Here is a 288,358-nt window from a genome sequence, read left to right as displayed (position 1 = left end):
TCCCATTGCTGGCAACCTGGTGGGATACTCAGGACATACAGGAATCTCCATATTGAACGGAGGTTTACTGCTTGACCGATTTCAGATTAAATGACTCCTTTCCTGCTGAAACCTTTTTCTTTTGTTTTCTGGTCACAGATTCCAGATTAATAATTGTTAGTATTTAGAAAGGCACCAAATTCCTGTAACTGCAACAATTTTGCTGTTATGAAGTAAGGTCCAGTTGTTCTGAAATTTCTATTTTTTTTATTTAGCAAAACCAGGAAGGCTGTGTTTTAGGAGAGAGATAATTATAAGCCTTGGAAAACAAGCCATGTGTGCACAAACCTTTCCCCCACCCGAAGCACACACTCTGTCTCCATCTGTGCTCACGCAGATGATGAATTCAGGTGTACAGACAGCTAAACGCCTCCTTTATGTTGCCTGCCTTCCCTCAGCAGTGGCTCTCTTGGCGAGGGAAATTCCTCTGCTTCAGCATTAAAAGCCAGCCTTAAGAGGGCTGGGCAAAGTTCCCCAAGGCAGTAAACTCCACCTCCTCCTCTTTTTCAGACTGGTTTTTTCTTTTTATATTTAAATGTCTTTAACTGCAGCCTCCTGCCGTGGCTGACTTTGTGGCTGGTGGGAGGTCTCTGTTCTTTCAGGATGGGGCATTTCAGCAGTTAGACATCAGCCAGCTGAGGATCACTCACATCTTAGGCTTTCTCCCTTCATCATGGAGGACTTAATATCTTTAACCTAGTAGCAGCCGCTAGCTTGGCCAAAATTTATTGGTCTGAGTAAGACTGGTGGGGGGATTATTTCAGGAGGATTGGCAAAGAGAGTAACCCCTCCTGTGGAGTCTTAGATCTCAGGCCATGTTTCATCTCCAAGTGGCGCTTGCAAAATTTCCAGGCCAGAGAGAGGTTTAGGTCAGAGAGAGGATGAGGAGGCTAAATGATGACCAGGAAGGTACTTCTGCATGGGCCTGCTGACAAAGTTCCCTAATGTCTGCTTTGCTACTAGTTTGGACTGTGCTGCTGCACTTCCGGATTGAGCCATCCTTGGCCAGAGGAGGAAAGTCATGGGAGCATTGCACAGGTAAGAGCTGGAACATCAATAGATATCCTCCTTTGCAAAAGAAGTGGCAGGAATGGCCACAGTCCATTATTCTCTAAAAATAGTTGCTTTCTAAACCTAAATACAAGGTCAGGTTGTAAAGCTCCCTACATACAAATGTAGCAATTCCATATATGTCTAATCTATAACCTTTGATCTCTTTATCTAGGAAAATAGGATGATATTATAGACATTATAGGTATGTCTCCTGGTTTGGTGACTGGTTGATTAAAGGCAGATCGAAGTGAAGCGATTTGCCTTGCTGTGTTGAGTTTAGTGGAGGCAGCAGAGAAATCACAGGCACAATTCATGCATAATTCATAAATCATTGCAGTCCGGAACTCTTCAAGGTCAGATTTTATTTGAGGTGAACAAGATAAAGAGATTCTTATTGAGTAGGAGGAAATGCTACCGTTGGATTGGCTGAGTCGGATGTTAGCTGATCTTTACCTTTGGTGGTGTTATCTAACTATTGAGAGTTCTTTTGATAAATCTTCTGATATTTCATTGTCCCTACAGCTATTCATCTTAATGAGCAATTTCAGTTCAAGAAAAGTATAGTGCAGTCCAATGCACAGTGTTGAATGTTGACTCAGAAACAACCCTTGTGGTATTCAATAAGACTTTATCCTTGTTACTGTGTTTAGGTTTATAATCTTAATAAACATACAGAAATGCCATTGGTGGAAACTTCTTAGTATTTTCATAGAAAAAAAATTGCTCTGTCTTTCTATTTTTTGCCTAAGCATCTTTATTTTCAAATCTATGTTACTGGAAACTTGAGTCTATTCATACATGCAGTTATTAACGTTTATCCTGGTTTTAGCCATACATACATTTATCCTGGTTTTAGCCATAACAGCAATACTGCACTGGCTTTTACTTGAAAGCTTTCCTTTGCTTGTAGAATCTCATCCTATAGAAGCATGTATTATATCAATTATTATACAATTAATAGCATTTTCAAAGAACACCCTTACCTCTAATGGAAATGTTTGTTAAAACATGTTGGGCAATTTTATTGCATTAATAATTTTATACTTGTCATTTGCTTTGGAGGTTCTCCTCCAGCTGGTGTTTTAATTTTCTTCCTTCTCCTCCTTTTAGAATAATTTCTTCTGAGATTTTGCTTGTAATCCAGATATTATATCTACTTTTTGGGAGGCACTGTTAGTTCACATGTTACAACATTCTTGCACAGAAGGCACATCGGATTAGATATTAATGCATAGTACATACTGTAACTATGTTATTATAAATGAGGAATATGAACATTTTACTTTCTGAATAGATGGGGAAGGACAGTTCTACAATTTTTAAGCACATAGCTAAAACCTAGAGATTTTTAAAATATGATTGCATATTGATATATGGAGGAGAAATTTACATTAATTTCTAAAATATAAAACATCTATAGAGCAATTTTATTACATAGAAAGTAATCTTAATTTAGAAGCTCAGTTTTCTTTGTTTCTGCTGTTTTAGAATTATCAATCCAAGTTAAAATACCATTACAGCTGTTTTTCTTTTTGCAGATGTGAACAAGAACACAGAATTTATAGTCTAGGATTTGAATTCAATCCTAATTACATAAATACATTCCACTAAAAACTTGAATACTAACTCCTTTTCAAGCATCTGGTGGCACCTTGCCCAATTGACAAATGTTATTAAAAGGCATAAGATTTGGTGAGGTATAGCTCAAAAATCTATATCTTTTAATTTAAAAAAAAGTTAGTTGGAAAAGGTGCTACAAGGCTGTTGATTGTTTTGCTACCATAACATGGTTCTCCTGTATAAATTCACTTCTATAGCCCATCCTGCATTTCTCTTGAATTTTACCCAACTTCTCACACTGGTCTGTAAACAATTTTGAACAATTGCTTTTGATGTCTTTACAATAAAAAATAAATAAAATCCTCAGATCAGTTTGGACAACCAGTAACAGTTATCTAAATTCATATCACAGAAATAACAATAGATTCAGTTGCTCTTGAAATTCAATTGAATTATGCAAAGCATTTTTCTTGTCTTTGAAACTAAAAATGCAACAAAATTGCAGTAATGAATAACAACTGATTTTTTTTTCTCTGTCTATCATTTTGGACAAATGTCATTTTGTTTCTCTAAATCTTATGATTCATGTAACACAATCACATGTTCAGTCAGTCCTTACCTTACATTGACCCAAGATAAAGAAATGAAAACAAAACAGTGTAAAAAGCCAAATTATATTATTCAGTAAACTTTACATTATTCCTATAATAAAGCCTTTAATAAGCAAGAATCCTCCACACCTGAAGCTCTTACTCTAAGATATATAGACAAGTGGTATTGTATTTCATTGTTACATCAAAACATGATTTATACTTTTATATTGTAATGTTGGAGCAATCTTTTAGAGATACACAGCCTTAGCTTGATTTCATCCCTTTGCTAGATCTTCTCCGAAATGTTTCAAATAATTGTCTGCTTATCACTCCTAGATGTTCATTTCTTGAAGTCATAGTAACTATTAACTATGTCATGGTGACAGTTAAAATCTGAAGTTATTTAAAATGAATCCAGCGAAAAGGTGAAAGAAAGAATCTCCATATCTTTAAAATGGTCTTTTAAGCCATATTTTTTTTCTCTAATACAAACATAAATATTAGTGTGGAACACTAATGCACAATAATACATCAATATACTAATTTCATTTTTTACCTCTCCCTATGACTGGTTTTTTTTGTGGTGGCAATTTCAGACTTCTTTACGGTTGTAATTTAGACTTGAGTGTATCTGGGTGATCACCAGTATTTTCTCTCTTACCAATCAATCTGATGCTGTATTTCATAAACTGGAAGTTTATGAAATAACCATGACACACTTTATAATTTGTGCTATTCCCCCTTTTAAGATGATGAATAAATTATCAGGTGTATTTAGATCTGCATCCTCTGTGTGAATGTATCAAATCAAAGGTGAAATATTAAAGATGCAGAACATGATAATGCCAAAAACAAACAAATAAATCCATAAATGTAATAGAAATATAGATGAGGGTTAAACTTTATTTATTTACTTTATATTTAGAGTATATCCACTTAATTCAATGTGATATCAATTTACCTGAAGCTAAATCTGCAACCAGGTTCATAACAAACAATATTGAACTGATAATGTCATCTCATATGTACTTCTTATTAGAACTTCTCAGTTCCCCTCTTTTACAGAACAATTAGCCACAATTTATGTCATAAAAATGTCCATTTTTTAACTTATACTTATTTCTGTTCTTGATTTCCTTGACTTTCTAAAGAAGAAGAAATTAATGCAGGACATAAATAGGCAAGCCTCAGTGTGTTCTGTTACTGGTCTCTTGATGTCATTAATACTTAGAAAGAACTTTTGACATACAGCCAACTATAGTCTGAAAAATATGGAGGAAATATATGAAAGACCTGTGGGCAAAAATCAATGCTTTTAATTATTCATAAAATAAATTCAATATTTTACAACAAAAAAGCTCCTTTGAGAAAATATAATTGAATCCCCTCCAGTATTGAAATTGTTACAGTGAGCAACAATATTATTAATCATGATTATATAGAAAGTGTGCACACTCAACTCATGCTTTGAATAACATTTTTGAAGTCATGGTCTGCTCAGTATTCCAACAGTCTTCTCAACACACAGCTTTCTATAGTTTTCTAATATGTTCAGAAGCTTAATTTTAAAGAATGAAACATACTCAGCAGGAGAAATGAACCAGTTTATCTACATCTGGGAGCAACAATGAATCCTTATTAAAGGAATAATGTTTCCGCAGTATTGCCTCTATCTTGTAAGACCTTATCAGCTACCCAGGGACTAAGTAGCAGGCATGTTGATATATAGTGTTCTTAACAGTATGAAATGCTGATTGTCCCTAACATTCTGCAGAATTCCTTTAGCACACCAATTGAGTGTCTCAACCTCTCTCTACAGATGTCCACTGGAATGATTGGTTGTATATCAGCAGACCAGTGAGATTAAAATGAAACAACTTTGTATTACACAAATGTAGCTTAATGTTTCCTGAATGCTTACACAAATGATGTGATTGATTAGCACATCCTCTCCTTTGCTCATGTGCTTTTTGAATACATTTTCGTTCAGTTCATATGGGAACTCAGATATTTTAGAATCCATATGTGTTTAATTTGGATGCTAATGAATTTGTGATTTGCTAAAAAAAAAAAGTGGATAAACATAATCCAAAATATGATAATAGATTAAGGAATAGAGAGGACCAAAACTTTACTCTCTTAAAATGCATAATGCAGAATTTCTGTGTTACTTCCCTTGTGGCTGTGAGTTGAAGGCAAACAAAGAAGCAACTACGGAAATATGTCTTAGTAAGAATAAAGAATTTTACAATAATGAATGGAACTATGTGCTACTTCACCATTTGCCCAGAAAAATCAGCAACAGGTTATTGTTGAATCAAAACAAGCAAATTACATGTTTTAACTGATTTGTGGTTAATTAAAAAAATGAAAAGTTGGAAGGTAAGCAGTATAAATTTGCATTGGTTGCTCAAACACAAAGAAAGAACCTAGAACAGAAGTAAATAACATTTATGAACAGACTGACATAACAGCGGAGATAGCATGACTGGAACTTCCTATTTTAGCCTTTCCCAAATCGGTGTCCTCCTGATATATGCTGTATTTTGAAGTCAACATAGCAAGAATATCATGATATTGATTATCAAGCTGGTTACACATGTGGTAGTAGAGCCTATTTGACGTGGTGGTTAAATATCAGGCTACAAACTCGGACATTGTGAGTTCCAAGCAAGCTTTAGATAATATGTGGCATACCTATTAGGTGGATTTACAGATAACCTGAAAATGGTACTCAAAGGATACCTGTAGCCTAGTTTCTCTTTAAATTAGGTATTAAATGAAGTTCTATAGATGCTTGGCCTGATACTCTTCAATATTTTCATCAATGGCTTGGCTGGATCTAGCAGTAATGCTTCTAATAGTCACAACTGATACAAAACTGTAGGGATTAGCTAAAACCAGAGAACAATCATTCTACATTATTCTTTACTAGTCAGATATGACCTCAAATAACGGACCAGTTTTGGCAGCACCATTTAAGAACATACCCAAAAAACTGGAATAAGTACAGAGAAGAACAACTTGATGATCAGATCTGGAAACTGTGTGTTATGTGCAGTAGAGAGACCAAGGGAACTGGATAACCTTGAAAACAATACATCTTAGAAGAGATATGGCAGCTCTTTGCAAGCACTTAGAGGGCATTGCTAAGAAGAAAGTCAAGACCTACTTTCTATTGTTCCAAAGTACTAAACATCCAGCCACCAACTAACAGCCTTAAGGAAAACAGATTTTGGCCGAACATCAGCAAAAGTAGTTTGACAGTAGAACCAATTAGCAAGGGCAGATAAGGAGTATCTCTTTAGAAGATATTTTTATGTGTAGGCTCACAACAAACTAATGGGGATGGTTTAATTTGAGCAGAGCATTGGACTTGATGATCTTTCCGGTTTTGTGATTTTATGATTTTATATGCTGGGTTATGACTTCCTTCCACAGCTATCGTGGAACTGGCTGAGGGCAATGAAAATTGTGGTCTCACACATCTCAAGGAATCTGTTTTGGGGAAGGCTGCACTAGTTGGAGACTATACTATATGGTTTCAAACGATCCTCCTCACTGTTCCCTTGCTTTAGCATAAGAAGCCCTATTGGATAAGCCCCAGGTCCAGCAGTATTTGTCAGCCTCGACAATTTAAAGATGTGTAGATTTCAACTTTCAGAATTCCTCAGCCAGCATTCCCTCTGCCTGGGGAATTCTGGGAATTAAAATCCATACAGTTGCTGGGGTTGAGAAACACTGATGCATAGCAATACAATGTATTCTGAATCATGTTTAAACAGGAATTGAGATAAAAACTGTTATGAGGAAGGTTATATAAGCTTTTACACATGGAATATGATATGTCCACATGTTTTTTTTTAAAGTATGCTGCAAGGCAGTTTTACCCACTTCTCACTTTATCATATCTAATATTCAGGAAAACCACTTTTGAAGACACAATCTCATTTGCTTTGCAAAAAGATTTTGACTCTTCTGTAAGTTGAGAACTTTTGAAAATCCTGCCCCAAGCATTCCCTTGATCTGTATGAAGTGAGCATCCTCTGTTAAAAGTGAAAGAGGGTCCTAGCCAGAATTTTCACAGCATAGACTGCCAAATTTTCTCTCAGATATCTCAGCTGTACTTCTGTAATAGTTCATGAAATTCTGCATAATCCTTGGCTGGCTTCAATTATTAGGGAAATCTCTGTAATATGGGAGGTACACTGAAAAAGATTGCTTTGCCTTTTATTTTACATCATTATGAGAAAGATCTGCTTCAGTCTTAAAGCCACAGACAACAGTGGTGGGCAAAGTCTTTGAGATAACCTACCACAGTCATTGTTTTCATGGAGAACTGAATGCTTTGGTTGGTTAGGAAGGAACTTAATGCCCAGGACCAAGAACAATGAAACCAATTTTCCAGCACAAAATGATTTTATTTAGCTAATTTAAATGTTTATGTTTTTCCCCTTCAGAAGTTTTGGATTTAGACCATAATTCTCTCAATACACTCAACACAAATTATCTTTGTTTTCAAAGATCATGGCTAGGAAAATCATACAAATGGGAAGGGCACAGGTTCTTTCACTTTCCTAGTGCAATGAACACTATAATCTTGAGGATATAGTTAAGTGTTACTTTGAGGATGACTTATTATATTTGTATTAAAACGGTGCTTCTTATAGTGTGTTAACATATTTCGAGATATCTTAAAGCTGCTGGTTCCTTGGAATATTTAAATGATTGTTTCACAGGAAACTTCACATGTGTTTGTGCATGCACAGGCAGCACTTGTGCTGGAATTATGCATGCACCCAGACCCCAAACCTAGAATTCCAAAGGACATGACTCCTTTAACTCTTGAAATGTTCTCTTTTAAATGGTAAAGCAGTTGTGTCCTTTGGAGCGGTAGACTACGAGTCTGGGTGCATACATAACTAATGCATAACTTTATTTAGTAATGCATAACACTAATGCTAACATGCTTTTGAATGCTTTGCATGGACCTATTTCAAATTATTTATTTCAACCTTTTCCAGTCTCTTGTCTTATATAGATTTGGGGCTTTCTAGTTAGAGTGATTAAGAGAAATTACCATTCCCAGAAGTCAAAATTGTAAAGTACTTATGAAAATATGAAAAAGTTCTTTTACATATGGAAAGTGCCCTCCATTCATATAAGGCTGTTCTACATCATGTGCTCAAACAATCCATGAAATAAAAGCAATCAAAATCAAAGACATCAATTTCCTTTACAAGAATGAGAACTGGTACTAAACCTGCAGTGCAGAATCATAGATTTTGTATGAAAATTTGTGTAAGAACCATAGCAGTTGGTTTTCTTCTGTTCAAAGTCCTTGAGCTACAGAACAAGTTTCCAAGTGAATCAGTTTGACTGCAAAACAAAATGTATAGTGGCAGCTTTCTGGTCAAGCTTTCCAGAAAATAAGAACCATGGTAATACAATACAATACAATAATAATACAATACAATACAATACAATAGTAGAGTTGGAAGGGACCTTGGAGGTCTTCTAGTCCAACCCCCTGCCTAGGCAGGAAACCCTATACCGTTTCAGACAAATAGCTATCCAACATCTTCTTAAAGACTTCCAGTGTTGGGGCATTCACAACTTCTAGAGGCAAGCTGTTCCACTGATTAATTGTTCTGTCAGGAAATTTCTCCTCAGTTCTAAGTTGCTTCTCTCCTTGATTAGTTTCCACCCATTGCTTCTTGTTCTACCCTCAGGTGCTTTGGAGAATAGTTTGACTCCCTCTTCTTTGTGGCAACCTCTGAGATATTGGAATAATGCTATCATGTCTCCCCTAGTCCTTCTTTCTCTTAAGCTAAACATACCCAGTTCCTGCAACCGTTCTTCATATGTTTTAGTCTCCAGTCCCCTAATCATCTTTGTTGCTCTTCTCTGCACTCTTTCTAGAGTCTCCACATCTTTTTTACATCGTGGCGACCAGAACTGAATGCAGTATTCCAAGTGTGGCCTTACCAAGGCATTATAAAGTGGTATTAACACTTCACGTGATCTTGATTCTATCCCTCTGTTGATGCAGCCTAGAACTGTGTTGGCTTTTTTGGCAGCTGCTGCACACTGCTGGCTCATATTTAAATGGTTGTCCACTAGGACTCCAAGATCCCTTTCACAGTTACTACTACTGAGTAAGGTATCACCTATACTGTACCTGTGCATTCCGTTTTTGTTGCCTAAATGTAGAACCTTACTCTTTTCACCATTGAATTTCATTTTATTAGATAGTGCCCAATGTTCAAGTTTGTAATCATGGGACAAGATCACACACTTTGGTCCCAAAGCTTAGCATTTCCAGTTGCTAGTGGGTTAATGCAAAGCAATCTTAATGTAAGGCTTAGTTCAGTGGTGGGATTCAAAAATGTTTAATATCGGTTCTGTCGGCATGGCTTGGTGGCCGTGGTGTGGCTTGGTGGCTGTGGCAGGGGAAGGATACTGCAAAATCCCCATTTCCTCCCAATCAGCTGGGACTCAGGAGGCATAGAATAGATGGGGGTGAGGCCAGTCAGAGGTGGTATTTACTGGTTCTCTGAACTACTCAAAATTTCCACTACCAGTTCTCCAGAACTGGTCAGAACCTGCTGAATATCACCTCTGGCTTAGTTATTCACTTAGCATATCATTTATATATAGCATATAGCATTTCATAGCTGTTCACTTAGCATAAAAATATAGAGTCCAACTGAATCCCTATCTGTACAACTGATTTCCTTCAAGCTATTCTAGAAGGCGTGGCAGGAAATGAATACATATCATAGATTCCATTTCAACATGGCCCTGACTTCTGCTTTTACACAGCCCAATCTCTCCCATTTATTCCAAGTATCAATATGACCTGCAATTTTCAAAATGCAAAAGAGCAAAGAGTAATCCCAATTTGCTCTAGGTAGGTCTTCTTTCCATTTGTGATAGAAATCAAAACTGCAAATCTGAAAATAATAAATGCAGAAAACAGAAGACAAATTTCTACTGAGGTATTCTATATATCACTGCTTTCCCAACTTTTTCCTTCATTACCCAAAACTGCTTATCAGAAAGTCCTTATTTTAATGCCTCTGTTGTGATTGGTCAATAGATTTGTGTGTCATTATCCAAAAGAAAAAAAATACCTAATTTTTGGTAATCTACTCAGGTTTGAGAAATCCTAGTATATATGAACTCATGGGACAAGATCACACACTTTGGTCCCAAAGCTTAGCATTTCCAGTTGCTACTGGGTTAATGCAAAGCAATCTTAATTTCATCATAAGAATTAAATAATTAAGATTTATTGGAGATGTTGCTGCTATAATGGTGTAAGTAGGGCTATGCTTTCCTTTTTGGTTCTATAGGCAAAGCATAGCAATTAATTGAAAATGAGGCTTTAAAAAAAGTAATACATTATGCAGCATGAAAGTCATAAATATTGTGTTATGGGCCAACAAGGTTACATTCACATATCAATCGAATCCTGATATGATTTCAATTTCAATCAATCAGACTAGAGCTGGAAGGGACCTTGGAGATCTTCTAGTCCAACTCTTTGCTCAAGCAGAAGACCCTATACCATTTCAGATAGGTGGCCATTCAGTCTTTTCTTAAAAACCTCCAGTGATGAAACACCTACAACTTCTGAAGGCAAGCTGTTTTACTAGTTAATTGTCCTCAATGTTAGGAAGTTTTTCCTTAATTTCAAATTGCTTCTCTCCTTGACTAGTTTATATCCATTGTTTCTTGCCTTGCCTTTTGGAGCTTTGGAAAATAATTTGATCTCCTCTTCTTTGTGGCAACCCCTCAAATATTGGAATACTGCTATCATGTCATCCCTGGTTCTTCTTTTCTCTAGACTGGCCATCCCCAATTCCTGCAACTGTTCTTCATATGTTTTTGTCTCCAGGCCCTCAATCATCTAAGTTGTGGTTCTTTACACTTTTTCCAAAGTCTCAATATCTTTTTGTAATGTAGTGATCAAAACTAGATGTAATATTCCAGGTGTAATCAATAATCAATAAGTGAAGAAATAAAGGTGGGTACTCTCAGGATTAGTAAATGAGCCCAAATCATATGATATCCATCTTCAGTCAATTTAAAATGTACCTTGCATAGAGTATTTGCAAATCCCTTCCAGATTCTAGGACATTATAAATGGCCATATTTATATGACTGTGGGTATGTTACTGTGAAAGTCTGAAATCTGGTGAATGTCGACGATCACCGGTGAATGAAAGTCCGAAATCTGGTGAATGTCAACATTCACCGGTGAATGTCGACATTCACATAGTCGCTTGGTGTATGTCCTTATCCTCTCGACACCCTTACCCTAAAACCCTTACCCTAATACCTCGGCTCCTCGCTTCCTTTTAAGCGTCTTCTATTCGCGGACTTCTTTTTTTTAAAAACCTGCGATCCTGCGCGGTTAGAACGAGTAGTTTCCAGGACCGTGAATTGAAAAGCAAAAGTAAAGCGTTACGCTGACTCGTTATATATGTCACCGTGAAAGAACGAAATTGGTATGTGTCGACATTCACCAGTGAATGTCGACATTCACCAACATTCACCGGTGAATGTCGACATTCACCAATTTCGGTCTTTCACGGTGACAGGTACACTAAATTGCCAAAACGTATCCAGAAATCATTTGCGTGTTTTGGACAATGGTTTCAAACCAAAAATTCTCAGTCAACCAATGTTTGCTTGCCAATCAATATCTGAATGTTTTACAATATTCTGGTTTCGCTTCAGATCCTATACAAATTTCAACTCTACAACCACTGTGGCTGATGTCTAAACACGCACCACTTTCCTCTTTTCACAAAAATAATGGACAATTAAATGTTAATGTTTCCCCATATTTTAGGATGAGCACTTCACGTTGATTTCAGAACTCCTAATGCTAGCAACGCCACAACTTCTCCATTTGTGGTCCTTTACCTAATTATGTCCACAGGCTGCTCTGGTGGACTCCCTGAAGGTAAATTTGAAAACTCCTCCAGTTGAGAGCACAGGCTGTTCCTTCAAATAATTTTTGAGGTGGCATTTGCTGCCATGAACTAGTATTTTCCTGCCCCCTGGATACAACAGTGCTGGCAAAAGAAGATACCAAAACATCAACACCACTCCTGGATTGTGTAGTCATGTGATCAACTTGCATGGGTAGCAGGACTGTTCCTTTGTCTGGAAGACCTCCTAGTATGTTTTCTGCAGGATTTGTTGGAAACATTGCAGATGAACTTCACATGTTTTCTGCACTCTCCAGATGTTTTTTGTCAATGACTTTAATGTAACTGTAAGCCTATTTAGCATCCTCTCTCCTCCTCCCCCCATATGAATCTTCATCAAATTTGTTTTATTCTATGAATAAAGTTTTGGAATTATTTGGTATAACATTTGGAAATATTTGCATGTATTGACCAAAATCTTTATAGCCATAGCAATAAAGAGCTAAGCCCAAGATCAGACAGGTTAAAGCCCATCTTTTAAAGGAAGTTCTGCAAAGGGATAAAATATAACCCCCATTGTGGATTGTGTTGGAATGTTTTCATTTTTAGTGGCCTTAGTTTCTTTCTTAGTAATATTTGTTGTTATTTCCCAATCTAGTTAATTATTTCATTAGTCTTTTAATTCTTTTACCAAAGAAAGAAATATAAGAGTCCTGCTAGACTGGAGTGGTACATAAGAGCTGAAAGCAAATAAATAAATAATTCTACTCTATAATATAATAATAAGAGAACCAATGCTTTCATTTCAGAAATTATTTTAGTCAATCTATTAACAAATGTAACCAACAGCAAGTGTTCAATTGCTCCATCTATTGATATATTTGTTTCTCCAAAATAACGCTTTAGGGATGTTCAGAAATTAGGAAGTATTTTGCAATATCATATCTTAGGCGTAATGCTTTGTGCAAGGATGAGGCTAAAGTTGCCAAATAAAAAATGCCTCAAAGTTGTGATGTATTCTCAAATTAGGAAACATCCCTATTTTGTTCAATACAGCATGCCTGTATTCACATCAGCAATCCATCCATCCATCCATCCATCCATCCATCCATCCATCCATCCATCCATCCATCTATCCAGCATAACAAGGGGGGAAAAGTAAGATTTCAACCTTGTGCCTCTTCTAATTACATTTCACTTATCTTTGCTAAGACAACTCTGACATTTTTGTCTCCTCCTTGCTGATAGCTGATCAATCCTTCCCACCATCTGACTCATCTAGAAGATATTTTGTTGCTTTCTTTTAATAACCCATTGTCTTCCCCTAATTTCAGTCATTTAACTTGGTGCTTTCTTTGGCATAGACTTACGCCCCTTGGATCTTCTCTCTGAAGTGGTTCCCCTGAACTGGGTGAAAAGTGGAATACGAATGATCCAAATCCAAGGAGCACGTGGCTTCCAGATTTCTGCAACAAACCCTCGCTTCCTCAATTTTCCAGCATCACGGGTTTTCATTTACTGTGATTTATTCCCAGAGGAATTCTCCATTGTATTTACTATAAAAACTGCCCACAAGCAATTCAGGGTAAGCATGCAGTAGATTTTATCCAAGAGCAGAATTTTTGTTTCTTCAAAATTAAGATTACTGTAGTACTGGTGTATTTGGTTTATAATTCTGGATGTTATAATCTCACTAATTTAGCAAGCTTCACAAAATCTCTCAGGTAGTTAAGTACGTCATAATAAGTGACAAGAGCACCTTTAAGCATGTTTCCTTGGATGAAAGTAGACTCAAATGCTTGATAGTACCTGTGTATTATTAACTCAAAATTATGCCGCAGCCTGTAAAATTTAATTTTCAGGGCTTTAGGCAGAGATACACATTAGTCATAGATGACAAGTTATATGTGTTTATTGATTGAACTTAATTTTTAAAAATTGCATCCCTTTGAGAACACAGAACCTGGAGAACATCCTGAGGTTTGAAAGTGATTTTTCTTTTAGAGGCTGTGAAACTACAGGAAGCAAAATTAATTAAGGATTAATCCCAAATTAATCTTTATTTATACATGAACCCCAACGGAGTCAATGAGCCTTATTTCTAAGTAAACCCTCGGATTTATTTAGGAATAACAGGAGTCACAAAAGAAGGGAAAGCAGAATGCAGTAGATTGTTACTCTAGTTCAGTGTTTCCCAACCGTAGGAACTTTAAGAATCCCCCAGGTTGAAGTTGGTCCACACATCTTAAAGTTGTTAAGGTTAAGAATACTGATTTAGTATAATGTAGGTATACTGAGAGACCTGGATCCCATCTGTTCTTGGTTTCGAGTTTGCTAAGTGATGTTGGATAGTGGTGTTTCTTTAAGTCCATCTTGAGGTGAAAATGAAAATGTGAAGAGAAGGCTCATACGATCTAAGTTGAGGGGTTAACAGAATAGGAGAGATATAAATGTATTCATAAATTCAATTTGGAATCTTATTGGCTTCCAAATTGTCTAACTAAAGTAGATTAAGTAAGCAATCAGATTTTGTATTATTATTGTTGTAAGACAAAAAAAAATAGAGATAGACCCACCACTGTCTGAATGACTACACTCACTCAGTGCTCACTAAAAACCCTACTTCACCTTGGAAGAAAGAATGGAGTGGAAAGCCACAGGGCTTCGTCCTGATCCTTCCGATGTTCAACATTTTAACAATGACCTGGATTATTATCAAATGTTTGGCTGATATATAGCTGACAGAGTGGAGCGAACCCTTTGGAGGAGACACAGAAGATTCAAAAAGCTCTAGACCAACATAAGTAATGGGCTGAAATAAATAGGATTATATTTAACAGGGAGAAATGTACTATTGTACATCTTGGTAGGAAAAAAAATGAAAGACACAAATATTGCATAGAAGAGAATCTGGCTTTGCAGCAGCACCCATGAAAAATATCTGGTTCTCCTATTTGACTGCATGTTAAGCATGAGCCAACAGTACTAAAAAGCATTTTTTAAAAAATCAGGTGCATTAACAGGAACATCAGATCGAGATCGTGGAAAGTAATAGTTCCATTCTGCTCTGTCCTTATCAGATCCACTTGAAATACTGTTAGTTCTGGCCATTCAAGGCCAACACACCTTCCTCCTATTTTCCCCACAACAACCCTGTGAAGTGGGTTGAGCTGAAAGTGAATGACTGGCCAAGGTCACCCAGCTGCCTTTCATGGCTAAGGCAGGATTCGAACTCACATTTTCTTTGTTTTCTAGCCTGATGTCTTAACAACTGTCTCTAAATTATTGATGAAATGTCACAGTTGCCTTAACTTTAAAATATTTTTTTTACTAATGGGTTCAGAACTATAGGAGCTTTTGAGGCATCCGATACATCTAGTCGAAGGCAGGGGATTGGGCTAGAAGGCAGGGGGTTGGACTGGAAGACCTCCAAGGTCCCTTCCAGCTCTACTATTGTATTGTATTGAAACAAATGGTATATAACATGTTTTAACAGAATGTATTACCATTCATCTATTTGGCAAATTATGTTCTTTTTGCAGTCTTTCAAAAACTTTAGAAGTGCCTTCTGGAGTATGTGTGTGAATAAACACAATAGTATTGTACCATATTACAAGAGAGACTAATACATACTGATGAAATGATGAAAGAATGTTTATGGAAGAATGAAAAATTTCTAAAGAGGGTTTTAATTCATTTGTAAACATGCAGTATGTATGCCTTGAAAAGCCAATTTGTTTTGCCTCAATTGGCTCCTCCTGAACTATCTTTACCCTGGCTTATTAGTCACTTTGTAGTGATAAAAGCGGAGGATACTATATTTACTTACTGTCACAATAGGGTAAAAATCAATGAATAAATTATATCAGAAGTGTCTTTTAAGGTACTAGTATGATTGCTACATATTTATACACCTGGAAGTTTTCATAACTTTTATTTACTCCAGCCCAGGGATGGGAAGAAATTGATCAGTTATAGAAAATTAAACTTAATGGAGAACAGAATTACGCCTATTTTTCGGAGAATAAGACTAAGGTGACCAGATTTTAACATTGATAAAGCGGAACACCATTGATGGGGGGGGGGGGCTCTTGATTAAAAATTTGGTCTATATCCTTGCACCACGAACCCTTTAGGGAAAAAAAACCCCAGGGATCTTCAAACCTGACAGCTTTAAGACTTGTGGACTTCAACTCCCAGAATTCCTCCTCCAGTCATGTTGGCTCAGGAACTCTGGCATTGAAGTGTGCAAGTCTTAAAGCTGTCAAGTTACAAGACCCTTGCACCCCTAACCCTTTAGGGGGAAAAAACCCAGGGGTCTTCAAACCTGACAGCTTTAAGACTTGTGGACTTCAACTCCCAGAATTCCTCCTCCAGTCATATTGCGTTGACATCATCTGCATGGATCTGCTCCACCTTCAGTTTTTTTCACCGCAGGCAGGGCTGCCGCTGAAGATGCCGACGAGCCCCCGCCGCCACTAGAATAACTGCTGCCGCCACCACCTCCTCCTCCTCCAACAGCACCACCACACTTGCTGCCCGGCGCTGCGGCTGAGGTGAAGCTGCCAAAGCTCCCGCTGGCACCTCCGCCCGTGTCATTGGCGGCGGCGCCACCCCCTCCGCTCAGAGCACCTGAGCTGGGCCCCGCATTACCCCTGCCTCCTCCTCCTCTGCCGCCATGCTTTTGAGAAGCCATGAGGCATTTTTTCCCTGCTCCCGCCCCCTCCGCCGCCTTCCTACTGGCTCCTGCGGCTTCATGGCTCCTCAAAAGCACGGCGGAGGAGGAGGGGGCAGGGGTAATGCGGGGCCCAGCTCAGGTGCTCCGAGCGGAGGGGGAGACGCCGCTGCCACAGGCAGGGGCGCCAGCAGCTTTGGCGGCTTCACCTCAGCCGCAGCGCCAGGCAGCAAATGTGGTGGTGCTGTTGGAGGAGGAGGAGGAGGAGGAGGCAGCAGCAGTTATTCTAGTGGCGGCGGGGGCTTTGGGGGTTCACTTCAGCTGCAGCACCAGGCACAAGCGGCTAGGACTGGCTGCCCACAAAGGACCTCTCTAGGCTTGCTTTGCTGAACACAGGGCGACTGACAATACTTTGAGCTGGCACAGCTGGCGCAAACTACCATCAGTCACCTCACGCTCATCAAAACAAGTCCAGGGAGGTTCTTTGCGGGCGGCCAGTTCTATACGCCTGCAAAGGACCTCCCCAGCTTCCGGAGCCTGTGACAAGAGAAATCACTGCGTGGCGGTTGCAAACTGCCGCACGGTGTTTTCTTGCCACGTGTGCGGCCGTGCACCTTACCAAAAATTGGGACTTTTTAAAAACGCCGCGGGGCGCAGGACAAATTATTAAAAATCGGGACTGCCCCGCCAAAAGCGGGACGTCTGGTCACCTTATATAAGACGCACCTTTTTTCCTCAAAAAAGAGGTTGAAAATCTGGGTCCATCTTATACACTGAATACAGCATTTTTTGCCTCCCGAAGCCCTGCCCCCTTCACCAAAATGACCGTGCATACCCTTATGGAGGCTTTCAGAGAGCTCCTGTCAGCTGGGGAGGACAGAAATGAGCAGAAACTGGGCCATTTTTTGCCCCCCAGCTGGCAGCAGCACTCTATAAGCCTCCATAAGGCTATGCATGCAATTTTTTGGACCACAAACGGGCCCTTTTTCTCAAAAAATGGGCCGTTTTTTGCTCGTTTTTGACATACCCCCCCCAGGAGCACTCTGCAAGCCCCTCCCCCAAGGCTATTCATGCCTTTTGGGGGGAAACGGGCCCGTTTTCATGAAAAATGGGCTATTTGGGGGAGATTTGCCAATTGAAAAACTTTTTTTTTCCTTTTGGAAAGCTCTTTAACTGATGATGAGAATTACATTGATCAAGTACTGTGCCAGCAGAAACACCTACCTATCTACTGTATTTCTCTCTATCTCTATTTCTCTCTCTCTATCCCTCTCTCTCTCTCTCTACCTACCTACCTACCTACACACACACACACACACACACACACACACACACTTTCCATACCTACCTACTGTATTTCTCTCTATATATGCATTTCTCTCTCTCTCTATCCCTTTATCTACGGTACCTACCTAATTACTCTCTCTCTTTCCCTACCTACCTACTGTATTTCTCTTTCTCTATCCCTCTACCTACCTACCTACTTACCTACCTACCTACCTACCTACCTACCTATCTACACACTCTCTCTCTCTATCCCTTTCTCTCTATCCATTTCAGGCTCCAATATTCTTCGTCCAAATTATGATTTATTAGGAAGATTGATGTGAATAAAAAGGAGTAAAAATGGTCATTATATAGGGCATATGCACAACTGGAATTCCAGTAAATTGCATCAGGGCCTTTTATATATGCACAGTGTTTAAGAAATGTCACAATAATTGTTATATATATTTTTAATCCTCTGAGTCAATGCAGCTTTACTGCATTCTAACTATGCCAAAGCTATTAGAAGGAAATATTGCCTTTCCAGACTAACTGGTTTCATTAACTATGTTTTCAGAGAAATGAATACATCTTCACAGTTTTGGATGAAAACAGTGACACGCTGCAACTAGGACTCCGATATTCACAGAGTAAACTGCACTTTCTCTTCTGGAGCAGAGACCTTTTGAATGGTTGGCAGACACAAATTACTTTTCGGGATGTCTTTTTGGCGGACAACCAGTGGCATACGCTTGTATTGGCAGTATCTCAAGGCTCCTTCTCTCTCACTGTGGACTGCAGCATCCCCATAGATGTGTACGTGAAGCACGTACAATTCAGGGGTAATTTAACCTTAACCACCTCCCCTGAGTTTAGGGCTGCAAGGGGTTTGCACACCCCAGCTGGGTGTTCATTTGGTTCATGTTGATTTCTCCAGCAGAGCTAATTTCTCACCTAAGTATCACAGGTTCTCCCCCCAAACTCCCCATATATCCCAAAGAAGCATCCCAATCCTTTATCATCTAGAAAATGCAGTTGCAAATATGGTAGATAACTAAAGACGTAAGAAATAGATGTCACAATTCTGTTAGAGTAATCAAGGAGCACTGATACACATATCAATTACATTCATAGCAGGAACATTTTTAAGGCAAGGAAAAATCTATATGAATATGTGAGTATTACAGTGATGAATCCACCCCCCCCAAATAATCCTAATCCTTAATACCCTGAATTACAGGCATCATGTTATGTGAAGTACATTAAGTATACTTAATGTACTTGTCTGGTCATTGTCTGGTCAGCTCAGGATTTTCAAAGAATGGCAAACAAAAAATGTTGTAGGGACATTAAAAATATAATATGTCATTGAATAGGCATGGGCACTTTTGTAGAATAGTCCCACACAACTGGAAGCCCTCTAAGGAGGAGAAAATTAATTTGATTGGCAATTAAATGCAGATTGTCTGATAGTTCCCACACATGCATATGAACTACTGTACTAGCTGTGTTATTATCACAGGATTCTCAATTTTGTGAGTTCAAAAGATAAATATTTAAAGACACAGTGTAAACAAAGTGCAGTCCCTCCGGGGAGAGGGGGCAGTCTAGAAATCTAATTAATAATAAATAATAAATAAATAAATGCAGCAATAACAATACCACAAAATGCATTCAGTATGAAATTATATATATTTGAACAAGCAAATATAAAAATGAATACATTATGAAATGCGCATTTCATGTGAAAGAATTGCAGAGAGAATCAGAAAGAAAGAAGACTGAACGTAATGCAAGAAAATTAAGTCAACATGAGTTTTAAATCAGAATGCACTCATTCTGTATTTGATTTCATCGTTAGCATTCATTGATTCACTTAAGCTTCCTTTTTCACTTATTTTAGGATTGCAGATACTGCTTTTCCAACATTCTTGTCTATGACAGGAAGTCGATTTTATATAGGAAATAGAAGAAGAAGAAAAGGTTTCTTTACAGTAAGTATAACTTCTAATGCTCATTGTTCTGAAGAGACTATTCTAGGTACTTAGGTTACCTCTGCTTATTATATTTGGACTGCATTTCCCCCCCATCCATTTATTTTAATTTCATATGTTTTTCTGCCAAAGCTCCTCCAAAAGCTGCTGTTCAATGAGAGTCTATGGAATTGTTAGGTGTTCAAAGTCCCTCTATGAAAATATAGTTCCCAGAATAACGTTGGAAATAGAAATCAGGATGAAATCCAGTGTACAAATCAGAGCAGTTCCCATGTAGGGTTCCTAACTAGCCGTAATTATCATGTAAAGCTTTTAAAGCCTACCTCACTGCCCATTTTTTGTCTTTCTTTTTCACGTATTACGTACAATTCTTGAGCTCCCTTCACATGCTCTCTTGTGTGGATTTTTTATTCAAATAAACTGATCTTTTCTTCTCCCTTCTTCCATATTATCTATAGGTATTTAAATTTATGCAATAACGAACATTGTGTTCAATACAATACAATACAATAGCAGAGTTGGAAGGGAACTTGGAGGTCTTCTAGTCCAACCCCCTGCCTAGGCAGGAAACCCTATACCGTTTCATACAAATGGCTATCCAACATCTTCTTAAAGACCTCCAGTGTTGGGGCATTCACAACTTCTGGAGGCAAGCTGTTCCACTGATTAATTGTTCTAACTGTCAGGAAATTTCTCCTCAGCTCTAAGTTGCTTCAGACACCATAAAACTCCCAGGGTAGACAAAATTCTGCACAAGGTCAAATGAACAGCTCTATTCTTTTCAGAACCCAAACTGTGGTCATATAAGAACACTATAACTTTCCTCTGTGTTTCCAAATAAATTGCAGATCCTTCAGACAGAAGGGCTTCTCTTCTATTAGGGATTACTGGTTATTTCTTTTTTGCCCGTTTTTCAGATGAGTCAGCAACAAACCTTCTGAACAGATTTCGCAACAAATAACATAGGTACCTTCTCTGATTAGCAATGGGAGGATGACTGAGCAAAAGATAAACTTATTTCTTCTTCTAAACTTATTTGGCCCAAGATAGGCTTGTATTTAGCGGGGATAGTGTAAAAATGGTCAAGATGGCATTTGCTGATAAGCATACAAAACAATGGGGAGTCACCCAAATACTGAAACATCACTGCAAATATCACTTAAAGATATCCAAAAGTCAAAGCAATGCATCTGAGATTAGAAGGAAACAGAGGTATAAAACATGGTGGAACCAGTTCTCCTAAGATACTTCATTATTCCTTTAAAACCTATCAAAGCTTAATAAAATTCCCAGGTGGCTCATAAAGTCACAAAATTCAGCTGGGTGATCTTGATTCACGATTTCTCACAACTCACCTCACAGAGCTGTGAGGAAAATAGAAGGAGGAAAGTGTATTGGATATGTTCACTGTTCGGAGTTATTTGAAAAAATAATAAAGGTGGATACAAACAAAGTGAATACATAAATATAGAAGTCATTGGTATAATAGAAAAATTGAGCAGATTAAAATATGTTTACCTGGTGGCGGAAGGATAATAAGTACCATAAGAACGGCTCTGAAGAAGGGCTAGGCAAAGACATGTGATGAAATGATAGCTACTTGCATTCTGCTAAAGTAAGCAAGAGATTAATTGGGCCCTTCTTTATAAGAAAGATAGGGCATAATGTGGGAGGACATCAGGGGAAGTGTAAGAAGAGAGGAAAAGAGACATCAATATATAGAAAAGAAAAACAATGCAGAAAGGTAGCATTGTCCTTACAGATTACCTATTACCTAAATTAACAGAATTTAACAATAAATGTAACAAACTGGTGCATAATGCTCTAAACTGTAATGATATACAAAACAGCCTTGGGATTTGGGTTTTAGAATCTTATGAGTTTAAATTACTTTTTACTAGAACTCTGAGAAGAAAGCCAGCTTGGTATAGTGCTGTAATGGCGAACCTATGGCACATGTGCCTGAAGTGACACACGATGCCATGTCGCCTGGCATGCGTGACATTGCCCATTCCTCTTCCGGGTTTCTGGTGCCCATGCGTGCACATTGATCAGCTAGCCTTTGTGTGTGCGACTGGGCTGGAAACTGGAAGAGCTGGTCTTCCATTTTCCAGTGTAAGCATGCCAGCATGCATTTGTGCGCTGGAAACCGGAAGTTCATTTCCTGGTGTGTGCCTGCCCCCTGGGCAGCTCCTCTTCTGGGTTGTGTCCCAGATGAGCGTGTGAACCCCAGACGAGCATGTGCATCCCCAACAAGCATGTGCGCCCCAGATGAGCGCATTCACCATCACTGGTATAGTGGTTAAAAGCCAGGGAGTTTTTGAGTTGTTCTCCTGCCTTAGGAATGAGCCTTGAGCCAGTCACTCTCTCTCAGCCCTAAGAAACAGGCAAGGGCTAGCCATTTACCATGGGGAGGAGAGAGGGGGGGGAGGGAGGGAGAGTGGGAGAGAGAGAGAGAGAAAGAGAGAAGTAACTCAGATGGGTGAATGAAAGGTAAGAATTAAGGAACAGGGATCTCTAAGTGCATGCACAATTGGGGAAGGAGATACCCTTCTGTTTTCATTCAATTTTTATTCATTTATTTCAGCAGTATTTTATTCATTTATTTCAGTTTATTTTTAAAGATGCAAATGACCCTGCCGTGGACTGGAGTTTTCTTGTTATGGGAGTCTAAATTGGATATTGTAGTAGTTTCTATATTAAATTCTACAGCAGAAGAAATTTTTTTTGTAAACAACCAAATTCCTCTGCATTTAGAAAACCATATTGTGTTTTTTTCAAATAATTCCTTGTTGAAAAAATCCTTTTTTCTTCCTAATGCTTTGCAGTTTAGCTCAACGGTCATTTATTTCCTTTTTAAACCATTTTAATTGAAGTGTTCTCTATAGTTATCAGATAAAACTTCTGTAAAAATGGGTAGAATGAACATGTGAAAAAATAGTAGCTGAAGTGATTTATACTGTTTTTATCTTGCCCTTTTAAGTGACAGATTTACTTCAGGCTGTGATTTCAAAAAGCCATCTCAAGCTTGAATATACTGAGAATTAATATGCAGATAGATTCACCATGTCTGTTCACTTGTGCTCACTAGAAGTGATTGGAAGAAAATATTACAGCGAGGCCAGAATTTGCTGGAGCATAGCACTAGTCCACAGAGAATTACAAAATGAGACCTAAAAGACTGAAATTTTGACAGAATTCTATTGAGAGAAAAATATTAAAAGGGTTCAGGTTATATATCTGTAAATTCTTTGATAATTTTCCAGATGAACAAAAATCTTAAAGCAGTAGCACTTAGACTTATATACCCCTTCACAGTGCTTTACAGCTCTCTCTAAGTGGTTTATGGAATCAGCATATTGCCCCCAACAATCTGGGTCCTCATTTTACCAACCTCGGAAGAATGGAAGGCTGAGTCAACCTTGAGCCAGTGACAATCAAACAATCAGTAGAATTATCCCAAAATACTGCATTCTAACCAATGCACCATTACGGCTCTTAAGTATCACTCCTGATTAAGGGTGTACAAGTGGTGTGGGGTAGTCAGCATCATATTTAACCTATTGTTAGGGTGCTCTGGATTCTACTTGAAGAGGCAGGGACCCTGAAGCTAAACCTTTTTGTTAATTTAATTTACACTGGATTATTTAGTTGGAAGAGACCAAAACATCTGCCCTCAGCTACTGCGGGAAATCGGTTAGCAATTCAAGCAATTCTGTATCATAATAAATATGTAACCCTGAAAGTGCTGTCTTGCTAATACAATGTTAGTTCAGGATAAGCCTCTCAGTTATTTCTGAGTTAAGCCTCAAAGGATAATAATCATCACCCTTATATTATCTATTGGTTTATCTATCACCCATAAACCAGAAAGGTCTATAGCAACTTTTGAGACTAACACATGTTATTATGCAGTAAAGTATAAGCTTTTGTGAACTGCAGCTCACATCATCAGATGCAGGGATGGGCTTAATTAATATAAAATATATTGGGCCAATTGGGGAAAATTGAAGGGAAAAAGGATGATTATGCATATGAGAGACAGATTAAAATTGCCTTAGCAATTAACAATGGTAATATGTTAAAACCACTGTGTTTGTTCAGGCATTCTTAGATAACCTAAAACCTGTTTATATATTTAAGCTCCATTGTCTCTTGCTCAGTTATGCTGCAGTAATTTATTTATATCCAAATGGCTATTCTGAGATTGGTAATAGAATGTTTGGAGGTTATGGAAGTTGCATCTTCCTTAATTTATTTTGTTCTGTTATTTCCTTGTCCTTATTTTGAATCCTGATGTTTTCCTTCCATTAATTCTTTTGTCCAAAGTCTGGTTTGTTTGTCCTACGTGGTATCCAGAGGGGCATTGCTGGTAGGTGACCCATTACTCATAATGACAAGAAGCAAGTCCTTTGATCTCAGCCCCAAACAAAGGCCAATGCAAACATACAATGTGATTTTTATAAAAGAATTAGCAATGCAGCTTTCTGGCCCAGCCTTGAATTTTGTTTTGAGAAGCTGATCTCTGTTTCCAAGCACATGAAGCAATAGAAAGATTGTGCCTCTTAATGCATCAAAAATATTTTTCTCTTATGGTCTAACACATGTGGAAATAGGGATTGGACTTTAAGGTCAGAGGTTAGCTTCTAGGCTGATGTAAACTCTGTCCTCCTTATCCTCTGTGGAAAATCATCAACTATTGTCCCCAGAAGAGCTTTTGATATTTGATTCCATAGTTTTTCTTCCTCTCTTTTCAGGGCTTGATAAGGCAGCTAGTCCTCTTGCCAGGATCTGATGCTACTTCAAGGATGTGCACTGGCATGAATATTAATCTAGCAGTGCTGTCCATCCCCCAAATTCTGCAGGATCTGCCTGTGAAATCTGAAGGCAATGAGCTTCTGAAATACCCTTACGGTTAGTAAAATAAAACACAGTTTTCAGGTGGTTTGTTGTCCAGCTTGTATTTAAAATGACATACAAGAACAACAATGTAAATTATACCAAGTTGTCGGGAAAGAGCGAAGGTTTTTGTAAGTGATAGAAGTTGGTTAATATCTGGAGTAAAGCCCTACTAAAATCACTGTTGCATTCTGAATCAGCTGACAATCTACATCACCCTTACGGAAAGTACAGCACAGATATTAACAGCAGGTATTCAATAGCAGGTATGATCTTTAAAAATGTAAAAAGAATCAATACTTGGCTAGTACTTGCATGAGCCACCACTGCGAGAATCCCCGGGGGTAAGCAAGAAAAAGGCAAAGGCAATGGTAAACCACTTTTGCACTTTTTGCCAAGGAAACTACACCACATTAACATTCTGGTGTTCAGTTTGGCTTGAGCGCAGCTTTACTTTTATCACAGTGCCTAAATCTCTTTTCCCCAGAACTGTGAGAAAAACTTTGGGTGGTAAAAAATACATAATAGCTCATAGCTATTACAGGTGAAGGTGGGGGATCCAGAGTACTTCCAGGTAGAGGCTTAAGTTATTTACTGTGCTAAGACATGGATTGTTTAATCACAGTAAATCAGAACTGACTGAGTTCAAATAGTCTGTTAAGCCAAAGCCTATATGAAGTCAAAACCAGCAAACCACAATAAGGTTTAATGTTTTATGAACAAAGCCTGTGTATTTCCTGCAATGTCATATGCCAGCCTAAAACAGATGCCCTGGTCTTACTGACACATAAGTTCATGAAATCCATGGCTGACTTAAATTGAGAAATATTCCCCATCCCTGATCTAGATGGTTTCTTCCTTTCATTCCTCCCACCCCTCCCATCTGCAATGCCATACAGCCTGAATTGAACTTCAGAAAATTGACTGCATTGCAGGATATGTGGAAGGACCATTATTCACTTAAGATCAGAAATTCATATCCTCAGATCACCTTCTCCCTTCATTTCATGTAGCAAATGAGTATTTTGAGAATCAGAAGAGTACCTGTGGGAGTTCTTAGGATAACATCAAATGTGTTGAACTGCACTCCCAAAACCTAACTGTCCAGGAAGACTAGCTGCTATTGCTTATAAAACATTAACATTAAAGCACATCGAATAATGAGACTAGGATCCTCTGTATGTGTGCATAAAGGTATATAGTTGCAAGGAAATCTGAATGAGTATTTGTTGAAAGCCAGCAACCAGAAAGGAAACAAAAGAATTATATGCCTTATCATAATTGCTAAGAACATCAGCTATTGTTTTTCTTGGCATCTCTGACTTAAGACAATTTCTCTTAGTTTTTTTTTTTGTTGTTGTTGTTGTTCAGCCTTGTTATCATGAGGACTGGCAATCATAAGCAATGCTGGAAAACTGAAAATTAACATTCTAGGCCTATTTTGCACATGTTGTTTTTTCATTATGGAGATAATTTCCAAGCAAGGGAAGATCAATACATCATTATGTGTGAAATGGATGTATTTATTTTGCTTCAAGAACCTGGGTTTGGAAGCCAGTGCTGCTTCTCCAACTTTGTAATTGCAGCAAAACAAACAGGCTAATTCTACATGACAGTGTGCAATTTGTTTTTCTAGATGGAACTATTCCCATCTAGAAACTAGTTCACAAAAATTATATCCGGGAAGTCAGAATGAGTGGGGGTTTCGTTGGAAGATAAGTGTCTGGAGTGCCTGTTGAAATAGGACTATGCTGAATGATTTTAATAGGACTGGATAGAAGGAAGAAGAGGATCAATGAACTAAAACCCAGATTCATATTGGTTGTGTTCATGATATAATTTACATGGTTGACTGCAATTTCTTTTCTGGCTGTGTAGGATATAGTTTGAGTTTAAACAGTATTTTAGGTTAGCTTATGTTTGATTGATTAGCAGTTCTATATGTTGAGAGAACATGACTTTAAATACTATACTTAGTCAAACGTTTATTAACATCATTAGTTCAAAGGGAAATGTAGAATTATGACTGATAGGTTATCCAAATATTCTCAAAATCAGTTATCTTGACATATATACATCAGAGAGAATTAGATTAGTTATTACTTTGGAGAATTTGAAACCTCCATCTTCTGATGGGGAAATCTATATGCACTCTTTCCCCCTCTTTCTCCCTCTCCATCACCCCCTCTCTCTGTTATTTTTTTTAAATACAATTGAATGTTAAACTATTTTTTGCTTACTAAAGCTCAGAAGACCAAAAGATATGTGTTATTGAAATAGATATATTATTACAGCAACTAGAGTAGTTAAAGTTACTGGTTAAATCAGGGAATATTATAATTGCCAGCAACAAATAAAGCAGGAGGGAAAAAAACCCATTATCTTAGATCTGTATAGATTCTTAATAATGGTTAGTAGTAGTTAGTTAGCTAGTTAGTTAGCTAGTTAGTTAGCTAGTTAGTAGTAGTTAGTAGAAAAACCTGTTGTGTTATCTATACCAGTAAATATTCTAAAATCAATAGGTCTATCTAACCAAGTTTGTTGTATTTGAGTATAATGACAATAAAGATTATACTTATACTTATCTAAACATTGCCAAGTCTAGATTCGGCTTAATATGCAGATGATCCATAAAAAGGGAATAAAAATTAATTTTAATTTTTTAAAATATATCTCCAGAGCATTTGGGGTTATTTTATTTGTTTGTAGAAATACAGCAAAAGTGTTCTCTGAAAAATATATTTCTATTTAAATGTGAATTTATTGTAAAGTGATATATATATTCTGATTTTATGGTATGCAGTAGGTAGACCTACACTATAATAACATTTCTTACAAAATCAGAACATTTTTTGATCTGATCACATTTGATTTTTGTTGGTATTCAGAAGCAGATATGAAGCTGACTTTGGGTTCCCGCCCACCTTGTACCAAGACTGAAAGTGGCCAATTCTGGTTAAACATTGTTCAGAAGGGACTACATCTCTGCACCGGGAATGAATGGATTTCCATGCTAGAAGGTAAAATGCTTTTTGGATATTGCTGACCTATGGACGCTTTGAACTTTTAATAATACCAGTTTATGGACTGTAAATATTTTCCTTGAAATCCTAAAACGGAATTCCCTTGTCTGTTATATTATGTAAACTAACATTTCCAATTCCAACAGTAAGCAACATGGAGAAAATTGAAATGAAATTATCCTGCACCCTGAGTAAAACAGAAAAATAGAATTTCCCCCCCTGTTGAATTAAACTGCTTAGAAATTGCATTAATAAGAAACAAGAAATTCTGCTGAAAATACATTTGCCAGGGAGGAACATAACTAGTTTCAATAAGATTTATACAATGGGGCAAGAACCTGCGAGTAGAATGGTTCAAAATATTTATTTTGATTGAGTAAATTTGAATAAGATAAGACAGGATAACTGAATGAGTTTGAAAGAGAATTTAAGGCAAAGATATATATACTGGTAGAAGAAGAATAAGAGAGGGAAAATATCAGGAATAGTTATTCTGCTGGATCACCATCTCTATAGCATTGCCTTGATAGTGACGATAGGTTTCCTTGTTCTCTGTCACTTTTTAGTTGAAGAAAGACTGGACTATTTGGAAGAATACCAGAGATTAGCTACAAATTCTGAAACCTTGGGCATTGAGATCTTTGTCATCCCTACGGTGGGTCTTTTTGTAGCTACTGCTAATCGCTTCACTCCTCCTGGATCAACCATTTACAAATGGATTGATGAAAAATTTGTGCCTTACCAAAATCTCCCCACCTACCAAGCTCAGTCCTGGGAATTCTTCACTGTGGGAAAAAAGGTACTATGTAAATTGTGTATTCTTTTATTTTAAATTAAACATTTTTTTATTTAATTTGAACAAATCAAAACTGTTGTTGAATAATTTTTCCAAAGCTAGACAAAATAGAAGTTGCATTTTCTGCGATGGAAAACAATTGCAACAAGTTGGAGCCTTAATTTTTATGGGAAACTTACTGAAGATGTTCAGGATCAATATTCAGAAGAGCGTAGTACTCAACTGGTTCAGTAGAAAGAACTGAAAAATAAGCACTTCTAAAGGTTGGTTAGCATAAACAAATCTATGACCTATTCAGAAAACTCCTAATTTTAAAAACCAACTATGAGATTAAATTGAAGAGACCCTGAGCTTTTGGCTAGAAATGAACATCAAAATCTAAAAGCATATACAGGTGGTTCTCAACTTACTTCCACAATTAACACCAGAATTTCTGTTGCTAAGCAAGGCAGTTGTTAAGTGAGTCTTGCCTGTTTTTATGACCTTTTTGCCAGGGATTTTAAGTGAATCATGTAGTCGTTAAGTGAATTCAGCTAACCTCATTGACTCTGCTTGTCACTAAATGAATGTTTAGAAGTCGAGAATTACCTATACAAAAAATAAATAAGTTTTTTCTTCTAAGAAAATCAGAATAAAGCTGGAAGGGACTATGAAGGTCTTCTAGTCCAACTACCCCCTGCTCAAGCAGGAGACCCTATACCATTTCAGACAAGTGACTGTCCAGTTTCTCCTTAAAAACCTCCAGTGATGAAGCACCTACAACTTCTGACGGCAAGATGTTCCACTGGTTAATTAACCTCACTGTTAGGGAGTTTCTCCTTAGTTCCTGGTTGCTTCTCTCCTTTATTAGTTTCCATCCATTGTTTCTTGTCCTGCCTATAGGTGCTTTGGTAAACAAGTTGATCTCATCTTCTTTGTGGCAGTCCCTCAAATACTGGAATAATTCTATCATGTCACACCTAGACCTTCTTTTCTCTAGACTAGCCAAACCCAAATCCTGCAGCCGATCTTCATATGTCAGGGGTGTCCAAACTTGGGAACTTTAAGACTTATGGATTTCAACTCCCAGAATTCCCCAGCCAGGCTGGGGAATTGGCTGGGGAATTCTGGGAGTTGAAGTCCACAAGTCTTAAAGTTCCCAAGTTTGGACACCCCTGTCATATGTTTTACTCTCCAGGCCTTTAATGTGTATTCGAGTACCCACTTCTCCAATGTTTGGCAGATGTGTTAGATACACACTCCATCATTTTCATCTTTCAGTAAGGTGAACGTGTCTACAATCCCAATTGGGTAGACAAGTTGCAAGAGTATTCTAAAACTGCCTCTGTTTGATTGCCTCATTACCTACTTTGGCTTGCTTTACGGCCATCTGTATTTGTTATTTTATTGTGAGGGACTTTGAGAATATTACCCGACTAGCCTACAATTATTAAAAAGAAAACGAAGCAATAGATGCTGGAAAAAAATCTGTTCTGCTTAATTTAGAAACTATTATTTTGTTGAGTGCAGAGTTTTCATAAAAAGGAATCAGGAAAAAAAATATGTGGGTGCACCCATTCTGATTTCAGCGAAAATCAAGAACAGGGAGGAACAATCTTTTGGTGGTAAGGACTAAGACATGGCACATGGGGAGGGGTGAGGATCTGGTTTAAATGGGTGGGGATGGGCTATGCATATGGCTGAGCCATATTTCCTGGATAGTTTTGGGGGTTTTTTTCTACTTTATTAAATTGTGTATCTTACAGTTCATGAAATAGTTTATGTATTCACATGTTCCTTCATTCAAAATATATTTGGTTCAGAAAATGTTCCATTTAAATTGTAACTATAAAGTTTACATGCTTATTTCATACCAGTGTACAGATACAGCTAGTCTGTTTCCCTGTTTCTCCAAATACTGTATCTATGATGCTAACAAAGAATTGGAGAATTCATATTCAGAGTTGGCTTACCTTGGAGAATCCCTGATTTGATCCAGATACCTAGTGAATCTTATTGAAATAATGAGTCAACCCCGTTTGGATAAAAATGATATATAGCCTTAAATGCATCTCTTGCTATGTTGTTGCAAGGCAAATTCATATTATGTTAAGAATTAAGTCGACACTTTTTGTGCTTGTGATTGTTCTATGCAAAATAAATGCCCTAAACTGTTGCTTCTTTGCTTTTCAGGTCTTCCTTGTAGTGGCTAATCTTGATCAAAATCCAAGGGGTCAGGAGTTTTCTATAATTTATAAATGGAACTACAGAAAAGAGAAATTTACCGTGTTCCAGAGGATTGCCACTCACAATGCTAGGGATTGGGAAGCATTTGTCATTGATGGAGAGACCTTTCTTACAGTGGCTAATCACAGAAAAGGTATCTGAATGCTAATGATTAATCTGCATATGCAAATTTTCTTTCCTTTTTTTCATTGACACTTCTTATGATTGGAATTTCGCTATTTTTATTGGCAGAAGATTTGAGCCTTTAAAGTTTATAACTACACGGACAGGCATACCAGCCTGAATGGCTTGTAAAAAAACAACTATCTGGCAAACTACAATGGACTGGTGTGGTAAATTATAGTCTAAATCCTGTGATGGCGAACCTATGGCACACGTGCCACAGGTGGCACACAGAGCCACCTCTGAAGGCATGTGAGCCATCACCCCAGCTCAGCTCCGCTGCGCATGTGCGCACACCTCCCTCCAACAAGCTGGTTTTTGGATCTTTGCCACATATGTGCAGGGTGGCAGTGCAGGCTGCATGAGTGGGTCACGTGCGCATGCGCAGGGGCTGGGGTACATGAGGGGGCACGTGCACATGTACAGGGGTAGGACCCATGCGGGGGGGCATACACACATGTGCAGGGGGGTGGAGCACCAAAAAGCCATCACTGGTCTATACTCTTCAGTAAAATGACCTTCATGCTGCAGTGGATTGATTCATATTGATAATACTATTATTATTCAAATGATGAAAATTGATGCAAATAATATAACCTTCATCTTGTTGTTTTAGCAAACATTGAGACTTAATGGACATCCCCGAAACAGTGCAGCGAGTTAGAATTTTACTTTATTTATGTATTTCTATCTTAATCAAAGAGCTATTTTGGCACATTAGTTAAGATTCAGACTACAAAATGCTATGGTTTTGCTATGGGTATGAAGCCAGTTGGGTGATCTTGGGCCAGTCATTTTCTCTCAGCATAGGAAGGAGGCAATTGCAAATCACTTCTGAAGACTCTTGCCCAAAAAAAAAAACTGTAAAGACTTGTCTAGGCAGTTTCTGAGAATTGGACACGACTGAACAAAGGAAATCAAAATCCTACTTTATGAGGCAGCATTCAGAAACATGGTATCTGATTCTGGAGGCAACATATAAATGATTCATACTCATTGACAGCTTTACTCTCCATCAGTTTGTCTAATCTCTTTGGAATAAATTTGTTTGGAATACAAGTAGAATCCACTGAAACAAAACAGAAATTTTGTTTGTGGAACTATCTGATCTCTGAAATAAGAATATACTGCCACCAAGTGGTTTGCTGAGATAATATTATCATGTTAAAGTACGTAATTGTAATGTCCTCTAATAAGATTTATGTACTTAGAAATTATATAGCTATGGAAAGTGTTACATGCGAAAAAAAGTATTTCAGTTTTATGAAGTAAGTAAGGATGGTGTGAAAGTAAAATGTATCATATCAGTCAGGTACTAGCTGTTCTTCCTATCATTTTTTACAGAAACAAATAAGTTAGGGAAAATAATTAACATCTTTTGCTTAACTGATTAAAAAGTTTTAACTCTAATCCTTGCATGCCATTTTTTTCTCTCTCCCCTATCACTCATGTTCTTTTTTCCTTACAAATCACTATAGGTTTGGGAGACAGAAAAAGCATTTCCATTTTTAAATTAGCACTTAGTTTACAAAGTTGTCCACAATGGTATTTTCTTGGAAACACATTGTTCTATAATAGACTGAATTAGCAATAGCACTTAGACTTATATACTGATTCACAGTGCTTTTAAAGTCCTATCTAAGCTGTTTACAGAGCCAGCATATTGCCCCCAACAATCTGGCTCCTCAATTTAACAACTTCGGAAGAACGTAAGGCTGCGTCAACCTTGAGCTGGTGAGCATCAAACTGCTGGCAGTCAGCAGAATTAACCTACAATACTGCATTTTAATCACTGCACGGCTCTTTTTAACACCATGCTTACAAAACTCAGAATTGTCTGGTTCCTTTTTCCCTCTTCCTTCTTGTGTTTCACCACTGGCTCTGGATAAGAGATCTAATTGTTCATTTACACATTTAAATTTATGGTTTCTAATTAAGTCACAACTCAGATATCCTTGGCTAATTTAAACCTGTGAGCAAATGGAAGAAAACTTGAAAAATAACCAAGATACATTCTGCTTTTCATTTAAGAATAAACCATTGTTTCATTACATGTATCATTCTTTTCTTCTTTTTATTTTTCATTTCCAAGTTCTGGATTGACTTTCCTCATCAAATTAATTTCCAAAACTCAAATAAAATGTAGTAATAAATACCTCTAATATCAGTGGTAGTATTATGTTTGTGCATCTTTCATCTCTTCCTGTTTTACCATGTTTCTATATCACATCCATTCATATTATCCTTTCCTTCCTCTTCTCTAGGTGATAACCACAATATCGATAGTGTCGTATATAGATGGAACTCTAGAAGAAGGCTTTTTGAAGCCAATCAAACTATTCCTACCTCAGGAGCCTATGACTGGGAATTTTTCACCATTGGTCCTTATTCCTTTCTGGTGGTAGCCAATACATTCAATGGAACATCAACCAAGATTTATTCTAACATCTACATTTGGCTCAATGGGGGTTTCCAGCTTTTCCAGTCAATCTTGGTAAGATATAACAATGGAAAAACCAGCTTCTTTAAATGCTTAAGCAAAGTTCTGATCAAACCATTAATTTTTTTTTATCCATTGTATATAAATATGCATAATGGGGGATGTGGATTGAACATATAAAACAAGAGCTCTGTCCTTTAGGCTGTTTCTATTTGATTCTAACAAGTTCTGTTCAATATCACCTCCATAAGAAATCATATATTTTTCCCCACCTTTGCTTAGCTTTAGATAGGCCATTAAAATATTTTTGTTCTTTAGCTTTTTTATATTCCATTTTTAAAGATTGTTTGTTTACCTATCTATTTTAAAGGTTATTCTGTTTCAAATGATTTTTTTCATATGGCAGTGTTTTAAAACATACTGGCTATCAGGGGAGCCCTTTATATATGAATCACAATTCGTAACTACCGTAGTTTAATAAATTAAATGAACAAATAAATATATCTATAAAGACAATTTGGAATCAAATACTGTTGCATACAGAAAACCATACGATTATAATTCTTTCAGTAAGGATATGTGCACATAGAATGAACTAAGTTTATGTGGGTGAAAAAGTGACTTAAAGGAGCAAGTGTACTTTAATTGCTTGAAAAATTGTCCTACCACTTTGTCCTCTTCCACTACACTGATCTTCTTAGGTTGATGGCCAGGCTGGTGTTTGTGTAGAAATCTTTTCCTAGTGTCTGGAAGCTGTTGGATGAACATAACATGCTGAAAATGAACCAAAGCAAGTTGGAGATGATTCTCACTCAGCTCCAAAGGTGTTGATGAGGGAGGAAGTGTTACTCTTGGGGGAATAGGTCTGCAACTGAGTTCACTCAAAATGAGTTCACATTTACTTCTGGGTGGTAGATGGAGACTTGAGACCAGGATGGTCTTTTGTTTGGTATGCCAGGTCTACTTTGTTCTGGAGTGTGAAAAATATGTGATTGTAACTCATGTGTATTTAGATTATTGCAATGCGCTCTGTTTGGGGCTGTCTTTGAAACCATTGTGAAACCATTGTGAAATAGCTTACCAGTAGTCTAGAAATATATAACATGTGGATACCGTAATTCTTATCAATAAATTCCCAGTACAATTCCAAGTGCTATTTTAGACATACTTATATTTCATGTTTGCAAAATGATCTGCTCCAGTCTGAAATGATCCATCCTATCTCCCAGGACAGGCTACTGGATGTTTACCACTTCTGTGATATGAGGAGGCCTAGGTCACTGTTTCTAGTTATAGTCCCAATGCTCTACTCTTCCAGATAATCTGTTGTGCTTAATACTTTTTGCCATCATTATTATTTCAGGTATTAAACATTGTGTATTGGATTGGTTAATAAGGTTCTGCCCAATTGTTATAACTGCAGTAAGATTTAATTTTTGTAACTACTTCTTGGATTTTAACTGTATTTGTACAGGTGTTTTCATTATAGGTTGTCATGAATCTTATTATAAATGGTCATGAATAGAATTAAATGGGAAATTTCAAACAAAATAAATTATCCAGATATGATTCAGATGTGAAGGAGAAAGGCTGGCAAACCACATTTATAATGTTTTTGAAGAAAAATGTATTCATATGTTCATAACATATGATGAATTCATCTTGAATCAAGTTTAATTTAAGTGAATCCATTCTTAACCAGAATTTAGCACCCAGCCAAACTTCCCTCATCTCAAAAAAGTTAAATAGAGCCAGCCCCGGTTGGATGGGAGCTTAGGAAATCACAATGTTCTGCATGAGACTGAGAAGCTTTTGAAAAATACCAAAAGGAAAACAATTACAGATTATTGTCAAGAAAGCCACAGGCCAAAAAAGACATGTTTTACCCGGAAGCTGAGTTCAGCTAGAAAGAGTTTTTATCTTTTTTTTTTTTTTTACAAATAACAATTTTCTGTTGCTTATTCCTTATCACAAAATTTAAGTTTATGGGTCAAGTACAACAACAGTTGTTCAATAATAGGAAAACAGCCTGAAGAAAAGACATCTGTTCCCTTTACAGTCAAATAATCTGGGGATTACCATTAAAAAATGTAAGATTTGTACCAGCTGTTAATTGAAGCTGATAGTTAGTTAGCCTAGTATGCCAAATCGGTTTTTGGAGAGAAAGGCCTCTAGACATCTCCTCATACTGGGTCAGATTCTAAAGTATGTCCTTCTACAGATGTGACTCACTGAAAATCTCATTTTCTCCCTCTCTTTTTCCAGACTTTTGGTGCCGCTGACTGGGAGGTCTTTTACATCCAAAACAGAGTATTTCTTGCTGTGGCAAACAGTCATAGTTATGACAGTAGCACTGTACCGCCGATCAACACTTTTGCCATTAATTCTTCCATCTATGAGCTTAACATCACAGCACAATTGTTTGACAAGTTTCAGGACATCTCTACATACAGGTGCTTTTTCTGAGTAGTGCTCAAAACATCAGCATGGGGTTCTTTTAGTAGAAAAATAGTTCCAGGAATGTTTATGTTTGTTTTCATATTCTAAAAATACATCTAAATATTGTCTTAAATTGGTCTTGCTAGTGGAAATATATAATAGAAACATTAACATCTCCTTTCTTTAAAAAATTATACTGATTTCAGAAAATTGTGGCCCCTTTTGCCTCCCCACCCCCACTGGTATTAATATAAATGGAAACAGGGTTCATCATTGATTCTCTGACTTTTGCAATATTTTCCTATTTGGTTTGTTCACGTCACAGTGCTTTAGACTGGGAATTCTTTTCAGTGGGCGAAGACAGCTTTTTGGTTGTTGCAAATTCCTATGATGGTGTGACCTTCTCTGTAAACAGTATTGTTTACAGGTAAGTAATAAAGAGAAAATGCCTCAGTTTTGTCATTTGCATATATTGGAACCTTTAAAAAGGACCAAAAAAATTAGAAATGATTGAATCCATATTATTATGTGAATCTGTATACAAAGAAAGGCTATACTGAAAATTACTGTTCTGTCACCCTCGATTCTTGATGCTAAATACCAAATATCCAGATTAAAACAATTACGGTAGATTATTGGAACAGATTTGGTGGTGTTTAGCTGTTCCTGAAACTTCCCTTATAAATTGCTTCTTCTTGTTGTACCTACCTGAAAAGCTTTTAAAAATTACTTTTGAAAACCATTTTTTCAGAACAGAAACTAAATCCTGGCTTATGTATCCAAGTTCTTTAGTAAGCAAAAGGTTAAGTTTTTCCTTTTTCACTTTTTAAAAATAAAAGTGTCACATTTGATGTTCTCCATTCTGTCTCTGTGTACACATACGCACAGTATGTTGGCTTCTGCAACAGATTTTAGGTGGGAAGATGGGTGCTGTAACTGATGGGTGTTGCACATGTAGTTCAGTGCAGGTCTGTCTTCCAGATTGTCAATGTGCAATAGAATCCATATCAGAAAACCAACACTTACGTTGGTTAAACTAACTCTTCAAAGGAAGAAGAAGAAGGAAAAAATCCCCACTTTGGGCTGACCCACACTTCCTACTTGCCCCTGTAAATCCTCTACTAGGAATTGAAGCCCTTAGAATAACAGCTGGTTCAAATCTCACAGAATAACAGCTGGTTATCTAAGTCTGATGAGCTCAGTCTAAGGAAATTTGGTTTAAGTAATTCCATATTTGAATTATCTGTATGATAATAAAACTATATTGAATGAATAATATAGTGCTGGTAGATATGCTAAAAATCTACTGTATATCATGAATAGTCATTATGTTAGACCAGGGGTGTCAAACTCATGGCCTGAGGGCCGGATGTGTCACACACTGGCCACACTCAGCTCCATTTTAGCAAAGGGGGAGGGGAAATTGTGATGTGTCAGGTGATGACAACCTTATGCTGCAAGTTTGATACCCCTGTTCTAGACATTTTGGACAGTCAGCTCCAATCAGTACAGCCCAAACCCACAGCACTGTCAGTATTGTAGTCATAATAATGTGGAAAACACCAAGTTGCCTATTTGTGATCTATTACATATTAGAAATCAGATTTTTAGAATATATCCTAAAGTTCCTAGCCACCTGGCTATTGGGCCATTTTTTCCACAGAATTTGGGAACTGAGTACATCTTAGTACATCTGGGGAACGCCAGGTTGTGGAAACTGATTTGTAGGTTATCTGAGTTTACATGAAAGGAATGTTTCTCCAGTTCAATTCCAAAGTAAGAAAAGAACTGTAAGTACTGGAAGGATGGGATATTATGAATGGAAAATTACAAACTGAGTAACTATTTTGTCTGCACTGCAGATGGCAAGGATATGAAGGTTTCGTAGCAGTTCACCATCTTCCAACATTTGGCTGTAGGGATTGGGAAGCTTTCAACACTACAGCCGGTTCTTACCTCATGTATTCAAGTGCAAAAGAACCCCTCTCCAAGGTGCTGAAGCTGAAATTTTTTTGACCTGAATGGAGATTCTTGACCTGAATGGAGATTCTAGCTACAAGCAGAGAGCATGGACGGGGGAGGAATTGTTTTAGTTATTCAGAGCTATAATCAAATTTGTTATAATTCAATTAATACGGCCAATATAAGAAAGAGAGATTATTCTGGCAGTTCTCAGATAGCTGAGTGGGCGGCTGTTGAAAATTAGATTTTAACAGATCCTTTCTGCTATTAAGTTGAATTGCATGACTGTACATTTGAGCTGGCCAAAGATATTTGTGAATTCAGAAACCTTGGTTCACTTATTCTATCCTGCCCCCATTATATTTATGAACATCATCCCTACCCTAAAAAGCTACCAATACAATTCATACCATTAGATACATCTGAGCATTCATTGCTTCTGAAGTAGGACAGTGGACTTCAGAAAAGGCATCTATCTGGCATCTATCTTCTACCGAAAATGTTTGGGCATACAAATTTCTTGTCTGAATATCAACTACTGTGACATTATGGGAAGAGTATAGCAATGCAATGTATTTATATACTGTATGTCAGTCAATTCCAGCAACACACCCATTGTCACAAAAATAATTTTGATGTAGATCCTAGGAGAAATTGCTAGAGATTTTTTAAAATATGAAAATCTGTAATATATGAGATTCATGAGACCACAAAGGCCCAACTGCTTTTTGTTTTGTTTTTATGAGCAATTTCCAGATTTGAATCTCAGGGTTTCAAGGAAAAAAATTCTGAGCCTTGGTGAGAAAATTCAAAATTCAGTTACTCCTCTATTACTGGCTACCGTAGATTGCATGACATATATTCCTTATAGTAGAAGGATTGTGTTTTTACAAAAAGTCTTGGATTTATTATGAGTCTTCCAGGTTTCTATTCTCCAGTTTTGCAGCATAGCTACAGGGAAAGAAAATTCAATATTGCTTAAAAGTTTCTGTTTTAAGCTTTAGGAAATAATACTTCTGAACTTTTTCACATGGGGACATCAGGAAAGTCCTGATACCAGTACTTTGATATGGATTTATGATATCTCGGCAATAAACTCCAATCCTAGTTGACCCTAATTTTCTTAGTTTATTTTCCCATGTTAGTTTGTGAATAGAAAAGCTTCTGTTTGCTGCTAAAATGTATTATTGTCCATTCACAAAATATTATATGTAAATTGTTGGTGGTCACATTTGCTTTGTGGATATATGGAGATGGAATTATTTATTATTGGGATGATATTTACAGTATTGAAAGCAGTTCCTAATAAAACAGAGTGATTTGCACCATCTCAGAGGTGCTGTGTCAGACCTTATTTGCATTCAAACTTCATCTCAGATGAAATCTAACTACAGCTACAATGTCTGCTCCCATAATTTAAGAACTGGGAGTATCCAGTCTGGATTCAATTTGACATTTATAAAAAGTAAAACAAAGTGAGAACCTTTAGAATTCATTATAAGACTTGTATTTACTTCAAACAATAGATGGTAAAATTATGGAATTTTATATATGTGATGTGGGGCATATGTTTAAACCAAAAACAGTAGATGGAACAGGAAATAAGTATACAGAGTAAGATAGATTGCTGTTTGCCTTGGAGACTGCTTTGCCTACTGCTGTTTCCCTAGGTTAGACTGTCTGCCTTCATCTGCAATGGGAGATAATGTTATATGTGGTTCTATTTCTGGAAAAAAGTATGCAGAAATTGGAAAAGGACTACATGGGCTTAAGTCCCCAATTCAGGATACTGCTTAGTGGTAACTCTGGGCAAGTCCCTTTCTGTCAGCCCAAACTACCACACAAAGACATGGTGGCAGGGTTAAAATGGATGGAGACCCCCTTCCTCCCCCATCCGATTTGCCATTCAATTAAAATGTCTTAGTATCAATAACTTTTTGAAGTACTGGGTACCATCGCTTGTTTTCTCACTGGATCATCAAATATCCCAAAAGTCAGCATTCAAAACCAAATGAAAAAATGAAGCTTAACCTTAAATCCCGAGAGATCCGATGCAGATTACCAACATCTCATGACATTCAGTGATCTTACTAATGTGAAATATTTTTGCCCTCTTTTAAAAAACAGATTACATGTTTCATTTTTTTATTCCTCAGATACCATCTAAAACTATCATGAATGCTCTGCCTTCAGTAGGTCCTGTGTTGTCAACCTTTGTAGTAGACCAAAACATTTTTTTAATCAATATATACAGTATTTTGCACCTGAGAAGTAATAGTCAAAGGTCCTCCCTCGTTCTACCTCAGCATCATGACTGCTTCTTTTATTAAACCAAATTGTAAGCCATTTAGTAATGTTTGATTCCATATTTTATTGTATGTTTACATCAGTATTATCAACAGATGCCTTGTAATGCTTTAAAATATCTATGCAGAGCTCAGTCATCCAGCTCGTGGTTATCTCAAAGGTGCTTTTTCAAGAGGCAACTGGACTTTCTTCTTTTCTTTGAAGACATTTTGCTTCTCATCCAAGAAGCCTCCTCAGCTCTGCTTTAAAATAATTGATACATAATCCCTTGATGACATAAATGAGCACAATAGTATAAATGAATCTAGTACTTTCTCAATCTGTTGAAGTGGAATTACTGTCACTAAATGATGGATTTCATGTGACTTAGTGACCGCAATCCTGGCAGTCCTATTTGCCATTGCAACCCCAGGACCATGTGGTCATTATGAAGGAAGAAGTAGGAGTCCCAGGCAAGCAGATGCTGTGGAGCACAGGCAGATGTGGTGGTGCCACAGGCAGCTGGGAGAATGCGGTGGGCAGATGCTGCAAAACCTGGCTGGGTGAAAAAGGGAGCAACTTGAGAACTCTTGGTGGCTTCCCCATTGAATTTGTGTTTGGGAAGCTGGCAGAGAATGTGGGAAATCATGATCAACCTTGGCTTACTGTGATATCATAATTATGAGCTGGGCACCAAGTGCCCAGATCTTGATCACATGACTGCAGGGAGACTGAAAAGGTCAGTACTCAGAGGACCAGTCATAAATCCACCTTTTGTGCCATTGCATATTTGAGCAGACACTGAATGATTAATTGTAATCCAAGTGATACCTGCAGGGATGCAGCCCAAAGCAACTTTTCTTACTTATTCCAAATATTTTCAACAGCCAATATGACTAGAGATAATGAATCTGCAATCCAGGTAAAATCCTAGAAAATCTGCACCATGGAGCAGAAGAGGAAAAGACAAGCAAAATGGAAATGAGCACTTGCCGTTTTATACAAGGTCTATCTTCATGGTATAATTTCCATATATAATCATGCAAATGTTTCAGTCTTGGATTTTGTTTCTGGCTACTGATAAATAGAATAACTGCTATGGATACAAGGCAAAATAAAGAGCTTTTTCTTAATTAAAAAAAAAGATTACACAGAGCAAATGATAGTTCCAACTGTCTCATAGACTGATATACCATTATTCTCTTCCTTATTTTCCATTGCAAATGTTGAATTCTCTGCTTTGTCCAATCTCTTCATGTTTTAACACTAAACTTTAGCTTATGCCAAATAAACAAAATATTGCTGATAATTTAGAGTTATGTTATCTTGAGTTAAAAATCCAGAATATCACAAAATTGCAACAAAGAATATATTTTTGCTATCATCTGGTGGTTTTCCAGTTTTTATGGGCCAGACATAATAGCCCCATTAAATAAAATTAGGTGTAGTAGGTGATGCCATGTTTCTTAGTCCAAAGTAAAAGGTTCTATTCCTTTACGAGACCAGCTGGTAGCACGCAGACAAATGTTCTATTGGGGGAAAAAATGGCTTCCTGTAGGTAACAATTATAATCACAGTAATTATTTTTAAACCCACAGGGAAATTCTTGGTAACAAGATCTGCAGGTAGGAATTATGAGTCCTTTGTGAAGAATTAGTACTTAATTTAACTTGTCTCCTTGCTCCTTCCATCTTTCTTTTTCCTTATGGGTTATATTTATTAAATTGTCAGTTTGAAGGCAGAAATATTAATTTTTAATGTTTGTATAGCACCTTTTTAATAAAAGAAGAGCAAGAGGATAATCTTTTTGATTTTTTAAAACAGTTTAAAAGGAAAAAAGTGACATTGGATGACTTTTTCAGGAATAAACTACATAACAGAGGGATGCATAACCACTAGTATTTTTTTTAAGTTCACAAAATGGTGCAGGAATCTGTGATGCTCATTATGAGAGATGCTGTAACCACATTCTACACTGAGAATTAGGAAGGAAAAAGTTTCAACATCAGACTGAATTATATCCCCATAACTCAAATATTACCAGAGAACATTTACATCCTGCACAACAAATGAATTGCAATGGTACATAAGCAGTTGAATAAAAGTAGTAGTAATAATAAAAAAGGGCCCAACTGTACTGAAATTTGTCAAAGTGTTGATTAACCAGCTGTCACATGATGGGCCTTCAGATGTGACAAACCACAAAGGGTTAAGAATGAACAGAACTAAAAATGTGATCCCTTTCAACACCTTACAGCAGTTTCATCTTTTCCCAGGATCACACACAATCTAAGAAAAAGGCCTTGAGGTTTTAAGATGATGCCACATTTGTGCTCCCACATGTTCCAGTTCCCTTTGCATGAGTGAAGCTGTAGTACTGCAGGATAGCTATAAAGATTTCAAACAAATGCATCCAGTAGAAATCTATATATGTTGAGTAACTGGAACATTGTAAAGTCCTTGGAGCTCTCTTAACATGGCTGTTTACTTACGTAGTTGTTTTATTACCTGACTAAGCAGCATTGATGTTACGTAGGTTGATAATGGAATGTCAGCAAGCAAACAGCCATGCTCAGAGAGCATCAAGGACTCCAAATTTCAACCCTGAGCTATATATATGTATATATTCTCTTATATGAGAACATACATTTTCCCAAAGGTAGCAATGGAAAGCGATGCTATCACATTAGAACAGCATAGCAGAGAGTCAAAGATACAATCAAAAGTTCTCAAGAGTCTTAAAATGCCTAACAGCATGCAGATGAAGACTTAATTTGCAAATCTATTTTCAAGTCTAGCACATTTCTGTGCCTAGTGCAGTGTATGAATCCTGTGTAGTGTTGCTGTCAAGTTTATTTACCACCAGTAGATTCTCTTCAGTACTGACCTTGCTTTATTGGAATCTGCCAAATTCTGAGAAGGTTGGATCCAACCTGTTTTTCAAACAGAATCTGCTAAATTTACAGGGATCACTTTTAATAGAGATTTTGAACCTTAAAATCATGTAAAGAAGGGTTCCCAATTTAATATGATATTTATATTTCATATTTCTAGACTACTCATCTCCCTCAATGAGGTGCTCTTTTTGTCTTTCTTGTTTACTTTTTCTATTAGCTTATTCTTATATTATCTTCTCTTAGTCTGAAGATTTCTGTTGTCAGAATCTGTTATCAGATGCAAGGACTAGGTTTTTCTCAAATTAAAGTTATTATTCATTTTCCCCCTTTTCAAATTTATTAATCCCCAGACCAGCTGCGCTTTTGAAGCACCATTTGCAGTACAAAGTAAGCAAATGTAGAAATAAACAATTTCATCATTATGTATCTGCCCCATCTTCCTAAAGGGAATCTATTCGGCATTTTTTTTTAAATAACATATGCTCATTCCCCACCCCTTTCCATCATGCACCATGACGTTTCTGGAATTAAAAACACATTATTCATCTGATGGAGAATGAAGAAGTGTGAGTCCAGATACAGTATAAAGTGTGTATCCCTTTTTAGATTTGCAGCACACACGCAAACATACATGTCACCTATTAAACTACACCAAACTTTATGGGTCCTCATTTGCAAAATCTATGAATTTGGCAATAGAATTTTCTGTAAGTTTGGAGAAAGTGGTTTTTCATTCAGAGTAATAAATAAGCAGAAGTCAACTGTATACATATTCTATTGGCACCATGAGCACATTTGTCAGGATTATATTGTTCCATTTGAAGGTTGTTAGATTTCTCTCTTGGAATAAGATCTTGATTGTGAACTTTAGGGAGCCAAACTAAAGCATGCGTGCCAGTCAAATTCCTTGCCAAGAAGATCTTTTTATATATATTTTTTCTGTTGGGTCACTATTGGTAACAATAGATTAGAGCACAGGGAAATTTAATTTAGGCATTTTTACTATTTTTATAATGTCAACACATTTTTTTTTACCTTTTATGAAACATTTTGCTTTAAAAAAAAATCTAGAAAAGTCCTGGCTGAACCAACAGGAAATAAACCTTCTATATTTCATCCAACATTTTTTTCTTTAGAAAACAGGCTGTGTGTAGCTGGAGGTTAGCACCCCAGGCTACAGAATTGTGCTGATAGTCTCTTTAGGAACCCTTGTGCTAGGTAGTGACTTCAAGTATTCCAGATGCTTCTTTGTATCCTCTTGATTATGCCGGACATAGTATACCACGTAGCTAATGACCAAGGTAAACCAGCTGAACATGGTTACAAACATGGCAACATCGGTGGTTTTCTGATGCATGTTGCAAAAGTTGATGCCTGAATCTAGGATGTGGAGCAGAGGCTTTCCAGCATATTCCTCTTGCACAGATGTTTGGCAGGTGATCTCATTGACTGAATCAGGGTCCAGTTTCACTTCCCACAAGACTTCCTGCAAAGTACATTCACAATGCCAAGGGTTGTTAGATAAGCGAATCATGGCATTCAAGTTGACCAGGGCTTCCTTTGGGATTCTCTGTATGTGATTGCCAGAAAGATCCAGCAATCGCAGGCCATCAGCCACACCCTTAAATGCCGCTGAATCAATCTTCTCAATGGCATTCTTGGAGAGATCTATTTCTTGTAAGTGGGCCAGGTGCCTGAAAGTGCTGTTGGGAACTGCAGTAATCTTATTTGCATCCAGCTTCAAAAACATGGTATCTTTGGGAATATCTGTTGGAATCTCCTCCAAGTTGCTCGCACTACACAGAACAGCAGTTGCTCCTGAATAATTGGTGCATTGACACTGTTCAGGGCAGGATGTACAGCAACAGGAAGGGGTGCAAAAGAAGAGGCAGAAGAGAGTTTGAGAGCAAAGGAACAGCACAGGCCAAGATGTCTCAGTTGCCAGAAACATGCTGGTCATCCAATCAGTAATAGGGAATCCTGCATGGCTGCTAAGGCAAAGAAAATCAGTTCTTTTTTTCCCCACGCTCCTTTGAATTAAGAGGGCCCACAAGAGTTTCTTCAGACTCTCGGTGGGTTGATTTGAGGTCAGGTGTGTCACAGCAATCAATTCAAGCTTCTTATTTTCCAGAGCACAGAAAGATGGGGAAGTAATCTCTACAGGGGCAGAAATATGAATACATTTTCATCTAATTACAACACAAACGTTAAAATTACCATCCATGATCAAACAAATGTTGATGACACAAATATCTGTGACTTCAAATTTCTGCCCTGATAGGTAACTAATTCTCTCTCTCTCTCTCTCTCTCTCTCTCTCTCTCTCTCTCTCTCTCTCTCTCCCTCCCTCCCTCCCTCCCTCCCTCCCTCCCTCCCCCCTCTCTCTCCATCCCTCCTCCCTCCCTCCCTCTCCTTCTTCCTTCCTCTGGACAGAAACAATTGAAGACAAAACCCTTGAGGTCATTTCTCTCCCCCTTTTTTCAATCATTCTCTTGTTGAAGGTGATGGAGAATGTTAGTGCTGATGTAGTTGCATTTTGGAAACATGTTTTTATCGCTGTGAAGGAGCCCAGTTTGCCCTACCCCATTCTAAAAAAAAAATTCAAGTGGAAATAATTCCCTCTTGGGATTTAAAAGAAGCAATGGAAACTAGAGAAGTTGCAGATCAGTAGTAAAAAAAAATGAAACTAGGCATGGCAGCTACTCACAATGAACTCCATGGTTAATCCCACTGGGTTCTTGCCACTTGCTGCTTGTTGATTTTTTAAATCTCCTTGTTCTCCATTTCCTTTCTGCTTTATTCTTTTATCCTTCCAAGGTAGGTAAAATAAGGGCCCAAATTGTTGGCGGCAATATGCTGACTCTGTAAACCACTTAGAGCTGGCTGTAAAAGCACTGTAAAGTGATATATAAGTCTAAGTGCAATTGCTATTTAAAGGAATGCGGGAGACAGAATAAGCGTTATGTTCCTTATTTGGGCTTCTGCATTAAATATGACACAAGTTACAAACAACTTCATTTATTTGCCATTTGGTGGTCTTCCAGAACTTTAAGGCACAGGAAAGAGAGCAGATTCACCCTAAGTCTAATGATTAAGTATATGTGTGTGTCCGTGGGGGGGGGGAGGGGGGTTAGGAATACCTCGGATGACTAAAAGGGTGAGGAACCTTTCAGGGCCCTGTTCATTCCATCTGCCCTCAACTGCGTCAGTCTAGGGGGAATCCCAGCATCTCAGACCTTTCAGCAGTAAAGTGCCCATCTGAGGAGTTTGTTTGGAGTTCTATTACATTCTAAAGTTGCAAGACTAAATTTTAACTAAATAACTGTGAGAGCAGCATATGATTCTCAACCCATGAATTTGCATCGAAGTCTCTTCTCTTTGGGAAGAGAATTTTTAAAAAATTAAAAAGAAAGATTTTTTTTAAACAAAAGTTTTCTGTATAGTACAACATAGACCTTTTATTTAAACCATATTCTGCAAACTATGTCAGTTGAATTAATAGCACAATTGTCACAACTGTTGGGGAGGGAAAAAAATAGCCTGTTCAGTTTGGGTTCACTCTACTGGGCAAAAAGTGTGTACTTACTAAGGTCAGGAGACTTGCAGGGGAAAAAACCATTGAGTGGGGAGCAATTAACATTATAAAGAAACAGTAAGTTGGGGAATCCTGTTTTCATTTGTTTCTCTGACCTTAAAAGGAGACATTTGGGAAAGGAATTTAGCTTGTCTGTACCGTGTTTTAGATTCTACTTCAGAAATGAATCTGCTTGCTGAAGGTGGAGACATCCAGACCACGGTAGAGTAGTTTTAGCAAGGAAAAAAGATGGGCAAAAGAAGGTAAGAATCTGTTCTCTTTGCCATTTTTCCGTCCTAAACAAACTCATCAGAAATCCTTTATTTGCTTTCTTTCATTCTCAGTACTAGGATTGTTTTATTGTTATGTTTTTTTTAAGTTTTCAGATCCTAGGAAGGGAATCTATAATCTGAATCCTTTTCTGTTGATGGCATAATTTTTACAGTTAAGAAAATTGACAAAATAAAATGGTGCACATGACTGAAAGTAATTATTAAAAAAAAACTGTCATTATATGCCAAAGATAGCAAGAGTAATTAATTAGCCTCATCACCAAGTGCCCCCCCCCCAAAAAAACATAAAAAGGATCACAGAATTATATGTGTTCCATGCCATTTTAACTGCAATGGCTTCTTCTGGAATGGATGCAGAAAATTTTGTAAAAGATCTTTAATAAGCTGGTCACAAAACTGCAATCCCCAGAGTTCTCTGAGGAAATTGGTGGATTGAAAAATCATTTGAATTCTATGATATAAATAGGCCGTTTGGGGGATCAGCTACAGCCACCAATTTGGCTTTTGAAAATCTGGATTTATGGGTTCTGCCTATATGCAACCAGCTGTGGCTCTTAGGATCTTGCTGGTTGTAGTGATAGAGGAAATTTCTCAGGTAGGAGGGAATCCTCTCTAAGAATGCTTCTTTCTCCTTTTCAACCTTGCCATAATCTATTGCCTAAGATGAAGCTTTCAGCCCTCAGGCGAGCTGGGGAAGACAAGGTAGGCAAGCAGATTTTCAAACCCTTGAAGCACTGTGACATGACAAGCAGCACATCTGCTGTCTCTCCCCAAACTATTAAAGGTACATGAGTCATAATGTTGAATGTTGGCAATCCCTGCTCTAAGCATAACAGGCAAAGCTGCTAATCCTAATATGCTTCAGGATGTAAATATGACACTAAAGCTAGCTGCAGTCTCCACCTACATCTTCCTCCCAGAGTTTCAACCATGATGTCAAAAATAAGAGCAGCACAGATGCTGGACACCTACCTAGTTACAAAGCAAAATAGCCCCCTCCCCTCCAAAAAATTGGCTTCTTGGATTGAGCCTATTGAAAAAAATTCATATAGTCACCTTTAGCCACTCCATCATGCAAATATGCCATGACTGATCTACCCTATCATCGCTGCCTTCTCTTCTCTCTTTTGGCCATGATACCTGAACCGAGGTTAGCTGAGTCTCCTTTTACCTGAGGATCCCAAGTTTCTTCCTCATCCAAAGCTCAGGAGCTCTTGCTCTGCTTTCTCTTGCCACACCCTTGTCTGGATGTGGGTGCAGTTCAGAGCAGCAGCAGCAGAAGCAGCAGCAGTGAAGACTTGCAGCCTGCACACAGCACTTGTTGCTGCCGTCCTCTTCCCATCAGTCGCACACAAAGCCATTCATGGCAAATGCTGACTGTAATTGGATCGCATCTGCTTGTCACTGCCACCCTAGCTGAGCATCCTGGAATTTTTAAAGGGGCCATTCAGTAATAATGGAGATATGAACAGATATAGGAAGCAGCATAGTAGTCTATTGCTTGCTTGGGAATTACACATTGCAATATTCTATGTTTGGAACACAGTAGCTGATGTTCACTAGATCAGAAAAAAAAGGCATTCAGTGTTGCTTTCCATTATTCCACAGATGCCCAAATGTAAAGCTTTGTATTTACTATTAAAGGTGCTTTTTGTTATGCCAGAATGACATTTCTCTTGCATTAACTCCAGGTCATAATATTTCCTTGTGCTCTTCTTTTTTATCTTAAAGAGCAAGACTTCAGCTTGTCCTTAAACTATTATGAGCATCTTTAATATTGAAAGGAAAATCCACGTTTGCACATTGCAATATATGTGCACCAGTTATTTGCTGTAATTCATTATTAGGAGGTTCCTTATAAAATCATAGCATTAAAAGGGCCCATTAAGTTCAGCCTGCTTAGTGCAGGAGTTATAACCCCCAGCAGTCAAAGAACTATCTAGCCCACAGGTGTTAAAACCGTCATGTCACATTGCCGTCATGTGACATGTCATAATATTTTTCCCTTTGGCGGAGGTGGGGTGGGTGTGGCCTGTGTGTGACATATCCGGCCCTGCGGGCCGCCAGTTTGACACCCCTGATCTAGCCTCAGCTTAACACAGCTGTTTCCAGATAACAGATTCCGCTGTCAAATTGTTCCGTCTGCAAGAAAGTTTTTCCTTACATTCGGACAGATTTTATCTTCTTGTAATTTAAAGCCATTTCCCCAAGACTCACATTCTGAAATAGACATGTCTTAGCCCTCTTACATGTGATATCCTTTAATACATTTGAAGAGAGCTAGCCTATCCTCTTTAGTTGTCTTTTTTCTAAACAAACCGATTATTGGATTCTATTTCTCTATTTTATCTCTGTTGCTCTTCTCTAAACCTGCTTCAACTTCTATAGATCATTGGTGCCGTGGGTAGAACTGAACTCAATACTTGAAATTGGGTATCCCAAAGCAAAATAAAGTGAACTGATTACTTCAGTTTTTTTTTAAAAATCATATTTCTGTTGATGCAATCTGCAATTTGCATTTGGCCTTTTTAATAATCACATAGAAAAATTGTCTCATTCAGTGTGTAATCAACTTTATATGATCACCTTGTTGTTGGATTTAGATTATATTAATGGACCCCACATACTCCTAGTCATCTATACTATTAAACTATTCTGTAGTGAACTGGAGTACTGTCTCTGCATGGGCTAGAGCTGGGGAAAAGAAACAATGACTCTTGACTACTTACATGCACCTTTAAGTCATTGATAGTTAGCTGAAAACTCACCAAGATGGCCTTGCCCTTGTTTCTCATAGGAACAAAACCATGAACTATTAGCCCAACAATTGGACTGCTGCTAATGGTTTTTTATGATTTTTCATGATGAGTAAACTTAATGTGGTTTGCACACCATAGTTTATGGTTTAGCATGGGTGGAATTTAAATTGTAATTTATCCAGTTAATCATGATTAAGGCATCATGTCTTAGCATGCTGTGTGAACATAATACAAGAAAAATTCAGGTGGATATGTTTAGAGGTGATAAGGCTATTCCATAAGAATTGGTTTGATGTAGTAGTTAAAAGTTCCAGGCTAGAATCTTAGAAACAGTGAATTCTCGTCCCACCTTAGGCACAAAGCCAGCTGGGTCATTCTCTCTTGGCGTCTCAGGAGGCAATGACAAAGTATTTCCAAAAACATGCCAAGAAAACAGCAGGGACCTGGCCAGATGGTCTTCAGGAATCCACCCTAATTTGAAAACACACACACACACAGAGCTATTCCATTGGAATGGTAATATCTGTGGAGGATATGAAATGTTTCTTTCTTGGAATTTACAAAATCCTAGAGCAGTGTGTATATGACAGAGAGATGAAATCCCCATTTGCAAAGCAAATCTCACTCTTTAAGTATTTGCATGCGATGTCACAATGTAACTATGAAAGAGTGGAGCTTGTGTTATGATGTCATAATGTTAGCGCCCTTGTGGTTAAAAATATCTATCAATTGTATGTGAAATAAATTATTACCCAGTACACTCTAAATCTGTCAGTGTTCAATGAACATTAACTAACAATGCAAACTGATTTCCCTCAGCATTCTATACTAAAATGTACAATTGTACAATTGTATTGTACTTTGTACAACATCCTTCGCTGTATTTCTGTTTGCAGAATAAGCTGCATTCATATAAGAAGTTAGGCTTGGTTACTTTTGACCTTGGCTTATCTGTTTATGGCATAGCATGTTATGCGAATCCAACCTTCAATGAATTGCACATCAATAAATTAGTTAATTCAATAACCAGCTCAAGCATATTGTGTAAACACAGGAAGAGCATTGTGTCAGCATAGCGTTGTTGTTCTGTTGACATAGAGTATGCAGATAAAGAACATATATATCATATGAATTCAAGCCATAGACGTCTCAGGACTTCAGCTATAATATCTGCACTTAGAGCTAACGTTATTTATTGAACATTACTCCTTTATTGAAAATCTGCTTTTCCTGCATAAAACTTCCTACCACAGAAGCATGCATGTATTTCTAATTATTCAGATTAGAAACAAACACTGTTCAGCTGGACAGTGTGCATAATCCCTTATGGCATTGACCACATCATCTATGGAGCTAATGAGTTTGCCCTTAACAAAAAGAAGCAGGAAAACATAGTTGAAAGCTGGAACAAATAAAAGATCTTGAAGCTGCCTCAACCGTGAGATTAAAATAATATTAAGGCAATGCTGTAAAGATGGACCATATAAAAATAATCTTCCTTGCATGTTCTGTTATGGTTAGGGTGACATGAGATGGAGGTTTTAGGAAAGTAGCTCATACAATAGTTTTTCTTACACTGCTACTGAAAGCAAGTTTATGGGTAAAGTTAGAATGAAAAGACTGTTCTTGCTGTTCATTTCATAGTCTGCCTTTTTCTCCAGACGTTCTCAGAGTACATAGTGTTCCTTCCAATGTTACCTCTATTTATGACGACTCTATTAAGCAGATGAGAGAGAATGACTGGTCTAAAGTTCTCTTCCAGAGTTGAGGGTGGATTGAACCTCTTGCCCTCCATCATCATACAGTAAGAGCCACACAAAATTTTTACCCAGAGTCCTGGATTGGATTTAGACATTAGCTACAGGAAGCTGTAGAAGCTTCTTTGGCAAGTGCTAACACAGAGAAAGACTGTGAAATAATTGAACCTGGTGAGATTGTTCTGAGCATAACAAGCATATGAGGGCCTAAGAATGAATCATCTTTGAACAGCTATGAATCTGTACAGGAGGACTTCATTTACGGAGACTGTCATAGAAATAATAAAACTATAATAATTTTTTTTAAAAGGGAGTGGCTCTTTTAGATTCCTGGCCCCTAAATTGTAGCATGCTTAGCTTATGCCTAAATCTGATTCTGACCAGAAATTGTGTATTTAACTAAGAAAATAAAACACATGTAAAGAAAAATATTTAGTTACTATTATTTATTTCTGCTTTGAAAAGCACTAGGACTTTTAGAAGCTGTTTAGGTATTTTAAAAATTATCATCCTGAGCACTGCAATGAAAGAAAAGATATTGTGTAAACTGCAATTTTAAGAAGCAATTTGCAAAAATAATCAGGTAATGCACTGATTTCATTTGTTGGGGCACAGCACTTCTTGGTCAAGATCCAGTTCATGGGCAAATACAAATACATATTTAGCTGTAAAGTGTGTGGTCTTTTTCTATACATACCATAATTATTACTAAAAATAAGTTTTACAGAGATGTGGGAGAGCAGCTTCATGATTTGTGCTAGGTTCAATCAAAATGCAAGTGGAAGCAGCTTTAACTGAAAAATAATAATCTTGGTTTCCTTAGATTACTTGTACTAGAGGTAAAACGTACGATTGTGACTTCCCAGTGATCCACATTCATTTTTAAATTGATTTTAATTAATAACAAAATAAAAGCAAAGCACAAAAATAATAATGATAGTGATGCATACTATCATCGAAGAAAAGAAAAATAACATGATTGTGATTTTGATGTTTCTTGCTGCCTTCCCATAAACAGTCAGGGGGAAGGTAGACAAAAAATCAGAAGTCATGGTCATGTGAGATCCTTGCTTAATGATACAATGTGGCCTCCTATAATGACAGCTATTACTAAGCAATGTGATCATGTGACAACATGCTTTACAATCACTTTACTTAGTGAAAGAAATTCCAGTCCTAACTGCTGTCATAGGCCCAGGATTACCTATATACAATACAAATGGTGAATTGCTTAATTCTTCCCACTGCATTTTTTGTGTGTCATACGGTGCCAAGCATGGCTCAATAATGGATACGCTGCTGAAATAAATTTTCACATTTGGGGGGAACTGTTTTCTGACCATAAGTATATTTTCATACTTTCGGTGGACCTTCTCCAGTGGTGGGTTGCAGGCGGTACGCCCTGGTATGGAGCACCGGATACTGTTCTGGTACAGTGCTCTGGAGGGCCCAGCCACCCACCCGAGCTCCTTACCGGTCTTTTAAGTCTTTGGCGCTTCCGCGCACAGTGCATACAGCACCTGCGCGATGCTCCGCTGAGCAGCTGGAGTGTCGCGGAGGCGCTAAGATGCATGTGTGCGCTGCGAGCGTCCATGTGGACACTACCGGGCGCGTTCCAACCGTACCAGTTGGAATGGGATCCGGAACCCACCACTCACCTTCTCTGATTATTTTCTTCATTCTCTTGAATATTTAAAGATAGAACTAGGAATACAAATTGCTATTCAAGCTGCGTTGCTTTCATTCATTAATAGAATGAAACCTTTGAGGAAAAGCTGTCTTTGCAACCTTTATAAATGACAGTGTGACATCATTGGCATTTCTGGCATTGATATATCAACACTTGCTGAAGCAAATTTTTTGATTGAGAAGAGCAAAATGAAGCATAAATTCACATTCCATTGACATTATAATTATTGGCCTAAATTAAGAAATATCACAAAATCCCATCTATAATGAATATCAAGGATAAGTATTCAATACTACTGCCAATAAAAAATAGAGGCAAAAAGACTTCAGCAAGTGACATTCACGGAAGAGAGAAGCAGCTTCTATCGTACTAATTAAGTTAGCACATTCTGCATTGAATTAATGATAACATCCATAAAGAATGAGACCAGCACCGTTTCAAGGTATGAATATGCTCCTTATGTTCTTTGTAACAAAAAAACAATCTGTCCTGGGAGGAGGAACATTTGATGAACAAATCAGCAACCTCTGGAAATAGATAGCTTTTGCATTAGGGTGAAATGGAGTTTTACAATTGCCTCCTTCCCAATTTTTAAGACACTATGGAAAAGGAGCTGTCATCTGAATTAGAGGGAAGAGAAGGAAGACCCATAATCTTTCCGCGACTAGCCAATTCCTCTAAATCAGTCGTTCCCAATATTGGGGCAATTTGATTTTTAATGGGGGCAATTCAAAAATGAGCTATTAACTGAATTTTTGAAAGCCCACTAATTGTTCTTATATAGTTGTGATGAAATAGGTAAATGAAATAGCTGTGTTTCATTTACCTATTGTTATCTTTGTTAAAGTGCATTTCCTAGGGCCTGGTCTAAAAAGATTAAGCGGGGGGGGGGGGAGGATAGAGTAACTGCCAGCCAATCAGATGTGTTTCCGCTAAGGATCATGGGACTGTCAGAAAAAGCTTTCATTAAAATTATTTTGTGTTTATGCATTTCAGTGCCCTATTATATGTTTTGAAACTTTATTTGCTGTTTTTTCATATCCCTTCATACAATTATTTCTTAAGTTCCTAGTACTTCTGTCTTTTGTTCTTTTATTTTTCTCTTTCATGGATGCCATGTTCTTTGGAACCTTGTTTAAATCAAGTTAATGGCCTTTTAGGCTTCCTCCGCATGAGTACTTGTTCACTTTTGGAATCGTAAATATTATATGTCACGGGGAGGGGGGGGAGGGCATCAGGATTTTAGAGATGGTTAGGTGAGTCGTGTCCAAAAATCCGTTGGGAACACTGCTCTAAATCTTTAATTCCAGCAGCTTTTAGGGTGGTAATTTTGAGCAAGTGGTTTAAGAGGTACTTTGCATTTTTAAGTCATCAAGTGTGCTTTTGGGGGAGGCATAAGATAACTTTTTTTAAAAAAAATTCTAGGCCCAAGTATTCTTTGTTAGCTGAGATTCATTTCACAATGGCTTTGAGTCACTTGATTTTTCTCTCCATTTTGTTAATCTGTTATTTTAACTGGTGTACAGCATTGTTTTAATGGAGGCAGGCTTCTAAATGTTTTAAGAAACTGTTTAAATCTGGGGTGTCCAAACTTAGCAACTTTTAAGACTTGTGGACTTCAACTCCCAGAATACCCCAGCCAGCAGAGCTCTGGTTTCGACAATTGTCGAAGACACCCCTGGTTTAAATTGTCGAAACATTTTCTATATTATGTCACGTATTTTATTTATTTCAGCTGAAGAACTTTACGAACTTTACGTGCATATGAATTTGAATGTGTGGATGTATTTGCATACATAGTTCGCCTTTAAATAAATAAGTGTCCATCAACAGCAACTTCAGTTGTACACATGGGGTATCCCCATTCTTTTCAAAAGATGGGAAGATTCAGGAGGCCTAAAAATATTAGGCCACGACTGAAAGACATGAGATATTCACAGAAGATCCTCACAAACTCACAAAACTGTGAATCAGGCTACCTGTAGCGTGCTGTAAGGCAGTGGTTCTCAACCTGTGGGTCGCGACCCCTTTGGGGGGGTCGAACGACCCTTTCACAGGGGTCGCATAAGACCATCAGAAAACACATATTTTCGATGGTCTTAGGAACCGACACACCAATTTTATGGTTGGGGGTCACCACAACATGAGGAAGTGTAATAAAGGGTCACGGCATTGGGAAGGTTGAGAACCACTGCTGTAAGTTTTCAGGCAGAGATAGAGGATGTCGCAAAGTTCAAGGCAATGCACATCTAGCTAAAAACTGAATGAGACTTTTGGACATTGAACATAATGGCCAACTGTCTGCTGAAGTGACAGTTAAGACAGAACCCAGAAAATTAGAACCTGGATTTTTAAAGATGATTTTCTTTGAACTAGATTATTGCATTATTTGTGCCTTTCTTCAGAAGGAAAAAAAAAACAGGAAATATATGCTCATCTTCAATTCAGGATTTGAGACTTTTAAGGGTCTACATTCTTCAGGAATCAGGACAGAGCTTAATAAGAAAAGTCTGTAAAGGTTTTTAATTTGCTCGTTTAGAAGTTTTCTGTAGATCTGCAATTATATTCTGCCTTGTGATAAAAATATAATGAATGCTTTCAAATAATTAAAATAACTATATATGTTTGGGTAACAATTTTCTTTCAATTTAGAAGCTAACTACACAAATATTAAAACCTCAGTTTTTGCATATCTGTCATTCGTTCAGCAGATCTTCACATAAAATGATTTTATTTAGACAACCTGTTATACAATCTGCTAGACAATTATTATTAGATTAATATAAAAATGGATGGGTCACCGAAACATAACTACAATCATGGCACTTCCAATACAAAGCAAACTTTTTATATCCACACAGTTAATACATAGTTTGTGTAAGAATATAGGAGCTTAATTGCTTTTTACTGTTCTGGTAAAACAGCCAGAAGGGTCTGCAGGAAAAATTCGTCTATATCAAGAAGAAAGAATCATACAGTCGAAAGGGGGCATTTAAAACTAGTCCAATGTAGTGCCTGATATAGTCCAAATTAAAACCCTCCCCTCCCTCATGGCCACTAGGCCCATTTAATCACATTTAGTGAAGGAGAATCTATTAGCTTAGTGATTAGTTCCATTGTAAAACTGCTCTTTGTTTTAGGACCTTTTTTTCTAAAAGTCAACTGAAGTCCTGTAAATTATGTCTATTAGTATGCATAATGCAATAATGGAGAAGTTGTGCCCTTCTGCCCTCCTTTCAAGTATTTGAAGAATATTACCACATTCGCTTTTGCTTCTTGTATGAGAAGTGTGCAATTTGAAGGCAGAGATTGCTTATTCCCCTGCTATTAATAGTATTAAACAGTATTACAAGATGAATTACAATTCACTTTATTGCATATTTTACAAATGTATGAGGCCACCCAGAGCCCTAATGTCCATTACTTCTACATGATCCACAGGAATATGTGTGGCATTTCTGGAAAGGGAATTCAGGATTTCAGTATAATGAAAGAAAGCTCTAACTCTTCTTTTTTCCAGTTCAAACAAGCATACATTTTTGGCCAAATCAAGAAGAATTTCATTTCTAAATTCAGCTGGAATGGAAAAATGTCCTAAAGAGATTCACTGAAAAGCAGGATACAGTTTGGTTTACTTCAGTTAGAAAGAGCTGAGGACGAAACGCAAATGCAAATTTTAATGTTGCTCTTGGCCATTAGAAATATGCTCCCAAAAGGATAGTTGCTTTCCTCAGAAGTTCTTTGTGGTTGACATAAAGGGGGATCTTCTGGTCCACCACCTGCCATCTCACCATCACTTCAAAGTCACCACCCTGGAGAAACTGGAGAAATAAATCCCAGGCAGGAATTTGGTTACAATTAGTTTCCCAGCAGCCTCATGAAAGTCAGAAGGGAACATGTGATATGAGTATGTAAAGGTAAAGGTTCCCCTCACACATATGTGCTATTCGTTCCTGACTCTAGAGGGCAGTGCTCATTTCTGTTTCAAAGCTGAAGAACCAGTGCTGTCAGAAGTCTCTGTGGTCATTTGGCTAAACGGTGAAGGTGCACAGAGCGCTGTTACCTTCCCACCCTATTTTTCTACTTGCATATTTACATGCTTTTGAACTGCTAGGTTGGCAGAAGTTGGAACAAGTAATGGGAGCTCACTCCATTACACAGCGCTAGGGATTCAAACCACCAAACTTTCTAATTGACAAGCTCAGCATCTTAGCCACTGAGCCATGAGTAGATGAGTAGAGTCCCTTCGCGGAGAGGACGCGACTGATAAATTGAATCAAATAAATAAATAAATAAATAAATTACCTCACCTCAAAAACCTCAGTAAATCTATTAATCTGAGATTGATGAGAATAAAAATCATTTTAGGATCTGCACTTTTTTTCTTTGCTTAATGCAATATACAATACAGTGTATATGATTGTGTCTACAGTAGACCTCCTGAATGTTCCTCCTATTACATTGTCAGGAATTGTGATCCATTCTCTACGTCTGTCTCATACACATGCATGTGTGTCCACACATACACAAATGCACAATCTCTCTTCTCTATGTCCATTTCTTTCTGTAACATCATTTTATCTTTCTCATTTCAGAGTACTTCCTTAATTTCTTTGGACCCTTCATCTATCTCCATGGGCACCCACCACCCTGGCTTTTTGTTCACAGAATCTTAGAATCTGCATCTTGAGGATAGCATGATGGTAAGAAGTGATCTGGTGACACGTACTGAATTCAGACGCTTCATTTCGACATCATTCTGATCTTCAAAATGTACACTGATGGCCATGGTCTCTATCCAAGCATTGTCTGTGTTCCTTGGATCATCCACGTACCCTTTATATATCTGGAAGAAGATAGGATTCAGGGAGATTAGATAGATAGATAGATAGATAGATAGATAGATAGATAGATAGATAGATAGATAGATAGATAGATAGATAGATGATAGATAGATGATAGATAGATAGATAGATAGATAGATAGATAGATAGATAGATAGATAGATAGGTAGATATAGACAGACAGACAGAAAGAGACAGACAAAAAGACAGAGACAGAGAGAGAAAGAAGGCAGAAAGGCTGGTAACATTCATAGGATAGGGCAGTTTCTTATTAATTTAAAGAATTAATCTCATAAAGGTGTCTAGTAGTAAATATTGAAAAATAACATTCCTGGTGGTACTATTTTCTTAGTATAGAAAATACCTTTATGCCCCAGTATAGAAGGCATTTTTCTGTTTCTTATATGTATTGTGAGATTAAAGAGTTTTTATAGTGTCTTACAACACATGGATAAAATCAACCCCAATTTTAACTGGGAACTGTTAACATTTTATATCAAGGCAAATCCAAAAGTGATTATATACTATTTAAAAGACAATCAGAAACCTAGAAAGGAAAGAAACAGTCCAAACCATATCTCTTCCAGTGGCCAACACACAAATAAATTAAGAACAATACCAGATAAATGAACAGGGAAGAAATAATACCCTAATCCCGGAACTATCAAAGAAGAAACACATCCCCAATAAAACAGCAGAACAAGCTACTATATTTAAATAGCCAGCCACTCCACTCTCCTTCACACTAATGATGTTACCTAACCTGGTTAATGAAAAGTTGACAAAAAAGCAACCAAGCTAGCACAAAGACCCAAACCTGACCTACATACATTCTCCTATATTGGTTAAATCATTGTTTGATTACAGGCATGTGAAAAATGGATTAAAAAGTCTACTTTGCTAAATATTCGGAACCTTACACAATATGGTTACATCAGTGCATACATACATTCTCCCTAATATCAATAAATAAAATGGGCATGACCCATGCTTTGTCTTTGGTAAACTGCAAAATACTGCAAAAGTTTGCAAAATGCAAAATTTCTGTATTGTTAAAAAGTAATCTTAAAAAACATGATTCATCCTATATTGCAGCGATGTTGAACCTTTTTTGGCTAGCGTGCCACAAGTGGGGGGAGCGCGGGGGGGGTCGTGTGCGGGCGTGCTGCACCCATAATGCAACGCTCGATCCCCAGTGCGTATGCACGCACAACACGCACCCCCCATTTTTACATGATTTTTTCGCCCTCCCAAGGCTCCAGAGGCTTTATAGGAGACTGGGGAGGGCGAAAAGAGCCTCCCCCGACCCCCCCGCCGAGGCCCTCCAGAGGCTTCAGGGACCGTCCGGAGGCTTCCCTGAAGCCTTCGGAATGCTTAAAACCACCCTCTGAGCAAACCGGAAGCGCCTCGTGTGTCCTGACAAATGTGTCCGTGTGCCACTTGTGGCACGCGTGCCATAGGTTCGCCATCACTGCTATATTGTGTCCCCATTTATACACTATATAACCCCAGCATCACAAGTGCAATTCTCTATTACTGTCTTGCCTTTGGGAAAAGTGGCGAATGTTCACCAACAATTCTATAAGACTCGTCTCTGTTTTTATCAAGCCACAACTGGATAGCCAAATACCTCTGTTCCTTGATTCAGCAACTTCTGAAATTGCGGCCAGAACTCTCGTCTCAGGACCTGTTTTATTTTTTGTGGCAATGCTTCCCCAGGTTCAAGAGAGCCCTGGAAAGAATGAAAGCAATATTAAGTGTAAGACGCAGCTAACACTTTACACATTCTATTAAACTATGATGCTACAGAAAATAGAAATTTCCATTCAGTTGGCAGTTTTTGCAATGAGCGACTCTAATAAACTTAATAAAATGATAAATCTCTGAGGTGCAGGCAAGTATGAGTTGATTTCTTAGCTAACATCTTGGTGAAAAGTAAAATCCAGTATTAGAAACTCAAGATAAAAATTCTGGAATCCTTTGCTGAGGTATGAAAATCAAGGATTTCAATTATGCACTTTTAACTCCAGGGTGTCTCATGATACTGTTGAGGTACTAGACGTGTGGAGTTCTGAACAGGGAAGAGCATGCGTCAACTTGACCCAAGCAAATTGGACCAATTTGGGTTTTAAGGCACCATGGATGCAGAGATTTACAATCCTTAGCTCTTTGTAGGGTGCCTTGCCCCAAGAGGATCCTCCAGGAAATGTGGCTGCTACTCGAGGAATGGATAGCAGCCATGGTGAGAAGGGCTTTGGGCATAGATTTGTCTTCTATACCAATTGTGTGGTTTCCTGGATGGAAAGCATTACTAAAGATCACTCGTGCCTTGATTGCCTCCTGAATGAATTACTGCAGTGAACTCTACATAGAAAATCAGCTGCAGGAAGCTAGGGGTGCCCCTCAGTAGGCTCATATTGCATTCTGTGAGCTGCACTGATTCCGAGTAGGCTTCTCCGTGCATTTCAAGAGGTCATTGCTTCCTATAAAGCTCTTTTTATACCTTTCTCCAATTGTTTACACCCAAGCCACTGGTTTTGGCTGGGTAGGCATGCTGTGAGTTTGATTCATTTGATATTTCATAATCTTTAAAGATTAGGATGTTTCTTGAGGCATGGTGCCTGTAGATTGAATGAACCTGTCATTGTGATTTTCTTTGGCATGATTGCGGCTGTGTGGTTGAATTGAAGGAGGTAAGTAAGATTTTTATAAACATGCCACTTCATTGGAATCAAGCCCAGTCTACAGCACAGAACATACTCTTATCCACTTAATGATAAATATACCCAACTCATTTTTTCATTATGGAAAATTTCAGAAGGCAGTCATACTTTTTTTTTTCATATACGTAGTCCTCAACTTATGATTAGTCACTTAGCGACTGTTCACAGTTACAATGGATCTCTATGGGTCTACTTATGACCTGGATTCAAGATTCTGATGGCCACCCACCCCCACCCCCCATGGTCAAATTGTTGCATTTTGGGTGCCTAGTAACCGACCCACATTTATGCACCATCCTGTGGTCACGTGATCATGATTTTCAACTTTTTTTTTGAAGGAAAACACGTTGACTTGTGCTTTCAGACAAAAATGCCCATTGCAGACAATGGATTTGCTTAATGCCCAGAGTACTTGTTTTAGAACTGCTACATTTGCTTAGTGATCACTGCAGAGAAAGTAAAATGGGATGATCTGCTTAACTACCAGCATGACATGACCATAATTTTAGGCTCAATCGCAGCCTTAAGTCAAGGACTATCGGTACACATGGTTTGTTGTTTTAACCGTATATATTATCAATTGGCATGATTTTATTAAATTAGGCAAGTTAGATCTTACTGAAAATAGACTGCCTCGTAGATGCTTACCCCAAGCAAGGCCCAATTATCCAAGAAAGGGAATTTGACCACTAGAACCTCCAGCATTTTCTTCAAGTTTTTTCTATAAATGGATCCATCAACATTCCTCCGCCAACTGTAAAAAAAAAAAAAAGAGGTTATAGTTTGTTGTTGTATCTAAGGTATATAAAGAAATCTATAATGCTAAAATAAAATGAGCTATGATTGTTATCTGGATGAGAAGCAGGATACAAATGTAATTATCTAAATATATACTGTATTTATAATATATAGTCAAACTCTATTACACCAGTCAGATATTCATTATGCACCCCCTCCCCCCAAAAGAAGGTATAGGCCTCTGCATATTAGTTAAAAATCATTGTGATAGATTTTTCCGGTATCTCTGTCCTATTCAGCCTCAAATATTTATTCAATAAATCATAAGCTAAAAACTTAAGATGAATGTTCTGCTTTTTTAGATTTAGATGGTTGATGCCTGAAGGTATGCTAATATTCTGGGAGGAGACAAGAGTTAGAATTAATACACCCATAGAGGCACAGGCCTTTATGGAAAAAAACAAACTACTCCTAGAAAAATCTGATGATCCTCCACCAGATACACAGGACATGGGAGGGGCCGGAGCCCTGTCGGCGGGGGGAGATGGGGCAACATTGAGAAAGCTCAGATCACAAAAATGAGTAAGAAAATCCACCTGACATAAACTGATCGAAATCATCAACTGAATTTATATGCTGACTATATGTTATTATGTTACTACTTAATAATGAATTATGTGCAAATGTATACTATGAGTATGGAGGGGGGGCGCACCTACCGCACACTGCAGTTGCCAAAATTTGCAACCTTTCCCCTACCTTTCTCCTTTGCAAAATACTAAAAAAACCAATAAAACTTTGTTATTAAAAAAAAAAGATGAATGTTCTGCTTTTTGATAGTGAGAAAAAGTCCTTTGAAACTACATTCGGCTTCTTATGACCTACATCAGATCATGAGCATCCAAGGTTTCTTTTCCCTCTCCTGTTGCCATGGATACCACACTTAAGCTGCAAAGGTGCTGCTGTCAACACCTAAGGCTGAGAAGTGTGGTGAAAAGAGGAATGTAGTTCACAATACTGATCTGCAGAAACAAGATGTCTGCTTCTAATCTCTGGATGAGTATAAAACAGGAATTAAAATAAAAACAAAGAAAGCACATAGAGGTTCCTCACCGTGTCACAACTGGATGCAGGGCATGATTGGGTCCAAATAACCTAAGGATTCCTTGGCCCCTCAGGCCTGTCCTGCCGATGGGATTTCTGAAAGAGAAACAAAAGTTCTGCGTGAGCGAGGGCCATTGGGATGCTGCTCTTCCCCTGGGGACACCCATCTGGAAACAAACAATACAATACAATACAATACAATAAGTAGAGTTGGAAGGGACCTTGGAGGTCTTCTAGTCCAACCCCCTGCCTAGGCAGGAAACCCTATACCATTTCAGACAAATAGCTATCCAACATCTTCTTAAAGACTTCCAGTGTTGGGGCATTCACAACTTCTGGAGGCAAGCTGTTCCACTGATTAATTGTTCTAACTGTCAGGAAATTTCTCCTCAGTTCTAAATGCTTCTCTCCTTGATTAGTTTCCACCCATTGCTTCTTGTTCTACCCTCAGGTGCCTTGGAGAATAGTTTGACTCCCTCTTCTTTGTGGCAACCTCTGAGATATTGGAACAATGCTATCATGTCTCCCCTAGTCCTTCTTTCTCTTAAGCTAGACATACCCAGTTCCTGCAACCGTTCTTCATATGTTTTAGTCTCCAGTCCCCTGGAGACGTTCAAGGAGAGATCAGAGAATGATAAACTAAGCAGTTATTACAGGGGTTTAGTTTGAACCAAGGCTCACTTGTACTTACACTTGAAGAAAAACCGAATTCCTGAGGAAAAGGCATTTGGATTGACTACCATCCAACTGAAACAGTATTATTGGACTGGCCTGAGGTTAGAATAATCCATCTCTAGATTATCTGCTGAAAGAAAAAGGCTGCCTTCCAATGAAGTATCACAGTAATTGACTATGTCTCTTAGGACATAGGAGGTGTTTCACAAAGCTATGATTTCAGCTCTTTCAACTTGGGAGGTGAAGTTCAGCACCTGTGGCTGTGAGCCTTTTGGTTTGAGGCCATTGAACATTTTCACCTCATTATTTCACTAGCCTTATTGTTATGATCTCCTATCAAGCCAAAGGAGGAGAATGTCTGGGTGCAAGTAACATGACTTTCTTTTAAATGCTGGAACAAAATATATCACACCTATAATTTGACTCTGGTTTTGTTCTGGAATGTGCATAACAAAAGGAGCCATTTGGAAGTATCTTATTCAGGAAATTGCTCCTTTTCAACTTCACAATAGTTTGATCAAGATATGTTGGATCTTGATCAAACTATTGTGAAGTTGAAAAGGAGAGCAATTTCCTGAATAAGATACTTCCAAATGGCTTCTTTTGTTATCTGCTATAACAGCTGCACTTGAAATGGATATCTGAGTTCAAGCATAAAGATTCAGCACATCCACAATTCTCATGTTAACTAATTTTCCACACAAAGTGGACACAGTAATGATGAAAGAAATGTCCTTCTGGGTTCAGCTCCAAGTGGGGAAAAAGACACTGGAGACATGGAGGCTGCTTGGAAAGATGGTTTTAATGGTGGACATGACCACATGGCTTGAGTCCTGAACAGAAAAGGTGATCACATGCTTCAATGTTGGTGGAGGAGAAGAGAAGGCAAAGGAAGGGCTGAAGAAGGGCTTGCAGGGATTTTTATAATCTGTTCGGCCCCACCTATCTGTTTCCTGTTCCTGTGTAAGAAATGTATTCTGATTGGCTGTCAGACTCACATGGGCCCATGCAAGGGCAACCCTCTAGGCTGAGTTTTGAATCCAGGTTTGATTTGAGTTCAGATGCCATGTGGTCAGTTGAGTAAAGGCTTATATTATCATGCCTTCATTCCCATCCCCCTGGAGCTGAAGGGGAGAACTCTTTATTATGTAAAGTGGACTAGCTTGGCCTTCTTAATGGCCCATTGACAAAGTGAGGATGGGCAGGAAGCTGCAGGATTTACTTAGTTTTTAAAATGTGTTTCTCCCTTTTTCACATCCAGGAAAATATAATATTCTGCCTTATCAATATTTCCTAAGATATCTCATTTTTCTGGGAGAGGGCTGGGTGATAACCTCCTACAGTAACCAAGATTCCCTCTGTGTTATCAGACTCACAGTGGCAGGCCATCCTTGACAGTGTAAGTGCCATGGAAACTCTGCCTGTTGATATCTCCATCCAGACTGTTGAAGTTTATTCTTGAAAGGTTCTCCAAATTGCTGGAAGAGAGGAGCAAAACTTTTATCTTTTTAGCATCTTTGGCCAGTAAAACGCAACTTTTCAACTAAAAGACCTGAATGTAACAAAAAAATAATCAGTAGAATATTTGTGATAGAAGCAAACAGGAGCAGCAGCTCCATACAAAAAACTAGACAATAGCCAGGTATAGTCAGAGGAAGCTAGTGGTAGGAAGGAGCTATAAGAGCACTTACTCTCTCAGGAACTTCGGTGTAAAATCCCCTTGTGTTTCAGAACTATAGAAGGGCGGGTTATAGATATCGAACTCTGTCTGCCAGGGGGGAAAAAGGCTACTTTAGACTTCAGAGTTTTGCATAGTAACATCTACTCTCATTTCAAGTACAAGGTATTTTGGAGAATTCCAAAGTGAAAACTGAAATTGTTTCTGAATTTCCTTAGGCCTAGCAGACCAGGTACCATATGATACCATATTTTCCCCCTATTGTTGTAGTGTTCTGCTTTGTTGTTCTTGTGTTTTTGTAAGATGAAAATGTGCATACTTATAATAAACAAATATGGTTGCTCAGGCATGAGCAATAGTTATATGTATATGCATGAGACAAGGAAACAAAACAAAAGGAAGCAAAATCTACATAAGGCAACACCATTTGCTACACATTTCAATATCTTTTTTTAGCCTTGCTTCCGAATACTATATGTCCATATAGTATTCATATATTGCGTGTGTTCTTTAAGCTTCTCAACTTGCATCTTTCTCTTTTAAAGAATCTCATTAACTCCTTCTGAACTTCCCATTCTTCACACTGTAGCCTGCTGCAATTCAATCCTTAATCATTTTTGCTATAGGATCAAGTTACCTCTATATATTTTTCTACTTGCCTTTCACTTTTCTATTCAAGTCCTATTAATTCTTGACCCAATCTCTTTTTTTAATCACACCCACCTCTAAAGCATTCCGTTCCTAATTCGTTCAATTAATTTTATATTTTTCCTAACATATTCAACTTTCAATTCCATATAACAAAGTGTGGGGAGAGGCACACTCTTTACACAGACTTTTTTACTTCTTTCAGCAAGCATTATTTCCTCACTGTAAGCAGATACTACGCATTCTTTTTCTATCAGCATTTGCACTCCTTACAATGTCTCCATCTATAAACTGAGTTCAGAGCTAAAGCCTTTAAAATAGGGTGATCAGATCCTACTAAATACCACTAAATTTATTCCATTCTATAGGTATTTAGTTTATAGTTTTCCAGAATTCTCAGAATGGTAGACTGGTGAATTTGTATAGAATTCTTGTTATAGTATAGGACAGTGATGGCGAACCTTTTTTGGCTCGCGTGCCACAAGTGGGGGGAGCGCAGGGGGGTCGAGTGCGGGCGTGCCGCACCCATAATGCAACGCGCTACCCCCCCCGAGTGCGCATGCGCGCACAACGCCCCCCCCTATTTTTACATGTTTTTTATGCCCTCCCCAGGCTCCAGGGGCTTTATAGGAGCCTGGGGAGGGCGAAAAGAGCCTCCCCCGACCCCCCCGGAGGCCCTCCGGAGGCTTCAGGGACTGTCCGGAGGCTTCCCTGAAGCCTTCGGAGCGCTTAAAACCACCCTCCGAGCAAACCGGAAGTCACTTCCGGTTTGCTCGGAGGGTGGTTTTAAGCGTTCTGAAGGCTTCAGGGACGGTCCCTGAAGCCTCCAGGGGGGGAGGCTCTTTTTGCCCCCCCAGGCTGCTATAAAGCCTCTGGAGCCTGGGGAAGGCGAAAAATAGCTTTTAAAAAGATGAACTCAGCTGGCCAGCGCACGCATGCGCACTGGCCAGCTGACAGGGCAGCGCCTCGCGTGCCCTGACAAATGGCTCTGCGTGCCACTTGTGGCACGCGTTCCATAGGTTCGCCATCACGGGTATAGGAGATCCGCAGCACAGAATTTGGATTTGTTTGGTAAGCAGATAATTTAAATAAACACTACTGATATGCTTGATCCATTTGACATTTATCAAAATAACAGAACCAGCTCTTAAGATTCCTACCTCCCATGGCACCTTCTCATCTGGCACAGGAAAACGAATGGCAGTAGACTTGGGATACAAGAGGTTCCTAGAACTCACATGAGACAGGGTGAATACATATTCTGAGACTTCCTTTGCCTGCTGCTCCTTTGTTTCAGCAGCCCTGCTAGGGACTAAAAAACCCCACAGTACTCTATCATTGCATCATCAATCAATCCAACATTTTTCTGCATTTCCATAATTTTGCAATAGATTCTATTTGCACTTGAGAAGCATTAATGATGTACACTAGGGGTCCCCAACTCCCAGTCCATGGTCCAGTGTTAGGTGCAGCCCATTCGGAATCGGGCATGGTAGTGGTGGGCAAGTGCACACATGTGCGGGCATGTGAAGCTGTATTTGTGAAAGCGACAAAAAAAAACCTAAAGTCACCCAATGAGCTTCACAGTTGAGTGAAGACTTGAACCTGAAATTTCCCTCATTGCAATCCAGTACCTTAATTATATCAGACAATTTCTCAGGCAAAGGTGACTCAGCAGTGCAGTAAGGATCAACATGGCACAGTGAATATTTATTGCGGGAAGTAATATAGCAAATGAGGGATCTGCTATCTTTAAGAAAAATTCTGCCCATGAAGCCACTATAGTTGAGGTATATGGCCATTATTACATAATGTGAATCAGTGAAGAAAATCAACTTCTTCAAATGAGGCCAAATGAGCAGGACAAAATATAACTTGGAATAGTGAGAATTCTTTGTTTACTTCTTGTGATACACTTTATATTCAAGTTCCAGCAAGTAAAAAAAAATACACACCGCAGTTCCATTATAAAGCATATGTGTGCATTATTGGGTTTTTTAAAAAATATAAAGTGGAAAAGAAAGATTAAGGTCCCATTTATGAAATGAAAAGTAATACATATGTGCATACCAAAATACAAATCTAATGCAAAATGGTTCTCAGAAGTATGTGCTTGCAGTGAAACATACCTAAAACAGGAACATCTTCCTCTGTACCAAACCCACTGTTAGACAGTGATTGAACAATCCATTGTAATGCCTTTGCAAACTGGAATGTCTAGGGAAGAAGCAATTCATTGCATGTGTTAATTACTCTATTCATTAAAAAGTGACTTTTGAGAAATAAGGTTGGAAATGCATCTAGTAACCAAGAAAGAACTCTAAAGTGTTTATAGTGTTGGTTTGTGTGATAATCTTTTTACAACAGGCTGTTAAAAATTGGTTATCCATATTGAAATATGTGCCTGCTTGTATAATGTAACTTATTATATAGCTTAATCAACAACTTACCATATTTCCTGACACCGGGAATTTAATGACTAAAAAAAGCTTCACTAGAATATGGGGATTCTCAGAGATGCCTTTACTTCCGAAAGCATACTGTGTTATCTTTTAAATACTATAGTAATGGCTGACATGATGCAGCCTTATATGCTTTTCAGTTCTCTGAGAGAGCTGACTTATGTCCAGACAGGGCCCATGCTTTGCATAAGTTTTCAATATTCTTCAGCCAGTGGTGTATTTTTACTACCGGTTTGGGCAAACAACCCACTACTGTCTCTAGCTAGGCTAAGCTAAAAGAGCTGGGAAAAAGCTTCAGAGGTCAGCCTTACCTGTTCTTCCAAGTGCAACAACCTTTGTTCCAATAGCTTCATCATTTTCCCCTGATCAAGGTCCAGCATTTCTGTTAGTTTATCCACTCTGAAAAAAAAGATTAGTATTTCAAGCAAGAAGAGTGATTATACCCTCAAACACGAGGTTTTGTGACATAATAAAGTGACTTGTATTCAAATAGTTAGGATGCTCTTCCACTACTAAACATATGCACACCTTTTCCTACTAATTTATATTCTGAATCCTAATAGGAACACTAGGGAAAAATGGGTTTGGAGTAATCAGGCGACCTAAAATAAGGTATGCATTAGGAGGGTTATTCAAACCTTTCACATTCTTCTGAATTATATTTCACAATCTTGATCATGAGCTGACCTGATGTTATTACTATTTAAATTGAAATGACAGTCTTCACCTGTCTGTGATGTGTTGGATCTTCTGTTCAGGAGTGTGCTTTTGTTGAGAATGTTGGAGTTGCAAATAATTTTCCTTCAGGTACATCTCCCAGGACAATAAAGCTGCCTCTTCATTCTTCTCAAATTTCTTTTCTGCAGGCCAAATCAAATATAATACATAGAGCTCTTGTCTTAGAAAATTGAGAGTTACAGCACAGATGGACAATCATGTACAAATGGGATAGGACTCACATCATGACAGTGTGGCACTTGTTTTGCTGCTTGGATGAAATTAGATTTCATTAGATTAAATTATGTTAGATCCTGTGGAGGCCACTGCTCAGTAATGGCCCAACTCAATCATTGGTAAGAATGGATTTAAGAAACAAAGAATTGCTGGTGGAATAGCAATTTTAGTTAAAGTTTTTTTCTACCTATCAAAATCAACCTTTATTGATTTACTCCTTTTTATAAAAGTTATAAAAAAATCTAAAAGTTCATTATGAAAATAAAAAGTGAAAATTTGCTTGAATATTAAATATTAATGTTCATGTTCATACTTAGTAAATTGGAGAACTTTGATTCTGTTGTATGAATGACTGATAACCTCCATTTCTGCTGAGAACAACAACAACAACAACAACAACAAAAAGTACAGTGACAAAAAAAAGCCCATACAATTTTATAAACAGAGGTACCAATGACTTAAGTCAGAATGCTGGTATGCTTCGAGACCTCTAATTGATCCAAAAAGCTCTGATGGGTTTTTTTCTAATGCTCCCTATTCTAAAAATCACCTCCTTCCATTCACCTTTATCCTTTGTTTCCATTGTTAATGAATTACAAGTTGTCATAAAGTGTTGACAGGCAGAAGCTGAACAATGTTACAGCCTGGCTCAAAATATCAGGGCCTTACTGAGCTGCTTGTGCCGCGTGGTTGGCTTCTGAAGAAACACACACTTGACAAATATCTGCAGGTGGTTTAGGAGGATAAAAGGTGGCGGAGCTGGTGGCCTGCTGTTATACTCTTCAATCAGGTCATGACGCTGAAATTTCCAGATCTGGTCAGTGTGCTCCTGCACTTGCTGGAATGTGTAACTAGGAAGAAGAAAAGCACACGTATTACTGAGTTTCATCTTCCAAGTAACTCATGAAAACTCAGAGCATAATAGTACTCTCCCGTGTATCCCACTAAGGGTCAGTACAGAAACATCATCTCTATTTACGGAAGTGGAAGAATGGATATTATAGAACTGTTTATTACTACCTTTATTAAAGCTGCCTCTCTTTATCTGCCTCTGAGCCAGGTATTTTTGGTTCGCTTTCTGTTCTATAAATCTGTAGAGATTCTGAGTCATTCAGGTCATGGTTATCCCAAAGGTGCTTTTTCCAGAAGGCAACTGGACTTTCTTGTTTTTTCTTTTGAAGGCGTTTCGCTTCTCATCCAAGAAGCTTCTTCAGCTCTGGCAGGATAGTGGGGAATGGAAGGATTTATACTCCTTGCAGACAGCTGGTCATTTGCATCCTTTTAGAGTGTCGTTGAAGCATTTGGAGGTTTATCTGTGTCCTCGGGGTCACCAGAATAATGCTCCTGGTTCCGGGAGTCTTGCAATTCCCCCTCCCGAAAACCTATCCGAACCCCACACCAAAAGGTGTTCATCCCCAATTGTATGGCTAAAAGTCTATTCTATCCTGTCTGTTTCTGTTCTATACTGGCTTATAGTTGTTATAACCAATGGGAGGGGCAGACATGTTCATGCTCTTTTCTTGTGAGCCTCAGGGCACTTTATGATGAGCAGCCAATCCAGAATCCAGAACGTGGAACTTACTTGAACATAGCAATGAGGAGATTGAGGAGGAGAATGTTGGTGAAGAGTAGGTAGAGGCAAAGCAAAATTACTGTCAGCCACTCTGGAAAAATGGGCTTCTTGTTGGCTTCACTGCTCTCTGGACATTTGGGCTTGTATGGATCAGTCCCATTTGGGCTGCACTGATCAAAGTTGAAATTCACTCCTGTTAGAAAACATAGGAAAGCCAACAAGCACTGGGTATTACACCAATTTGACAAAGGTCATCTAATTCCCTGATGCACGATAAGTAACATACTGTATTGCCATACAAACAACAGACATCCATCATTATAAAGGCTTTAAAAATATTTTTTAATAGAAAGGCTTGGGATGAATGACTCAACCCTCTATGATCTGATTTTTAAAAGGTAGGAGACATGATTCAGATGTGCACACACAATGAACAGCTGTTAAGATGTGCTGCTATTGGAATGCTGCCAGGGATGGGTCACTTATCTGAGGACCTTGTGGTTATTTGGCTTGCTATTTATAGCCAAAGTCTAACATATGAGCCCTGGAACACAGCAATGTAATTATTTTGGGATTAAGGAAGAGAGTATCATGAGGCACATACTTCATATGTTATTTAAGCAGACCAGAACTGGATTAAAAGAGAGGGTTTCATTTGGTTAAACCTCTCTCATATAAAGCCGAGCTAAATGGCATTGCTTCTATTTGTGCTGCAGCTTTATCTGGTATGGCATCATCTTTCACAATTATCTATCCAGTCAGCCATTTATTCATAGTTTTATTGATTTTTGCACACTATGAAATTTGTACAAACACTTCTCAGAGACAGTCATTGGTGGGATGTTTAGTGATGAATAGTTTGTCATTATCACAGTCGAACAAACTGAACCTTGGTCGTCCAGAGTATAAAATAATTCTCTACTCCATACCATCAACATAGGAGGGGATCTGTCCAAATAATGTCAAATACGAATGGTAAAAAACACCTCGGAAGATCCAGTCTACCCGTTTCTCGTTGTGGATTAGGATAGCTTGTTTCGCTACTCCAAAGGATACAATCCAAACAGCCAAAAGGAAGAGGAAAAAGAAGATATCCTTCATCTGTAAACCCACCAAACAAAGCAGAAAGAATGTCTTTGGTTCAGGCATCTTCATCAAAAAAAAAGTGAATTATGAAAAATTACTTTTAAGTTTCCATGGTATCTTATCAATAGAAACTACACCTTACCATTCTCTTCACTATAATAATCTTGGGTCCAAGAGTTTTACTGATTGTGAATATGTGCAATAGACGCAGGCAGAAAATAATGAAAGCTAAAGATAGTACAATTCTTCCAGGGTATAAAGTTGCTGGGAACCATCTTAGCGCAAAGGATAGAAACAAAAATACATATATTAATTGTATTACCAATGTAACATTGGGGCGACGTTCCCAAAGATCCCTGGTCTTAATTATAAGGACATCTTTGTTGCCAAAGATTGCAGAATGAAGCAATATTTTTCTTAAGGTAAACAATCATTCACACAAAGAAGATTATGCATACATTCCCTCTACAGCAATATTTCATGGCATGCTTAGCATATTAACCAAAATATGAAAAAGACTCAGAGAAATCATGGATTAACAGGATAGTAAATCTCTTATAAGAAAAGACTAACCAGAAAGGCTATATATGCAGGACAATTCTCTGTCCAACTGGTCAAAGAGCTAACAAAGGGGAATTGCATATAAATGAAACGTCCTCATATATAGAGTTAAAAGGAAAGGATTTGAATTCTAAGGCATATATTGAGAGAATGTGATATAAACTTAAGTCTGAACTTAGAGCATTTGCAGCAAAAGAAACTGGGTGAAAATTATTTGCATTTTGATTACTTTTTCTTTTATACATTATATCAGGTAGATTTTTAAAATATAGTAATTAGCATAATGAAACAATCCTCCCACCTTCCACCAAATTTTTCTTTGAAAAATAGGATAACCATACACAGGGACTTACCTACAGACCAATCCAACTATAAAGATCAGAATAGCACATGCATCCAGTTTATTCCAGAAATCACTGAAATATAAAGAAGCCATTTTGACCAAGCCAAACCCATCAGGATCACAAAAAAGCTAAAGAAAGAAAGAAAGAAAGAAAAAGAGAGGGGGGGAGGGAGGGGGGGAGGGAGGAAGGGAGGGGGGGAGGGAGGGAGGGAAAGGATTTACCATGGGTTGGTTCAGACATTGTGATCCCTACAGCATATTGAAAAGAAAATAAGCTTGAGTGCTCCCTCTTTTCCCATGTCATGCACTCGTCTAAAAAAGATTTCTGAAGTTGTTAAATCACAGTTTTTATTACACTAAAACTAGCCCATGGGTTAATCTGGTTTTGAATTAGGATATTGAATGCATTGTCTTTAAACGGTTAGGTAGTTTTTTCCCCTCATTTACAGAGAAAACTTTCCTACCATATAGAACAACCAATAACATTTCAAATGACATATACAGGTTGCCTTTCCTTAAGATCTCAGAGTAGATAGATACAAATACTATATATGCCATGCTTCCATGTATAGTCATTTCACACAAGTTCTCTATTTTTACATAGTGCACGTCCTCTGAGGTATTTTCAATTATATTGAGCACTATCAAGCACAACATTACTGGTTTCAACCTTACTGGGAATTGTCAGATATGGTTAGCCGTATCTTATTCTACAGAGTTCATAGTCTCTACTGGGAATCCATTGTGTAACATCTGGCTACCTGCATCTGACAGTTCCCAATAAGGATGGAAATAGTAATGCAATGTCTCCTAGTGGGCAATGACAAGTAACAGTCTGAAGCTAAAGAGCAATGTTGTATTGATTTGTGCAACAATACCTGACGGGCCTCTTCACATACTAAGGAGAAAAGCCAGAAATAGATGACATATTCTGGCCAGGATGGAGTTGACTGGAAATCTGTCATCAACACAAAAGCAAATAGGCAGAGAAAACTGAAGTAGGAAAGGATGTTGAGGTGGAAGATGACCACAGGAGCAGTGAAGAAAGCTCGGAAGCAGTTTAAACCAGTAGTTGGCTGGTTCCTCTTTTTTCTGTGAATGGAAAGAATGGCAGATTGGCCTGGCTATACTTACAGCAAAAAGTCATTTTTGCATACCTCTTCCGCTTCTCACTATGTCTACTGTATGGTTATGACTGAAATACCACATAGGCAGTCTTACTCTTTGTCAATGATCTTGACACAGCCCCTCACTGTCAAGATTCACCTTGGATAATTGCTGACAATGCTTATATCCAGCTTAAAAAATTGTGCCAACTTTAGAATAGCAAGAATACCCCATACGTTATGCATACTTAAAAAGCATTTGTTAACATGGGAACTACATCTAGACATAGCAAAAATATAGGTAAATGCTTTTGTTGACTAATGAACTGTATTTGATTCTGTGTTTTATTAGTTTCAAGTTGGGACATAAATCTGTACATTGCTGGATCATTTTACTAGAAAATAGGAAATGGTCATCCATTTGTTCTCTATATATAGATTTCAACAATTTAGAAAATGAAGAGGCTGACTTCTTTTATGAAAGACACACGCTGTAGAAAAACATAACTAAAGCTGCTTCACACATGTTACTAATATGGCTGCAGAGGGGAAAATAACACTAATAGCTAAGATGTGTTTTACTCTAGTACAGATCTGGGCATTTTACAGCCCCTGGGCAGCATCTGGCCCTTTGGCTGTCCCTGTCCAGCTTGGTCAAATGGATATTAGAAATCAAATGTTAATAAGTGGGTGGGAGAAGAAGCGAAGTCCAATTTGGCTCTGTGCAGTCACTGTGTGGTCCTTCAGTCAACTGGTGGCCATGAGAGGGCGTGGAGAGAAAGTGCTTCGTTGCATCCATGTAGGTCTCATCTCTTGACTGGAGCAGCCTAAGGAGGCAGTGGAGGCAGTCAATGCATGAGGGAACCTGGGCTCATCCACCCACCGCTGTCTCGGTCAACGTGTAACCTTGCAGGCGAGTGGGCAAAGCACAGCCAGGAACTATTGGCTAGTCCTCCACAACAGACCCAGTTCCTATCCATGTAGGTCTCATCTCTTGACTGGAGCAGCCTAAGGAGGCAGTGGAGGCAGTCAATGCATGAGGGAACCTGGGCTCATCCACCCACCGCTGTCTCGGTCAACGTGTAACCTTGCAGGCGAGTGGGCAAAGCACAGCCAGGAACTATTGGCTAGTCCTCCACAACAGACCCAGTTCCTATCATTGAGAAAATTACCCCTGATCTGGTATAAAGGTGATAAATGTAAATATTAGATAGCATACAAGTTAATCATCTTTTTAGAGAAGAGTAGGGTAATTAGTCGATTGCCACATCTGAATTTTGCTCTAGTGGTATTTTTATCTTGCGTCGTGGGGAGGTGAGATGAAGTTACAAAGTCCTATAAATCTCCCTGTACTGCCATAAAACAGTACGGTCAAGTTCTACAAGTACCTGAAAGTTATGAGGCCTGTATAAAGCAGAGGGAAGAACAGCATACATAGGATGACCTGACATATCCCATTATCGACACTCAGCTTTCCCCACCAAACTCTGGTTAGGAAGCCCTGAAAAGAGAAGTGACATTTTCAGAGTTAGATATCCTGGATATGGAAATCGGTTTGCCGAGAAGAATGAGACTGAACTCACCAAGGAACTGAAGCCAAAAAGGATGAGGCTGAGTAATGGATAGCTAATTGTGCAATACACATTGGTTGTGTTCTGGCAGGACAGAGGAGGTCACCATGTGTGTAACCAAGCATGATACAAAATGCTGAGCTGAGATATAAGCAAGGAATCTCCCCAAACCGCAACAGAACTAGAAAAATACAATCCAGGCATGATGGGCTACTAAGTGATAGCTTGACTCCATGTTTCTGACTAGAAACATATGCTTCCAAAATAGCATTGTTGTCTCTTTTAAAAGTTGTATTTCAGTTTTAAGAGTTTTTTTCCCCCTCAGAATTTTTCTTGGATGTCTTTTTTAAAGTGCTACTACTTAGAAATGTGGTTGATTGTGTCAAAAATGTAACCTAGGTCTGTTTGGTGTGAAATTAGTCATGCTATCATCTGAATATAGAAATACTGCTTATGAAACAGTGATGCCGTTATATAATATTCCCCTTCAACTTCAATTGCCTGCTCAACAATTCTATATCATTCTTTGTTCTCCAATGCTATCTCACTGGTATAGAGTTTATGTACGGTAGTGCAAAGCACGGAACATCTTGCACCATGATGCTACAGAAGCAAATAACATAGGCACTTATGCAGTTGTGGAAATAAAACACCAGTATTATATTTAAGATATTCATTTAAGATATTCTTGACGGTTTAGCCACAGTAAGGTGTTTGTGTGTGTGTCTATATAAATACATAGACAAATATATAGTGCTGCCATCTAGGAGAGGTAGATCCTCCAAGCACAGTGTTTCTCAACCTGGAAGATAGGTTGAATTCAACTTCCAGAATTCCCCAGCAAGCTTCCTGTGAATTTTGGAAGTTAAAGTTCACTTCCATTGTCCAGGTTGAAAAACACTACAGGAGTAACAGAGGAAGGCAATCAAATTGAAAAAGAAATAGTGGGTGATATTTGTTCAGCAATGCAATAATTCCTTAGTAAAAGTTATATATACAGAGACTACATATTGTGCAACTTACAATAAATAAGGCTGGTAAGAGCTACTTAGATCCACGTTTTAAAAAATTATTCAATAGGAATCTGACTTTTTATTTATTTTCTTTTAAAATCCATTATTCTACACTCTGGTATAATAGAGAAAAAGTTTTGACCTTCTGGGTAACCTATTTTCAAAAGAGTACAATCATATCCTCCCACAGTCTTCCTAAGCATAAATATTCTCACTTTTTTCCACCTTTTTTATATTATGTAGCTTGTAGTCCTCTGATGATTCTTGCTTCTTTTTTTTAAAGCTACTTCAATTCATCTGAATTCTTCTCAATGTGTGGTACCCAGTATTTAATATAACAGTTGAGATAGGATCTGATCCACATTAAATACAATGGCTTGTTTCCCTTGATTTGGAATAAAAACAAAAGTACTGTGTATAAGAAAGTAAGTCACACCTGAACACCTCCATGAGAAACAAACTTCATGTTTTTGCCTTCCAGAGCTAACTGAAGGCATGTGGTCTTTCCCCAGGCATCAGAGATCCGGATCAGGAGATTTTGGGCTCTTTCTTCATCCTTCCGACAACATTCTGTGAAGACACCTAGAAAAAAAAGCAAGGTGAGAAATAGTTCATTTTTGCCCCAATTTTTTCTATGGAGAGCAGAGACATTTTAGCTTCAAAAGCCTATAAGGTAACTTATATTGAAAGATAACAAAGTTCCCTGTGCCTACGTAACTAATTTTTATAGATAAGGCTAAGAGAAATAGAAAGGTAAGAGTTGTATTTTGTTGGCAATCTCATCATGAAAGATAATTTCATGAACTTTATTCTAGAAATTAAAGGACATCCGTAATTTATGTCAGTAACATTTATTTTTCTTCACCACAAGTATCATTATTAAAAACAATACTATATTTTAAAAAAAAATAACTTCAGGATAAGCCTTATTAGCCTATCTGATAACCCAGACAATATTACTGTAGTCCTTGGTGTTCTCTCAGTTTGGCTGTTTTTTGCAGGCCTCTCATTGCCCAACTAGGTAATATCATCAGTAAGGAGAAAGGAGTGGGATTTGCTCTCAGTTTATATTCTAGATGTTTGCCCTGTCAGTGTTGGGAGTGGTCTTGGTGGTTTCATCCTTGATTAGGCTGTTATTTACTGTTTGGTTGTTTACCTTAGTTGATCGTTCCTTCTTTGGGTATTGTTTACTGCTTGAAGTTTTGGAAAGCAAAATAGGGAAATACTATGATATTAGTTCAGTACGGAAATACTCTATGGCAATTGTCCTATCTGGAATCAAAGCAGCTGCTGTTCACATTAATGGAGCTGGAGTAGCACTGATTATAGTTCTTTGCTTGAAGCTGAAAGAGTTGTGTATGAATAGCTGTCCGAAATAAAACTGTAAGGAACTGAATAAAGCCTGGTTGAACAATGTAATAACAATACCTCAACAAAACCAGCCTAGACTCACCTACAGCTCGATGCTCATACTTCTCTGCCAGGGTTAGCATTTCCTCACTACTGTCAGTGTCGTTTTCCTCCTTAGATAATTCCTTCAGCATATTGCTGCAGGCCAATGCTGCTGCAATACAATCTCGGCTCTGAAGCAATAGGACAAGTTAGCACAAAAACAATATTTCCGGCTCCGTAGATTGCATTAATTTTTTTTTCCCAAAAAATTTTATTGGTTTTTTAAAACATTTATAAGGAAAAGGGTAAGTGGAATGGTATACAAATTTTGGCAGTTGCAAGTATGGCAGACGCCCCCTCCCTCCAAACTCATAAGATACATCTATGTATAAAACATTAATATAAAATCGTATAAAATCAGCAATTAATTCTATAAAAAATTTTCAATCAACTTATATGTTATGATAATATAATCTAGATATAATTTCATTATTACTTTCGGTCTGTTTATAACAATGTGATTTTCTTATTCATTTTTGTGATCTGAGCTTTCTTGGTGTTGCCCCTTCTCCTCCCGCTGGCAGAGCTCCGGCCCCTCCCGTGTCCTGTGTGACCGTTGAAGAGTCTTCTGTTTTTTCTAGGTTTGCTTTATTTTTTTCCATAAAGGCCTGAGCCTCTATGGGTGTATTGATTCTGATTCTTGTCTCCTCCCAGAATATCAGCATCCCTTCAGGCATCAACCATCTAAACCACACCCCTTTCTGGTATAATTTATTCACCAATTGCGAATAATTTTTCCTTTTCTCCCTAATTTTTTGGGGGATCTGCTTCAAGATGGTTATCTCCCTGTCGTGATATGTCAATGCTTGCCCCCTTTGTACACCCAGAATTATGTCTCTTGTGGATTTCCTAAGAAATTTAATATGGACCTCCCTGGGTACATTGTGTGTTCTGGCATATGCTGAGTTCACTCTATAGACCAGGTCTATCTCCCATTCCATCTGTTGTTTGTCTTTGTGTATAAATTCAGCTAGAATATTAGTCATGATGTCCCTTATGTTTTCCCCATCTGCTTCTATAACATTTTGAAATCTAAGATAAAAGGACATTCTCTCAAATTCTGTTTTCATTTGTTGGATATCAAGCTCTTTGTTACCCTTCTGCAAAGCTTCTACCCCCCCCCTCGCCTCCGCCACCCCACCCTCCACAAGGTCCAGTCTCTGTGAGTTCTTATGAATTTGGACTTGATTCTCTTTAATTTCGTCCTTCATTTCCTTTAATTGTTTCTTAATTTCTTCCTGGCCCTGTATGAGTTGCTGAAGCATTTGTTGCAAGTCCATCTCTGTACTCTTAGGTTGCATCAGTTCTGTAATCTTTGACTGTGTGGCAGGACTGGATGTTGCAGATATCGGTGCAGAGGTAGCAAAGCCAGATTTTCCAGGTGGTGGTCTTTTTGGAGACATAGTTTATGAAGCAGAGAGATCAGTCAGAGTAGAGACTGGACAACTGAAGAAGTAGAGCAGGGAGATGAGTTCAGGAGGCAGAAGATCCAAGCAGCTGGGAGTTTCTTTAGTCAGTCTAGCAATAGAGAAGAAATTTTCTCTCCAGAGAGTTCAAGAAATAACAATCCACAAGAGATTCTTCTAGGTGACACGGAGACAAAGACCGGAAGCCTGAATTTTAAAGGTGGAGTCAGGTTTCAGAGTTCATAAAGACAACGGAAGTGTGCCATCTTGCCCTGCCAGCTTTCGGCACAGAGGCATATCAAAATTTTAAAAGTTCAGGAAATTCTCAGTTCACCCATAAGTTCTGGAACTAAGTCCAATGAAAGTCACTTTTACAGGGGTGAGGCATCATTAGTTGGCTCTCCCCCCTCCTCCTTCCCCTGGGGGCGAAAGCAAAATCTTCTCAAGCCGCTTATCCAAGGGGGGGGGAAACTCCCCCTCCCTCTAGCCGCACCTCCAGCAAGAATCCGAAAGATTAACTTTTTAAAAACGCTGAAAGTTCCATCAATTCAATAGAGAGGGAATGAAGAAAGGAAGCCTCTCACCATACCGCCGCTGCTTCCTTCAGAAGTGCGTTGTCCGATCGGCATGGAGTGAGACGCATGCGCGCCCTCCAAAACTGCTCCCCGGTGCCTAGAGCGAAGCGGAGAAGCCCCCACCAGCCGCCGCCGATGCCAGGGCCCTCCGCGAGCCGCTCCCTCGGCAGGACGCCTCTCTGGGGCGTCCTGTGCCCCCCCAGAAGCCCACCGGGAGAGCGGGAGCGGGCAAAGGCTTGCCCGTCGCCGTAGCCGCCAGAACCGGAAGTCTCTAGATTGCGTTAATTTTGACAGTCTGTTTGGGAAGAAAGAATGCACATTCCCAGATTGCAGGGAATCGTGCTATCGTCGACCTCAATGCTCTATATCCTGGCTATGACCCATTTCCCCTGAAATGGTAAATCTGTGTCTAAACTAAAACTCTTCTAATTGCTAGTTACATTTATGTACCGATGAATCTCTCTTAATCACCGATGCTGAAAAAGAACTTTCAATGGAAACATTTACAAAGCTACATTTACCACACCTAATCTACATTTTCAGCTTCATCACAAAGACAGAAGAGTTGGATTCAGCCCTGTGTAGAGATGGTTTGAAAGTAGAAAAATTTACCTGAGCCCAAATTATATCAGCCAACTCCTTGCGGTTTTGAACAATTGCCCATATAAGTAAATCTCGCACAGGATCCATGCTGAATGGTGCCTGAGCAGCAGAACGCTTATAGAATGCTTGAAGATGTACCCCTTGCACCTATGGGAAATGAAATACCATCTATTTAAGGAAATAGCATCTGCTTGCACCTACAGGAAGAAAATAGCATCCTCAGAAAGACAATCCGTGTCAGGTAACAGAGCAAAAGACCTACATAAAAAAAGCACTCATAATAATAAAAGGGCAGGACTGAGGCAGCAGCCCAGGAAAAAAAGAAATGTGTCCCAAAACAGCATGGTTAATTTAGCACAGGGGTGTCAAACTCAATTTCATTGAGGACCACATGAGGGCAAGGGGATCGGGCAGGCGTGGCTGACTAGATGGGTGTGGCCAATTGGATGGGTGTGGCCAGCTTGACACCACTCCCCAAACTCTCACATTTAAAAAAAAATACTATTTTTCGTGTGCTATAAAACAGGAGGAAAAATGTGAATCTATTCTCACCATTTAGCACAGGGGTGTCAAACTCAATTTCATTGAGGACCACATGAGAGCAAGGGGGCCGGGCAGGAGTGGCTGACTGGATGGGTGTGGCCAATTGGATAGGTGTGGTCATCTTGACACCACTCCCCAAACTCTCACATTTAAAAAAAATACTATTTTTCGTGTGCTATAAAACAGGAGGAAAAATGTGAATCTATTCTCACCATGCCTAAGTCTTCCAAGGTTGTTTCACAGAGATCAGAAAGTTATAATAAAGGGGTTTTAGCACAAGGCCTTTTATGCTTTCAGTCTTGGAATAAATCAGGGAGTAGATGGAGTACAGACAATGGAAGTGAATACAGCAAATGAAACCTGAATAGGCCAAATGAATACAGCAAGTGTTGCAGAATGCTCCAGCAGTTAGACTACTCAATTCCATTCTCCTTTCGTTCACTTTTTCTTTTCTTTTTTCTCATGAGTTCCCATTTTATGGTAATTTAGTAGAAATGCAGACACTCCTCACTTTTGCTTAGGGATTTCTCATTATTTTTACACTTTTCTATTTCTTTTCGTTGACTATTTTTTCACACTTTAGCCTGTCTCGCTTTCCTTTGCTTCTTTCACTCTCTATTGGCTTCTGTTTGTTTTTATGTTCTCTCTAAAACTTTTAATAAAATGTATTAAGAAAATGGAAGCAGAGGGGTAGAGGAATGAACTGCTCTACAGTTCTGTGTTGAAATCCAAGAGCCATGGAAGGTTTAAGGGATTGCTAGCATAAAAACGCATGGTACCTTGTTCTGGGGCACAGGAATGGGGAGATGATGTTTCTCAGTGTTCTTTAGCTTTGGATACAGCTGTTGTGTGAACTCTCCCAGCAGTTCTCTCAGCACCTGGGATACATGATGCAACTGCATCCTTGGCATTTTGGAAATGGCGATACGCTCCTTCTCTTCCAGCAACACCTTCTGCAGCTTCCCGTAGAAGACACTGGAGGTTGCCATGTTTTCATAGAGGTAAAGTAAAGTATCCCAGGTAACAAATTCCTTCAGCTGTATACCTTGCTCGAAAAACAGCTTCACAAACTCTGGCTTGTTTGCTATGAGGGCAGCTGCCATCATTGGATGTAGATCAAAAGGCTGTTAAGCCAGGAAAACAACCAGAATGAGACAATGTCAACACAAGTAAAACTGCTCTCCCTGTGATAGGGAGAAAAGGGAAAGGAATAAAAAGAGAAGTGCAAAGGAAGGGAGGAAGCATGCATGACTCAGGTCAGCATCTGATAATGGCAGATATAAGTCATTCCCTGCAGCAGAGAAAGCAAAAAGAAAAAAAAGATAAGAGGATGGAATTGGCCACCCAATATTCAGCTATTCTCATTACCATTTAGCCCACATTTACTTCTCATCCACATGCATTCATATACAAGCTGTACTGGTGCTGACAGAGCATAGTATTTTTGTCTACAGCAAAAATACTCTCTTAAAAGTCTTTTGTTTGATGTACAAACATAAAGGCCAGGACAACATCTAAGGACAATGTCTATAACATCAGCAACTGTGTCCTATTTCAAGAAGCAACTAATTATAGACAATTACACAGTGTATATTACACAAGTACTAAATGTGCATTACGTTAGTACTAAGACTGGAAAAGAAATGTTCGGTAAATAACTTGGTAAATCGGTGATATAAGGGGATTGTATCTATAAATGATGCTAAACTATGGCTGATTTTCCTATGGCTTGTTTAAAAAATTGTAATCAGAGTCTTGCCAATGAGCCAACTGACTTTAGTTTGCTACATCACTTTCTGGTTTGTTTCTTCCTCAAAGTATCTAGAAGAGGGGGGGGGGAGAATTAACCAAAATTGTGGGTTCAGATAGAACTTACCATGATATTATAAATCAGAATTCATTGACCAGAAGCAAGCCATAATTTCAAATTAGCCTTATTTCTTGCGATGGATTCCCTCTCATCAAACAAATAGCTTAATATTACCGTATTTTTCAGAGCCATTTTTGCACCCCCCAGCAGCACTCTATAAGCCTCCATAAGGCTATGCATGCAATTTGTTTGACACAAAATGGGCCCGTTTTTGCAAAAATGGGCTGTTTTTTGCTTGTTTTTGTCCCCCCACCCCCGCAGGAGCACTCTGCAAGCCCCAAGGCTATTCATGCCTCTCTTTTTAAAAAAAAAACGGGCCCATTTTCACAAAAAACGGGCCATTTTTGGGAGGTGTGCAGAGTGCAAAAACTTTTTTTTCCTTTCAGAAAGCTCTTTAGTTAGAGTGATTGATGAGAATTAGATTGATCAAGTGCTTTGCCAGCAGAAACAAGTCTTAGGTGCTGCAGATTGTCAGTGATTTCCTTCTCCAGCACATGGATAAATACACCTGGAAACATCTACCTACCTACCTACTGTCTCTCTCTTCCTACCTACCTACTATATTTCTCTCTTGCTGCCTCCCTCCCTCCCTCTATCTACCTACCTACCTACCTACTCTCTCTCTCCCTACCTATATACTGTATTTCTCTCTTTCTCTCTCTCCCTCTATCTACCTACCTACCTATCTACCCTCTCTCTCTCCCTTCCTCTATCTACCTACCTACTCTCTCTCTGTCCTTACCTATCTACTGTATTTCTCTCTTTTTCTCTCTCCTTCTATCTACCTAACTACCTATCTACCCCCTCTCTCTCCCTACCTACCGTATTTCTCTCTCTCTATCCCTCTCCCTACCTACCTGCACTCTCTCCCTCTCCCTCCCTACCTACTGTATTTCTCTCTCTCTATTTCTCTCTCTCTCTATCCCTTTATCTACCTAGCTACCTAACTACTCTCCCTCTCTCCCTACTATATTTCTCTCTCTTTCACTCCCTCTCTATCCCTCTATCTACCTACCTACTTTTTAAAAAATTTGCCTCTTCAAAACCTTGGTGCGTCTTATATTCCGGTGCATCTTATACTCTGAAAAATACGGTATATATATATAAATTTGTACATCAGGACGATATACTGCAGATCATGTTCTGAGAGGCAAAGATGCACAGAATGATTGCAGTGCAAGGAAGGTCTCAATTGACAAGCTTGCTGTCAAACCTAATCTAATATCATCCTGTAATTACATAGGTAGCAGAGGACATGCTCACTATTAGCATGACCTGAAGTTTCCCCACCTTCCATTCATGATCTTCAGTGAAAATCTCACTCCTGGCAATATCCACTCTGTTCCATGCCACTGCAAGCTTCAGCTGGTAGTCCCAGTTTTCATGGCCAAAGTGATCATGGGACCGTGAGGCTACAACAGAAGGAAAAATCAAGAAAAGGTTTGGACTGCAGCACAGTGTTATTTACTGGATTATTGCCACACTCCAAAAACCAAGGCATGTTTTGATTCTTCCAAGCAGATTTCTTTTTGTTCCATTCCTATAGTCATATACTTGACAAATTAAACTACCATCCATGTACAGTAGTGTTCTGTCCCGTGATTCCAATGAATATGCAGACACAGGCTTGGCTGTCTGCCACGACTAATTACATAGATAAAGCCACCCCTTGGCTAGGAGCCTAGAAAGTTATCTTCAAGAACCCAAGATTAAACTCACAGAATGCTTTCTAAATGGTTCAGATAATGGACTGTTGTTTCTGCAAAGATTCCCCTCCCGTCGCTCTACTTATAAACTCTTTGGGAGGGGCCACACCCTTAGCCAGCTGACCTTACTTCCTTCTATGACGTCTTCTCCACAGCTGTTCCTTTCTCCTATCAATTCTACGCATACGCATATCAGGGACAACCTCCCTCTGTTCCTCCTTACTGCTCCCTGACTCAGATGCCACTTGGTGCCAACAGGCCTCTCTAGTTCCTGCTCTGACTCCAAACACCCTCCAGAGTCTTCCTTATCCTCCAGAACAGTCCCATAATGGTCTGAGCTGTCAGAGTCCACCAACAGCTCAGCCGGACACTGCTGGGCCACAACAAGTAGGGATGTCAAAATCAAGGCCCGGGTGCCCAAATCTGCCCTGTGGGGTGATTAGATCTGGCCCGCAGGGCTTCCCTGGAAACAGCAAAGGACTGGTCCACAGTGACTCTGCCAGCAAAAACAGAGCTCGGGAAGGGTTGCAGGAGGCCATCACAGCTGAAAACGGAACTCGGGAGCCTGTTTTCACCGGCAGAACACTTGGGCCACCACGGGCACCCCCAACACAAGTGATGTCGAGCTGGCCATGCCCATCCCAGCCCCTCAAAGTCAAACACAACCCTGATGCAGCCTTCAATGATATTGAGTTTGACACACCTGATATAAAGCATATATTCTGGGAACTATTGGGGAGGAGCTATCTTCACCTTATTTCTCTTACACAAACTGTCTGAGCTGAGTCTTGCTCCTCTGGAATGCACTCCCTCCCTCCTGGGAATGCAGACTACATTCCATCACTTCTATTTACATAATTCAAGAACCCAGCAGGAAACTTTAGGAAAATAGAAATATTTGTCTCGCAATGCAGATGTGCTCCAGGATCAGGATTCTCCTCCGGGCAATGGTTCTGGAAATGTATCTCATATGTACAATACCTAACACTGATTTCCACAAGTTTGTTCCAGGCAGAAAAAGAATTTCTACCATAAATGTATATCTAGTGCTGCTGCTAAGAAAGCATGTTTTCGTGCTAATGTATTTTTAATTATACATTTTGTACAATCAAATAAATGAGGATTTTACAATTTTGTTCTGAAAAAGTTGCTAATCAAGTCTCTATTAGCCATGAGAATAATGAGTAGGGATAGGCAACCTGGCATATTCTAATAACTAGGTTTCCAGATAATAGTCCAAACAACGTATTTGTAAAATCCCAGGCTGCCTATTACAGTTAACAATCTACCAAACAAATAAAACATTTAGGCATTTCTGCTAAATTGCCTTCTAGTTTTCTAGGTTTTATTATTCAACCTCTATTTGCAATGTCACCACTTCAGAGTGTGATATTGGGCAACAGTTTTACCACTGCTTATGGTAATAGGCAGGATTTTGGGCCATTTTATCCTGCTTCCGTAGAATTGAAAAAGAGCATTTAGGTCCAATAAGTCCAACTCTCTCTTCAAAATTTTTACCTGCGGGATCGCATCTCACCTCACACATCCCTGCGACCAATCCGCTCCCACAGGGAGGGACTCCTCCGAGTGCCGTCCACTAAGCAGTGTGAACGGGCGGCGCCCAGGAGCAGAGCCTTCTCTGTGATGGGCCCAACCCTCTGGAATGACCTCCCCCCCGATATTAGAACTACTACCGACCTCCGCTCCTTCCAACAGAAGCTTAAGACCCACCTGTTCCAATTAGCTGGCTTAACTGATTTATAGTCCCATTTTTAACCTCCTGGCAAACATCTTATTGGGTAGTTTTTAAGGGTAATTTTAATGTTTATTTGTATTTTAATTTAAATATTGTACAGTGCATATCCTACCTCCTCCGTTTACCTATTTGTATATTCAAGTATATCTATATTTTGTATTCATACTGTTTTAATATGACTGTACACAGCCCCGTGTCCTGTTTAGGAAAGGGTGCAGTTTATAAATTAAAGTTTATTATTATTATTATTATTATTAAAATGAGCCCCGGTTATGTAACTTAATTTAGTAATTGCTGCTTTCACCTTTGAGCATTGCTTGCAAAATGGCCACATCAATATCTTGCTGTCCATCCTTGCCTTCTCTGAAGATGGTCAGGAGCTGCTTGTTTCGTACAATATCCTGGATCTGAAAAGAAAACAATAATATACAATTCTAATAAACCGATCTGTCACAATTTTATTTCATGCAAGAATTAATTTTCAACTTTTTCACCTTTATACTTTCAAATAAGAATAATCATCCTTGTTTTTATTCTTAAACCCTGAAACTGATTCTCTGTTCTTCCTAACACATAATGAAAGCCCCTTTGGACTGAGGAAATAGGAATACTTTCATACTTGTTAATTCAAGTAGTGAAACACTTCATATACGTACATAAAAGTGAAAAAAGTCACAATTTCTGTTTATAGGAGACTAGTGTATCCTGAGCACACAAGGCTGACAGAAGACCAGTTACCTAAAGCTACCAATAAGTGTGTAGATAAGGTAAGAGCCCGACAAGCTGAGTTTATGGTCAAAATGCCATGCTGGTTACATTTATCTATTTGGTGCCAACTCAAGACATTTGCTGCCAACTTGAGCTGTGCCAACTTAAGATATTTGAATCAGAACACATATCTGGCTTCTGCCTCCCATGAAAGGAAGCCCATATTCCTGCAACAGTAATTGCCTGGAGTCTGCTCTGTTAGGAAACAATGGAAGAGGCTGAAGCAAAGCAGAGACTGACTCAGAAGAGGAAAACGCTATCCATTCTCTCTCGCTTTTTCCAGCACTCACTTTTCCATCTTTCTTTCTCCTAATACAACAGGCTACACTAAATGTAGAAACCTTATCTAAGAGCCACATCGATACAGGCTTCAATTACTGCTTTCTTCTATCCTACCTCCACAGTGCCACCACCTGAAAGGGCTCTTTTGTCAAATACATCAACTAGGATCAATGCTATTTCACTTCTGATCAAATACAGGCTTCTAATATAGTAAGCTTTCCCTCAGGAATCATGGAAAGGTAACAGCCATCTTGAAAGGGTCCATAAAGGGATGTGTGAGCGATGTATTCCCAATTTATATCCTCTATATCAGTGATGGCGAACCTATGGCATGCGTGCCACAGGTGGCACGCGGAGCCATTTGTCAGGGCACAAGAGGCGCTGCCCTGTCAGCTGGCCAGCGCGCATGTGCGCGCTGGCCAGCTGAATTCACCCTTTTTAAAGCCATTTTTGCCCTCCCCAGGCTGCAGAGGCTTTATAGGAGCCTGGTGAGGGCGAAAATAGCCTCCCCCTCCCCCCCAGAGGCCCTCCGGAGGCTTCATGAGCTTCCCTGACGCCTTCGGAGCGCTCAAAATGACCCTCCAAGCAAATTGGAAGTGACTTCCTGTTTGCTCAGAGGGTCGTTTTGAGTGCTCTGAAGGCTTCAGGAACCGTCTGGAGGCTTCCCTGATGCCTCTGGAGGGCGTCCGGGTGTGTGTGTGGAGGAGGCTGTTTTCGCCCTCCCCTATAAAGCCTCTGCAGCCTGGGGAGGGCGAAAAAAGCATGTAAAAATGGGGGGTCGTGCCTGTAGTGCGCACATGCGCACTGGGGGGTTGCGCATTGCATTATGGGTGCAGCACGCCCGCACACGACCCCCCCAGTGCTCCCCCCACTTATGGTACGCGAGCCAAAAAAGTTTCGCCATCGCTGTTCTATATCATGCAAATATCAATGTGGTTCATGAGTTCCTTATGACACAATGTCAACAAAATTTGAATAATGATTGGGATGGTCAAACTTACCTTTTTAGTCCATTCCACAATCTTGTTCTCTGTGAACAATTCATAGCTGTCCTTGAAACAAATACTCAATTTTTTCTGAATTAGGCAAATACTTATTTTATGACTGGGGAGATTAGACACTTGAGCAATGACATCGGCTACTCGACCAGACCCTTCCACAATCACACATGGTGTGCCATTGTTGATTGCATTATAGATTGTCTGCAGAAAAAAATAATTGGAGTAAGTCAGCATTTGAGGCCACGTAATTTCATATTGCCATTGAATTAAGTGGCAGTACCAATGTCAATATCCTTCTGGAGGACCTACAGATTTTGCTGTTTTCATTATCTGCAGCTTATTTGAATTAGTGAAAAAGAAAACTCTCCCAACCCACGTAGATTTCAGCTTTATATTTTTTATAAAGCTGCAACCACAAGCAAGCCAGTACACTATAGATTCATCAGAAATAAATTTTCAAGGTTAACTTAATCAATTAATTAATTGTATTGTTTGGACAACATTTTGATTACAGTTAAGTATCAATAATGGAGTGCTTGGTAATATTTATCAATTTTAGCAAAATATTGGGCCAAATACTCTATGATATTATGAATAGTTAGTTCAATGTGGACTAGAAGGCAATATAATTACTGTAAGTAGATACTATACATTCAGTAACTGGGTCAAAAAACTTATTTCAAGAATTATAATTAATTAGTTAACGGTTTCTCATCTAACTGGAAGGCGGTGATGATTGCAGCCTTATAATCTATTCTTGAACATTTTAAATTATTTGGATAAAGATTTGCAGATGAGTCAAACTGGGTGGAGTAGCTAGGAAACAAATAATGGTTGAAATGATTGTGTTGACTGTAATTTAGAAAAGGGCTGAAAATAGCAGCCCATAGAAATAGAAATTTAATGAAACAATTGCGAAGTTTTTCTACTAACTAATCAAAAAATCAAATGCATAAATATATATTTAGATAATAATACTTGTGAAAGAGTTCTGGCAATAGCAGTGTGGCTGCAAAAAGGGCAAATTCAACTTTCAAGTACTATAGTCAACATAAGAGGTTTCAAATTATGGAAAATAATAGTTAGCAAGTAATTCCTATGAGGAGAGCTTGAAGGAATGGGGCATGCTTAGCTTTGAAGAAAAGATAAGGGTTGAAATTTGATCATTTTCTTCAAATCCACAAAAGAATATTATATAAAAGACATTAAATTATAAGAAAGCACATTTTAATGTAATGTTATGTTAAAATTTACTCTCTCTAACAAAGTTGAACTAATATTAAAAAGAGATGGTGGGCATTCTTTGTTGGATATGTTCATATGGAGGCAAGGCAAAGACAACTGCCTAGAATATTTTAATTAGGATTTATATTCAGTTCGGGGTCATGGGGTTGAGTGGCTAAATGACCCTCCTTCTGCTCTATGATTCTATAATCACCAATATAAGCATGACTGGCTTGTCATTTTCCCCTTGTCTACAATGATTCCTCTTGTCTTTTTAGCTCATTGAGAACTCAACAGGATCTGAACTTGCTTTCATTTCTCTTGAGCAACTACCATAATTCAAAACCTTATACTACAACAAACTCCTAACTATCCTTCTCTTAGAATCTCCTCCCTGTGATATACTTTCTTAGGAACTAGCAAGAACTCCATACACCCCTATTGCCTTCATAACCACCCAGTTACCCTGACAGCCTAGAGAGTACTTACATCAAGAGTCCCAGGTCCACCCTCCAGCACTACACAAACAATAGGTATTTTAATGGCAACTCCTGTGGAAAAAGAAAATAAAAGGCTCAGTTAATTGTCCATGTATTTGGGTGTCCTCCTCCTATTCCGGTATTCATTTCAGCTGGATATTGCGATGCACACAGATATTGATCCAGATTGGCAGATATGAAACTAATTAGTGACAGGATTCTAAAAAAATAGATTAGAAAACAATAACACACTAGTTATTTTATAGCAATACCATAAAAATAAACCCACTCAGGTTACTGAGAGTTGTAGGTCTCTAGTCTGTCTCTAGTAGTCAGTCCCTTTATTTTTTTAGGAAAAAAATAGCATAAATAGTAGGTTAATGAACATTTAAAACAGAAACCCAACTTATTTTATAAAATTGACAAATTATTTATTATTGATCCTTATCTTTTCATCATTTAATTACGTTTCCGTATCTACAAAGTTCCTAATAATTTGGCATCAGAATTAGTGAGTCTTCTCAGATTGTGAAACTTAATGGAAGAAATTACATATTACAAGAGACACAGTATGAAGATATTATAATTTACATCTCCAACAGCAGTACAGATAGTTCTTGACTTACAATCATTCACTTATTGACCAAAGTTCCAGCAGCAGTGAAAAATTTCATTTGCAACCAGTTTTTACACTTACGATTGTGACAGCATCCTTACAGTCACATAATCAAATGTTGCGAAGTTGGCAACCAGCATATATTTACGACAGTTGCAGCATCCTATGTCATGAGATACTCATTTGCAACCATCCAAACCAGCTTTCAACAAGCAAAGTGGGGAAGCCAGATGGGGGAAGCCAGATCATTTAATAACCATGTGATTCACTTAACAACTGCAATGGTTCTCTTAACAATCATACCATAAGAAGTTCTAACAACTACCTTGATTAGCAATTAAATTCTGGTCTCAGTTGTGGTAATAAGTCAAGGACTGTCTGTACTCTCCTAATTATACCCCCTTATAACATTCCCAACTTGATATCTTGCAGGTGTGTTGAATTTTATTTGATAAAGAAATTTAGTTATTCATCCTAGGATTCTAGATTTTTTGAGTACATACTGTAAATTTCTTATTTGAAATCAGCAAGATTTAAGTGGAGAATTCATCGGAGTTGATCCAGATGCCGTGATCAGCAATAGAGTCTATGCAAAAATATTTTAATGTTCTTGGTGTATAACATTTTTACCAGCAACAAGCTGCCATTACCTTCTTTCACCTTGGTTTGCTCTGAAATGTATTTCTCAAGTTTGGTCCTCAAAGGGATCTCCACCCCATATTTCCCATGTGTCCCATCATCCACCAGAATGAAATGTGAATGATTGTTGTCCAGGCAAGAAAGGCTTCCTTGAGTTTCCTCATCCAAAATATATTCTGCAGGGAAGCTACCCTAAAAATAAACAGGTTGGAAAAAATACCATACAAATTTATATATTTATTTAGCAGATTTATAACCCATCTTCCAGCAGTAAAAAGCGAGGTTATACCATTCCCACCTCCTACTTTTCCCCACAATCACCCTGTTTTTCTTTACTGAGAATTAATGGCTGATCTAAAGATAGCCAGAAAGTATCAATGGCTGATGACAACCTGACATCAAGGTTTTCCTGATGCCAACCTAACACTTTACTTGCCACACCAGCTGTCTCTCTTATCTGGAGTTCTAAATTTGCTTGAGTTAGAATTTCCATGCACAAATTTTCATTCAAATAACTCAGAAAAGCAAAACCTTGTTCCTTATTTATTTATATAAGCCATATCTTGCACTTTACACAAATTCTGTGCAGCTTAATTAGAATAAAATCTGAGATTTTTTAAAGTATAACTCTAACTCGGAATCATAAATATAAATCAAATATTTAAAACATAATGATTGCAAGGGAATTAAAAGTTGACTGGAAACTGTAATTATTTAGTCTCCAAAGATTTGTTGAAAAAATAAAGGCTTGGTAGCTTTCCCAAATGATAGTATTGAAGGCAACGGTGGTAATACCGGGGGGAGGGCACAACTAAGTCCCCCCACTCCAACCGCGCCCACGCCAACTCCCGAAGCCATCTTCCGCTGGCGTTAGTATCCATGCCAGCTGCCTCAGCCCCCCCCCCCCGCTGATCTAATTTATCATGTTCATAAGAAGGGAGGGGGGAGCAACCAGGATAACACCACGGCGTGGGGAGCAGCAGCTGTAGAGACCCCAGACTGGGTGTCCCACCCCACCGTCGACCATACCCACGCCGGCTGCAGAGACCCCAGGCCGGGCGTCCCGCCGCAGCTGCTGACCACACCCACGCCGGCAGCCGCCGACGCTCTCCATTCTCCTTTCACCGCTAACCGCCCCATTTCACTCACGATGTTCCGGCTATAAGGCAGGACATCGCAGGTCAAGGGTATCCCCGAGGTCCCAGGAAGTTCTCATAGCTGGACCTGGAACCAACGATGGAATAGGGTACCCCTGCAAGCCCCAAGAAGGACAGCCATCTCCCCAAAGCTCTCCTCTAACACGACAGGACACCATCTTGGGCATGCGTAGTAGTTTTTTTTAGCGATAAATCAATTTAATTGAACCTTCATAGTCTTTCATGCCTGATAGATCCTTTGTATCTCTTGTCCAACGATCTTCTACAACAGCTTCTTTAACATATGGAAATTGTCTAACATTGGTGGATCAAGATATACCCTCTTTAGGCAAGGGAACATCACCTCCATTAAAAGTGAATACTATTCCTTCCATAAACATTCATATCATCTCTAGCCATATGAAGAAACTAGGTGAAGCATAGATCCAGCCTGCAGATAATCAAATTAATAATAAATGAAATGCTAAGAATCACAATGGCATTTTCCCAGTTTGTTTCATGGCTCTTACTTTTTGCCTTCTGGAATAGAATGCTTTTTATCAAGACTAAAAATAAAAATGCCATCCAACTCTATAAGGTTCTCTTCCTATATGTGATAGGACACAGTAAGTAAAACTATTATAGTGCTGAGCTACACCCAAATAGGTACCAAAGATATAGAAACTCAGAGCCTAGAATTGTTTGTATCTCACCATTGTCTTTCTTCACATCCTTAATAGTATAAAGAAATACAAAGTTGTACAAGAGATGCTGTACTGTATGTATTATCTCTCATCTCAATCTATCTACAACACCCTTTTCTTCAAGATAAATTCGTATGAAGTTGTACTATGAACTAATTCTTCTAATAGCATGGTCTGAAAATCCTTTTGGCTCACCGTGCGGCAGATGAGGCTATTACGGTTGTGTACTGTCCCCCAGGATGCAATGCCAATAGCGACAATCTCGCCTTTATAGGTGCTGCTCAAAATAAAATCCTGGAGTGCTTCCCCTACTTGCTTCATCACACCAGCGTGAGAACCACCTGTGATGATCCAGGCACCTGTAGAACAAAGATCCCAACAACTAAGTGTATAAAATAGACAAGATGCTTTATTTCTCTATTTTTTTCCTCTGGACCATGAGAAAATGTTTTATTTATTTTTAAAGCAGAACCTGTGCCAAAGTTTTAGGTTAGGTCAGCAATTTTTGACCCTCTGCTGTGTTTTTTTAAAAATCTAAACTTAGCTCCCGATTTTCACTTCAAGTAATGATTGTATTTTGTGTGCTTTTAAGTATCGTAGATTGCTTTAGGATCCCATCTGGGCTGAAAGCTACAATAGTTTAGATAAGGAAATAAAACTTCACCATACACTATTAGTTTTGGCCAGTGATTGCTTTACCTGTTGTTTGTACCACTTTGGCAAGTCCCTGACGGAATATATTCTTCAGTCTCATCTTCATGCTGAAATTTTTAGCTCCTCCTGTCACTGATATTAAGAGGTTGGGTATATCAAGCCCCCAGTACTGTGTAATCAACTGGTAAAGTGTTTTTGGAGAAGTGCTGGAAGAGACTCGCACATACTACAAAAAAGAAATAAAACATAGGAGGAATATATGAACATTTCAGATAGTGGTCACGACGCAATCATGTCCAGAACCATCAATCATGTTAAGACCCAAACGGAACTATGTGGGATTTCTTATTCAAAATGACTTGAATCTTGTCAATCAATGCAATATTTCAAACAGATAGTGCAGTGTATAAGGAATATTGATGCAATAGGAAACAATAGAGGGAATCTTCTGAAAACTGTCCAGAGAAATCTTGTCTGGTATCCTCATTAGAGGCAACTCTTTACTTTCTACTTTCCCATTTCTCTGAGCAAATCTAAATGAGGATAAGATAGTTCATTCTAATGGGGTGGCAGGGAGTTTATAGAACATGCTATTTAAAGATACAATTAAGGATCTTCTAGTTGGGATATACAGTGTTCTGCTGTAGATTTAAGAGAAAGCAGTGAATTGGAAGAAGCATTGGTGTGGACATGTATTTCAGTAACTCTTTAAAACAAGGTGTCTACAGCTCTTAAAGTTGACAAGGTTGGACTCCCTTGCTTTAGAACAAAGGCATTCCTTCCTAGGATTGCACTGAAACTGCATGAATCTGAAACAAAATGGGTCTGCTTTAAGGCATTGTCAAGAATGCTATGTGAATGCTATGAATCTGATGCACTATATACCATAGCCCTAAATTATAGGTAATAAATCCAGAAATGATACAAGATATCTGTGGTTTGGTCTTATAACTTCTGAAAAGTTGATAAGTACATAAAGTTCAGCAGTATATACAATTTCAGAAAACCAACTACAGGTAGTCCTTGACTTACAACAGTTCATTTAGTGACCATTCAAAGTTACAATGGCACTGAAAAAAAGTGACTTATGACAATTTTTCACACTTACAACCATTGCAAGATCCCCATGGTCATGTGATCAAAATTCAGACACTTGACAACCAAGTCATATTTATGACAGTTGCAGAGGTCCCCAGGGTCATATGATCACCTTTTGTAAACCTTTGACAAGCAAAGCCAATTGTGAAGCGAGATTCACTTAACAACCCTGTTATTGCAGTGACTCATTTAACAACTGTGCAGGAAAGGTCATAAAATGGGGCAAAAGTCACTTAACAAATGTTTTGCTTAACAACAGAAATGTTGGGCTGAATTATGGTCGTAGGGCAGGCCAAGGACTACCTTCCTTGAAGGTTCACTTTCAATCACCTGTTAACTTACTTTCCCAACTTTTTGCCCCAAGCCTGTAAAAGTAATGTCCCCAAAGGCATCTGTTGGCATTTCCTGGACATGTCTTCTGGGGTCCCATTCCTTCCCTTGGAACATGACAGGTTTTATGGCTTCCTCTAAGTGCTCTTCCCTGAGATAACCACATTCACATGCCACTTTCCTGAACAAAAGCAAAAGTAACTAAAAATACATATTGAAAGTGCTACAGTGACATAAACCACATAAAAGAAACATGGAGGTTAGAATAAAGGAGACTCCAATCACTAAAATGAACTTGAGCTGAATTCACTGCTGCATCTAATACTGTGTTTATGTTGAATATAGTTATACAAGCACTCTATGCCCACATTACCAGGTCTCACATGACAAATACAGAGCTTGACAAACACGACATATTTTGAAGTGTGCAAACTGTTGCGATATTTGCAGGCACAATCAGCACAAAATAGATTGTTCAAATTTAAGGTTTGTTCAAAGAGTAAGGTTCTACATTTAGGCAACAAAAACGGAATGCACAGGTACAGTATAGGTGGTACCTTGCTCAGTAGTAGTAACTGTGAAAGGGATCTTGGAGTCCTAGTGGACAACCATTTAAATATGAGCCAGCAGTGTGCAGCAGCTGCCAAAAAAGCCAACACAGTTCTAGGCTGCATCAACAGAGGGATAGAATCAAGATCACGTGAAGTGTTAATACCACTTTATAATGCCTTGGTAAGGCCACACTTGGAATACTGCATTCAGTTCTGGTCGCCACGATGTAAAAAAGATGTGGAGACTCTAGAAAGAGTGCAGAGAAGAGCAACAAAGATGATTAGGGGACTGGAGACTAAAACATATGAAGAACGGTTGCAGGAACTGGGTATGTTTAGCTTAAGAGAAAGAAGGACTAGGGGAGACATGATAGCATTATTCCAATATCTCAGAGGTTGCCACAAAGAAGAGGGAGTCAAACTATTCTCCAAAGCACCTGAGGGTAGAACAAGAAGCAATGGGTGGAAACTAATCAAGGAGAGAAGCAACTTAGAACTGAGGAGAAATTTCCTGACAGTGAGAACAATTAATCAGTGGAACAGCTTGCCTCCAGAAGTTGTGAATGCCCCAACACTGGAAGTCTTTAAGAAGATGTTGGATAGCTATTTGTCTGAAACGGTATAGGGTTTCCTGCCTAGGCAGGGGGTTGGACTAGAAGACCTCCAAGGTCCCTTCCAACTCTACTATTGTATTGTATTGTATTGTAATTGTATATGAACAATTATTTTGAAATATCCGATGTGCTTATAACCATTTTAATTAGACAGCAAGAATAAAGTAGCAAGTGGTAAACTGGTTGGGAATTCTGTAAGATGCCATTCAAAACATCAGATTGTGTTAACTACTGGAGTTCTCTAAATTCCCAATCATTACAAAAGTAAGCATCAGCACTGCTCAATATGCCTATACTACGTTTATTTACTTGCATTTCAAGTGTTATTTGAATATTTTAGGCATGTCAATTTTATTTGTTTATACACATTAGAGCCTCGTTTCTCACTTTTAAAAATAATACCACATGATTTTTCTAAAATATTCCAGTGCTCCTTAACCTTTTAATCATTTCCATTTGACTGAAAATAGTTTAGCATAATCCTTCATCATGTTTTTCCCTGAAATTAAATTCATAAACATCATTCCTTTGTAAAAAGAAGCAATAAGCTTTTCTGTCAACATGTAAAATATCAAAAGCTGCCTCCAATTATGTGTTTTGTGGCAATTTTCCCCTTGCTGAAATATTGTTGGGATTGTCTGCAGTATCACAGCTTTCTAAGGTAAAATGTTCCAACATTCCAGCCTTTACTTAGTCTAAACCTCCCTGATAATTCTAGTTGAAATTTGAAATTTTCCTGGTGATAAAGTTAATCAGAGTAGTTTTCTTACCCAGAATCTGACAACTGTGAACTTTCAATAAAATAAACACATTCTTTTTTCTGAATGTTTTCAGGGATCCATAAGCGGAGATCTTCCTGTGGAAAGAACAGGGAGCAAAAGATCAGTTCTTACATAGAAAGCATAAAATCATTTCTTTCCCAGAGCAAAATCATATTCTATGCATAAAATATTAGGGTTTTTATGCTGCTTTTTGAGGAAAAACAATTTCAATATTACATGTGGTCAATTATTTGTTAAAAGATTAATGATTATCGCATCTAAGGAGAGTAACAAGCATACAAGGTATAAACTTTATATGGCTAAGTACAATATCATTTTATACTCTAGTGGCAATAAAAAATTTGAATGTCTCTCCTATTTTTTTTCCTTTCCCATCCTTTTCAGATCTAAGTTTATAATTTCCAACCCATAGTAGGTCAGCCCTAAAACAAACCATCATCTAGCTCTTCCTTTTTCTTAAACTTGCCTTTTCATTTATGCTGGGAGAGAAGTGAGCCCTGCGCTTGCTTCTACTGGAAGGACTGGTGCTTCTTCTGAAGTTGGAAACCATGGTGATATCATAGTAGCTCTCAGGGTCAAGAGGGTAGCCTTCATCATGGTGGATCTTGTTCAGCTCCATTGGTATTCGCAGACCAGGCCCAGCCATGGCTACATTTGTTAGATCAATCATCAAAGTTGTTCAAATACATTTGGAAGACAAATTCTTGAAACTACCATCTCAGACTTCATGGACTGCAAATGCTGTATTCTGCCTAGATTTCATAAAACACCAAAAAGACACGTTTCTTTCATTTTTTTAAGGCCCCCTGATTGAAGCCTCTCACGAAGACCTCATCTTTTTACTTGAGAATTTGGGATATATTTGCCATATTTTTTTGTGTTAAGAGAATACTGTATTTTAATGTTCTCTCAGGTCAACCTTGACCCTAGTTATTATATGGATAAATCTCTGCAGTTTTGGCCATATTTGTGGAAGTAATTTGCCAGCACCTTCTTGCAAGAGTACTGGACACATGATGGCTTCTTTGCCCAAGGGTGAACTACCACTTACAGACTCCTGGCTTCTAATTCTTAACCATTAGATCAAACTGACTCTGCTAGAGAAAACTACAATAGCAATAGCACTTTAGACGTACTGTATATACCACTTCACAGTGCTTTACAGCCCTCTCTCAGCGTTTTTACAGAGTCAGCATATTGCCCCCAACAATCTGGGTTCTCATTTTACAAACCTCAGACAGTTGGAAGGCTGAGTCAACCTTGAACCTGGTGAGATTCGAACTGCCAAATTGCAGTCAGCTGGCAGTCAGCAGAAATAGCCTGCAGTACTGCATTCTAACCACTGTGCCCCCATGACTCTGAATAACAACAACATACATATGTCACTAATACTGTTTGTATTTAGGTTGAATGGGTAGTCAGTGACTCTAAGACCAGAAAGAGTCATAGTGTCATAAAAGTACAATAATTACTAGCTTCAAAGTCATCATGTGTGTGTTTTAAAAATAGATGATTAATTTGTGGAAGAAAAAAGTTGAAACTGAAGCGACATATTCATTAGCATACTAATAAATGACCCAGTGGTGGTACTAAGGCAACTATTTTATATGACCTCATTCTACTCTACAGTATATTCTTATCTAGCTGATCAATATCTGTGAATAAACTGCCAAATTACACCAAAAAGATTGCCATGTGGTGTCAGGAAATGTATTAATGATTCTTAATGTTCTGATTAGGAAAGCTTGTCAACTTGAAAAGTTACTCCAAATATTTGGGGCACATAAATACTGTAGGTTTGTGTTAGATATTAACCTATATCGGAGAAAGTCTCCTCTCTGGTCCGCTGCTACAGCGGGAAACAGGTATCGCTCTGATTGGTCGAGAGGCGTACCCGAGTACTATAAAAGGGGAACCCTCCGGCCACAGAGCAAGCTGGATCACTACTACTACTAATAAAGAGCTGATAAGTCACTTCGTGTCCGCAGTCTGTTCTCTCGTTGCCCAGATCTAACATTGGCGACGAAGGTGGGATCGAGAGGCAGATAGGACGAAGAACGCTACCTCCAGAATCTCCGGATTTGATCCAGCCTAGGAATTCGGCAGAAATTCCGGCAGCCATCTCAGGTCACCACAGCGCGGCAAATTCAAGCGAGAGAAGATGGCGATGCACACTCCCCCCGTTCCATTCGACCCAGAGAACGACGAATGGGAAGCCTTCATGATTCGTTTCGAGTGTTTTCTCGAAGCGAACGAATACACGGGGATCACCGACGCCCGGAAGAAAAACATCTTCCTCGGCTACTGCGGAAAAGAAGTCTTCAACACGGCCAGAGACCTCACCGCGCCTACTCCGATACAGGCAGTATCATGGGCGGCGTTGCAACAGGCTCTACAGACTCATTACGCGCCAAAACCTTCCCACCATGTTTGCCGCCAAGCATTCAACACGAGGAACCAGAAGGCGGAAGAATCTATCAACCAGTACGTTGCAGCCCTACGAAAAGCAGCCACACATTGTGGATTCCGAGACCTGGATGAGCAGATTATGGATCGACTCGTTAGCGGGCTGAAAGACATTTCCCTACAAAAACGGCTGTTAGCCAAAACCAATTTAAGCCTACAGATTGTACTCGACGAGGCAAGAGCTTCAGAAGCAGCAGACAGATCAGCGGAGACCATTCAACGCGGATTCAACACAGGCCAGCCAGCGCCAAGACACACCAGAGTCCACTACGAGGACACCATTCCAGATTTCGGGGATCCCGAGCTCGAGGAAAGTCACCTGATGCGGAGCAGTCACGTGAGACCTGGGGGGAGACCCGGATCCCGTTTGCCGCCCTGCGCAAGCTGCGGAGGGAATCACCCCCGGTCTACCTGTCGGTTCAGGAACGTTGTTTGTTCGCACTGCGACAAACTGGGGCACATCGCACGAGTGTGCCGGAGCGGAGCCCCTGCCTCAAGGCAACCACCCATGTACCGCCAACAGAAGCCCAACCCAGGGGCTTGGCGAAATCAAAAAGGGCGCCCAGAGAGAAATCCACAAGTGTTTACCCAGAGAGAAAATTCCCAAAGAGCTGAGCGAACGTATCCCCAGAGAGATTACACACAAGGAGCTGAGCGAGCGTATTCCCAGAGAGACTACACACAAAGAGCTGAGAGAGCGTTCTATCAAGACGCTCAACGAGAGTATTTTCAGGATACAGATGATGAGATAGAGTTGACCCAGAGAGAGGAATTGCGAACATATCTCACCACAATAAGCCAGGTCCGCACCAAGCGGCCTAAAAAGCTGAAAGTCACAGTCCTCTTGGAGGGCTCACCTTGCGAGCTGGAAGTTGACACAGGATCGTCCCTGACGATCATTTCATGGGCATCCATGAAACAGGCTATCCCTAGCCTCAAAAAGAGCCAGCTACGCGTTCCAGACATCCTGCTACGAGACTACCAGGGGAACCGAGTCCCCATCGTAGGCCAAGGCACGTTCCAGATCCGTTTCAAGGACATCGTAGCCCAGCTGCCCGTGACCATCGCCAGCGCACCATTACAAAACCTCCTAGGACTGGATTGGTTTGAATCCTTGGGGCTAGAAGTCACCGGAATCAACGCCGTGGAAAACAGCAGCGCTGAGCAGATTTTTAAGGAGTTCGAGGATGTGTTCAGCCCCGGTCTTGGTAAGTATGTGGGTAAACCGATTTCATTCAATTTAGACCCCAAAGTGGCACCAATCCGACTTAAACCGAGACGAGTGCCTTTTGCACTCCGCCCAAAGATAGATAAGGAAATAGATAAGTTAGTGGAGCAAGGAATCCTTGAGCCGGTGGATCACGCGCGCTGGGAAACGCCCATCGTGACCCCAGTCAAACCAGACGGATCAGTCTGCATCTGCGCGGACTATAAATGCACAATTAATGTCGCGCTACAACAAAGCGCATATCCTGTGCCTGTAGTACAGCACTTATTGCACTCGTTGGGGCCAGGAAAGGTATTTGCAAAATTAGACATGGCACAAGCTTACCAGCAGCTGCCCGTTGATAGCGCCACAGCGGAGGCCCAAACTATAGTGACGCATAGAGGAGCATTCAAATGCAACCGGCTACAATTCGGTGTGAGTATTGCTCCAGGATTGTTCCAGAGCGTCATGGAACGACTTTTGCAAGGGATACCGGGAGTCGTCCCCTATTTTGACGACATCTTGGTGTCCGCTGCAAACGAGGAGCAATTAAATAAAAGAGTCAGAACTGTTTTGGCCAGAATCAGAGAAAAGGGTCTCCGCCTCAAAAAGGAAAAATGCCAAATTAACGTGTCTAGCGTAGAATTCCTGGGTTATAGAATCGATGGTCAGGGAATACACCCCACTTCAAAGAAAATTAAGGCGATCCAGGACGCCCCCACACCACGAAATCAGACCGAGTTGCAGGCCTTCCTCGGACTACTTAACTTCTACAGCGTTTTTCTGAGACAGAAGGCGACCGTTGCTGAGCCACTACACCGTCTACTCCAGAGGAACACACCATGGAAATGGGGACGATCCGAAGCAGCAGCTTTTGCCGGAGTAAAGCGCCTGCTCACCACCGACTCACTGTTAGTCCAATACAGCCAGACACTACCGCTGGTATTGACCTGCGACGCATCACCTTTTGGAGTCGGCGCAGTCCTCAGCCACCGGATGCCCGACGGAAAAGAAGCACCCATCGCCTTCTACTCCAGGACTCTTTCATCGGCCGAGAGGAATTACAGCCAGATGGACAGGGAAGCGCTAGCTGCTGTAGCTGGAGTAAAACGTTTCCACGAATACCTCTACGGCCGCAATTTTGAACTGATTACAGATCACAAACCGCTGTTGGGACTTTTGGCGGGAAACCACCCCACTCCAGTCTCCCTTTCTCCACGCATGACCAGGTGGACTGTTTTCCTGGCTGCGTACTCATACAAATTAATTCATCGACCGGGTTCCACTCTAGGACACGCAGACGCACTCAGCCGTTGCCCACTACCGGACCTTTTGCCAGACCCCACTCCCGAAGTACCGGTGCTGCTTATTGATTGTTTGGACTCAGGACCGGTTTCTTCCTACGATGTTGCAAGGTTTTCTTCTAAAGACATGTTAATAAAGCAAGTTCAAACTTGGGTTTGGAGGGGGTGGCCGAAGGGAAACGTGGGCCCGGAATTCAAAGTGTTTTGGTCAAAACGGGACGAACTATCAGTGTTACAAGGTTGCTTATTGTGGGGGGATCGAGTTGTTATTCCGTATGCTTTACGTAGGAATGTATTAGATGCTTTACATGTGGGTCATCCGGGGATTGTTAGGATGAAGGCGTTAGCAAGAAGTTACGTTTGGTGGCCAAACATGGACAAAGAAATAGAGGAATGGGTGGCCACTTGCGACCCATGCCAGGAATCGAGACCAGCACCCCCGGAAGCGCCCGCCACAGAATGGGAGAAGCCTAAAGCACCCTGGTCGCGAATACACATCGACTTCGCAGGGCCATTCCAAGGTCAGACTTTCCTTATAGTTGTGGATGCATACTCGAAATGGCTAGAAGTAGTCCTAATGACTTCAACCACGGCAGAGGCAGTCATTAAGTTTCTACGGCGACTTTTCGCCACTCATGGCCTGCCTGACCTCCTGGTCTCTGATAACGGGCCCCAGTTCACGGCCATGCAATTTGAAACATATCTAGCAGGTCAGGGAATTCGGCACGCCCTCGTCGCGCCATTCCATCCGGCGTCAAATGGACAGGCGGAGAGGATGGTGCGATTCGCAAAAGAGGCCCTCGCTAGGATGGGTCCAGGTGATTGGCAAACACGCATTGACCATTACCTCCTAATTCAGCATATTACCCCAAGCGCAACGACGGGTAGGAGCCCCGCTGAACTACTCATGGGCCGCCGTCTACGGTCTCACCTGGACCGTCTTCACACAAATTACTCTGCCACAGCACCCCCAGACTCCACAAGCAAAATTCGGACCTTTAGCATAGGGGATTCAGTATACGCCCACAACTATGCAGGGGGAACATTGTGGATGCCGGCAAAGGTCATTGGCATCACGGGTCCGCGATCGTATCTGTTGGAACTGGAAGATGGGCGGAACTGGAAAAGGCACATCGATCAACTTCGCGGTCGCCTAGCACACTCAGACCTTCGAACCGAGGAAGAGAGCGACCTACCAACGCAAAGTCAGCCACTCGAGAGCCCCAATACAGAGAACTACGACACCTGCAAGCCCAGGTCTGAACAAGAAATCGAGCACGAAGCAGAGCAACCCCCAAGCAACGTAACCGAGCAGACTCCGGAACGCCCTAGCAACGAAGGCACGAAACCACCCGAACGAGAAACAGAAAAAGCATCCGATCCTGCAACCACTTCTAACCAACCCGAACTACGACCTTCCTCCCGAGTAAGGCAAACTCCAACATACCTAAAAGACTATGTTACTAACCGCAACGTTCCGTCTAGGAGGGGAGGGGTGTTAGATATTAACATATATCGGAGAAAGTCTCCTCTCTGGTCCGCTGCTACAGCGGGAAACAGGTATCGCTCTGATTGGTCGAGAGGCGTACCCGAGTACTATAAAAGGGGAACCCTCCGGGCACAGAGCAAGCTGGATCACTACTACTACTAATAAAGAGCTGATAAGTCACTTCGTGTCCGCAGTCTGTTCTCTCGTTGCCCAGATCTAACAGTTTGGAAACCACTTTGAGCTACAGGAATAAATATCCTCTGCTTAAGCCATTAGAAGAAAAGAATTCATTGAACACATTATATTTCTCAAGATCTTTTTTAGATAGAATGTATTTGGCACCCTCATTTATCAGAAAACTAAACATCATATCAAATTTTTATTACAGTCATAGACTAGCATAAAGTAAGTATAATTTTAGGCTTGTCCTCAAGTTTCATTAAGCATTATGTTCTATTTTTTTATTATGTTCCCCTACTACTTAAATTTATTCAATACAATCAGGAGAGTCGGCATGTGGTTATTTAAATGATTGACATATGCAATATACCAATTGTGCCTAGCCTCTCTATGAAAGCTTCTTTTTAAAGGCATATCTCTATATAATAGATAGGGCTGTCATTAGTTCCTTGATATGGAAAACCCAGGTAGATATCCAAAGGTAGTTGCATAATGGCAATAGACTTAGAAAAGTAAGCAAAAGAAAAAAGTAACTCATACACTGTAATCCATGAAGAAAATAGAAACACATGTTTATTTCCAATGGACTGCAGTAAGTCACAATGATGCCAAAATGAAGCAGGTGCTTGTAGCACCACTCCAAGGGGGATGTCATTATATAAAACACACAATTTACACTCCAACATCTTGTGCAAATATTGATGTCAAGGTGTCTGTGTGATAACATCATCCCTCTCTTTGCAGATGTCCATGCTTGTTTCAAATCCAGAAGTAGTTCATTTGTGACTTCAGTAAAATACCTCTTTCTTCAACATTGATCAACTAAACCTCTTTTAGCTAAGACTTTTGTATAGCATGGATTCAATAGACATGGATTTCACAGAAGATAAAAACACTTTCAGTACAATTACAGTACAACTTAATGGTGCTAAAACGCTATTTCAAGTAGTTACTAAATATAATATTTCACATCAAAAATATATTCCATCAAGAAATACATTTTCCCCCCACCCCCACCCCGCAGGGAATGACTATTAAGCAGGTGCCAAAGAAACAGCATTTAAGAATTAGCATAGCAACATGTCAAACACCAGTCAAAATAATATGCAATTTTGAAATATTACTTCATAGTAATAGGCCATTCACTCCAATATTGTTTGTTCTCATTGGCAATGATCTACAATAGCAAAGCACAACCTTTTCTCAGACAAAACACCCTTGGTTTTTGAGTTGGGTAATAATTGGTAAATGTCAGGAACATGCCAAAAGTGAAATTTGATTAAATTAAATACAAGCTGTGCTTAATTGCATAGTCAGCCATTGTTTAGACTTGGCATTTTTAAATCTACAAGGACTTGGGATGTTTGATGGTGTTAAAGGAAATTGTCAGAGGATGTAAGTTGTTTCAAGTAAATCAGCCCTTTTCAATTAATTGATGGCGATTTTGTCAATGCCATTGGTGTTCAAGTGGTGCTCCAGTTGTTTTGGGATGTTAGCAAAAGGATCTATTCTTTACCACAGGCATTCTATTTGAGGGTCTATATATTTTCTGATTTTCTCCAGTTCTTTCTCTTCTAACCAATTTCGTTGTATTTAAGTTCAATGACAATAAAGATTATACTTATTCTATTTGGTTGTCTCCAGATACTGCAGGTCCACCATGGAGAAGCAGACTTTTTTTTTCTTTCAATTGTTAAGTCTGAGGTGTTGTGTGGCTGCTAGTGTACGTCGCCCCGAGTCCCTTGGGGGAGAGGGGGCGACTAAGAAGTCAAATTAATAAATAAATAAATAATAAAAATAAATTTTTGTCCATCTGAATTCTAAAGTCCCGCAGCACACTAACTTCTTCATTTTCTACTATTTTGTCTATTTTGTGGCCCTAACAATTCTTGCTTGTAGGCAAAGGGTATTTTTTTAAATCATATTTCACCATTGATGCTACTTTATCATGCCACTGTTTGTAGTCAACCTGGGTGGTCGTCTTGCAGTAGCTAACGAGGTGGTCCACTGTTTTTTCAACTTCTGGGCAGAGCCAGCGATTGTTGTCTACTGCTGCCTTCCCATCAATTCTGGCTTTGTTTTTAAGGTTTGCCTTATGGAACTAGAATTAGCCCCCCCTCCCAGTTCTTTTTCTGCTCTTAGCCATTTCCAGGTCTTATTAAGCGCTTTGCCTGGTTTTTTAAAAACGTACTGGCCATGTAATTCTTTGCCTTGCCATGTCTCTTTCCTATTCTTCATTTAATCTTTTTTTTTTTTTAGGACAGTTTATTATTGTTGCTGTTTTAATATACTGATCACTCACCTCCAGTGGATTTGGGCTGGCATACACAACTAGCAGAAACATTAAACAGCTAAATACAATTACTGTGATTATTGTAAATGGGTGGACAAATTAAAGTTGTGCTCTCTTCCTGGAAATGTTTCAGGATAGGGTAGATAAGAATCATCTTAGAGTCTCAGTAAAGGGAACAACAGAGGAGCATATAGATCAAAGAGACTTTACTGAACCATTCCCAACAGACATACATTCTGGTGCACTGAAGTACTCTTATAGGGTCCAAAGAGGATCTATGAGGCAAGTGAGACTTGTTTGACTAAGGTACAAGGTCTACAAAATTTTGACATTGTAATAGATAATAAATAGGAGGCTGGCATAAACTATTTTGGAAAAACCTCTCAAATTATAGGACTATTATACACCTCTAAACAATTATACTACATGCCCTTCAGTTGGGAACCCTGCCCTATAGGCTCTTCAATTGGGTTTTTTGACAACCTGGATACCTTAAATCATTTTAAATGAATCTTTTAGGAATGCTGTGACTTTAGGTACTGTATGAACATATAAAAGGCAAATGTCCTTCATATTCAGCTCAACTCCTGGTAACTTAATGGGCATACTTATGCTGTTGTCTTAGTAGAAAGATGAGCATGGTTTCTCAGTTTACTTCTATTTTTTTTTAAATTCCCAATCTAATCTACTGTTGGTCTTAAGTTCTCTTGAATTCTTCATCCAAATATTAAGTAAGGTTGACTCTGCTTAGTTTCTGGACTCAGAGAAGGTCAACCGTGTGCTGGAATATAGTCTGGATTCCCAGGAAGGAGTGGCTGCTTTCCAGAGAGCAAAGAGGCAGTGTAACTCAGTCAGCAGAAAGAGGGTGAAAACGGCTCCCTCCTTATTTTTCTCAGGGTATATCTGTAGTTATGCTATTATTTGCTTTAATCCGGCAAGATTTGTCCATAGGTGAAGAACAATAAAAGAAATTACTCTAAAGTAGCTACATGTTTTTTCTTAATTCTTTGGCCCTGACAACCAGATGTTGTCACCTCTTTGGTCATAAACATGTGTGTACTCTTGTACTAATGTAAATTTTCTTTTATGTATAATATTGTCAATACCCTGCAGCAGCCAACTACATACTATCCACTGATTTATTTTCATTTGCATGGTTATCTCAGTATTTCATTTCCTTAATTTATTTAGATGCCAGGAATAATATCTACAACCAAATGCCAGGAATAATATCTACAACCAAACAAACAAACAAAATGTTCTGGTACCAAGCTACAGACCTATTATAAGATCCTTAAATGGCTTCAGAAAACTTAGTTCAATGTCTCAGAAGCCAATCTGATTTTTTTTTTTTTGGTCTTGGATATACCACAAATGAGCTCCTTGTGATCACAATGCAAATTCTCTTTAGACACAAGCTGCAAAACCATGCACATTTAGGAATATATTATACTGAACGCAGAACGCATCCACGCATTTATGTACAACTTAAAAGGAGAAAATAAAGAGCACTATTAATTCCATACAAATGCATAACTCAATGCATGTGCTTATAGATCCACTTGCATAGGCACATGCTCAGCAAGCTTTGCTTAAAATGTGGCAAGGATTTCTTCTGACCTTGCAATGCAGAATTAACTCAGTATAGAAAGAACGCTTACTAAGCAATTTTGCACTGCCAGATCAGCCTGGGTCAGAGTTATACTAGACTGGCTGAGAAATACATTCCCAGGTTTTTGATGCTTCAGGGCACTATCTTAGAATATGCAACAGAAAACAACCCAGATGGCTGTATATATTTGTCCAACGGCATCTTTCCAATCCCAATTTTACTCACATATTCCTTGCCAGTCAGCTGTGAAGGGCACATTTTTGTTTCATGCTGTAAACTCATCACCTTATTGCTGAATAATGCCAGGAGTCTACAGGAGCTTTTCTGAAGTGACTGCAGTTAAGAGGAGGAGGAGGAGGAGGAGGCAATCCAGGGGGCTGCACTTTGCCAGCAAATCACACTGCAGAAGCTACTCCTAGTCATTCACAGAAGCCTGGGATGGATAGGCCAAGTGAATTGAGTTTCCTAGGCTAAATAGCAAATGACTCTTGTTTGCCTTGATTCTATAGAGAAAGCAGATTATCCTTTTGTTCTTTGATTGAACATTACAAAAAAGGTGGCTAAATTCAAATTGCTTTAAGTTGTTCAAATGTAGCTTTTTTCAGAATGATTATAATAAAATAAAATTATGTCTTAAATATTTGTAAAGATGCTCAGGAACAGATTTGCATGTAATATGTTCTGGGATAATATTTTTATCGCATACTTGAATGCATTCTCAAAGCTTTCTCCCTTTTCAACTAATATTAAATTGGCATTTGATAAATTGCAAAAATGGACTAATAATATACGTAGGATGAATGTTTAGCTGCTTCTGTATAAAAAGGACAAACTAGTTTGGAAAATATGCAGGGAATGATTCAGGATAAAAAGCAGAAAGACAGATTGCTCCTTTAAGACTAACCTCTTAGCATTCCCAGCCTTCCCCTCCCCTCCCTCTCCATTCATTAGGGTTGACATAGATTGTTATATTTGTCAGATTGTTTGATCTTGTGATCTTCAAATTTGTTTGCCTAAACAAATATTAAAACTGTCATAAATAACTGAAAAAAGTAGAATGTACCCTCCCTTCCCCTCCTCTCCAGTATTTACAATATTTAATTAAACTAGACTTTTAATTTTTAAAACTATTTATTAAATATTCATTAATATTTTTAAAAAGGAGGGATAAGAGTGACCACGTTCTTTTAAGATCCAGATTGTCATTACAACATTATGCATTAAGACTATAACATTTAGAACCATCTATATGAGCTAACTACGATAGCATATACATTTTAATAATGTAATCTTTAAACAAATCAGTGACAAAATAGAATAAGAAATAGAATGAAAAATATTATTGCATTATTATCTTCTCTTCCTTCATGGTACTGTATTAATTTGGCAATCTGCATCTTGCGCAAAATGTGGAAAATACAATTACATGAGTATTCTTGCTTTCGTGAAAAAATGGAAACATAGAGTATGTCAGGCCTGTAATTATATTCTTTTTTGGATCTTTGGCCTGCCACACTTTCTTAGAATTTTCTATGCTGTTTCAATAGTGTAGTAGTTGGGAGGGGGGAATAGAAAGGAGTAGGATTGTAGAATGGATTGTTGACATTCTTTTGTAGAAGCCAAGGTCATCTTTTGTCTTCGCATCTCGACACCTGGCCGGAAGAAGATGGGTGTACATGCCAGCGTGGAAGATGATGATTGGAACATGTGATGGATTTGTGGGTGTGGGGAGAGATCATGAACTTTAACTGGGTGAACCCAGCGCATGTACTTCCAGAGTTGAAATTTCCATAGCAGTACTAACATGCCTGCGGAATAAATTGCACCTTAAAGGATGTTTTGCCTTGGACAATGATTTATTTCTGCATGGTATTTAGAACCCTAACATTATTTCAACTCTCTACTTTAAAAATATTTCACTAGCTCCCTCCCCCTATCAAGGGGGAAGGGCTGGTGATGGAAGATCTGGTGATGTGGGTCTCGGCATTCCCAATGCTGACCGGGACAGCGTAAATATCAGCGAAGAATTAATGAGAAGCTTTTGGTGATAAGAAGAGGAGTACGGAACTTCAAAGGCAATGGAATGCTGTTTCCAGTTTAATTGCATCTGGAGGAATGCAGGAGGAGACGCGACAAGACGAAGGAAATCTCAGACGGACTTCTTCAGCAAAATTGTGAGTGCATGCTCCCCCTCCTTCCCCCCCAGCTTAGAAGCAAGATTGGAAAAAAAAAACCACCCTTAGAACGGAGGTTTGGGCTCCTTCCAGACGGCAATAAATGAAATGGCATATCACCCTGCAACTAGATGGGAGAGAGATTCCCTTTCAAAATGGGAATTTCAAAGGAGGCAGGAAGAAGGAATTTTTCCAGCATCTGTCACTTGCAAGCCACCACAAATGGGGCTGCAACCAGTAAATGAAGCAAATTGGGCAGTAAATTGGGCTTTCCTCCCAGGACTTGGATGGAAAAGATGCTACTTACAAACTCCTTTGCCATCAGCATGGGGAAATGCTCCAAGCCAGCAGAGGGCACCTACTTGGCCCATAACTCATCCAAGCCAGCAAAGGGCACCTACTTGGCCCATAACTCCTCCAAGCCAGCAGGAGGGTCCTTGGCACGTAAAACCCCCTAGCCAGCCATCATTGGTTGAGCTGCAACCTGTGAAGCAGGCAACCCTGGGATGGGTCTTAACCCCAGGTCATGGATGGGAGGGATGCCAGTGGGCACCTGCCCTCCCTCAGCAGATGGCACCATGGCAGAAAGCTGGGCAGTGGCCAACCGAGGGATTGACCTCCCCACCGGTTCCAGTCTCCCCTGCAAGGCCCCAAAAGGTTCTTACCAGACCTTCCTACAGAGAAGAAATCTCCATGGAAGAAGGTATTATCAAAGGGAGGCCTGCGGGATGGATGGCGGGAAATTGTGCGCCTGTAAGGCCCCAAGTGGTTCTTACCCCACCTTCCTACAGAGTAGCAATCACCAACATGGAAGAAGGGATTACCAAAGCCAGGCCTAGAAGATGGGAAGCGGGACAAGGTGCATCTGCAATGCCCCAAAAGGTTCTTACTCCACCTTCCTACAAAGAAGCAATCTCCACCATGGAAGAAGGGTTTACCAAGGGGGCAGCTGCAAGTTGGAGAGCAAGGCAGTGTGATGAAACGGTTCCTAAGTTTAGAGATGTAACTAGGTTCCATTCCTCGTGGGGGCCAATTAAATGCCACCATTGTTGTCAACTTGGCCACAGAGCGTCAGAGTGTTTGGCTCCAGCCCCAATGCCACAAACATGCGCACCAACCACCACGGCGGTAAAGAGAGGGTCCCAGATGCCACCACAGAAGAGTCATCTGGGCCAACAACCTCTGGAAGAGGATCCCCAACTTAAGGTGAGGAAGTGTCCTACCAAGGGGGAGGCCTCGGAAGAGGAAAAAGGCAGACAATCTCCGGAGGAGGATCCCCAACTTAAGGTGACAAAGAGTCCAACTAAGGGGGAGGCCTCGGAGGGGGAAAAGCCTAAACGACCTCTGGAAGAGGATCCCCAACTTCAGGTGGCGAAGAGTCCTACCAAGGGGGAGGCCTCGGAGGAGGGAATTGTCGAAGAACAAATGTGTGTACCAATTGCCACGGTGGTTAAGGGAGGGCCCCAGATGCCTGCACAGAAAAGTCATCTGGGCCAACAGCCTCTGGAAGAGGAACTCCAACTTAAAGTGACGAAGTGTCCTACCAAGGGGGAGGCCTCGGAAGAGGAAAAGGGCAAACAATCTCCAGAGGAGGATCCCCAACTGAAGGTGACAAAGAGTCCAACTAAGGGAGAGGCCTCGGAGGGGGAAATGCCCAACCGACCTCTGGAAGAGGACCCCCAACTTCAGGTGACGAAGAGTCCTACCAAGGGGGAGGCCTCGGAGGAGGAAGAAGGCCAGCCGTGGATGATTGAATCCAAGAGCCCAGAACCTACAGCACCTGCAGCAGAGAGCCCTAAACGGCCATGGGAAGAGGTCGCAATGGACTTCATCCTGGAACTCCCAGACAGCAGTGGGCATAAAGTAATTTGGACTGTTATTGATTTGTTTTCTAAGCAGGCACACTTCATTGCTTGCTCAGGATTGCCATCCGCAAACGAATTAGCGAAAATGTTTGTGAAACACATTTATCGCCTGCATGGAGTACCCAAGAGGATCATTTCAGACCGCGGAGTCCAGTTCACAGCCAAGTTCTGGAGAGAGGTCCTGAGATCTATTGGGTCCACACAAGAACTGAGCTCAGAGGTTCATCCCAGCATGAACGGCGCAGCAGAGGGAGCCAATGCGGTGGTGGAACAATACATCAGGTGTTTTGTGGACTATCAGCACGACAACTGGTCGGACTTGCTACCCTTCGCCGAAGTGGCGTACAACGATGCGGTCCACAGCAGCAGAGGATTAGCGGGTTTCCAGATTACCAGTGGCATGGGAGTTGTTGCCATGCCTGAGTTGCCTAGAGAACCTCCTTCTTTCATGTCTTTGAGTGAATGGATGGACATGCTAAAGAAAGGATGGGAGAATACGAAGAAGGCTCTAGCAGTTGCAGCAGAAGCCTACCAGAAGCAAGATGATCAACGTCGCTCACTCCTAAACCCCTACCGTGTGGGGGACAATGTTTTTGTATCTACCAAATACATAAGATTAGAAATGCTTAGCAAGGAATTGGGTCCAAAATTTCTAGGTCCATTCCCAATAGTGAAGATAGTTAACTCAGTTACAGTTCAACTCAGTCTACCCAGAAGTCTAGGGGAAATTGACCCAGAATTTCATTGTAGTTTGTTGAAACCAGTAATTGGGTCTAACAGAAGAGCATCCACCCAAGCTCAATCTCCTCCTTTAGTGATGGAAGGGGAAACACAATCTGAGGTGGAAAAAATTGTAGATTTCAGGCTGAATAGGGGTTGCTTACAGTACTTAGTGCATTGGAAGGGTTACCCTTGGTCTGAAGTTAATTGAGTAAACAGTGGGAACCTGAAAGTGGAGAAGTTAGTAAAGCAATTCAATGGGAGGTTTCCTGAGAAGTCAAGGGGTTCCCCTGGGTGGAGAAGAGGTGGTTAATTTTGTTATGTTAACTTTTATGTTATTCTCTTTGCAGGAAACGTTTTTCTTTTGAGGAGAGGCCGCCTGTCAGGCCTGTAATTATATTCTTTTTTGGATCTTTGGCCTGCCACACTTTCTTAGAATTTTCTATGCTGTTTCAATAGTGTAGTAGTTGGGAGGGGGGAATAGAAAGGAGTAGGATTGTAGAATGGATTGTTGACATTCTTTTGTAGAAGCCAAGGTCATCTTTTGTCTTCGCATCTCGACACCTGGCCGGAAGAAGATGGGTGTACATGCCAGCGTGGAAGATGATGATTGGAACATGTGATGGATTTGTGGGTGTGGGGAGAGATCATGAACTTTAACTGGGTGAACCCAGCGCATGTACTTCCAGAGTTGAAATTTCCATAGCAGTACTAACATGCCTGCGGAATAAATTGCACCTTAAAGGATGTTTTGCCTTGGACAATGATTTATTTCTGCATGGTATTTAGAACCCTAACAGAGTATATCATATGAGTATATACACTTTCAGAGGAGCCATGGCTATGTATAGGAAAAGATGGTCAGCATTACTTATACATATTAAATACATTAAAGAGAGGCAAATATGCATGCATCCTATACATACATACTATAGGTGGTATATGTGTGTCACTTCTCCACTTAATAGAGTTTATAAATTTTCTGATAACTGAATGTTCTGGATTTCCAAACTTTCAGGATATTCACCAAAACCCTAACCTTTTACAAGCTCCAGTTTTGTTGTATTACATAGCACTACTTCTAATTTCCAAGTCTGGTTTGCTCATCAAAATATGGATTAGTTATTCTACCTGCTAACTTCACAAATACACAAGCATTTTGTGGTGGTGCAGTGGTTAGAATATAGTTCTGCAAACTAACTCACTGCTCACTCCAGGAGTTTGCTTCTCACTGGCTCAAGGTTGACTCAGCCTTCCATCCTTTCGAGATCGGTAAAATGAGGACCCAGATTGTTGGAGGAAATATGATGACTCATATGTAAACTGCTTAGAGAGGGCTGTAAAGCAATATGAAGTGGTATATGAGTGTAAGTGCTATAGTTATTTTGAGTCTAGTACTCCTGTGTATTTCTTATCCATGTGCTGAATTCTATAAAACTTTGCCACAAAGGTTAACATATTAAGGTCAGGATCAGGGGTGGATTCCTGCCAGTTCTAACCTCTTCTATGGAAGAGGTTCCACAAATCTACAGTGCCGTTTAGAACCGGTTCCAGCTCCCTCCACTCACCCATCGGCACATCATCAAGATGAAAAGTGAGAGGAGGAATTCTGGGAGTTGAAGTCCACAAGTCTTAAAGCCATCAAGTTTGAAAACCCCTGGAGTTTTTTTTCTAAAGGGTTAGGGGTGCAAGGGTCTTGTAACATGACAGCTTAAAGACTTGCGTGCTTCAAATGCCAGAGTTTCTGAGCCAACATTTTGATTGCTAAGCAAGAGTGTTGTTAAGTGAGTTTCACCACATTTTACAAGTTGCCCACGCCCACCCAGTCACATGACTGCCAAGCTACTCCCACTCGGTCATATGGCTGGCAAGTCATTCCCACCCAGTCACATGGCCAGAAAGCCACTCCTACCCGGTCACATGGCCAGAAAGCCACTCCCACAAAGCAGGCCACACCTACAGAAGAGGTTCTAAAAAAATTTGAAACCCACCACTGGTCAGGATGTAACTTGATATTCCACTTAATCAGCTGAAACTGTTTGGAAGACTTAAACTAAAAATTGCACCCTATAGTGAATATTATCCACTGGTAAAAACTAATCTTTAATTTAACCTTAAAATTTAGAATATGCACATAATCCAAAGAATGAAGTATAAACTAAAAGCTGCAAACAGAATTGAGTGCAACCTATCATTTTCCATTATTCCCACAAACACCTTTTGGGCAAACAAGAGTCTGGCATGTTGAGTTTCACTTTAAAGAACAGAAAGCTTTTCATCCTGATGGTGACAGAAAGCAAATCATCTCGCATTCTCAGCAAGGCTGCAAGTTACTTGGTAGAATATTCTGGGGGGCTCTTCTACACTTTTGTGCAGTGACGTGCGGTGAAGTTTATGGCTAGTGAGGCAGCAATTTTTTGACTTGTGGACTTCAACTCCCAGAATTCCACAGCCAGGCATGCTCAGTTCCGATTTAAAGCAACAGCTTTAAACTTATTTAAATAAGTTTTCTTCCTTCTTTTTCTTTTACCTTCCCCTCCTTCCTCCCTCTCTCCCCCCTCCCCCCTCTCAAACACACACACACACACACAAACACAGAGCTGTGCTGCGGGCGAAAGAAAGTGCTTTAGTCAGTGGGGTGTCAGGGGAGAGGATAGAATCTCTCCTCCTCTCCCCCGACACCCCACTGACTAAAGCGCTTTCTTTCGCCCGCAGAAGAGCTCAGGCGGGTGAAAGGAAGCGCTTTAGTCAGCGGGGTGTGGGGGAAGAGCAGGAGAGAATGCCTGAGCATTCTCTCCTCTCCCCCGACACCCCACTGACTAAAGCGCTTTCTTTCGCCCGCGGAAGAGCTCAGGCGGGTTTGACCTCATGGAACAATTGAGGAACAACTTTGCTGAGTCCACAAAGTAGTCCATCTTTGAAAAACAAGGTTCTTAAAGGCTGCCATTTTGTCCAGAAAACACTGAATCCAGCACTGTGGAGCGGTATATAAGTCCAAGTGCTAGTATTATATGCTTTCGCCTCGTTTCCTAATAATCTTTGTTGCTCTTCTCTGCACTCTTTCTAGAGTCTCAACATGTGATAACCAAAACTAAACGCAGTATTCCAAGCGTGCTTACCAGTGCAGTATGAATCTTGATACTGTTGATGCAGCCTAGAACTGCATTGGCTTTTTTGGCAATTGCAGCTGCAGGACAGTCCTTGCTCATACTTAAGTGGTTGTTCACTAGGACCCCTTCTCAGAGTTACTGCAGTTGAGCCAGTTCAATTTCTTATCGGTTTCTTATCTATTCCTGTTGTAAGTGCAACCAGCTCCTGGCTCCTTTGGATTTTCTGGGGAGGTTTTACTGCCTTTCACTTTTAAACTTTCACTGCTTCACTGATAAGACAAAGGAAAAGGAATTTGGGTAAAGATCCAGCAGCTAGTGAAGATCAATCCTGAGCTGTACAGCACATCTTGTTTCTTATTTTAATTCTAAAAACACCATTCTATCACCCTCTCTCCATAACTGCAAAGCCTATGGCCAAGCTATTCATGCTCTACTGCCTGCCTCTCCCCACTCCCTATGCAAGTCCAGATCTTTCACCTTCTCTATTTTTCTCTCTTGACCTCCCAGAGAGCAGCAACTGTATGTAGCCAACCTTCAGAGGGACCCATGCTTGGCCTGCGTGTGACAGTGATGGGGTGCTCTTGGGGGCCAGTGTTCTCTAGTATGTGTGGAAGTAAGGGAAGCAAGGAGAAAGGGGTAGAGACCTGCAGCAGAGAAAGAAACTCCTTTCCTATACCCCACTTTCAAAGTTAGAAACATGAAAAAGGAAAGAGGTTGGATTGTATGGCTTAGGAAAGCAAAAGGGAGGAGGAGAACAATTTATCAATTTCCGTCACTCCAATTTCTTCACAGCTAACACTGCCTCCAAACAATCAAAAGGATGTCTGTATTCATAGATATTACCAGATGGAGCATATGTAAAATCAAACTGACTATATTATTGATAAAAGGATGTGGAGCTCAATGATAGCATCAAAGTCATGGCCAGGTGCTGATTGTGGAACAGATCAGTAACTGCTGATGTTCAAGCTCCAAGTTAAGCTAAGAAGAATAAGCCAGTAAGTTTTCACTTACTGAACACATGCTCAAGGAGAACATCAAGACTCGCTCTGAAGTTCTGAACTTCATTGACAGAGAATCAAAGGAATTATGGAAGGAACTTAAAAGAATGAGTTAAAGATGAATATAAAAAGACTGCATAAAATGAAAAAAGAGAAGAAAGCAAACTGGATGTCAGAAGAAACCATTAAAATTGCCAAAAAGAGAAGTCAAAGCCAAGAAAGACAAAAATCTTAGGAACTTAACAAAGAGTTTCAAAGAACTAACAGAAGAGACAAGAACCAGTACTACAACAACATCTGTATAAAGACACTGAAAATAAAAATAAACATGGAAAAACAAGTTCAGTCTTTCAAAATATCTTTGAACTCAGGAGATTCCAACCTCAAATTGGTTTGCTAAAGGATGTCAGCTATCAGTAACTGCTTTAAAAGAGATCAAAAGAAGATGGAACTAGTATGTTGAAACACGATATAATAAATATATCAACATATCTAAGTATCTAAGATACTTTACAAGATATTGTTTACTTACAAGAATCTGTAGTACTAAAAGGTGGTGTTTGATCAGTACTCCGGTTATTATCAAGTCAGAAAGTTAAATATTGTAAGCAACAGAAGAAAAACCACGCAAGATTTTAACCAAGATAATCTGGCGAATAGTATAGCGGCCAATCAATTGGAAGAGGTCAATATACATTCCAATGCAAAAAAGGAGTCTCAGCAGGATGCGTAACTATTGTACAATAGTCTTAATTTCACATGGTAGCAAAATAGCGCTTACTATCAGACAACTAAGATTTGAGCCCTAGATGGAAAAAGAGATGACATATGCTCAAGATGGCTTTAAAAAATAAGATTACTTATGAATTCTAGTTCATTGAAGAAGCCAAAGTATATTAAAAAAACCTCTGAGTATACCGTGAACAGCCAAGAAAACTGATTTGATCATCGAACAAATCAATCTAGAATTCTCAATTGAGGCACAAATGACCAATCTCAAATGATCCTACTTTGGACACATTTATGTGAAGGCTCAGCTCATTGGAAAAAGGCTCCAAAGCTGGGAAAAGTAGAGGAAAGAGAAGAAGAGGATAGCCAGCCAATAGTGCTGAGTTGTTACAGTAGAACTCAGCACTATTGGGAGATATGAAAGAACAGATTAGGGGGCACTATGGAGAGTCTTGAAAAAATCCACGAGGCTCCTAAGGATCAGAAATAACTTGATGATGTATAATCAATTAGATGTTGAGCAGTTCATCCCCGTGTCATTCTTCAAAGACTCTTACTTACCTTATTTATGCATGAGGCTTAGCATTTTTTGCCACTTATGCTTCCATCAATTCATAGTTAACTGTTGCAAGCAGGCGTTCCTTTTATTTGTTTGGCCCAGACTACGACAGAAGTGTTAAGAAGATGAAGTACAAATGGGAGAAATCAGATATGCTACTTTTGAATGTAGGGAGAAAACGCTGAATAGAAGTAAGGGGGGGAAAAGCAAGTATTTTAAGTAATGAAAAGGGGCGAGTTCCATTCACCAACCCGAAGGGCAGGAGACAAACATGGTTAACGTACAGGCGGTGCAATTATTGTGAAACACAAATAACGCCCAAGTAAGGTGGGGGAGCTATCACGGGCAACAGTTCAGCGGTGGAGCGGAAAACAAACCACCCCGCCTGCCTGGTTCAACTCCGGAGACCGCTTACAACTAACCCTCTCCCTGCAGTGGTTTCTCAGGCTTGTGCGTTAAAGGGCGTGGCTACGACGAGGGGGAGGGAGTTAGATGGTTAAGTCCCGCCTCTGGCTGCCGCTCTCCGCGGGGAGTGAGATGAAGATGATGGCGCCTGCGCCTGGAGTCGTCGTGGGAAACGCGTCGGAAGTTCCCAAGCCAACCTTAGCCAAGAGACCTGGGAAGTCCGATGGTTGTGCGGAGGCCATGAAATTGACTCGTAAAGCGGTTCTGTCCCGAGCGAAAGCTACGAGCCTTGCAGGGGTCCGCAAGCTCAATTGCTGGTGAGGAGGAGGAGGAGGAGGTGGCCTTTTATATTAACTGCAGTTTTCGGCGTTCCTCGCCATTGGCCGTGGCGGCTGGGATGCTGGTCGCTGTAGTTTCAGCGAGGAATTGGAGAGCTTCTGCTCCTCGCTTTTGTTTGCTCCGTTGTCTAGTGGTGAGAAAAGTGTGGCTTGCAGAATTAATTAATTAATTAGTTCTCCCTACAGAACAGCTTTTGCCCAGCGAGAAGTGAATTCCTGAAATCGTTGTAGTCACTCTTCTGATTTCTAAATCCAGAGTGGTTGAAAAAGGAAAGAGTTCCGCCCCACTAACGATTAAAGCCACTGTGTAAACATTAATTGAAACGGGTATTATATCCCAATTCAGTATTTTTGTTTTGTGCTTTGCAGGATTAAAAATAACATTTCGTTATCTGTTCATTTTTTTCATTACTCTTTACTACTTTTTAGTTCATAGCCTTCACTTCACCACTTCTCTTTCCCTTGCATCCACTGATCAAGTGTGTGGCATAAACAAAGATAGTAAAATTTGACTTTGGTCCATCCAGGGAGGAGCTTTGGCCCCCAAAAATAAGTCTCTGTGCTGTGTTTTGCTCCTGGGTTGTCTCCTAATAGTATTCACACTGCAAACACTCTGACAAATACTTTTTTTATTTAGATAACATACATGTCTTATTACTATACCTCTTATTTTTCTTTTCCTCCTTTTTCTCAACAATAGTAGTTATTTCACTTCCTTCCAAAAATATTCTGAAGTTATCATCCAGAAATATCCTTCACTTATCCCCACCTGTCTGTTTTGTTTTCTTCTGTCTGAAATATCATACATTCCATTGTTACATAAGACATTGTAAAATCAGTCAGAATAGAGACTTCTGCTTTCATTCATTCAAATTATAGGTTTCCTGGGGATAAGGACTAGAGTAGCTGCTCTGCTGTGGTTACAGCTGTTGTCTGTAGATCCTGTTTCTGTTTAACATCTTTCCAGAAATGTGGGATTCCCCGTGAAATAGTGGGGAAATAGCTCTCACCCATTATCATGCGCACACTTGTTGGCTTAGCTACAGTGTGGTTACAAATAGTTTAACTTGCACATAGATAGGCACTCTTACAGAATAGATAAATTTCAAAGGCTTTCCAGTTGCATGGAGTAGTATATGTACACGTACGAGCACAGGCATGTTGAAGAGAAGTCAACAAAATGTATACAGCAGGTCATAAGTAGGCCATTCTGCCTTTCACAGGCTTACTAAAAGCACAGGGCATTTGTAGAGGGCTCGAATTGTTCTTTCGTGTACGGCTTTCCATAATGTGAATATTGCTTTAGTTAATATACTATTTTATACATGCCTTTTAAATGTGTTCTTCTTTTTCAGGGGAAGCCATATCTCAGATGTAAGTACCATTTCTAAGTTTCTAACATGTAAGAAATGGAAATAATTGTTGATGTATTGGTTGTCTCTCATGATCTGTTCCCAGCAGGGGATGTAAATGGTTGTCAGCTATTTTCTGACTTGACTGAAATAAAAAAATACTAAATCCAGGAAAGAAGCAAAGACTCATTGGTTGGTACTTTGCCTCTTTCTCTTTGGAAAAGTAGATATTAGAGGGCTGAGGAGCTGGCAGTGGTGCAATTTTGAGCCACCTTTAGCTACACATACCTCCTGCTGAAACTGCCTGGGGGAAGAGATAGGGGGTTGACTCATCATTTGGAGATGTTATATCACTGTGATTTATCTTGCTTGATTGACAGAGTTTCAACGGACTCTCAGTTGCACTGTACATCTGAACTGTCATTCAGGAAGGCACAAGTCATAATGTATGTTTGTTTGGAACAGGTTCAAGCCCTAGCATATCAAGGTTTTTTTTTAAAAAAAATCTGCTTTTATATTTGAGAGCAGTTTCTTAACCTTACCAGCTTTAAGATGCATAGACTTCAATTCCCAGAAGGCCTCAGCCTTCCCCAGCTGATTGAGGAATTCTAGGAGTTAAAGTCCACACATCTTAAAGGTACCAAGAAACATTGTTCTCCATAGCGCTGCTTGGAGAGTCCAAGGAAGGGTTAACACAGCCTGTTTGCCCAAGGACTGAGTAGATTTTTCCCCTCTGGTCACGCCTCCTTTGCCTCTTCCGGCTCAGTTTTAAAAACCCAGTCCGCCCGATAGGACTAGTTTTGGGGAACTCTCAGTTTTTGAGTAAATAGACTGGGTTCTCCAATAGTGATTTTAGAGTATTTTATATGTTCTAAGGAATAACTATTCTTGAAATTCTGGAAAATAGCACCCAATAATAATGTAGGTTTCTTTGAAATAGAAAAACTATAAATTCAACTGATCTCTGTAGATATTTGGATTCAGTGCATTTTGGCCTCAATTGACATAAGAATCTGTTGTAATATGGAGCTTTTGTTACAGATGTTTAAATACAGTATTTCTAATCAATCAATTAATTACATATATTTGTTCCTTCTCCTTGCAAGACTGAAGTTTTGCTAATATTTTCTTTTCTTTTTAATCATCTAGATATCAATCTGCCATCAGCTTCCTAATGTTGAAGTGGTCACGTTCAGGTGTGTGTTAGAACGGTGGCTGACTAAATAAAAGCCAAGGAAAATCCGTGGTCTTTCTTTCAACATGGAACTTGAAAAGAAGTCCTTACTATCTCTTAAGCATTCAGGCAATGTGCTTTTTAGATCATTGTGCCTTTATGTATCATTTTTAAGTTTAGCAAAAATTTCAAACTTCTTTAGCAATATCTATACATAATTGTTCAGTAAAAATTCATATAGTGGTATTATTTCATTTTTGGATCATGCATGTGTATTCTCATGTTTCTACATTATGTGCCTAACCTACCCCTCCAGCTATACTATACTCTCTTTTCTATGCTTTAAATTATTGTTATTTTTATTTAATAACACCAGATCACAAGGAAGGAAATTACATATCTTCATTTTTCATTTCATTAACTCTACAAATTAACAATCCATCATTCAAATCATTCTTGAACACCCTACCTGTATATCTATTTACACATTTGCTGTCTATGTGTGTATGTACATATCATTTCAGGAATTTATTTCTGATCCCTCTCTGATCTCTCTCTACTTCATAAGTGCACATTATCATAGCTCTGTACTTTGTATCCCAGACTTATCTTCTTTGACTTTCTTTTTTTTTTCAATGCATTTTTAGTTACTGACCCAATCTCTACTCCTAGGTTCAGTAATAATAGCACTTAAGACTTGTACTCTCTTAAGAAATGAGTAATTTTGAATATCAGCATGTACAGTCTGATGCTATAATTCTGGTTTCAAAATGTTGAAAATGTAACAGACAATGTAAATGTAATAATCTGGCTATTTTTCTTTGTCCTCCTCTTGTTCATTGTTTCAGATGTCTTATAGAACTATAAGAAAGGGCACACACACACACATTTATCCACCTGTCCAAGATTTTTGTGTTGCACAAAGAATTGTAGTTGTTAATGCTGCCCTTGTTTTCTTCTCTAGTGCAAATAATATCTACAGTCTGGAACCTTTTAACCAGTGTGAGAAACTAACTGAGCTTTACCTCAGGAGAAACTCTATTTCAAGCCTACATGAGCTGTTCCACTTGAAAAAACTGCCCCGCCTGAGAATCCTCTGGATGACTGAAAATCCCTGCTGTGGCTCTGACCTCCATCGCTACAGAATGACAGTTCTGCGTAATCTTCCTCGTCTCCAGAAGCTTGACAATAAGAGTGTGTATAGCATCACGTTTCTTGGTGGTAGTGCGTGAGACACTTAAGAATTGTGTGTCAAAATGAGATTTAACTTTGAATTAATATTTCTTTGAACTAATGATGGGAGGCTATTAATTTATTGTTTCATATTTATTATTTTATTTATTTGATTTGATTTCTAGACCGCCCCCTCTCCCCGAAGGGACTCGGGGCAGTGTACAGGTACCAAATTAAAAACCATACAAATAGTAATAAATAGAATTAAAATCGGATTAAACTTTAAACCCCTGTACAAATTTATAAAAATTAAAACTTAGCCTTAAGACCAACCCATGAAATTTAAAAATGCAGACTGAGGTGGGAGAGCTGAAATTAGGCCAGGCCGGCTAGATTAAACAGGTGGGTTTTGAGCTTCTTGCGGAAGGAGCGGATGTCCGTGGTTGTTCTAATATCAGGGGGAAGGTCATTCCAGAGGGTCGGGCCCATCACAGAGAAGGCCCTCCCCCTGGGCGTCGCCCGCTGGCACAGCCTAGTGGACAGCACCTGGAGGAGTCCCTCTCTGTGTGAGCGGATCGGCCGAAGGGATGTGTGGGGCAGGATACGATCCCGATCTCCTTGCCAAGAACAATTAGATATCCCTTTAATATCCTGATGGGCAACCATTGAGCAGTATTCAGCCCTCCCCAGCCCTCCCCGGTACGTCTGTAGCCCTCAGCGAAAATGAATTTTTTTTCAGTCTTTCCTGTGGGCGAGTTTTGGAGCAGGACAAAATGAACTCCACAGAGCTCGCATTAAATGGAGCTGAAAAGAATATTAATGTTCTTTCAGTTAGCTTATAATTAAGTCCATGCTATTCTTGCCTTGTGTAAATAAATATTTGCTGTTGAAATGCATATTTAAACTTCAGAATTTTTTTTAAAAAGTGGCAACACATTCTGGCTCCTCATACTTTATTCCTTCTCTAGTTTTATAAAATTTGGGACCCGTTTATTAATGGAAAAGTATTTTTGATAAATTCATTCTTAATATATTCTTAGTTTCAAATATGAAAAAGCAGTTAATTTCTAGAGTTATCAATTCACAAAATTAACTATGTTGGAAGAATGGTATATAGCTAAAGGTTTTATAATCAAAGGAACCTTTCTTGTACTAATACATACATCAAGTATAATATATAGGACTATAGCAAACATGCTATAGGTTTCAATTTAATATGAAGAGCCTTGATGATGCAGTGGTTAAAGTGCAGTAATGCAGGCTAACTCTGCCTACAGCCTGGAGTTCGATCCTGACGGGGCTCAAGAGAGTGCTGTAAAGCACTATGAGGTGCTATATAAGTGCTATTGCTATGATGAATCTGCTTGGAATACTTTTTATTTTTTTAAAAAAAAATGTTATTGCTGGAAACTCTTGAGAGTTCTCTGGCGTGGGATGGATTATGAACAGTGTAAGAATAAATAAGTAATACTGCTCCCTCTTTGGCTTTTGTTTGTTTTGTAAAGTGGTTACAGAGGAAGAACTGTCACATGCACTAGTGCAAGGAGAAGAGATAACGACACCCCCAGTTAAAACAGATGTAGACAGCTGCTGCCAATACTCTAACACTGAGTCCAGCACGACAGAGTGTACGACAGAAAATGAACTCATGAACATCAGCACTGAACTTGAGGCGACAAAGTGAGGAGAGTTCTGTTATGTGTTGTTAGCATTTATTTTCTGGACTTAATTTATGAAGAATTCTTTGTCCAACCTGTGATTCCATCTGGAGTAAAAAAGACACTCACTTTTGTAAACCAATAAATTGGAATATGAGAAGGTATTCCATGATTTTTAAGTATGCAGAAACATGTAATTTTTTTGTACAGCATCTACGTGTTCCTCTTTAAATATAGTTCTTTGCATCTTACATGTTAATAGAACCTTGCATGAAGTCATTCTTTTTACTTATGTTCCTTCTTACAGTAAAATCCGTGAGCAGCTTGGTATGAAGCCTGTTGTTCCGAAAGATACATTTTCACCCGAAGAAGTAGGTGGTACCCGCCCAAAATGGGTGAGTAGAAGAGTCTTCACCATCCCAAAAATCCATAGTTCTGTGTATTTTGGATCATGTGATGTATTTGTCTTGCACCAAACAATTGTATAAAACTCAGGTAATAATCAGCTTAGCTCAGCTGCATTGTTACAGTGAAAGAATTGAGAAGACAGCAACAGAAAACTAATGCTGTCTCTGAAAAGAGGCTGAAGAAACAGTAACCACCTAGTTAGCTGCTGCAAGACAACTCACTATAAACCCAATGGCATGACAAAGTAGCAACAGAGGGGCATTAGAATATCTGCAAGAAATACCACTTGCCTACAAGCAAGAACTGGTGGGAACTTCAAAGAAGTAATAAAAAACAAAGAAACTGAAGTGCTCTGGGACAGACAAGTACCTGCCAGATTTAACAATTGTCAATAAGTAAGTCAAAAAAATCCAGATAGTGAATCTGGCAGTACCTGGAGACAGCCAAATAGAAGAGAAAAAACTGGAGAAAATAACAATATAAGGACCTGCAAATACAGGTAGAGTGATTGTGTCAAAAGAAAGCAAAGATAGTATCTGTTGTAGTAGAGCACCTTGGGTACAATCCCAAAGCATCTGGAGCACCAGATGAATACCATTGGAATGGACAAAATCTTCATTACAGTTGATTGCAGAGTCAGACAGATGTTTAGACTGGTTTTGGTATTTTTATCCACCTTCACGTCCTTCCCAAAGACATGGGATAGAGATGTTGTTGTTTGATGGTGTTAAAGTTCTTATGGCAGGATGTAAGCCGTTTCAAGTAAACTTGCCCTTTGCAATTGACTGATGGTAATGATGTCAATAACGGTGTTCAAGTGGTACTCAAGATTTTTTGGGGGGGAATTGCACTCTATTACTGTTGGTACCTAGTTTGCTTTCTTTTGCCATAGTTGTTCCAATTATATGGTGCCATTGATAAATCTATCTACTGTGAAATTCAGCTGTATTCATAGAATAATTTGAATACGTGAGAACAGATTGGAGGAAAACGGTAAGGTACAGGTAGTTGTCGACTTAAAAGCATTCATTTAGTGACCATTTAAAATTAGAACAGTACTGAAAAAAGTGATTTATGAACTGCTTTTCACATGACTGTTTCAGCATCCCCCGGTCATGTGATCAACATTTGGTTACTTGGCCTCTGGTTCATATTTATGATGGGTTGCAGAGTCCTTTTGTGACCTTTTGATAAGCAAAGTCAATTGGGAAGCCATAGTCACTTAGCAACCATGTTACTAACTTAACAAGTGCAGTGATTCACTTAACAACTATGACAAGAAAGGTCATAAAATGGAGCAAAACTCACTTAATTGTCTCATTTAGAAACATACACGTTGGGCTCAATTGTGGTCATAAGTCAAAGACTACCCATAGTAATAATAAGAGGACTAGGCAGTATCGGCACAGTAATTCTATGATCTGCTCTGATATTTTTTTTTGTCACCTTGATTAACAGAATAATATCCTCAATGCCATCATGTTACTTCTAGAAGAGCTGGATTCAGAGGGCTTAGAAGTCATCCATCAAACAGTTGGAAACAAACTCCAAGCCTTGCAGAAAAAGGAACTCCATGAGGACCGATAGCACATCCAAGGAACTGTTTCTGGATCAACAAAATTTCACTAGCCCTACTAGCATCCTTTGTATATTGTTGGACTTCCCATGAGAATGGATGATTTTGTACAGAAAAAAAAGCAAGCACATCTTGTGTTGCATGTGCTTAGAACCATGTTCTACAGTAACTTTTTCATCTACAATTTATGTGCCTACATTTTACAACTATTGTTCCACCTTCCACAATGACTGGCAGCAGAGATTGCAAATAAGCATGTATAGATTGCATCTATTTGTAGACAAGAAAAGGACTTATCATTTGGAAGAGGATGTACTTCATGTCTTGCTAGTACCTTCCTGCTGGAAGAATCATGCCTAGACGTGTTTACCCATGCCTTTGTAAGACCAAACCTGTGATATATCTGACTTGGTTAGACCTGGTGGCCTTCCCTAATATCCCAATATTGGAGCAAGTCTAAGCTTCATGTCTTCCTTTTCCTCCTCCATTAAATAGTGTTTGACAATCCTGGTCTCAAAACCAGAATTTCATAAGTTAAAATTCATAAAAAGAAAATCATTGTTTAAATTAAAAGCTAGAAGCCAAGTCTTTGCTGTCATCATTCCTCCTCCGTTAAGTAACTTGAAATTGGGGGGGGGGGAATACCCCTTGCAACTGAGTTCCACTTACATTCCACTTAAAGGTAAGGTAAAGGTTCCATATGTGCTAGTCGTTCCTGACTCTAGAGGGCGGTGCTTATCTCTGTTTCAAAGCACTGTCGGAAGAAGTCTCTGTGGTCATGTGGCCGGCATGGCAAAACACCAAAGGCGCACGGATCACTGTTACCTTCCCATCAAAGGTGGTTCCTATTTTTTCTACTTGCATTTTTACCTGCTTTCTAACTGTTAGGTTGGCAGAAGCTGGGACAAGTAACGGGAGCTCACTCCATTACATGGCACTAGGGATTCAAACCGCCGAACTGCCAACCTTTCTGATCGACAAGCTCAGTGTTTTAGCCACTGCATCCCTACATTCCATTTACATCTTATAAATAGGAAGGTTTCTCTCCGTCTATGAAGTCTTCTAAAGCCTTCTAAAAAAATAAAGGCTTCATAGAGGGGAAGAGGATACACCACCACCGTGACCATTAAACTGAACAAAATTGAGTACAGTATTATTTGAGATAGTGGGTCCTTTAGCTGCTCTAGTCTGTCAAAGTATGTCTAGTGCAGGAGCCCCACTATGCCATGAAATAAGTAAAAAATTCCTTCTATAATATGAACATAGTTTTGATTATTGACTCTGCTTAAAATTATGTACTTTTTTTGCTGATTATTTATAGAACACTGATCCAGATCAGTGTTTATCTCAGGATGTATAGGATTATCTGGCCCTTACTAAAACTTGGTTTGCAGCAGGTTCCATTTGCAACTTGGGATTTCTTCCTTCTGTTAAAACATTTATGGGGTGATGTTACCATACACATGAAAATAAATTTTACTTTTCAGTCTAAAAATATTAAGTTGGTGGGAAAATGGTGCCCAAGGTTTTTTTTTGTGCAGCTTCACCTATTTGATTAAAAATGCTGGCAAAAATATGCGTAAGCTAAGTGACCGAGTGATGTATAGGAAATACCATGTTCTGGTAACACCTAAAAGTTCAGTTTTTCAGATTCTGATGTTTCAATCCTCAATAGTAATTGGGCATCCAGTGTTTTAAGTATGCAAAAAAAAAAAAAAAGGCTAAGTCCTTTGGTTTTGTTATAACTAAATGTGTTATATGTCCTTTCTAGCACATGCTTTAAAGCCAGTCCTTCCTTCCTGTGATCAGGACTTTAGAATGAACACTTGCATATTACAAACAATGGGTGTCAAACTGGTGACAAGTTGCTATCATGTGACATTTCTTGACGTTTTCCCCATTCGCAAACCTGGGTGGGTGTGGCCTGTGCGCGCCGCATCTAGCTCTTGGGTCGCCAGTTTGACACCCCTATTGTAAACAGTTATCTCTGACCATTACAGCTGTGCATCACTTTCTTCTGGAAGCATATAATCTTGTAAAAATTGGTTATATTGCAATATCTTTATTCAAACCTACATAGGAATCAGAATTTTTGCTCAAACTGTGGTAAATAACTATGGCTTATCAAAATAATAGTAATTCAGAGGTTGTGGAGAAGATAGCATTTGTAAAAGTATTAAATAAAAAGACATATGTTATATTTGAATATTCTCATATACCCAGCAAGGAATTGTTTAATAGAAAAAACTGGGCAGATACCAACCAACTGCAATGTTTTTCAGAAAAGTTGGAATTGCTTTCATTTGAGAACTGAACTATAAAGCGAAAACAGCATATAAACTTGTAAAAATTGGTTATGTTGCAATGTCTACCATATAATACTTTACTGTCAAAGAAGTGTGGACACCAAATACACTATATTGCCAAAGTATTCGCTCACCTGCCTTTACTTGCATATGAACTTACTGTGACATCCCATTCCTAATCCATAGGGTTCAATATGACGTTGATCCACCCTTCGCAGCTGTAACAGCTTCAACTCTTCTGGGAAGGCTGTCCACAAGGTTTAGGAGTGTGTCTATGGGAATTTTTGACCATTCTTCCAGAAGTGCATTTGTGAGGTCACACAGATGTTGGACGGGTTTACGTGGCCTACCACTTCATGGCTGAGTTGCTGTCATTCCCAAACACTTCCATGTTCTTATAATACAGCTGACAGTGGAATATTTAGGAGAGAGGAAATTTCACGACTGGATTTGTTGCACAGGTGTCATCCTATCACAGTTCCACGCTGGAATTCACTGAGCTCCTGAGAGCGACCCATTCTTTCACAAATGTTTGTAAAAACAGTCTGCATGCCTAGGTACTTGATTTTATACACCTGTGGCCATGGAAGTGATTGGAACACCTGAATCTGATTATTTGGATGGGTGAGCGAATACTTTTGGCAATATAGTGTATGTCATCTAATTATATTTAAGACATAGTTGAAACTTATATTCGCAAAGGTATTATATTCCAGTGAAAAAAGCTTAATGAAGTCAAGCATAAAAGATTGAAATAAGGAAAAACATGAAATATCCCACACATCAATAAAGAAAACAGTTTAATATTCACAAATGTTTCTCAAATCACAAAAGTTCAATATTTTCCTTATTTTAATCTTTTGTGTTTAACTTCATTAGGCCAAAATTCTTAACAAGGCTTTAGCTTGTACACGTGCAGCTTGTCTTTTAGAAAAGCTGTTAAGAGCATGGAAATCAGTAATAAAAGCAGTTTTTAATATAGAATGATTCATGTCTAAAAGGACTGTGTCATTTCCAAAAAGACATTGTCCCAATACACAGACACTTAAGAAAATAATAGCTATATAGGCACCAGTGTGACTGACATATTTAGATTGAAATATCCAATGGGGAAGACCAGGCTGTAATTAATATTCAGATCATAGTCCAGTTGCCACCTTTTAGGCTAAAACAGACCTTGACATATTTTATAGTAGTGTTGTGAAGATAACAATGAGAAAAGACTATATTGGGAACATGGCATAATAAAATGTAATAGCAACAGGGTATATGGCAGAAATAGTGTAGTTAACTATCTAGATCAGTGTTTCTCAAACTTGGTGACTTTAAGTCCTGTGGACTTCAACTCCCAGAATTCCCCAGCCAGCTATGCTGGCTGGGGGATTCTGGGAGTTGAAGTCCACAGGACTTAAAGTCGCCAAGTTTGAGAAACACTGATCTAGATGACAGCAGAAAACTCAGGTTGTTTCAGAACATGAGAAGTTTGTATTCCACACATTGCGTCCTAAAGCTGCTAAGGGTGTTTTTGCCAAAGTGTTTAATCTACTAGGAATTTTGGTAAATTTATGATGTTTTGCTGTTTTATCACAGCACATTCTTTCCTTGTCTTGAGCTACTTATTCTTACACAAGCCCAGCAAAATCTTAAATCATCTGGCTAGTTGCCTAGCACAGAAGTCTCTTGAACTATGCAATGGTTTTTTTTCCTAATTGAAAAGAAATTATGGTATTTAAGTTCCTAGATAATCTTCATGAACGCAAGCCTAAATAAACAATGATAATTCCCCCCCCCCCATCTAATCAGGGATAGCACTTGTGTAGACAAGCAATGAAAACCCTCAAGGCAGCTGAGATGAACTTTCCACAGACTGGAACTGCCTCAATGCCTCTTCACATCATCAATGCTTTTCATGATGCTATTACAAATAACTCATTATCCTGAGAAATTGTGCAGTTTGATAACATTTGACGTGAACTCTGTTAGTTGTTTAGTGAAGTTTAGTCTTCATTTGTAACAGCACGAGCAACTGAACCAACCAGCTTCACACCCCCCCAACATTTCCCAAAACAGCTGCAACACTAGCTTGCCCAATAACTTTGCTATAATCTTCATAAAACTTCTCTTTCTGCTCTATTCTTTATATCCAGGTCCTGAGAAGTGCACTATTGTCTCAAGTATATTCTCTCTCTTTTTCCCCTAGACCCCTTCCTCAAATCTCTTACTGTTTAATTCAAATTCTCATAATTTCTTAATTCTCCATGAAACGAAGTTTTTCATTTAACAATCAGGTATGTCGTGAGAATTGGCACCTATTTTATTGGTTTGAAGATGATTTGAGATGCAAGAGGTTATGTGTTAGTTGCCTTGCATGCCAGTCTCTTATTAACATATGTCAGAGCATGTGCACCCTTGCATTTTCAGCTAGAAGGATCAGACGTAGTAATGGAAAACATCAATTTTTAAGATTGATTTTTTAAAACTTCCATTTAAGAAATCAAATAATTGAATTTCAAACAAAGGCAGCATCTTAAATTCAATGTCTCTTCTTTGTATGAAAATTTATATAGTTATACACTAACTTATATAGTTATAAGCTATCCTGCCTCCTGTCTTATTCAACGCTACCTAGCAAAGTTATTCTCAGTGAACAATTAGCTATGAGTAAGACTGGAATTTAAAAACGGTTAACTTATCACATCTTGCAGATCTGAGGCCAGTCTCCAACCAAAAACACAATTTGAGCATAAACACAGTTGATTCAGTGTGTATTTTAATATCTCTACAGGACAGAAAGCAATGCCACGGACAAACAGGCAACATAGCATTCACATAAATGCCCCAGAAAGGTACAGACACAACAGAGTCAAGAGCTGTGCCATCATCACAGACCAGCCAGGGATAGTGAATTAAACGCATGAGCCTGATAGAATGAAGAAAGGGATTCTAAGGAAAGTGATGGCATATCAGCAACTTCCACTGAGCACTTAGAAATGCTACTTTTTCCCAGTCAGCACGAACTACGTCTCCTAATGTTTGCTGCTCTATTGCAAGCGAGTCCCTTCTGCTGTGTGTCAATAGTAGGAACTCTTGGTTGTTTTAGAGAATTTTCCTAAGGAGATATTTTGGGAAACTATTTTCTCCAAATTACAGGAAGGCCCTTTCTGAAAATTTGCATTCTTCTTGGCACCAGGCCAATAAGAATCTAAAGTAGCACACTGTCCATTGGCAAGCGGTACATAATTCTTCTAAGTACTGTAGGAATGCTTTTAAAACCCTGTGAAATAGGAACACATTCTGTCCGGCATTACATACCCTCTACTTCATGGAGCAACAAAGAGGCTTGAGGAAGGATAAGTGAACCCATCCATGCTCCTCAGTGGACAGGAAAGAATGTAAGAACCTGTGTGGGCATGGAGTAATTGTGCAACGAAGGCAGGCTGTCTTTTGGCCACCCTCTTGTTGGCTCACAGTAGCATCAGCTTTGCACTTGAAAGGCATGAGAAGGCCAGAAAGGGAGAGAACTACATAGATCAGAGACATGGCTAAGGGAAGACTAGCTAGAATCCCTTCTCGATGCTGAGTGTGCCCCGCGTGACGTGCTCCAGCTTTCCAGACACATATTCAGTTAGACTGATCTGGTAGTGGGCCAGCATCTTCAGCATGAGGCGTAAATTCAGCCACCACTGCTCATTAGGAAGCCTGTGTCTGCAGAAAAATACACAAATTCTGAATGAATACCAGTCTGGCACAGGTGGTTCAATCACAAAGCGGCTCTGAATATATGCATAACACGTCTCTCTAAAAACAATCTCAGAATATCTAAGTCATAGGACACAGCTACAAGTTTGAACTGTACATTCCCTCACGCTCAAGAGAAAAGTAGATATTAATACCTAGAAGTACCACAGCTCACTTTTAGATTCAATATATGTAGTACCGTTCTGAGATTTTCAAAAGGAATAATTATGTATCATGTCTACATCAGCAGAGAGGAAATTTGACCAGTGCATGAACAAATTATCTGACATCATTCTATATGCCATAACTTCAAGCATATGTGTTCCTTCCTCAGAATTTTAGTGATACTCCACCAATACACTTACTCAAAATCGGTGACTTTTTTAAGCTCTGTCACAGGACTAAAGGACACAGTCTTCCTACGCAGGCCAATGACACAAGCAGATTCTGCAGAATTGGCAAATACTCGGCCTAGAGAAACAGAGTATCTTTACTTGTAATGCAAGAAAATCATCTCATCACTTAAATGCCCGCGTTTTACATGAGGTAATTCTGGATATTGCAAATGAATGAAAGCTTTCTAAGCTATTGTACTGACAAATTTCAAGGAAAATAATTATATAATTTACCCATTGAAAACAAACTTCATGATAATCATTCTGATAAGAATGATTAATCAATAGCTTTGTTTGAAAGCAAGTATTTCCACAAAATAATTTTCAAGATGATTAGCATTATACAAAACAGAAGTGATGGGCAGAGATAGGCAGCATGGACAAAGCAAGGAACTGTAAGTGCTGAAATACATCCACCCTATATGCCATAAATTTGGATGTACCTCAAGTCCACTTCATCAAAGAATATTATAAATGATAAGAGTTCAAGATCTGATTAAGTTCTTCATTCCCTTTAATTGGAAGAAAGTGGTCAAGCTGTTGCTGGAAATCTCTCCTAGAAAATAGATGGCTAAGAATCAGAGCAACCAATCACAGATAAGTTGCCTCATAATATAACAGCAACACATTCCCTACAGTAACCATTTGATCATTCTCCTTCAGAGCCCTGCTATTCTTCTAATTAGAAACAAAAACTAAGAAGCAGGCCATTGAGAGTATGCTATTTGTTGCGTATTGTTTCACTTCCTTCTGCCAACAGGCTCTGAGCATCTTCTTGTTACAGGATGCAATGGCATCAACATCTTCTATCACTGAGAGATAATTATGACCCACCTTTGCGGTACACATCCTTCAACTTTTCTGACATCCATAGAACAGCTTTCGCACCCAGCTTGGTACCATAGTTGCGGTCAAAAGGGGTTGGAGCACCTCCCTAGAGAGAGAGAGAGAGAGATAAGAAAGTGAAAGTAGAGCCAAAAGATCAGCCATGACAATCCTGTTGTAGGAAGAAGCTGAGCTGATGTATAGTTGGCTGGAACCATTTAACCCAGAAGCCATTTTGCAAATATGTTCTACAAAAGTGGGAATTGGTTAAAAGCAGCAAGGTCTAGGCAGGTCCAAGACGGGAAATATCTATTAATTTTACAGCCCTGAACTGAGGAAGCTCTTGCCAAATATGTATTTTCTTGATGACAATGGACACCAATTGTTAATAAATTGTGGTGGGCCTGGGATGAGGAGAGTATGGCTCTTCTGATCCTGCTTAATCTTCCAGCAGCCTTCAGTGCCATGAATCATGGTATCCTTCTGGATTGCCTATGAAGGCCTGGGATGGGGATACTTAGTAGATGGTTCAATTTGATAATTGTAGATGAAACAAGAAGTGTTTAATAATTATGGTTTATACCGCATTTTTAACGCCATCATATAAATAGCAGTGTAATCCTCTGAGATTTATTTTTACTGGAACAATAGGTAAGCATTAGTAAATGCATAAGGACTTATTTACCAAATAATATCTGCAATTATTCCCTCCACTAAAAATTTTAATTAATTAGCCTATGCCTCCTCAAAGACATAGGCATTTGCGTAATGCAATCTCATGAATTTCAGCTCTACATACCTGTTGAAGATGGCCTAAAACATTGATTCTGCAATCAAATATTCCTTTTCCCTCTGAGGAGTATAGGTTGTACAGGAACTCAGTGGTGTAATGTTCATGGCATTTCTCATTGCTAAAAAAAAGAAATATAATGTAAGCAAGTACAATTGAATCTTTTGCAGAAAAAGCAATATAGAAAATATTGCCTGGAAAATAATTAAAGATGTTAACTTCTGAATACTAAATTTGCCTGTAGCAAGTTTGGTGTATTTTTGGCTCTTTCTTTCAGCATATCCATGAATATTTCTGCCTTTTTAATTCATAAGAAAGAGCCCTGGTGCAGGTTTTCCCCCTTTCTAAATAAGAAAACACAGGGCATTTTTTTGAAAATAGTACTGAATACATGGAATATCAGCAGAATGATTAATTCTTAACTTTCTGAAAACAAGTAAGTTTTCATTTCATTGCTTGTTTGTATTTTTTATAAATTGCTTTATGCTGCACTTTCACTGTTTCTTTTGGGATATGCATGTAATATATAATAAGTTACAATATTTTAAATGCTGACATTTGTGTGAATGTCAGAGAAAGCAAAGGCTTTAGAAAGAACCATTTAAGAACCACAAAATATAAAGAATTACCGTATTTTTCGCAGTATAAGATGCACCCTTTTCCATCAAAGAAGAGGCTGAAAATCTGGGTGCATCTTATACGCTGAATATAGCATTTTTTGCCTCCTGAAACCCTGCCTTCACCAAAATGGCCATGCAGAGTCTTTAGGCTTATAGAGTGCTCCTGGGGGCTGGGGAGGTCAGAAATGAGTGAAGGAGGGGCCATTTTTTGCTCAATTTTGCCCCCCCCCCCAGCCCCAAGGAACACTCTATAAGCCTCCTAAAGGCTATGCATGGCCTTTTTTTGACAAAAAATGGGCCCATTTTCATGAAAAGTGGGCTGATTTTTCTCATTTTTGGCCCCACCCCTAGGAGCACTCTAGAGGATATTCATGCCTTTTAAAAAAAAAATGGGCCCGTTTTCACAAAAACTGCAGAGTGCAAAAACCTTTTTTAAAAATTTGCATCTTCAAAATCTTGGTGCGTCTTATACTCTGGTGCGTCTTATACTCCGAAAAATATGGTAATCATTATTAAATTTTTACCCCATCAATGATATTGGGAGTGGGGGGAGAACTACTGCAGCAGTTGGCCACTGCCATAAAATACTGGAGCCTTCGCTGCCGAGCAGCTGATTGACAGTTGGATCAGCCTCCCGTAATACCGCCAATCAGCTATTCTATGTGGCGAGGATTGCTGCCGCCATTTGTCGCTGGTGCCAATGAATGGCAATCCCCGCCACCTAGAACAGCTAATTGGCAGTATTACGGGAGGCCGATCCAACCACCAATCAGCTGCTTGGCAGCAAAAGCTCCAGCATACCCTGGAGGCGGCGGCAGCTCAGCTCAGTTGACTGGTGGTGGCCACAATGGAGCGGAGCCCTAACGAGCCACATGCTGGGGCTGTGATAACATGCTGAAGCTGACCAGGCTGTTTGCTGCAAGGATGTTAGTCATGAATACCAGATGGATGCTGGGAGGCAGAGGCAGATTTTTTCCACTTGTTTTCCTCCTCTAAAGCTAATGTGCATCTTATGGTCTGCTGCATCTTATAGTGTGAAAAATACGGTATATGATGGGACTTTTAATCCAACATATTTTCAGGATATCAGAAAGGGAGGAATAACAGCAAGCCCTTATTTAGCAACCACAATTGGGACTAGCAGCTCTGTTATTAAGTAGTTGCTAAATGGAAAATCATCTGACTGCCACTATGCTTATGATTTTACTAGAGTTTTCATTTTTCTCCACACCTCCACCTTTTGGAATGGTCATCCCAGCACTGGGATAATTAGCAAGTAGAGAATGGGGAATGAATATGAAAAGCAAATACAGTGGTATGGAGATTCAAAAACACAGGGCAAACAGCTAGTATACTCGTCACTGTGTGCGGGCAAAGTTAATTGCAAACTTACTTTTTCAATACCTGTTGTAACTTGAAACGGTTGCTGAATGAAGCAGTTGGTAAGCAAGGTGCACTTGTATATTATTAATAAAATAAACCACTGAATATCAACGATGCAATCCACATTAGCTTTTGCACTTGAGAAATTATTTTTTCTCTGCAGCCTACTAGATACCTACAGACCGAAGCCAATTTTTCAGGTTTTAAAATTATTAATTTCTCTACAACATTTCAGAGGCTACAATAATTTCCGTTCTGTTGAATCATTGTTCAGCTATGATTCCGCAGAAAGGAAGCCATTCTACACTGCACTCACTTCCTTCAAAGGAATAATTGACTTACAATGCATTAAAATACATTTTAAAAGGTACAAAGGTACAAAGTTCCCGCTCTTTCCACATCGTGTTGCAATAGGAATGTGCATCTTCTTTGACAATTCAAAGGACAACATGTCCTTGTTAAAATATTTCTATGACTTACCGGAGTACCAGACCTCTCTGAATGTCTGTTTTCATTTTGTCAGTCAAATGTTCAACATTCGCCTGGCAAGATAAAAATTACAATATTTTTTATTGAAATATTTTTTTGTTGATAAGAGTAAAAAAAACATTATTTAGACAAAAGAAGGAAGAAATTACATTTCTGAGCTACACAGAACGAGATTAGATAATAAATATATGCTTTGTTCATCTTGGACAGAATGACTAGTTATCAGTGCAACAATTATCTCTCAAGTACAGATCCGCCAAAAAAGATAAAGAGAGAAATTTAAGAAACTAAGATCCTGTTTGTATCTTTGTTCTGAGAATCCAGGAGCCTCTCCTCTCATACATCACTAAGAACATAAGCTACAATGACAACTATGGAATTCTTAACTACCATATTTTTCGGAGTATAAGATGCAACTTTTTCCCTCAAGAGAGGCTGAAAATCTGGGTGCAGCTGTGCATAGCTTTTAGAAGGCTTTCAGAGAGCTCCTGGGGGGCTGGGGAGGGCAGAAATGAGAGGGAAATGGTCCATTTTGCCCCCCCCTGGAGCACTCTATAACCTTCTTTTTGACAAAAAACAGTTGGTTTTTTTGGTTGTGTCCCCCCCCCCCGTCAAGCACTCTACAAGCCTCATAAGGGCTATTCATGCCCTTTAAAAAAGGGGGGGCGTTTTTGGGAGGTTTGCAAAGTGCAAAAACTTTTTAAAATTTTCTTCTTCAAAACCTTGCTGTGTCTTATACTCCGGTGCGTCTTACACTCCAAAAATATGGTAAATAAATCTAGTTCCAATATTTTTGGCTTACATGGCCCTTGTTCAGAATAAATGATGAAATAATCAAAGTGACAGAAGCACCGACCAGTGGATCATATCTTGTTTTTCTATACAATTACAATCTCTAATCACAGATTTATCACAAAAATATGGTTTCACCCACATATAACTATCATCTGGGATATAAAATGCCTCACAGGATTAAATAATATAAATTCCATTGATTTTAATCACATATTTTAATGGCTAAGTTGCCATGTTGATGCTAGATTAATATGTTGTTGCCATGTTGATACTAGATTAGTATGTTCATGTATGTGTCAACTAATAGGGGTGGACACAACCATTTAACAGTCAGTTTAGGCAGGGGCATTAAAGAACTAGAGAAGGAATTTAAGAAGTCTGTTTCTTCTCATAGAATGCAATCAACATTGTATAGTTGGTATCCATTTCATGATAGGGGCCTGGTGCTATGAGCTAGAGTCACTGTACATACCATTCATACAGTACAGTTGGTTAATCTTTTTCAGTAGGGGCTGCATTGTGGAATTATTCTCCCACACCCATTTTCCAAGATCCACAGAGATATTACTAGGCTGGGGAGACATTTTTTTAAATCCCATTTTATCTTTTTTTATCTTTTAAGTTCTGAGAGTGGTTGAAATAAGTGTAAAACAAGAACATTAAGTCTTGCACAGGTTGAATATGCCTGTATTCCCAGGTTTTTTTTAATTAGAAAAATACACATTATACTGCAAAACATGTACTGCTGAGAATCAGGAACTGCAAAGTGGGAATCATAACATGCGAAGAGAGGAAAGTGCATATATATGCACTGACATATTATACATTTCCACATAATATTAGCTACACAATATACAGAAACATTTCCATGCATTTTCATCACTTTTAATTTTCTTTAGCAGCACACCTTTAAATCATGAATGGTGAAAGGGTCTTCATAGATGTAAGCAGCATCTGCTCCCACTGCAATTCCGGTCACCGTCGACAAGTAGCCACAATAACCCCCCATAGTCTCCACAATGAAGACACGCCGTTTGGTACCTGAAGCAGACTGTTTGATGCGGTCACAGCTCTAAATGGCAACAAATGAAGGATGAAGGGGGGAGGAAATTACATGTTCAGATATTGAAAAGAATTAAACAGTGACCATGATTATAGGCTGCCAAGTCACGTAACTACACTGATACACAATTGCTTTACAAGAGCAAACCTCGCTTGGATCACAGCACAGCATTCCCAAACTCAATAGAAGAAACTAAGATGGATGATCTCATTTATCATTACTACCCTCAGCAAATGTGAGCGGGGAAACTTTTTGAGCTGCCCAGCTATGCATCCATTTCTCAAGGATTATCACATCTAATGTAAAGACCATCATAAAAACTTGTAAAACTGGGTCCAACTCGACTTTTGACTATAACAACTTATGGTCATTGAAATTCTGTGGTCGCAATTATAGTTATAAGTCAGGTGCTACAGTACTTGTATGCAGGGTTTTGAAAAACAAAGCCTATCATTCAGTATCCTACAAAGAGTTTGAGCAGAAAAAAACATAGAGACATAGAATCACAGCAGGTATAATATTATAAAAATTGAGTGAACATGAGTGAAGAATTCATTGGGTAACTAAAGAAATGTTTCTTGCCAGCTTATCTTTACTAGTGTCTGTCCTCCCATGCCTTTTGGACACGGAGTCTGAATTCTTTGGTCCAATGCCTGGAATCTGTTTTCTTAAGGTACTTGGTTCTCTTACAGTTACCGTGTTTCCCTGAAAATACAACCTGTCCTAAAACTAAAGCCTTGCCATATTTTTCGCATGGGCAAAAATATAAGCCCACCCCTGAAAATAAACCCCCTGGACAACCCCTCCCTCCAGCCAGGCAGAGCACTGGTTCCAGCAGCCAGCCCACAACCATAGAGCGCACTCCTAGAGCGGCCACTGCTGGAAGACTCTCCAGTCAAGTTTTGGAGTTTGGAACTGGAGAAGATGTTATGCTCGGAGCGCGGCTGTGGCGGCTGCAGGGAGAGCTGGTCTGGACATGTTGAGGCTAGGAGGCATGCCTGCTGGAGGCAGAACAGGCACTCGCGCAACCCCCTTCTCCAGCCGGGCACAGCTCCATGCACTGACCTAATGGATATCCCTAATGTGCCAAGCCGCAGGAGCTGGGGAGCGGGCAGAGCGTCACGTGGCTTGGCGCCTTAGTGATATCCTCTATGTCAGTGAATGGCACTCTGCCCGGCTGGAAAGGGGGTTGCTGGGCGGTTGCTCATGAGCTTGGTCACCTCATGGCTGCTTCGCCCCTGAGGCTGTGCCCGGCTCTTTGGCAGCCAGTTTGCAAAGTAGCAGCCACCCAGCAACCCCAAAACAATAAGCCCTCCCTTATAATAAGCCCCAGGGCATATTTTGTAAGTAAAACGAAATTAAGACCCTGTTGTATTTTCGGGGAAACACGGTGCCCAGCCAATACTAAGAACAAGGGAACACTTAACACCCTTTCCTCTTTAACCCACTGTTTCCTCCCCTTATCGAGACTGTGATTCAAACTGGTATAAAGACAGTGGCTTGTGATTTGAGAATAATTAAAAGTCTCACAGATGGCAATCAGGCCACTCATAATTAAGAGTATAATTAAAGTTACAGCAGCACTAAAAAAAAGTGACCTATGACCATTTTTCACACTTATGATAGTTGCAGTATCCCCATAGTCATGTGATAAAAATTCTGAAATGGTTGGCAACTGGCTCACATTTATGGTGATTTCAGTGTCTCAGGGTCATGCGATCATCTTTTGCGACCTTCTGACAAGCAAAGTCAATGGGGAAACCAGATTCACTTAACAACCTTAATTTAACAACCTTAACAAAGATTCACTTAAGAATTGTGCAAAAAAGGTGTAAAATGGGGCAAAGCTCACTTAACAACTGTCTCTCAGCAATAACATTTTGGGCTCAATTGTGGTCATAGGTTGATGACAATCTGTAGATTAATATTTTTCTTTTTTTCATAATACAGTTAAATTCATGATCAAAAGTAATTGTACGGATATACAATAGAAGTGCTTTCTTCTCACAAGTAATAATTTATTCATGGTCATAGTTAACAATAGTTCTTAACTTAATTGGCTCTAAATAGGAATTATAGAAACATGCAAGTCAGGCAATGTATAACATTTTTGCTACTTAAACAATTATTAAATGGTTGATTTACTAGAGATGAAAGATCTATGAATGGGAATACTGCAAATAAACTGCCCCTTGAATTGTGCAGAGAGGGAGAGAAAAGGGCTTCCTGAAAATAGTTATAATTAGCTTATACACTTTTAGGAAAATACTTGAAAATATGAGGTATCTGTTGAAAGCTCATAATCCAATGAATGTCTGGACAGGATGTCTACAAATTATATTTTTGAGTCTCAGTATTACGCCATGTACCTCTCACACACACCTCATTGATGTAAGGATGTTTACACAACTCATCTGCCAATCTGCCCTAATTCCCTAGAATGTACAGTTGCAATAACTCCAGCCTCACCTCCATGGCAGCATTGACCGCTGTATCAGATCCCAGGCTGAAATCAGTGCCAGGAACGTTGTTACTGATGGTAGCTGGTATTACACACATGATGATACAAAGCTCATCATACTGCCCACGGGCCTCTACCAACTGTAGCACTCCTTCATATGCCTGCAAAAGGAAGAATACATTGTAAGCATAAGCCACCGCAGGGAGTCTAAGAACTGGAGGGCAAAGAGTGTAGGAGAAAGACAACTTTGATTGAAATTGTTTTGAATTCTGAGCTTATATTATGCAGAGGTTAAATTTGAGAAAATTACATTGTTGGTAAAAAAGTGACTATGTAGATTAGAATAATGATTTCACCAATGTTTATTTAATTTAGGCTTGCATTCTATCCACCCACTATACTAACACTGCTATACTAAATACATCTGTTTAGAAAAGTCTTTTATAAAAAGTATTAGGTTGGAGTGAGGTGAAGTGAGGTGAAAAGAGATAGTCTTCATTTAATATTGAAATGACTCAACCAGTTTCTCGGTACCTCAAAGCCTCCAATGACGAGCAAGGCCTGGATGTTAAATTTCCGAACATTTTCAGCAATCTTTTCCATGCATGTCTTTGGAAGAGTTCTGGCAAAACAAAAATAAAGCAAGTTTCAAACAAAGTTTTTTCCAGTAAGAATGTACATATGGAAAAGATACGTTCTGAGATTCTTCACAGTTATTAAGCACAGATTTATGGAAGCAATTGATGCATTGGCATTTTTCCGCACAAGAGAAAGTACAAAAAATAAAATACTGAAATAATTCAATTCCACATCAAAAAAAAAAAAAAGCAGGTGCAAGATAAGATTTTTAATCACAAGAACAGTTCAAAAATAAGTTAAATAGCGATAGATTATTCATGGCTTTCATGGAGGCAGGAAAAGGTTGTAGAATTTATTTGAGGTCAAAGACTGACTACGTAACCTGCATATCCTCTAACTGTATGGAGAATTTTATTGGTTTTGACAGCACTAACCGTTTGGTCCCCAACATGGATCCTCCACGGCCCAACCAGCCTGCAACATCATGCCAGCACAGCTGTCTCACCTGTAGGAGCAAATAATTAAGTCTGTTGTGATTTGGTCTACCAACCTCAAATATATCAAGCAAGACCAGTTTTCTGCCATGCATGAGAATTATTAACAATAATACTTTAATCCTTTAAGCTGAAAATTTAAAACTCTAATTGGTGCATTCAGAATTCATAAAGTTCCAAAGGAATATTGATGTCTAATTGTTTTAATATCAGAAAAGAAGACATTCAGGAGAAGGAGTTTCTGAATTGAACAAGACTTACCTGTCCTTTGCTTAAGCCTTCAAACCCATCATTCACCACATACATTGTGTGACCCTGGCAAATCCCAACACGAACAGCTGATCGGACTGCTGCATTCATGCCAGCTGCTGGGGCACCTACATTCAGTATGGCAATGCCGAAATTGCTCTGGTGGAAAGGAAAGACAATTAGAAAGCTATGCAAAACTTGAATACACTAAAGTGATGGATAAACAGGGATGGGTTTTAAATTAAAAACTTGCTATCTTTTTCAACATCCCTCCAAGTCTTTGCTGCTGAAAGTTCCACTTTGCTGCTGAATTTTTTCTGGCAGGCGGTCCCTTCGGCTCTCAAATGTTCCTGCAAGCAGATGAAGGATTTCTCTTTGCACGAATGGAGACTCCTTCATAGGTTGCAGGAACGGAGTTGAAATCTTCAGGGTTTCAGCACTGTTCTGCAGCCCATTGAAAGGTTTTCCCTCTCCACCTTCACTTGCAACTTTCCCTGCTGCTTTCCCAATTGACTTTCTGTGCAAGCTGGCAGAGAAAATTGCAAGGGGTAATCATATGATTGTGGGGTACTTGGCAATTGGTTGTACATGTGCCAAGTGTCTAAAGTGTGATCATGTGACTGCAGGAAGAGCGGTACAACTTTACAATGGCAGGAAGCCTCTATGTACCTAATGTACCATTTCCAAGCCATTGTAGCTTTGAATAGTTATAAACTGAGGACTATCTGTAGTAACAGTTGTCAGTTCTCTGACTAAATATTGAGTACTATCAGTGCCTTTAATTCAGAAAACAGTTATTTAAACTTTTCTTCCACACGTGAATTAAATATTTTCTGAAATAAGAATAATGCAAATCTTGATTCATTGGGGACAGGGTTATTTAAATCTATACACAGAACATAAATGTTGCATTTCTATCTACATTTAGGCATGGCTAAGTGTCAGTAACATACATATATACATGAGCATTACCACCCGTCCTCCTATCTCCAGCACTCAGATAACTCATGGTCTTTTCTTTTCTCACCTTTTTCTCAGCTGGCTTCTGGTGTGCAAGCAGTTTATACATTTTCCAATTGTTTTCAAAGCTTCTGTAAAATAATTTTACAATCATACTGGTTACCATCCGGTTGTTGTATTTGTTTCTTTTTAAATTAGCAATTTGTTTGTTAAAACACTTAAGGAACAAAATAAATACCGTGTTTCCCCGAAAATACGCCAGGGGCTTATTTTCTTTTGCCCCACGAAATATGCCCTTGGGTTTATTATCAGGGAGGGCTTATTGTTTTGGGGCTGCCGGGCGGCTGCTCCCTTGGGAAGTGGCTCCCGAAGTGCCGGGCACAGCCTCAGGGGCAAAGCAGCCATGAGGTAACCATGCTCACGAGCTGCCGCCCGGCAAATCCCCTCTCCAGCCGGGAAGAGCGCCATTCACTGACCTAGGGGATAATCCCCAAAGTGCCAAGCCATGTGGCGCTCTGCCCGCTCCCCAGCTCCTGCGGCTTGGCACATTCGGGATACCCCCTAGGTCAGTGCATGGAGCTCTGCCCGGCTGGAGAAGGGGGTTGCGCGAGCGCCTGTTCCGCTCGCAGCTTCACCAAGCCCTTGCCAGGCTCTCCCAGGCCACCGCCGCTGGCTGCTGCTGCTGCCCCCCCCGCCGCCGCCGCCCCGCTCCGCTCCGCGCAACTTCAAAACTCGGGCCGAGTCTTTCAGCATCGGCCGCTCTAGGAGTGCTCTCTATGGTGGGCCGGCTGCTGGAAAACTCCCTGTCCGGCAGCCAGCCCACCATAGAGAGCACTCCTGGAGCGGCCGATGCTGAAAGACTCGGCCCGAGTTTTGAAGCTGCGCGGAGCGGAGTGGGGCGGCGGCGGCGGCGGGCAGCAGCAGCGGGGCGGCGGCGGCGGGCAGCAGCAGCAGCCAGCGGCGGTGGCCTGGCAGAGCCTGGCAAGGGCTTGGTGAAGCTGCAAGCGGAACAGGCGCTCGCGCAACCCCCTTCTCCAGCCGGGCAGAGCTCCATGCACTGACCTAGGGGGTATCCCGAATGTGCCAAGCCGCAGGAGCTGGGGAGCGGGCAGAGCGCCGCATGGCTTGGCACTTTGGGGATTACCCCCTAGGTCAGTGAATGGCGCTCTTCCCGGCTGGAGAGGGGATTTGCCGGGCGGCTGCTCGTGGGCATGATTACCTCATGGCTGCTTTGCCCCTGAGGCTGTGCCCGGCTCTTCGGGAGCCAGTTCACAAGGGAGCAGCCGCCCGGCAACTCTCCCCTTCGGCCAGGCAGAACGCCACTCCCCAACCTAGCGGTATCCCGAAGGCAGCAAGCAACGTGAGCGCTCCCCCCCTCCTGCGACTTGGCGCTTTCGGAATAACGCTAGGTCAGTGAGCGGTGCTCTGCCTGGCCGGAGGGGGGGTTTATTTTCGGGGGTGGGCTTATATTTTTGCCCACGCGAAAAATGTGGCATGGGTTTAGTTTCGGGACAGGTTGTATTTTCGGGGAAACACGGTAGCTACATAAAAGAAGAAAGATAGTGGATAAAGAATAAAATATCAATGAATAAACAAACAGCATTTATAATTATACAGTTTAAAATTCATTATTTCATTAATGCATTAATTAATTTTATAGAATTAGTTCATCTTAAGAAATAACTGAACATTTCTATAAATATCTAAATGGGATATTAATATTGATATCCCCACTATTTGTCATTGTTCCAAAAATAGTTGCACAATCATGAAAAGGAAAAAGGAAAAAAAAATAGAAAAACTAAAAATAAGATTTAAAAGAGAGAAAAATAAGTGAAAACATTAACAAACTACATAATCCAAATTGTTTCCAAATGTACTAGGCTATTGCATCGAAATATTTATAAATACTGAAATTGTTGTAATTCTTCGCTTTACATACATTCTTTTCCCCTTAAAAACTGTATTCAAGAGTATCTGAGTTTGCCTTTTTATGTGATACATGACAAAAAGGGGGCCATTCTTGCTTCAATATAATCAAACATCTGTTCTGATAGATACTGTTAACTTTGCTGTTGCGGTATATTCTCCAAAGTTTGGTTTCCAGACTTTGTTAGCAAAAAACCTCTTTTAGTTGCTGTATCTCATAGTCTACCCCTCATCAACCCTTTTTCTTGAAAATCATTTTCACATCTTTAGTGAATGATTTCACCACTACGTTGCTGAAAATAGTCTTTTAAGACTGTATTTACATAAGCAATACCCAAGTACATTACTTATATTCTCCACAAATAAAGGCTCTGATTATTTCTTCTCAAGACTCACTGGCCACGCCTTTATGGAAAAAAACAAAATACACCTAGAAAAAACAGAAGATCCTACAACGGATATGCAGGACACGGGAGGGGCCGGAGCTCTGCCGGAGGGGGGAGATGGGGCAATACCAAGAAAGCTCAGATCACAAAAATGAATAAGAAAATCTCTTTGACATAAACTGACCAAAAGTAATAATGGAATTAACATGTGGACTATATATTACTATGTATTAAATTGATTGAAAGTACCAATAGAATTAATACGCTGATTATATATGACTATGTATTAATGACTTATACCCAGATGTATACTATGAGTTTGGAGGGAGGGGGCGCCTACCACACTTTGCAACTGCCAAAATTTGTATACTTTTCCACTACCTTTTTCCTGGCAAATTTTAAAAAAAACCAATAAAACTTTGTTTAAAATAAAAAAAAAGACTCACTGGCCACCAAGGCCATTTTAAGAATATGGAAACAATTACTACCTGATTTTATTCAGTTTGCAATGTGTCATTTCCTTAATAAACTATGTCATTTTAAAAAATTCTCTGGCTGATAATCATCTCAATTTTCAGTCTGATTTAGTTGCTTTAAAGATTTCTTAGTGGAAACAGGAAATAGCACTCAGCGTGAAGTTCTTTTCTTAGACGTCAAACGCTTACTTGAAAGAGTGACAACAGTTTAAGTCAAATCATTCAATTTCTAATGTTTAGTCTCTGACGTGCCTTAAGTAACTAAAATAATTCCAAACTCACGCAAGAAATTATGTCATTAAACTCTGGAAATATCACTATTTTCAGGAAATATACAAACTATTTAGGGAAAAATTACTAGAGAGGAAAGGTTCAACCAAATAATCAGTTAGAACTGAGCACGTTGAAGACTTTGAAATGCAGGCTGGCTATGCCTCTCCAGAAAGAGAAAGGGTAAGAATGACTACCGCACTGAACAACAGGATCCTATATTGCAAGTAACTTCTTTCCAAGTGGCATCCATGATGCCAATGCAACACTTCTTAGCATCTTTGGCTCTAGAAGATTTCATGGACTTGTTTTCTTGGTAACATTTTTGGAAGTTATTTGCTGTTACCTTCTTCCTGATCTTGAGATAAAATTACTGGTCCAAAGCCACTCAACTGGCTTCTGTATGTAACACGAAGTTTGGATTTTTCTAATCCTAGTTCAGCACTTAGCCGTTAGATGCTAGAGTGCATTAATAAACAGAGAAGACCAGATTGTTTTTACAGCATTACAATCTGTAGTATACTAAAGATGTTTTTGCCTTGTCTTTTCTCATTCACACTTCCACAAGCAGATAAAATAAATTCACTCTCCTCTCAGACTGATAGATCTCACCTGCCTCTGAGCTGGATAGCTTCTTCAAACCTTTTCTCATCCATAGCTTTCTGGACATCCTTGGTCTACAAGAATAAAGAATCATAAGGAGGTTCTTGTGAGGAGTCACACACACACACACACAAATCAGGTAATACCACGTATGCAGTAAGATTATCTGCTCATTCCAATTAAAGAACCAATAAGTTAAGTCCAATCAGAATATATTATCATTTCAGAAAAACATGCAAGGAACAAGAAAGACAGTTTGTGGATTGGCAGGAACACATGGAAAAAATGATTTCCTTTTAAATAAGGGATGGGGAAATTTTCAACCGTGGCAACTTTAAGATATGTGGACTTAAATTTCCAAATTTCTGGCTGGGGAATTCTGGGAATTGAAGTGCACACCACTTAAAGTTGTCAAGGTTGAAAAATTCTGCTTTTAGACCCTCCAGATTTTGCTGAATAACAACTCTCACAGTCTTCCCCAGTGGACATCCTGGGATAAGCTGCTGGGAATTCAGGGTCACAAATTAATCTCCCCTACTTCAAAGAAAGCCTGAACAATGCCAAAAAAAGAGGCAGTCTCCTTCCTGGAATAAAATCAAGCATGATTCATAAGATATGTGTCCGTACTCAAAACTCTAAAACACTACACCCAAATACCACAATTTAAATGACTGTGACAAGTTATGCAAATAAGATAGGCCTCCAAGATATTGTCATTCTTTAAGAAGCATTGTTTTGTCATTTTTTAAAATTAATTTGATTTTGCAGAAACAAAAAATAATAATAATGGAGTTCACAAAAATGTTATTTGTTCTTATAAAGAAATGAAGATAAGAAAATAATAAGCAACCTTATCCCAGCCTTCATTGCTATTGTATAATCATTATTCAAGCCTTGACTTTCCCTTGGTCACCCCTGCCTTATGGATGCTGTATTACTGATTCACAGCATAGGACTCGGGAGAAGTAGTTACCTATTGATATAAATCCTTTGTCTCCTAGTCACCATTTCCCATGTTTCCCATAAAAGCAATAACATTGTTTTCAATTTTTGTTGCAACTTTTCTCAAGTGAAAACTGAGCTTTTAGATATCTCAGATGCATATTCCAACTACATCAACAGAATTGCCATATATTGTATACCGTATTTTTCGCCCTATAAGACGCACTTTTTTACTCCCAAAAAGAGGGTGAAAATCTGGGTGCGTCTTATACGCCGAATGTAGCCACCTGGGTCATCTAAAAATGGGGGACATAAAATTGTTCTTAAACTGCTGTTAACTTTATACAGTTGATATAAAATATTTTACTACAGTATTTGGTTCAGAATCTTTTTTTTCTAGATTTTCCTCCTTTAAAATTGGGTGCGTCTTATATTCCAGAGCGTCTTATAGGGCGAAAAATACGGTATATCCTGAGTAGCTAAGACTACCTTTCTCCAACCTGGAGACTTTCAAATATAGAGAAATTTGATTTCCCAGAATTCTAATCAGCAACGTGAATTTTCAATCTCCTTATCTCCCCCATTTATTTCTCCCCCTTCCCCCTCTAGCAAAAAAAAAAGCCACAGCATTCTAAAATAAACACATTTGGCTTCTATATTGTATTGTGAAATACTCACCACTTGCACACATTCCATTAGAGGTAGGCGCACTGACTGGTTCCCAGATAGACTCACAACACAGGCTGGAGTATCTGGTGTTGCCTCCAATAATGCCATCACTGCTTCCATGCCCATTTTGCTGCTCTACAAGTACACAAGTGCATTTGCTGTAAGCAGGTTGGCTCACAATTGATGTTGGATATTAAGATGTGAACCAGAGTTTCTTAGTGCTGCAGTGAACAACCAACAACTACTCAGCTTCAAGGCCGAGAAGTCTAGAGGAAACAATATTAAAATAGGAGAAAGGGGTAGGAGAATAAGTGCTGCAATTAAATTATAATGGGCATTGCCATTTGACAGAGAGAAATCAACTGTTTTATGACTTCTTCCTAATGTGTAGTGAAGGTTCTTCTCTAGCCATGCCATGCTATGTGTCTCAAGGCTAGATGGATCCTCAGTGGTTTATGATGATTTCTAGGTTTTTAGGTGAAGAGCCTAACCACCAGAAAAATTTGCTTAGTATAGAAAATCTTGGTTTCATGTGGCAAAACATATGGAAAAGCAGCAAAGGAAGCTTCAAACATATAGTTGTCAGTCCCTGATACACCCAACACAGAATAACATAGAGTGGGCAAGAGCCCAAGAGCAAGGGCAGGTGCTAGATTGTGGAATTGCAAAGTATGCAAGGACAGAAACTCCATTTCTAATATATGAGAAGATAGCAGTGGGAGGCCATGAAGAATTGGGTATGAAATCTGCAGAAGGGCATCCTGATATTGTGATGGGGATGGAAATGATAACCTTAAGAGCTTGTCTGCTACAGATTTGCTTAATTAGATAGTCAAGGTATTTGGCCAAGAAGAAAATGAGGCTGAAGCATGGATTGCATTACTTTTAGCATTGCAATATTGGAAGCTGCCTTGGACAATAGGTGGGTAGTCGATTGGGACTTCAGAAAGCTTGCGGACATGCAGTGCTGTGCCCAGTCTTGAAAAAAACAATGGCTAATGAATCCACCAAGAAGCCACGGAAACTAAGTGGAGGAAAATAGACATGAGACGGAAAAAGGGAGTTAAATCACTGCAGACAACTCATATAAATTTCTCCTTCTGAAATCAAGACTCAAGGAAGAGTCTCCAAACTGTGAATCCAGCAGTGGTGGTGGTGTTGAAATTGAAAATAAAGGGAACTGTGGAATTAAAATACCCACTTTATATTGAGGCTTGAGTGAAACTGGAGGACAGTGTCCTGAGAGGTCCTTTATCTCTTTCTCTTTGTTTCTTTTTGTCCTACATTGGAACTGTGTAAGTCTTTTAGCAGATGTAGGCTATTTTTTCATGATTTTCCTAATGCCAGTGTTAAAAATTACAAAATCTAGAGGGTTCTCAGCAAGGATCTTAAAATGCATTCGAGACTGGGTGTGGTAGATACCAGCAACTAAGGAGATATGGTAAAAACTTTGCATTAAGGCAAAGATTACAATAGCTTAAGAATGTGATGTCCTAAGAAGCTCCCCCCAAATACACCCCCCCCCCAATACTCTTAAGGCTATTCTGAAAATACCCAGCTGTGCTTAGAAATGGGTGGATCTACTGCATAGCCTTAAGCAAGTCCCAAAGTTGGTCCCATCCGGGGGAGAAACTTATCTATCACAATGCTGGCATAACAAGCCTTGTATCCAAGACAGAAGGCATATTAATTGTATTAATAAATATCCTATATAGGCAAATGAACAAAAGGTAAATTAAAATTAAATTCAAGAGAAAAGGGTGACAAAGTACAAATACTAGAAGTAACATGAGGTGTAAGCAGCGAGCTAGTGATTGAGTAGCAGCTGCATACAACTGCCTGCTATGCACAGGGTAGGATTCCTGCTAATAAATTTGGTAAATTGGAAAACATTAAGAAGCATTCTGGGCAGGCACTTACTTCATGAATCACTAAGGTCATCATAAAAAAGAAAGGCTCATTATAGGGACTGAAGGGGAAAAAACAACTTTCAAAGTTTTCTCTGCAATCAAATACATTCCCCACCTGACCCCGACCCCCCACCCCCAAAGTCACACATTATAAGGCAAGTAATGTCCATGTAATTCTCTCCTGGTTGGTTGAGTTTTGCAGTAAGTCTGCCATCTGTTTCATGACAGTTTTAATCTAAACTATTTTCACCCTTACTGATGTACTATGGAACAACTCCTTCCATAGAGAAGAGAGAGAAGGTTAGACAGCTATCCTGGAATGTGACATGTAACTGAAGAAGAGAAATTAGCTTTCCCTGAATATCTGACCTTGGTAGTGCCAGGATATTATTGTCTTTACTTCAGGTTAATACTTGTTCTAACAGATGTGAGGGAGATTTCAAATTTGGGGGAACTTAAAACAGGCAACACATTATATGGCCATTACTTAGTCATTCTGTGAAAATATCACACTTACCAAGACACGATCAAATGCAGATGGGGTCCCACCACGCTGCACATGCCCAAGCACAGTTACACGAGTGTCAAAGCCGAGGCGTTTGACAACCAGCTGATTAAAAAGAGGGGAGGAAAAGATGATGCATTTTGCATTCTTGCATTCCCCACCAAGACAATGCGCACTTCCCCTTAAGAAAAACAGAGACTGCTATAGATCAAAAGCTTTTACAAGAGAATCTATATTAAAGCTTCCCAAGTTGAGTTTCTCAACTTTGTATAGAGTTATATAGCTAAAAAAAAAATCAAAACACATAATCTGTGCAACTATTTCTAGAATTTAGAAGACCCTGGAACAATATTTTTCTCCCTAAATTTTGTTTTCAATGTCTGGTTCTAACCTATTAATTTGTCTCTTACCTCCTTCACGTAGTTAGATGTGATGGGTTTCCCATTCCTGTCTATGGCACCTTCAGCAATTATGATTATATTCAGTCGGGATCCTCTGCTTCGGCTCTGTCCAGATAAAAATACAAGAAACCTAACAACTGATGGACTCCAAGGCAAGAGACTTTCACAATCCCAATACTAGCAACCTGGGTTTTTAATCACACAGAAACATAGTCCCTACATGTAAAAAAAGGGAGACAAAACTGACTACGCCTAAGTGGTCTTGAATTTCCTAGACCATAAATCTCAAATCTGGAAGATTTCAACCCTCATCCTACTTTTAACAATTGTATATCTGTTGGGCAGCTTGTAGTAACTGTGCACAGTATTCAAATCCAAGCACGTAAGTATTCCCTCAGATTCTATCCAGGCAAACTCTTTATCTGTCAGATGTTCCTTTAAAAAGTTAGGTTTTTTTTAAGGTTGCACTGTAATCCTTATTAGCTCAGGGAATATATAATTGAATTAAAGTAGTATTAAAGCCCCTAACATTCTGGAGAAATCTGGAATTCTGCAGAACACTGGAAGGTTTCTCCTTTAGGTCATGCCATACCTTTTCTGGACCATGCCATTCCAGGGAAAGGTTTGGCAATTTCCAGAAATACTCCTTCACATGTTCAAGAGGTGTTCTGGATCCAAAACAGGCTTGTTACGTCTGGAAAATATTGGATCAGCCCTGGAATGGCAAGATATCAGAGAGGAAATAGAATGTTCCAGATTACTTCAGAACATTCTATTCCCAAATCTATGCGTTTTCCACTTCCCTATAAATATCAAGGTTTTTAAAAAAAAGTAAACTAGGGCAGATCTTTCCTATTATTTCTCAACATATTCTGCCTTTAAAAAAAAAAGCCCAAATTTTTACAATCATATCTTATTTGTATAGGAGCTGTGATAGCACAGTAGTTAAAATGCAGCATTGCACGCTAACTCTGCCCACAGCCAGGAGTTCAATCTGGATCGGTTCAAGGTTGAGACAGCCTTCCATCCTTCTGAGATCAGTAAAATGAGGACCCAGATTGTTGAAGACAATATGCTGACATTTGTAAACTGCTCAGAGAATGCTGTAAGCATTATGGAAAGATATATATGTCTAAGTCCTATTGCTATTATTTCTTATGGAAATTATCTAGGGGAAGGGGGGGGTCCACAGTTACTTTTGGAAATGATGCTAGCTACTGCTACTTTGCAAACAGACAGCAGTCAGTTTTTATATAAAAAATAATCTTGTTTTTTTAAGACAGGTTGCACAATGAGACTTATGAAGGTATCCTTAGGAAAATTGAATTCCACAAGCTCTGTCTAGGCTCTGAGCTAGGTTTGTTTAGTTGAATATCAGATATTACTAATTCTGACCTCACCAAGCCGTTCACACATAAAATCCTCCCAGCCATCCTCAGGGGGCGATTCGGGAATGAAAAGCCAGTCAGCTCCAGAAGCCAGCGCTGAAACTAAAGCTAGGTACCTGGAAAAGGAGAATGATGTCATTTTGTGAATGGTATCTTTGATGTTTTATCAACGTGAAAGAAATTGTCCCGAAGACTAGATGGAGCTTGGGAGGGGGTGAGGGATTTCATAATGCACATAAGGGAGTGTTTTTTACATTCCTCCCCAGCTAGGAAACTGTTAATTCTTTTCTCAGTTCAACAAACAAACAGCTCTTACCCACAGTGCCTTCCCATCACTTCCAGCACAAATGTTCTCTGATGACTGAAAACAAAATGAGAAAACAACAGTTTATCACCCAGTGTTATGTTAGGTCAGTGGTGGGCAACCTTTTTTTTTCAACTGAGCCAAATCTCGCCAAAACCACGATTGAAATTTATTTTGAGAGCCACATTTTTAAAACCGAAAATACATAGGATCGTACACTGTTTTTAGTTTCAATAAACTCTGGCATTTGAAGCACGCAAGTCTTAAAGCTGTCAAGTTACAAGATCCTTGCACCCCTAACCCTTTAGAAAAAAAAACCCCAGGGGTCTTCAAACCTGACAGCTTGAAGACTTGTGGACTTCAACTCCCAAAATTCTGAGAATTGAAGTCCACCAAGGGCATCAATCATATTAGCCCAGGGATCTGCAAAATTGGCTCTTAAGACTGGTGGACTTCAATTCCCAGAATTCTGAGAATTGAAGTCCACCAGTCTTAAAACAGCCAACTTTGCAGACCCCTGTGTTAGCCCAAAGCCTGGTGCTGGGCCTTGCTCCCCCATTGGTGGAGCCCCAAGAAGCGAGGAGGGAGAAAAAGAGACGGAGGCCAAGGATCTTCCCCCCCGCCCCCTCCCAGCAAAAATCTAACCGGGGAGCCGGGCAGTAGCAAATTAGCCAATCATGCGAGGAAAGCGAGGTCTGACCGGGTGGGCAGCGAAACTCCAGGGCTCTCTGTTCTAATTCCCCGAGGAGGCAGAAAAAGAAACGGAGCCTCCTCGCTTCTCGTCCCCGCCCGACTTCAGGATCCTCCCTAATCATTGTGGGTTGAAAAGAAAAAAGGGAAAGGGACGCTTAAAGGTTCAAACAGTAGAGCAAACGCTTCAGAGGCAACAGTTTTCACGGGGAATTAGAACAGAGAGCCCTGGAGTTTCACTGCCCACCCGGTCACACCTCGCTTTCCTCCCGCCCGACTTCAGGATCCTCCCTAATCATTGTGGGTCGAAAAGAAAAAAGGGAAAGGGGCGCTTGTTTTGAAGTGCCCGAGAGGAGGGAAGCGGGCGCTTCAAAACAAGCGCCCCTTTCGCTTTTTTCTTTTCGATCCACAATGATTAGGGAGGATAATAATCCGGCACACAGAAGAGCCGCATTAAAATGTGTAAAGAGCCGCTTGTGGCTCGCGAGCCGCGGCTTGCCGACCACTGTGTTAGGTGAAGATACCAGTGCTTTACAATAATAAGTTGCTTTTATAATATGAAGAGAGGGGGAAAGGGGACAGAGAAAAATTAAACAAAATAAAGCCCTCAATTGACAGAAAATAAGGAAGCAGCTTCATTAAGACTAGCCGCACCTTGTATGCTTCTGACAATGACAGTGAAGAAAAGATATAAGAAATCTTGTGTTCACCTTTGGGCTGTTGTAGTGATGGCATCGATCACCTCCATGATGCGGTGCAAGGCAGAGTCAGTGCCAATGGTCATATCAGTGCCACAGAAGTCATTGTCAATGGAGCCCACAAGGCCCACGATGTTTAAGTGACGGTATGTTTGAGATATTTCCTCAGTGATTTTTCCTAGATGAAAAATGAACACGGGGTTGTGAGTCTTAAGAATATCCCAAATGAACTGTTTCCAAACACAATTAGATAATGCTTATCCTACTGCAAAGTAAATGGAGATTATTTCAATTAAAATCAGGATTTTTTTTTACTGCATCTTAAACAACACTCTGTTACATTATGTTTTTTGCTTTAATTAACAGCTTGGCTGCAGAAACAGGACAGATATGTTATAAAAGGAATAAGGTCAGCCTTCATTTCTAATGAAATATGAACTTAGTGAAATCAGTGCTTTTATGACACATAAAATACTGATTTCACTAAGTTTGTATTTCATTAGAAATGAAGGCTGATTTTATTTCTTTTATTGTTACTTCCATTATTCATTTTATGGTACAAAGACTCATAAAAGGGAGCAACTGACTTTAAAAAAGAATCAGCTACAGATTCATGGTGTTAAAAGTGAGAAACTTTAAAAATAAGAACAACAACCAATTAAATGAAATATTAAATGTATAAGAATGATAAATGTAAAGAAGAATAACAATTATGTGAATGTATACTTAAAATGGTGTGTAAGAGAATAAAAAAATAAAAAAAATTCTGGAAAAAAAATAAGAACAATCATAAAATCATAGGTTTGGAAAGGATTTTGGAATTCACTTGGCCAATGGTAGAATCCAGAATTGCAGCATTCCGGACAGTTTGTAAAGTAATTTAGAGTGGACCTTGGGAAAAGCTGAAAGAATTGCTAAGGAGGGAACAAACATTAAGGAGGGACTTGAAGAAGTTATTACACAGTTTAGACACTGAAACCAATAGAAAGAAACTCAAAATAATCCTGCCTTGATGCTGTTTGGCATAAAAAGGTTTCCTGACTAGCTTTCAATATTCTGTTATTTGACCCTACAATAATAAAGTAGAATTCATAGAATGTTTTTTGATGGCCTACTTTGACGAACTAACTTAGATGGTCTTCTAGCCTGTTTATAAACATCCCCAGTGAAGAAGAATCTGCTATTTCCTGACACAATCTATTCTATCGAACAACCACTATGATAGAAGTGTTTTCCATAGCTCCAATTGAAATCTTACTTCTTATAATTCAAACTACAGTTTGTTTCCCTACTACAGAACAACTCTGAAAAATTCGGTCATTCTTCCTTATGACAGCCCTCCAGATAATACAGTATCTCCCCAAAAATTTTTTAATCAGATTAAACATAGTTAAGATGTCCCACTATTCAAGATTGGAAGTACCAAAGCAGAATGGCAGGTGGTCTTACCTGAACTGCTGTTTTCGGGGCTGGGACAGGAGGCTCCAGTGGATGGTATTAACACGTGCAATTGGCCACGAGACTGTGAAGCTGAAGCCACACCTTTGTGCTCCACCCTTTATGTCCAGTTTCAGCGGATCCATCGGCTGATGGTGGAAGACGTCACCCTCTTACCCAGCGACGAAGGTTGGAAAGATAACAACAGGGCTTCCAACCTCCGGAAGGAGGCCCTCCACTTCAAATAAATACACAGGGCCCATTGGACATCCAACCAGTGCCACTGCTGTTCACATTCCCTAACGGGATCCGGACAAAAATCCGGAAGTACAACCTCCTGGGAACAATGGAAAATGGAATTCACCTTAGGCATAAAAACCGGATCTAACCTCAACACAACCCTTTTGCTGTGGAACAGGCACAAATCCTCCCAACTCTGACACTCGCCTAGCCGATGTGATACCCACTAAAAACACCACCTTAAGGGTTAGGAGCTTCAGTTTAACCATCCTCAACGGCTCAAAAGGTTCAGCCATGACAGCCCGGAATACGGTAGGGAGATTCCACGTGGGGAACCTATGGACCACTGGAGGGCGCAAGTTGGAGACCCCCGAAGAAACCTCTTAACAACGGGTAGTTGGGTGAGGGCAACCAGGCCCTAGCCTGGGAGAACTGTAGCAGGGGCAGCCAGCTGCCTATGCACGGTGCCCCGGGAGAGCCTTTTATCCAACCCGTCCTGGACGAAGTCCACGACCTGTGGAACTGAGGCCCTGGTGGGCACCACCTGGTTCGCCTGACACTAGGCAACAAAGGAAACCCAGGTGGAGTCATAGATCCTCGTAGTAGATTGTCTGTGTGAGACCTCTATGGTTCTAATCACTCGCAGTGACAAGTGAGCCTCCCTCAGGCACTCCCGCTCAATCTCCACATGGCTAGTTGCAGCCAGTGTGGCTCCAGGTGCACTAGCTTCCCCTGGTGCAACTCTATCTCACCCTCTGGATCCGCCATGGAGGCCGGACTGACAGGATCATGAGATCCACAAACCAGGCTCTCCTCGGCCAGTGAGGTGCCACCAGGATCAACTCTGCCTGCTCCCTGACTAGCTTCTGAACTACCCGGGAATGAGGGTGAGGGGAGGAAAAGTGTAGCCCACCTGGCCACTTTGCGCGAAAGGCATCGACGAAGTAGCCCACCTGGCCCCTTGTGCAAAGGGCGTTGACAGAGGTTCCGAGTTGGGAACCAAGAAAAGAACCGGGGAAGCTGGGCATTGGCCGGAGTGGCAAAGAGGTCCACCACCGGTCGTCCGAATCTCTGACAGATGCTCTGAAACAGCTCCAGGGAGTGGCTCCACTCTCCATTGTCCACCGTCTCTCGACTCAACCAGTTGGCCTGATGGTTGTCAATCCCCATGATGTGCTCTGCCCAGATCGACCGCAGGTGTCTTTCTGCCCAGCTGCCCAGCGACATCGCCTCGGCGTGCAGTGCCTTGGAACGTGTGCTGCCCTGCTGATTGATGTGGGCCTTGGCCACCACGTTGTTGGTGAGGACCAGGATGTGTTGACCCACGACGGAGGTCTGAAAGTGTCGAAGCCCCAGATGGATCGCCCGGAGCTCCAACCAGTTGATATTGTGTCGGAACTCCTGCCAGGACCACCGACCCTGTGCCAACTGAGATCCCAGGGTTTCCCCCCAGCCAAACAGACTGGCGTCCGTGGTGAGTGTGAGCCGCTCCTGGTCCCTGAACTCGCGCCCCCTGAGCAAGGCTGGGGACAGCCACCACTTGAGAGAGATCAGTACCTGAGGGGGGGGGCTCGATCTTGGCTGGCGAGCTACTGGTGTTGGCCCTCTGGAATGGCAGGAGTCACCACTGCAGAGTCCTGACGTGCAACCGTGCCCACGGTACTAAATCGATGCAGGATATGAGCTTTCCCAACAAGCTGGAGAGAAGGGCTATGGGAACATAACGGTCCCTGTGTACCTGCTTAACCATCTTAACCAAACTGGACCTACGGTCCGGAGAGAGGAAAACCTTTCCTGCATGGGAATCTATAACAGCCCCCAAATGGAGAATCCTAGTGGATTGGGTGAGAGAACTCTTTTCAAAGTTAACAGAAAAACCTAACCGTTGAAGGGTGTCTATGACCTGCAGGAGATCCACCCTCGTCTGACTCGGGGATGCCCCCTGGATGAGAACGTCATCCAGGTAGCAATGCAATCTAATGGGGAAACCCCTCAAGTACACCGCCACTACTGCCAGCACCTTGGTGAATGACCTGGATGCGGATGACAACCCAAAGGGCAGGACCCTATATTGGTAATGGCGCCCCAGATAGGAGAACCGGAGGAAATGCTTATGTAGTGGGAGAATGGGGATATGGAAATAAGCCTCCATGAGGTCTATAGATGCCATCTAGTCCCCTTCCCGTATGCCCGCCAATATGGACTTAAGTGAGGCCATCTTGAACTTGCGGTAAACTAAATATTGGTTTAAGAGCTTCAAGTTGAGAATAGCCCTCCAACCCCCCGAAGCCTTCGGCACAAGAAACAAGTTGGAATAGAACCCCTGACCTACCTGGTCCAAGGGGACCGGCTCTACTGAAGCAATGTCAAGCAGGTGCTTAATAACCTGATGCATCCGCCTGTGCTTGTCTATGTTTTGAGCTGAGGGAAATGTGCAGAAGTAGTTCGGGGGAATGGAGAGGAACTCTAGCCGAAGCCCATGTGTGACCCTGCTGAGCATCCAAGCATCTGAGGAAATTTCCACCCAGGCCTCGGAGAAGAGAGCCAGGCAACCACCAATGGTTGGGGTCGGAGATGACCTATATGCCCCAGCGGTAAGGGCGACCATCTCCCCCTCAAAAGGGGTGCTTACTCTGTTGTTGGAAACAGGCCCTATCCCTGTTGTAACTTCTCTCGAATTGCCTCTCCGATTTGGGAGAACAGTACCTGCTTTGTTGAGCCTCCTGCTCCTGAGGGCGATACGAGGGCTTGCGGTAGAATGGCGTAGACTTCTGCTCTGCCTTTTTTGCTGAAGTGGGCAGCACCTTCTTCTTATTCTTGTCCTCCATGAGGAGCGGGTCAAGGGCAGCCCCGAAGAGAGAGCCCCCAGTATAGTCGGCTGATGCCAGTTGCCACTTTTAACTTGTTGTCCGCTTGCCAACCCCGGTGCCAAAGAAGACGACGAGAGGACGATGCCATTGCCCTGGAAGCGAACTTCATGGCATTCAACATGGCATCAGCCGAGAACTGAACCACCGCCACTAACTTGTTTAGGTCCTGGTGGAGCCGCACATCTTCTGGGGGGATGCGTTCCTGGATCTTCTCCATCCACAGGATAGCCGTACGATTGAAGAACGAGGCAGACGTCACTGCCTTGATGGCCCAGGCCACTGACTGGAACATCTTCCTCAACTTTTCTGTCATCTGCCTTAAGGTTGTCAGCCACATTCTTGACCACCAGGGAGGCAGGTGATGCTAAAGTGACCACAGGTGGGTCCACGATGGGTAGCTGCAATGCCTGGGAGAAATCTGGGTCAATATTATAAAAGCGCCTATCATTACTACCAGAGTTGGGAAAGGCAGTAGGCTTCTCCCATTTTTTTACCACCTCCAGAAATAGGTGAGGGGCAGGAATCTCCTCCTTAACTGTCTTCGGTTCAGAAAAGACTGGGCCTTTAGGCTTCTTTGCTGCACACCCCTCCTTGGACCCCTCTTTAGCTCCGCCCTTAGCTCCTTCCTTAGACCCTTCACCCTCCTCAACCTGAGCAGTGGCACGCACCTAGCGCAGGAGGGATTGGAATAAATTTGGCGGAAAAAGGCCAGTGAAGGCTGGAGGATCTGGCTTGGAATCATCCTCATCCTCAGACAAATCAGGGTCCCGCTGGGCCTTATCCCCAGATACTGATCCTGTGAGGGGAGGGAGACACAGGATGGCTCACTGGAGCAGAGGGAAGACGTGCCTGAGAGGAGCTAGGCCTGGGGGCCTTGCCCTGGTCCGATGCTAAGGATTGGGCAGCGTGCTGTTGTAGGCCAGCAGCAATGTCAGAGGAAATGGCCCTCTCAATCAGATTCTGCAACCCCCTGGGAAGGTCATCAACATCCAATGAATCCCAGCTGGGATTCACTGGATCCTGGGCTGCCCCAGCTTGGGGAGCCAGGGTAGGCCTGAGCAAGGCCTGATCTCTACTGGGAACCACCTGCATGCAGGAATCCTCCAAATCCAGGTCCTCGTCTTCCAGGGAAAGAGGTGGCAAAGGGGAAGCCTTTCCCAAAAACCTCCCAAGAGAGTCTGGAGAACACTGGCGGAGGGGAAGAACTGGCTGTGGGGCACACCCCTCCCCAAGGGAGACCTGGGATGAGGAGGAGAGACACTTAGTCTGCCCTGTTGGGCCTTTAACTTTTCTGCCCTCTTTTCTGCCATGGAAAAGGTCTTAGAAAGGGCCTTGTGCCTCCTAAGCTCATCCCTCTGTGTGGCACATGAGGGATGAGAGACAGCAGCCACCTTTTGAGCCCTAGCCGAGGCTGTGGGGCACTGCCTGGAAGAGAGGCCCTCTCAGGGGAGGGTGGTGGAGAAGAGGACCTTCGCGCATCCTCTGCCATTTGCCACGTGGCAATACTCATGGCCCTCCAAGTGAAGCCTTCTCGATGCTCTCTCTCTCTCTGCTCCACTCTTTGGCTGCAGCAAGGCAAAGAAAAGGGAAAGAGTAAAAAGAACACCATCTTTTTACTTCCCAGGCAGCCCCAATGCCAGAGCCAAGCTCGGCAGGCTTCAGAGACTGCTCCCGAGACTTCTGCCGGCTGGTGGCGCCCATGTGACGATTCACTATTCCACAGGTTACCTCGTAATGCCTTCGTGCTCTTCCCAGTGCCCATGCGGCTTGATTCCAGCCGCCGGAGCGATTACAAGCAATGTTCAGTGACGAGAAGCCGTGGGGCTGGAAATCCCGAGCCCGCAAGCCTCCCGATCACCCAGGGACAAAGGTTGCAGCCACATGGCTGGCGCGGCTCCAAACGGCTGCTGCAATGGCGCCTGAGCCTTCCCAGCCCTCGGAAGGCAAAGAACTGTCCCTGGAGGCCAGTAAAAGAAAGCCCCAGCCAGGCAACTTACTGGCAGAAGAAGAGAGCAATTCCAAAGGGAGGCTGTAATTGCCAGGAGGGTCCAGTGATGGTAGAAATATAGGAGAGAAAAATAATAGGTCTTGCTTTTTGGGCGGACTGAGATGAAACTGGACATAAAGGGTGGAGCACAGAGGAGTGGCTTCAGCTTCATCCCAGTCTCGTGGCCAATTGGGCGTCTTAATACCATCCACAGGATTCTCCTGTCCCTCGCTCCGGAAAACAGAGAAAGAACGTTGGTCTTACCTGAACGTTTTTTTCTGTCGAGTGGAGGGAGGGGTCACAGAAGGGTTATCGCAGCCTGATTGGTCCATTTGACTGAGAGAAAACTTCTTAACCTTCGGCTTCTGCCGTTGGTTCCCAGTTTCCGCGATGTCACGGTCTGCACCTGCAAATTGAACACAAACAAGGACAAGCCCCCCCGGGGCCTCCCGATTCTACACCTCCCGGACCCTGTCTAACTAACTAGGGCGGGAATGTGACCCCTCCCTCCACTCGACAGAAAAAAACGTTCAGGCAAGACCAACGTTCTTTTTCCAGTAGAGTGGAGGGAGGGGTCACAGAAGGGACACACCCACGCTACGTCCCCGGGCGGGCAGACTGGGTCCCAGGTGAGGAATCGGCCACCACCCTCTGAAGGACCCTCCATCCAAATGACGCCTCAGCCGAGGCATAAGCATCCAAACGGTAGTGCCTAATGAAAGGCATAGGAGAGGCCCAGGTGGCCGCCCTGCAAATATCTTCGAAGGGCGCCCTGGTAGCCCAGGCCGCAGAGGTAGCGGCACTGCGGGTGGAGTGAGCAGTGATCCCTGACGGGGGAGTCTTCCCGGAAGCCCCGGAAGCCTCAACTATGGCCAACCTAATCCATCTTCTGATAGCGGAAGAAGACACCTTGCGTCCTAACGAGCCTGGATGAAAGGAAACAAACAACGCCTCGGTCTTCCTAACGCCCTCCGTCCGCTTCAGGTATATGTGGACAGCACGGCGAACATCCAGCCTGTGCCACACTAACTCCTGCTCCCTCGAAGGATTGGGACAAAAATTCGGGAGCACGACCTCCTGGGCCCTGTGAAACTGTGAATTCACCTTCGGAATGAACGAAGGATCCAAACGCAAGACCACCCTGTCCTGGTGTATTACACACAGGTCACTGCGAGAAGAAAGGGCCCCCAACTCTGAAATGCGCCTGGCCGATGTAATGGCCACTAAGAACACCACCTTAAGAGTGAGAAGACGCATGTGCACCGTCCTAAGTGGTTCGAACGGGGAGCTCGTCAGAGCCTGGAGGACCAGGGTCAGATCCCAGGTCGGAAATCTATGAACCGGAGGCGGACGGATGTTAGCCGCCCACTTAAGAAAGCGCTTTATCAGGGGGGAACGGGAAAGGGTCGGGGATCCCTCCCCCCCCAAAATGGTGGCCAAGGCCGCCACCTGTCGCCGGAGAGTATTATGCGACAAGCCGTCCTCCAACCCCTTCTGAAGGAATTCCAATACGTCCGGGACGGTAGCCCTAGAAGGATCCAACCCCAATGGGATACACCATTTTGCAAACGCCTTCCAGGTGGCGTTGTAAATCCTAACCATGGAAGGCCTCCTGGACGCCTCTAAGGTGGCTATGACTCCCGACGATAGCCTCCTCCCCCTCAAAATCCCCCGTTCAAGAGCCAGGCGGTCAGATGAAGCCACTGTGGCTCTGGGTGATGCAAGGCTCCCTGACTCAGAACGACCTCCCCTGGGGGAATCCTCCAGGGGTCTACTACCGACAGCTGGACTAGGTCCGCGAACCAGGGTCTCCTCGGCCAGTACGGGGCTAGCAGGATAACGAGAGCCCTCTCTGTGACTACCTTCCTTATTGTCCGGGGAATGAGGGGAAGGGGAGGAAAGGCATAAAGAAGGCCCGGGGGCCACCGACTCCTGAGGGCGTCCGCTCCTTCCGCCGAGGGGGTCTGGAACCGGGTGAAGAACCGCGGCAGCTGGGCGTTGTCGGGGGAGGCGAACAGGTCCACAAGGGGCGAGCCGAATCTGCTGCAGATCTTCCGAAACAACTCCGGACCCAGTTGCCACTCGCCATTGTCCAGGGTCGTGCGGCTCAGCCAATCCGCCTGGAGGTTCGACACCCCCGAGATGTGCTCTGCTACGATCGATGCCAAATGTCTCTCTGCCCACAGGCCCAACAACTGCGCCTCCTGCCATAGGGCGCGGGAGTGGGTGCCCCCTTGGCGATTGACATGGGCCTTCGTCGCCACATTGTCCGTGAGCAGGAGGACATGGCGCCCCCGCAGGTGGTGACGAAAGGTCCGAAGGGCAAGCCTCGCGGCTTTCAGCTCCAGCCAATTGATGTTGTGGCGGAGATCTGAGATTGACCAACGTCCCTGGGCCATGTCGGAGTCCATCACGGCCCCCCAGCCGAAGAGGCTCGCATCCGTCGTCACGGTTACTCTCTCCGGCTCCCAAAACGACGCTCCCTGCTGCAGAGCTGGGGACATCCACCACCGAAGAGAGAGCCTCACCTCCGCTGGTACAGGAACAGGACGTAAGGAGTTGCTCATCATCCTTCTCTGGACCGGAATCAAGACCCACTGGAGTGGTCGCAGGTGGAGCCGGGCCCAGGGTACTATCCCTATGCAAGAGACCATCTTCCCCAGGAGTTGAGACAAGGTCAGGATGGAAACAGACCTTCTTCTTCTTACGGACGAGACCAGTTGACGTAGGCTGGTCAGACGGTCTGGGGATAGGCGAACCCTCCCTGACACTGAGTCTATCACTGTCCCTAACTGGAGGATCTGCCTGGATGGGGACAGGTGGCTCTTTGGGAAGTTCACGGAAAACCCCAACGCCTGAAGCCAACGGATCGTCAGCCGAAGATCCGACGTGGCTCTGGGAAGGGACCCCGCCTGGACAAGGACGTCGTCCAAGTAGCACTGAAGTCTCACCGGGATGGAACGTAGGTAAGCCGCCAGTGCTGCCAGGACCTTGGTGAACGTCCGCGGAGCTGAGGCCAGACCAAACGGGAGAGCCCGGTACTGGTAATGCCTGCCCTGGTGAGAAAACCTGAGATAACGCCGGTGAGACTGAAGGATGGGGATGTGGAGATAGGCCTCTGTCAAATGAGGCCATGTAATCCCCCTTCCGAATGCCCTGCAGGATTGATTTTAGGGACGCCATCTTGAACCGCCTGTAGACTAGGTAGCGGTTCAGATGCTTCAGGTTGAGAATTGCCCTCCAACCCCCCGAGGATTTTGGGACTACGAACAGGTGTGAGTAGTAGCCCAGACCCCTCTCCGGCTCCGGAACGACCTCCACCGCCCTGATGTCTAGGAGGTGGGCGACAGCGAGGTCCATGAGACGACGGCGCTCTGGATCTCGAGCCGGGGGGAAGACCTTGAAAAAGCTCGGGGGCTTGGAGAGGAACTCTAACCTTAGGCCGTGGCGAACGGTCGCCCTGACCCAACCGTCTGATGTGATCTGATCCCACTTGTCCGCGTACAGTGCCAGGCGGCCTCCGATGGGATGACTCGGGTTCGAGTCATTTCCCTCTGCTGAAGGGACGGCCGCCCCCCCCCTCGAAAGGGCCGCTTGGACTGCGGCTGATACCTAGAACGATCCTGAAAGTTCTGCCTATTGAACTGCCTGTCCTGCCTGTACGGTTGGTAACGCTGTTCCTGATCCCTGTCATAGGATTTGAACTGGGTCCTGCGATAGGGTTGACTACGGGACTCAGCCTTCTTGGTGGAAGTAGGCATAACATTTTCCTTATCTTTGTTCTCCACTAAAATCGGCTCTAAGGAAGCCCCGAACAAATTGGTACCCGTGAAGGGGGCAGCTACCAAATCCCATTTGGCCTTATAGTCAATCTGCCAGTTCCTGAGCCACAGGAGCCGGCGGGCGGCCACAGAGGTGGCCAAGGCACTAGAACCAAACCTAACAGCGTCTAGGGTCGCGTCAGCTGAATATTGACACGCTGCCATAATTTTAGCTAAATCTTGGTGTACGCGTTCGTCTTGGATCGGAATGCGATCCTGAAGTTGGCGGAGCCACATCACCGTCGTGCGGTTGAAGTACGAAGCAGCAGCCGCCGCTCGCACCACCCATGCAGAGGCCTTATAATTTTTACGTAAAGTGAGCTCCGCCCTCTTGTCTTCTGGTTTAAGCTTGTCTGCCGCATCCCCCGAGACCACCGGGGAAGAGGAGACTAGAGCTGCAATGGGCTGATCAATAACTGGAAGCTGAATAGCCTGCACAAAGGACTTTTCCATGTTGTAGGCGCGACGGTCGTTGCTGCCAGGAGGGGAAAAGTTTGAAGGACGGGCCCACTGACTAGTAGCTACCTCCAAGAAAAGGGGAGGAGCAGGAATCTCCTCCTTATTGGTGGCCGTCGCTGAGAACATGACCATGTCCGGATCTGTGGGCGGCGGGACTGTGGGGTCCCCAGTGCCTACCTTGGTGGTCCTCCTAGCCTTCTTAAGCAAAGGTTTGAACATGGCCTGGAGAAAAAGGTTTGAGGAACGAGGCGGCTCAGGAGCCGCATCCTCCTCCTCCGAGAACCCCCAATCATCCCTCCTTGCCTCCCCCCTAGAGGAGACCTCACTCATGAGAGAGGGGGAAGAAGCCCTAGATCTGGACCTACTAAAGGGAGTAATCCTACTGTGATGGTACGGCCTGTCCCTTTGGGCTATGCCCCTAGAGATGGCCGCAGAAATAAGCCTTTTGAGGTTCTCAGGGAGGTGTTCCAGATCCTCCTCATCGCCCTCTGAATCATAGTCTGGTGCCACATAGGCCCTGCTACGTTTCCTACCCCTGACTGGGCCTGCAGATGTACCCTCCAGCGGGTCCCCCCTATCTGCCTCTCTAGTCCCCAGGGAAGGAGAAGGAGAGCGTGGGTCCCCCCGCTCCTGGCTCCTATCAGATCTGCATGGGGAGGCAGAGGAAGATGAAGGACTAAACCCCCTGGCCACAGGAGGAGAAGGGCAGGAAGCCACAGGGCATGGAGTTCTGGATCTAGGCCTAGGATCCCGGGCCTGTCTTTTCTCAGCCCTTTCAATGACCTTTTCAATGGCCCTGGATCGCCTGAGCTCATCTCTCTGCAGAGCTCTGGATGGCCTGTCCTCTGCGCAAGGCCTAGAAGCTCGAGGCCTAGCTGGGGGAGTGGGGTCCGCCTTATCTTCGCCGGCCTGAGACGGCGCGGCCTGCTGAGACTCTGATCTCTCCGCCATCGCCCCACTCACGTGCTCCAGGGAGATTTTAAGTAGCTACGGCCCTTCAGCTGGTGAGGATCGCCTGCTCCGGGCTTCTAGCAACTCTGCCAATCGCACCAACACGTTTCTCCGGCCTCTACGTGCTGCCAGCCCAGCCACGTGAGTCAAAATGGCCGCCGGCTTCTTTGGGCGGTCCTCCGATAAAGCGCGCCTAAAAATGGCCGCCGCCCTTGCCCTTAGCTTCCTGAGCCTTCGGGCGACCGCTCGCAAGCGCGCCGCCCCGATTCTCGGCAGCGCTCACTTTAGGTAGACGAAAAAGCCCCCGTAAGGCAAAAAACCGGCCCCGTGCCGCTGCCGCGAGCTGTAACCGGCCCCGGGAGTAAAGCGGCTTGAAGGGAAGCCGATCTGCCGCTTTCGCACCGGAAAGCTCCGGCGCGCTGCGACTCCTAGCAATTCAAAGCGAGGGAAGCTACCGAGATAGCAGGATCGCCCGGCACGCCCGAGACTCCAGGCATCAGCCCGGAGCGATCCGCTTAGGAGAGGGAAGGCATGGAACGCCCCCCCCACTGTCTCTCTCAGCCTTCTGAGGGCAGTAAACAACAGCCCTGCAAGGCAGACCAACTACAAAAAAATTTAAATTTAAATTGCTCAATTTTCACTAATTCTGATTAACTATACTAGCCATAAAAACTCTCTTACTAGGAACCAAACCTTAGTCATTGGACCGACTGAGAGGAAACTGGGAACCAACGGGAGAAGCCGAAGGTTAAGAAGTTTTCTCTCAGTCAAATGGACCAATCAGGCTGCGATAACCCTTCTGTGACCCCTCCCTCCACTCTACTGGAAAAGAACAATGATTCTTTTTTATCTTAACCCTAGAGATTGTTGATGTACTTTAGGATTGCACATGTATCATTTTTGTAGCTGCATTACACAGTTGGTTCTCATTCAGCTTATGCTCCAAGGCATAAGCCTTGGAGCAATTCTAAATCATAACTCTGATTTTTCCTACTGAAATGGATTGCGTTGTCCTGCTGAAAGCCAACTAAGTAACTAACTAAGTATGGTCCATGGGGGGGGGGTGTCACAAAGAGTCTGATACGACTTATCGACCAAACAACAAAATTAATACATGAGTTGATACTACCTTTCATCCTTAGAAACACTGTTTGGTTATGGACTTTTGGCTCTCAATATACAAGTTCATTTTCAGAGTCAATAACATGAAATGCAGGTCGCAGCCTGGCACCAATAGAACGATGTTAGAGCAGATTTATACCTACCTTCTGTGACCAGTTCCTCCAAAAGACCACCCCACTCTGAGCGGAAGATATTTGCACCAGTCAGGCTGCCATCCCCTCCAATGACGCATAGGTTAGTGATGCCATGCTGTACCAGGTTGTAGGCAGCTTGAAGGCGACCCTCCCGTGTGGTGAAAGCTTTGCAGCGGGCACTGCCAATGATAGTGCCTCCCTTTAAACAGAAAAGAAAGAATAATTATGAACTAAAAAACTAGATGGCTGCAGAAATTAACAGGGGAAAAATGGTACTGAAAGTGTGTGAGTTCCAATGGGAAACCAATTTTGATGTTTTATAAAAGGGAATACAGGGGAAACAAAAAGGCTTTGCGGCTCTAAATTTGAACAGGTTTAAGTTGGTGCATGTTTTTGTTTTGAAAGCACAAGCCATAAATTTATAAAAAGGGAAACATACTTTTTTTCATTTTTATATTTTTTTAACATTGTGCAGCATCAATTGCCAGGATTGGTGACAATGTGCAGTCACTCATAAGATACCATTTTTGACGTACCGTACATTGCAGAGCGGAGTGGAAATATGCTAAATTCTGGAGGAGGTTATTTGTTTCTCTCTTATATCCCAAGCAGATGGCTTTTGAAAGGACAACAGGAAGTTATTACAGTGATATGGGCCACTGATCAATGTCAGCTCTGATGGTCTTAAACAAGGAAACTAGCGTTTGACCTTTCTGTCCATCCCATCACAGATACCTCTTAATTAACCCAATTTTCTGTTGTGATGCCCGAAGAACTTAGCAGATTCTGCTACTGTTGCTTCCTGATATTGGGAACATACTGTAACTGTCATTGAACAACTATCTTCTGAACAGTTGCCCCCTCAGCTCAGGAAAAGGATATAACATAATAAATATACATCCACTGACTTGAAGCTTTCAACTATTACGTGTAACATAAATAAGGGCCAAACACACAAAAATTATGGATTTGATTAGTTAGTTACAGTGCTAGTAAACTGAAGAGGAATATGCTGAGGTCAGGAGTGGAAGAGCATGTTGCTAGAAGGGTTATTATTTTTAAAATTGGACTGCTATCAAAACCAGTTAAAGCGTGCAAATCAAACTGGCTTAACTATTAAATGTTCTCTTTTAGAGAAGATTTGGGGCATATAAGAAGATTTATATGGCACATAAAAAACCCATGGTGCAGACATGGCAGCCTTGCTCAAGCCTGTATTTATTAAGTAGCAGAAGCTGCATCAGCAGTAAACGAAGAGAAAGAAAGAACCATCCTATAGAAACATGCAACACCAGAATGTTACCTGACAGAAAGGACACATACCAGTCAAACTGGGAAAGGCTCTAAGAAGAAGGAAAAATATAACACTTTTGTAAGCGAGGTGGGTGAGTCTACTTCAAAGACATTCTGACAGTCAGGTCCATTAAAGAAACAATTCCAGTACAATCCAACCTTAGCTCCTATAGATGTTTTTTTTTAATGAAAAGAGTCATCTCACAATGTTCACCAAAGACAAACCTTTCCATTTTTTAATGAGAGATCCAAATTTTGGGTTATGTCACTAGGGCAGCAATTTCTAAATTGACCTTGTTTAAACAGCAATAGTACTTAGACCCTTGATGGCAAACCTATGGCACACGTGCCGGAAGTGGAACATAGAGCCATCTCTCAGGGCATGCCAGCCATTGTCCATTGCTCTTCCAGGTTCCGGAGCACACATGCATGCCAGCCAGCTGGTCCTCATGCGTGCATGCACATCAGAAACTGGAAAACCAGATGACCAGCATGCATGTACATGCTGGAAATCAGAAGCTCAGCTTCCCGACTGCACAGACGCCCCGGGGAACTGCTCTTCCGGTTCCTAGAGCTCCCCCACATACACACCATGGGGCTGCTCTTTTAGTTTCCGGTGCTCCCCCACATGTGCATGCACACTCCCGTTTCGGCACTCTCTGCCAAAAAGGTTTGCCAACACTGACTTGGACTTATATACTGCTTCATAATGCTTTACAGCCGTCTCTAAGTGGATTACAGAGTCAGTATATTGTACCCAACAATCTGTGTCCTCATTTCACCGGACACTGGACATCTTACTCAGGAGGATAGAAAGATGAGTCAACGGTAAGCCTTGTCAGGATCGAACTCCTGGCAGTAAATAGAGTCAACCTGCAATTCTGCATTCTAAACACTGCGCCACTACTACTCAAAAGTATTGAGCCTGCAATTCCAAGAATCCCAAAGATCCAGCCAAATGACAGTCTCACTAGAAGCTTCTCTGGAAGATGCTAGATGGATTTTGGAAAGTTGAACTAAAACGTCTGGCTACCATGGTGAGGATGGGGACATGAGCCATTAATCTGCACTATTTAAATGCCTACATTAAGTGGCTGAAGGGGGAGGGGGGATCTGATTTTAAAAAAACTGTAAGACCTGTTATATAGCTTCCTTTGCTTAATCTGAAAAAAAAGTAAAATGTAGCAGCAGCTCCCAAAATTGAAGAATTACATCATACAAAAATTTACAGTATATGAGACATAATTTTAATTCAGGGTTGAAGAGATAGATCAAAAATAATATTATCCCCTTATTTTATTATCTTTTAATTGCTCTTGCTATGCAACAAGCTCAGTCTTTTCTAAAAGTGGGACAAAGGGAAAACCATAAAGAGGATAATAAACAAATAAATATGCAAGAGAATCAGAACTATCACCTAAATTGCTCTGAAAGTTGGATGAGAAGAAGCTATGTATCACATGTGCTCAGGAGATCTAGATTGGCACAATCTACATTCCCCTGTTCTTCCTAGGAAAATAATCTTCCCTACATAAATTGCAGTAAACTTTACAAGAATAATTTCATTCAGAAAGGAGCCCTGCAAGATTTAATTAATTATCCAGAACTTCCCAGATAGCAAAGCTGAACAAGCTTTCTGCCTGAGTTCTTGGAGAGCTTCTATTAGCTTGAACCAACATTACTAGTCTAGAATGATTTTACAGCCATGGTCACATACAGAAGTAAATTTAAGGTTCCCAATTTAATAAGATATAATAAGAACATATAGCATCTCAGTGCCTGCAGTGCTTTTGCTCCTTAAGTTTTGTTTAAAAGAATAAACATATGAAAAATGAGATAGCTTTCCATTAAATCTGAATTATGGAAGTTGGAGAGGAAGCATGTTTAATAAATCAGGATTGGAAATCAGCTTTAAGCCACTATTGATTTTTGGCATAAAATTTGTTTTGTGCTTAAATAATTCCTTATTTCAACATAAAGCTGGGCTCTTTTTTGTTTCCCAGATCATGTGATTGTATGAATGAAAGGACTGTGCACACTAGTATCATAGCCCACCATATTAATCAAGCCATGATTCCTGGTCCACAATTATGGGCATTGCTAGATAATGTAAGGTAGTTGTTCATTTCTTGCCATCCAGAAGCAAAGAGTCACAATATTATAATGTTTAATAGCATACGTTTAGTACTCTACAATTTAATTAGCTGAACTATAACTGTTTCTCCTGTACTGAATTCATATAAATTACTATAGATTCTTCCTTGAATAGATTCTTTGTTTTCCTAGTAACATGGAAGCTTTGAAAATGAAAGTGATTCATATCCTATTCAGTAAAAGTTGAAGGAGCACTGTTATTAATAGAAAGCAAGATATGAGAGAATCTAGGCAGCTCATAGTGATCTGACTGATAAGCAATGAGTACTGGCATAAAAGATAGGAAGACTGAGTCCACTGACTATGTCCTAGTACAGTATCTATTTTTGATTCTTCCTGAAAATGGGAATCTATTATTACCCAAATTCAAAAAAATACATTTAATCCAAATTACTCAGCGTTAAGTCAGAAGTGTGTATTATCAAAGGCTATATAGCCACAACAGAAATGAACATGAGACCTGTCTAATTATAGAGTAAGATGTTAAGAAAGATTAGCCTTACCAGCTGAATAATATTGGACACACTGAGCCAATTTGCTTGCTTAATATTTTCTCCTCCTTCGACTAGCCCCTCGTAACCCTGAGAAGAAAAAAAGAATTTTTTTTTGCAAAAACACCACAACTGTACTACCAAGAAAAAATTAATAAAGTTAATTTGCAACACAGAGAATTATCTGTATCCCAATAGCCTTGGTTTTACCTTTTTGTTCAATTTTACTGCAGGTTGCTACAAGGAGCAAAATTTAAAGCAGGACATATATCAATTTGCTCCACCGTGCATTCTATCTAACTGCTTTTCATAAAATTGCAACCATACAAAAGACTGATGAATGGGGGTGGGGGTGGGAGATCTTGAATTACAACATTATAAAATATAATAAATACACATTATCAAGAAAATATCCAATACAATATAGCAAAGTTCACCCAATGTAATAATGCAGCATGTTGACTGCTCGAAGCTAATGTTTTTACAATGCTACAACAGAATTGGAGGGCTAGCTGAACTATGAAAAAAAATCATGGAAAATTTGTCTGGAAATAAAAGCAGCTAAGCAAACAAGTAGCCTGTTATCAGAAACAGGGAATGTGTGGCCTAGTTAACATGTTGTTTGATTCTGATTTGATTAGCATTTGGAGGGCCATATGTTCCTTACCAGTTTAGCTATATTTAGTTTGAATCTCCCCCCTGCCAAAACTGCCTAAATAATTTACATTTATTCTGCATTTATAGTTAGATGCTATGAAGAGTGAAAACATTATTTAACTGGTCAATGATGTTCCTCAACCTTTTCTTAACTCTCTTAGATTTTCCTAAACTTCCTAAGTTTATATTGATAGGTCTTTTAGAATTAATTAACTTCTGCATCATTGTAAAAATATTTGTACCAATATTTCCGTTTTCCACTCCTTTGATCCTTTCATTTTCCCAGAAGACTGCAGCAATCTAAAAAACCCATATCCACACAGAGGATTTTTTTGGGGGGATAATAAACAAAAAAGTGAACCTCATATATCAGGAACACTTTAGCTCCAACATATATTCCCATGCGTGTTACAGCTCGAACAGCAGCATTCATACCTAGAAAGATGGAACACAAGTTAAATTATGATCTGGGTCTCCGACAAATTGGTGCAGCATTCTGCTAGTTTATTTTTTAAAAAACACTCCCCTTCCCAAAAGTAGCATTCTCCAAATGTTGCAATTAGAATTCCCAGAAACAAGACTCTAGAAGACAAAAAGTATTGTAAAAACATTCCTATTCAGGGTTTGTGTTGTGGTTGTTGTTTTTTTTGCTAGATATGCTACACAGGGAATTTGCACTTCCCTGTAACTGAACAGAGGAATTGTACAAATTTCAACATACAAGGAATATATATCACTGAATACTCTTGTACATCTGAATGAGCAGTGAGTGAAAGAATTGCTTCTTGTGCATATACAGAATAGCACTTGTATTGTTTTATGTTAGTAATGGATTAAAATTCCTTGGAAAGAAATAAATTATTTTTGTACACAAAAATAAAGTAAAGAATTGCAGCCGGTAAGGGAATAAAACAATACACATAAAATTCCACAGAAATTGCACAGCATGGGTTCCTTATGAGTAAAAGATCTGTTTGTTGTTAATCATGTAAATATGGTTCTATTTATGCTTAGCTGTTAATAGAAAATGTTAAAACTGGGTTGTTTACTTCTTCCATTTGGGAGAACATAAGAGAAAAGAAACTCTAAAAGAAACCCAAAAAATAAAGTTCAGAGAAACAGACCCAACTTTCTTTTTTTTTAAAAAAAAAACCTGTCATTACTAACAGAGAAAGTTTTTCCTCCTATCCATTCCTCTGCAGAGTTCTTAATTAGAGCAAAAGCAACGATATTTAGAGTAGGTAGCAGAAATGCAATGATGAAAAAGATACCATTTGCAACTCAGATACCATTAATATTGGACCTGGTAAGTTTAAGTGAAATTGAGATGCATAACATAATATCTATGAACATCACATGCAATTTCTTAAATCATCAGCATAACAGTGAAACTTGCTGTCTATATGCTACCTTTCATTAGCATTATCAGATTTGGACTGCAAAAATCCAAACAACCAGTAAATGGCAGCAAAGCCTTTAGGGTTTTGTGTATCTCTTTGCTGCCATCTCAAGGTCATCTGGATATTTTAAATCCAGATCTGGCAATCTTACTTTCATAAAAGCTGCAAATACACCAAATGTATTACTAGAAAAAGCTTAGCTTTTCAGGGAAGGCTTTTACTGCTTTTATAATGCAAATTAGAGGGTCAATGTACAATGAAATGGCTCAAAGTTATCTGATGAAAAATGACTCTGATTTGTTGTGAAGTTTCAATTTATTTCATAATGCAATTATTAAAACATGCTTAATATTGTTTCAATTTCTGACATTGATATCACATATTTCAGCTGTGCTGATTATGTTTCATCCTAGGCAGAGAAATGAAATTATTACCTTTTCCCCTCTATGTTGGGCTACAGACACACAGACACACACATGGGTTGTGCTGTTTTAAACTCTTGCAGGTTCCCAGGAGGAGTCTCTAGTCTAAATCCTCGTCCCCTCCCCGTAATTCCTTCAGGTTGGAACTTTCTAAAATAGAATATCCTCACTACACTCTTGTTTATCTGAAAGGAAAGGCTTATTAGAAACCAGGAAATTGAAACGGACAAGTCTTCTAAAAAGATTATCGTCCTTTATAAAATAACTATTGCAGGATGCAGATTGTTCCTTTTATTTACCTTTCAGTACTGATTCTTACTTGACCTTGAGTAAAAAAATATTTTCCATATATATATATTCGAAGTCCGAAGAGCCACCATTTTATGTGACCTCACATTTTGCGCAACTGCTGAGACAAAAACATGATCCCCACATGCTTCCAACTAAAATTCCATTCTAAAACCTCAGCCACCGAAAGGATCCTGAAAAGAACTGAATTAGCCCTAATCAGAAATGAACTCCACAGGAAAAGATTCCTACTAGGCCAAACCAACAGGGACCTACTCACTCTTCACCTCAAACTCAGCAACAAAATCCACCCAGCACTCTGGGACAAATCCAAACAACTAGCCCTCTGGAGAGCCGAAACAGAAACCTCCCACAAGACACACACACACCAACAAACTCCACAGACTAGAAAAAGGCCAGAAGCCCAACCCTCCTCCACAGCAACTCATGAAACAAACAGTACACAACATATCAGACAGGACCCTCACCATAGCAGAAACCAATGTCCTTTCCAAAGGATTCAACTTTGCAGTCGCCCCCAAAAGCATCCCCACTGAAAACATCATATGCAGAGTTGAAGCTAGCCTAACCAATATCAACCCAGATGAAGCCAATAAAATGAGACTTGAAGTCACCAACGTCCTCTGCTCCAGCAATCTACCCAGAAGCAACTTACACAAAGAAGAACAAAAAGCACCCACAAACTTGAGGAAAGACAACATATTCATTCTCCCAGCAGACAAAGGTAACGCCACAGTGGTGATGAACACATCTGACTACCAAGCCAAACTATCTAACCTACTCCAAGACCCCGCTTACAAACCTCTAAACACAGACCCCAACACCTACCTGGAAAAAATCACCAAATCCAAAATAAAAGCCTCTGCATCAGTGAAGAGATCCAGCAAAGAATCATCCCCAGAGAGAAATCATCCAGATGCCCCAAGCTCTATGGCCTCCCCAAGATACACAAAGAAGGAACACCACTCAGACCCATAGTCAGCTCCATAGGCTCACCTCTACAGATTTGCCAAATTTCTTGCCAAACAACTCTAGTCCTACACAGAATCCATCACCTCACACATACAAAACTCAATCCACTTCATAGAAACAATAAAGAAACAAAACCTACAACCCAGCGAGCCTACTCGTGAGCTTCGATGTCATATCCCTCTTCACCCAAGTGCCTATTAAAGAAGCCTTGACAGCTATCCAAAACAAATACAACCCCCCCAAGCACATCCTAGATCTGACCAACTACTGCCTAACCAACACATACTTCATCCACAATGGACAAAGATACGAACAGATAGAAGGAGCACCTATGGGATCACCCCTCTCACCCGTCATCCCAAACCTATACATGGAACACTTTGAAACCAATGCCTTAGATAAATCTGAACACAAACACAAACTCTGTCTTAGATATGTAGATGACACTTTCGTAATTTGGCCACATGGGAAAGAAAAACTGAACAACTTCCTCACACATCTCAACAGCCTACACCCCAAAATACAATTTACTATGGAAATAGAAGCTAACAACCAACTTCCCTTTCTGGATGTCCTAATCAACAAAAAACCCAATGGCTCCCTAGGACACACCATCTACCAGCAAAAAAACACACACCAACTTCTCCTTAAACACACAATCCCATCACTACCCTGCACAGATCAACTCCGTAGCCAAGACCCTCATCTCCAGATCCAAACGCCTAGCTGACAAAGACCACCTGAAAACTGAATTACACACCCTCACAAATGTATTAATTTCCAACGGATTCCAAAAAAACACAATTACCAACCTAATCCAAAGGGAGACTCTCCCCAAGAACCAAGACACAGAACAGGACAACGGCACCACCCTCCTCCCTTATATCAAAGGCACCACAGATAAAATCAGCAAAATTCTCCACAAACACAATATCAAGACAGCCTTCGGCAGTGACCAAAAAATAGCCAACATCTTAAGAAACCCCAAAGACAAGTTCCAGCTAGAAAACCAAGGAGTCTCAAATACCATGCAAAATCTGCCCAGCCACATACATTGGACAAATTGGAGAATAAATACACGCATCGCAGAACACAAGAACGCAATCAGAAAAGAAGAAAAAACTTCCTCCCTTTTCCAGCACCTTAAAGCTACAGGACATGAAATTGATTTTGAAGGAACCAAATTACTCTCCAAAACTGAACACTTCAACAAGAGAATAATTATGGAAGCTATCAAAATAGAGAAACATCCCCACAACATGAATAAACGTGATGATACCTCCCGCCTACCAGACATCTGGAAACTAGCCCTAATCAATAAACAAGTCCCAGCCACAAAAACCGACACAGGACCCAGAACAACACAGGACACCATCACCAATCACCCTCACCAAACATCAATTCCATCAACCAATCATGATGTGACAATACAGCCAACCAATCCGTTTAAAGAAACAAAGCCAACATTCCACACACCCCATCTATATTTATAGAAAAACGGCAGCTCCGATCACGCTTTGCTCGCACAAGCACGAAGCCAAAGGCACTAGCCTGAAGATAACAAGTGTGATCTCGTCGAAATGTCACCAAGATACTGTCAATCTTACACGGGAAAAGACCCTGCATACACACGCACACACACACACACACACTTCCACACATATGTAAGTGTTATGTCAAAGCACCTGGTATGCCCAAATATGGAAGGGAGCATACTGCTTCCCTTTTGCCTTTCAGCTCCACCCTAGGAGCCTTCCAGGCAGGCAAATATATATTTGATACCAATCCGGTTTACTTTTATTTATTGATTTAAAACTCTTATATAGCATGCACAGTATCAAAAATGGGATGTGATGATGTCCGGGCGGGTGGGCAGAGCCTCCCACTGCCACCGCTTCACCTGAACCAGACAGAAACAGCTGAATTGCACCACTGATTCCTGATCCAGGAAAGGATGCAATCAGTGGATGAAACTGTGCAAAGTCTCTCCTACTCAAGTACGTTACCACGTACTCCTCGAGAAGGAGCCCCACGTCCAGGATGTCCCCCCAAATTGTGCACTAGCATCAAGCGCCACCCCATCAAGAGTCAAAGATAAAATGGGCAACAAAACCCTAGCCATTCCATCTTATCAGGGTTGGGTTGAAGTCAGTTCTGTCTATCCAGACCCTTACCCCTTCCAGGCATTTGGTAATCAGCACTGCCATATACTTCATAATTTACCATTTGGAACATATTTTCCCAATCCACAATCTTCTAAAATCTATTATCTGCTAATTATAGTTAAATACGTTTGGATTAAGAACTAGAATTCAGGTCCCCCCATGGTAATCCAGTAATGATAACTACATAGGATTTTTATTACAAATGATTTTTTTCCTCTATGCAACAGAAACAATTTATCTGTTTTCCATTAAAACAAACCCATCAGATTCTAACCTTATGTGGAAAACCACCTGATTATTCTATATAGGTGGGTAATACGTCCACTAGGGATGCAGTGGCTCAGTGGCTAAGACACTGAGCTTGTCGATCATAAAGGTCGGCAGTTCGCCGGTTCGAATCCCTAGCGCCACGTAACGGAGTGAGCTCCCGTTACTTGACCCAGCTTCTGTCAACCTAGCAGTTCGAAAGCACATAAAAAACTCTCGGTGGGAAGGTAACAGTGTTCCGTGCACCTTCGCCATTTATTCACGTCGACCACATAACCACAGACTACGGCTCTTTGGCTTTGAAATGGAGATGAGCACTGCCTCCTAGAGTCGGGAACGACTAGCACATATATGCAAGGGACCTTTACCTTTAATACGTCCACTGCTTTACAATCCAAACAAATAGTAACTTTAGCAGAGATTCATCCAACAGCAATGATAGGAAACACTATTTGTAATGCAGGTACAAATTGCTTTGTCTTTGAACCCTGTGCCAGTGCCCTTAGGTTAACATTTCTTATGTTCTCCGTGTATAGCTTGTAACCAAGCATCCCTTGGCTGGTGAATCATATTAAGACTGAGGTTTATGAATGGGTCAAATTCTAGAGAACTAACTTGTCACATTGAGCTATATCTTGTTACTTTGTTAAGTGTGATCTCAAAATAGTAAACAAACAGAAAGCAATACTATTAAAAAGCCTTCTGCTTAGGCAGTTGTCATAAGGACTGCCCTAGATCCTCTGACCTATTATATTTAAATATACAGATTACTATATGCCATGATTTTTTTTTTACTTTCTGGATTTTCTTCTGCAATGAGAATTTAACTACTTAGAAGGTCTTAGGTTTTACACAAAACTATAATCAATGGTTGAGTACTAGTATTACGTAGGCTGTTTTTTAAAACAGTGGGATATGGAAAAACAACATTTTGGTTTCAATAGTTTTAATTACTAGTGTACTGGAACTATTTAAAAAAATTATTGTAAGCCACTTTAAGATTTTTAATGAAGGGCAGAAGGAAAGAAGGAATATAGAGACACCCTCCTACTGCTATCTATAAAACATTTAATCCATCACATCTAAGATCACAGGAGTAGGTTCCTCTAAAAGATTTACCAAAGTTTTGAATGTGAATCAACATATTTTTTGTTTCTTTTGGCCAAACAATCTTTTCTAATCCTTGGCATGAATCTCAGAATCCAACTGAATCCAAAAAGAAAGGGGAAAAAATAACTTATTGGCCCAGGCCAACAAGGTCACATACTAGCTACTCTAATCAACTATAAAAGATTAGGTTTATATGGTTGCTGCATTAGTCACAGAACCAAAATAACAATGAATGTAAAGATAATTTACAGAATTCTCTAAAGTCCAATCACAAAATAAATGAATCCAATGTGGTCTTTAGTTTTATATAGGAATTGGTTTAATCATTTGCTTCATCTCATTCAAGACTCCTTTGAAGAATTGTGTGATCAAACACTTACTGGAGCTAAGACTGCCAAAGACATGGTCAGCTGTTTTTCACAGATAATGAAAATTAAGTCTGAACTCTGCTCTGCTGCTTGCTCTTCTTACAACTGCCTACTTGCTGCTTCTGATTTTTTAGTTTGTTACAAGGAAGTTCAAGCTCATGTGGATAGGTTGCGAGTTTCACATTCTGCTTTATTGCATTTCTGCATTGGTTCTGAAATTGTTTGGCTGTATGACATCAATAGCGGAGCTGACTATTAGAACAAAAATCTTCATCTTGTCCTTTACTTGATCATAAGGGAATTAAATCAAATCTCACAACTTTCCTGATTATACCCAGCCCTTTTTCTCTTTCACTGCCAAGAAGGTAGTAGAAAACCTGAACAATTTTCAGGACATAGTGAAGGCTTGGATGTGGATGAATAATTTGTAACTCAACTCAGGCAGATGAATCACTGCATGCAAGACTGAATAAATAGCCTGTTCTAGATGGAGTGACACACTTGGATCTACGATCAAAATCTAAAGCTTTCTGAAACCAGCAATGTTCCAGTCAGATAAGATGACTAGGAGTCCATTTATGTAACTTTGATTGCTGCCTGACTCACATTTCTTTCTAATGAAGGTAGCTCTTACTACTGGTACTGGGGTCACGATAACTGAATCATTACTTCCTTTTATTCAATATTGAATTGAAGAGAAGTGTATATAGTTTTTTTTAACAAGGGAAAGATCATATTTGATCTTCACATGCTATTTCAGGAAAAAGGGCATAATCAGGTCAAAGAAGTGGAAGAGACTGAGATGAAAAGATTAAATTAAAATTTTATTTAAATCATTCTTAATGATTACTCCCAAGACTTAATACTTTTCCCTTTGTTACATTGCAAATTATAAAACAGCAACCTCTAGAGAAGCTCTTGAGTGGCATTCTAGGTTTTGAGGAGCTGCACAGAACAGAATGAAATGGAATGGAAGAGAACAGAATAAAAGAGTTGGAAGGGACCTTGGAGGTCTTCTAGTCCAACCCCCTGCCTAGGCAGGAAACCCTATACCATTTCAGACAAATGGCTATCCAACATCTTCTTAAAGACTTACAGTGTTGGGGCATTCACAACTTCTGGAAGCAAGCTGTTCCACTGATTAATTGTTCTGTCAGGAAATTTCTCCTCAGTTCTAAGTTGCTTCTCTCCTGATTAGTTTCCACCATTGCTTCTTGTCCTACTCTCAGGTGCTTTGGAGAATAGCTTGATTCCTTCTTCTTTTAAAAGCCCCTGAGATATTGGAACACTGCTATCATGTCTCCCCTAGTCCTTCTTTTCATTAAACTAGGCATACCCAGTTCCTGCAACCATTATGTTTTAGCCTCCAGTCCCCTAATCATCTTTGTTGCTCTTTTCTACACTCTTTCTAGAGTCTCGCAATCTTTTTTACATCGTCACAACCAAAACTGGATGCAGTATTCCAGGTTTGGCCTTACCAAGGCATTATAAAGTGGTATTAACACTTCACATAATCTTGATTTTATCCCTCTGTTTATGCAGCCTAGAACTGTGTTGGCTTTTTTGGCAGCTGCTACACACTATGTGCTACCTGATTCAGAAACTCCTATGTATGTCACACAATGAATATCAGGTATGTTGGTGGGTAGACAGAACTAAAGCAGCCATCCAATTGTGGAGCATCCCATAAGAAAATTAGACAAGTCCATTATTTGCCCATTTAAAGTAAGCTGTACTGTGTTTGATTTAAAACGTGGTCAGATCTGCTGCTTAATCCTGTTACTTTTAAACTATAAACTTACCCAAAGTCTACTTCTATACAAACTATTTTATATAAAATGAATATATAAAATAACCAAACAATGAAAGAGAATGGGAATGGAAGATGATTTGGAAGATACTTGCCACTTTCTTATCTCCTCAAGAATGTGCTGCAAATCCTACTGGAATAGACAGAATTGCTGATATAATTCATAATCAAAACACCCGTTGTTTGAAAGGGCAACATATATTTTATACCATATTAATAAAAGCTGGTGCAACCTACGGTTGCAATTCTGTCCTTAACTGGTTTGCTTTAGTAGACTTCCTCTGAAATAGGCTGCTGTTTTAAGCTCCATAGTTGGTTGTTCTTAACACTAGAACATTTCCATGTAATATGGAAAAAATGTCAATAACAGAGATTAGGAGGCATGTCATACAAAAGGAAGGGGGAAAAAGAGAACTTTGTCTAGCAGTAATTCTGATTGTCATAACTTCTGGAAACATAGCATGCATTCCCCTGATAAAAGGAGGAAATTGATATTTCGAAGATTTTCCCTATCTCCAGGCCCATTTTGTACCTACTACAGTACCCCATAGAGAAGAGCTTTGAAGAAAGAGGTACCAAGGGAGGCAACAATTACTAAAGAAAATAGCTCAGCTGGATTCTTCTCAATTTCTTCCCCTCAAAAACTCTTCTAAAGCACCCAGCTAATTGATGTGAATTATATCAGTAGCATAATTACATACATGTTGAAATTTTAGGTATACTTTATCAGTGTCTGTCTGTCTGTCTGTCTGTCTGCCTGCCTGCCTGCCTGCCTATCTACCTATCATCTATCTATCTATCTATCTATCTATCTATCTATCATCTATCTATCTACCTACCTACCTACCTACCTACCTACCTACCTATCATCTATCTATCTATTATCTATCTATCTATCTATCTATCTATCTATCTATCTATCTATCTATCTATCTATCTATCATCTATCTATCATCTATCTGTCTATCTTATTAAAGTAATATGAATTACAGACATTTAGCTTCAAAAGACACCTCTTACCTAGTTAATCCAAAAAAACTAAGATTTTACATTGTTTAAAAGCCTGTGCTATATAAAAGTTTGGCTTCTTATCCTGAAAGAATAAATAAAAAAGATTAAGCAGCCATAATTTATAGGAAGTACTTTGTAGGCAAAATCTGTTGTAATTTTTCATTCTACGTTTGACAGATTGTTTCATTATAACTGCGAAGAAAGATTACATTGTAGAAAACTAGAACAAAGTAAAGGTTATGTAAGGGCGATAGCTGTTGTGGAATAAAACATACACATACATTATGCAGACCCATCAAATTTCATTTTTCTAAGACTCATCTGAGAAAGAGACAAGATCCAGGAATGATACGTAGTTTATTACAACTAAATTGATTCTGTCATTACTGTAGCTCATACTTCTTTCAACTCTCTATGTTACACTGTTGATTTAAACTATTGTAGCACTGATATGATTGAAAATTTAAAATTGGAAACCCATTATAAAGGGGGTTTGGTTATTTTTAACATACACTAAAAGTTTTGAATTAAAATTTTATAATGAAACATTTTATTTTAAGCATCATTGATTAATCCAACAAATAACCAGTATTTCAACTGAGTATGCAGCCTTATTTTCAATTTTAACTGGCCTGCGTGTGTTTTTGTCATAACAAGCACAGTATTTTAATGGCTGCAAGCAAAAAAAATCAATAATACTTTCTGAATTTTCCTTTTTGTCAAGGACATTACAGCATACAACAATGTCACACATATTCTTCACTATATATATCCAATATAGATTCTATCTATGGCATTCTATCCCTTGAAGGACTGAGGGTATTGATCTAGAAACAATAGTTGCTTGTCTATTCAATTTCTCTATATACCATATATATCAGACATAAATGACCCTGATATATTTATGAGGAGGAAAAATCATTAGTCAATAAAGCCAATGAACTACAAATCCAGCTTTAGTGTGCATATAGCCAGCTTTAACAAGTAACCATCACCTAACTTTTAAAGATATTCAGGCAGGAATAGTTCTCATCTAGGCCTCCCATACCATGTCAGAGATCAAATGCTGTTAATGGGAAATGAAAACTTTTCCATTGACATATCCCAGTTGTCTAGTGAGGAGACCTGCTTCAAGAAAAACTCATTGGATCAAGAGTTTGATGTTATCTAGTTTGGTAATTAAATGGTTGCAAGGAAACAACCAAACTCAGGGAATACCAAAGACCCCACAATATTTATATACATCTCTGTACAATAAGCCATTTTCTTATTCTTGAACACACCCCCTCCCTCCAAATGGCTTTACTGATTATTCTCTAAAATCCTATTCCTAATATAGAAGCAAATGATACAATTTGTATTTCATGTACAAGGTACTCTGCATGAACATTCTTTGCTGCCTACTATTATGTTAGGGCTGCATTATTAAGAAGACATTGGGGAGATGACGAATGATAGGAATTTAACAGGATGGATGCTTTGATTAAAATGCAACCCAGGGATGATATGCCGTTGCAAAATTCCAGATGAAGACTAATGACAAAAAAAAAAAAAGGAGTCATCCCCATCTTTTTGCTATCACCTAGTAGTCCTCGCTTAGATTTTTGCAGCCCAGTTCGGGAAGCCTTAAAAATGTGAATAGTGGGATAGAGAAATTTTGGTTGGCTCATCATGGAGGAAAGTCCCTTCTGCGAATGTGCTGCTGCTTGCGTCAAACAAGCACGGTCGTCACAGATTCGAGGAGGCTCTGGCTACGGAGCCTAGTAGTCCAAAGGGGAATCTCTTAGCCCGCCGCGTCTGAACGAGTCACCGCTAACCTCCGCCTCCTCCACGATGCCAACCTCCGGGTCGCCCTTATGCGGGCGCCTAGTAAAACCAGGCTTTGGGAGGGAGGCGGAGCAGGAACTCCCTGGTGAAGGCGATTTCTCCAACAGGCCCTCAAGGGCGGACTTTGCTAAGAGGTTTTCGACTCTTAACCTCCATAGGGCAGAGCCTCTACGGCTCAGACTGTGCTCAACACGTTGCGTTTTTGAGCCGGCTCGACTGAAGGGGACCGGTGCGACTGACCTTGTGCGTCGCCGCCGCTGGTGAGCACAGCCAACGCTACACCGGCGCCCGCCATGCGTAGCTTCTCTAGGTCCAGCCCCGTTGAGCTTAGATCGGTTCCCGCCATTTTTCCAAGCCTTATCCGGGATGCCAATATATATGTATATATATTCTATATCTACAGATAAATCACGAGCAGCAGCAGCGCTCCAGGAATCGCGGCTTCCAGAAGCTCCGCCCTCTCGCTTGGTCTTGGCTGATGACTTCGTCCCGGGGGAGGAGCTACCTGGCCAGCGCAGGCGCTGTGGTGGAAACGTAAATCACTGTCAATTTGTCTGCACCAGGTGTTGTTCTGTCCTGAGCTGCAAGTGGTGAAATTGGTTGATGGTAGTGATCAGCAGGCTCCTACTGGGATTTTGCTGCTCCCTAAATTAATTTAGGTGCGATGGAGAAGACATGGAATCTCAAGTTCTTCCAAGGATGGCCCTCAAATGTTTGGCATTATACACCCCTCTAAGTTGCTTTCCACTTCTCTTCTTAACATTGCCCAATACATTTATTTTCCTACTCCGATCCACTCATATCATATACACAAATCTGTGCGTTTGCTGTTTGTTGTGCCAGGGTTGTTTATTGTGGTGTTTATTGTGATCAGGTTTGATAGTTTCTTCAATACTAGACCTGCTCTTGACTAGTACCCAGAATTTAATAAGAGAAATATGTAGTTGAACCGATTAGGAACACTGACCTTAATGCAATAAAATTCAATATTCAAAGAAGTGATAACTCACAAACCAAATCCCTCACAGTTATATTTGACTTCAAGAAAGGAAACTTCTCAAAATTGAAAATGGCAGTGGAAAAAAAATCAAAAGGCAAACTCACTCCAGAAAGATTTGGCAGTTTTTACAACCACTATAGTACAGTTTTAGACCCAATATATATCCTTAAATTATGAAAATGGCTGGAAAGTCCAAGAGTTCTGTGTAACTATTGCAAACTTTTCAGTGAGCTTAAAAGCAAGGGAATAAAAGAGCAGGTTCTCTTATGGATGAGCAACTGGATAAATAGGAATTTGAAATTGACATTTCTCATAATAGAGGAATGCAACTAGGGGGTCCCCTGGGGTTCTGTCCTGTAGTGGGGCTTTTAAACATATTTTATAAGTGATCAGGCATGACTAGTTGAATAGTCAAATTTGCTAAATTGTGACATTGTTCAGAGTAGTAAATGGTAAGGGGCCTGCAAAGAGCCTCAAAGAGATATCTGCACATTAGCAAATAGGCATCAAAATGACAGATATCATCCATTCTGAGCAAGTGAAGCATGATGGACATTGATGTCAAATATCCTAACTGCTTACACAAACCACTGGGCTCAGAGCTAGCAGTAAGTGATGAGGAAAGAGATGGGAATAAAGATAAACAGTTCATCAATGAAGATGTTGACTGTGAAATTTTTGGAAATTGCCTGTTAACCATTTAAAGTCATTGGAGACCTTCAGAATGACAAGTCTGAAAAAGTATTCATTAACCTTATCTACAAAAAGAAACAAAACCAATGACAATTGCTTATGGTGAATCTCTTCTATTTTGACTCTTTCCCTTCATTATCTTGAAGGACTCACAAAAAGGAAAAACATGTGTGCCAGTCTTGTGCAGGCAGAATGGAGACAGAATTAAAATCTGATTTACTTTGTGGGAAGCTATGCAATCCTTGTCCTTGGGGTTTATTCCCCCTTCACAATATCTACTGCTACATTTCCCACTTCTGAGCATTTTCCACTTCTGCTAAAGTTCTTCAGCAGTCCATTTCATAACTCTCAGTTCCTTGGTAAACCAAAATAGTGCTTGAAATCCACTGGAAGGAAGAGTGTGTTTAGAAGTGATATTCAATATTAGTCTATTTCTATATGCTATAAAACAGTCAGCTTCAACAGCATTTTTTTTACTTTTGATTGGTATTTAGCCTACTCCCTTACAGTCAGATCACCTGGTTTTAAACACAGGAGTTCAGTTAGTCCCTGATCACCTTGCCTCTCAGGATACTAGCCAAAGTTGCCTGTAAAACATCAAGAAATACATTGCCTAGACCAGTCATTAAATTCTGAAGCTCAACACTGCCCAAAAGTTTATTTTCTTAGCCCAAAGAAAATGCTATTCCTAAAAGGACAATAAAGTAAAACAAAATAAAATACATTGCATATATGTAGTGCACAACAAAGTCAGAAGTTAGCACATTCTTTATGCTGATATCAGACTTCTAAAAATCCCTGACAATTTAAGTACATTCCTTGTTAGATCTGGGCAACGAGAGACAGACTGCGGACACGAAGTGACTTAACAGCTCTTTATTAATAGTAGTAGTGATCCAGCTTGCTCTGTGGTCAGAGGGTTCCCCTTTTATAGGGATCGGGTACGCCCCTCGACCAATCAGAACGATACCTGTTTCCCGCTGTAGCAGCGGACCAGAGGGGAGACTTACTACGATATATGCTAATATCTAACACCCCTCCCCTCCTAGATGGAACGTTGCGGTAGGTCACATAGTCTTTTAGGTATGTGGGTGTTTGTCTTGCTCGGGAGGAGCGTCGTAGTTTGGGTTGGTTAGAAGTGGTTGCAGGATCGGGTGCTTTTCCTGTTTCACGTTCGGGAGGTTTTGTGCCTTCGTTGCTAGGGTGTTCTGGAGTCTGCTCGGTTGCGTTGTCTGGGGTTTGCTCTGCTTCGTGCGTGTTTTCTTGTTCCAAGCTTGGTTCGCAGGTGTCGTAGTTTTCTATGATGGGGCTCTCGCGTGGCTGACTTTCTGTAGGCAGGAAAATCTCGTCTTCGTTTCGAAGGTCTGAGTGTGCTAGGCGACCCCGAAGTTTATCGATGTGCCTTTTCCAGTTCCGCCCATCTTCTAGTTCCAGCAGATACGATCGTGGACCCGTGATGCCAATGACCTTTGCCGGCATCCACAATGTTCCCCCTGCATAGTTGTGGGCGTATACTGAATCCCCTATGCTGAAAGACCGAATTTTGCTTGTGGAGTCTGGGGGAGCTGTGGCAGAGTAATTTGGGTGAAGACGGTCCAGGTGAGACCGTAGACGGCGGCCCATGAGTAGTTCAGCGGGACTCCTACCCGTCGTTTCGCTTGGGGTAATATGCTGAATTAGGAGGTAATGGTCAATGCGTGTTTGCCAATCACCTGGACCCATCCTAGCGAGGGCCTCTTTTGCGAATCGCACCATTCTCTCCGCCTGTCCGTTTGATGCCAGATGGAATGGCGCGACGAGGGCATGCCGAATTCCCTGACCTGCTAAGAACGTTTCGAAATGCATGGCCGTGAATTGGGGCCCGTTATCGGAGACTAGGAGGTCGGGCAGGCCATGAGTGGCGAAAAGTCGCTGTAGAACCTTAATGACTGCCTCTGCTGTGGTTGAAGTCATTAGGACTACATCTAGCCATTTTGAGTATGCATCCACAACTATAAGGAAAGTCTGACCTTGGAATGGCCCTGCGAAATCGATGTGTATTCGCGACCAGGGTGCTTTAGGTTTCTCCCATTCTGTGGCGGGCGCTTCCGGGGGTGCTGGTCTCAATTCCTGGCATGGGTCGCAAGTGGCCACCCACTCCTCTATTTCTTTGTCCATGTTTGGCCACCAAACGTAACTTCTTGCTAACGCCTTCATTCTAACAATCCCCGGATGACCCACATGTAAAGCATCTAATACATTCCTACGTAAAACATACGGAATAACAACTCGATCCCCCCACAATAAACAACCTTGTAACACTGAGAGTTCGTCCCGTTTTGACCAAAACACTTTGAATTCCGGGCCCACGTTTCCCTTCGGCCACCCCCTCCAAACCCAAGTTTGAACTTGCTTTATTACATTGTCTTTAGAGGAGAACCTTGCAACGTCGTATGAAGAAACCGGTCCAGAGTCCAAACAGTCAATGAGCAATACCGGTACTTCTGGAGTGGGGTCTGGCAGGATGTCAGGTAATGGGCAACGGCTGAGTGCGTCTGCGTGTCCGAGAGTGGAGCCCGGTCGATGAATCAATTTGTATGAATACGCAGCCAGGAAAACAGTCCACCTGGTCATGCGTGGAGAAAGGGAGACCGGGGTGGGGCGGTTTCCCGCCAAAAGTCCCAACAACGGTTTGTGATCTGTAATTAGTTCAAAATTGCGGCCGTAGAGGTATTCGTGGAAACGCTTTACTCCAGCTACAGCAGCCAGCGCTTCCCTGTCCATTTGGCTGTAATTCCTTTTGGCCGATGAAAGAGTTCTGGAGTAGAAGGCGATGGGTGCTTCTTTTCCGTCGGGCATCCTGTGGCTGAGGACTGCTCCAACTCCGAAGGGTGATGCGTCGCAGGTCAATACCAGCGGTAGGGTCTGGCTGTATTGGACAAGCAGTGAGTCAGTGGTGAGCAGGCGCTTTACCCCGGCGAAAGCTGCAGCTTCGGATCGTCCCCATTTCCATGGTGCGTTCCTCTGGAGTAGACGGTGTAGTGGCTCAGCAACGGTCGCCTTCTGCCTCAGAAAAACGCTGTAGAAGTTAAGTAATCCGAGGAAGGCCTGCAACTCGGTCTGATTTCGTGGTGTGGGAGCGTCCTGGATCGCCTTAATTTTCTTTGAAGTGGGGTGTATTCCCTGACCATCGATTCTATAACCCAGGAATTCTACGCTAGGCACGTTAATTTGGCATTTTTCCTTTTTAAGGCGGAGACCCTTTTCTCTGATTCTGGCCAAAAACAGTTCTGACTCTTTTATTTAATTGCTCCTCGTTTGCAGCGGACACCAAGATGTCGTCAAAATAGGGGACGACTCCCGGTATCCCTTGCAAAAGTCGTTCCATGACGCTCTGGAACAATCCTGGGGCAATGCTCACGCCGAATTGTAGCCGGTTGCATTTGAATGCTCCTCTATAGTTTGGGCCTCCGCTGTGGCGCTATCAACTGGCAGTTGCTGGTAAGCTTGTGCCATGTCTAACTTAGCAAATACCTTTCCTGGCCCCAACGAGTGCAATAAGTGCTGTACTACAGGCACAGGATATGCGCTCTGTTGTAGCGCGACATTAATTGTGCATTTATAGTCCGCGCAGATGCGGACTGATCCGTCTGGTTTGACTGGGGTCACGATGGGTGTTTCCCAGCGCGCGTGATCTACCGGCTCAAGGATTCCTTGCTCCACTAACTTATCTATTTCCTTATCTATTTTTGGGCGGAGTGCAAAAGGCACTCGTCTCGGTTTAAGTCGGATTGGCGCCACTTTGGGGTCTAAATTGAATGATATTGGTTTACCCACATACTTACCAAGACCGGGGCTGAACACATCCTCGAACTCCTTAAAAATCTGTTCAGCGCTGCTGTTTCTCACGGCGTTGATTCCGGTGTCTTCTAACCCCAGGGCTTCAAACCAATCAAGCCCCAGAAGGTTCTGTAATGGTGTGCTGGCGATGGTCATGGGCAACTGGGCTTCGATGTCCTTGAAACGGATGTGGAATGTGCCTTGGCCCACGATGGGGACTTGGTTCCCCTGGTAGTCTCGTAGCAGGACGTCTGGAGCGCGTAGTTGGCTCTTTCTGAGGCTAGGGATAGCCTGTTTCATGGATGCCCATGAAATAATCGTCAGGGTCGATCCTGTGTCAACTTCTAGCTCGCAGGGTGAGCCCTCCAAGAGGACTGTGACTCTCAGCCTTTTTGGCCGCTTAGGGCGGACCTGATGTATTGTGGTGAGATACGTTCGCAACTCCTCTCTCTGGGTCAACTCTATCTCATCGTCTACATCCTGAAAATACTCTCGTTGAGCGTCTTGATAGAACGCTCTTTCAGCTCTTTGTTTGTATTCTCTCTGGGGATACGCTCGCTCAGCTCCTTGTGAGTAATCTCTCTGGGGATACGCTTGCTCAGCTCTTTGGGAATTTTCTCTCTGGGTATACACTTGTGGATTTCTCTCTGGGCGCCCTTTCTGATTCCGCCAAGCCCCTGGGTTGGGCTTCTGTTGGCGGTACATGGGTGGCTGCCATGAGGCAGGGACTCCGCTCCGGCACACTCGTGCGATGTGCCCAAGTTTGTTGCAGTGCGAACAAATAACGTTCCTGAACCTACAAGTAGACCTGGGGTGATTCCCTCCGCAACTTGCACAGGGCGGCAAGCGGGATCCGGGTCTCCCCCCAGGCCTCATGTGACTGCTCCGCATCAGGTGACTGTCCTCGAACTCGGGATCCTCATAGGCGGGGCTTGTGTCCTCGTAGTGAACTTTGGTGTGTCTTGGCGCTGGCTGGTCAGTGTTGAACCCGCGTTGAATTGTCTCCGCTGATCTGTCTGCTGCTTCTGAAGCTCTTGCCTCCTCGAGTACAATCTGTAGGCTTAAATTGGTTTTTGCTAACAGCCGCTTTTGTAGGGAAATGTCTCTCAGCCCGCTAACGAGTCGATCCATAATCTGCTCATCCAGGTCTCTGAATCCACAATGTGTGGCTGCTTTACGTAGGGCTGCAACATATTGGTTGATAGATTCTCCCGCCTTCTGGTTCCTCGTGTTGAACGCTTGGCGGCAAACATGGCGGGAAGGTTTTGGCGCGTAATGAGTCTGTAGAGCCTGTTGCAACGTCGCCCATGATACTGCCTGTATTGGAGTAGGCGCGGTGAGGTCTCTGGCCGTATTGAAGACTTCCTTTCCGCAGTAGCCGAGGAAAATGTTTTTCTTCCTTGCGTCGGTGATCCCCGTGTATTCGTTCGCTTCGAGGAAACACTCGAAACGAATCATGAAGGCTTCCCATTCGTCGTTTTCTGGGTCGAAAGGAGCGGGGGGAGCATGCATCGCCATCTTCTCTGTTTGAATTTGCCGCGCTGCGGAGATCTGATATGGCGGCCGGAATTTCTGCCGAATTCCTGGGCTGGATCAAATCCGGAGATTCTGGAGGTAGCGTTCTTCGTCCTATCTGCCTCTCGATCCCATCCTCGTCGCCAATGTTAGATCTGGGCAACGAGAGACAGACTGCGGACACGAAGTGACTTAACAGCTCTTTATTAATAGTAGTAGTGATCCAGCTTGCTCTGTGGTCGGAGGGTTCCCCTTTTATAGGGATCGGGTACGCCCCTCGACCAATCAGAATGATACCTGTTTCCCGCTGTAGCAGCAGACCAGAGGGGAGACTTACGACGATATATGCTAATATCTAACACCCCTCAAACTCCCTTCATGATAGTTCCTTGGTTTTTTTAACCTTCTTCCCTAAATTATAACCTTCTTGCCTTAACATTCTTTCACATCCTTGATCTTACCAATTTACTTTTGTCATAACAGCTCACATCTGCTAACTACCAGGATCAAGCACAACAACATCATGGCAGCCTTCTTACTCCCTTATTCCATATGTCCCTTACACTACAGCCACCTATCTCACCACCTTCCAAGTTAGCCTGCTGCTTTATGCAGTAATTCATCCACAGAACTGGGAGAAATCTTCCCCTCTACTCTTATCCAGGTATTTATAATAAATGCCAAATCAGTGTTTTGTCCAGGATTAAATCCTGGATAGATGTTTTGTCTGACTTAGCATTAAAGAAGTTGGATCTTCAGACTAAAGCAAAGGTGTCAAATTCAAGGCCCACAGACCAGATCCAGCTGTGATGTGGTTGGATCCAGCCTGCGGGGCCATCCTGGAAAATGTAAAAGGCTGGCCTGCGTTGCTTTGGTCCAGTCTACCCCCATCATTTCAGCCCAGTCTACCAAATGTGAAGAGAAAACACTGGGCCAGTGTGGCTTTGACCCAGTATACCCATTGCAAAGAGGAAACATCGGCCCAGCGTGGCTTCAGCCCAGTCTACTCAATGCAAGAGGAAACATGCCAGCAGTTTGGGGTGTGGCACCAAGCTGGTCATGCCCACCCAGCTGGCCATGCCTAGTGAGTGATGTACAGCTGACCACGCCCACCCAATCAGGCACACCCACCTGGCCCCCTGAGGTCAACCACAGCCCTGATGTGGCCCTCAATGAAATTGAGTTTGAAACTCCTGGACTAGAGGGTCTTCCATCTCTGTCACTGTCATGTCATTAATAAGATTGTAGTCTGAAAGGAAGGGAGATCAGGCTCTAGTCTTCCCTCCACTCCTTGTAACAGCTAGATTGCAGTTGCTCATCATATATTTCCCTGCAAATTATTACCTCAAAATCTGTGACCTGTTCTCTCCCACCCCCCAATTGTTCTGTAACAGCATACCATAATAAAATAAGATCAGTAATATGTGGCCGTTCCTTCTCTGTTAGAGTCCTATCTCTTTCCAAATATTTGCACATAAAGAGAACCTGGTAGCAAAAGCAGGCTAGGGCAATAAAAATAGATAAGTTATTGACTGAAGCAGGATTGTTTAGTCTCCTTCTCTTTGTACGTGCAAATGATGCCAACGCATGTATACAATGGATGGGATTTTCATACACTATCTTGCCTGTTTTTTGCAATTCCCCTCTCCAAATGTTGCTGCTGCTACTGAGTGAGCAACCTCACGGACAGTTGATCCTTTTACAACCAGGACACAGATGATTCAGGCTTTATACCAAAGGCTTCATCTTATAAAGAAGCTGGCAGGCCAGTTGGTATGTTTGTGGCTCTTCTGAGCGTTGATGGTAAAAGTATTTTTCATGTGTAATAATTGTATAAAAGGAGGAATTGAGAAAGGTCATGCTGTTGTAAAAAGCAGTGAAAAAATATTTAGATGGATAGGTCAAAGGAGGCTAACATGGAAAATGACTACTCATGTGATATATAAACCATATCCATCTATGAGTGGAAGGTCAAGAAGATTGTTGATTGTGTTACTACCACTGATATTTGATTCTGCTGCCTTTTGTTTCCTCAGTTGTTGCTGTTTACATGGACCTTGACTCATACTTACTTGGCTGGCCCCAGTTTTTCTGCTTTCTTCGTTCAGTCATTTTCAGAGTAGCAACCAGAAACTTCATTAATGATTAAAAAACTGGATTAGAGTACAAGAAAGGTTTTTTTTTTTCAAAAAAAGAGAATAAAATGTTGTTATGCTCAGATAATTTTTTATATAATCTTTCTTAGACATCTTGACTATACAGTGAATAGACATCATGATGGCTGTTGTCAGCATTTTTGTCATTTCATTGTTCTCTGGGACTCTCCTATCTGACCTATATTTACTCAATAATCTCAGTTACCGAAAATATAATGGCCTTGTGAATGGTTCAAGGTGATTCCATTAAATCCAATCCCAATCTATAAATTTGACTCTTAAGCTATCAACATGCATGTTTTAAGATAATGTCATTTTCAGGCTACACTCAGAGAATATGCCCTTGGTTAACTTAACTATTAAGGATATAAGTGAGATTTGTCACTGGATTCACAGTTGGTTTATACAAAATGTTAGGCTAAAATAATGCCAATGCAGGCACCGAGAAAAAACAGTCAAAAGTTAACATTGTGGAGATGTGCATTTCATATGTGCATAGCAATTATACTGCTAGGTGGGATAATCCATTTTTAGCTCATGAAAAGTCGAGGGGAACTTATGTGAGAAATGCATATGTAAATAAATAAGTTGATTGAAAATGTTTCAGGCCTATGGGGAGGTTTTTGATCAGTGTGTGCTACCTGTTCTAAGATATGCCAGCAACGATGGACACTAACCTCACAATCGATACAAAAGCTACGAGTGGTTGCAAAGAGCCATGGAAAAATACATGCTTGGCATTATAAGACAAGATAGAAATACTTGCACATGGATTAGAGAACAAATAAAAGTGTATGATATCATCAAGAGAGTAAAAAGAAATGAAATGGAAATAGGCCGGTCACATAGCAAGAAGAATTGATGGCAGCTGGACTAAGGCAGTCATAGAATGGATTTCACTTGATAAAAAGCATCCACAAAAGAGACCTATATTAAGATGGATCGATGACATCAGCAACTATTTTGGGTCCGATCGGCAAAAGAAAGTTTTGGTTGGAAACATGAGGAAGAGGCCTTTATCCTGCAGTGTACAGACAATAGTTAGAATGATGATACAAATAAGTAAGAAATCAGTCTGGAACAGAGATATATAAAACAGTTCGTACTTTGAACTGCAAGTTGGGATGTTGGCAGCAGCCTGATGGAGGTTTGCAGAGAAAGAGGATTAGTGCTAGGAAGGTCAGCCGGATGGGAATGCTGGTGAAAGGAGTTCGGTGGAAGCTGCAGAGAAAAGAAGGGCAGAAATCCAGAGGCCTTATCTTTTTTCCGTGTAAAATTATTTCTGAGGGTTTTGTTTTTGGTTGAGATCATATACAACAAAAACATTCCATATTTTATTTCTGGCAAACTGTGACCCATTCAGAAGAGTTCAATAGAACTTCCGGAATGCAATGTTTTTGTTTCATGTATGAAATATTTTTTTAGTTCATACAGTCTCCATCTTTGGAGATTGTATAAAACAGGGGTGTCCAAACTTGGGAACTTTAAGACTTGTGGACTTCAACTCCCAGAATTCCCCAGCCAGCCATGCTGGCTGGGGAATTCTGGGAGTTGAAGTCCACAAGTCTTAAAGTTCCCAAGTTTGGACACCCCTGGTATAAAACCAGTGACGTGCGGTGAGGTTTATGACTGGTGAGGCACTGACACAGTACTGGGTTTCAAATATTTTTAGACTTGTGGACTTCAACTCCCAGAATTCCACAGCCAGGCATGCTCAGTTCCAATTTAAAGCGACAGCATTTGTTTTTCTTCTTTGCTCCTTCTTTTTCTTTTTCTTCTCCTTCTCCTCCTTCCTCCCTCTCTCCCTTCCTCCCCCTCTCTCAAACACACACACACACACACACACACACACACACACACAAAAGTTGGATTGGACAATCTCTCCTACCCCTTCCCTCTCTCACTCACTCTCAAACCCCCACACACACAAAAGTTGGCTTGGATATCTTTTCCAGTGGCTTGAAAGCAGCTCCTCTGCCATTCCCCCCCCCCATTCCCCTGCTGCCTTTCCCAAAAACCTCCACCATTGCAAATGTAGCCTGCTGTCTGGGTGGGAAATGCCTGGAACACAATAAAGCCCACCCACCACCTCCTGCTGGCAGGCTGGGGTGAGAGGAGAGGCAGAGAAGCCGGAGGGGAGCTGAGCCGAGCCTTCCAAAAGAAAGAGGCTGGCGGGAAGTGTGTGTACTACAGCATGGCTCTTTGCCTGGCTTCCTGCCTCCTCCTGTGGTCTCCTCAGTGCTCGCTTGTGCTCTCCCTCCCCAAGTGTAGTTTGATTGCAGGTGGAGCCACGTTGCCTTTTCAAACTTGTAATCAGTGAAGCTGGGCTAGATTTTTATATAGTTTTATCCAGCTGTGTATGTGTGAGAGAGAAATGAATGGGGGCCTGGGGAGGAAGTCACTACACTTGGGGAGGGAGAGCACCAGTGAGGTTAAGCAGAGTCATCCATGGTGAGGCAGCAACTAGCTCAGCTTTTTCCTTTTACTTTTTTTTTCATGATGAGAGTGGTGAGTCTGTGCCTCACCTGCCTCACCTGACTGCACGTCACTGTATAAACCTAAAGCCCACTAATTTGGGCTTGAAGAGCAGGCTCAGAGTCATACTGTTCTTTGCAGGAATTCTGTGGCCTCTACATTCTCCTAGGAGTTTGGATAGGAGCAGGATTATGTTCTGAGTTCTCAGCTTCTTTCTCTCTCAGAAATATGCTATTTCTTTCTTTTTTTTCTGTTGAAACTGAACACTGGATAAATACTGCAAACAATTCTTGAAACTCCTTGCCACTCAGAAGTAGGCTGCATATATGCATGTTATAAATATGGGATTGTTTGCAGTGTTGTCCATAGACCAAAGCAACTTAAAATTCAAAGCATGTCTAACTTTGGTGAAATGTAACATGATCTGTTTTTCTTCTGCCCATAACGACAATGTTATGGTTTTGGGGTTTGATGCAATATTTCATTCCAATTTCCCACAGTATGTTTCTGCCAGCAGGAATTTAAATTTAAGTTCAGTTTTCTGCAAAGAAGTGAAAGAAAGGGCATGATGAAGCACCTCTGCTGCTTAACAAATAGCCCCATGTGTAAGAGCTATAGCATTTCAGTGCATTTAGTAATTTCTGATGTTGTAATTCTTGGTGATGTAGAAATAATTCTGTTCCGCACTTAAATATATATTGCCAGAGGCAACTATGCATTCCATAAGTCTGCTATTCTATTAATATTATCTATACCACCAGCTTTAGGCCAGTCACTTTCTCTCAGCCCAACTCACCTCACCGAGTTGTTGTGAGGTAAACAGAAAGAAGGAGTATTAGATATTTATTTTTAAAAAACACTTCTTTATTTATTTAAAAAATAATAAAAGGGGATTAAAACAAGCAAACAAAAAATATATAAAGAGAACCAGAATAAGATAATGCTTAGGACAGGGGTGTCCAAACTTGGGAACTTTAAGACTTGTGGACTTCAACTCCCATGGCTGGCTGGGGAATTCTGGGAGTTGAAGTCCACAAGTCTTAAAAGTTCCCAAGTTTGGACACCCCTGGCTTAGGATATTAGATTTGATTAGGGGGCTTCCATTGTTTTAGATCCCACTTAGCCATGAAAGCCTTATAGGGTGACTTTGGGGCAGTCATGATTTTCACCATACCCACTTACAAAACCAAGTCATATAGTGTCTTTTTGGCTAAATTCCCATTTCATGATCACTCTTACTGGAGTTTGTTGTCATGTAGTTTATGGCTTAATGGCTCTTAAACATGGCCTCCTTCACTCTGATCCAGTGCCCTAAGCTGTACAGGTCGTCCTCAATTTATAACAGTTCATTTAGTAACCATTCAAAGTTATAAAGGCACCGAAAAAAGTGACTTATGGCCATTTTTCACACTTATGACCATTGCGGCATGATCAAGGTTCAAATGCTTTAAAAATTCAGATGCTTGGCAACTGACTCATATTTATGACGGTTGCGGTGACCCCAGGTCACCTTTTGCGATCTTCTAGCAAGCAAAGTCAATGGAAAAGCCAGATTCCCTTAACAACCATGTTACTAACTTAACTGCAATTATTCATTTCAGAACTGTGACAAGAAAGGTCATAAAATGGGGCAGAATTCACTTAACAATTGTCTCACTTGGTAACAATTGTGGTCATAATTCAAAGACTATCTGTGTTTCATACTGGCTGTCTTTGCAGAATAGGCATACAATAGCAGTCTCAGCCCATGGGACTAGGTAAACTATGGACATACAATGTACTGCATATACAGCATATAAAGGCAGAAATGAATGTTGCCTGGGTTATATTTGTCTCAGTTAGATATTGGACCCAGGACATTCTACAGTATATTTCTCTTCAAGGTTGCAGTCTTGGAATATCTCTTTTGGGGTAGTGTGCAATAAAATATCTTTATATATATACCTAATCTCAAAACTAGAAATCTCAAATGGCTCTATGACCCAGATTATACTGTCTGCAGATGCGCTCTTTCTGTCCTTTGTGAATATTATTTTTGCTGATATTTTGATTGGATCTTTTTCTCATGTTTTGTTTGCCTTGTCTCTCCGTCTCTATTCCAAATGCTATACTTGGCAAAAACAGCGTTGTGCTTGGCATTTTAAAGCCATTTTCCAGCTACGGTCTGCACAGCTGTGGGAGAAGCAGAAGGAGGCGGATCTGGCAAGGAAAAAATCCTTTGCTGGATATGAGGAAATAGGAAGATGAAAATATGCTCCACCCGCCTTTCCCCAGCCAGCCGTAGCCTCTGTCTTCCAGCCCAGTCCTGGCAAATGAAATTCCCTGATTTCTGGTGGTGCTTGGCTTGACATATAAAAGACTTGGAGATTTCCTTTCAGAGACCTTACTTCACTAACAACACTGAAGTGTTCCTGGCGTTGCAAATAAGTGACTCCTGACTGGGAATGTTTCTCCTGCAAATTCTTCTTCAGTCTTGGGCTCTCTATTACTGGGCATACGGTGAAAGTAAGTTTGGAAAATCATGTTGGCTTGATTTAAAACTGGAAGTACTGAGTATTCTGTGTGATTTGATTAGATTTCTGAGTAAGAAGGGTGAATATAAAGCTGGCAAACACTCTATGAATGTGAGTTGTGAAAAGTAGCGGAATAAATGTGTTAAGTCTTTAACATTGTGCTTTTGGCTGCAAAAGGTTAACATGCTTATCCATGGATCTTTCTCTTTCTTAGTTATACTGCTTATTTTCACAGATCTAATTCATATACCTGGTGGTGGATTATCTATAGTACCAAGTAACAGAATAGTCTCCTTAAAATCATTTGCCTGGGGCTAATTCTACTATTGTTTAGGTAGAAAATAAATATTTTATTATTTTATTTTATTTTATTATTTTATTTATTTTATTTTATTATTTTATTTTATTTTATTATTTTATTTTATTTTATTTATTTTATTTTATTTTATTTTATTATTTTATTTTATTTTATTTTATTTATTATTATTATTATTATTATTATTATTATTATTATTATTATTATTATTATTATTATTATTATTATATGTTGGGTTTTGAAAATATTTAACTAATTGTGTAATCCTAAATATCATTTGCTGGAGAATATATCCCACTGAAGTGACTTCTAAGTACATGTGTGCAGAAATAAAGTGATTGGATTGAAACGTTATCTGTGCATTTGTTTCATGCTGCATCCAAGTCAGTAAAAATATTTTAATGACATCCTGAAATTTACAAAGAATCTGTTTTGAACTCCCAGTTATGATTTGGAAATTAGTGCTAGGCTGAAACAACCATATTACAATCATGTAAATGCCTATTTAGAGATAAAATCCTATTATCTTCAAAGATTGATCGTGAGAGATGCAGAACTGTTGATTGGAACAGATTAGTAATAATTTTCAATCTCTTGCATAGAATGAATTTAGGACTATTTCTTTTGGAGTAGTCAGGACAAATTTGTGCAAATGATTAACTAAAAAGATTCCTCAGGGGTAGGATATTGTGCAATAGTTACCTTGTTCTAAAGAGTAATCATGTTTTAAAATAAGGAAAGATCCCATAAGATAACAGCGCTATCCAGTTGTAATGGAGCCTGAAGAACTTCACAGAGTGCTTCTCTTATTTAAACATGGAGTGCCTTCTCATGTACAGGCACGCACCCCATATACATCCAGGCATTCCGAATGCACCCTTATTCCAGTAATTAATCTTGAATCTATCTCCTAATTTATTATTAGCAACACGCCTTGCAAAAACAGTTTCTCTCCTCCCAGATATATGGTGAGCCAATTGCTTGCCTTTTTCCTATCTTCACTCTCAATCTTGCATATTTTAAGGCACAGCGTAGACAACAACCATAGCATAAATCAGCTTCACATTGTTTTTTTTAATTAAAAAAATAATAATAGTCCCCATATCAAGAAGAAAAGCCACCTTGCCACAATTGCATCATTACATTGCTTACCACGGAAGCTGGTTTCCCCAGAATATTAAGCATAGCTCCAGCCATAGCCCCACACACACATTGGCCAAGTAAAAATAAATTAAAAATAAGGTGAAGCAGAGAACTTGACAGATCATCAGGAAAATGATTTGGCCATAACTAATACTGGTGGACAGTGGATCATCTCAGAAGTGATAGATTATTCTCCCTTTTAGCCACATTTTCTGCATTAGAGGAAGAATGTCGAGGCCACTATAAACAATGGTGCCTGTCAGTCTGGATTATATAGTTCCCTGGCAATCATCCAGTCCAGTGCCACAGTCAGTGCTAAGAAAAACATCTTTTCAATGGGGAAATTAGGCAGGCAACCCCCCTCCCTGAATGTGCAGTACTTCCTGTACTAATCCCTCTTATTTTTTCAGTTAAGGTTACAGGATGTCTTTGAACAAAGGGAGAGAAAAAAAAGAGTGAGATAAAAAGATCAGCGAAGTTGATTTCCTTTCCTTTTTTAGGGGGAGGTTTGAGCAAATTCCTGCCATCCTTCACCTGTTTAGCCAGAAGGAGTGGACTGGGAAGAAGGGACTTATTGCTTCCACTGGCTCAATTATCTCCTTTTCATTATTATTTTTATTCTCAGAAACTCATACCTTCATCATGACATTGACTGCCAACTTTTCAAAAGAAAGCCCTGCGAAATTTGTAGGCAATGCCACCCTAAATGGGATACTGACCCATAGCTTGGAGGGTAATTCTGAACATCTGAATGTGAGCCAGCTGTCACCATTTGAGGCATCCAACCAATGGAAACAGACAGAAAGCAAACTGCACAAATATCTACAGAACTTCCAGGGAATGGTTATGGTACTCTCAAAGGAAACGGTCATATCCTGTGAGTAATAGAGGAGGTTTTAAGGTGGCAATACTTGGGAGTACATGTTAAGGCAAGAAAAATTGCCTTTCTTTTTCTTTGCCAAGAAAAATTGTATTGCTGAGCACCAACATTTAGGATTGATTAAAAAAAATGACGATATCATTTTCACTATTTTGAGTTTGGGAAATGTATGCAATGTAATTTTTAAAAGCAAAGCCTTACTTCCCAGTAACAAAAAATAATGAAAGAATTGAAAAATTCCAGCCTTACAAGTAATGTTACCACATCTGTTGTACCCCTTTCTTTCTGCTAAAACTGAATTGCTCACAATTTCAAATTAACACTTGAAAGAGGTTATCTCCTGTTAAGAGTGAGAATAAATGGAATTATTTCATCAGAGATATGGAATTGATAAGCCACATGTTTGTGGTCATTAGATAGCCATGCTGTGTATAACAGGAGCTAATATGGGCTAGTTGCAAACAAAACATGACAGGCTAGTGCTGTTTCTTTTGTTAGTTACTATGACAGATGAGGGGAATGCTGCTGCCATGCTGCATTTAGAACTCATCAAAGACTTTGAGAGTTTCTTCAAGTATTCTCCATAAAATGGTAAAATAGGGCCTAGCTCATGCTATAGTTAGGTGAACTTTGGAGAGCACTAGTTATGGCTGCATGTCAGCTTGAGGGAAGTCAATAGCGTAGAGTCAAAGAGCTCAGTCCATGTCCCCATACTGTTTAACTTTTTATTAAAGGGAATTGAGAGGACAGTTACAAAATTTGCAGTACTAAGGAGGGAGGTGTAGGAAGTTAGCACCCAGCCCTCTCCTAGGAAACATTGAAAGAATATTATATTTCCCTGGATCAGAAATGGAAAAAACATGTTTTAGGCAGGAAACAGACTCACTCTTAATAGCCCCCACTTTCCTTAATGGCCCATTAAAATGCCCAAGCCAGTCTATTCTACAAAATCAAGAGTTCTCCCCTTCAGCTCCAGGGTGTTGAGATTAAGACATGATAATATTAGCCTTCCACAGAAACTCACCACATGGCATCTGGAAATGCAAAACTTGGTCCCATGGGAGTCTGACAACCAATCAGAATACGTTTCTTACACAGAAACAGGAAACAGAAAGGTGGGGCCAAACAGAGGCTATAAAGCCAGGAACTTTCAGCCCTTCCTTCACTTTCTTCTTCTTCACCCAACATTGAAGCATGTTCAGGACTCAAGCCACGTGGTCCTGTCCACCATTAAGCCATCTTTCCAACCATCCTCCATGTCTCCAGTGTCTTTTTCCCCACTTGGAGCTGAACCCAGAAGGACATTTCTTCCAACAGAGGGATGACCAATATTTCGTGGGGGACGGAAGATTTAGACAACTTGAATAGTACATTGAAATAAACAGAATGGAATTTAATAGAACATAATATTCCATATCTGGGTAGGAGAAAGAAAAGACCGAAGTATAACATGGAGGATATTGGTTGGCAGTAGTCCACATAAAAAAAGATCCGGGCTATGGCAAAGTTCCTTGAATACTTTGGGGCCCTAAAGGTCAAAAAAGGCAATAACAAATTGGAGCAGGTTCAGGGTATGATTTCCAAGATGATAAAGCATCTGGAAGCCAAGCCATATAAAGAATGATTAATGGATTCAAGTATGTTTGGCAGACAGAAGAATCGAAGGAAGTTATGATAGTCTTTAAAAAACAGAAGGATTATCAGATACAAGTGGAGGTATTATCTAATGTTCTAGAGAGCATGATCAGACCAGTGAGTTAAAACTGCAAGGAAGTAGTTTAGGCTAGAAATCCTGATTTTTCTGAACTGTCAGCCAGAGGATCAAGTTGCCACAATTCTCCTCTGCTGAAGGCCGAAGTTGGTCATCTGTCAGATGTCAGAAGTTGGTCATCTGTCAGAAATGATCTAATAGATACCACAGTAAGGAAGGGGATGGACTATGGTAATAATTTGTAAAGTTCCTTCCAACTCCATGATTCATAGCCCTGGCAGCAAAAATAAGGAATTATATTATCTAATAGATGTCCACAAAATCTGTTTAAGAAGAGTCCTTTAAAAGGGAAGTAAAATAGAAGATTGGAAGCCACTTTCGTAATACACCCCCCCCTCCCTATATTTCTTTCACTTATTTTCACTTATTTTATTTTACTTTTAGTTTTTTGGGAAATTGGTAATTTTCACTTTTTAATTTAATATATAATTGTATTAAAGTTATGATAAAGCAAGTAATTGGAAACTTGAATGTTGTATAAGAATATTTCCAAGCCTCAGTTTGAGTGCTTCTTTTGTTCTATTATGCTGCATTGCTTTGTGTGTGATGTTCAAATAAATTTTCACTACATATTTTTCTAACGGACATTTTGATTGCAGATCCCATATCCATATATTGCACAAAGGGGTGCGAAGTGTCTGAAAATGGCACCAGAAGCTTCTACAAGATTTTGCTGAATGGGAATGATTTCCTGAAATTTCACACAAAGAGTAATAATTGGGAAGGTTTATCTAACACTTTGTTGGCCAAGTATACCAGTAAGAAGCTGAATGAATTCAAAGAGACAACTACCTATCTACAGTTCTTCCTAGAAGAAACATGTGTCAACTTTGTAAGGATGCATACTAACAACAAAGAAGCCATTACTGGTATGTGAGACAATTGATACTGGTAGTTGCAGAGAAGCCTTTGGCTAGACAGATATCCTGACAAATTATCCTGGCTCAGTCAATTCTTCTTATTCACTAAGATATGTAATAAAAGTAGTGCTGTCATCTCAATAACATTGGAGAACTAAGAGATAGAGAGGAAACAGAGTACAAGATATAAAATAGGTGGTATAACTGGCTCGAAAAGAGATGTAAAATAAATGCATAAGGACACATAGTAAACACAATGAAAAGAGATGGTATATACTTAGAAAGCAATAGAGATGGAAATATTGTATATAGATGTATATATTGTAAAAATGAGAAAGAAAAAATGAAACAAAGAAGAATATGTATAAGATAATGGAATGGAAAATGGAAAACCCAAAATCAGAAAAAAGAAATACCGATAAGAGAAAGCTGTAAGTGTGAAGGTAGCAGATGCCAAAAAATCCAACACAGTTCTAGGCTACATAAACGGAGGGATAGAATCAAGATCATGTGAAGTGTTAATACCACTTTATAATGCCTTGGTAAGGCCACACTTGGAATACTGCATTCATTTTTGGTTGCCACGATGTAGAAAAGGTGTGGAGACTCTAGAAAGAGTGCAGAGAAGAGCAACAAAGATGATTAGGGGACTGGAGACTAAAACATATGAAGTACGGTTGCAGGAACTGGGTATGTCTAGTTTAATGAAAGGAAGGACATGATAGCAGTGTTCCAATATCTCAGGGGTTGCACAAAGAAGAGGGAGTCAAACTATTCTCCAAGGCACCTGAGGGTAGAACAAGAAGCAATGGGTGGAAACTAATCAAGGAGAGAAGCAACTTAGAACTGAGGAGAAATTTCCTGACAGTGAGAACAATTAATCAATGGAACAGCTTGCCTCCAGAAGTTGTGAATGCCCCAACACTGGAAGTCTTTAAGATGTTGGATAGCCATTTGTCTGAAATGGTATAGGGTTTCCTGCCTAGGCAGGGGGTTGGACTAGAAGACCTCTAAGGTCCCTTCCAACTCTGCTATTGTATTGTATTGTAATTGTGATTTTAATGTTTGCAAAATGTCAAATAAAAATATTTAAAAACAAACATACACTGGAGAGCAAAATTCTGCAGTAATAGAAAGTAATAATTTTAGAAATGCATAATGAAACAGGAAAATAAAATACCTGATCATCGGGAAGGGCATCCAGCCAGTATATGATCAGTTCCAGTCGCCCTGACTCTAGCCCAAATAGGGAGTATAAGGGAGGTAAAAAGGGAATATTTCACAAGGTGATGTGAAGATGGGCAAAACAGGGTCTGTGATCCCACCACATCGTGCAAACTATTGAACAAAATAAATATTGCATGCGTGGTTGCCTGTTTGACTTCCAGGGTACAGTTCTAGCTTGGGGAAGAAAATCTATGTCTGTACAGTAAATCATCACAAGAGGTTTCCTTTTAGCATTTCCTTCCTGCAAAAGATTTCCTATTGAGATAGTATTTGAAATGACAGCTGTGTTGACAGTCATTTTAACATGTTGTTCCCTCCCTCTCCCACTCCATCATCCATAGCATCACCCACAAACCCAGCCTAAAAGCAGGCCTAAATTTTCTATTTTCTTTTGCAGGGCAGCGTGAAGGACCTTCACACACTCCGCTGGTGATAGGCATCAGTATCGGTGCTCTGGCTCTAGTGGGATTAGCTGTTTGCCTATTCTTGTGCACGGGTGGGAAGAGATAGCAGAAGCACTGACACACAAATGATCTATCAGCTTTCTTGGTTTCTCAATGGAGCCGATTGGAAGAGAAACACGCAGGACTCCTAAGTGTATGGGGAAACAGAACACCACAATGAAAAATATAGGCATCTTGTATCTATCTCAATAAATGATTGCCTTTTCTCCTTTAGAGAAACTTCAGCTCAAGTTCCCACCTAACCAGAGTTCATTCATCACTTTGAGTCAGTCGTATTTCAACTCAACTCAACCCAATATGCCAGTTTTCATACCACATTGTATTTTATCATGCTGAGAGCACCAGGTTAGAGACCAGGAGACTAAGTTCTAGTTCTGCCTGAGACATGAAAGCCAGCTGGGTGACTCTGGGCAGTCACTCTTTCTCAGCCACAATGTTGAGCTCAGGCAATCAATGCATCAACACTTGGTTGATATGGAAAAAAGCAGACACTCTTTTGTAGGAATTTTTGTGTGTGTAGGAAAGCAGTAATTTTTTTTTATCATGCTGTATCAGTATATACCTGTTTATTTTCATATTGTACTGATTTTTTATTGCGACCATGTTGTATTTTATTATATTCTGTCAGCAATATTTTAATTTGCACTGTACTATATACCCCATTTTTGGGAGGTATTTAACAATCGGATTTCTATCTTCTTTTATTCCTTTATCCCTCAGGCAAATACAGTATAAAAATCTAGAATGCCTGAATTTCTTTTTGTTTCTTTCTACGTTCATCATGAAAAATTTTAGGCATTCCTGATCAGATCACATTAGAGTTTTAACAAAGGAAATACATTGATTGTAATATAATACACTTCAGTTGATTTTGGGTGGCTCTTTCTATACTTCCTTCCATTCCTGTAGTTCCAAAGACAATTTATGATGATAAATCCAGTGATGTGAGAAATCTTATAAGCCTGTGGACCTTTAAGAACATTCAGAATTAGCAACTGTATGTTTTAAATTTAATTGGATCAAGCTAGAAATAATGCTTCTCTCAAGAGATTTTTATAGAATGTCTTCAGAATTTTACTAGAAATTAGGATTTTACTATTTTTTCTGGATGCTTAGGATTACAATGTGTACCAAGAAACCATGAGATAACTCCATGCATTTTATCCCCATAACACTGAGCAGGCAGCCAACAATTGTGAAACTGTTCCCTGTTCATCACTTTTAAGTGCTCTAAAGATCCCCCAAAAGTGCTCAGTTAATCAAGGATCTTATTAGTTGTTCACCAGAATTTAGACCTTGGGCTTTCAGTTATGAGCTCGCATAATCATATTTAAATATAATTACATTTTACCTATCTGTTTCCTTTCATTTGTAGAACTTATAGTTCTTTTTAAAAAAAGAAAGAACGGCAAAATTGGCTGGATGTTTTTTATAAAGTTATTCCAATCTATGCACAGTTTGTGGCTATTTATTTTACTTCTGGCCTTTTTCTAGTTCTCTATTCATATAGTGACTTCATCAGCTCCATCCATTATAATACAATGCTGCTGGTAAATATCAGTGGGCTGGTTTTCCAGATTAAACAAAACAATTTCATATTCAGTCAAGGAAATAAACATTATTTACTGCTAGGTCATTCTTGAGACTAAGAGGCTGATCCAGAGTCAGAAACTGCAGCCATCTTTTCAGTAGATATATAAATATGATAGTTCAAAATTCACAAAAGTCTGCATGAGACAGTTACGGGTGTGCCTATTAGCCAAGACACTGGGAAAAATAGAAACTATGTGCCTTCCTAACCATATCTTGTCCGATGGTCCTATAGCCATGTTGAGCAGTTACAGTGTCTTTGTTGTATGTACTGAAAATATGCCAATATTTATAGGAATGAGTACCATACACTGTGCAATATGCATAATTTGAAAATATCTGGGACATTTTAAACACTCAGATTCCATACTTTGCAGTTCTGGAAACATATGTATGTGCTACTTATAATATGAATTGGCCCAAGGTTCTCACAAATTTATAAACTAGTATTCTTACTCATCTAGTTACTTAAAATGTTGAACTGCAAATTAGAGGAAATATCAATATAGGGCTCGGTTTAAAAAAACCAGCAGCTCCTATCTAAGTGAACAAAAGCAACATAGCACATTTTCTTCTAAGTGCAATGACAAACTGTTAGTAAAAAGGCTCTCAGTTCATTTAAACCAGTTTCTCTCAATTTAACATTTCTAAGTATTAACTTGCAAAGATCCCCTATGGATGGTGGTAAAACTTAACACTTCTACAACTGTAAGTAACAAAGAGACACCTGGCAGTTTAACCAGAAGAGAGGCCAGCAATTTACAGAGGTAGTTGTTATCTGCCTCAGATTTGAACAAGAAAAATAGGGATAAATGTAACTCCAGGATGGGCCATAGAACATCTCACAACCAAGGTGATACAAGATAAAGGATCCATGAAAAAAATATAAAAACTCATTAAGAATGGCAAGGAAAGTAACATCAAAATATATTTGAAAACGGAACTTCAGTGTGCTAATTCAGTTAAAAACACGATCTCTCTCTCAACTGTTGGAGCCTAATTGCTCCAAGTAGAGCACAAGTTGTATCCAGAATAAAGAAATTTCATTTGTTGTCTTCTGATCCATCCCAAAATTATCCTTGCTATTGTAAAAAAAAGGTTTCAGAGGTTACTTCACCCTCTGCATTTGTTCTACAATGACCAGCAGAAAAGACTGCAGTTTACAGTACTTATTTCATTTATGCACAAGAAAGTCCATTTGTCTCAGCTTCAATAGCCCTGCAGTCCATTGTACACCTTCTGAACAGATGCTTGTTTCAGCAATTGTTTGAGACCTGCAAAATAATAAAATCACAATCACAATACAACAATACACTTGAGACTGCTACTATATTAAGGGGAAAAACAGGCATTATTCTTAATTCTCAATCAGCATATTACTCAATACAGTTCAGAGAGGAAACTTTCAATAATTCTATAGTTAGTGCTCGGCTGATCACAACTGAGCCCAAAATTTATGTTAAGTGAGTTTTGCCCTATTTTATAACCTTTCTTGCCATTGTCGTTAAGTGAATCACTGCAGTTGTTAAGTTAGTAACACGGTTATTAAGTGAATCTGGTTTCCCCATTGTCTTTGCTTGTCAGACGGTCGCAAAAGTTAATCACATGACTCTAGGACACTGCAACTGTCATAAATATGAACCAGTTGCCAAGCATCTGAATTTTGATCACATGACCAAAGGGATGCTGCAACGGCTGTGCGAAAATGGTCATGTCACTTTTTTCAGTGTGGTCGTAACTTCAGTCAGTCACTAAATGAACGGTTGTAAGTCAGGGACTACCTGAATATATTCAATTATTTTGAAAAGGAGACAATCACATTGTTTTGACAAATAGTTACAGCAGAATGAGAACAAGCCAGGTACCTTTCTGAAAAAGATCCCAACTACTTTTAAGATTAGCCATTTCATTCTATAATGAGCAATTTCAAATTTATGACAATGGGTGCTTTCTTGGTTGCTATTTACTGTATATCTTCTAAAATTTGAACTAAAAGAGATCCTAGCATAGATCTCTTAATATGCTACAATGAACTGTTTTTAAAAGTATATGTTGCTTTGGGGCTGTATAATTTAATAAATGAATCTACTTTTTTCAGAAGTTATTTTTATGGTTCTTAGCATCTCTAAACCAAAACCATAGGACTTTGGAATGAGTTTGGAAATCACATAGTACTTGATTGCCCATTTGTGTCATTTCTGGTTTTCAGATCTCCACGAAATTTTTTAATGTAGCCACTGTAGCTTCTTATACTGTTTTCATCTTATTAGCTTCTGATATGTAGTACTATTTGTTTTTGATGAATTTATTAAAATCTGCTTTATTGATATTCAGCATTTTTATTTGACTATGTTTAACTTTTAAATGTTTCTTTATGCTAAGAACCACAAAAACAACCAACATGTTTACTTCCCCACAATGTTCCTTCTGCTTCTACTTCAATCTTCCCAACTGGTTAGCATCAAAAACATGGTTAGCATGATTACCAGATTACCCTAATTTTAGTGTTTTTTCCCATTCCTTAAAAATTAAAAAATTGTCAGTTAGGGATGTCAGAAATTTTCCTTCAAAAGATGTCAGGGTAATTAAATACCTCAATGCTATTAAATTTAAAGTTAAAGTTTTTCCCTATCCAGTCATATCCATAGGGGATGGTGCTCATCTCCGTTTCTTAGCCGAGGGAGCCAGCATTGTCCGAAGACACTTCTGTGGCCATGTGGCCAGCATGACCACATACTGGGGCGCACGGAATGCTGTTACCTTCCCAGTGAAGTGGTACCCAGTTATCTACTTGCATTTGCATGCTTTTGAACTGCTAGATTGGCAGGAATTGGGGAATTGTTGGAAGGAATTGACAGGAGTTCCCCCTGTTGTGCATGCTCAGGTCTTGAAATGGGCTGTCAACTTTCCAGCTGACCTGCTCAGGATCTTAACCGCTAAGACATAACATCCTGTTTAATTACATTTAGAGGGCAGCTTATATTTTATGCCTCCTTAAAAAATATGCAGTTTGCTTTAGAAAAGCATTATTCCCATCGTCTCTTTGTTTAGCAGGTGACAATCAACACCAACATCAGTACTGTAGGTTGATTTCTTGACACATTTTTTGCTGAGCAGGCAGGGAGCTCCTTGTTCTGGCACTTTCTGTTACTTCTGCCTCATTTGGACATATTGGAGCCTCTAGATTTCTACATTCTGAGCATTAATATGTTGACAACCAAGGTAATGAATTTAGTAAGTCAATGTTCTTTCTGAGTTATCATTATGTTGCTACTATACATACTTTCTCGCTGTTCTCCAGTCAACTGTTCTTTTGGAAATTCAATATCAAATGTAATGATAAGGGAGCCTTTGATGTTATTGTTATCAAAGTTTGGAAGACCTTCTCCTTTCTTCCACAGCTTGGCTCCAGGTTTTGTGATTTTATCTCGAGCAATATGGACCTAACAAAAAAACATACATGTTAAAGATTTTCAATAGGATTAACATGTTTAAGTGGGAAATATTTTACCAAAAGTAATCATAATGCCAATACAGGTAGTCCTTGACTTACAATCACAACTGAGCCAAACATTTCTGTTGTTAAGTGAGACATTTAAGTGAGTTTTGGCCCATTTTATGACCTTTGATGCCCCAGTTGTTAACTGAATCACTGCAGTTGCTAAGTTAGTAACATAGGTGTTAAGTGAATCTGGCTTCATTGACTTTGCTTGTCAGAAAGTCACAAAAGCAGATCACATGACTCCAGGACACTGCAAACGTCATAAATATGAACCAGTTGCCAAATGTCTGCATTTTGGTCACATGACCATGGAGATGCAGCAAAGGTCGTAACTATGAAAAATGGTCATAACTCACATTGCCGTTGTAATTTTGAATGGTAACTAAACTGTTGTATGTCAAGGACTATCTGTAGTATATCTTAATGCCAACAGGTGTATTATGGATACAAAAGGATTCTTTGAAAATGTTTTCAGACAAAGTAATCGTCTACTTACCTTATGTCCATCTAAATGAGCAATATCCATTTCAAATCCAACAAGAGCTTCCACAAGTGAGATGGTAACATTTGTATACAAATCATCTCCTCTTCTTTCAAAGACTGGATGCCTGTAGTCAACATATTAAAATATAAATATTTTTTATTTCTTACTTCTTCTGGCATGGCAAAATCACTCTTTTTACAGCATGTGAAATTAAAAAAATATAATTTAAAATTACTGACAAATTTGAAATTATGCATTAATTTTCTAAAGAAATCAATTTAAATCATTTTGAAATTTGAGTGAGTACAGTATGCAAAGTAATGTTTTGAGTCATGATTAGAATTAAATTAGCATTTGTCCTAACACAGGGATATTGATTCTAATTTTATGTACTAGTGTTTATACATGTAAGATGTCTCTGGATCTGTCATAATATGGCATAGAAAAACTTTTAGATCTTCACAGTGACTCTGTGTGTGTTTCCTTTGAAATCATCTTTAAACATTCAGTGCAGATATTTTTTCCAGAAACAACTCAACTCAGCTAGTCTTGGGTAATAGTTGAGAAAGATTTAGTCTGCTTCAGGCCACCATTGTTTCCCAGAAGCAAACATTTTTAATGCTCTATGCACTTCTTGCCCCGAAGGATAATCTTACAGTCGGAGCATCTCTGGTTTGATGGAATAATCTGCCCACCAAAGCCTTTGACTGCATAACATTTTTTTCATGCAAAAATATGTTAATTGCTAGTACCGCTAAAGCAAATGTGTTCATTGATAGCTAATATAGAAAAAAAAACATTTGGTAAATTATTTCGTAAAGCAGACAAACTTACTTAAGAACTTTTATTTGGAAGCGCAAGTCTCCTGGTTCTCCATCAACATGTGGTTCTCCTAATGAAGTTTGAACAAGTGTTAGGTATGTTTAAATATTTCATAACTAAACCATCTCTTTATAATGAGACCTTAGGTTAGTGATGGCTAACCTTTTTCTAAAGGTGTGCCAAAATTGTGTCCGTGCTTTCTATCACCCCCCCCCCCCGCACATGCGTGCGCGCACCCCCCCCCCCAGGAACAAACTTCCAGTTTGCCCATTGCACCTGTTTTCGCCATCCCCATGCTCCGGAGGCTTTCCTAAAGCCTGGGGAGGACGAAAACGGCTCCCTCCTGCCCTCCGGAAGGCCGAAAAACAGCTGGCCGGAGCACACAGGCATGTCGGATCTGAGGGCTGATGGGCCGGCAAATATGGCTCCGCGTGCCACACATTCGCCATCACGGCCTTAGGTCAATGTTTCACAAGATTTCTATAATGGCATGATCTATCGAGATGGGGACTTTTTCCTCAAACTCTGTCCTGGTAAGTTAATGAAATCTAGTTAACTAAAAAAATTGGTATGGTTTATTAAGGCAAAAATCTAAAAATACAAGTTTACAACGGGTTAGACTGAATGTAAAATCTTATTAAACTACCTCTTTTGCTCTGCATAAAAATCTATGGTTAGCACATAGTTTTTGATATAATAATTATCCAATTTATTCAGATTATGAAATATCTGGCAACAAGAACAAAAATAGGTAGTGTTGCAGCGACAGGGATAAAAAAAATTCAAGGATGATAAGACTGACCCACAAGGTTTCTATTTGTAGTGTCATAGGAACTCACAGCCGAGTCCCTTGTGGAGAGGGAGCGGCTAACAAATCAAATAAATAAATAAATAAAGTTCCTTTGAAAATCATTATGTAGACATTGGCCAAAAAGCTTATAAAATAAAAAAAGAGAAAGAAAAAATGTCATGACATACAGAAGATAAATAATTTTCTGCACAAGATTATGTATCTTCTGCATGTATTTAAATTTTAGTAGTGTTATTGGAAATAATTTTTCAAAGGCACAAAATGTTCCAAGTATATTTATAAAGCAGAGTCCAAATTTCCAGCCACAATTTATTTTCATCAGTTAGAAGTTTTTCATTTCTCACATAAATTTAAACTTCCAATAAGATGTAAAGTGTTAAAGAATAACAATTAAAAGATGTACCTTCCCCTATAAAGGGATATTCCATTCCATCCCTAACACCAGGTTCTATCTCCACCTCTAATGTTCGTTCTTCATTCACAAGTCTGAGAAACAGGAAAATATCAAACAGTCAAACAATAAATATAATTATATGAAAGCGGAGATTCCCCTTTATCACTGCACTATTTTAAGTATTTTCAATCAGACTGTATTATATTTTATTTATTTTACAAATGTTAGTCTACTCATGCTTACAGTTGTGGTCCTAGGTTTACATGCCCCTTGCAATACACAAACCCCTCATAGGTTTACATACCTCTTGCAGAATTTTAAAGATGTGGTTCATTTTATAAGTGAGCATGAATTTACTTACACATTTTTGCCATTTGATTGAAATTAAACATTCAGGCATCTAAGAACATCACAATCATAAAACAAATCATAGCAATAAATGAAATAATAAAATTGTTCTGTTCAAAAATTCCCATACTCTCAAATATTTGGGCAGCCTGAAAGTTGTGAATGGGACACACTTGGACTTTTCAACATGATGATGATCTGATACCTAAAGCTATGTTGACCCTTCAGCAGCTGCAGAACAAAGTAAAGGTTCAAGAGTGGCAGTCAATTTCCTGACTGCCACATCATTGAGCCTGTCTGAGATCTCAAACATACAGCTCATTCTAGACAACCAAAGTGTCAGTCCTGGAAGCCATCTTTTACATTGGGCCTTCAGGCGTGCCATTTTTTGCTCTGGGAAAATGGGAGGGGGGATTATATGGAGTATGGGTGATATATAGTCAAAATAACATTCCTTTCTCAGAGAGTCAAGGACACCTTGCCCTGCAGCTGCAATGGTGTGACTGGAAGGCATCTCCAGTTTTGGACAGTGCCTGATTTGGTCATATGATGGACATGTGATGGACATGTGGGTGCTGGACAGGGCCTTAAACTTTCATTTGGGTGAGGAAAACCTGGAAACTTTCTGATTCGGATTTTCCCAGGTGTGTCAATATGACATCTCTAATAAAATGGAACTTTGAGGAAACTCAAGCCTCAAGAGTTTTCTTTTGTTGGGGGTGTTACTTGGAACCCTGACATTAACCCGAATCAGAAAGTTTCCAGGTTGTGCAGGACTTGCAGACTTTTTGCCAAAAGGATAGATAGCTTTACCACACGAGAAAATAAAGGGCTTCATTCATAACTATCCTAATAGACTGCTTAGGATGTTGATGTTAAATGGAGCAATTAGGACCGTTAGGACCATTGATGTTAAAGGGAGTAATACATACTATTAAGAACTAAGAGGATCCAAACCACTGTTTTATTATGTTTTTATTGCTATGGTTTAAAGATTGTGCTATTCTGAGATGCCTAATAGCTAAATTCGAATCACATTATAAATCTTTTAAAAATTGTTTGATTACTTTTGTTTACTTACAAAATAGTCCATAATGTATGAACTCTGCAAGGGTTACGTAAATTTATGAGCACAATTTTATTTACATAGCTACAGGAAACACCTCAAACCTTAGCTAAAATATATATGTTGTACAACAGTGTTTCTCAACTTTGGTAATTTTAAGACATGTGGACTTCAGCTACCATGCTGGCTGGGGAATTCTGGGCATGCATCTTAAAGTTGCGAAGATTGAGATACACTGTTATAGGAGGAATGGCTCTACATGGGTAAAAATTTGAAGGCCAAATGTATAGATATTCACAAAGCACCTGGATATCCCTTTAAAAAAACGATGCCTTCCTGGAATAGCATAGTACCTTCTACACTGCACTCCTTAGTAAAATATGTATTTGATTTAAAGAATTGTCAGCAGGTGCTACCGTATATCCTCTAAAGACACCCCCACTTTGAATTTGAAGCACTGCATTGCAACTTTTATTTGGCAGAACAAATCTACCAGGGATGTTATAACGACAGAGCAATTGTATGGGCGCCTTTCAGTCCCCGTGAAGATTTCCAGGCACAAAAGTTTCTCCCTTCTCTTTTCAAGCCATAAAAAACCCAACAACAGTGTACGCCACCTTGTGGCTCATACTGGAAATGGAACCATCCTCCCTCTTGCTATTTGTAACAATTATGTATGATAGGCAAGCACCAAATAGCCACAGGACCTCAAACTCACTTGACATTGGGACACTCATCACAGACAACTTCTTGTGTCATCTGGAAACGTCCTGGGCCTAACTGGGTTGTTCTCATCTCTTGCCGGCAATTGCATTTCCGCTTCCCTGGTGCCTGTCTTGCAACTGGCTTGTTTCTAATAACCTGCAAACAGGTAAAGAATGAGGTTATTGGATGCAAACTTTACAATATACAACACTTTAGCCTTTCAAATGAAAAAAAACAAACATCTCATTTACAATACACTGGATTTTCAGTTAGCATTTAGTTGTGATTATTATTGATCTTTCCCTTATTTAAAATTAATAGCTCATTAACAAATAATAATTTATTAAATAAATTATTTAATAAAATAAATACCAATTTAGAGATTTATAATCTTAGCACACAATAGAATTAAGAATCCTTTGACCATGTTTGAAGACTTACTCAGTTTCCTTTTCAAAAGTACTTCAATGAAGTTAGTGATATCCCACCCAGATGCTTCAGAAAGGGAAAACGTGAAAGAAAAAGCTATAGGGGAGACTTCAAATCCTAGCTAAATTCCTATACTTTAGATGATAATCACAGCGATTATACTTAATTTCAAATATAATTAAATATGCATGTAACAGAAATAAAATTTAGTTTTTATCTTGGTTCCACTCATTACTTTTTGGAGGATGTCTGTCATCAAAGGCAAAAAAGTGTCTTTGTCTGGAAAAAAGTTACACAGTCCTGTTGTGTGTAAACAAGGCCACTGATTAATTTGAATTGCTCTCCTATTCTTTCTTTCACAAGCAGGTAGCACTGAAACAACAGAAAAGAGTTACCTAACATTCACCATGCACTGCAATTCCACCGGGAGTACATAGGTGGTCCCAAGAATATTTTTGGTGTTTCCCTCATATTCATTCACTGAAAGAAAACTACTGTATTTCTAATAATGACGCCTGAAAAACAGATTTATATAAGCAAAGGAGACTGATTAAGCAAATTGCCTAACTTACTTCCACAAAATTTCCCGAGTACACTTCTTCCAGTGTAACTTCTAGGTCCACAATAATGTCGCTTCCCCTTGGAATGTTCCTGTCTTGCTGGCGAGGATTGCCTCCAAACATAAAACCAAAATCTCCAAAGAAGCTGAAAAGACACGAATATTAATTCATTTAGCTTTCTTTCTATTAAACTTACAGGAGAGCAGGTAAGAATTACTAACTCGGGCAACTACCAGTATAGGAAATAAGATTTACTGATTTATGAGAAGAAGATATAATAGAATCAGACTTGCAAGAGTCTATTATTATAGCCAATCTCAATAAAAGTAGTTTTAGACTTCCTGTAGAGTTATAGTGGGGATGATATCAATTTTGCAAGTCTCCTATGCTCTTTTATTGAGATAAGCCAAATACTTTTCCTTTGCTACTGGAGACTGGCTATAATTCAGTTTAGTGAATTAGTGAGGTGTCTTTCTCAGCCACTTTCAAATCTTATCTGGTTTTTATGCTGGACTTAAAATATGTTTTATTTCTTGTCTTGGCAACAGAGCTTGCATATCTTCATCAAGGCCATCTTCCTTACACTCTACAGCAACTCAGGGAATTTTTAGCTAAGATGCAACTCTATTTTGACAACCTCCTTACTTGATTTGCTGTTTAGGGCTCTAGAGAAACTTTCATGGAATTATTAGCTAGCTATGGAGAAACAAGCCATATAAGAATACATTTATCCTTGGTTGTAAAAATAGAATTGACTGGGCAAAACAACCATCAGCTTCCTATAAAAACTGGTATTTTCTTTTAGAGGAAAAATATAGGTAGTCTTTGACTAATGACCATAATGGAGCTTGCCCATTATGGTTGTAAGTCATGGTGATCATAAAAATGTGGGTTAGGTGACTGACTCAATTTTATGACCTTTTTTGTGGTAGTCATTAAGCAAAACCACAGTCATTAAGCAAATACCACCATCATTAAGCAAACCAATGATCCATGGTTTAGTCAAGAGTCAGAAATGCTGATTTTCGGCAAAGCTGTCACAAAACGTAGTCAATGTGATTCTGGAATGCTGCAAATGCCATAAATATGGCCATATTGCTAAGCACCTGAAGGTCTGTGATGTGACTGTGGAGGGCTGCGACTGTCAAAACTTTAAATGTGGGTTGTAAGTAGCCCCAAGATAGGTATCTTTGCAAGTTGAGGACTACCTGCAGAAGGAGTCTATTAGATAAAAGTGACATACACTTTGTAATCAATACACTAACTGTGAACTCAGTGTGAACTCATATTAATTCTATGTTGCCAGGCCTGTAACTTGTTTGAAATAAACTGATAACTAAGCCTCCGCACAAATCCACTGACTTCTTAAGTTTGTGCCCTTAGTGATTCGTGGTTTTCCAAATGTTAAATGGAATTGAGCATTCAGATTCAGATTTAAGGCAGAGCTATTTCAACTAAACAAATAGCATGGAATGTGACTGTTATTGTCTCTGTTGCAAGACAGCAATTCCTGGTGAGGGTTCCTCCATGGCGTAGTGTTAACTGAACAGGCAGACCTGGCATGTTTTAATGAAATCTGACTTGTGTTCTCAGAAATGTGTGCAGGACACTCTGGGTTTTAAACAACATGTAGGACAGCAATGAGAATGCTGCTGGTCAGAGCTATGACCAGCAGCCTTTTTGTTTTGTCTTGCAAAATGTGAATGCCTGTATGTCAGACTGGAGCTCCTGCTTATGACATAGCTTCTAAGTCCATGGAGTAATCAGAGTTGAAAAGTTCCCATTTTAAGCCCACATTTTGAGCCCACGCTTGAAGATGGCAGGTGCGATCCTGCCGAAACGTTGCAAAGACAATCTCAACCTTACACGGGAAAAGACCCGAATACAACAAAACCAGCATACCTACACCCGTGAAAATCTACGAATATATATATATATATATATATATATATATATATATATATATATATATATATATATATATATATATATATATATATATATATATATATATATATATATATATATATATATATATATATATATACTTCTCCAGAGGTTGCATAGGGTCATCATTATAAGTTTCCAACTTAAGTGTTATGAACAACTTTCTAACTCTAACTTTCCAATTGATATGGTTTTTATTGTTCTGCTGGCATTTACCAATAGCAATTCTCATTGCTGTCTTTCATACTGTTTAAAATTAGTATTAGATGCTTCATTGCAGTTTTGCTCTTGCTGAACAAAATATAATAGTAACATGGCTAAAATCAATGAATAAAGATGTCATTGTACTATACTCTAAGATAACACTTTATTATGCAAAAAAGTGGGAAGGAGCAAAGCACACTTACTGTGAAAAAATATCTCCATGAGAACTTTGATGTCCTTCTTTCAGCCCTTCTTCACCGTAGGCATCATATTGCTTTCGTTTTTCCTCATCTGACAATACCTGCAGGAGACATAAATTGCAAGTATTAACATAGGTTTAAGCTATTCTAAATAGGAAAATGGATACAACTATCATTTTGCCTTCATACCATACAGATCTGATAATTTTGTGGTTGTCTGATATTTTCCAGAAAGAAATGTTTTCAACTGAAAGCAGTTTGTGTCCATCCCTTACCTATGTATCACACCCAGAATTCCACAAATGGTTTCCTTTTCAGAAAATTATATCCTGGAAAACTATTAAGACACACTTGAATGGCCAAATCATAATGTGACCCATAGGCTTTTTTGGGGGTAAAAAATAACCAATCCAATGCCACCAAATATTGCTGCCACCAGGAATATTGGTGGAATATTGCTGCCTTGATTTCACAGCCACTTCTGCTTCAAGAGACACACTACTGAGTGTCCCCCAATGCCTCCAGGCCTCAGAGGATATGGCCAACTCCCACCACTATGCTGCTAGCCACTGAACAGCTAATCAGTTTGCCAACTACTCCTTTGTGGACCATAATTATTTTTAAGGTATCAGAACTGCACTTTTCATAATACTTCACTATCTTTTATCTCTATATAACCAGTGATCACCTAGATAAAATTAGCTTGCAATCTCCAAAAATAGTTATTTTGTATTATTCTTTCTTATAGCATACATTATGTTGCAGCTTGTTCAGAATTGTTAACCCATTTTGTCATAAGACATTTTACAGGTCTGTCTACAAGAGGAACTAATACCGGTAAGTACTTAACTAGCAAAAGGATTCTAGTCCAAGGAAAAAGGTTTAGAAGAAACTGACAGAAATGAGGAAGAAGCATGAAGGATAACAGCTTAATCTGTTTATTTTCTTTTCTGTTACATGTTAGCTATTCACTTTTCTATCCTGATGTGTGTATAAGGAAGCTACACACAGACAGAGCAAATCTTATTATTAAAGCTTTTTCCCCATACATAAATTTGGAGTAGCATGTCCCAAAACAATGCAAGAATATGTCACATCCTTTAAAGTAAAGGAAAAAGGAGAGATCCATGGCTTTCCAAATTTGACAAATTAAGCAGAAGCCTCTGCTTGCTCCCCACCGCACATAGCCATCTACATATCTTTCTCTTGCCATTAATCCATTAATCATTAATGAAAGTATTCTTTAGCAACAGCATATTAAATTCCAATGCAACATTCTAACACATAATTTTATACTTTTAGACATCACATAATGAAAGTTCATGTTTTGACATATTTCATCTGCTACACTTAAACACTGAATAGAAATAAAATCCTCTATTGCTTATTCACAAAAAATAGCACTTTCCATCAATCATTTTCAAGTACTCAATTAAATCAGCCTAAAGAAAATGAAGGTAAGTTTTCAAGAACAAAAGTCTCATTAATGTCACAAACATGTTGCTATTCCCAGTTAGTATCCATCCTACTAAAATTCCATTGAAGAGAACAATCCAGGAAGCACAGGATGCCGTATGAAGCTGAAAACCTACCTGTTTCGACTAGCTGACCTGGCATAACTCTACAACCTCCCCAGCCCAGGGCATTTTTAATTGTAATTTTAGTTTTTAAGGGTTAATTTCACTGGGGTTTTAACTTTTTTAAGTATTGTAACTTATTTATTTATTCTTACCTCCTCTATACGCTATATAATACCTTTGTACGTCGCCCCGAGTCCCTGTGGGGAGAGGGGGCGACTAATAAGTTCAAGTAATAAATAAATAAATAAATAAATATGTTGACCACAGGCTTCTCCCAAATACACTTACCTCATAGGCAGCCCCAAGATCCTGAAATTTTTCCTGTGCTTGTGGATCATCAGGGTTTCTGTCTGGATGAAGCTGAAGGGCTAGTTTTCGGTAGGCCTTTTTAATATCTTTAACAGATGCACTGCGAGGAACTCCCAAAATCTTATAGAAATCTCTCCTGAAAAACAATAAGAGGTTATTCCCTCTTATGATCCTCAAATTAAAAAAATATTGGGAGAAAAACAATTTATGTTCTTCTCTGCCATAAACTGATAATAACAAGAATAGCAAAGTAAATAGAAAATTCTACAAGCCTTGTAATCTAAGGATAGTTGCACGTGTTTTTTTTGCTAACCTATGATCTTAAAGCTATAGTCTTACATGTATTTCAGCTATCATATTTAGAATTACATAGCAAATACAGATAGCTGTGCTCACTCCTGAATCTAACGACTCTTCAGATAATTACTTATACCCTAATCACCCCACGATTGGATTACTGCAATGCACTCTACCTAGGCCTTCCTTTTAAGAGCATTTCAAACTACAGTTAGTCCAGAATACACAGCATTCAATGTCCTTTGGTATATCTATGACATTTGCAAATTACACTGGTTACTGGTAAACTTCTGATTATCTTATACAACCCTTCCTGGCATAAGACCAGGTTATTTGAGAATCACCTGTCTCCAATGATTTCTGCCTGTCAACTAACATTAGTCAGAGTTAATGTGCTCCAGGTCTCTTCAACCAAACAATGCCATCAATTACATAGAATTCAGAAAGTATGGTTCTTTCTGCTATAGTCTCTTCCATCTGGACTAATAGCCCCCAAACATCTATGTAGCTCCCACTGTAATAATGTTTTAGAAGTATTTAAAAACTATGACGGTGCTCCCACCCCTTGGGATACGGTTATTGTGAATCCTGTTGGTGGAGATTTATGGGGAAGAAGGTCGATATATGGGATATGGTAGTCCAGACATTTCAGATTTTTTTTCTTTGTTGTTTTTCTGTTTTTAAACTGTAAGCAGTCCAAAGCAATTTTGGAACTTGATTGCCTCCAAATCTAATGGACCAAAGGGAAAAAAACCTGTAATCCTTACACAACTAGAAAACTCTAAGCTGGGAAAGCCTGGCATAAGATTAAAAAGGTCAGAGAAAATTCCATCATTTATTTGTTCATTCAAAGTTACACCCTTGAATATATTGGCAGAAACAGGAATAAAACTCTAAGTATAAATAAATGCACTCTATGTGTTGAGTGGAAGAAATATCCTACCTTTCAATACAATTTTCAAAGAAGCTTACAGTTTTTTTAAAAGAAATAAAAGGATTATATTTTTAAAAATGGAGTGGAATAAAATAAAAGCATATTAATAATTAATAAAGGAATTAATAATCAAAGTTATTTAATGACTTATATGCCTGTTGCTATAAAATTATATCAAAAGTAGGTGACAGCTAAGCTTTCCTCAGGAAACATTACATAATTGGACCCGTACTGAGAAAGTCAATAACCAAGAAAGGTAGCAAATTCAAACAACTGATTTCAGTAGGATAGAGAACAAGTAAAAGTGGAAACTTGGATATGGATTCCAGCCACTGAAAAGAAGTAAAGTAGTAACAGGTCTAAAGCAAGCTTCATGACTGAGACGGGGAATTTGAACCTGAGTGGTTATACAGGAAATCCACAACTTACAACAGTTCATTTAGTGACTGTTCAAAGTTACAACAGCACTGAAAAAAGTGACTTATGACCATTTTTCACACTTATGACCATCGCAGCATCCCTATGGTCATGTGATTTACATTCGGATGCTTGACAACTGACTCACATTGATGACAGTTGCTGTGTCCCAGGTCCACGTGATCAGCTTTTGCGACCTTCTGACAACCAAAGTCAGTGGGGAAGCCAGCTTCACTTAACAACCATGTGACTAACTTAAGAAATGAAAATGATTCACTTAACAATGGTGGCAAGGCATAAAATGGGGGCAAACTCACTCAACTAACATTTCACTTAGCAACATACATTGGGGGGGGGGTGTCAATTGTGATTGTAACTCGAGGACTGCCCATACTCCTAACACACCATGTCCACTACCACTCATCTCTCTTCCTTCACCCTCCCCAGTGTTTTAAAACACTGGGCACATCTACCTATGAAGGCACAAGGAAATAGAAATGTTTCCTGGCCACCTGCGAAGGGGGATGGAGGAGGAAAGGGCAATGTCGTTGTTGTTGTTAGTTGTCCGACATCACGTGTTCGACATCGCGACCCCATGGACAATGTTCCTCCAGGCCTTCCTGTTCTCAACCTCCTCTGGAGTCCATTTAAGCTCACACCTATTGTTTCGGTGACTCCATCCAGCCACCTCATTCTCTGTGGTCCCTTTATTCTTTTGCCCTCTATCCTTCCCAGCATTATGCTCTTCTCCAGTGAGTCCTTCCTTCTCATTAGGTGGCCAATAACCAATAAAGGGCAATAACCACCTACAACTCTCCATAGGAAGAAACAGCCAGGAAGCAGAGGGAGAGGGAGCTGTCCGCATACGAGGGTGAGTAGGTGGAAGATTGGTGGATGGGGGGTGGGGGTGGGGTGGGCAGAACGCAGCAGGTCCAGCTAGCCTTCCAGAACAGCGAAAGGGGAAGAAAGGCAGCGGGGGGCTCCACCCTACCGCGGGGCCACCTGCAAACCGTAGCCCGGAACGGGGTTTCCTTCCGGCCACTTCTTCCTTCACTGCACTCACCCGGCGATGGCGTCCCCAAGCAGGCACAGCAGTAGTAGAAGGAGGCCACCGAGGGAGCGGGGGGACATGGCGGGGGTCTAGTCGAAGCAGCTCCCGGCCCTTACCTTCCTCACGCACCGGTAACCATAGGCACGAAAGAGAACCCCCCGGTACAGCGACGCGGCCAATCAGAGCCCAGCAGAGCAGGCAACCCGTCATTCGCCGCTGGCCAATCACAATCGCACACTTCACCCGCCACCCGGGTTAGAGCGGACCAATGAAACTGCGGAACGTCAACAAATCAGGACGCGAGAAAGAGCGCCGCGGTCTCCGTCGTGGCGAGGAGCGCCATGATGATGTCACGCCTAGGTAGATTTCAAAGAATTCGTTTTAGTTCCGTACATTTTAAAGCAGTTTAAACCCGGGCTTCCTTGTTGGTTTCTAAGGTTGAACTCGTAGCAAACAGGGTTTTTTGTCAGCCTGTGACTTATCAAAATCAACTGATTCCATTTTAAAAAATAAATAACGCAGTTACATCAACGGTAATTCTGACAGTTCATAAAATCTGATTTCTAAATGCTTTAACTATGCTCTGGCCCTTCCCTTTTTTCTTCATGGGTTCTCTGAAGACCAGAATTCTTTGGCACATTAAATGATAACACATTTTTTCTAATACAGACTGGGACCAGCGAATGCATTTTAAGAAAAACATAAAATGCGGTTCTCTGCAAATACATTTATACAAGAATAATATTTGCCTCACCAGGGGGCAGTACCTTTCTGACCTTCTGGGACAGGAAACTAACCAGGTTGGTTAATATGAGAGGAATATCTCTATCAATTTATCGATCTCTTGGAATGTCTATAGACTTGGAACTGTCTGCTTCGGCTGCAAGTTTCTGGATGATAACTAGTTGGCAGCAAAAAGAAGCTTTTGGCTGAGGTTTTATTGGCCCCTTGGATATTTATACGCTGTCCAGAGTGTTAAGTTAAAAGCATCCCGGAAAATGGCGCTCATAAATCACCTCAGGATCTATAAGGAAATACTTTTAATAAAATGTATACATTAACGAATAAAAAACGAAGCCAAACTATTATTACCTAAACACGATCATTAAATGTAAAAGTATAAAACAGGGTGACTGTTCATAATAGCAGTAATAAGTAACAACTAATTACACAACGCTGTAGAATAGATTAATTTGAGTGAGGCAAATGGAGGTCAGTTTTCTGATCCTCCCAGTCTACAGAGGTCGCTGTTGCGAACTCTTAGCCTTTTAATTCCTATTCTTGCCGGTGCAGGAGAGATACGGAAATAGCGATTGGTGGCTAGCCTAGTGATTCTACAATAGAACGTCTTTTGAAGCCTTCTCCAGGGAGCGGTTTTATTGGCGACCGAGTTCAGACGTTGTGCGCAGGCGCGGAAAGAGTTGGCCGTGGGCGTTCGAAAGCGACTTGGCGGCTGGCGTCCGAGAAGCGCCGGCGAAGAGAGGCGGGTGAGTTCGTTTTCTCCGCCTGGAGGGTGGTGTCGGTCTCCTTTTTTTCGTCACTCCATCTCTCTTCGCTTCGCAGTGGAATGCTGTGAGCAGTTGTACCAGAAGTGCAGCTGCTCTGTCTCTCCTCTTCTTTTTCTTGCAAAAATCCTCCCCGCCAAAACCGTCCAACAAGATGAAAGTTCGCATCTTTCATGCTATCTTCTTTTCCTAAGGGTTTTTCCAACCAGATGTTGCATATCTCCTGCTCTATAGCATGTCCTTAGTTTTTATTCTCCATATTCTAAAAAGGAATGGAGAATAAATAAATTGCAGACATGTCTGCTCTACAAGGGAACTCACAAGAGGCCAAATATAGTCCTCAAAAGAGTTCCTCCCAGCCTCCATCATGATTCCCATCTTAAGGACTCTGTATCCTTTGTGCACATCAGACTCCTGAACCAAGAAACAAAGAATGTATCAGTTTTGCTTCAGTGCACTTAATTTCAACAGCAGTTAGCTTCCTGAATAGGTACATATGTGTGAAGTATGTATAAATAGCAGAAATGTAATAAAATTGTACCAGACCTAAATATTAGTACAATAAACAGTACAGTAGTTTAAAGACATAGAAACGAAATAGAAGGAATACATTTCCATTTGCCATAAAACAGCAACAATGATGCAAGGCAAATTTGAAGAAAGTTAAGAAAGAACCATATTTTTGATCACACCTGCCTTTATAAGAGCTATTTAATTAGAGACCGAGACCATTCACAATGCTATGGAAAGTGCAAATAGAACAAATTTGTAGCAGAAGGCAACTGGCATTAATAGCAGAATCAGGATGGAGGGCCTAGGCTTTTGAATAACAAAAAAGTGCAGTACAAAACCTCAGTAACTGCATCAATAGTTGATATAGGCAATTGAGAATGCCTTTATTAAATATTAGATTAATATTCAATAAAAATGTTTTAATTTTCTTGTTAGTTTGTAAGACAAAAAAACACAACTAGAACAAAAAACAATAAAATCAAAAAGAAAAACACCAATCATCCCAAAGAATGTATTTGAAAAGAAGGATATACATACACAAACACAATTCTTGAGAAAAAACCCCAAACATACCAAATACCTGCATTTAATTTTTCTTTCAAAAATGACATGTAAATAGAAAACATGTATTGTTGCTTATCAGACAAATAAATGTTGACTGGACTAAACTGAATTTATTATTTACTGAAGAGTTTTTGGAAGCTGTTGAGCTCTTAGGGTTTTAAAAAGATAGTTTCCCATATTTTTAAATACCACTGAGATAGTTTACTTTTCAGGTTTTTACAGTCATAAAAATTAACATTTAAAAATTACATCTAAATTAATTTGTTAAGTTAGATAGACCAATCTGTATACATTAGGAAATACTGTATAGTCAGTAAATTACTACAACATTCATTACAAAATATTACTGGGTGAGTTTTCCAATTTCTTAAAAAAATTATGACCTGACTACTGAATTCTGATTATCTGGGCACTGACAGCAAAGATGATACATATCCATTAATTTGTGCCCTATATCACCACTTCAGAACAGTTGCAGTGTCTATATAATTACTCCGGCAGCATGTAATATGATTCATAGATTCTTCATATTTATATTGGGCTCAGTTGTGACTGTAAGTCGACTACTTGTCCCTTATTAGAGATAGTCCTGGACTTATAACCACAATTAAGCCCAAACATTGCATTGTTAAGTAAGGCAGTTAAGTGAGCTGTGTCCCATTTTAGCACCTTTTTTGCCACAGTTGTTAAATGAATCACTGCAGTTCTTAGGTGAATTGTGCTTTGTTTAGCAAATCTGGCCTCCGCCATTGAATTTGCTTCTTGGAAGCTGGTTGGTAGGGTTGCAAATGGTGATTACATGATTCCTGGACAGTGCAACTGTTATAAATACATGCCAGTTGCCAAGCATCTGGATTAGACCTGCAATAGTTGTGAATGTGAAAGTGGTCATACATCACTTTTTTCAGTGGTGTTGTAACTTCAAATGGTCACTAAACAAAGATTGTAAGTTGAGGACTACCTGTACTATATGAAATATAAATACACCATTCTTCCAATATAATTGATGTTCTTGATACAATTTATATGTTTACAAATGAATGATTCAACTTGATTGATCTGACATCAGGTTGGTACTTTGATCCATTTCTTTTGTAAAATAAATTCAAACCACAGGATTACTATCTACCATTAAATCTCTAATTATTTTATTTCATGCTTAACTTGTGAATGATCAAGGAATAGTAGGAGAGACTGATTTGGCATAAGACATAATTTACATCCTTTTCAGACTTCTGATGGTTTTAAATCTGAATGTGAAACAGTTATTTTTTTTTTACTTTCAAGGTGAAATGGTATTTCTTTAACTGAAAAATATATTATTTACTCGGTTTATATTCAATGAACATTCTGTGACTTTTTACAGGAAAGTTCCACTTGTTATGCAGAGACACCTATCATTCTTCTTTACATACTATATAGTACAGAAGCTACAATACAGTATATTTTATTTCTGATGCTAAGCTTTTTATGTAAATAAAATTCCTTTATTTGAAACCATATGAATAGGCAGCTAAATTAAGCACACTTGAAGTAAAAACAGGTTATTTCATAAATAGGTTATTTTAACTGCTTTCAGCAGCTTCTGTAATAAATGTAGTAATGCCAAAATAATAAGATCATGGATGATTTCATCACATAGTGCAGGGGTGTCCAAACTTGGGAACTTTAAGACTTGTGGACTTCAACTCCCAGAATTCCCCAGCCAGCATGGTTGGCTGGGGAATTCTGGGAGTTGAAGTCCACAAGTCTTAAAGTTCTCAAGTTTGGACACCCCTGACATAGTGTCATCAATTCTTCCTTTTACACCCCCCCCCCCAATGGTCATGACTGCTTCTGTCCTCTTAAACCATGATAATAAAAATATCAAATCTTACATTTTGTTAATATTATGTCTTATTTTTTTAAAATTAATGACATCCTATGTCATGATGACTGTATTAACATGAGTCCACTAAATCTTTGTTGACACTAGTTGAAATGCACTTAATTCAAACTGCAGTTGAGATACGTCTGTCTTTAAAATCTTCAGAAATATTAACATCTACAAACATCATTATTAATTTATTATCTGTTTTTACATTAAGATTTTGGATATTCCTGCTTTTATTATTCTTGGTTTAGCCTTCAAAAAATAGCATCAAGCAAAGTGGGAGAGAAAAGTCTAAAAGGCTAAAGCATCAGTCATAGGTTTTTTTGGAAGTTCTTTTAACAAGAAATAAAGCACTCCACAAATGTTTTCTTTGAAAGAGCAGACTAGAAGTGAGTCATGACAGAGTGTTGTTTTTTTACCTCTTGGCAGTTTACAAGAGATGCAACATATTGAAACCAACAGTCAGGGTGTTTAAAGTAAGGCTGGAAAACCTCAGAAAAAAATAAAATAAAATAGTTTCCCAAATCTCAGAAATCAGGGTAAGGCCATATTGATTAGATTAATAGTTTGTGTTACTATTGAATGAACTTGAAATGTGCTTTGGTTTTCTTTTTTAAATGGAGATATTTATGAAAATGCAAATTCTTGGATGATTGATGGATTGATTTGGATTGGTCTGCCAAATGTTGTCTTCTGTATAGTCCCAGATTCAGACCACTTACTATGACTTTCTGCAAGTAACTCTAGTTTCAAGGTAATTGCTAGAGAATTTACTAGGATGAATATGATTCTAGCAAGGAAGGTAAAGAGATTACTGTATTTAATGAATAATTATAAAAGGGAACTTTAACAGTGTTTTCTTCATTTGCTCCTTCCTTTGAATGAACTGCTGAGGTGAATAATTATAAAAGGACTGTTCAAAATCTTTCATTGTTTGTATGAGAGAGAAAGGATTAATAAGCCAAAGCTGTTCTTAAGGTTCTAAGCTCTGGTTCCATTATAATATAGCTGCTGTTCAAAATTACTTATGAACAAGGGCCATACAGGACCCACTATTTGGCAAGTCTATTAAATACAGAAGTTAAATGTCCTATTACTCATTTTCTTTCTATGCAGAATAGGACTGAATAATTTGCAATCCGTGGTTGCTCATTGCCCTTCTGCCCCCAGAATTTCTCATGATTGTGCTGCTGAAATTTGGCAAAAGATTTCCATGGGGATATGAAGTAAAAGAAGCATCACCTCCAGTAGTTTTACACATTTAATGCTTGGGGAAATTGGGATGAACATTTTGATGATTTCCATCATCCAATGAATACTCATGTTAGCACCATGCCTAATCCACTTTTTAAAAAAACTGCAGTTTTGAATTCTAAAAGTTTTTCTTGACCTGATAGTAGGTGAAATTTAATGTGGTTTTTTTTGGTAATAAATATTTAAATAGGATAAACCAGAATAACATTTGAAATGTATAAGATATGAATAGGGACGCAGTGGCTCAGTGGCTAAGACGCTGAACTTGTCGATCAGAAAGGTCGGCGGTTCAAATCCCTAATGCCGCGTAACGGAGTGAGCTCCCGTTACTTGTCCCAGCTTCTGCCAACCTAGCAGTTTGAAAGCACATAAAAAATGCAAGTAGAAAAATAGGAACCACCTTTGGTGGGAAGGCAACAGCGTTCCGTGCGCCTTTGGCGTTTAGTCATGCCAGCCATATGACCATGGAGATGTCTTCAGATAGCTCTGGCTCTTCGGCTTGAAACGGAGATGAGCACCGCCCCCTAGAGTCGGGAACGACTAGCACATATGTGAAAGTCTTTACCTATCTTAAGATATGAATATTTAAACATGAGGTAATCAGGAGAAGTTAATATGAGAACATTCATTGATTTTCATATATAATTGAATTGGAGACAGGCCTGAAAACAGCATTTTGTGGTATTTCTGCTTTTTCAAATTCAGATATATAAACTCTGCACCTTTCCAAAATGGAGAAACCTTCGGTCAGTTTGTGGGTGAAGATGGAGCCTTTCATAGTGGGAGCATTGCAAATCCCTCCTCCTTCTAAGTTTAGCATGCATTATCTTCGGAAAATGTCAACCTATGTCAGAATGCACTCTGGTCAAGGCTATTATCCATACCTTACCTGGTCTATGTGGCGACACATTGCTTGTGGAAAACTGCAACTAGAGAAAGAGCTGGCCTGGCTTTACTTTGAGTTGTTTGACAGTCTTGTTGAGAAGACTTCGGAGGAACGACTAGAATGGGCTGAAGTGATATCTGGCTGCGCAACTGAGGAAGAGACAGAGAAGGAAAGGAGTCGGGTATGAATTAATTGTTTTTTTTAAATATAATTTTATGGAATCTAAATTTGTATTGTTCATAATTTTTTGTGTTGATTCTGACGTCCCATTCAGTCATTGCACCAAAATGGTTTATTTCTTTCTGGTATACATTGCAGCACTGATGCACTAAAGCACTAATGTAGGTGGACCAAAACGCTTTGTTTTTAGAATAATTTAGACTATTTGAAATTTAAGCAATGTCTATCTATCTATTCCACTGAAGTACAATTTTATGAATGAAAAATAGCCTTACTAAATATGCTATTTGTATTTAAACTCTCTTTGAATCTTTCCTTAGTTATTTGTGGATACTCTTCAGTTCCTGCTATTCCTTTATATTCAACAATTAAACAAGGTTTCTTTGAGGACATCCTTTCTCGGAGATGAGTGGCCAAATCCTAAATCTCACAGTGGGCTAAAAGAATCTGCCAATCAGATTAAGGTAATTTTTGAACCTCTTTCCTCCAAAAATATCTCCCTGTAGAAGGATACTTTATGCTTTTATTTGAAGATAATGTAAGAATAACTTGTTAAGTTATAGTATACTTCCATTTTTAAAATATATTTACACTGCATACTGAAATAATTAATTAAAATAAGTGTTTTTATAAAAAAGTGTAATTATATATAATATAAACACCTATAAAATAATATTTGATATCCATGTATAAATTCAAAGCAAACTTTAAGAAAATAATAGTACAATTAAATTGATTTAGCATACTGTATAACTCTACAGTACTGCTACCAAGTATATGCTATTTAGATAATGGTGAGAGCTGTATCAAGGTTAGCCTTCTCCTACCAAGTACCCTCAGAATATGTTGAATTTTCAACTCTCATTATCCCCAGTTACTATGAAACAAGATATAACAATCAGTGCTAAGTCAGTAGACCTTTCCTCTTTCACAGTGATGCATAGAATAGAATATGCACTATAAATTGATGGACTTTCATGAAAGCACCTTCTTACATCTCTTAATACCACTTTATATATTTTCCTTTGTAGCATTTATGTGTGCAGGTAGCCCTTGACTGACTACCACAGTTGAGCCCAAAATTTCTGTTGTCAAACGAGACAATTGTTAAGTGAGCTTTGTCCCATTTTACAAATTTTATTACTGCACTTGTTAAGTGAATCACTGGTTATTAAATTAGCAGGACAGTTGTTAAATGCATCTGGCTTCCCCATTGGTTGCTTGTCAGAAGATCACAAAAAGTGTTCACATGACCCTGGGACATTGCATCCGTCATAAATATGAATCAGTTGTCAAGTGTTTGAATTCTGAACATCTGACAATGGGACACTGCAATGGTCGTAAGTGTGAAAAATGGTCATAGGTCATTATTTTCAGTGCCCTTTTAATTTCAAATGGTCACTAAGCGTAAGTCAAGGATGTATGGATGCTTCAGAATTGGTAGCTTCTTGTCTTCTTTTTTAAAATAACAGTAAGAGGAAGCCTCTACTATTCTGATATTGATTATAAGTATGGAAAGAAATTGGAGACTACTTTCTGCTGCTTTTTATATTAGATGTCTAATATAGTTTCTAGCAAATGAACAAGAAAATATTTTATAAGTAATCTACACTTTAATGGTTTCTACTTATATCTTACTTTATATTTATCATTTATTAATTTATATCTGGACTTTCGTAAAACATAAAATAGCATACATAGAGCTGCAACTTTCTATTTTATTCCCCAACAACAACAACCGTGTGGTGTAGGATAAGGTGAGAGAGAATGGTTGGCTCAGGATTACCCAATGAGCTTCCGTGGATGATAGCCTTGGTATCAGTCCCACATTATAATCGCTTAAACCAAGATATCCGGGGTCCCTGGCCCCATTAATTAAAGTATATAAAGCTAAGGTTATCCCTATGCTCTTGTATGGAGCAGATGTTTGGGGTCTATACTCAACCACAGTCCTAGAATAAACATAGTCCCACAATTTGGGATGTATTTTGTGTGTAGATCTAAGAACATCTGCTGCAGCAGTTTGAGCTGAATTGGGAATTCATACACTTCATGCACTATCCAAAATTAGCATATACTGTAACTACTGGCTGATAGACTCCTCAAGTTATATCTACTAGAGCAAATAAAATCACAATCACAAATCTCCTGGATCACCAAACTAACAAATTTTGTCAGAAGCTGTGGTCTTCTTGTCTCTTGCGTAACAGGAGAATAATGTAAAAAAAAAAAAGCTGCCCAAAGAATTAAGGATCTGGAAACACAAAATGACATAGCTATTCTTAGTAAGGTGGGTAACTTGACATGGCTGAGCAAATACAAACGTACTTTTTGAATAGACAGCTATTTGAAGTTACAACTACAAAAACATCTAAGGGAGATATTTATGTGAGCGAGATTCAAACAGCTCAACACAATGGTCAGATATGGAAGATTCCATTCTATACCTTACAATAAACATCTCTGCATTTGTGCGTGGCAGAGGTAGAAGACTTGGCTCACATCAGATTTGATTGTTGCCTGTACAAGAGTGTGAGAGACAGGTATCTTGGTCTATATACAAAAGAATAACTGATTGGGATCCCTATATCAAAACAACTTAACTTATGTGCGGCCATAATCTGAAAATAATATTTAACACAGCACAGTACTTAAGCAAAATGGTTCAGTTGAGATCTGCATATGTGGGACTGATTGGGGTAGATTGCAGGGGTGACACTGAAATATGATTTCATTGTATTTTATCTATCACTTAAATTATTGTATTCTATTCCAATTTCATTTTAAATCATATTTTATTCCAATTTCATTTTAAATTGTATTTTATCCAATTCCATTTTAAATTGCTTTTATCAAATTTTAGTAATAGTTTGTTTCTGGAACTTTGCCCTTTGATATGGTCCAAGGGCTAATAAATAAAGATTAATTGTCAGTAAGCTGAAACCAAGGGAAGAGCATATACATGTGATTTTATGGATTGATTCTTGTCTCTAATATTTGTCCTTATGCTTGGTTTGAAGAATTGGAATGACAACTACCACCATGACTTTGTTGAAAACCATCTCCAGGGTCTTCTGGAATTGTTACTGGACCCAGATCAGCTCAGTGCCTCCTCTCATTCTATGCACAGCAGCCTGCTATCACCCAAAGCTGTTCAAGCTCTTAGTTTCCTTATTGAAGGAAGTGTGGATCAAAATAGGACTGTCCACCCTCTTCATGAACTCGCCCTTTGGCAGCCATTGCATGCCAAGAGTGGCTTCTCAAAACTTTCCAAAGCCTTCTCCTGTGCCAAATTCGAATCATGGCTGAGGGCTTGTCTGACTGGGAACCCATTTGGAGCAACAGCCTGCCTCACATCTGGAAGAAAGCTTGCATGGGCGCAGCAAGGTATGCAATTATTTCTGATCATAGAGTTCCTACTGACTGCTTGATAGGATGACTCCATGACTGCCCAGAATCAATTTAGTTAAAATTTACACCCCAAAGTTAATTTTAAAATGTTTACTTAATAATAAACTTCAGGAGCTTAAACATTTTTATTATGAAGGTAAGATGCCAATTAAAATGAATATAGGAGTTTTTGGAGCATTTCCACTTAGGAATCACAAACTCAATTTTGGTAAAAACTTTGGTAGGTTCTAGGATGCTAAATCATACGACTCAGAAAGCAAGTATGAGTCTTCTATAATATCTCCATACCTATTTTACATTAGGGCTTCATTAATATGTATTAAATACTATATACTCATATTTCCTCTTTGAATTATTAATGCTTTTTAAATTGTATCATTGGATGAGTTCTGAGTATAGTGCTAGTTTTTTTAATTGTTCTTGCTGGACACTGTCCTAATTGAGACTCATAATACAGTCATTTTAACAGCTTTCTGACAATATAAATGGGAAATATAAGATTTACAAAGTTGTACATTATCTGGAATAATGAATTATTAGCTTCTAGTGCATATTTCCTTAAGTTGAGAAGAGGTAGTTATATGAAGTCCTAAAGTCATGTCACATGTATTTTGACTACTGCTCAATATTTCCATAATATCATTAAGAGGGAAAGTATAGTTTAAGGATACATGGTAGACATTTTAGTGCTTTTGATTTGGTAATAAATTGATGAAGTTTACTTAATTTCATAATAAAAATCCTTGATGCTTGGGGTATGTAACATACCAGAAAGAAATGTAACTTTTTGTTAGAAAGCCATGCCTTTGTTATAAAGAGAATTTCATAGCACTGTACATAAATATCAGACATACTGCATAAAAACTTAACAATTTGTACAAGAACATTAAGTGCTTTTTGAATTATTCCAACCAGCTTGACTAGAATATATTTGTGAATATTGAAGGGTTTTCTTTCTTTGGGAAATACAGTAAGATACAGCTAAATGAGAGATTTTGGCTTCAATTTTTAAAACTAATATTTTAATAATTCTTCCAGTTGAAGGAACAACTAAACGAGCTAAAATAGCCTGCAATACTCACATAGTCCCTTCAGTTCATCGTGTGATTGTGATGAGCCAGGTTTACAAACAAACATTAGCAAAGAGCTCTGTTACCCTAGAAGATACTCATGTGAAGATTCATCGGTGCTGTGAATCTTTTATCTATTTACTATCTCCACTGAGGTACGGTATTTTTCAGTTGCCAACATTTGCAACCTGATATAAAAGATACATGTATGAATATATTTTATTGTTTTTGGTCTTCTATTATTGGCTGTTTCTCCTCTCTTTCAGGTCTGTAACCATAGAAAAATGCAGGAATAGCACCTTTGTCCTTGGCCCAGTGCAAACTGTAGTACATCTCCATAGTTGTGACAATGTCAAACTTATTGCTGTTTGCCATCGCCTATCTCTGTCATCTACGATTGGTTGCACTTTGCACGTTCTCACTCCAACCAGACCTCTTATATTATTGGGTAACCAAGCAATAACTTTTGCTCCCCTTCATACCCATTATCCAATGCTTGAGGATCACATGGGCAGAACTGGCCTAGCTACTGTGCCTAACAATTGGGATAATCCAATGATAGTATGTAAAGAAAACTGTGATCGGGAGGTATTCAGACTTCTCCCACCCTCAGAATTTTACCCCTTTGTTGTTCCATTTGAAATGGAGGGAGACACAACAGAAATACCTGGTGGTCTGCCACCTGTATATCAGAAAGCACTGAGCCAACGGGAACAGAGGATACGAATCTGGCAGAAAACGGTGAAGGAAGCAGAGTTGACCAAGTAAGTAATAGTTAATTTTCCAGGAAAGCAGAGTCAAGCGTCGTAATGGCTTTAGCATTAAATGCATCAATCTTTATGCAAATAATTAAAATTTGTTGTGGATATTGTTTTTTTCTTTTCTCTTGACTTGTAGTCCCAAGGACAACTATGATTCTTTTATTAATCTGTTTTACACCTATCAAGTAAATCCAGTTTGTTAGCTGTAAATAAAAATTTAGAAAATTAATGAGCAAAATATCTCACTCATCATAAATGGAGATGAACAATTCTTTTGCAGTCAAGGCACTTTACTTTTGGCTTAAAAAAAAACTTTTGAATACTTCAGGGTGCAGGCAATTACATGGTGATATCTTCTGAATGGAAATAAACCACTGGGTATCAAGACACGTAATTCTTTTTGGAGGGTGGATTTTTTTGTCCTTGCTATTCCTATTAATTTTAATTAATTAATGATAAATATTTTGAATATTTTTGGTCGATTAGAGTAGCTCAGTAGAATAAATAAATAATTTCTAAAAATAGTAAATAGAAATTATATTTTCCATACTTTTAGCAAAACTTGTTTTATTACACGCACACACATGTTCAAAATGAATTGAATGTAAGTACTAAATTAGAGATGTAAAGCTTAGAACAGCGATGGCGAACCTTTTTTGGCTCGGGTACCATAAGGGGGGGAGCGCAGGGGGGCCGTGCATGGATGTGCCGCACCCATAATGCAAAACGCGATCCCCCAGTGCACATGCGCATATGAGAGGCGCTCCCTCCATTTTTTGCATGCTTTTTTTGCCCTCCCCAGGCTCCAGAGGCTTTATAGGACCCTGGGGAGGGCAAAAACAGCCTCCCCTGCCCCCCCCCCCCCGGAGGCTTCAGGGACCTTCAGGAGATTCCCTGAAGCCTCCGAAGGGCAAAAAATGACCCAACAAGCAAACTGGAAGTCACTTCCGGTTTCCTCGTAGGGTCGGGGAAGCCTGCTGAAGGTCCCTGAAGCCTCCGGAGGGCTTAAACCAACCCTACGAGCAAACCGGAAGTCTGGAGGGTCTCGGGGGGGGGGGGGAAGGCTCTTTTTGCCCTCCCCAGGCTACTATAAAGCCTCTGGAACCTCGGGAGGGCAAAAAATGGCTTTAAAAAAGGCTGACAGGCAAAGCCTCGTGTGCCCTGACAAATGGCTCGTGCGGTGGCCAGCTGACAGGCAAAGCCTCGTGTGCCCTGACAAATGGCTCTGCGTGCCACCTGTGGCACACGTGCCATAGGTTCGCCATCCCGGGCCCAGAAAAAAGATGGAAAAAATGAAAAAAAATCTAGGCTTCTGCCTATCCCCCAAATATGTGTAACTATTGTAAAAATGAATTATTTTGTTTTTGATATTAACTATTTGCTTTTTATTTCTAAGGAGGCAAATGTCATGAAATTTCATAGAAAACTAAGTAAATGTGCTAAACGTTATATGAATAAATAAATTATATTATTCAAGTTTATACACGACATAGTTTTAAAGACAAACTTATACATAATACATCTTATTATTCTTTTTCAATTTTTGAGGCAAATATACGCAAGAAAAGAAATATAACAAAATATAAATATAATGTAACCATAAAGAATATAAAAACAAAATAATTTATTTTATTGTAATATATTTTTAAAAATGCAACCAAGGAAAAGTGAAAAAGAAAGGAACAAAAAGAAATTGAAGATGTACAAGTTGAATAAGAATTTTAAAAGTAACATTAGATTAGTGCCACACATAAAGGTGGAATTATATCAACTATATTATATTTAACCCTTTAAAAACACTGTCAATATCAGTTAATTATTATCAAAGGAAATTAATGCAAGAAGCATACTCAAACTAAACAATATGGACTTCTATTTAATTTGGGGAAGCCTGTCTTTATATAACAGATCAAGCAATATTCTAAAGTCTTAGGCAAAGAGAAATCCAAATTTCAGGTGTGATACAAATCTTTGTGTAGAATTATGATTCATAATTCATTTCTAGATTGAATTAATATCAGACTTGTTTTGTAAACATTACATTGGTGTATACTCACATTATATGATCTACCATTCTAAAAAAAGCATGCAATTTTCAATAAAGGTAAGTGGTCTTAGGAACTATCATGGACAGACCTAGTTGTGTCTATTTTGTAGGAATATATTGCTTAGTAGTGCTTAATAAAAAAGTTGACCTCAACATTTTGTTTCATTCTACACTGATTCATTTTTGAGTTTTATTATTTTGCCACTAGATATGAAAACATTAATGGAATATCTTCCATTAACACTGATTTGTTAGACTTATATTTCATGGACTAGAACTTCAATCTCTTGATTTGTAGACCAACACTGTAACCAATAACAGCACAATAATGTGCGGAAGCATTTTTTGAAATGTTTTCTTGATTGTTTTTATATAAGTTTAAATGATTCTCTTTTATTTTAATATTATAAAAATCATATAAAATCTTACATATTATAAAAAATCTCAACCATACCACAATAAATTAAATCCCTTAATAATGATATATTTTTTGGGCAGTGTGTATGTTTTCTGAAGAAGACCTAGTGATAGGAACATTTATACAAATGTAGACAGCACAGAGCTAATCCTTTCCCTTGTTTCAGGAGTCAGAGGAAGACATTCCAGATGTTAGTGGAGAACAAATTCTATGAATGGCTAGTCCAGACAGGCAGCCGTCAACAGCTTGATAGCTTGGTACTTCCTGCTGCAGGATCTAAACAGGCAGCAGGATAGGAGAACCCTTGAAGCAACCAAATCATCAGGTGAGTTCAAAGGTCACATTTATACTGCACACATAGAAACTTTGTATTTTACTATAATATGAACAATTATTTCTCTGTAATTTAGGTCCAAAGTTGACTTAGGCTGTGGTGGTACAAGTGAGGAATGTGCTTCCACAAAGTATAGTTTATATTTGCCATTATAAGATTTTATAATCTAATCTGTAATTGTAGATTTTAAAAAAAACTATCAATTAAAGATTACATTGATTAGAAATATCTTATTACCGCAGGATTTTTTTAAAATTCTGATTTACTTTTTCTTATACTGAATAAAATGCGTGATGTTATTATCATCACATTAAATATAACATTTTTCTACTTTTTCTGTTAAATACGGACATCTCAGAATTAAAATAAATTGGTTCTCGAGTTTCTAATCAACCCTTCATTCTTTCATAAATGCTCCAGAGGCATTGATTTGCAATGCCCTTTTGTTTTAGAATGAGAGAAGAGTTGAATGTATCCTAATAGTTGTTTTATTAAATGGTGCCTACTTCTATCATATATCTATAGACAACTATCATTTTTTCTGTCAAACTGTATCACTTAGCAAAGTCTTACTTAAGCAATTTCTGTATCTCACCTGTTATACTCTATATTTCTGGTTTACTGACTCCTAGTATCATTCTTTTATCATTGTGTTTAGCCTATTGCAATCTCGATGACTAAGGGTTTTGTCTCTTTGCAGTGTTAACATTCAATTATTATTTAACTTATATATAAAACTACTATTAAGAAGTTGTCACCTGTCCTCTGTGACCCCTAGACCTGAGGGCAAAGCCAGGTCTTGAGAGAAACTCACTTCAAGGGGGAGAACGTTCCTTAAGGCAGGTGCCATAGCAGAGAAGACTTGCTGCCAAGTGTTGTTCCCTAATAGATAGGGCCTGCATTATGTCTTCTCTGCCAGATCTGATGGAATGGGTAGATGTAGTTGGGGAGAGGTAAATTGCCAGATAAATTGCCCCATGCCAAAACTCTGAACCAATATAGCCCACGGAGCAGAGGTGTAACATGTGCTGTTCTAGAGCTGCCTGTGTTGTTGCTTTCTGCCCTAGCTAAAGTTTCCAGATGTTCTTCAAGGGCCATCTAGAATACATTATGGTAGTCCAATTGGAAAATAACTAGGAAATGAGTGATTATGAACAGAGTACTCCAATCCAGGGACGGATACAACTGGCACACAACATGAAGCTGTGCAAAGGCCCTGCTAGCATGACTGCACAAGTCCAGGAAGACTCCTAGATTATGCACTGTTTGGGACAGCAGCACCAAAAATCTCATAGTGCTACAACCAGAAGTCCCCAAAAGCTAGAACCACTCAGTCTTTCCATGGTCTGAAACAGCATCCTGTTGTTTGTTAGGTATTTGTGATTGAAACTATCAAATAAACTGCTACTACCGTGTGATTGGAATGTGATGAGACTGCTGATTCAACAATTGAACTATCTATTTGTTTTGTTATAGTTCTGGAGATGCACTGTGCCAAGTGAAAAGTATTTCCCTCATAATAGACTGGGGCCAACCTGAAGTTTAGAAACATGAATTTGCTTAATGGCATTATCAAGAAGGAAATGGACGTTACTGCATATTTCACACTGTATGATATCAGTTGCTCTGGATCTTTATAGGAGGACACTTCATTGTATACTTGAGAGAAAAATGTAGCTTCCTAGCATATTTAAATGTGCAGGAAAAGGTGTTATTTTCTTGATGTAAAGATAGTGGTACTGCTCTGACTGCTGGGTGAATTATTTTTTGTTATTAATTAAATATTGTTTATATTAATGTTTCTAAATATATTTTTATATCGGTTGTTTAGCACTTATGGGATGAAATGTAATTAAATTGACACAATGATATTTTGTGCCTCATTTTCTTTTTTCAGATTTAATGATGTACTTATTACCATCTGTATATTTTGGGAAAAGGCTCTTGGATGCAGTGGATTGAATTCAGGCTTTAAAGTAGGCCCATTGAACTGTACAGATTTAACTAACCAGTCAAAACTAAATTGCTTAAGTGGTCACTTTTAATATTACTAAGTTTATTTATTTATTTATTTATTGAATGTATATTGTCGCTAGTTCGCCCATGGCGACTTAAGTTGCTAATTCTTCCATTTTGAAAGAAGTAGGCAGATCTAGGGATATTTTTTTCCTAATTTTTGGAACACTAGAATTTCAGGTCAGCTATTGAAGCTGGCATATGGGAGTTTCAAGGTAGAAAAGAAGAACTATTTCTGTGAGGGGCAGAGGATTGATTTTTTTAAAGGCTTCTTCAGTGTTCACCAGCAGATAAAGGAAGCAGACTCCCACTGATGTTCTCCTGAACTCTCCCTTGAAAAGATGAGCTCAACCCACAGGTAATATTGGATCTTCAAGACCTACAGTATATCTTGTTAGAGTTATGCTCGATGCATTTTCTAATCTCTCTTTAAAGCCATTGGAGTTAATCATCCTGCTTTTTTGTCTTATGTGTAATGTGATTTATTCCACAAGTTAATTATGCATCACAGAGGAAGTGTTTTCATTTGTTCTAAATCTCCTTCCAAACACCTGCATTAGATGGCTGGTAGTCCTTGTGTATTAGAATGGGGAGAATTTGCTTTCACTACCTGCTAAGCGTAATTTCATATTTGTATGAATATATATATATATATATATATATATATATATATATATATATATATATAATTACATCTATACTAGTCTCCATTTATTTATCAGTACAAATACAACATATATGTATGTATGTATGTATGTATGTATGTATGTATGTATGTATTTGTGTTACAACCCCTGGTATGCCTAAATATGGGAGGAAGGTCACTACAAATACAACATATATATATGTTGTATTTGTACTGATAAATAAATAAAGGGAGACTAGTATAGATCTATTTCGAGCTAATTAGCTCTCATCAGCTAGCCATACCCTTACTGGGATTTGAACCCGGGCTGTATATATCTTAGGCAGGAGTCTTAGCCACTAAGCCACAGGTTCTCTTCCTTATCAGTTGAGCCAGGGAAATAGGTATGTATTTGTGTTACAACCCCTGGTATGACTAAATATGGGAGGAAGGTCACTACTCCCTCTTTCTGTCCTTCAGCTTATCACAGAAGACCATGCAGGCAGAAAACCATTTTTTATTTTATTTTTACTGTTGCCTTTTTATATTTGTGTTGTATTTGTACTGATAAATAAATAAAGGGAGACTAGTATAGATCTATTTCGAGCTAATTAGCTCTCATCAGCTAGCCATACCCTTACTGGGATTTGAACCCGGGCTGTATATATCTTAGGCAGGAGTCTTATATAAAAAGGCAACAGTAAAAAAAAAAATGGTTTTCTGCCTGCATGGTCTTCTGTGATAAGCCGAAGGACAGAAAGAGGGAGTAGTGACCTTCCTCCCATATTTAGTCATACCAGGGGTTGTAACACACATACATACATACATACATACATACATACATACATACATACATACATTCCCTCAGTTGTGTTCTTGTAGGAGCACATACTCACATGGTTATGTGGAGGTTAGCAAGCCTGTGTTTGAAACCTGTGTGCTGCCATGGAGTGGAGTGAGCTTCTGTCCTTTGCTCCAGCTCCTGCTAGGGGTTTAAAAGGAGCCCCCAGCTGGGTGTTCCCTGGGCAATTATGGCTAATACTTTCAACTCGGAAAGGCTTAGGTGCTTCTGACACAAATTGTGAGTTGTCTTTTTCCAAGTTAATGAGTGCTAAATATTTCTTATAAGAAAATAAGCAAGGTTGGCTTTTTCTGCACTTTTCCAGTTTTGCTACATTTTTTTTCAAATGCAAGACCAAAATAGTTCTGCAAAAGTGGCTATATATAAAAGGATTTTTATTTTCTGTCCCTTTTATAATGATCTTAGCATGGGATTTTCTTTTTTACAATTGTATATATTGGAAATACACAGTTTACACCTCTGAGGTGATGCAATGTAGGCAACAGTATGTTGATTTGCAAGTTAATCTCTAGGTTAGATATCCTAGTTTGCATAGAATGGTGTAAGCATGCTCTAGAAAAACTTGGGTTTTGTTGTTTTAAGGCTTACTCTTTTCCTAGTGAATTCAGGGGGAAAAAGATGAACTATGTCCACTGTCTCCATGCCCTCTTGAACTATTCTGAATTCTGCTGAACATTTCTAGAATATTGCCTATTTACTATCCTTGGCAGATCCTATGAAGCAGTATTCTAAGACACACATACTGAAATCTTGCTTATAGAATCTTAGATTAAAAAATGACCGATACCCCAAACTATATAATACCAATTTTATATTACAAGTAGTTCTTATTTAACAACTGCCTTGTTTAGTGACTGTTTCCAGTTATGACAGTGATAAAAAAGTAACTATGTGACTACTCCTCATATTTATAACATTTGCAGATTAGTAGAACAAAAGAAACCTGAAATAAGAGGGTAAGCAGAATTGTGGTTTCAGTTAGCAATGATTTAACTTAGTAGTTGGCCCTAATTTTGGTCACTAAATAAGAAGTACCTGTATTTTCTCAAAATGGAATGTTTAAATCAAGTCTGTATAGAAACTACCAGCTATAAGCAGTATTTTTATGAGTCATTCAAGAAATGTTTTAGTTAGCTAAACTTACAACAAAAGATCAGAGCCATTTGTAGCCTTTTCCTTGGGAGTTTGCAAACAAATACATTAAAATGCAGCAGCTAGGGAGATACAGTACTTTACTCAATGGCAAGTGTGTTACTTCATTTAAAACTATTTCTCCATAGAATAATAGCTCACCAGGCTACTTTCCTCATTCATGCATGGTTCCCATGTTTTCTGGCATTATGCTCCACTGAGGCTTCCTTTAGTTGAATCCATCATTATATGTAATCAAAACAGGGGAACTGTTGCCATCACTCAATAGGAGCTGCAAGCACTTTTTATTTTGAGTATTTTTGACAGGAGTTTGGAGTTCTGACTCAGCATTGCATTCACAAGCCTAATGCATTAGAATGAGGAAAAATAAAGGGAGAAATGAAGCAGCGAGGCTTGCTTTTATTTTATAATCCTCTTTGTTGTTCTAGAACTTCTGAATAGCCCCAGAATCACTGAGTCAATTTTGGAATCCCATTTTCATGACAAAGCAAACATTTATCCTAAAAAATGAGCCCATTATAAAATGAGGCTTCCTGGTTTGAGCTCTTGCAGTTACTTCTAGTCTCTTTTCTTTAGGAATATTGCAGCCAACATTGATCATGTTTAAAACTGGAAACAGGGTAAGTTATGGTTTCAGTCTAAGGAGATCTTTCTTTGTCCTTTTGTTTGTAAGAAGATGACATCTCAAGATGCAACCTGCTGGTGAGCTTGGCAGAACTGAGATAAAAAGCAGAGTAGACGAGGGAGATGTTTCCCATCTTCTGTTAGAAAGCAAACTGCTAGGGAATAAATGAATGCCTGAAACTCTTAGTGGATTTTTCTAGCTTTCATCGAAACAGATACTATTTTGTCAAATTAAGGCCTGTCCGCATCATTGAGAGTATTCGATACATCCTACTTTTTTGATGTTTGTTTGCTTCATTCTGTGGAAGATAAGAAAAGATATAGAAGTTTTGAGATTTACTGGGGTGATCTTGAAATGAAGATTTAGTCTAGCACTAGGACCAGTATGTTCCACGCAGAGAACAAGTATTTCCAGCTGTTGAAATATTTGTATAAGTTACGGAGTAAATCTAGCCAGACAATCACTTTAGTCTGCAGTGCTACCCAGGTACAGATATTTCCTTCATGTTAGTCAACAGGTACCGTAATTGTTTATTAACTGAGTAAGTTCAAGATTAGAAACTGGGCAGGGCAGTTCATCACTATCCACAGCTTACTGTGAGTGAGGTTAAATGAACAACAACAACAAAAGATGATTTCCTTGGCGCTTTGGATTTTGGGGATGATTTACAAAAAACTACCCCTGAACAGTTCCTTGAGAATGGCTTACCTTAAACTTATGAAAAGAATATACTCTGAACAATTAACTGAAGGCGTTTGTTTGAAATTGTATCACTCAATTTGAAGTAGAAAAGTACCTAGTTGGATGCTTTCCCGTGCTTGTTTTAAATAAGGTGCCCTAGAGAGGTTCAAGTTTAACTATCATTCTGATACATAAGTTGAAAACTTTTCAAAATATGTGCAGAGAAACTGTTGTTCACAGGAAGAAGCTTCCAAACACAAATTTCCCATATCTTCTAACAGATCTGTATTAGGCAAAGTTCAGGGAAACTTTGCACAACATTGTTTTGTCTTCTACATCTGAACTGTTTCTCCTTTTCTACATTAGGCATTTACATTTCATGTGTTATTGCTGCTGTGATATTTTAGTACCTATTTGTGTGTGATCCCAATATCTTCCCCCGAGTTTCTGTTCTGTGTCTTATTCATTTACTTCATTAGTTGTATTTCATCTCTGTGGAAATGCTAGTAGTTCCTCATATTCCATATTCACCGCTATAGTATTTTCTCCAACCTGTGAACTTATTAGTACAAAATATCACAGTTCCATTTCCCCTTGCATCACTTTTTTAGTGAAAATTCCCATTCAGATATATTTGTACCAATAAATATTTTAATCCGAGGGCAAATGGCAGCTTGGATTCGTGCACTTTTTATTAGGAAAATAGCTCTCGGTGTGTCTCTGTGAAAGCTTCTGAAAGTCTAACCCCCTCCTCTTCTCTCCCCAGATAGTTTGCTTTTTAAAAAATTTTAAAAGGACAAAACACGTACGAAATTTAACATTCTTAAAGGGCCAGTTTAGATGGAACGTTAATCAAAGTAAAGACTTTCATCCTCTGAAATGTAGAGCAGTGATAAATTCCAGTTACTATAAAACTCAGTACAAACTCAGGAGATAAATTCAAGCAGGAATACTGCTGGGAGAAAATGTTTGTTCCTGTAACTGGTATAGGTTCTAGCTTTTATAGTGAAAAGTGAATATGTGAGCAATCGGACCCTTTGGCCAAACCATCTTATGTGCAGCTTTTATTTAAACTATTTCTATATTTTTCAAAACCTTGATTCAAATAAGACAGCTAGTTAGGGACTTGGAGAGGTCTTCCATGTGTTCATACTTCTGGATATATTGTATGAATTGGGATTGTGTGCCTTGATTTTAGGATACGTCTGGAAAGGGCAGATGCTCTGGGTAACATGAAATTCCCTATTTATACCCCAGATATTGTGTATAGCTGGATGAAGAAAAGAACATAAATTAGATTAAAAAAATAAAATATATCCTTGGGTTGTGGGATCCTTGGTGCTCTCAGAAAGCACAAAGGACTCTACAGTTCAACCCTGAGCAAAAATATTCTTTTCTGTCATGTCCTCAGTTTGGTGCTAAAAGTATGAAAATAAAATAATGTATATGTGACAGATATTAATTTAGAGCCATAAAGTCTTGAGAGCTTCAGAAATTATCTTCCATTTATAATCTTCCTGTGTAGTAAAAATAGTAATAACCACAATAGCAATAATATATCACATCTATGTCTTGTATTCTGGAAGATTGAGTGTTATACTGTATATGGATATTTTCTTCATTTTTTCCCCTTAACAACAAAGTACCAGGGAACTCATTGAAACTTAAACTATGTCTTTTGATCCCAATCCTCAACCTGAGTCACTATATTATACTACAGTACTTTCTTTTTTCTTACCCAAATCAAAGACAACCAACGGAGAGCTATTAAAAACATCACCTGGAACAATCTTGCAACCCAATTTTACCCTCTCTCCCCATGATATTGGCCTTATTTTGTCTCCAAGCTGTAATTGAAATATTGCATATTGCTGTTCTTCATGCTGCAAAATGCCAGGCAGCTCCAAAACACTGAGAGTGACAAAGTGTCAGAACAAGGCATTTTTATACTACCAAAGCTGAGATCTGTAAAACTGTATTCTGTGGAAATATTCAAAGGAGGGAAAGAGAGAATTGTGTATTTAATTGGTAGTGCTAATAGCTGTTCATTCAGAAATCATTTCACCAAAATTGGATGCTGCTGCAATGAGTTGATGCCATAATGAATCTTTTTGATTATTTGGGGATAACCAGCATGTCCCATGTCAGTGTATCTTTTCATAAACCTTCTGTTAAGTTGGGCAATATCTTGGCACTTAAAAATCAGTTTGGGATTTTTTTTTCTATTTTAAACACCAAAATAAACTTAACATATATTATATTTCCCTATACTGTAGGTTTAATGCATGGGATCAAAAGATATAATTAGATATCATCAACAGCTTTGGCATTTAGTTATCCAAAGTACCAACCAATAAAAGGAATATGGTACAAGCTCAGGTGCAACTCCCATTAATAATTAGAGGCAAGACTTTCTCTGGGTAATGCTCCTCTGCTACACAGAGACTAGTTTTACAGACACATATTTCTCTCTCCTTTGCTTGTATTTCAGATCACTTTCTATGAAGGCAAGAATTTCCAAGGATGCCGCTATGAGTCTGATAGGGATTGTTTGGATTTCCACACTGACTTGAGCCGTTGCAATTCCATCCGTGTAGAAAATGGTGTCTGGGTTGTTTATGAGCAGCCAAATTTTGCGGGAAACATGTATGTTTTAACCCATGGAGAATATCCTGAATATCATTGCTGGATGGGCCTGAATGATAGAGTCAGCTCCTGCAAATCCATTCAGTTGGTGAGTAGGATAGTTTTCATTTCCCTTCAGAGAAACACTCTTTCTTTTTACAAAATATGGTTCTTCTTACTATGTTAGTTCACTTCCAGTAAACTTTCCAGTAAGCTTCCTGGGAAAGAATGTAGACCTGGTCTTGGAAAGAGTAAATGGGAGGTGGGGAATGAACTTCCAAGTGAGGAAAAAGATCACTCAATCCTGAGAAAGAGGAAAGCCTTAGAATAATCCAATATAAAACAGGTGTGTGTCTATATATCCCCACCATCTAGATGCTAATGAGTATGTACACACACACACGCACACGCACGCACATGCACACACACACTTCGGCCCAGAAAAGTTGCAATATACACGCAATTTATAAATTTCATTGAAACATAATAATTTATGTTTAACAGTAGCTGCTTTTATATCCATAATGTCCTTCAATTGCCTGACAGGCCAATATTTCCAAGCGAAGGTCATCTTTTAGAAGTTACACAAAGCATCTTGCTTAGATAAAGAAAGAACTTCTATTTGTAATAACCTGGGTTTAGAGAAATTTCTATTTATTTAGTTGTATCTTTTATTATTTTTACAAATAACTCATGGCAGTGAACATATCTAATATTCCTTCCTAAGGTGGGTTGGACTGAGAGAAAGTAACCGATCCAAAGTCACCCAGCCTGGTGCCACTAGACCAGGGTTGTCAAACTCACATGGTCATGTCACACGGCATATCACGGCTTTCCTCCCCATTTGCTAAAACAGGGATGGGTATGGCCAGCGTGTGATGCATCCAGCCCGCGGTGTGATTTTGACAGCCTTGCACTAGACAAATCTGGATTGCTATTACATTTTAATACAGTTAATAAAAAAGAAAGTTGTATTTGAGCAAGGATGAATCAAAAAGAAAAGAAAAACTCAAGAAAAAACATTAAAATATTCAATGTTAAAATTAAAAATGGTAACAAGACGTTTGAAAAGTAAAAAAAAATGAAGAAAATACTAAAAGAGAAACAAAATAACTAAATTTTACCAGATTTCCAGAAGAAACATATGAAAATAAGGTATAGGAATTCTCCCAAACCAAGGAGTTCCACCCCCCTCTTGAATTAGTAAACTAATGGCAAACCCCCCTCTTGAATTAGTAAACTAATGGCAAGAAAGGGATTCCCACCAAATAAATAGTCCGCCAAATGACGATTGGGATTTTTGAGGCCCAAAACACAGAGCTGTACTTTACATTACTAAACCTACTCTAATGATATAGCCATCTGAAGCGATTTTGGTTGGATGGGCGATTAGTTTGAAGAAAGTGTCCAATTTTAACTGAGCCTAGGAAACATGCTATTTCTGTATGCTTCTCTCCCTAAAATTACAAAGTGTAGAGTTTGCAGTTTTTCTATAGCATGGAAAACACAACTTACTCACATTGGTTGGCATTAGTCTTTGCAATCCATTGGTGTTTGCATAAAGTGATGCTGAGATTCTCTTTTCTGATTTCTCACCCTGCTACTGTTGATGTTCATCTTTAAAGGTCTGAATGTCCTTGGAAGACAAATGCCAAGAGAAATGAGTCTTACTGGCATTGTACATTTGGGACATCAATTGGTTTATATAAACTTTTCTTGAATGGCTCTGTTTCTTCTCTTGATGCACTTAAAGCTTCATTTGTTAACAACTCCATACCATTTACAAAACTCTGATGCCATTCAGCACTGGCTTTGAAAGTTATTCTCATGTGATCTGCTATTATGCTAACTGCTGATCTTGGTCTCACTGCATATATTAAAACCCCATGAATGTTGCTTCACAGAGTGCTATTTTCTGTGCCACTTTCATATGTCTTCCGGTTCTAGTTTCAGCTTTTTTTGCTAATAGAATTTACATTTTTTAAGCTTACCTTTTAGTATATGGACATCTGACAGTTTATTTTTTACACCATACTAATCATATGCAGTTGACACTCCTGATTTTAATTTTACAGTCAATTTTTAGTTTACAAATATGTGCTCTTTTTCTTTGCTGCTCCCTCCTCTCCAAATTTTACCTACAAATAACAAATTTAAACACCAATATTTGTGGCCATTAATTCACCTGGAACTCAAACTGAAGCAGTTGAGAAGCATGTACATTTTTAAAGGGAAACATGGAACATTGTCCAGACTCTTTCATGTACATTGGACGTTGTTGTTGGGCATTATCACATCACATTGTAATATATGGCAGAAATGTTATTGAAATTATAATATTTGTAAAATATAATGAATACATGTAGAATGAATACATCCAGTGGTGTAATGCATATATCTCCAATTGCAAGTTGTTATTTGTGATGATGAATATTGTCCATTTTACATCACATTTTAAGAGAAGGCAGAAAGGTTTGTGTTCAGCTCTTTAGTAATCTTTATATTCTCTCTCTTCTTCATTACAGACTGGTGGAGAGAAATATCAGATCCAGCTCTTTGAGAAGGGTGACTTTAGTGGTCAAATGCATGAATCTGCAGAGGATTGCCCTTCTGTGATGGAGAAGTTTCACCTGCCAGAAATTCATTCTTGCAAAGTTCTGGATGGGGCATGGGTTTTCTATGAACATCCCAACTTCCGTGGCAAGCAGTATTTCCTGGAGAGAGGAGACTACAGTAAACCCGTGGAGTGGGGAGCTGCGACCCCACTGGTTCAGTCCTTCCGCCATATTGCAGAATAATAAATTGCATGGAGTCTGAAGCTGATATGATAGAGACTTGATGCCATACCTGTGGGCTTCATGCTGCCTGTCATTATTCGTGGTATATGTGTCCCTTTGAGTGATCCTTTAAAGGAGATGACTAATTTCTGCACTGCTATTTTGGAAAGATAATTAAATTTATTTAGCATCAAAATCAGAGTGAGACTGATCCTTTTAACCCTGTCTCATATCTCCTTAGTTATGGTTTAGAGTATTGTCTCTCAACTTTGGCAACTTTAAGCTGTATGGACTACAACTCTCAGAATGAGCTGGCTGGGGAATTCTGGGAATTGAAGTCCATACAGCTTAAAGTTGTCAAGGTTGAGAAACACGGTTTAGAGAAAAGATAATAATATGGTTAAAAATGAGAAGTGTGGGGGTATTTGAAGATATTGTTAAGGATCTCCTTTCCTGAATAATTCAAACACTGGTTTAGTAGATAAGAGAATAAGCAAAATCACTCTGAGGAAGCTTTCTCAGATGCCCTCCAGATTTTCTGAGCACAAAAATCCATGAACATGCTGCTTTCTCTCCTTTCACACTGGCAGATCCAATGTCCCCTTTCTCTTTATGTTTAATAATGTAGATGGATGTACAGATGTATATCACAATCACAATCCCTCTTTTCTCTTCACACATTAGTCAAAACCTAGGGAGGACAGAAGAGCCATTTGAAGAAAAGAAAAAACCACACCACTTTAGGGCAACTTCCTCCCTGGTGGTGTCCTGCAAATGTATTGTGGAATCTGATATGTGAAATATCACATAATATAGAAATTAGCTAAAGGGTAGCTTTATGTACAATAGTTAAATATGGAGAAAATATAAATAAAAGATAAACTAATATAGGAGAATATTTGTAGCCCAGAGCTGAAATAAGGGGTCCTTGATGCTCTCCGAGCTTGCTCATTTTCTTGCAGATGTTTCATTCTACAAAATAGGTAACATCATCAGCACATTGCCTAGTTTGGGTAATGAAGCATCTGCAAGAAAACAAGCTCAAAGAACATCAAGGATCCGTCAAAAGATAAAACTATTTAATCTCTTTAGTCTCTATTATTGGAACCTAATATCTAGGCAATAATTTGGGACACTATTAATAGAAAAACAAATATTTCATACTTATATTAGCTGTTTTGAAAAAAAGAAAAAGAAAACTTCAATTCTTTTCACCAATAAATGCCGCTTGTCCACATGCTCGGGTGGGAGAGAAATTTGATTTCCTTTATCCTGTAACAAAATTTGGAAATTAAGTTCATTTATTTATTTGGGAACATTGTATGCTCATTTAATTCACCCAACCTGTGGTAAAATTATGATTAAGGGGTGATCACATCTTCACTTAAATCAATACAATTATAGCTGCTTTCTCCAATTAAGGCTGAACTTTTTAAAAATCCCCCCCTCCGCCCAATCTATACATTCATTATTTTTCTATTCCCTACAGTTGTGTTTCATTTCTTTGCCACCAGATGTCCTCCATTTCCTTCTTTCCTTAACTGGAACAATTTATGAAATGTTTGGATAAACTCATTCTGTTTTCCTCTCCCATATATATTATGCCTCAAGTCTTAGAAAATAACAAATGTTGATTTTGTTGATCCATTTTCTGTGCTGGGGACTCCAGGGAACCTGTGTATTTTTGCATAACAAGCAAGAGGAAGGGGACTTTTGATAATGATATTCAGCACAGAAACTCTGCACTTTTATTACATGGGCCTCGCAGACTCCTCTAGTTTGATGTATGAGGTTATTAGGAAACTATGAAGCTGGGTATGTGATGCTTGTCAGGAGCTACAACAACACAGCTTCTATGAAAACACTACTGATCAAGGACAGGCTGAGTAGGGAACAATCCATGCAAGAGAGAGAAAAAGAGAGACCGTCAGGGGAGGAGAGATTGGAACTAAGCTTCAGTCCTGTTGAAGGATAGGAATCAGTGGAAACATTAGTGTGTTAATCTTTAAATTGTTACAGCTACAAGTCTCTAGACCAGAGGTCGTCAAACTTGGCAACGTTAAGACTTGTGGACTTCAGTGCTATGCTGGCTGGAGAATTCTGGGAGTTGAAGTCCACAAGTCTTAATGTTGCCAAGTTTGGGGACCCTTGCTCTAGTCTAGACTTCCCCTACTCGCACTAACCATGGCACAGTTATACTCCGGAAACCTCTTTTATTTATAATAATAATAATAATAATAATAATTTTATTTGATTAGCCGCAACCCTCTCCCGAAGGACTCGGGGCGGCGTACAGTCAAACAGATAAAAAATACACATAAGACAAACATATATACAAGAGAACAGAGACATATACATATGTGCATGGAGGAGGATGGACTTAAGTGAAAGACAGTTAAAAATACAATTTAAAATCCCCTAATAAAATTACCAAATTAAAAAACCCATCAGGAGCGTTACGAAGTTATGGTCGAGCCAGGCCAGCTATTTGGAAAAGGTGGGTCTTGAGCTTGACACGGAAGGAGCGGAGGTCAGTAGTAGTCCTAATATCTTTTATTTCATCAGTGTCTCTGTGATACGGCCTTCATTTTGTCCTCAATGTATTAGGATTAGTAGTTTTTCTGTTTAACCTCCTAGGTAGGCAAAAAGCCAATGTAACTTTACCATGGTTATAATCTGGCAATTTTGTTGGCGTTGTAACTAGGTGATCCTATGGTATGATATTAGCCTGACAATTGGCCACTCAGGCTAGGATGGACATATCCTTTCCTTCCAGTCCAAGGATAGCAATTCTGCTCTGATGAATGGGGGAATCTAGACCAGGGATGGCAAACCTTTTGGCCACCGAGTGCCCAAATAGGAACGTGCACGCATGTACATGCATGTGTGCACGCCACAGCACCGGAAACCCGAAGACCAGCTGTCTGTCGTGCTCATGCCTGTTTTGCAGCCATTTTTCAGGCTGTTTTCTGGCACCTGCAAAAACCAGCTGGCCGCTGTGCATGTGCATGCCGGAAACCAGAAGAGCAGCTGGCAACGGTGCGTGTGCCCACAGAGAGATTCTGCATGCCACTTCTGGCATGTGTGCCATAGGTTTGCCATCAGTGGTCTAGACCTTTCAAATTGTTCTCCAGGGAAGTTGAAGTGAAGAAGACAGACCTTTACCATTTCATTGTATAACATTACCCAGACCTGTCAGCTGTTTTCAGGTTGCTTTGAAATATGGGATTAATACTCTTATGGAAGTGCACTCAGCCTGTTTTCAGCTCTTTATGGGCAATAAATAAGGATAACATCATTTGACAGTATTGTGCTTTTTGAAGGATAAAGATTGGCAACAGGAGCAACAAATGATCTCAAGGACTAGTAATTGCACTTTTAATCTGCTGTGAAGAATGCCCCTTTGTTTCTTCTGCAATAGACTAACAAGGTTGTCTACTTTCTGGAGTTACAATAACTCATTGGATTGTAGTCTCCTGTGACAAAGTGAAATGAGATAGGCCATGAAAAACGCCATGTTGGCCTTTAAAGTGAAGACCAAACTGGCTGATGATTTGGATGAAAGCGAACAGTTTAACCCAAGGATAAATAACCAGTGCTAGCTAGCTAGCTAGCATCACGTAAAGTTCTCAAAGCCCTTCTGGAATGTGATACTAACTTTTAATTGTAATGTGACTGGAGCAATTATGTTAATGGTATTAATTTAATGACAAATAGGTTTTGACTCTGACACCTCAGTTTATAGAAGGATCCCTGGCATGTCATGTGAAGGACAAATGGAGAACTCAAATGGAAAAACGCTGTCTGCCACTGTTTTACACCATGACTTTCAGTTGATTTGAAACTGGTCCAGCAACGGAAGATGGATCATGTAATATGTATAAAGTGTCTGGGCTGGATTAGAAATATCAACTATACTCTCAGCCACAGATGAGTGATGAAAGTCTTCTGAATTTTTCTATTTTATCAGCGGTCAGCAAAAATGACAGTACCATTTCCCCACATGTATTTCATATGAAAAGGGAAAATCTTCAACAGTAGCATAACTGTTTTCTTTTTGATCCTGTTGGGAGTCTGCCTTCCATTTTGGGTCCTATTCAATGCCAAAAATCTAATATGGGGGACAAGGATGCCAGATGCAACTGTCTCAAGAATGGGGAAAAAAAGGACTCAAAAGTATTCAGTTTATATTTTGCAAAAGATTCCCTATTTCAAGGACAGGGTGAAGAAGTAGGAAATTGCATCATTTCTTTGCACCTATGAGCTGTTTTGATCACTTAGGCAAATGGTGAGAGATAAGGAGAAGGATCATCAATGATGTTCTTGTATCTGTTTGTCATCTCTTTTTAGTTAAATCTATCTCTTAAAACACAGAGACAGAAGGGAATTTGTTATCTTTCTCTCTTTTATCCTTCTCTCGCTTCAAGATACATTTAAAAAATCTTCATATATTTCTTAATGTAATTTTTACTTCAGATATAATGAATTCACTGAGAGCTGGTTAAGTTCATATTCTTCATCAAATAAAAGCACATTAAGAGTATTTTAATGGAATATTCTGCTACTTAATTACTCATCGTTCTTTCAGAAATTTGCTTATGTTCAGAAGCATATCCTCTAATTAGGCTGCTGAATTCAAATCTCTAAAAAATGAAAAGTTCTGAAAAATGTGGCTTATATGACCTCATACTACTGAAGAATCAAGCTGAGAAAATTTTGGTTTGTTAGATCTTCATGAAGTAGTTGACTATGTATGGCCTGAACGAGATAATAACTAGATAGTATAGCACACCTCATGTTTTGTAGAAGAGAGGTCGTGCTGGAAATTAAGCATGTCATCAGCTTAGAGTCATTACATTGCCACATATGGTCCAAGTCCAACCCTTCTTCAATTCTGTTGACCTTTATCTGGAGCTAATTTAGTATTGAACTTCAGTTGACTAGATTCCCGTGTACAGGCTTGAACATTAAATCTTTGAGCTGCCACTTAATGTATAGTCTTCACCAGGGGTGTCAAACTCACTGTGTCACAGCAGCATCACGTGACGTATCACGCTTTTTTCCCTTTGTCAAACTGGGCATAGGCATGGCCAACAAGTTGGGCTGCGAGTTTGACAGCCCCAGTCTTGACCCTTTGGTCCTGATACCTTTGCTACAATTTGATGAAAAGGACATTATTCTATGGGAAAAATAATACTGCATTAGGTAGATGAATCTACATATCATGTTTTATAGAAGTCAGCCAGTCAGCTTGAACATGGAAGATAAGGGAAAGTTGATAGCTAAACCAGAATTGAATTTTACAAGATACGATTCTATCATTTCCAATTGGAAACAGAGGAAACGTTTCACTTATCAAGTGACTGAAGGACATGCTGTGAAAAGCTTTGCTGTCTGTATCATATCTAGATATACCTTTTTTTGCCTTAAGAATCTCAAGATTAGTTTTGTCACATCCTTTTCTTAAAACTTTAATAAATTGCAATAAGAAACCAGCAGAAGTCCATTATTCAGTTTGTCAAATTTGAATCAAAGCTGGTAATCAAAGTAAGATTTCAACTTAAAAATGCTGTTTTTTAATTTTCTAATTTATTGTCGTGATTGCTGTAACTTCAATATTTTTCTAGAAGCTCAGAGTAGTATTTAGGTCTTCTCCTTGCTATCTTTTATCTTTCCACCAGTAACACTAAATACTAAGTTGACCTACGGTAATTTTAAAGTTGAGTGTGAATGGGAATTCAGGATTCTGGGGCTTAGGCTGAATTCTCTAACCCCTTTAACCAATTCAAAACTGAAAATGAGACTGTTACATCAAATAGCTTTCTACTTGGGATTTGGGCATTCTTGGCAATTTGTTTGGCATTTATTTTTATTTATTTTTTGTTCTAGGAAGCAATTGGTTTCAGGTTAGTGTCCCAATGTTAAATGTGAAACTACTTCCAATAAAGAAAATTATAAATAAATAACAGTTCGGCATATGGTTACTCACAGGCTATTGCAGCATGCAGATCTTGTAAGCCCCTTGTGCTTTCTATTTGGGCTTTCCAGATAAGTGCAGCTAGAGAAGACAAGACACACATCTCTGGTTAATAGCTGGGTAATAATTAGGTCAACACAAAATCACTGAGGCAATGGGGTGTTTGGAATGCACCGAGATCCAGTGAATTTAAAGACACAGCAAAGCTATATTGATCACAATCTACACTAGCTCTTTCACACATGCACACACCCATCCACATCCTTCTCAATTAGTTGCCAGATACTAGTAGCTAAAGGGATGGAAGCCACCAAGACTGGGTCCAAAGAGGATTCAAGGAATGGGTGGGCTTCAGTACCCTTTTCTATTCTCCAAAGTTCTTGCTTTAGTGATTTACAGGACTTGCAATTACTCTTGCGTGGTTAATTTACAAGTCTGGTAGCTGTTGAAGGGGGGGGGGAGAGGGGTGTAGTATTTCCAGACTCAACTTCCTTTATCTAGTTCAGGTGATTTCCCCCTTTTGTTTCCTTATTAACTTATTTCTTTCTTATCTACCTCCAAGAAAGGATCTTGAAACAAATTCCTGTTTTTTTTAATGCTCTGCTGAGCAATCCAATGGCCCTTGTTCTAGTACTACTATTAAAACAACAAGCTTGCCTAAGCTCCTATGCATTATGTCACACGTATGTCTGGACAGCAAAGCAAAGCTCATCTATGTAAATGGAAGTCAGACCAGGCTGAACTGTGGAAGCCATTTTGTTTGCCTGTTGTATTTGTCCTATATTTGCATTTCCTTTGAGTGCCCTTTTATTGGATTGCTTGATCTCTCTAGCACCAAAATGCAATTATCGAAGTTCCTTTCTCTCCCGTCCAAGCAGCTTTTGCCCTCTGGTAAATATCACATTGTGCCCCAATGTTGGCAGGTAATACGAATAACAATAAAGTGTAGTCAGTATTTTAGCGGAGGGAGAAAATTTAGATTACTTTTTCCAGTGGGGGCTCCCTCATTGGAGCAGGGCAGAGTACATATGGATATGAGCTACAGACAGAGAGCAAGCAATAGGAACTGCTCTGCTGATACCTTGCCTTGACAGCTAATTTCCATTTTTCAGTATCAGGGGGTCTGTACCAGTAATTGGCATGCAGATTGTGTCTGATGGGCCTGTTAGACAGAAGAAAAGAATCTGCTACTTAGAATAAGCCAACCCCAGGCTGATGGATGGGGCATAAGGAGGTCATTGCAGAAGAGAATATATATGTGGTATATGTACACACACTCTGCCGAGGAGGTGTATAAAAATTCACACTCTATGCTCTCTCCTTCGCCCTGTCTCCATTTATCCTGCAAAGTCTAATTTATCATGTTCCATTGAGACAAACCTAGCTGCCTTCCTCTTTCCTTTTTTCCACCTTTAAGGCATATTTGATAGAAGCTATTCTTGGTTTCAATAACAAGACAGTGGGGCAAAAAAGAAATTAAAATGGTGCCATGGTGCATTACCAGCTCAAGATTGTCCAGAATTGGTCCCCTTGTTAATTATACGGGCAGAATTAATTTCTTTTCTCCATCACTCTTAATCCACCGGGCAGGCAGGAAGCTGTAACAGAATCTTGGCATTTGTATTTATTTCCTTTGTCTAAATCATTGTTTAAAATGGTTTTTAAAACTTTGGATCTCTTCCAGCACTCAAATTCACTGAGCTTGAGAAAGTTAGACTGGAGACTGACATGGGTTTGTGAATGTTTACAGGAAGGACTGTGGAATGGTTGTCACCAATATTATTTTTTCCCAATCTATCACTGCCTCTGGCCAAAATGGCCTTCCAGGTTCCAGTAACACTGTGATCTATACACAGGAAAGAAGCAATCAGCAAGATAGCACTTTATTAGATGGTTCCGCCCCAGGAGCCTGATGGACCCTGAAAGGTTCTGATGGAGCTTGGGACTTTTCCTGAATCCCTTGCTCACAGTTCGATTGAAGCCCTAGCGGAAGCCTGGGATAGGGCAGCCACTGGGGCCTTGGACCTCGTTGTGCCTTTGTGGCCTCTGACCCGGTGCCGATCCCAGGTAGCTCCCTAGTTTACCAAGGAGCTCCGGGAGATGAAACGCCGGAAAAGACGCCTAGAGAGTGATTGGAGGGCCAGCCGGTCTGAATCCAACCGAACACTGGTAAGAATTCATATTAAATCCTACTTGGTGGCGATAAAAGCGGCAAAATGGCAACATTTTTCCGCTCTTATCACGTCTTCAGATAACTGCCCAGCTGTCCTGTTTAGGGTGACCTGCTCGTTACTTAATCAAGGAACTGGGGAAGACCCCTTGCAGGGTAGGGTGAGGAATTTGTTCAGTATCTGCAGGATAAAATCTCTCAGATTTTGACAGGCTTGGACTCTGGGTAGATTCAGGTGAGTCGACGAGGATGAATCTTGTGGAAACTATCTGGGATGAGTTTGACCCTGTGACTCCTGAGGGCATGGACAGGATTATGGGGAGACTCAGTGCTGCCACTTGTGTGCTGGACCCATGTCTCTCTTGGTTAGTTTTGGCTTCCCGGGAGGTGACATGAGGCTGGCTCCAGGCGATTACCAATGCTTCATTGAGAGAGGGGTTCTTTCCCACTGCCTTGAAGGAAGCAGTGGTGAGGCCCCTCCTTAAGAAGCCTTCCCTGGACCCAGCCTCTTTAGCCAACTATCGTCCGGTCTCTAACCTTTGCTTTGTAGCGAAGGTTGTTGAGAGCATGGTAGCACGTCAGTTTCCCCAGTACCTGGACGAAGCTGCCTATCTGGTTCCTTTTCAGTTGGGTTTCAGGCCCGGGTACAGCACGGAGATGGCATTGGTCGTGTTGGTTGATGATCTCTGGCGGGGCCGGGACAGGGGTTGTTTCTCTGTCCTGGTGTCAGGCCTGTAGTTATGTTCTTTTTAGGATCTTTGGCCTGCCACACTTTCTTATAATTTCTTATGTGTTTTGTAGTGTAGTAGTTGGGAGGGGGGAATAGAAAGGAGTAGGATTGTAGAATGGATTGTTGACATTCTTTTATAGAAGCCAAGGTCATCTTTTGTCTCCGCACTTCGACACCTGACCAGAACCAGAGGGGTGTAGATGCCAGCATGGAAAATGATGATTGGAACATGTGATGGATTTGTGGGTGTGGGGATAGATCATGAACTTTCAACTGGGTGGAATTCCAGGATGCAAATCAGAGTTGGAATTTTCCATAGCCGTGCTAACATACCTGTAGAATAAATTGGACCTTTAAGGATGACAAAAGATAACCTTGGTTTCTATAAAAGAATGTCAACAATCCATTCTACAATCCTACTCCTTTCTATTCCCCCCTCCCAACTACTACACTACTAAAACACATAGGAAATTATAAGAAAGTGTGGCAGGCCAAAGATCCTAAAAAGAACATAACTACAGGCCTGACAGGTGGTGTCAGAAGTGGGATAACACCTGGTCCTATTAGACCCCTCAGCAGCTTTCAATACCATCGACCATGGTATTCTACTGTGACGACTTGGGGGGTTGGGAGTGCGGGGTATCGTTTTGCGGTGTGGTTCTCCTCCTACCTGTCAGATCGATCGCAGTTCATGTTGACTGGAGGGCAGAGATCGACCCCGAGGCGCCTCACTTGTGGGGTGCCTCAGGGGTCGGTTCTCTCACCCCTCCTGTTCAACATATACATGAAACTGCTGGGAGAGATCATCTGTGGTTTTGGGGTATGGTATCATCAATACACTGACAATACCCAACTTTTCATCTCTACGCCAAACCACCCAAACAATGCCCTTGACGTGATGTTCCGATGCTTGGAGGCTGTACGGATCTGGATGGGAATGAACAGGCTCAAGCTCAATCTCTCCAAGAATGAATGGCTGTGGTTCCCGTCATCCCGATTTGTGCATCTTGTACCATCTTTGATGATAGGGGGAAATATTTTAGCCCCCTCAGAGAGGGCCTGCAATCTGGGAGTCCTCCTGAACATGCGGCTTAGTTTAGAAGAACACCTGACAGAGGTGACCAGGGTGCCCCGTTACCAGGTTCACCTGGTATGCCAGTTGTGCCCCTTCCTGGATCGAGATGCCCTGTGCACAGTCACTCATGCCCTCATCCTTTCTCGCCTGGACTACTGTAGCGCTCTCTACATGGGGCTGCCCTTGAAGAGCACCCGAAGGCTTCAGCTGGTCCAGAATGCGGCCACGCAGGTTGTCATGGGGGTACCTAGGTGCTCCCATGTTACACGCCTTTTAGGGGGCCTGCACTGGTTGCTGGTTGTTTTCCGGGTGCGATTCAAGGTGTTAATTTTGATCTTTAAAGTGCTCCATGGCTTAGGCCCACGGTATTTGTGAGATCACCTATTGCCACCGTTAGCCTCCCACTGTTCAGTACAATCCCACAGAGTTAGCCTCCTCAGGGTGCCATCGGCCAGGCAGTGTCGGCTGGCGACCCCCAGGGGGAGAGCCTTCTCTGTGGGAGCGCTCTCCCTTTGGAATGAGCTGCCCCCAGAGCTTTGCATAATTCCTTACCTCCAGTCCTTCCGGTGCGCCCCAAAAGTTGGTTTTTCCAGCAAGCCAGCCTGGCCTGAATAAAATAAATTATTAATTTTAATTGTTAATTTTAATTTAATTTCTAAATTCATTGTAAATGTCTATTGGGTTTTTTGGATATTCTATTTAATCTTTCTTTTAACTTTTGCAATATGTGTTTTTATGTTGTACACCACCCTGAGTCCTTTGGGAGAAGGGCGGCATATAAGTCCAATAAACCTAAAACCTAAACCAAAACCTATGGAATTTAAGTTTCATGGTCAAGTAGCAGGCATTGCCTGCTTCTGCACTACTAGTCAGCTGTGCTCAGGTTAATCAACAACTTCAAAGTAAGGATTGGCTCAGAGATCTGATGGATATATGAAGACAGTCCAGTCAAAACAAGCTGGATTGTGCCATTGCATGTGACAGAATAGCCCTGGAATACAGTGCTTGAGGTCTAGAGGGGAGGATGCAGTGGTGGGTTTCAATTTTTTTTAGAACCTCTTCTGTAGGTGTGGCCTGCTTTGTGGGAGTGGCTTGCTGGCCATGTGACCGGGTGGGAGTGGCTTGGCAATCGTGTGACCAGGTGGGTGTGGCCAACTTGTAAAATATGGTGAAACTCACTTAACAACGCTCTTGCTTAGCAACCAAAATGTTGGCTGAGAAACTCTGGCATTTGAAGCACACAAGTCTTAAAGCTGTCACGTTACAAGACACTGGCACCCCTAACCCTTTAGAAAAAAAAAACCCAGCGGTGTTCAAACTTGACGGCTTTAAGACTTGTGGACTTCAACTCCCAGAATTCCTCTTCTCGCTCTTCGTCTGAGTCAATAGTTCTTTGGAGTTTTGCTTACAGATTTGTTTTTTTATCAATAGAGTTTGTCCAAGAATAGGCTTCAAAAATTTTACCTCTGCCCGGTTGCTGGGTGGGCGTGGCCATGGTGGGCATGGCCAGTCGGCCTCTTGCACCATGGCAGGGGGATGTTTTTGCCCTCCCTGGACTCCAGAGGCTTTCCTCGAGCCTCCAGAAGGGCAAACATGGCCCCCCCAGCCTCCGAAGTCCCTCTGGAAGCGTGAAACAGGCCTGTTTCTGCCTTCCCGAACTTCCAGTAGGCCTCCTTGAGTCTCCACACATGCCCTGCATTTACCTGCATCTACAATGGGCTGTGTGGGAACTCCTGAGAGGGACGGGGTGGGGTGGGCAGGGCCAGCCAGGAATGGGATTTGGGGGTTATCTGAGCATCACAAAATCTTAGCTAGAGGTTTTCCTGAACCCCTGCAAACCCCCTGCAGCCCACCCCTGAGTTTGTCACTAAGTATTATCTCAAATGACAAAGGGGTGGCACTTTTTTCAAGGTTCCTTTCCCAATGACCTCTCAATTCACCCACTGTCTATTAATCAGTTGACTTGGGTTTAGTACTGGTCCAGAAGAGTGGCAGACCCGTGTTCAGAAATAGCCTGGGCAATTGGTATGGTGGAGGTGTCGTGAGGTGTATTGGACTATCTCCTTTCAATTTATCAATGACTTGTCACTTGGGCTGAAAGTGAGAGTAGAGAGAACTTAATTTTACCACAATGCCTATATATGTATCTCAAATAATGTATGGCCATTATTTGAAGCACCTAATATTACCTACCCCCACAAGGCAATAACAGTGATAGAAACATCAGAAAGCCTATAATGAACTCCTCTGGGAGAGAGCCAGCAGCACTATCTAACACAACTCAGCTCTCTTTGCAGTTGAAACGGACCATGTCAGCATGCTAGAGTTATCCCCAAAGAAATGTCTTTTTTTCTGCTCTCTTCGGCACAGGGGATTTTTCCAAGAGTTCTAAACCCATGTTCTACAAATAGATCCAGTGCTCTTTCAGAATTACATCAATGCAGTATATATAGGGAGCCTGTTTAAATCCAGGTTGCTGCTTCTGTCAGTCATTATGTGACAGCATCTCCCAACCTGTTGGAGTGGTCATGCAATCTTCAACATCTGGAAGAGAAGGGGCATGACTGCAATAGTCTCAGTGGCTGATAGCTGTTGGCCAGATCCCGGATCTTGACCAACCTTATCAACCTGAATGAGTAGATCATTTGTATAGCAAGAATTGGGTCATTAAAAGAAAAAATATATCCTTAAAACTGGGTATGTTAAAATGAATTCAAGCTTTCTCTATGGTATGTTGGGAACAAGATGAAAGTAATGACATGCAGATATGCCCTTTAATACTGGTTAGAACAGCATTAAATGTCCTTAATTAATCACCCTTAATGGTACTACATCCACATGGAGAGAAGCAAGCAGTGGGATACCACAAGGCTCCATCTTAGGCACGGTACTATCTTCATAAGTGACTTAGATGAGGGAATAGAAGGGGAACTCATCAAATTTGCAGATGACACTAAACTGGCAGGAATAGCCAACACCCAAGAAGACAAGCTCAGGATCCAAAAAGATCTTGACAAATTTGAACAGTGGGCTCTATCCAACAAAATTAATTTTAATGTACATTAATTTACATTTATCAGGAAAAATAAAAGATATAAGCACAGATTAGGTGAGACCTGGCTCAAAAACAGTAACTGCCACTGTAGATGTAACTCAAGATGTAACCTTGGAGTCCTAGTGGATGATCACTTGAATATGAGCCAGCAGTGTGCAGCAGCAGCCAAAAAAGCTAATACAATCCTGGCAGAGTTGGTTGTTCCCGGTTGGCCAAACCAGTAGTCGCGGCGGGAGGCTCGGCCCATCTGTATGCGCAGAAGCGTCATGTGTGCACGAGAGCATGCACGCATAAGCAAACCAGTAGTAAAACCGGTACAACCCAACTACTGAATCCTGGATTGTATAAACAGAGGCATAGAATCAAGATCACCTGAAGTATTAGTACCACTTTATAAAACCCTAGAACACTGTAACCAATTTTTGTCACCATACTACAAAAAAGGTGTTGAGACTTTGGAAAAAGTTCAGAGAAGAGCAACTAAGGTGATCAAAGACCTGGAGACTAAAACATATGTAGAACTGCAGGATCTGGATTTGGCTAGTCTAAAGAAGGAAGAATTAGGGGTGACATGATCGCAATATTCCAGTATTTGAGGGGCTGCCACAAAGAAAAGGGAGTCAAATTATTCTCCAAAGTACCAGAGGGCAGGAAAGAAGCAATGGTTGGAAACTAATCAAGAGAGAAGCATCCTGGAATTAAGGAGAAACTTCCTAACAGTGAGGACAATTAACCAGTGAAAAAAGTTTGTCTTCAGAAATTGTGGGTGCTTCATCACTGGAGGTTTTTAAGAGGAGACTAGACAGTCACTTATCTGAAATGGTTTCTCCTGCTTGAGCAGGGGGCTGGACTAGAAGACCTTCAAGGTACCTTCCAGATTCTATTCTATTCTATTCTATTCTATTCTATTCTATTCTATTCTATTCTATTCTATTCTATTCTATTCTATTCTATTCATGGACTAGTTTATCTGCTTTGAAATTTTATTACCCCAAAGTAAATTAGATAAGTGGTTTTTATTTTCAAATAACCAGCAGATGGCACCAAAGGCATAGTTAAGCTCCCCATCCATTAAACCCAGCCACTGCCATAGAGAATTGTCTTTTCTCATCACTTTTGAAAAGCCAGTCAGATATTATTTTTAAAAGTTTGCTAAGTAAATACCTTATTTAAGAGGGGGGGGGAGAAGGAGAAAGAAATAGCAATTATGCTTTACTAATATCAAAACATGTAAAATTTCAAGGTTGATAGTCTTTAAATGGAAGAGTCAGATAACCCAAGACTTATAATATAGAGTTGATATGTAAATTGGTAAGAAGTGTTAATTCAAATCAGATAACTTTAACAATTAAATTTAAACACAAGCACAATAAAAAAAAAGTTCGGTGCTTTTATTTAAGTGTTTTTAATCTTGATGTTCACATTTTTTTTAACTGTAAATGGCTGTCCTTCAGTTTTATCCTGTATGCCACAGGCTTGCTACCCTCCCAAGCAGATTCTAATCTTTGAAGTGGCTCATTCTTACAAGCAAATAACTCTTTATATATCCCTTTTTCTGTGATTAGAAAACTTACAACCATGATTCTACAGAAAAAAGGTGAATGCATGAATAGCTATTTGCAAGTGTCCGTTCTTGGTGTAATGAGACTGTAAAGTTAACTTCTTGACACTATTTTGAAGTGGCCTTTAGCAATATCTCTTTAAAAAGCTTGCTTAGTGAAGACCAACTTATATCATTATTCACAAAACTTTAGTTCAGCATTACATTATCATGTAATCATCCAATTACAACCTATTCTAATACTGTATTTTCTTGTGGGTGAATTGTGTGATTACTTGCTTCATCAGGGTGAACTATTCTTACTTTTTTCTTGTAAGAGGGAAAGTCACTCTCTTGTAAATATGTACATATGTAACAGGTAAAATATATAATATGAAGCTCAGGAAATGTGCCATGTGTGATGGTTTGAAATCTATTTGGGAATGCTTTCAATTATGAAAATTTGAAAATAAATTGCTTTCTGGTTTGTAGCTTAGGATCAAAACTGGTGGTGTTTTTTTTTAGATTTTTAAAATCTTGCCTTTATAGTTGAGTTTAGCCGAGAGAAACTGACTACCCCAAAGTCACCAAGCTGGCTTTAGACAGACCCTTGCATGGAACTCATTTCAAACTAGGAATTTTTTTTTGCCTCAGCTGATGGTGTCCTGCAACAAAGTACCATTTTTGTGGTGATTTAGTACAGATGAATGGCTGTTCAGAGCTGTCAACATGTGAATGTCATTTCAAGAAGTCCCCGTATGGTGAATACAGCTATTTGTCTGATGTTTTAATCAAATGACAAACAAATGGAGATTGTTTGCAAATTACAGTGATATTGTAATTAATCACTGTTGCTGTTATGGAAATACAGACCATTTACCTTCTGGTGATCCTTTCTGCAAACTACACTGTACAGTAATTTTGTTCCACAAAGTTACATGTGGTGGTGCTGCTATCTTTATCTAACTCATAGAACACAAAGGTGATACATGAACAGAAGCAGGAGATCATACTAGGCGTTGTGTTCGCTAATATTAAGGTTTATATTAATACTTGAAAGGAAGCTATCCTCTTGGAGAGGACAATGTGGAGGCGATCAGTGGATATGATGTGCTTATGCTTTGCAAAGTGAAAACAGATGTGCAAGCAGAGAAACGGGCCTTCTCTCTGTTGCTAAAGTTTAAAAAGACAGGAATCATGGCAAGATGGGGTAAGGGAAAAAGGCTCGGGCTAGTTAATTTATTTATGCTTAGAGGCTGCCTAACTCCAGATCACTCTGGGTGGCATTGTTTCATTAAAATAGGAAAACCATAACCTGAGGAAAAGTCTGGGAAGCATAGATTAACACCCACCCTAGCACCAGGTCTGGGACAATAGCCAGGCCTGCAGAGACTTTTGGAAGGTCATCAGGGTGAGAGGCTATTGAGTCTCTGAGAGGATGGGACTCCAGAGGGCAGGTGTTGTGACAGACGAGGTGTTTTCCTGGGTGGCATTTTTTTATCTTAAGAAATTCAGAGTGCATGTATTTGGCCTAATTTCATTGGAAGGGCAGAAACTCCCAGGGTAGATGGTCCTCAGATAACCAGACCACAGGGCAGCGATGGAGCGCGCGCATGCTCTCGTCTGGGCTGCAACCTGGAGAGGACCTGCACAGGGAGCATGCATGCGACAGAAAATGTACTTCATGTTTTTTTGTTTTTTGTTCTGTCCGTTTGTGTTTGTTTAAAAAAAATATTTCTTTTTTTAAAAAAAGAAAAGAAAATGAACTTCCAGTTTCCGGTGTTTGCAGCTAGTCTTCCAGTTACTGGCATGCATTCGCATGCGATGATCAGCTGGCCAGAGCTGCTGTCTCTATAATATACCTCAGCCCAAAACTCTATTGCAATGAGTCCAGATAACCCTGTTCCTCCAAAAATCTCTGCAGTTATTGTCTGAGTACTTTCTTAATAGCCTTCACATAAAGGGAAGCTGTGTTGAAGACTAGATTATAGGTGTCCAGAATTGTTATGACCAGTGAGGGCTTTTTGAGGAGGAGACACCCCACTGTACCTTAAAGTCCGAAAGGTCTGCCCTGGTCTTAAGGAAGCAGACACTACCACATGGACCAAGCTGCTAGTCACTTCCTGGACTCTCTTAACAATCCAGGAAGAATTGGGATGTAATGATTCCACGTGTCTGGCATGCATTGACTATAGGATCTTCTCCACATTATCAGTAATCACAGGCTCAAATTAACTCTACTTAACACAACAAGGTCATGTTCCATGCATCTGTTCTTGCTTGGTTGAATCTGATTTTGAGCAGATCCAAGGAACTTTAAAAATAGCATCAACATTCTTTACAGCGGCCCTGGCAATATTCCTATGGACCACCTCTACCCATCAGTTCTCAGTAAACAAAGCTGCCAATTGGTCATCACTGAACATAATAAAGTGGAAAATCTTCAACAGGAGCATCTCATATCCAGTCATCTGCAAAGCAGAGCTTCACCCTTATCGGGACAATGTGGCACCAAATATCTGTGTTTAATCTGGTTTTGGCACCATCCTTCAATGGTGATATAGGCATCTCCTCTGGTGCTTCATCTCCCTTAGAGAACAGCTTCTTAGAGAATCAAGGTGAACCCTGAGATTGATGCACAGACAAAGGCTGCATAGGGGCAATGTGACGCAAAGACTCTACCACTCACCCCACTCATCAATTCCAGCCTGCAATCAAGGCCTCAGCTGAATCAGATCCTTAGAAAAAACTCAACCTTCGGTTGGAATTCCACATGGTCTATAAGGCGTTTGGGACAGGTTGATTTCATAGAACTGATAATACTGACAAGATGAATTTGATTTCTCCTTAGCTTAGAATGGGCTAATGCAAGAGTTTTGCAGATGTTAATAAATACATGGTCAGAAATGAAGGGCTGAGTATCTTTATGGTATCTGTTGCTATTTGCAACTAGCAATGAGCCATTTCCATTAGGATTACAGTGTTTCTGAATTAAGAGCTTGAATTGTGTTGTTTTAATAATTCTATTTTGAACCAAAAGAATGTCTTTAATATTAATGTTTGGATTTATTAAAATTATTATTATTTGTTTTTAGCTTGTACAGAGAGTATAATGTTCTGCAGACTCAATCCAATAATACATTAACTAATTTGAAGGTGGACAGCTGGATGTAAAACCAATAAATTTTTTTTTTTTACTAGCCCTAACCATGTATCGGCAGAAATGGTTAGTGTATGAAGGAGATACATAATGTTTGTTTGTTTATGCAATTTATAAGCTCTCTGACTCTGGATCATTTACAATTAAATCTAAAAATAAAGAAATCAGAAAACTCAAAAAAGAATCAGAAATGGCCCACAGAGCAATATATAATTCAAAAAGAAAACCATGCAACAGGGCTCACTCTTCATTGTGCTCCAGACTCTGGGAAAACAAGTAGATTTTTAATAGATTCCTGAACATCATCAAAGGAAGATGCATTAATCTCTAAGTTACGGTAAGGTAATTTTAAACCTTATATGGGGTTTAACAAATTCCTTATGGTCAAAAGTATTGTTCTTGTTCACACTATATGCTTAGACAATAGTTGTGTCATTCAGAAGAGATGATAAATGTCACAGGTTATATAGTCACTACAAAAGATTTTGTTCTGAAGCATTCCACCTTGTTGCTTAAAGAAGACATAATAACGATGTGCATATGTGTAAGTTAATCTTGAAAGGCATATTCTGCTATTTAGTAATCAATACATTTGGCAGGTATTTCTACAAGGAATCAATAGCTAAAGAATGAAGATTTTCTGCATTGCTGATTTCTCAGGCCAACTCAGAGTGTAACAGAGATTCTTACTGGGTAATCTTGGTCTCAGATTTGATAGCAAAAAGGAGACAGATCTCTAACTCCAAAAAGATATAGCCAACAATTTTTCAATCCAAACATTATACTATAAGTGCATTCTCATAAGATTACATCCATTCAGGTTACATGTTAATCTAATTTTTCCTCTGCCAAAAATGTTATCTATACCTGTATCTTAAACAAATTGGTTCACTTAAATTAGTTTGGTGTGTCTAATTCCAGGTAATCTCTTGATTAGATATCTTTGTCAGGTATAACTTAATGTACTAATGAGAACAATTTCAAAAGTGTTCTGAGTTCAACAAGCACAGTGGATGGAGAAAAGTGGAAAACCAGAGCAAAGTCAAAACTCTCTTGTTTGATAAATGCTCAAAGACTTTGTGAATATATAAATACAAACAAGGGAAAAACTTCTGCAGGGCAATAGAAGTAATGGACTAAAATAAAGACTAGGGCAATACATTGTTCCCAGTTGAGCACACACTCCCATTACTCTATAGTATTATCAATTACCTTTGGATTATTACATTTTCCTCCCAAAATGAGTCACGGACAGCTATTTCCTAATGGAGAAGTATTACTGGCAGTGTATTAATGAACAATACATTGTTAACAGGGAAAAACTTCAAAGGCTCATAAATGCATTTCAAAGAATACAATATAGTTGGCGTGTATAGTCACATAACTGGGGGACATGGCAAAAAAATGTATCAAGGAACACACTGGTCCCAGTGTAATTAACTAATTTTGATCAAAGAGGTTTAAGAATTGAATGACCAGGGAATTCAATTATGGATTTCCCAGTGTACCACTGTTTGTTAAATGTGTTAGATAATTTCCTGTGGATGGTTACAGTTGTAAATGTGGCCTATACTTGATGTATGTGTAGGTGTATGGAGAGAGACAGAAGTAGAGAAAGAGAAACATTTTTTAAAAGGACCAACCCAGAAACATGGGTTGTGTAGTAAAAAATGTGAAGTGTTCCAACAGTCTCAACTTCAAAAAGCAATGTAGTAATTTGTATGGCATTCCCAGCAATAAATTTCCAAGAAAATTCAGATTGAGTTGATTAAGTATTTGTTCTCTGTCCATAACCAAAATGAGGTGAAGACACACATTTTTCCAGCAGAAGGAGAGTTGACATAATAATGATGTTGCTGAGGGAGAAATATTTTCACTGCCCACAACCCATTTCATGGATATACAATTTTCTGTAAAAAAAAGAGTATTACAGTTCCAATATATTAAATACACTGCAACATAGACTTAATGCATCTTTTTTATTTATTTTAATAGGAAATAGGCATTTGGTTTTCGTAAGAGATACCATCTTAGAAAGTTATAGAGACAGCTATTTATGATTGGCTTACTCTATGGTGGGGGAAGTCTGTTGAACCCAATTCAGAATAATATTCTCTATAAAGAAGAAATGTATGCGATTGGAACAATTCTAAAATAAGGGAATTTATTTGGGGGTTAATTTAATGCAAACACGTATTAAAGAAATTCACTATCTACAACGATTATTGAAAGAAAAAACCTTCTGAAACTTATGCGAATTAAAACTGGTTCAGGTGGCTTCTGTATCGGGGTATTTAAAGTTTTCTTTGAAAAATTAGTTAGTATTAATTAAATTACCTATCATATTATTCTTGTACCTCATTTAAGCATCCTAGGGCCATTTACCTGCTCTCTACATTTATCCCTTCTGTCATTTTTTGGGTTCCAAACTGCCACGTTACTTTAAGGGCATTGCTGTTCCTGTTTAATATACAGTAGGCATCACATAACTTGAGACAACTCAAGATATATTACATTTGGTTTGGAGGGTCGCATTTGGCCTTATATCATATGCCAGAAAGTATAAGGTAAGGTATATACTTTTTTAAAAAGCTGTTTGCTTGCAGACTTGTCTGTGGTATACATGTGTTCATGCTTCTGCCACACTTGGAATTAGAATAAAATAAATGTAGAAAATGCCTGAGAATAGAACTAAGACACAGGCCAGTAAAACCGAAATAATTCTAGGAAGAAACTAACAACGAATTTTGATAAAAAAACTTCTTAACACTTTTCCATAATTTTGATCTTACACCAGATACTAGTGGAACTTAGTCTGGAAGGATTATAAAATGAGGAATGCCAGAATCACAAATGCCTTATTTGATTCTCACATAGATGGACTACAACATGGTTAATTATGTTACCTATATAAATCTCTGTCAGGAAAATATACGCGGAGACAGATTTTGATGCAGTAATATTTAATGATTTAGGAGAGAAAAAGCACTTACATTATTTCCTTATAACTGTTGAGTATTTGCAGAGAAATCTGCTAACTTCACCTAGAGTACAAGGAACAAATTGATACAAGTACTAGTACGGGGAGGCAAATATGACATTCTAAGTATTACTGAAACCTGGCACAATGGAACTCATGTTTGGAATGTAGTATTGAAAAATTATAGACTGCCCAAAAGGGGATATGTGTGACAGTATATGTAAAGAATTACTAGCATTGAAATTCATGACCCAAGGATAAAATTGGTCTGAAACCTACCTGGATGAATACAGAATAAAGGGGAAAAAGCCCAATAACAATGCTCTTATGAGTGTTTATTACAGATGACCCAAACAGCAATAGATATAAATAAACTCTTCACAAATCAGGTCTTCTGGAAACATATCAATTCTGATAATGGAAGACATCAATTATCTGAACATCTCTGTGGCAAGTAGGAAATCCAAAAGGTTCTCAGTGTGCCTTGGAGACATTGTCATTGTCCAAAAGGGATTCAGTGATATTGAATTTTTTTTTCTAATAAGGAAGAAATGGAGGATCGAGTAGAAGTTGCAGGAATCTTGGGAGAGAGTAATTCTTAAAATTAATCACATTGCAGGTAGTCATATTAGTATTCCAGATCTGAGATGATTTCAACGAGCTAAGTGAAAAACTATGAAAGATTCCATGGATAGAAATTTTGAAAAGAAAAACAATCCAGGAAATTCTGAAAGATAAGACCATTACAGCCCAAATAGAAACCATATCAAGGAGAAAGTACAACAGAGAGATAACGAGATATGCATGCACAAAGAACTTTATGATAATCTGAAGCAAAAAGGACAAGTTTTTAAAAAAACAGAAAGAGGGACATATATATATATATATAAAAACCACCCAGCCCAAATCTGTAAAGATGGTGTCAGGAAAACTAAGGCTTAGAATAAGTTGAATGGCAAAACCAACAAAAAAAAGTGTTATTTTATTTGGAAAAAGAAAGAATTCAAGGTAATGACTGGTCTGCTGGTTGGTTAACTTTTAAAGGAGTTTCACAGGTATTGATGCCAAACTGATTGGGCTGAATATTCCTAGGTTGACTTTCCCCCTCTTTTAAACAAGAAGAACTATTCTCCAGTCATCAACACTTCCCATGACTCCAGGTGTTCCCAAAGATGATAGTCATCAGGAGGATTCTGCATTAGGTAAACGAAAAACCAGATGCAGAGAAACTAGGCATGCAGTACCTGGCTGAACAGTGATCTTTGTGAACAGAATCTGGTGTCCTCCTAGAGACGAAAACTCATAGAAGCGTGTCAAAGAAAAAGATTCATATGATCTTTCCGTATCCCAAATCTTTGAAAATAAAGGAGGCATGTTTCAGTGTGCCCCTCCCCCCAGCATTTCTGAATTAACATTGTAGGCAGATGAAAACTCAAATTATTCCTGCTATTTTCATCAGTGAATTATTAAATTGGTCCAGGAGGCAATACCCTGGGTTGCTTAAGCACTTTCGTAGGCAGATCTACATCTTCCTGAAAGAGTAATGACCCTGCTAGAATTAGGGATTCTGATTTGCTCTTGGAAAGCCATATGCCCCTCTTGGGCACTATCCTGCATTTACAAAATAGCTCCATTACTATCAAACTCAGCTTCTGTGGTGGAAATCCATTCGTCCTTAGCTGACGACATGAAAAGGTTTCTCTTCTCTCTCCCCTCTGGTAGTCTTGCCTATTGCACAGAGTTGTTTTGCTCACTTTACAAAAGGAAATGTATTATGAATTTTCCTTCATTCGCTTTTCTCTTCTAAAACCACGTATAACAACTGATTTGTGTGTTGCATGAAAGTTACGCGGTCCTTTAGATGCATTTTCTATTTTATTTTTCTTTGATTCAAAAATATGTCAGTAATCTTTTTGTTAACATAAAAGATAAAGGATTAGTAATGCAAGATGCAGGATTTTTTTTTTGTAACCTTCTTGAAAGCAGCCTATAGTTTCTTATCAGGCTTTAACATTCATTTTCCTGAAATGGGAAAAAAAAACCTCTTTATTTCTTCTAAATAAAATGAACTATATTTGATTCAGATGAGCAGTGGTAGCAGAAAAAAATATTGTAGCTAGAAAAATTGAGCAGGCCCAGGTTGGTTTTCCTCAAGACCAGATTCATATATATCACATATTTACACTATTTAGAATGGAAAGTCAAACCATTTAATCAGAAAATAATGATGATAAATGCAGCTATGTAATTAATGTCCCAGTTTACTTAAGAATCACAAAGTCCTGGGGGGTCTGGTTGAGGTGGCGGGAGAAGGCCTAAATGTGGATTTATATATGCCGGTGCCAAGGGGCAATAGGTCAGAAGGAGCATTTCTTTCTTTGTACAGAGAAATTGGATATCCAGGCCATAATCTTTTCTAACAAGTCAGAATAGGCCTAGCTTTGGGCAGCAGGTTGAGCAGACATAATTAATAAATTTAATAATAATAATAATAAATTTGGATTTATTAGCCGCTCCCTTTCCAAGTAGGACTCGGGGCGGCGTACAATGGAGCATAAAACATGAAAAATATATAACAACACCAAACGTACATACATACACAACACACATACATACACGGAGGAGGAAACAAATTACATCAATAGACAGTTAAAAATCAGCTTTAAAATACCCCAATTGTAAAAACCCAAAAAATTAATATTTACGGACAGTTTAAAAACAGTTTGGAGGAATGGGAAGATTACGATTGCGATTGAGCCAGGCCGGATAATTGAAAGAGGTGGGTCTTCAGCTGTACACGGAAGGAGCGGAGGTCGGAAGTAATCCTGATGTCGCGGGGGAGGTCATTCCACAGGGCTGGGCCCATCACAGAGAAGGCTCTGCTCCTGGGTGTCGCCCCCCGACACTGTTTGGCGGACGGCACCCGGAGAAGTCCCTCTCTGTGTGCGCGAATTGGTCGTAGGGATGTGTGGGGCAGGATGCGATCCTGCATATAACTAGGCCCTGTGCCATGGAGCGCTTTAAAGATCATAATCAAAACCTTGAAACGCACTCGGTAGACCACAGGCAGCCAGTGCAGCTCGCGCAGGAGAGGTGTTACAGGGGAGTATCTAGTCCTCCCCATAATCACCCGCGCGGCCGCGTTCTGGACCAACTGTAGTCTCCGAGTGCATCTCAAGGGAAGCCCCATGTAGAGAGCATTGCAGTAATCCAGGCGAGACGTCACTAGCGCATGGGTGACTGTGCGTAGGGCATCCCGGTCCAATAAGGGGCGCAATTGGCGCATCAGGCGGACCTGATGGAACGCCCCCCTTGCCACGGCTGTTACATGGTTGTCCATGGACAGCCGGGCATCCAGGAGGACGCCCAAATTGCGCACCTGTTCCATTAACGTGCATCTCTTCAGAGTCCAGAATTAAAACTATTTTCTTATTCCGAAAAGAAAAAGAAAAGCCCTGTTCTCAGCTCCTGTGAGGACTGCAGTTCTTTACATTTGGGAAATCTTTTGGTCACCTCCAAAGAAAGCAACAGTCGTACCACTAGTAAGAGTCACCTTGGGTGCAGTCCCCAAAGAGATCTGGAGCACCACTTGGAACCATCGGCATCGACAAAATCATCATCCGTCAAGTGCAACAGGCTTGGAACAGCTTATATCCTACGACAATGCCTTTAATATTATTAAATAATGTTCTTGGAAAGAACTTGTAAGATGGACAAAAATGCCAAATCCAATCTAAACATCTGGCTGACACTATAACCAATCCTAATAGTAAAGACAACTCAAAGCTGCTTTCACTGGTCGTGACCATTCAACCTTGGGTAATATTGTCTCAGCACTCACCGCCTAAACTTAAGGACTGGTGTGAAGCTCTATAGCAATGATAGCGAACCTTTTAGGCACTGAGTGCCGAAACTGCACACCTGAGTGTGGCCAAACTGCAAGACGCATGCATGTGCAAGCATGTACGCAGAGCCGAAGATCAACTGGCCAGCAGGAGGTGGGGCATCCCAACACTGGCAGCTCTGCCAGAGGTAAGATCTTTTTCTTTCGTGAGCTTCTGTTTCGTCATTTGCAGGAAAACAGAAGCTCACAAAAGAAACGCCACGGAGAGCTGAGCTGGGATAACAGGGCTGAGCTGGGACAACAGGGCGTGCCCAGAGAGAGGGCTCTGAATGTCATTGTGGCACACATGCCATAGGTTTGCCATCACGGCTCTATAGAAACCTCAAAAGTCTAATTGTTTGTGATGGAAGTTATCACTAAGCTAAGCAACTGGTTAGGCAGATCCAGATGGATTCAAATTATGCCACACTAACTCATCAATTCTTGGAAGATTTGTAGCACAATTAAAAGCTCATGCTTTTCAATACCTCAAAAAGGTTCCATATACACAAAATACAATTTTCAGAAATGTCAAATAACTTTTAACTTGGTTAAAAGAGCTGCTTTCTGTGCTATCAACTGGCATATTGTGAAGATAGCTGAGTTTGCAGAAATGGCTAAGTTGACTAAGGAGTGAACTACAGCTACCTTTAAAAAAGACTAGAAACCTTTTATGGACTTTTTTTTTTGCTGAAAATGGATAAAAATGAGCTGGTGATTTCAAGATTTATTGATTAAAAAGTTTTGTTTATGAAAAGAACGGAATCATAACATGTAATATGGAGTGGCGGAGATTGTAATTGCTGTGTTTATAAGTGCTGCAAAATAATAATAATAATAATAATAATAATAATAATAATAATAATAATAATAATAATAATAATAATAACAATAATAATAACAATAATAATAATAATAATAATAATAATAATAATAATAATAATAATAATAACTTTTATTTCTAGACCGCACCCTTTCCTAGGCAGGACTCGGGGCGGTGTACAGTCATGTTAAAACCATATACAAATACATAGACATGAACATAGACATAGACATAGACGTGGACGTAGACGGAGGAGGTAAAAAATATACTGTACAATTCTTAGTTAAAATACAAATATTAAAATACCCTTAAAAATTCCCCAATAAAATGTTTGCCAGGAGGTGGAAGATGGAACTGTCAATCAGCTAAACCAGCTAGCCGGAACAGGTGAGTCTTAAGCTTCTGTCGGAAGGAGCGGAGGTCATTGGTAATTCTAATATCGGGAGGGAGGTCATTCCAGAGGGTTGGGCCCATCACAGAGAAGGCTCTACTCCTAGGCATCACCCGCTGGCACTGCTTGGCGGATGGCACCTGGAGGAGTCCCTCCCTGTGAGAGCGGATAGGTCGTAGGGATGTATGAGGTGAGATGCGGTCCCGCAGGTAACTAGGTCCCATGCCATGGAGCGCTTTGAAGATAGTAACCAACACCTTGAAACGCACCCGAAAAACCACAGGCAGCCAGTGCAGCTCGCGCAGGAATGGTGTTATGTGGGAGTATCTTGATCCTCCCATGATAACCTGCGCGGCCGCATTCTGAACTAGCTGCAGTCTTCGGGTGCATCTCAAGGGGAGCCCCATGTAGAGAAAAAAGATCAGAAGCTGCTTCTGTTGTTATCCTTTTATTCCTTTATAATTTCTTGCTTTTACTATTTCTTGGATGTTTTTGTAAATTTTAAAACCTTTGTAAAATATTCTTTGAATAAAAATTATTTAGAGAAAAAATAAATAAAAAATAAAGTCATTGTTTTCACAACTATCATAGCTTTAATTTGGACTAATGTACCAATATGATTTCTCTGAATGATTTGATATAACCCTTGTACCAAAATTTTTAGGCATAAGTGTCACTGAAATTCTTTGATCTTCATTCAATAACATTTTGCGGAAATGAAGCCTTACAAAGCAATATTATGCACTTCGATACTTATTTCTTCCTATTTCTTTTCTGCTTCAGAATTCTAGGAACTTCAGAATGGTTAGTCATCACATTTGGACAGCATGTCTACTTCATTGTATAATTTTTTTATAGAAAGAGGAAGATTTATAGTGTCAGAAAAATTAATTTTCTTTAGTGACAGAATTATATTCCAGCTGAGATGCAAAAAGAGATGCTGAAGGCCCCAGGCTTCACTAAGAATGTGCAGACTATCTGGCTGAATCAAATCTCAAAACTGTTATCGCACAATGTGATTAAAATACAACCCAAAAGAAAACAAATATTGATACTTATACTAATACTAGATAAATAATGCAAGCGAATTGGAGTATGAATATAAGGGTCATTAGTAATTAATGGTCATGCAGTATTTTTTCAGGTATCTTGAGACAGTATTAATGGCTAGATACCCTGTAAAATCCTTTACAAGCTCCACAATTTATTAGGAATGATTTGCACTATTTGAAGAAAAGTATAATTTTATTTATATTACAACTAGTTCCCACTATCCACAAGGCAATGGAAAGCAAAAAGAGTAGATCAACCCGCAAAAATTCTAGTGCCAGAGGCCTTATTCTTAACTTTATTACACTCCTATCCGTATATCTAAGACACTGAGCTTGTCAATCTGAAGGTCGGAAGTTCGGTGATTTGAATCCCTAGTGCTGCGTAACAGAGTGAGCTCCTGTTACTTGTTCCAGCTTCTGCCAACCTAGCAGTTTGAAAGCACGTAAAAATGCAAGTAGAAAAAGAGGAACCACCTTTGATGGGAAGGTAACAGCTCCATGCACCTTCGGCATTTAGTCATGCCGGTCACATGACCATGAAGATGTCTTCGGACAGCGCTGGCTCTTCGGCTTTGAAACAGAGATGAACACTACCTCTAGAGTCGGGAACAACTAGCACATATGTGCGAGGGGAACCTTTACCTTTATCCATATAGATATATAGCTTAGCACATATACAAACATACAAATGCTACAAACCCAGTTCTATTCTTGGCCTAATTTCAGTCTACATATTTTATTCTGATAACCATCATGATTTGCCTCTAGTGCATAATATGCAGAAAAATTAGCAGTTATATATATATATATATAATCTCATTTTAAGAATAGAGGATCAGTCTATCTAACAGAGCTACAACTAGGTGAAACAGAATACTCTTTGAAGAGCTAGAAACTGCGGAACTTCTAGAAGTGGGATCAAGCAAAATAAACATGCCAACAGGTTAAGCCTCTAAGAACAAATTCCGTTCAGTTCTTTATTTGTATTAAAGGGATGACAAATACTTAAGGAACATAATGAAGCTCATGCACTTGATCTTGAAGAAAAACAGATGAGACTTCTAGAGTCATTTGAAAGCTAACATAGTTTGTGTAATATAGTGGTAGCAAACCTTTATTTGGCAGGAGAATCCTTAACTACCGTTAGATGTGGCTGATGCTTTCTCAGCATCTGAGAATCAGGAAACTGGAATTTTTGTTTGTTTATTATGGATGTAGAGAGTATCTACAGTTTCATGACTAAAGAAAGATTAAAGTAATCAGTGGATAGTTGAGGGAAAAATCAGTATCTGATATAGCAAGGATGAAAGAATGAAAGCAAGAATGATCTGGTGACATTTATTAAAATAGAACTGTAAGCTGATACTTATAACCAGCTTTTGCCATTGAAAAAAAGTACAGTAAGTTACTATTTAACTGAAAGATTTGGACTAGTTTATTAAGAACAAACACATGGAAATCAGTCTCACACTCTCCTGTGCACTCAAACAGCACTCAATCTGCTGTTTTCAAACATCTTTTCTGTTAGTACTATTAGAGCTGGGATAGGAAAATATTTTCCAAGAGTGACCAATGGAGATAATTGCAACAAAGGGTGAATAGTCATTCTATCTTAACTGTAACTGAACAGGTAAGCAGTTGTTCGTTAAATATTTGTGGATGTAGTGTGATCATAGGCTGACATTTTCAAATACTTAGCTTTTGGCTTTGCTTTCAATTAATATTTCAGCTGAACTTGAATTGTGATAAAAGTATATCTAAACACATGGATGTTTACCATGATGGAGCTATGCCACTAGAAGTATTGTACTTCTCTCCCCCTGATATTTTAGCTCCAATCCTGTTGGCTTTGCAGAAGGCACTGAAGACTCATTTCTCCTGGGCATTTGGACCAGGATGTTAGATATGCTCATCTCGGGAGGTGTATTATTTATTTCACCACCTGGAATGTATTTTTATTATGGATATTGTTGATTATTATTCTTAAACCTATCTTACACACTCAGAATTGCTTTGGGAAGTTTAGCAGTCATATAAACTGAATAAATAAACAAGGAGGACTGATAGCAGGCAAGACTGACCAGAGCTGAGAGGAGAAATTTATTTATTTCAGCCAATTTACATGTCTACCCATCTCACAACAGCGACTCTGGGCAGTTAATATAAATTCAATAAAAAGCAACCAGTAAATAAATATGCACATACATATAATGGTAGCCAAGAACAACACTGAATACAAATAGCATCCATTCCATGGACTCTGTTAACTTCCCAACTCTCATACCCAGTAAAACAGTGATATTTTTAAGGTTTTTGAAAAATCAACAAGAATCTTGGGGTTAGGTATGATATCCATAGGGCAGATGCCAGAACATAAAAGGTCCATTTCATATGTCACCCAGATAAAATTACCAAATAGATGGGACATGGACCATACCCCTTCTGTTGGACCAAAGAAGCAGGTCAAAACAATTGGAGAGAACAATTGTACAAATTGCCTGAAATGGTCAATAAGTAGCATTGTTCATATCATCCTTTATTAGTCACCTGACCTCCAGTGAAAATGGGTGGTGATGAAGTAATATACTTTGCTTACTTTGAGACTGCTGCTGGATGCTATTGGCTTAATAGGAAAAGGTTCTTTAACATCAGTACTACCAAGATCAATTTAAGTCAGTCTTGCTTATGGAATGGAGGTGAAAGGAAGGCAGTATCTTGGAACATAGGAACGAAAATGTGGATAAGACATGTTTGAATCATGGATAGCTACTATTGAGAAAAGAGATTCACAAAATAATCCTGCCGGTTTGTCTTTAACTTTTGAATTGACTTACTGACTATATTGTCTGTCACTTTAGTCATGCATAACCTAATCATATTGTTGAATGTGGAGAATGTTCCTTGCATAACTATTCTCCACACAGAACATTCTGTAGATGGAATAGTAATTTTTGATGGGCTTTGCTGGAACAAAAAACATATTTGCAGTGTTTATTTCTACACGTGGAATGGAATAGAGGTTGTTTTATTCTGAACAAAAGCAGTTGGGTGGCCACAGTGATATTTCTGGGTATCAGTGGCTAAAGAAGCAGGAGGAAGACAGAAGTAAAATCAATGGGAAAATCAGATGTTGTGTAAATGGGACATACCGCACATATCTTTTATGACAGCTACACATAACACCAGATATCACCAAAAGTGAACAAATATTTGTATTCATGTATTTGAACTTTGGGGAAGGAATGGTGAACTGAAGATGGCTCCGTAAAATTGGAACTCATGAGCACAGCAAGGACCAAGGAACCAACAAGTAGACCAGTTCCTTGGAACCTCTGTGGACAAGGAAAGAAAGGTAGATTCCACGTGCTCTGGAGGAGACAACAGGACATGGTTTTCCACAAGTTTGAGGACCAATGGGATAAGCTATCTTGCTCAAAACCACAGTGAAGGTTTTTAAAGGATATCAAGTTTGCAAACTTTACTTTGTAATCACTTTTGGCAATTGCCCACTGATTACTTCTAAGCTATTATAAACCTTCAGACCAACAAGTCTGAAAATGCTGGGTGACTCTGTCTTCTTTTGTTTTTTGAAGAAGAAATGAAAAAAAAAAATCAAATCCTACCAAATCCTTATTTGGACAAACTAAAATATCATTCATATAAAATTTAACTCTTTTTCCTGTTTAGTTTCTGTTTTATTTTTTTTATCTTCTGCCCTCTCTCTCTTTGCATCTGTATGTATGTGTACTTAAAAAAAAAAAAACTTCCCTAGGGCTATTATCTGAGATGCAAAAATCCACTTTCTGCTTGTTTTTTTTTTGCCCTCAAGTCTTTCTTGATTCTGGACAAGTACTGCAGTTTTTTTTTTTTTTGGTAAGATTTCAGAATCTGTAATTTCAGAAAGTAATTCACCATTATCTGCTTCCTAGGCCTGAAAAGGAGTGTGTAGCCAAAGATTACCCAGCTGGTTTTACACCTAAGCAAGAGTAGAAAACATAGTCTCCAAGTTTCTAGCCTGGTGCTTTTAACCACTGTGCCAAATTAGCTCATTTGGTACCTAAGTGGCATAAAGAGAGTTCTCGGTTGTGCCACCCAGGATAATCAGTGGGAAAGGGTGCTTTGAATTTTGTTTGGACCACACGATTCTGAAGATCCAAAGGTTTTTCTTTTCTTGCCCTAAGAAAATATTTCACTTATTTTAACTGTTATTAATTTATTTGGCTGTGAGTTGAGCTAGGTGGTTCCATGACTTTGCTCTACTTCTATGAAAATCTAGACTCTGGAACAATTAAGAAAAAAATGCCTATTAAAAGTGCCTTTAAAAAGTTAGTTTGTTCTAGGTTTTAAGCAGTAAATGCCAGGAAATTGTCTCCCTTTTGACTTGTCCCTGGAGCATGGAGTAGATGGCTCCTCTGAATTATCTCTAGCTTTTTGTAGAACAAAACAGTGGCTTTTATATAAGTCAAACACATATACAACATTACGCTACAGAAATAACATTTGGTTAATGGTTATTAAGAAGAAAAATGTAACTTGATATTTCATCTCCAACAGACTGATTGTTTTTTTTTTTACAGATTTAATGAGAAAATAGCATTTTTACTTTTGTTTAGAAACTAATTTATTATGGATACTGTTTTGCTCCTTAAAACTATATTTTCTATTTCAGCATATAAAGATTACTGAATAGCAATCAAAACCGTCTTTGTAATTAAATATTTTGTTGAGATCCTATGTATTTCTGTATGGAATAAATCTCATTGCATTTAGTGAGATTTCCTGGTAGTTATAAATGAACAACTGTATGATTGAGCAGCCTTCTCCACATTTTAAGCAGGGAAAAAAATCTAATTAATGGCAGTTGATGTTCTTCATAATTGTTCTGAAATGAAAATGTATTTTTATATAAAAGGCAAATAGCTATACTAGCACATGCAGTCTCCCACTTTTTTCATCTTAATATACATCTGTGTGGATGAAATAATATTTCATATATTTTATATGCTTTTATGTGTCTGAAAGTGAAGTGAATTTGAGGAGACCCTTACTGTTCAAAACTACTTCAGACTGCAAAGTAATTCAGGGTGAAGCCTATATTAATCTCAGGTGTGAGAGATTTAAACTCAGACAACTAATGTGAATATGAAATGGGTATATTTCCCCTTAAAATCAGATTGTATGCAAAGCATAAAGAAAAATTGTCCTCAGTTTTCTTCTAGAATATTTTTGCTCAGACTTACAGCTATATTATTATGTATGCATTTAATTTAAAACACATTCCCTTTCCTATTTATATTAAAATATATTTATGTAATTCATTAAATGAAATCCAGTACTACATTGGAAATTTTTACACCTGGACGTAACCATAAGATGATGACTATATGCAGTATAAAATAATATTGTATGGTACAGAGATAGAACATTGTCCAGATCCTACCTGCTGTTTTTTTGCACCACTGTGGAAAACATTTTTTTTTGATAAAGCCTGTGAAGAGAAGTCCATGTATGTGAAACAATTGCCAGATTTTAGTCCATGCTCAAACATAAAGCTAATATAGGGGATTTTAATCAAGTACAATCTCTACCCAACCTATCTAGAAGTTTTGTTGTGATGAAGGAGACACTATAGGTGACAGGTTGAGGCCCAGAGGAATGGTGGAATGTAAAGAATTTTACCATCTAAAATTATCACCACAATGTTTATATTTTGCTTTCTATGCATGGCCTTCTTCTCAATTATTTTAATAAATACTTTATCTGGTAAATATCCCCTTTAAAGAGGTAAGATTATTTCCCCGGGAGAGTCTGAGCTGTTGATTGAAGCATATCAAAGTTATTGTCTGGAAGCTTAATTTTTTAAGCTTGTGATACTTAGTCCAATTCATTCTATTGTTTTTCTTATGTTACTTGTACTTAACTTTCTTTTTGAAATGATGGCTAGAAAACAATTACCTTACAATCATATTTCATACTCTAAATGGAGATAAAAGATAATGCATCACCATGTAAGTTTGGATGATATGTCCCATCAGCCATGTATAATAATGAAAACCATGTGATTCTTTTTGATCAACTTTTAGAACTTCCCTTAATTAAATATGACACTGTATGATATTGATGCACCATTGTCAATGTCACATTAAGGAGGAAATACATTTGCAGAAAACTTTTTCTGAATGTCCCTATTTCTTAAAGGGATATGTATTCAGTGTCTCAATAAACTTTTCTGGCATTATATAAGGAGACCTAATATAGTTTATGAAGTATTAATTTGTATAAGGCTATCTATCTAGTGAGTTCATGGCTAAGACCAAGTATGCGAGTTCTGTCAGGCTTACAACATCACTATAAGGTAATGTTTCTTTTCAGATACACTTTAGTGCCCACCCTGTTCTTCAAAACATCTTGAATCTGCTGCTTATTTCTTCTCAGATACACCAAATCTGATTTTAACAAACAGGCCAAATCTAGAGCATTAACAGATAAAGGGATGACAAGCTTGAAGATTGTAGCATTGGAAGTAAGTCACATCATTCTTGTCATTTGCTTTCACATCAATATTATAAATGGCTTCCTCTACAACTTTCATGGATAGGACCAAATACAATCCATCAAAGCAATACCAAGCTGAAGAAAAGAAGTATGCTTATACTGATATATTCATATTCTTTGTCCAGTTCTGGTAGTATTACTTTAAATATCCAAACAGATGAAAAGGAGTGTGTATGCTGCAAAAAACTATGAAAAAATTGTTTATATTATAGAGAAATAAAGTATCAATGATATTTTAACTGTAATCTGTGACAACTTCCTTGGTAAGTGATAATGATATTTTGCAGACAAATTGGAAAGTGTACATGGCGTAGTATTGTGACAGATTCATCTCAAAGTAATTACATTCTTAAAACAAACAAAGGCAAGTCATTTAGATGCAGTTCTGCAATTTGGGAATGAAAACACTCAAGGGCCTACTTTAGTGCAGGGATATACTTCATTTCCTTATTCCCAGACTCTAAATATTCCTGTACATTTGGCAGGATCTGAATCACGCAACATGCCCAACCAAATGCTTTTTAAGGTTTTGACTTAGCATACATGAACTGAGAAAATTGTGGCTAATTCATTTGCTGGAACAACAATCATATCTCATTGTACTGTGTGAACTCAAACTACGACTTATATTTCTAAAGACAAAAATAAAAGCAGAAACTGATAGTGCATTTTGGTTCAATAGTATGAAGGTTGTAAACATGGTGGTGTAAAAAAGAGGGCTAAAAGTGTGAATGTGATATTGAATTACATCCTGAATATTTTTTAATATTTTTATTTATTTACAAATATACAAAACACACACACACAAAACTTACATGTACACTACATTTATACAATATAGTACAAACAGGAACTTCCTGTTCTTTCTAATAGCAATTTCAAATCGATACAATTCTCCTGAAGTTATTTCCCCTTCTAATATATTTCATTTGCGTTTCACCATTTTTAACCCTCTTTTTACATCCTGAATATTTTGAACCTATCAAAATGCTAAGAGCCTTGGCATTTATTGTGTGAAGATTGTTTTATTCCCAAGATAATTTTAATGTACATAGGGCTTTTCTATGCCTTCTAGAGATGAATTATTTAAAATAAATGTTTTAGAAAATCTGATAATATGGTCAATAAAAATAACATCTACTCTTCTTTATTTTTTCTTTAATAATTTTCTTTTCATTTTTTGCCATTTATATTTTCATTTAGGTTTTTTTAATGTCAAGTAAGAAAAGATAAGTATTACTTGCCACTGTGGAAAACACAAACATTGAAATAAAGAAGTTATCTCTTCAGGTAATCCTAATTAGGTTTGTCTATACAATGTTGAAATTGGTGCATCTGACAAAATGACATGCTAACCCCTAATACATAATGACTATAATGACTCTCTGGTACACAATGATTAATCATTATTCAAACTGGAGATCATTCAGAAACTTTCATCAAACCATTTGGAAAATTATCTCGCAAATATTTCTTGAATTAAGATGCTTCTGAATAGATTTTATATCAGAATCATGATGATATTAATCCAGTTCTTGATTTCTGTTAGGAAAGCTCATGTTTTTGTATCTTAGATTCATTACAACTGTACATTCTTGAATGAGCCAAAGTTAGTATTAATTTTAAAAAATCCAAGATGGCGCCGCACGTAGATACTGTGGCTTCCAGCTCCTGATGTTCCAGTGGAGTGAATGGGCAAAAACTAGTCTATATCCACGGGGGGTTACTAAAGAATGGATCTTCTAGTCAACTAGATATTAGCAGCGATCTCCAGCAGTCTCATAATATACCAAGTGTTAAAATTGCTGGACTCCCCATGGATCGTTGTTGGGCCTGGGAGGCGCTGCTGATGGTGAAGAGAGCGGAAGCAAAGACAGAGATGCAGAGCTGGTTTCCTAGGTTGGTTACGAAAGCAGCCTCACAGACCAGCATTACCAAGTATTTTTCTAACCAACGCTAGATCCTTTATCAACTAGTTTGACTAGTTTTCTCTTTCCCCAATTACTTGCATAAATTAGGAATTGTATTGTCTTGTATTTTCTGTTATGGTTTGTACCAGTAGAAGTAAACCAATTTTGTTGTATACATGATGTACAATGACAATAAAGGTTATTAGTATTATTGATTAAGAAATCATGATTTGTTCAACTAATTTCTAGGTTGTTTGGGAGGAAAGAAAAGTTCCTTAGCTCATCTTAGTGGTTTGGGGGTGGAGGACGTGCAGCTTTATTGTTTCTATTTTGTTACAAACAAGAAAAAGAATATTAGGACATTATGGATATTTGATTTCATATTTGACTTTTAAACAAAGCAAATTCATGTCCAGTAGTATTACATGTATGACTCCATGTAGGTTAGTCTGAAATAATAATGTAACATTTATTCTGACATTGATTCTACGTTCAGTGTAGTATATATCACTTTTATGTAAAAGATTCAGAACAGTGATATAAAAGTTGTTTATGTAAACTTTCCCCCCCCCATTGATATAAATTCAGTTCAACCAATTTAAATCCACGTCCTTCACTGAAACTGCATAAGATGGAAGTCCCATTAGTACAGATATAATTCCAAGGTTATTCATGAGTAAATGAGTTGACCAGATCCTTGCCTGTGTTTATGGCAAATTCCTCAAACTGAGAATTGCTCCCAGGTCAGTGAATATAGTGACAGATGACATGCTGTTATCAGCTGTTTCAATTAATTAAACTATACATTATGCTTATGAGGCTGACACTTCAGATTAAGCAGCTCAATTAAGTCTTTAATTTACATTTAGTAAATGAATTATTGTATGTTAATAAAAGATCAATTAGTTATTAAAAAGAACATTGATCCAGGTACAATGAGAATGTGAGAGAGATACCAAGTTGACACTAAAATTACTGCATTTTGTATGCACAACATTTATGCAACCACAATATATCTGTCCGTTAGTTCACAGTAATCACTACCGCATACCGCAGAGTTCATTCCTATATTTGGATTGCCTGAAATTTCTTATAATATTTTTGTTGCTGACTTCAATTCCTATATGAAAACAAATATGCATATAGCCAGAAATTGGTTCAAAAGATCTTTCATTTAAAAATATCACATGCCTACTCATCTTAATTACATAATACTGGATGGTTTACAATGAAACACAAAATATGCCCCCCCTCTGAAAGAAAAGAAACCCCAAGTGTATCAACCCATGTATCATGACACACCACCAGTGCCCTTTTAGAACAGTCATAGCATGCACCCAAGAGATTTAGAGTGAATGAAATGAAGATTCATTTGCAACAGTAGAACATACTAATTCACCAGCTGACCAGCTGACCAGCACTGTGTTTTTATTATCCTATCTTCTCCAGTGGGAATTGGGAACTCCAGTGGTGACAACAGGTAGACATAACTGTATTCCCTACAAGAATCTGCTCTGTGTACTTAGACATTGAAGATGTTTATTTCAATGGAGGTGAATCTTTGGCACAGGTATTACTAAATTTCTCTTAGATCACCCCTGGTATCTCACACTTGTCAAATCCCTTGTTAGTAAGCTTTTCCACTGACAGAAATCAGAGATTATATATAAGCTATCATAAGACCAATGTATTGCTGCATGGTGTGTTATGGTGGTATTATTATATTATGTTGAATATTTGTTGATGGTGTTTGTTATTTTTGATATGTCTAATGCTTTTGATAAATTTTAATGCATTCTATTTACTATAGGTATTGTATGTTGTGATGTAAATTGCTTACATCTGTAAGACTGAAGCAACATAGAAGCATATGTAATACATGTATATATATTCATTTTAATTGTAAAATAATCAACCTTGGCAATGGAAATACTTGTTGTCTAGAAGTGCCCTTAGATCTTTGTTTGTCTTATATGGGTATCATCTTATAGTTTGGGAAACAGATACAATGAGAATATGAGAGAGAGAGAGACCAAGTTGATACTAAAATAACTCAAGATTTTATGCACATTTATATAACTGCAGTATTTCTGTTAGTTAGATCTCAGTAAGCACTCACTGCAGATGTGGTACTCAACAGGTTCTGATCAGTTCTGGAGAACTGGTAGTGGAAATTTTGAGTAGTTCAGAGAAACAGTAAATACCACCTCTGACTGGTCCTTCCCCCATCTATTACCTGCCTCCTGAGTCCCAACTGATTGGGAGGAAATGGGAATTTCGCAGTAACCTTCCCCTAGAGTGCGGAGGGAATGGAGATTTTACAGTATCATTCCCATGCCATGGCCACCAAGCCACTCCATGCCCACCAAGCACGCCCAAAGAACCAGTAGTAAAAAAAATTCAATCCCACCACTGACTCACCAGCAATTGGAAATAACTGAATTGCTTGAATAAATTCAAGTAAATTCAAAAAGCTTTACAAGTTTATTTACACACACAAGAAAACACTATAGGATAGTTATCATACACGTTTTTAAAAAAAATAAATTTACTAGCACAACTTCCAGATATTGTGGGGCTGAAATCCCAGAATTCTAAGCCTCCAGATAACTGGACAAAATGAAGCGTTATATTTTTAGGGAAAATACACTATATGGTAGCAAATATGACACAATGAGAAACTAAAATAAGGAAATAAAGCAAGAACAGTTTTCAATTTTTCAGCTGTTTTTGTTTTCCTCAGTATAGAGGCTGTTTTCTAGAATCTTGAACTTGAAGCAAGAATCCATATGAGACCTCACCTTCAAAGCTGTTTAAACTCCCCTAAGAACAATTTTGTCTAGACAGACTCAAGAAAGCTTCTTCCATACAACAAACTCTTGACATAACAATAAGGAAATGAAATGGAGGAAGGAGAAATCATATGGAGGAAGAGCCACTTTTGAACAAAAGCACAAAAATTTGGTTTAGAATAGAATGAAGCGTCTGAGATGTTAGTTGTCATCAGAAGAGAAATTGACATGTAACATATGTTGTTTGATAATGGGGAAAAAGGGAAATTAGAAAGACTGATGGCCAAAGGACACTACATATGAAACTGGGTTTTGGCCTGAATGAGTACCTTATAAGAACGTACAACATGATTAAATAAAATGAATTGTTAACTTTTGGTTAACAAGACAAGTGCACAAGTAGCAAAACCTTCGAAACAGGAATTGAGCTTCAGAGATGAAAAGAGAGAATACTTGATAAGCTAATGAACATACATGAATTCAATATGCTAAGAGTCCAATTAGGCATCCTTTAAGCATGTACAAATAATAACTGGAAACTGTTTCTAAGGGTAGTTTCTGTCCATATTTTTCTTCTTTTCTTTAAATAATGCAGATTCTGTGATATACTAGTCCTTCAGCTGGCAGAAAATTATGCAAACATAAATTGCTCTAGCCAACAATAATCTCTATCCTGCCCAAGAATGGTGCTGTCATAAAAAGGTATTCTTATTTACTATGTGAAGGACATTAAAGAAAGTGATTAGTAAATATTTTTTACAATCTGACCAAATATTATCAACTGATAGGAAATATGTTGCAACAATTACTTTCCTTAATGGAGAAAGGAGGAGAGAAGGTAGGTTTTGACAAATGGCTAGACCAGTGAGTATAGCCAGTTGTCAAAATTAATTGGTTTGGTGCATGTTGGTGTATTTAAAGAGAGAACAATGCTTCTTTCGGTTCTTTTGGTTAGCCAGGTTCCCACCATTTCACCATAGCAATTCTCAATTAGAACTATTCTAGAATAGCCCTAAATTCATTTCTCAGTGAAGCCTAAATATCAGCTTATGTCAACAGGAACTTGGACTCCTTTGAATTGAATACTGCTTCAAAAGGGTTCTCAAGCTGTGTTTAATAGCACTTCCAGAAAAAGAGCTGACAGGTGTGAAAAGACAGTGAGAGAGAGAGAGTGAGAGTATGAGGATGTGAGTGTGGAAGAGAGCTTCATCATGCAGTGCCCATGTCTCATTCACTACCTATGATAGCTGGGATATATAGGAGAAAAGCCCAGTTTGTAAGACCTGGATATTCCCCATGTCAAAACATGTTTGTGCCACAATATCTACAAATGAGAAAAAGTGCAATATTTAAAAATATAAATATTTTTAATTCTAAAATGCATATGATGTTCTGGTCCTAAACCTGGAGTATTTTTGTCTATCATGTATCGCTTTAGGAACATTTTCTGTAGCCCAATGAAATATTTAGGATGATAGATTAGGAAAAAATAAAGCAATGGTGATTTGTTCTCATCTGCCTGCTTCTTTTCATCTTAACATTAGACCATCCCTACTTTATTGATATCTAAAGCAGAGACATAGAAACAGAGAAGCCTCCTGTGACCATTGGTTGTAGAAGTCAATGAAGAAAATATATTGTATTGGCCAGTTTGTCATCTACATCAGTGAGGATATCACAGTTTATGAAGCAAGAAGTCCAGGTTTACCAGGCACTATATAATTTATAGTTTATTCTGCATATATATATGCTGGTCTTATTGTATTCGGGTCTTTTCCCATATAACTATTAATGTTATTTATTGTAATTATTTATTTATTTTTTACCTCCTCTGTATGACACTGTGCTAACTGTTGCTTGTGTACGTCGCCCCGAGTCCCTGTGGGGAGAGGGGGCGACTAATAAGTTTAAATAAATAAATAAATAAATAAATAAATAAATAAATAAATAAATAAATAAATAAATAAATAAATAAATAAATAAATAAATAAATAAATAAATAAATAAATAAATAAATAAA

General features: G+C 39.5%; 9 protein-coding genes across 13 annotated transcripts; 5 read left to right on the top strand and 4 right to left on the bottom strand.

The window, feature by feature from the left end:
- Window positions 1-710: 710 nt before the first annotated feature.
- On the top strand, window positions 711-39,323 carry TSPEAR (thrombospondin type laminin G domain and EAR repeats). Its single transcript, XM_081956566.1, has 12 exons — window positions 711-1,077; window positions 13,555-13,775; window positions 18,709-18,947; window positions 20,035-20,125; window positions 24,883-25,039; window positions 27,913-28,044; window positions 28,614-28,846; window positions 31,016-31,202; window positions 33,496-33,725; window positions 35,937-36,124; window positions 36,436-36,537; window positions 37,973-39,323. Exons 1-12 carry the CDS (start codon window positions 984-986, stop codon window positions 38,124-38,126), a joined length of 2,028 nt encoding a protein of 675 aa, XP_081812692.1. The 5' UTR covers window positions 711-983; the 3' UTR covers window positions 38,127-39,323.
- A 1,110-nt stretch (window positions 39,324-40,433) lies between these two features.
- On the bottom strand, window positions 40,434-48,449 carry LRRC3 (leucine rich repeat containing 3). Of its 4 annotated transcripts, XR_014175661.1 has the most exons (4): window positions 48,294-48,449; window positions 45,963-46,149; window positions 44,291-45,412; window positions 40,434-40,913 (listed from the first exon to the last, which is right to left on the bottom strand). XR_014175661.1 is itself a non-coding variant. In XM_081956561.1 (3 exons), the coding sequence occupies exon 3, from the start codon at window positions 45,213-45,215 to the stop codon at window positions 44,430-44,432; it is 786 nt and encodes a 261-aa protein (XP_081812687.1). In that variant the 5' UTR covers window positions 45,216-45,412; window positions 45,963-46,149; window positions 48,294-48,449; the 3' UTR covers window positions 42,244-44,429. The 4 variants fall into 4 exon arrangements, 3 of the variants coding, with proteins under 3 accessions (XP_081812687.1, XP_081812685.1, XP_081812686.1); XM_081956561.1 differs by lacking the exon at window positions 40,434-40,913 and having other exon boundaries at window positions 42,244-45,412; XM_081956559.1 differs by lacking the exon at window positions 40,434-40,913 and having other exon boundaries at window positions 42,244-45,412; window positions 45,963-46,064.
- Window positions 48,450-55,933: 7,484 nt separating this feature from the next.
- On the bottom strand, window positions 55,934-108,054 carry TRPM2 (transient receptor potential cation channel subfamily M member 2). Its single transcript, XM_081954276.1, has 33 exons — window positions 107,973-108,054; window positions 97,659-97,948; window positions 97,185-97,266; window positions 95,262-95,430; window positions 93,867-94,047; window positions 93,363-93,526; window positions 91,339-91,519; window positions 90,083-90,144; window positions 88,370-88,570; window positions 86,623-86,725; window positions 84,147-84,268; window positions 81,766-82,110; window positions 80,453-80,590; window positions 77,861-77,990; window positions 76,844-76,989; window positions 75,212-75,324; window positions 73,596-73,809; window positions 72,728-72,846; window positions 71,956-72,088; window positions 71,657-71,828; window positions 70,737-70,920; window positions 69,824-70,005; window positions 68,928-69,060; window positions 68,512-68,599; window positions 67,868-67,955; window positions 66,899-67,050; window positions 65,104-65,180; window positions 64,789-64,890; window positions 62,747-62,833; window positions 61,544-61,649; window positions 59,803-59,904; window positions 58,058-58,174; window positions 55,934-57,149 (listed from the first exon to the last, which is right to left on the bottom strand). The coding sequence occupies exons 2-33, from the start codon at window positions 97,864-97,866 to the stop codon at window positions 57,024-57,026; spliced, it is 4,527 nt and encodes a 1,508-aa protein (XP_081810402.1). The 5' UTR covers window positions 97,867-97,948; window positions 107,973-108,054; the 3' UTR covers window positions 55,934-57,023.
- A 10,161-nt stretch (window positions 108,055-118,215) lies between these two features.
- Window positions 118,216-126,574, top strand: CFAP410 (cilia and flagella associated protein 410). The gene is made up of 7 exons (XM_081956421.1): window positions 118,216-118,627; window positions 120,004-120,022; window positions 121,150-121,196; window positions 122,139-122,368; window positions 123,853-124,027; window positions 124,313-124,400; window positions 125,872-126,574. Exons 1-7 carry the CDS (start codon window positions 118,398-118,400, stop codon window positions 125,998-126,000), a joined length of 918 nt encoding a protein of 305 aa, XP_081812547.1. The 5' UTR covers window positions 118,216-118,397; the 3' UTR covers window positions 126,001-126,574.
- Window positions 126,575-131,047: 4,473 nt separating this feature from the next.
- Window positions 131,048-184,081, bottom strand: PFKL (phosphofructokinase, liver type). The gene is made up of 22 exons (XM_081956169.1): window positions 183,825-184,081; window positions 172,285-172,358; window positions 171,279-171,356; window positions 167,338-167,527; window positions 154,320-154,485; window positions 152,932-152,976; window positions 152,623-152,731; window positions 151,237-151,332; window positions 150,839-150,931; window positions 148,421-148,546; window positions 146,810-146,874; window positions 143,204-143,267; window positions 142,189-142,335; window positions 141,868-141,938; window positions 141,389-141,476; window positions 140,863-141,015; window positions 138,238-138,402; window positions 136,527-136,588; window positions 134,053-134,164; window positions 133,263-133,362; window positions 132,399-132,504; window positions 131,048-132,000 (listed from the first exon to the last, which is right to left on the bottom strand). Exons 1-22 carry the CDS (start codon window positions 183,928-183,930, stop codon window positions 131,853-131,855), a joined length of 2,364 nt encoding a protein of 787 aa, XP_081812295.1. The 5' UTR covers window positions 183,931-184,081; the 3' UTR covers window positions 131,048-131,852.
- Window positions 184,082-197,447: 13,366 nt separating this feature from the next.
- Window positions 197,448-205,764, top strand: LOC309392898 (endothelial protein C receptor-like). The gene is made up of 4 exons (XM_081954469.1): window positions 197,448-197,747; window positions 199,840-200,091; window positions 202,465-202,734; window positions 204,350-205,764. Exons 1-4 carry the CDS (start codon window positions 197,687-197,689, stop codon window positions 204,460-204,462), a joined length of 696 nt encoding a protein of 231 aa, XP_081810595.1. The 5' UTR covers window positions 197,448-197,686; the 3' UTR covers window positions 204,463-205,764.
- Window positions 205,765-206,909: 1,145 nt separating this feature from the next.
- DNAJB11 (DnaJ heat shock protein family (Hsp40) member B11) lies at window positions 206,910-222,245 on the bottom strand. Its single transcript, XM_081954468.1, has 10 exons — window positions 222,079-222,245; window positions 219,347-219,503; window positions 217,482-217,579; window positions 215,140-215,272; window positions 214,152-214,294; window positions 212,029-212,111; window positions 210,827-210,884; window positions 210,005-210,116; window positions 209,290-209,449; window positions 206,910-207,280 (listed from the first exon to the last, which is right to left on the bottom strand). The coding sequence occupies exons 1-10, from the start codon at window positions 222,144-222,146 to the stop codon at window positions 207,216-207,218; spliced, it is 1,077 nt and encodes a 358-aa protein (XP_081810594.1). The 5' UTR covers window positions 222,147-222,245; the 3' UTR covers window positions 206,910-207,215.
- A 91-nt stretch (window positions 222,246-222,336) lies between these two features.
- TBCCD1 (TBCC domain containing 1) lies at window positions 222,337-237,683 on the top strand. The gene is made up of 8 exons (XM_081954467.1): window positions 222,337-222,426; window positions 223,360-223,553; window positions 228,481-228,842; window positions 229,162-229,305; window positions 231,862-232,228; window positions 233,291-233,477; window positions 233,589-234,086; window positions 236,715-237,683. Exons 3-8 carry the CDS (start codon window positions 228,507-228,509, stop codon window positions 236,842-236,844), a joined length of 1,662 nt encoding a protein of 553 aa, XP_081810593.1. The 5' UTR covers window positions 222,337-222,426; window positions 223,360-223,553; window positions 228,481-228,506; the 3' UTR covers window positions 236,845-237,683.
- A 679-nt stretch (window positions 237,684-238,362) lies between these two features.
- Window positions 238,363-248,432, top strand: CRYGS (crystallin gamma S). 2 transcript variants are annotated; one of them, XM_081954470.1, is made up of 4 exons: window positions 238,363-239,256; window positions 242,114-242,157; window positions 245,335-245,577; window positions 247,994-248,432. In XM_081954470.1, exons 2-4 carry the CDS (start codon window positions 242,137-242,139, stop codon window positions 248,264-248,266), a joined length of 537 nt encoding a protein of 178 aa, XP_081810596.1. In that variant the 5' UTR covers window positions 238,363-239,256; window positions 242,114-242,136; the 3' UTR covers window positions 248,267-248,432. The 2 variants fall into 2 exon arrangements, with proteins under 2 accessions (XP_081810596.1, XP_081810597.1); XM_081954471.1 differs by lacking the exon at window positions 238,363-239,256 and adding an exon at window positions 240,582-240,604.
- The last annotated feature ends 39,926 nt before the right edge of the window (window positions 248,433-288,358 follow it).

The sequence above is a fragment of the Natrix helvetica genome (assembly GCF_964273705.1).
Source record: "Natrix helvetica genome assembly, chromosome: 5".
NCBI lineage: Eukaryota > Metazoa > Chordata > Lepidosauria > Squamata > Natricidae > Natrix > Natrix helvetica.
This window is presented reverse-complemented; position numbering and strand designations above follow the sequence as displayed.

What these genes read in the sequence shown, in the direction of transcription:
- TSPEAR (XM_081956566.1), top strand. Translation starts at nt 984, where the DNA reads ATGTCTGCTTTGCTACTAGTTTGGACTGTGCTGCTGCACTTCCGGATT. An exon ending in GAAGAAAAGGTTTCTTTACA is followed by an intron (nt 20,126 to 24,882) that starts GTAAGTATAACT and finishes CTCTCTTTTCAG; the next exon opens with GGCTTGATAAGGCAGCTAGT. An exon ending in GCTTCTGAAATACCCTTACG is followed by an intron (nt 25,040 to 27,912) that starts GTTAGTAAAATA and finishes GTTGGTATTCAG; the next exon opens with AAGCAGATATGAAGCTGACT.
- LRRC3 (XM_081956561.1), bottom strand. Translation starts at nt 45,215, where the DNA reads ATGACCAGCATGTTTCTGGCAACTGAGACATCTTGGCCTGTGCTGTTC.
- TRPM2 (XM_081954276.1), bottom strand. Translation starts at nt 97,866, where the DNA reads ATGATTGATCTAACAAATGTAGCCATGGCTGGGCCTGGTCTGCGAATA. An exon ending in ATAGCCTCATCTGCCGCACG is followed by an intron (nt 91,520 to 93,362) that starts GTGAGCCAAAAG and finishes GTTTATTTTTAG; the next exon opens with GGTAGCTTCCCTGCAGAATA. An exon ending in ATGAGAAGGTGCCATGGGAG is followed by an intron (nt 65,181 to 66,898) that starts GTAGGAATCTTA and finishes CCCCCCTGGCAG; the next exon opens with ACAGAGTTCGATATCTATAA.
- CFAP410 (XM_081956421.1), top strand. Translation starts at nt 118,398, where the DNA reads ATGGTTAAGTCCCGCCTCTGGCTGCCGCTCTCCGCGGGGAGTGAGATG. An exon ending in GTTGAAGTGGTCACGTTCAG is followed by an intron (nt 121,197 to 122,138) that starts GTGTGTGTTAGA and finishes TTTCTTCTCTAG; the next exon opens with TGCAAATAATATCTACAGTC. An exon ending in GTGGTACCCGCCCAAAATGG is followed by an intron (nt 124,401 to 125,871) that starts GTGAGTAGAAGA and finishes CTTGATTAACAG; the next exon opens with AATAATATCCTCAATGCCAT.
- PFKL (XM_081956169.1), bottom strand. Translation starts at nt 183,930, where the DNA reads ATGGCGGGAACCGATCTAAGCTCAACGGGGCTGGACCTAGAGAAGCTA. An exon ending in AGAAGCCAGCTGAGAAAAAG is followed by an intron (nt 142,336 to 143,203) that starts GTGAGAAAAGAA and finishes CCTTTCCACCAG; the next exon opens with AGCAATTTCGGCATTGCCAT. An exon ending in TCCATGTTGGGGACCAAACG is followed by an intron (nt 141,477 to 141,867) that starts GTTAGTGCTGTC and finishes TTGTTTTGCCAG; the next exon opens with AACTCTTCCAAAGACATGCA.
- LOC309392898 (XM_081954469.1), top strand. Translation starts at nt 197,687, where the DNA reads ATGTTTCTCCTGCAAATTCTTCTTCAGTCTTGGGCTCTCTATTACTGG. An exon ending in AAAGGAAACGGTCATATCCT is followed by an intron (nt 200,092 to 202,464) that starts GTGAGTAATAGA and finishes TTTTGATTGCAG; the next exon opens with ATCCCATATCCATATATTGC. An exon ending in CAACAAAGAAGCCATTACTG is followed by an intron (nt 202,735 to 204,349) that starts GTATGTGAGACA and finishes TTTCTTTTGCAG; the next exon opens with GGCAGCGTGAAGGACCTTCA.
- DNAJB11 (XM_081954468.1), bottom strand. Translation starts at nt 222,146, where the DNA reads ATGTCCCCCCGCTCCCTCGGTGGCCTCCTTCTACTACTGCTGTGCCTG. An exon ending in CATGGAGATATTTTTTCACA is followed by an intron (nt 215,273 to 217,481) that starts GTAAGTGTGCTT and finishes GTGTCTTTTCAG; the next exon opens with CTTCTTTGGAGATTTTGGTT. An exon ending in CTCATTTAGATGGACATAAG is followed by an intron (nt 209,450 to 210,004) that starts GTAAGTAGACGA and finishes TTTTTTTGTTAG; the next exon opens with GTCCATATTGCTCGAGATAA.
- TBCCD1 (XM_081954467.1), top strand. Translation starts at nt 228,507, where the DNA reads ATGGAGAAACCTTCGGTCAGTTTGTGGGTGAAGATGGAGCCTTTCATA. An exon ending in CAGAGAAGGAAAGGAGTCGG is followed by an intron (nt 228,843 to 229,161) that starts GTATGAATTAAT and finishes ATCTTTCCTTAG; the next exon opens with TTATTTGTGGATACTCTTCA. An exon ending in GCTTGCATGGGCGCAGCAAG is followed by an intron (nt 232,229 to 233,290) that starts GTATGCAATTAT and finishes TAATTCTTCCAG; the next exon opens with TTGAAGGAACAACTAAACGA.
- CRYGS (XM_081954470.1), top strand. Translation starts at nt 242,137, where the DNA reads ATGTTTAAAACTGGAAACAGG. An exon ending in TGTTTAAAACTGGAAACAGG is followed by an intron (nt 242,158 to 245,334) that starts GTAAGTTATGGT and finishes CTTGTATTTCAG; the next exon opens with ATCACTTTCTATGAAGGCAA. An exon ending in CCTGCAAATCCATTCAGTTG is followed by an intron (nt 245,578 to 247,993) that starts GTGAGTAGGATA and finishes TCTTCATTACAG; the next exon opens with ACTGGTGGAGAGAAATATCA.